The sequence below is a fragment of the Taurulus bubalis genome (assembly GCF_910589615.1).
Source record: "Taurulus bubalis genome assembly, chromosome: 5".
In the NCBI taxonomy this organism is placed as follows: domain Eukaryota; kingdom Metazoa; phylum Chordata; class Actinopteri; order Perciformes; family Cottidae; genus Taurulus; species Taurulus bubalis.
In genome coordinates this window covers 6,671,443-6,958,261 of record NC_136593.1, presented here as the reverse complement: position 1 = coordinate 6,958,261, position 286,819 = coordinate 6,671,443, and the positions used below count along the sequence as shown (strand labels likewise).

The window sequence follows — 286,819 nt, the reverse complement described above, 5'->3', positions numbered from 1 at the left end:
ATGCTAATATAGAGCGGTGCTTTCAAGGGACACTGGGCATCACGTAGGTTGATTTTGACAAGTGGATGTGTTCCAGCAAACCTGTCCAGGGAGGAATACATACCGGTACACGATTGAGACCGAGTAAAGATGGCAAAGGGAAGAACAGGTGATTTTAGATTGTATTGCTCAGTAGCTTTATCAGGATTGTGGTGTAATTTGATGTCCAAGCTTCAAACCTATCTTAAAGGATTCTAGATTTTTGATTAACTTTTTATGCGAGATCTGAACATAAAATAATTCCTGTTCACAAATGTGCCGCTTTCTCAACACACATTTTGTGTTACTTTGTTGGATGTTTCAGTTTTTCCAATGCGGACACTTTTGGCACACTGCCACAACTCGACTACTTCGCCCACTAATGATAATTATCTTCGGTATAATGCAGGTTTTGACCCGCTACACATTATGAAGAGGATTTACAAATTGAATTAATGATGCCCCTCTTTGCTGTGATGTTTTTCTGGCTCTCGGTTCTGCCCTCGTCTGTGACTGTGTGTGTGTGCACATATCTCTCTCTTGAGCCTCGCATAAAGTCAGTGCTCTCCGTTTCCCAGATTGTTTCACACGGGATCTAAACCTGTAATAGCGTCCCCAATTCTCCTGGCAGTCAATGCAAGTGCACAGGAGAGGCTTTCATGATGTATTAACACACCGGAGGGAACGGTGCCTTTTATTTCACAGTGAGAACAATTGGAATTTAAAGTGTATTTGAAGCGTGTACATGAACTGAAATAGTGACTTTATACCTCACAAAATAGTGTCAGCCTTCTGGAAAGCTGTAGACACCTTATACATTACATACATAATGAAAACATACAAGGTCCATGCCAATCAACACAGAGATTTAACAGAAATCTTTCAGAGGATATTAATTAAAAGTGTGTTGAAGGATTGACTAATAGGAAGTGAGCTAGTTTGCTGATATCTATTGGATTGAGCAAAGTGTCGTACTTCCCTCCAACCACATGCTCACCTGTTGCTATTTTGATGTCCCTATCAAATAAAGCTATTCAAATAGGGAACATGTACTGCCTACATTGGTTGAGGATAACAAAGGAAGCATAAGTACAAACATCATCAGCATAGAGACAAATGTGTGTATTTTTGTATGCAGACCTCACACAGAAGAATTGAAGCAAAGACTCATATATCCCAAGACTGATAATATATCAGTAAACAAAACCCCTTCAAAAAGGTGAGCCATGTCATGGTTGTGCAGAGTATTGAGCATAAATAAACACTACTGTATGAACACGTATGGATTTAAATGAAGGATGAAAGGACAGATGCACAGTCGGCATCCTCTTCCCTCCTGTTAGGGGTCATGAAGCTGAGCCCTCCTGTTGCTATTGTTATTGTTGCTCCTGTGGAGTGTTCGTTACCCTTTTGCCCCTGGTGCTTATGCCATCTCAACTGTGTGCCCTCTTTTCTCTGGAGCTCTGCCATCAGCACTGTGACTTGACTCTCTTATGGCTCCACAATTATTTTAGATAGGCCTCTACAAAAAGTGGACGGGTGGATGATGCCAGGTCAAGGCGGTAAAGCTTCACAATGTATTGGCAAAATGTATAGATACTGGAGAAAATAGTAATAATATAAAGGTATAAAGTCAAAAACAAAAACAAGCAGGGCCTCCATTTTTAGAAAAATAATAGGAGTCACAGGCCAAACAACAGTTATTTCTTGGTTTTAAACACTGGTTACACTGGTTTCTAGACTAGAAAACTCCATGCGCCCAAAGAAATGTACGTTCTACTAAATAATTAAACGTTTGACATTAGAGTAGTTTTTTGGTGTTCCCACATATTACAACAAGTATTTCCGTAACACTTTATAATAACTACACACTATTTAACATTAGTTAAGCATGAGTAAACACTTAATTCATCATTTATAAATCATTGTTCCAACATTAACACACATTAGTATGCAATTCATAATCACAGTTTTAAATGTTTTATTTTTGATCAATAAGCTTGACTTATATGTTTCATGATTGGGTTTTCATATCATAAATGATAGATTCCCCATTTGTAAATTAAGTAATATATATATTTTCCAAACCAATTATTAAGGAAAAGAACACGTCCAAAACACGTGATTACAAGCTTCATGGAAAGTAAAGGAGGATAAACATGTTTTAATACTGCAATTCATGATGAATTTGGGTAGTTACTAGTCGTTAGTTAAATATTAGTTAAGTATTTTGTGTGACCTCGTCTAAAGTGAGGACTATCTATACTTTACAATGCATTTATAAATGTCATTGAAAGGCCAGCAGTGCCTCAAAGCTAACAAAAGTCTCAGCTATCTTCTCAACAGAAAAGGAAAATAGATACAACACAAAGTGATAAAGAACATACTACAACACATTTATTGCAAGATGCAAACAGACAGAGGATCTTGTATAGATTGTAAAGACCTCTGAGGAAGAAATGTGATCAAAACATTTAATTTAACTGAATTTAAAGATAACGATGCAAATGTAAGATGTAAAGCTCTCTAATATTAAGATATAACGAACCAAAAAGGCCTAATAATTTCACTAAATGCCCAAGGGCCACAGTTGGGCTGCGGGCCGTAGTTTTGCTACTTCGGATTTAGAAGATGTTTCTCTTTAATGAACAATGATCAAGCTACGAATACCAGCTCAAGTCTTTTGGACTAAAACATTCTCACTGTTGCATTCATTTATTTTTTCAGGATCAAATACCAGTAATTCAGCATGCACCTCCAGTGAATGACATTGGGAGACAAATCGTTGTTTAATAATTGTTTTTTAATCTTCAAGATTACTCTGCCGGAGTCAGAATATAACCTCATTCGAAATGTATAAGAGCATAGATTGTGGTGAAGAAGGGTACCCTCTGTTTGCTGTGACAGTTCAAATTATTTAGAAAGTAAAATATATTAGTTATATTCATATGATGTACTTCCATTGGTGTGCGACAATTTGAAATGTGATCTTTAATCTAATGGATACTAAATGAGTTCGCAGAGACAGAAAGACACAGATGAGCAGCAGCCTGTTGGAGAAGCTGGCTTGTGGTGGAAGATACTCGGTAGAGCAGGACGCCAAATAATTGCAGAGTCGGTAGTGCGATCCCTGGCTGCTCCTGTCCCGATGTTGAGGTCTCTTTGGGCACAACCCTGAACCCCAAATTGCTCTTCATGGTCAGGCCAGTGTCTTGCATGGTAGCTTGCTGCCATCGGTGGGAATGCATGCGTGAATGAGAGGCAAAAGTGGAAAGAGCTTTGGCTTAAAGCATTACAAAAAATTACAAGGAACCTCCCATGTTTGCAACCCTTTCTCCTAGAGAATATCATTTGTTTTCCCAATCACATTTTGTTGGGAAATGTAAGGGTTCACATTTGAATATGTGCAGCTTTGCAAGTGTGAAGCAGGAAGCGGTACAATTTCACCAACACCAACCAAGGCTTTTCAGGTATTTCTTGCTCAACAAGCGTTTGTTTTTCAGATGTCTAATAATAATTTTTGCCTGAACCTGAGCGTTTGTGATACCTTCATAAATTAAGAATGATCCCCCATCCAGGTGGATGAATGACCCAACACAGTGGTCGGATGTTGCTTATCCGGACATCTTTAACGTTACATATTTAATTAAATGGATCATCTTCTTCTGCAACTTGCCCAGACTAGAAAAAAGCATGTTGCAGTCAAATTGTATTCTGATAGTTACAACTTGGATAACATTTTTCTAGCTTTAGCCATTCTTAATATAACATTGTATGCATCACATTGCAAACACAACCACATCTCTACAACAAAGACGGTTGTGAACAAACCATTCCTTCAGTCAAAAACATGTCAACCAATTTAATTTATTTTGTAATATCAATACATATATACTATATATATATATATATATATATATATATATATATATATATATATATATATATATATATATAGGGAGTGCATCCAAACATGTGGCAAGTGTGGTAAAGTTTAAGCATTTCCGGTAAGAATGAAGGCCAAGAATACAGGAAATCAGACTCTTAATAATTATAAACCTAGAATCCTCTTTTTTTTATTAAATAATTGTGTTAAACAAACATAAATAAAGCATGGAGCATGACTTAACATCAAACAGACAGCGCTGGGTGATAATGTCAGCTGAAGTTAATGTCCTGCAGGTTCATAATTGAAAATCTGGTTTTGAGTCATCATTTTTAGCAAGCTGCACAGTCAGTCCCAAACACACACACACACGCACACACACGCACACGCACACAAGCACACACACACACACACACACACACACACACACACACACACACACACACAGCGTTGAACTTTGTCAACCTGGATAACCGCTTGTACACGACGCTGTTTGTTGTTGCAGTCACAGAAAGGTGGAGGGAAGGATTAAGGCCACTGTATGCTTTCAGTCTCTCCATGAGCAACGTGCATTTATCAACAGAACAACTGCTCTCCTGATAGCTATTCCAATCACGATGTGTGATAAAGACTTTTATATGCAAATCCAGATCCCGGACCCCTCGGGGTCATACAGCCCATGCTCCACTGGCTTCAGTCAAGATGCAGCTATGCTTCAGATTTCATGCTCTCTCACTTGACACGGCTCTACACATGCCAGACGGCTGTTACCCCAAGCAAACAAACAAAAATGACTGGCAATGAAAGGTGCTAAAAAAAAGGAACATGTGCACGAGCGTTAGAGGTTATCCCAGCGGGCTTGTGCGTGGAATTTCCTCAGAGACGGGAGCCGAATGAATCAAACGGCAATCATTAATCAAGCATAAAGAAATGGAAAGACACTTGGATGCTGCCTGACTGCAATGGAGGAAGTTTCTATGGACAACTGAGAGAATAGATATTCTAAAACAATCAATGGAATACTGCTGAGAGCTACAGTATATGAGAAGATTGATTCCATACTATCTATCTGTGTGATATGAAGCTATAAACAGGACACAGTTAGCTTAGCTCTGCACAAATACGAAAAAGGTGGAAAAGATAGTCTGGGTCTGTAAAAATATATCCACTTAACAGCACCTAAAAAACTCACTCAATACCACTGCTTTGCTTGAAAAGGTTTATTCAGGCTAACTGTTTCTCCCTGTCTCCAATCGTTGTGCTAAGCTAAGCTTACTGTAGCTTCATCATTCATATTTTTTACAAAAAAACAAACAATTTTTAATGGGGGTTTATGTGGCTATTTCTTCTCAGGGAAAGGTGACTTAAACTACAACGTGTTTCTTCTTTTATTTGAACAAAACAAAGGCAATATAATGTGTTATTCAGTCAAAAATACTTTTGACAGAGTTATGCTATCTTTTTCCCCAGTTATCAGTTGTTATGCTAAGCTAGGCAAACAGCTGCTTCCTATAGCATCATGTTCACTGTACAGATGTCTGACTGTATATACCCTCAAATCCAAACTATATATATATATATATATATATATATATATATATATATATATATATATATATATATATATACATACTGTATATAACAACAAACTCTTTTTTAACTGTCTTCTCCTTTGAGATCTCCCCCCCATACCCCCCCCCCCTCACACACACACACACACACACACACACTGAAAGGAGAAAGAAACAACAAAGGCCCGAGAACATGCTGTTATTCATTTTCTATCTTGAGTAATTATTTCTGACACTACACATCAACCGTGACAAACTGTGACAGCTTGAGACATTCACGACTGACACAGTGTGAGCAACATGACAGCGAAATGAACCTTGAGATAAAGACCGAGAGAGAGAGGGAGAGAGAGGGAGAGCGAGAGAGAGAGTAAGGCGGCAAAGCGTCAGGAGCAAACAGACAAACAGCAGCATGGCATGAGTGGGTGAACTATGGGGAGGTGAGGTGGACATAAAAGGGTGAGGGAGGGTGTTGTTGTCCGGGAGGGGACCGCAGTGTTTTGGACATGATGTGTTCTAAAGGCACTGCGGAGGAAATCACGATGCTTTGAAAACACAGCAGGAGGCGTAGCCCACCCCTATTGATGTGTAGTTACATTTCAAGTCATTGGCTGGAAAGAGAGAACGATGAGAGAAACCTGTGGCGATGAGGTCAAATGTTCACTGTAAACACGTGTAATTCCTCCTTTCACCTCCTTTCCGCCACATGCAGATTATCTTTCAATCGTTACATGTTTGTTATTGCTAGTGAACCTTCATTTTTCATCCCCTCAGCAACTCCTCCGAATTAAATTAATGTTGTCTTTAACTGACCTTTATAGAGCGAGACAGAGAGGCGTTGTCTGATCGGAGCCTCTACTCAGCAGGACATCATCTGTCCGTTTTCCCCAAAAATGCATCCGTTGTGAATCCATTTCATGGTGGGACAATTGTTGGTTTGGGTTTAAAGCCGCAATCCTGAATATTTCCGTCCTGGTTGTTTTTTTTAATTCTATTTGAGGGAAAACAGGTGGATTGTGTTTCCAGTGGAGCAGTTTTGAGTCTTGAGTGAGAAAATCCCATACTAGCAATTTTTCAAACTTGTATGCATAGTTACATTTCCTCTGTGTATGCATTGGATACACACTGTAATACAGCTAATGCCACTATAAACCCTGAGTTCATAATACTGCAAAATGAATGCCGTACTTGTGGGTCACAGGCTCAGTCATAGTAGTGTGACCTCCTTTGGCAAAGACAAAGAGATCGCCACCTTAAAAGAAGAATTGACTTCACCGAGGTGAGGGGGCCTTCGTCGTCATTGTTACACTATGATTAAGGTTGGGGAACAATCGTGGTGAGGGTTAGAAAAAAAAAAAAACAACACTGACTGGAAATTGGAAACATGATCTATAATTTATGATAATTCTCTCTATTTAACCCCTCCTGGGAAAGCAGCATGAGAGACAGCGGCCTGTGGTGAATCTTCCTAATAAGGAAGAACCGCCTTCCTATGACTCCGGCGAATACAAATGAAAAGCAAAACTTAATTCTCATTAGCCGGCCTAATACTGAGCTGCTGGAGATGTACCGTCAAGGCTTTGTGTCTGCGAGGTGAAAAGCAAATTTGACATTTTGAAGGAGGCTGATGGGAAGTAACAAGTACAAGTGTTCCCTCAAGCAGATCCATTTTCTCCACACTATCTAAGGTCAGACAAAATTAGAGCCTCCTATTCATACAAAGGATAGCTCCACTGCTGTTTCTCACTACACAAGAAGTTGTGCAGAGTCTGGCATGGGCACGCGATAGATGTGTGTGTCAAAGGAAATATTGATTTCAGGTGCTTTTCTTGAAAACTTTAAACTGAAAACACATATCTGCACCCTACTTTTCATAATCAGGGAAGTACAATAACCTCTAGGCTGTTCTTTGTGCAAAAGTTTTGGTGTAAATTTAGACCATTCGTGACACCTGTACTGCCTCGGGTTATCGCAATGGCTGTATCTGGTTGCCGCTTCCATTTAATTGGTTGCAAGACACAAGCAAGAACCCACCATTTGAGATTTAGTGAAGGGGTTCACACTGTTATGGAGGTCTCAGTCGATGCACTGCAGAGAGGAACGGAGGCAGGCGATGGTGAGGGGGGGCATGAATAATTCAGCAGCTCCGCCACAGTGTGCCCTGGATTCACATCCTCCACTCCACCAGCCTCCATCCCAGGAGACCCGCAGTGGGCTTGTAGTGTAGCTCAGCCATCACAGCAAATGTGCAGTGGAAGAAGACCACGCGGGATCTTCAGGTCCCTGGGGGCGACTGCAGGGAAATCACCTGAATAAAGACTTCCTGTCACCCTGACAAACTAGATAAAGCTGCTGAAATTCAACCCTTGAACTTATGTAGAGTAAAATCAACCCGCACCATGCTAATGGGAGGAGTAGTGGACGGCACAGTGGTAAGTTTAGAATATGTATTCTGCTGCTTCCCTCAGTGGAAGCTGCTCTGGATGAGAGCATCAGCTAAATGCAAAAAAATGCAAATATGATGCAAAGTGAAATGCAAGCAAAGCAAAGTTACTGAAAACTCTGACATTTTTTTACGGTAGATGTCAAGACATAGATAGATAGATAGAGACAGATAATCTTTGATCTGATCATTATTAATAAAAAACATTGCTTTAATCCTGTGTTTTGTATATTTTGTATATTGTGTGCACAGAATGAGCATGTATTGAATGTGGCGCTCACATTAACTGACTGCATAATACATGCATAAATCAGGAACCAAGAAAGAAAGCTGTAATCAGCCAAGGTCTCTTTCAACATAATTACCAATATATATTAAATCAGCTGCACTGCAAAGCACATTCCCATCTCGTTTAAATTGTGCCAAGTGTCTGACACACACACACACGCACACACACGCACACAAACAAGCGTGTCCTGTCGATTGATATATTCAAAGGCAATTGGAGGAAGGATGAGGAGACACAAGACTCTTTTGCAAGTGAGATTGATTGTAGTGTGATCTGTTTTCAGCACTTCCCCTTTGGGAAAATACATTTTGTCTTTTGTCATTATATATTTACTGCTGTTCATTATAAGACATTGGACCAAGTCAAAAAGAGGAATTTAAATGTACTCTTACTCACTGTCACATATGGTTGGAGGCTATCCCAGCATGCTCTGGGTGAAATGCAGGGAAGAGTCCACTGCTTTGGACTGTGGAGGGAAATGAGAGAAGCCAAAGGGCAGTCGCGCAACGATGGGAAGAAACTGAGCAAAAGGTGATCCAGTGCGCTGCCTTGGACCATGAATTAATGATGGAGAAGACAAACTAGATGCATTAAAACGGTATGGAAATCAGTAATGTTTAAACATGTATTAGAATAATGTCCATCTGATACGCTTCTTCCATGGAAATTGATGGTTACTCAGTTAGATTTTGCAGGAAGTGTCAAGTTATAAAGGCCCCATTGTTCACCTGTATGAATACGATATGAAGTTACTAGAAGCAGCTGGAGACGCAGGTGGCTCTGGCTGAACAAATGCAACGCTCCTTGGAAGGTGGAACACTAATAATGGTGAAACAGCGGTAGCTGCAGACACTATGCGCTGATATTATGTTGATCGTGATTGCTCAGTTGATCTAATTGACCATGCCAGTGGCATAATAAAAGGTTTACATTACTGTCCATCTTTCTTCAATTACATTTTTCTGTCAACAAACAATGAGGTAAAACCAGCTCTGTTATCAATGCTGCAGTTTTGAATTTTCATCTTTAAGAATCAGAATCAATTCAATTCAATTCAATTCAGTTTATTTTATATAGCCCAACATCACAAATACAAGTTTACAATCTGTACACATGACATCCCTGTCCCGGGACCTCACATTGGATCAGGAAAAACTCCCCCAATAAAGATAGTAAAAACCCTTTCACAGGGAAAAAAAAGGGGAAGAAACCTGAGGGAGAGCAACAGAGGAGGATCCCTCTCCCCGGATGGACAGAAGCAATAGATGTCATGTGGCCAAAATGAATAACGTAACGGAGTTACAGCACATTCAATGAATGTGACAGAAATTATTCATATAATGAGTAGTATGCATGGTCCATGATCCAGATAGCCACGATCCATTAAGCAGAAGGAGGTAGAGAGGAGGGGCATCCCAGGGGCAGTGGGAGGAGAAAGCAGGGCCATGGCAGCTGGCAGGACCGGCTCCAGGCCAGTTGCATCAGCAGGGCCAATCAGAATCGTTTATTGGCAAAGTATGTTGCACGTACAAGGAATTTGACTCGGTGAAGGTGCATAACAATACACGTAGACATAGGATAGAACAATAAAATAAAATAATAAAAATATTAAAAAAACAATAAACATGCAATAATAGATACGTTTGGTAAACAGATAACAGTACTTACAAACAAGTATAAGTATATATATAGTATATATTAAAGTCCCCTTTATAATGTAAAAGTGAATAACTAAATAAGCACCCATTTTTTATGTTATCAGCCTACTGAATTAGCATTTTCAAAGTTATTAGTACTATTCTAATGCTTCTGACGGGCCAAACTGCACATACTATGTTGTAAAAGTAATACTTAACGTTGTAGATTGACACAAAACCTTCGTTTTAGGCCCAAACCTACTTGATTAGGTTTCGAAAATGATTGTGGTTTAGGTTGAAATAAGCACTGTATTGCGTAACAAATGTATTGTAAAATAAGTCAAAATTTGACTTTTGGTTTCACACAGTAAACAATAAGTTCCTGACTTCCACCCCATCATAATTACTCCGGCCACTATAGGTCATCTTGTCCTTCTTTGTCTGTTCCTATCGGTCATCGACCACGTGAATAGATGATAACGGCCTCTTCTGTCCCAAATCTATGAGGCTGATAATTGCTGATAACACCCATTGAATCGTTTTTATTTATTGAGGGTTTAACACTAAACAATCTCGGAACCCATCGGCCATCGTTCTGACAATGGATAAGCCTCTTAGAGGAAGGGGCTCTGTTTATTTATGGGTTCTGGTGTAGCCAACGGAGATGGAGCTGGAGTTGAGAGAAGACAACTGGATTGTTTCACAAGTGGCCAGTTTGCAAGCTAATTTTAAACCAATAAAAGGCTACAAAATCTTCAAACGAAACCAAAACCAGGACGCTTACGATTCCAAACAATCCGTTGCTGACAGATTCTACACGTGAATGCAGAATCTGTTTATAGTGATTAAAGACTCCAAAACTCCACGTATCTGCTTCATCAGCACTGTATGGCCTTGCTGTGATCAGATTGGATTGACAACATGTGGTTAAAACTCCACAAATGTTGTCAGAACTGTTCTAAATTTCGCAAGAAAACACGTGTTTATGGAGGAACCCATTGCTCATGGTACGAAGCTGAAATATGTGCATGACAGACAAGGTTTACAGTCTGTTATCGCTGACTCTGCCTCCAATCGGCCTTAACAACCAGCGGCGTCTCGCTTGACTCGTGTTGTCTCACCAGATCAATAAATCCTGCGGTACATGTGTGATGGATGATCCCCACAAATACACCAACCTGAGAGATTAACCTATCGACCAGTCACACGTACGTACCATGCGAGGCCAGTAGTTAGAGGAGCATCGAGGGCTGACACCCTGGTGTCTGAAGGTAGTTGTTGAAATCAACTGCAGATAAAAAGAAGCCACACAGGCAGTACAACATTTACATTTTGTGTTTCTCTTAGTGACGAGCCCTGGAGGAGACTTGCGGTTGACTTATGGGCTCCACAGCAGGCCGTTAATACGTTTATTTCGGACTTGAAATTAGACTTGTCTGAGCAAACAATCGTAATATATTGCAAGCTTGGGTTGAGTTACGGTGCCTTTTGGAAGATTCAGCTCCAGCGTCTTCGCTCGATCTTTCCTTACAGCCCCGTTACTCACTCCTGAACTTATTATCCCAACAAACAATGCACAAGCACACCTTCCTACTCCCTCACTCCCACCTGTTCAATCTCTGCACAGATCTGATGGAGGTTCCTTTTTTTCACAGGCATTCAACTGTAATGATCTGGGTTATTACACCGGCACCGAGATTAAACTGGGTTATATCGATCCCAGGCTCAATGGAGCTTGTGGCATGGACCAGCAGAGACAGATCACCCAACCGTGCCGCCCCCACCGGAGAAAAGGATAAGGGTGGAGATGACAGATCTCAGAAGAAAAACGTACTAATCTACTAAAATCATCAATCAGAAGACAGACAGACAGAACAGATGTTGTGTTACTGCGCTCCCTTTGGATGAACATGTCTTCCAAAACTGATTAAAATTTGATCCAGAGAATCCTGCACAGTTTGATCAGAGGATATAGTGCACATAGGAGCTGTGTATTTTTCTATGGGTAGGTTATTGAAATTGTGCACATTCCTCCTCCATGCTTTCTCAGAACCTTTTGTAGTCCTCCATCTATCTTAAAGAGCGCCGTCACCCACATGTCAGGTTTATGTGGAGCTTAAATTAAAGAACCTTTGGCAGACAAATCAATTTGCACATGCATCTCAGCAGAGGCCAATCACCTTCACTGATAACATACGGCATTGTGGAGAAAAATGAATCAGAGCTTATAGCACCGCTGCCAAGCCTGCGGTGGAAAGAAATAGCAAAGAGCTAATGAATTCATCCAACTCCAATCAACATAACTACGGCTGCAAATGAGTCATTTCCTACTTTCACAGCAGAGTAACAGCAGTTCTAAAAATCTTTTTTTTCTTCTTTTTTGTCTTCTTTCTGCAAAAAGTAGACAACCATCTAATGTGCCAGAGACTAAATAATTAGTGATCCTGTTGAGTTCTTGCAAAACTGTAAAAAGGCCTCGCCCACAGATACAGTAGATGTCTGAAGCAGTGGTGTGATGAGCACACACACACACACACACCATTAGGCGTGTATATATTTGACCAAGAATGTGTTGGATTGTACAGTCTAATGATGAGTTACATAGGCTACTGTAGTGGGAATCAACGTTTCCTCATACAATAGTTTGTTTCATATCATATAAGAAGTTACTTCTCATTTCTTGTGTGTTTTCCTATGTTCGCTGGCTGAATGCAGACTGTCTTTTCCAAAATAAACTTCCGTCCTCGCAGGAAACAACTTAGTTAGGTTTGGGCAACAACACTTCTTAGTTAAGTGAAATAAAATATCGTCATTTGGCTTCAAATAACTACGGAGGTGCTGAAGTACTTCTTGTTTCACACGGGGAACAATCAGTGGTCTCTTGGGGAGACAGATCGGCTTTTCCCGCCTGCCTTGTGTGTGTGGTCTTTGGCTCATGATTACATATGACTTGATTTCATGGGATTACATACAGATTGCAGCGCATTCTTTTGCGTAGGTACAGTATAACTACAGATGTTGGATTATACCAACAAAACCAGAAAATATCTCTCACCACCCACCCCGCCCACACTACAGGCCCCCGCAGACCTGCACTCTTTATTTATAAGCCCCTGGTCTGAAGGGCTTTTCCAAACAGCAGATAACACATACAATAATAAAGCACATGCAGCGTGGGACACAGTATTACTCGACCAGCAAGCTTTTACTGAAAAGCTCGCACACATACAGTGTTGTCATCAGTCCTCCTCCAGCGCTGTGCAGTCTCCCACTCTTATATACGCGAATACATCTTGACTCACGCACAGGAAGAATGTGTAATTACCTTTGATTTATGAAATGAAAAGGATTTTTTAAAAGGATGCTTTCCAATTAGAGTGTTTGACTTGGAAAACAACACATCCATCATCAAACGTGTCATTTCAGACACAATGGCTTGAAAATGGGGTGACATAAACCAATGAGAGCGCACGCGCAGAGGCGGTCCCACTGCTCTTTACGACTATCGGAAAAGCCAACGCATAACAAGCACGACCAGCAGGTTGACGTTCTCCATCCTGCGGGGTCATGCTGTCTCTCACTCTGAAATGCAAGTGCATCCTGACTCATGTGGAGAGTCTATTTATACTGAAGCTACCGGTGCAGAGTGGCTCATCATATTCTCTGGTTTACAGGAGAGCCTGGACTCATGTTCAGATGTAGAATCATGACGCCTACTCGCATATCTATTTTACCTGGAAAACAGGATGAGAGGATTTGTCCTCGTTAGATCACTGAAATGAATCGATTAAGGTAATGTGGGACATCTTTAAAAAAGTAAAGTAGAAGCTCCCTGTCAGATACTTGAGAAATAATAATAATAATAATAATTCTAATAAAGTTTTTACTTGCTACTTGGGTTCTACAATCTTCTGCTTATTTACTTTCTTGCTTCAAGTTAGATGAGAAGATGAATACGCAATAAACCACTGCCAGGTGATGGTTAGCTTAGCTTTGCATAAAGATTGGAAACAGGGAAACAGTTGCTCAGCTAAACTGCATATTATAATGTTTTGTTTCTGTAAAACATGACATCTGAAGACGACTTGTCACTTTGGATTTGGTGTAACTGTGATGGATCCATTATGTTACAATTTTATGAGTTTTGATGGATATAAATAATATTGATTAATTGTGAAAATAATAGTTAAGTCAATTTTAATAATGAACAATGGAAATAGTGGATAGTTGCAGCCCAATTATTTTATTGCTTTAGTTTTCTGTTTAGACCATTGGTCAAAGCATGGCTAGCTGTTTCCTTCGGTTTTCAGACTTTATGCTAAGCTAAGCTAACTGTTTGGTGGCAGTAGCTTTATATTTAACAGACTCATGTGAAAGGGATGTCGTTTTTCTTATCTATTTTTTGCAAGAAATCAAATAACTGAATTATCTTGTCTTTTCTTTTTCTTTCACTTTCCACATTAAAGCAGCAATATGTAGATTTTACACTTGAAACTAAGGTAACTGACTAATCCAATATGTATTCAAATATGTTCGAGATTAAATAATTATGTTTTTTTATTATTTAAAAGTTGATTTGAAGTGAGTTTTCCGATTGCAAACGACATGTTCCTCATAACATGAAGCCAAATAGAAACCACCCCCTTTCATTGGCCCTATATCTAAAAGGGTGTGACAGCGCAGCTCGTCACAGGCACATGATGTTGACATTTCCCTGCAAAATGTCTGTGCAGTGTGGAGCCAAGGTCTGAATAATGAATACAGATTTATTAGGCAGCCTTGATGCCCTTCTCCCGACAGGCAGACTGTGTCCTCGCTCGGCCCGCTCTGAAGATTGTTCACTGATTTCGACGCTCCACTCTGCCGGGCGACAGTCTTCACATCCCCACAGAAAACACCGCACAGAGAGTAATTGCTGTTTCATACAGTACAGAGATGCTTATACTCGTCGATACTGTGTTCATGAGATAGAACATTTAAATTGACTGGCTGGGACAAATAATCCTCAGTACCATCACATGAGAAGAAACCAATGATGGTGATAGTCTAGTATAATTATAATACTATGTATTACATCAAACTCCTTAAATTATACAATATTATGTTCATGTATCCATATAACTTGTGTCAAAGGGCAAGCATATGTTATGTTTAAAACAAATGTTCAAGTAGAAGTGCAGTTAAGCTGCTCAATACTGAATTCGGAGCATATTGCCTTCACACGGCTCTCAACATGGAGACGGCTGAGACCCAAACAAACTGGACCATTCGTGTTTTTCTCCTTTGGCAACTTACACCAGAATGACATTCATCCGTAAGCACGGCCTGTGCCCTGAATGTCGCAATAGGTTTTCTGAAATTTAATTCTCCAAGGCCATAGAGATGTAATAACCTCCCCGCTAATGACAATTGAGACAGAAGAGACGACTGCATTGCTTCCAATTGGCTTTAGGTGTTCCAAAAAGTCAATATCCATTATATATGTGGGCTCAACGAGACTTCATACAATACCAACATGATTGACCTTTCTCTTGAAAAGCGCTGAGCAATGTAAACATCACCTGGGGAAAAGTATCATTGTGGGGATAATGAATTACATTATATTGTGTTCACATTATTTTGTCTTTCTTTTATAAGTTCAGTTCAGATCTTGACAGAAGAAATGATCTTTGCAGCAAGGCATGCGCTGAAAAGATAAGCCCCTCTGTGCTTTCTTTGGCCAGACTTATATTAAATCTTTATGTTTTGTATTGTGCAAACAACAAATAGTGCACTCACATGGGCAGGGAACAGTTTGTGGCTCATATAGTTTTGTATTCATGTAGTGGTGCCGTTGTTATTATACTATAGTACAGTTCTTAAAACGCTCCTTGGCGTCTCTGTAATTTTGTTTTCAGCGATTGCTTGAGCTTTTATACACACCAGCAGAATGGTAAAACAGATGGCTCCCGAGGGAAAGGTGGGGGGTGGGGGTCCAAGGTTATATGGTTAGAGAGTGGGAGGAAGGAAAAATATGTGTGGGCACCTTTACGCGGTCCTTACTTTCACATAAAGAGGTATGCAATGTCCTTGCTCGGAAAAAAGAAGCTGTGACCAAGAAGTGGATGTGAATTAATATCATTTCTACAGGTGCACAGAAACTCCTGGCGGAGATAAGAACAAGAGGAGATGATCTGCTGCTGCTGAACGGTATTTTTTTTTGGGGGGGGGATTCAGGGATTCGTATTGATTTCGCAGTGAATGCCGGTGAAAGTGGTGAACCTCAAACAGAAAACTGGGTTTGATGCTAACGAGAAAAAAACACAGACAAAGGAACAGAGAACAAAAGCCCAGACGAGAGACGAGATGAGAACAGCAAAAGAATGCCCTCAACTAGCGAACAGAAGAGATGAAAAAAAAAGAATAAAGTTACAGTGGCAGCGTTATGGGTCCAGTATGATGTATCGTGTCTAAAATCCTGGGCTTACACGAAAACACAAACGTTCTCACCGTCGTTAAAAACACCGTCCAGAAATGTCTGCAGCCACTTATACTCTGCCTAAAGCACGCAATCCATACAGTGATGAGCAACGCAATCGGCCTAAAGCACGCAATCCATACAGTGATGAGCAAGACAATCGGCCTAAAGCACGCAATCCATACAGTAATGAGCAAGACAATGACCTTCTAGTTGGGGAGTGTACAAAGAAGGCCTCCAGGCTTCATACAGCAGCCGCAGTGGGACCGCAAAACAGTGAGGTTTGGGATCTGAAGTAATACGCTCTTCATTAAAATGCATCCAAATAATGCTGTTACACAAGAGACGCTCAACTGCTGCAGGCTGTTTGGCATGTATTATAGAAGAGACAGTCAAAAGAGGATTTTCCTTTCAACTCTTCCTGGCTTTTAATTCATCTTTAAAACGATACTGCAGCAGCAACTGTTGAGAGGAGGCTCGCTCATGCTTTTTGGTGATCCACTGGCCTTTGGTGTGGAACCCGCCACACAGTTTTAATTGACACGTATGAGCGCCGTAATAGTGATGCAACAATTCAACCTTTTCTCTCACCGATTGTGATCCTTGAACTCAGTGTATCTGCTGCAAGAGAGTACAGTTCTGGTATCAGTGCTCTGTTTTTTTTTCTTCCCAAACGTAAAATCTATAAGCCTTACTGCGTGGAACATGCTGAGAATATTTCTATGTGAAGCAACATTAAATGTGGGATTACTGTGAAGTTTATTAAGACTGAATTGTGACTGAATTAATGGAACCATTTAATTTGATTGTGACATTGCCAACGATGCTGCGTTTGATGGATCGGTCACATCATGAAAGATACTTGATCCGCTTAAAGTTGAATAACGTTGGAGAAATCAGCAAGAGTATGTTACAATGAAAGTAGCGAGCAGCAATTGCACCCAGAAGTTGCTAAATCTAGAGTTAGAGCCTAAAGCCATGTGCAGCAGCGCTTTGAAATAACCATGAAGCTACCATATGAAGTCATGTGATCAGCAGAGTTCTAACAATTCATCCTGAGGGGGACACAAATGTCTGAATCAAATTTCATGCCAATCCATCCAATAGTTGCTGAACCATTTCACTCGAAACCACAAAAGGAAGGTCAGGGCATCTGAATGACGTTTAATGATAACCCATCATTCTCAAACAAGACCATTTATATTTTAAAAGATCTTATGTTTAAATCTAACTTTCTGCTCTGGAGGATCAGGCGCAGGGCTTTCACCCTGACGGGATCCATAATTTAACCCGGCTAGATTCGTGCGGGCTCCACGCAGCGCGTTCATCAAATCCCTCACATCAGCAGCGCCGGAGGGGAAATACAGCCCAACACGAATAGCTGATGGACACGGCATGACACGGAAGATGGATGAGGCTTTAAGAGGGGGACGGTGTGTGGAAGGCAGGCAGCTGTACAGGAAGTGTGAGGAAAATACCAACACATTTACCTGAACTTAAATGAATGAGATTTTCAGTTTTGGGAGGTTCATTCTTTTCATCAGTTGACACTCAGTTAGCAGTGTGTGTGTGTGTGTGTGTGTGTGTGTGTGTGTGTGTGTGTGTGTGTGTGTGTGTGTGTGTGTGTGGAGGAGTAGTAGGGAGCGCATTGGACGGTGGTCACGTGACACAGTCATATTTAAAAGAGAGGAAACGAGAGACTGGAGCATCAGATGCGGGCTGATAGGCGCCGAGGATCTGGCTGAACTCAGCTCTGCCTCCAGCAGGCTGCTGAACAGGGACAGTTCAGTCTTCTTTAGAAACAACAACAACAACAACAACAACAAAACGCAATTCCACCTCCGCGAATATCATCATCATCGTCATCCTCATCATTTTAGCAGCAGCGAGGAAGCGCGTGCACACGGGACACTTCTCACAATTCCTCAAAAGAAAAGGTAAGAGAACAATAATAACTTTCTAAAGCAATTATTGAGGCTTAATTATCGCTCCGCGAGTGTAATCTCGCGTTGATCCGCGTGGTCCAAACCCAATTAACAATGTGGGCTCGCACAGTTCTTGCAATATCTCATCAATAAATCTCACGCATGCTGTGGCTGAGCGTGTGCACTTGACAAAGGAGGAGGCTGCAGTTGGAAATGAGAAAATATCCTAAATTATAGGGTATGCTGTAATGACTTTCTGCTATAGGATTACTTATACAGCTACTTTATTAAACCTTTGATGTGTCATGAATTTAGCCTTTGCCAGTAAATTCCCATTTCCAATTAGCAATCCACAAATAACTTATCAGATATAGGAAAATGCATTTAATTGTAAATGATTTAATATCCAGAAACAATCCGGATTAAACCACCAACCCCGCCCCCCTTTTTTGTGTGTGTCATTGGCTGTATTTTATTGCAGTAAATATAAATACAGCAGTGAGTTAGGAACTCAGGACAACTCAGGTTATTGCTAAGGAGCTTAATAAGATAATATTACAGACTACTTTAAAAGAAAGCATCAAAATAGACAAATGGAGATTGTACATAAAAGTGTCAGGGGAAGGATCCCTCGGACCCCCAACCGAGGTCCGATCCAAGCCCCAAATGTGTGTTATTTGGCCCCTGTCATTTTGGAAAATGAAAAGCAAGTTGTGTTTCTCTGAGCAAGTCATTGAACAGCTGGTGGGAAGCTGTAGTGCTTGTGCGGCTCCTGTGTTAATGTGTTCAAGTGAGTGAGTGTGATGGCCGTGATTTGACTATTCATAAATATTGGACTCTTGAAACACATGAAATCATGACAGGTAGAGATGTCAGCCACTTCGACCGCCGTGCTCCATTTCGTCCCCTTGATCTCTATCATCTGCTGCAGCGCCATCAGTTATTTCACAAGTTTTCTGGCTGCCAGGTTTGTCCCATCGGAAAACGAAGATTCAGTCCTGTGATTGCTTCTGCAGTCCATGCGAGTCCGTCTGCATCCAAATGACGACCTGTACATCAGGTCAGAGATCCAACCTCTATTCTGGGTGTCCCTGACGCCCGGCAGGGTGCAGGGTGCAGGGTGCCGGGTGCAGGGTGCAGGGTGCCGGGTGCAGGGTGCAGGGTGCAGACTCAAACCATGACCTTGCTCCACACTGGGTGTTCTGGTCCATCCACCTTTACTGATCAGAGAGGTTTGACAATCTGCTCTCTTCTTCTTCTTCTTCTTCTTCTTCTTCTTCTTCTTCTTCTTCTTCTTCTTCTTCTTCTTCTTCTTCTTGCACATTTTGCAGCATCATCTGCAGCCATTTACCATAGGACTCAAGTTTTTACTTTTTGATTTGCAGCAAAACAGTCGGCTGAATAGTGCATGACACGTACACTTCATTCAAGTTGATCACTAGAGCTAAAACATACAACACAAATAATAAAACGGTGCAGTTGTTGCTGATTATTTAACACTCGTAAACCATTCCCTAATCCAGTGATTTTCAACCACTGTGTGAGATGTATAACTTGTATCTCCCTTCCAGCTGCATAGTAAGCTGCAGCATTATTGATATACAGTATATGTGTGTGTGTGTTTTTCCATTGAGCCTGCAATATAGTGTCTTGCCTATCATTAAATACTCATCCATGCCAGTAGGTAGCACATTAATTACCTACCATATATGCTGTATTATGCTACAATGTGACATTGTGTAACTTTTTTGTTTGTTGGTGTGCCGCAGGGTTTTTTTATTGTAGAAATGTGCCGCGGCTCAAAAAAGGTTGAAAAATACTGCTGTAATCTGCTGGAGGAATAGTTGATCATCGAATCATGTGTTTATGATTGTGTTACCCTATTCCCTATTAAACTTGAGCTTACTTGGGCAAATCCTTTACCACATTCAGACATCGTTTAGTCACAGTAGCATAAAACCAGTGCCCTGCTCAATGTTTCTAAATTATACATTTGAATGTTGAATTACAGGTTCAGAATTGAAAACACGAAACAATGTAGTTTTACTTTTTTTTAATCAAAGATTAGACTCAAATGTGGTTATTGAGATAATATACAATATGCTTCATGCTCTATGTTTGGAATCTATAGGTCCTTGAGAAAGAACGCCACTTACAGTCAAGATGATGTCATCAGCATCAAACTGTGTTCCCTCAGGGAGCAATGCACAGCATTGTTTACGCAACACTTCCTTATTGTTTGGTGTAATAGAACATGCATAACACAATCTGGGCACACAATTTAGACGGACAAGAGTCTGGACTGTTGGAAAATCAACTTCTTAAAAACTCTGCTAAAAATCAGCTCAGCTAATGTCATATATCTTCCTAGCGGCTCCTGCAGCCTAAAACACACGAATGAAACTCTGCACTCAGATCAATTAACAGTGAAGCAAATCATCCATTTTCACGCTCATTACGTATGCACACAATACAAGAATATATGTGCACACATTCAAAGCAAGAGCTTTTTCCTACTGCTATGCAAATGGATACATTTATCATAAACAATGGTTAAACGCTTAAATCCTCTCTGTAGCCTCCCTTCGGCTATCAGCAGTTTCGCCACCGCTCCGCTATTGACAGAGACGTCTTTAATTTAAGTGGCTCGTGTTTCCAGTAATCCTGAAAGCTTTCAGTTGACATTTCCTCTTGTTCCTACATTATTTATAACTTTCACCTTGTGGACTCTTCATACACGTCTGTTCTGTAAACTGCTGCCTCAGGTCTAACATCTTCGCACAGCAATCTTTAAGTGACTCACAGCCGAGAAATGCTTCCACCTTTGCTTTTATTGTGTATACAGGAAATGCAACGAAGTGAGTAATGAATACAATTAAATCATATAAGGACATTTTTCTTTTTTAGGATACATGTGAATGAGTGATGTAGCTATCAAAAGCAAAATACAAATATCTCACAATGTTACATCATGCAGTATGTGCTCCTCTGTAGGAGTTGGAGCATTCAAGGACGTTGCTCTCTCCATGTATTTTGCCTTTGAAAGACGTATACAAAACATTAGACAGTCTTTGTGCTCAGGCATTTAAAAATTGACAGATTTAAATGATCAAATTGAAGACTCAATTGATGCAGCACTAGTCTGATTTTGATGAATCAGTCCAGAAAATGAGCCTGTTGCTTGAGGGGGCTCCTGCATTATTCATGATGAGAAGTTTTTGGTTGCTTATTGTCTTCATTTTTATTTAATATTCTTCAGAATGCACAGTCAAGCTACAACAAGACTGGAAGAGATGAAAGAGTCTGTCGAAGAATTATTCTCGTGCATTTTATCCTCTTTCTCTACCATCCATGAACACATTTATATCCAATATCTCTCTCTCTCTCTCACACACACACACACACACACACACACACACACACACACACACACACACACACACACACACACACACACACAAAGTTGATTAATGCTGCATCATTCTGTCGGCTGACATTGATTTTCACAAAGGATGAAAAGATGAAAGGGATTTTTTTTGTATGTTCAGTCGCCAATAATCCAAAAATGAGAGATGGAAAACCTGTCCAGCTCCCATCGTGAAGCTCCTGTTAATGGAACATGTTTGACATGTTTGCATACAAATTATGTATTTACTCAAGTACTGTACTTCAGTACACGTTTGAGATACTTGGATTTGACTTGCTCCCTACTTTATACTGCTATATCTCAGAGGGAGATATTATACTTGCACCACAATTATCAGATACTTAATGATGAAATGAAGATATAATAACTAAAATATGAGACATCTTTATAAATCAAACTACCCAACAGATCACAAAAGTGCAACTGAAAAAGTTAATCAAGTTTGATCATTCTTGAAATAATAATATTATTATTTCCTTCCAAAATTTGCATTTTAAAGATCAAACTTTGGGCTCTGAGTCATTGTGATTTTTACAAACCAAACAATCAATCTAGTAATACAAAAATAATTAGCAGATTAATCCATACTGAAAATAATAAGTCAAAATCTGCTTTTGTAATAATTGTAAAAAACAATAATTATAAAGCATCTATAAAAACAGACTATTTATACATGAATCAGAAGAAAACAATGCAATGGGGGAAATGTAATTGGAAAAACGTGTACAGGAAGTTGCAATAGTGTAGATGTGATGAGATAAACATGTAAATAACATTATCTAGATCAGGGAAGGACACAAATTATTGTACTTTTGTTATATTCTGTAAGTGATAAAAACCGGATCAGGCAACCTTTTTTTTTTACATGGATGTCTTGTTTAACATCAGAGCTGAATATTAGAACAAGATTTCTGTCCGAGCTTTAATTTGGACGCCAGTGAACCATGGAGGCTGTTATCAGTCCGAGCCCGAACATGGAGGGAGCATATTTCATATTAATGCGATAATAATAGTGATCTAATGATTTAATGTAGAGCGGTTTTACAGTCACAGGAGATTAGTTCATTTTAAGTACATTTTCCTCATTATGCTTTTTACTCAACATTTTCAGTGCATGACTTTAATTATTTTCATAGCGTGGTATGTATTAGTACTTTTACTTCATAAAAGGTTCTGAATACTAAATTGGTCTCCCAACAAGTCACCTACCGCTGCTCGGTCAGAGCCCCTCAGCGTCTCATAGCGACGCACCGAAGCGCCATTTTAGCGTCTGTGTGAGTGTGAAGCCATCTGCGTCCCTATTAGACAATTAAAGGAGCAAGAACCCCCACACAGGGCTGGTGGGAGAGGAGGTGGGAGGGGTCAACAAACACAGGACTTTCACACAGGATACAGCTGTTCGTGTCCCTTTGAAGCCAACATGTATTCCTGTTACTGTAGTTCTGTTACGTGACTTCAGTACTTTACTTACTTACGCAACATGCGTAGTTATTTCACATGACAAACCTACCACAATCTTTTTTTGAAGCGCGTGCACCTCAGTTGGATGTTTCTTTTGAAAAGAAACTGTATGCATGTAATGACATAGACTCTAGAGGGGTACCTGCAGCGTCATAGTTTGAACCTCTGGGTCACTGACCAGCCTGCTGAATTATACGAGTTGGGAGTGAGAACATGGGGACTTTCTCTAAACTTCAGAGACCATGAACCATTGTTGTATTTAGTCTGTTCATGACCAGCTAAGGCTAGAACACTGCAGTGTATCTTACTATAAAAGCAGGAATAACCATTGTGTTTTTTTTAATTATTATTATTAGTGTGTTAGAGATTTCTCTCTGCAGTATAAAGTCTGGAAAACACTGCAACTAAAAATGATTAAATTGATCGCTTTTCTCTACTATGACGGGTCAAAATGCCTTCTGGGTAAAAGGGCCTATCCATTTAAATGGTATACTTTTTTTAATAGTTGCCCCGGTTTCCAGTTTACCTCGGCTCATCTTTGTATTAGCAGCGTATATAAATGGAAGCGAGTGAAGAGAAGATAGAAGTAGAAGAGGAGAGTGGGAGCAGCATGTTAAGTTGTTCGTCTGTTGCCCACTATTCTCCTTAATTACTGACACCTACGCGCCATTGACCATTATTAGGTGTATTATTAGTGACTTCATTCCATCAGCCCGCTGTGCAGCTATGTCTTCCTCTTAAAGGCGCAGGTTCATTGTCGTCACAAATCACTAGTTTACTAGTTTAGGCCTGCAATTGTTAGACCCCAGTCAAAGGCTCCTTTCCAGCTATCACGTAATTTGTTCCTATTTTCACACGAGTGTCTCTCTTATCTTATTCAGGGTTACAGTTCAGTCATTTCTCACGGGAAATTTAATAACATACAAGATAAAGCTTAGTTCTGCCTTTGCTTAATGTGATTTGTGCTATTGTTTCTTTACCCCTTGTTTTATAAAACCTGCACAAATGCATTTTTCTCTTTGCTTCTCACCGCTTTGATTTATCAATGCTTATTTAATCCTTTTATTTGGTTTTGTTTATGTCAGCGTGATATAAATGCAATGATGAAATAAATCAACAGATGAGAGAAAAAAGAAAACAAACACTGAAAGATACAAACATTTAATGGGAGTAGAGTTGCTGCAGATCAATCCTCATTAACAGCCAGACGAGTCTACAGCTTTGTGCCCTGCTGACATATTTTAAAAGGCATTCGCTAAATAAATAATTGCAAATGAACATTTAAAAAAACAAAAACACCACCACGCTCATTACACAACGTGTTTTTCCCAGATTTGTCTTCTATAATTTCCTATTGTTACGTCTTAGTGTTGAACTGCTCCTCTGCCAGTGAAGCACCGTAATGCAGCTCTTGGCTCAAGTCTGTTGGAGAAGTGGAGGCTTTCTGGGCCATTATAAACAGGAAAACTAGTTTGGTATTCTGTGGCGCTGCCAGAGATCCCATTTCATGAAACAGCTTTATTGCCAGGCAGACAGAAGCACGAGACCAGGGCGATCACTCCCCTCTCCCAATAATAGTGAGGCTGTTTTCATCTGCATGTGTAATGAATTTCTCCCAGCCAACTTTGCACTTTACCAAAGACCGGTCCGCTCGTTTTTCGGAAGGGCGCTATTTGTTTTTCCTTGTGCCACTGATTTGTGCTTTGATAGCTTTTGCCAGTATGGCTCACAGACACATGGAATCCATTACCCGTCAGGTATCAGCACCTCGGCAGAGACGGAGCATCGTTATCAAAGATTCCTCCACTTTTATTACATTCTTGTTTGCCGGGCGGGATAAGGCGAGGCGAGCGCGTTATCACATTTTCACATTTTTCAACAGATCCGTCCGTCTTCACGTTCTCGACCATAAAAACGACTGAATATGAGGTTTCAGCCGAGTCATCTGCCCTCCTGAGAGAGAGAGAGAGAGAGAGAGAGAGAGAGAGAGAGAGAGATTTCAATTTGTGTGAGGCAGTTTGTGGAGAGCTTTAGAGGAGCGGCATTGGGCATCTGTGAAACATGAGCAGCAGCAATTCATTATCTTAATAGCTGAGACTGGGAGCTGTGAGTGGGAACAATGTAAAGCTGAAGACGGTGGTTGTGCAGTCTGAGCCATTGGCTTCATGGAAGCTGCTTTGCTTTGCTCTTTTTCCTCAATGCTGCTGCTTGATTGCTCTTTAGAAGCTTTATTTGGATCAGAGGAACGAGACACTAAAGAAAACTCCTCGTTGAAAATGTCCCATCTTCCAGTCGAACAGTGAGATCCACACTGAAAAACAATACATCTAAGCGTGTGTAAATATAGAATGGTTAATTCTGAGGTATTAACAATAGAAATTACATTTGCATTTTGACCTGAAAGTATCTGTTTTAAAGTTAGGCAGGCAATCGTTTAAAAAGTACACTCACACAACACACAATGATCTTGTTATATTTACGCTGCATCAGGATAACACGCTAAACCAGAATCCTTATTCTGGTGAAGAAAGGCCTCCCTGTACTACCAACATTACAAGTACTATAAGGGTGGCATTCATAATGTCAACTCCCTATACTACTATAACAAATATTGCAAAATAACTTTGTAAAATAGTTTTTCAAGTACAACAAAATTAATTAGTTAGTAAGTTATTATAAAGACTAGTCTTGCTTGATCTACATAATAAAATGCAATTTTTTTAAGCAGATGTTTTTTCATCAGTGCTGGAGTACCAACTAATTTGGTTAAATTACTCTTTCTAAAGGGCTGGTCAATCTTTTTCTCATCAATATTGCAAATACATATATATATTACATTAGGCGTATACTTGACGTAGGTATGATTTCATCCTATTTAAACGTGGTCGTAACATTGAAAGTTAATGTAATATGTATTATTAAAATTGGTTATGGATAATATGATATATCTGACTGCTGAAAGCTCTGCACTGCAGACCAATCATGTTCGAAAAGGCTTTGGTTGAGTGCAGGTAACCAGTGTGAATTTTGGCTTAAACCTTTACTTGCTACAGCTTGTGAAGGCATTGTTAACGATGTAAATTGTATTTAAACTCACACATAGCTCTTACAATTTAGAAATTTGCACAATTTGCAAATCCAAGTGGTCACCGCATTGATGAAGTGTGAAGAATTATCGCTTCCACCACAAGTTTGTCTTCAATAGTCTTGCCTCTGTTTGCATTTTGTCGGTCTGCAGTCTGTTTGAATGGAGAACTGTATTTCAGCGCCTGTCCAACAATATTGCATTCACTTTCGGATGTGTGTCTTTCTCGTGCAGCATTATTTAAATACTGTAGCTACTAAGTGCAATAAATCCAATCTTTTATGAAGCTTGTCATATGCTTGTCAGTTTTCATTGAGATTATAAGAGGTGTTTATTCGTTACGGTGACAGCTATGGTAATTTTGGGGGCTGCAGGTTTGTTGCGCTACTAAAAATGTTTTGGAGACAGTTATACTTGCAGGGTTGCTGCAGTGTGCACTTTTGAAGATGTCTGGAAGTGCTCTTTCTGTCCTGCAGCTTTTCACCATTTACAGATACATTCTTAGAAATGTTTTTTTGTAAAGATGAGACTCAGGTCAGGTACGAAATTGCATGGCACAAATCATTTGTGAGAGTATAGCATTGGGTTGAACTCCAGGGTGTTATTACATTAATAACTGTTCTGAAGGAACACTGGGCTCCTATACAGAATACAAAACGACAAATGTGTTTGACATTCGGATGATGACTGCTCATTTATCTCTCATACATATCCCTGAGTGACCGTGTTTATCCCAGTTTATAGTGTGCACAACGATTAGCAAATGCAAATTGGTAATGAAAAATAGGGTCACAGTGGGAGCCATTAAATAACACAAACACTCACAGCCTGGGGTTTTGTGCTGGGGCGGAGGATGACACATTCTATATTTGTATAAACCGTCAAATCTTTATTTAGACGTTGCTTAAGTTTTCTGGCTGTACAGATGAACATGTACTTACCAGTCAACTACGTGGTGTGTAGAGGAGCAGTCGTGAGGTGTATACAGTACACATGAATCCAGCAAAAAGTACCTTAACGCGGCCGCTTCACAATGTTAACCACGCGATAACCCACCGCAGAATATAGTTGCTTCTGCTGCAGAAAAAGGCGCTGATGAGAGTGGTGAGACTGATGAGACTGAACCGAAACATGACGTGACGTTGCAGGCCATAAAACCAAAAACGCAATGAGCTGAAAGACACTCTTGATTCATTACTAGCTGGATCCACTCCTTCATGCTCAGAGCTATTCAGTATGCATCGATTGGGCAGCGTCTCTATAGTTCGAAGTTCTTTGCGGCTTCTGTGGACCTTACCTGTTATGCAGACAAATAATCGTCTCTTAGTCTGTGTCGGCGGAGGGGGAAACGGATAATGGCCGACTCTGGAACTGTTGAAAGGTCAGGAGGCAGGAATGAGTTTACTGATAAGAGTCATCAAGCACTCTGGCCCTGATGGGCAACGCTGGCTGCGCAATCCCTGCCATTACTCATGCAGCATGAGGACGTTGGGTCTGTCACCTCTGTAATTAAGTAGCGTTATGACAGACACCTCTGACTCCACACACACACACACACACACACACACACACACACACACACACACACACACACACACACACACACACACATGCCAAGAGAAAAGCAAAAAGACATAAAGGAGGGACGCTGAGGCTCTTACCTGGGAGGCACAAGTGTCACCGTCGTTTCTCATTGATACATTATTAATTTATACGTTTTTTTATTGCAAGCACCTCAAACGTAAATTTCAAGAATTTATTGCAGGGAAACAAAAAAACGGAGAAGGATACGCGGGCAGCACGTCATGAAGCCAACCTTCTGAACATGTGAATGATTCTGTTGCTGCCTCATGTTAAATATGTTTTAGTGAGAAAGTACAAAGTATCGAGAATACTGCTGTAACTTAAATTCAAAAAAGCTCATTTCTGAGCGTACAATCAACCAGTCATTTACCAAGCGACATCTTCTTTGGCTGTCACTTTTCAAATACAATTCGTGGAGAAATGGGACACTTACAATCAACAGCTCATACATTTTCCATGTGCCTGGAGGAAGTGTTTTTTTAAACTAAAGAAATCCCTGCATTCTGATTGGCTGTTAATGACCAATGTTATTTGTAGCGTGGCCCGGCTCTTCACTGGTGACACCGGAGAGTTTTGACTTTTGGTGATGATCATTTTTAATTTGTCTGTTTCCCACAACCTGTTCTCAAATACCGCAGCTTGGTCAGTGCCGTCCTCTAGCGTCTCTATCGAGCTTTCAACTGACTCCAATGTAAACCCATCCGCGTCATTATTTGACCTCAGAGCAAGTGACGTTATTTATAGAGTGGGATTGAAGGTTGGCTCGGTCAAACAAATACAGGACACTGCTGATAGTCTTCTTTAAAACCACGTCGACGTTGACTTATTTTCCCGCAGTTTGTTATATGACTCCCAGTTAACAAACCATGACCTCTTCCTCAGCTTAAAGGGCCAGGTCACCCAAAAATCAAAAATATTTTGTGTTCCCTCTTAGCTGTTGTGCTATTTATCAGTCTATGTTAAATCTAGAGACATTGTTGTTGAGTTTTCCAAATTTAAACATCTACAGCCGATATCTCTCAAGCCCCTCCCACTAAAACAATGTAGAATGATAAATAACACTAGAGGTAAGTTAAAAACATATGTATTTTTGATAGGAGGGGGGTACCTAGAGTCATGGTTTGTTTTGTTTGACAGTGTAGTGCCACTTTGATGACTCAGCTGCTGTATTTGACGAGTTGGCTGCGAGACTGTGGTTGTTTTCCAAACCATTTAGGTTTCCTGTAACATTCTATAGTGTCGATTCGCGATAGAAGAAATGGCAGTATTGCATTTTAATGATAGAAGCTTTAGGGCAAAACAAGCAGTGGCACAAAACCCACAGAAAGGCCAAAAGGGAGGCGATTGTTTGGTTAAAAAAAACACAAGATGAGATGTGTCAGGATCTGTCTGATCCGGCTCAGCAGGTGATTGATTGATTACAGAGTGCGCTCTCTTTGCTGTAATCAGCGTTGGGACATCATGAGTTGGGAAAATAAGCAACAAACAAATCAATCACACTTAGGTGCTGATGTGTGCACCGCAGGTAAAGCAGCAGGCTGAAGTTAGTTTGACATTCACTAGTCGGACACCCAAAAAACGTGTGCAATGAGTTGAGGTTGAGTTTAAAAGTAAAGATTTTCTGAGCAGGTGTTTCAAGAAACCTCTTCGGCAAAGACAGGTGACGACTCTGAATGAGTGGAAATATATCGCCAGGCTTTTATTTCTTTAGATCTCAGGCATCTGAATCGGAGGCACAATGACTGGAGATGGATATTTTACAGAGGGTGCATCTGCTGGTGGAAGCGCTGCCTCTTTAGCACAGTGATTAATGGACAGTGTTGAAAAGAAGCCAGTGGGTGTAAATCCAAGCCCTCTCTTCGCGTAAACCTCAGCCTGTCAGATGTAATAAAATGACAGAATGGATGCTACATCCAGACTGGGGCCAGAAAGTCTAGTGATGCAGTGGTTGTGGTGACGTAACAGAGATGTGAGGTCGGGAGAGCCTGGACCTCAGTGCATCGCTTACAACCCCGCAGGAGACATGAGTCAGACCCCATGACGATGATGACCTGTTTGCCTTCGTCTCGCTGCATCCCCAAAAACATCTCTAACTTCTCGGTTCGTCTCCCGTTTCTGTTTCTCTGCCACATGAAATACGGATCGCTCTTGATGACTCAGTTGGCAATAAACCCCAGAGGCGATATAAAGATTACGTTTGTTAGTTTAAGGGTAATTGACAAACACAGTGACGGTTCATAGATGCAATGCTTCACCTGTTTGTGAAAGACTTACCGCAAATAAAAGCAAATAAGCAAATGTGCTAATGAACAGAGGATTTTCTACTTTCACAATGCATAGTGCATCTATGCCGAGACACATGCGTCTCTATCCACAGGCTTAACATCCCTGGGGGGAAATCTGTTTAACAAGACAGGATGGCAGGTAATCTCATTAGCATTCGACATACACAAGCCAGCAGGGACGTTGAAAGTGTCATTTGTTTGTCAATGCACTGCTTGCAATAGTATTATTCACATATATTTCTCTTGCCGAGCACTCAAACATCACAAAGTTCTTAAAGTGACTGTGGTTACCTGACCTATGACCGCACTGCGACTCTCCCCACACACTCACACACTCACTTCTGAGAGCATGCTGCTGTGAAATGCCGGTGAGATAAGCAACACTGCCATGCCGCTCCCCAGAGAGCCAAAAGAGGAGCAAAACACAATTACAGTAATGAGGAAATGGGGCTGTCTGCACTGCAGCCTCGCTGCCGCAGGTATACCGCAATGATGGCAAGGGACAGCATTTACATCAGCGAGGTGAGGCACCTCAGCTTCACCGGGACATTTTTCTCATATTTCTCCGGACTCCTGATCGTCTATCATCATCATCATCATCGTTGTTTGTTTCAGCCTGGAGGTGGAGGATGGTGTTCTCTGTGATTGATTCCTGCAGAAAGCCTGTCATTTGACGTGTCAATCACAAATATATATATATATATATATATATATATATATATACTTTGTGAATCACATTGATGGGAATGAGTTTGCGGCAATTGGATTCTGAAATGGTGTCAAAACTGCAAGTGATTATTCCAAGACCTCACAGTTCAGACCTCAAATGTAGAACAATCTGCATCATAGCTAGACGGTCAGAGCAACTGACACACAGTGTATAAAATAGTATAAAGTATGCGATAGTTCGCTGAGAGTGGAATGGATTTGAGGTTGGATGGGTCAAAGGAACACACAGGACTTTCACCATAGAGACTGCTGTCCGTGTCTTGTGTGAAGGAAATTAAGGAATTAGTTTTATTGTAACTTCCATACGAATGTAGCAACAAGCAAGTGACATAGTAAACATACACATATTAAGTATGGGAAATACTCAATATATACAATACAATAACATAGAGCAGAGCAAAATGTATTAACATTTTAAGCCCCGCGGGACCTATATAGGTTGGTTTTTAAACATTTTAGTTAAACTGTGTAAAACATTACAATAATCATGAACAAATATATTGATACTACACATCAAATTAAACAAGAGAACCTGGGCTACAATAATTAGTCAGCCATTTCAACACAACCCAAACACCAACTAAAATAATTATTAAAATATCATAGTCATAACAAGTCCACACAGATTCCAAATCTATTCACCAAATCCCTCTGCTGCAAAGCATCACCGAGATATGAACCAAAGAACACAGCAACATAAATCGCTGAGTCAGCAAATTAGGAAAGCATTTCGAAAAAAATAGCAAATAAAAGAAAAAATGCATTTCCCCCAGTAAATCCACACTGATACAAAAACAGATGCGCGAAAATATGCGCAAATGTGCCCAAATGTAAATTTTGGAAACCTCGCCTGAATTCTCTCTGCACTTTACCTCTCTGACTTTGTCCTGCTTCACTTTTTCAAAGTCAAACATTGCAGATAGACTGTTCACATATTGATATATATATATATATATATAGCTTAGTGAAGCATCATTTCAAGGAGATAATCATCCTGAAAGTGCTTATTTTTTTAGGCGGACCTGAAACTTCTATTTTTTCTGTGTTTCAATCTTTATTTACTCTAAGCCAGCAACATATATACTAATATTTACACTGTATACTAATATTTACATCTGACCAAAAGCTCACATGGGTTGCCTTTATTATAACAAAAAAAATATTCAAATAGTCCTTGTGGTTGTAGAGATACACCCTTTTTAGTTTGGGTATGTTATTTCGAGCAGAAACCTAAAAACTGCCATGGGGCTTAAAAGGAAAATTAAATAAATAGAAAAGAAAATGCAAGTATATCCAGTGTATATACAAGTGTATATTCAGTGAATTAGAAGTATATACAGTGAAAGCGGTGCTAGGGTTATTGATGATTCAATTGAGGGAGGACCTGGCCAGAGGTGATTTATTATAAAGTCTTATTGCAAATGTAAAATGTAGTTATTTTACATAAGAAACACAATGATTTTAACCCAAACCATGATCTCTTTCAAAGCCTAAAACTGACCCTGGAGGGCAACCGAGACAGAGGGCCACTGAGCAGGCGTCAGCATTTGACAAGTTTGGAGTGAAAACCGGTTGAAACTAACCAACCAATCAAGTTTGAACGCTTTACAAGTAACGTCATTTAATTCATTTGAATTGATTAAAATGCAACTATGTAGTCAAATTCCCACCTGTTGTATAATGTATACTGTGACAGTCCTTCAGTGCCTCTGCTTCCTTATATAGGATTTAGTCACAAATGCGTCTCAGCTGATTTTAGGGCGAGTTCATATTTTGGGTTAAGATTAGCACTTTGTTCTGGTTATGGAAACATCTTGGTTTGGGTTGGCTTGATACAGTAAGGGGAGCGTCTTCGTCATGATTAAAACAATGTGGTTATGCTTAAGTTTAGGGAACGATCATGGTCAATAATTGTCTCAATTATCAGAGCATTTTAATCACAAACACAACTGTTAAACTGGGGGTTTGATGACAATCGTATCATGTGACTGCTCCTGTTAACTTGCCCTGCTGGACTCAGGCTTTGGGATTTTGGCAGTGAAGTTTTTAAGGAGATTTCAAATGTTTTCTTGAGAAAAAGGAACCCAATATTACCCTTTCTTACTCAAAATAAAGAACACTGTCAATTCTGTTTAAAATCATTAGAAATGGTCCACTAAACGTGTGCCTCCGGTTCTGTATTCAGCAAAGATGAGCTCTTAATTGTGCAGACTTTGTTTACTTCAGAATGTCCCATGTTTTAATTTTCTACCTTCTGGCTACTCATTGTTTCTCCCTCTCATCCTCTGAATGTTTCCATGCCTACAGCTCTCAGGGACATCTGCCGTTGCCTTTCACAGCTTCAGCGTGCTTCTATCTCCACGATTGTTACATTGTGGTCAATCCTCAGGGGACGTCAGACAAGATGTACTATCAAACATTCATTATGAACATCATTTGATAGGTCTTTTTGGAGTCTAAGTACGCATTTCAGTGTGTAAACCGCAGCACGTGTCGGGCTATTTGTTTTCATTTTGTTCTCCGAGGTGTCACATCAGAAAGCTTCTGGTTTCCTGGTGTCAAAGAGACAGTCGCACACATAAAGTGTCAAAAGTTTGTGTGTTTGGGATGCGCTCCTGATCCCCATCCTACCGTCCCACTTCCATCTGTGGAGATGTTTATGTGGGAGGGATGAGAGCAGCTTGCTGCTAAGCCGGACTGTGTGAGCACTGCTTTCTAAGAGCTTTGCGCTCCAGCGTAGGTGGGGATGTTGTTGAGAAGTCTACGGCTGGGCTTTTATTCATGCCTTGTGTGTCAACTTTGTAAACAACATACATTATTGACCCTGCTTTTCAGTTACAGTTGGCAGGAGACTTGTTTTTCATAGTCAGGACAAGATAAGAAACCAAGAGCTGTTTGTCTCAATATATGACACTGGATCGTAAAGACGGGAGTCTCAGATATTAACCCAAGCGCTCCACTTCCTGAACGATTATAGAACGTGTCACCGTGTTTATTCCCCACATGCTGCGCTTTTCAGAGTAATTACTTGGTGCATCAGATGCCTGAATATCTTGAAAGCATCCCCCTTCCCTTGTATGCATGTTTTTTTTATTGCAAGGTGAGTTGCACATTTTGTTTATTGAAGATAAAAAAAATAAAAAAAAATCCTATGTACAACGCGACATACATGATGTGCTCTTTCATGGATTAAGTGTTCCAATGCCGCTAATGCATTGATCGCTAAACGTTTTTTAATTTTTCCCCATGTTCGAGCGTGAAATCCGATATTTAAAAACCCGGTGGAGTTGAGATGCTTATGCAAACTGGTCTGTGCACCAGATGTATGCAAAGGAGTGGGTTGAAAAGCAGACTATTTTTGTGTTTGTATTGATCAGTCCACCACAGCTGCAACCACGTAGCAGGCTGTGTGTTTGTCTCCTGCAAGCTGCTTGATGCCACAGATAATATTAATATGGAGCTTACAGGTGTGAACAAAATGCAAATGAGCTTTTATCGACATCAAAGATTCATCTCGCTTCACATTGCGATTATTTTTCAATTTGTTTTCTAATGTATGTTCAGACAATTTGTATTTAAATCATTTCTTGCTGTACCTTCACTTGAATGCACGCCGTATCAGAGATGATTATCTCACATTGTGATTGCAGTTGTTTATTGACGCAATTAACCAATTCCTTCTCCCTTTCATCCTGAGTTGAATAGGTAAATTAGGATTACTGGACTGGCTGATTAATTCCACCTCCAGCTGTTAATTAAGATTAGTGCGCCCACAAGATATGTCATTGATGGCGGTGATAATGGTAATAGCTCTGCTGAGGAGATTAGACCGAGTGAGGGAGACTTTGTTGTCTGAGGAGCACCAGTTAGTAATGCAATGGAATATGAGTTCACGTTAACCTTGAGATGTATTGTGGGACTCAATCCTGGACTGGAAGTGAAACGTTAGGCTCATTGGTTAACATTTACATGTATACATGTACACATACAAGCATCACTCATGCTGTCAGGATTTACTCACATTGACCCAAAAGGCCAGAAAACATCCCAGTTTTCGTTGCAGGATTCTCGTCTGAAAAAACAACAACCAGGCTAATCAATGAGCCGGCCAGTTTGAAGCCAGACAATTCAGTAAACTGTGTCCCCAGAGCTTTTATCATTACCTCTCCGGGTTTCGGTGATGAACTCTTTGCCAACTGTAAATGCTGTAATGAAAGCTGCTTTAATGGCTTGAATGTAATTATGTTTATTTTGGGGGAAAAAGGGAAGAAAAAACAACTTTTATCCAGTTTCTTTTTCAAAGGATAAAGCTGATGTCATTCTGTAATCTTTGTGTTTGCAAAAAAATAGGACTAGAAAGAGCAAAACCAACAGTGTCTTAGTTCATCCCTCAGTACTTCTCAGCGCCAAGCACATTGATTCTTACTGAAAACATCAATCTTTCAAAATGGGTTATATGTCGAGCTAGCATTTTTTTTTTTTAAAGACAAAGTCATTTCCCAAAATAACTGTGCTCTACACTTTCTAGCAAACATGACTCAAATGAAAGTAGTTTGTATTTATTGGGGACTTTTTTCAGCTGCAGATCTGATTGACAGTTGGTTTCATCCAATCAGCTGCCAAATATTCTTTTAAAGAAGGCATCTTAGATGGTTCTATCTAAACAAACCATCTGACGCATCAGGTAGGAGATCTATGGCACAGAGGAATAAGCTACATCAGGTTAAGTGTGTGAGTAAAATGTTATGATAATAATAATTAAAACAAGTCCGACTAAAGATTTTCGGTTTTCCAAAGGAATACTGGTGTGCAGAAACATCAAAATCTACACAAAGCTAAAGTCCCTCGTAGTAACTTCAATGAAATATGATTAAAATATATAAAAAAAACTTGTTTGTACAAGCTTGTAAAAACCAAACACAGCCCTGTTGCTTCAGGTCAGATTCATGCCTCAAGATGTATGTTATTAGAAACATTACAGTATAGCTGTTATAACATCTATATTCAATAAAGATGTAATATATACCTGAAGATAGTAGTGTAATATTATGTATTGATATTTGAGAAGCATTCTTTTTCAAATGTTAATGTCTAAATTCAGAAGGAAATCACCTCCAGCATAAATGCAATGTTCTGGAAAATAATTTCTTCCCTTGTCCTTATTTGCTTTTTTTCTCCCTCTTTTGATAAATCCAATGCTTGGTGCATGTTGCCAACCAATCCTGTGGGCCCACGCACATTTTCAATTTATTATTCAAGCTAAAGGAACTAATTGTCTCCGGTGGCTTAGTCCTGGCACTAACCCTACAGCTAAAGGCCTGTCTGAGTTTCCATTAACCTACACAATAGAAGCGCCCCGGCTAATTTTCACAGCTCCACTTTAGCAATAATTGATATTCATGATGTGTGTTCTTGCAGCTGCCAGTTAAATTCCATGTACACAGACTCATGGGGCGGTGGGTGGTGTAATCTGCTCCAGGATGTATGTCAGTCTATCAGTTAAATGCTGAATTAGCAAACTATAATGTCTTCAATGGGGTAAATACAATGAGATACACTGTATATCATACTCATGAATAATATGCCATTATTGTTGGATAGCTTGGTGATGAATGACTGCATTCAGCTGCGGGCTAAAGCTTGGCTACCTGTATGTTTTGGAGGCTAGGATATGCTAAATATTTTGTGCTTTTCCCACTTATCGAGAAAACTATCCCACTGTGTTCCATAATTCATCTGAAAATGTCTTTTCTTTTCTTTTTTTTTCACACAGAAACAGCTGACAAGAGGAGCAAACAGCTTGGCTGCTTCCTGGTAGGTCAACGATCATTTACACAAATCATTACCCAGATCATCATCCCTTCATCCTGACAGCGAGAGTAAATAGTAAATAGAATTCAGGCTGAGATAGTGTCACCTCCCCTGTGGGAGGAAAGAAGGCTGCAGTGAATGGAGAGGAGAACACATGGTGTTTTATTGTGTGGTGGCAGCGCTCCAGGTCACTTCCTGTGGTGTTTGAGATGACTGTGACTGGTGTTTGTGGAGATTCTTGCCTTTGCATGGAGACGGCAACAGCAGCCAACCGCATGCTGTTCAGACCCTGCTGTCTGTATCCACTCTGCGCTTCAGTACCCAAGGTGTGACACTAATAGAGATTTTAGTGCAAAGACTTATAATTAAAGACACGTTCAGGGTGTTAATTAGGGAGGAGACGTGGTCTAACCTTGTGTGCATTCATCACAAACACGTCTCACTTCTTTCTAAATTGCTTTTATTTGTATTGAAACCAAGAGTTTAACCACAACTTTTGTCAAGATATTTATAAAGGAGTCAGTGACGCTTCCTTTGCTGTGTTTTCTAGTCAAGTGGCTGAACCCCAGTGTTCCCCGAACTGGTTCTCATTTCTGACTTCCCCTACTTTTTTTTTGTACAGTTTTTTTTGTACACTTTCTATAAGAATTAATCCCATTTCCTGCTGTATCGTGCCTACAGTCAGATCTTTCAAGAAATGTGTAAACACAAAACTCTGGAGTGGAGAAGAAACATGTTGCTTCACCGAAGCCAAGATAGGTTTATTTGAGATGAGAGTATGGTATTTGATTTTGAAATCATCGTGACTTTTGTGTCATTCTAGCTGTGATAAATCACTGTTTTATGTGTATGATTCATGGGTAAAGACCTGAAGGCAGTAATCATCTTAACTGTCTTTTGTCTTATGGTTCTTTCAACCATATTCCATCCTGAGCCGCAGCCATGAACTGTATGCAGAGCTTTGACACGTTTTCAAGTTCCGGATTATTTCCAATACTACAGTTGAGCGCCTCTATTCTTGCGTTATTGACAGTCGTGGTAGTGCAAGCCACTCCAGTCAACAAGAAAGCAATCTCTATTGGTTTCCTGTGTACTTCGGGTTGAATAATTCATGACTTGGCCTACTGTCAGCTCGGGCTTTTGAGTGTAAAAAAAAAAAGTACACTGTGAAGAATGCCAAGGCTGTGTTACGTTTTCATAGAATGCTTTAACCGGGTGGATGATAGCCAAGGATCTGCCTCCATCTCCACTGACCACACAAGAAGTCTAACCCAGAACCAGAGAAAATCATTGTGGTATTTTAATGAGCCTGTAACTGATGCAGCCGAATATTCAAATTATGAAGTACCCGGGGCTTTTGGCTCAGGCCCCTGCTTTAACATGGCATGCACAAAATGAATAGAGTGTATCGCTGCAACTCCAAGTCTATTTGAATAATCTTGGTATCATGATAAATGCTAAACACTAGTGAGATCTCTGCAGGGTTGTTAGCATCACTGTAAATACATTACTAGTTATATGTAACTGAAGATGGAACTCATAAATAATAGCATCAATGAAATTTAACATTTTTGCCTAACATAAGTGTACACTTGTAGAGTGAAAATCCCTCTGGAGTGATGCAGTTGTAACCCGAAACCTTGAGCAAACCATATCACAACTTCTGAAGAGCATTACCTATGCACAGACCGCTGCTAATGACGTGGAGCATAGCAAAGAACCGAGGTTTTAGAAAGGCCCTTTTGAGGCAGAATCTTCAAATTAGCCATACAGGTACCATCAGTGCCATTTTAAAGGGTTCTCAGGTCAGTAAAAGTCATGTAATCCCATTTACAACTCATTATAGGTATTAATTTCATCAGAATTCAAATGTGTTTTGCTTTATTTTGAAAAATTGTTCCCATTAAAAAAGAACCATAACAGGCAGGTCTATTAAACCAGCCTGTATTGAACTCCACCACTTCAGAATGAGTGCAGCACCACAACTCATTTGGCTCTGACATTTATGCCAATGGCGCTTTATTGACTCATTTTCCATAATATCTTGACGAGCGTCTAATTTAATCCACCGTTGGTTTGACTTCGCAGAGAAAGCAACTATTTCACGCTCAGTGAATTCCTCTCGAGGAGTCCTGCGTTCAGGGTTACGACGATACAGCAGACACAACATCTTCTTTTTGTTTTGTGATATTTTCTTTCCCGGCTCCTCATTGCGTTCCTGCTTTGTGTCCACATTAGTCCAGCGCTAGGTCGGCTCTGTCTAACCCCCGGCGGTGTGTAAGTCAAGTGTCTAAACCCTGGGTCAAAGAATGATGTAGTAAGCAGTGGTAGCAGAGGGTTCAGCTCATAGCCTGCAATGACGGATAGGCCTGTCAAGAAGGGCGTTGCATGTCCAGAGCGACATTAATCAGTTCAGGGTCACCTTCACTGTATTTTACAGTTACTCTGGAATCACAGTTACAATTGCAACACACAGCTAAATATGACACCAACTCAGTTTATTTTTTCCTGTGCAGAAGACACTGTTTGGTTGAGTGGGGGCATCATGTTTCCTTATGAAACAGTGGTTGTGAGATGCAACTCCACATATATAAGTTTAGATCCAAGTATAGAAACACTGTGAATAGAGCCCTTTGAATATATTTTTTTATATATCTTTGTTGGACTGAATTTATGGTTGACTCGATTGACGTTGTTGAAGTGTTGCATGGTTGTTTTGATTTTGATTTTTACTTATTTACTTGCTTAAACATTTTTTTTTTCTTTATGGCCCTTCTTGGCCTTATACATGGTTAATTTATTGTATTCTTTCTTACTTTCAAATGACTTATTTCTTGTTGAACTGTAAAAATACCTAAATAAAATATTAAGAATTAAAAAAGAAAAAAGAAACAGTGGTTGCGAGTTCACTTTTTATATAAATGTTATAAAAAGTATTGTTGCGGACTTTGGGAGGCCACCAACTGTGCTTAATGTGTGTGTGTCCCTCAATGTGTGTGTCCCTCAATGTGCGTGTCCTTCAATGTGTGTGTCCCTCAATGTGCGTGTCCTTCAATGTGTGTGTCACTCAGCTCAATGACAACACACCTCCTTGACATTTTGGTCAACACATGTTTTCCTTGCTTTATCTTGAACGCATGCCTCTGGCTTAAAACATAAATCATTCTTCGGAGGATTATATTTTATTATATTTTATCTTGCGATCAATTTGTTTTGTGTTTTTTCTGTTACTATTTCGTTCACTATTTGGAATTGAAAGCATTGCTCCTCGGTGTAGCCTTGTAGGCCTTTTGTCAATTCGTCTCCAGGCTTTCGGAGCCACATGGTTTCATTCATTATTTTCAACACTTTCTCTCAACAGAGCAGCTGATAGTCTTGGGCAATGGTTCTGATCAGTTTATTGAATGACTCTCTCTTGACGGTATTCATTTGTAAGCCATTCACATTCATTAACAACCACTATTGTGTGTGTGGAGCATTGTGAGTGCCCCATAACAGTGTGGGCTTCTTAGTGATCCAATAACATTGTTGAAGAGCAACACTAAAATTCAGTTCAATAAAGAGAAGTCGCTTTGAAGTTATAAGTGCTGTTCTTCATCATTGGAATTTCTTTTTTATTTAAAGCATTATTGATATTAATCGATAAAAGTGAATTTAGTCTCTCGATATTTCTACTTTCCAGATACTTTGGACCAATAACTTGAACAAAAATTTTCAGCCAACAGACATTAAATCACCTCCTTTCCCTCAATACCTGGGCTTTTTCTTTTGACAGATTCACCTCAAGCGTAATAACACAACCTAGCATGTCTGTTTTCCTCGGTTTTCAGATTGTACAATGCTAAGAGACCATTGTATACAGACAATACAAATCTATACCCTAAACTTGCATTCTTTCTCATAGCTATCAGGTGGCGACTCATCAAGTCTGATTGTATAGAAGTGAGAAAATGAGAATGAGAAAAATAACCTATTTCTCACTTGATTTATTACCTCAGTAAACGTTGTGTGGTCTCAATTTCTACTTTCAAGTTTTCTCAATACAGCATGATGTTCATTTAGTAAATGACAGAGTAAATGAACCCTTTGACATTGTGTTTTCAGTTCTTGAGAGTTCATTTTAACATTTTGGTTGCCGAAAAGTGTGTCATTCAGCTCGTACTTATTGACCCTCTCGTGTCACTTCTTGTTGCAAAACATAAACATTTAGAACCAAGGTGGCGGCGGCCAAATTGACGAACTGAGGCTTCAAAAACGTCCGTCCACAAACCAACTTTTATACAGTCTATGGCTGTAAGACACGTCAGAGTACAGCGTTACTGCAATGGTGCTTGCAAAATGTCAAAGTGAAATCTTGCATTACAAAAGTTGAGAAAGATTTCACGCTAATCTAGTGGAATCATTTGCTCTCAAGTAGCTTGCTGAATGACTCACTTCAGTGAATACAATGCACAAGTCATCCTATTTCCCATCCATGCTGTGCTGCTCTCTGTAAGATCACTAATGTGCCTGTTTACTTAACTTGTGTGCAGCAAGCAGTGAAATAGCTGCAGGATGTGTTTTTCCTAATTGCAGCCTGGTTGTTAGAAACCGTGGTTGTGCTGTGACTCAGCAAAGGTTGATTAGAAATGTTCAGACGAGATGAAATGTCTGCGTTTCGCTTTTATCTTATCATAGCTATTGATTTGATCTCATCGTTCACGCAGACATCCTATTGCTCACGTCTTATTGTTCAACTGCCTCATCATCACACGCTGCACCTGCTTGCTCTAATTTTAACTTCTATGCTGTTTTTCTTCATGATAAGCAAAGGTCTACAATCACTTAATGTATCACTGATTACTACACCATGTCTGTGTGTCATGCTCCACAATGCAGCTGAACCTTTCTGTGTTTCATCAAAAAGTAATTATGGCAACCTCCCCTCCAAAAAAGCTTTATTCAGCTATAAGCTGTATAAATCAAACTGTTGGCTGTATAGCCCATGACAATAAATTCAACTTTTTGCCGACATTGTTGCAATAACAAAGTGTTTTAACGTTGAATGGATATATGAATATACCTGTCAGCTTACATTAAATTCATCAGAGGCTCCACGTGTCCATCAAAGTGATTTTGATTTTATGTATTCTCTTTCATTGCTTTTCTACAGGCAGGTTGCAGAACCTTGCACGAGCCAAGCTTAGCAAATACAGCTCTATGGATGGATGGATAGCTTTTGATTATCACAGCTAAAATAATTCTCAATAACAATATTATTGTGATACCTTTATAAAGGGAATTGTAATAATAACAATGATTTCAGTCAACTTTGTATTTCGTCTCATTTTTGGCAAATTAATTACACTCAAAATACACAAGTGTAAGGAGATGGAGAAAGAGTCTGTAACCATAACTGTACATGTACAATAATTTCAGAGGCCCTGGGTTATTTTAACATTATTATCATATGTGTATCAGTAACGTGATGTCAACATTACATTTTTAAATATCACGGTTATTGTATAAAAACACCCATAATTTATCCACAGCAATTCTCCCGCTCCTTATTAGGATTGGAATCAGAAGGTTTAACATTAGTTGGGCATTAAGGTGTCTGAGAGCGGGAATAAGTCCTCTGGACGTTCAAGGAGGTGTCCCTCCTGCTCTGGGGTGCTTCAACACTCGATCTGTTTAATTAGTCACAGAGGGACTTTGAGCTGCTCCCTCTCATTCATTGTCTCCATCTCAAAGTATTTTTTTGAGCTTCCGGAATAAGGTATTAGAATTTAGATGGCGGCACGGATTCCCCGGTGGGTCCTTGCCAAGGTGAATATCATGAGAACCAGTTAACAAATAACGAAGCATGTTGCTGAATCACAAACATGTACAGTGAGAGGAAAGACGAGTTCTCTGTGGGGAGCATGACGTTAATATTATTATTCATTCAGCTTTGCTACAACATCCGTAGCGTATCACATAGCGTCACTTTGTAAAAAGAACAAAGGGAAGATAATGTATAATATGTATGAATATAATACATGTTCAAACAACATAACTATATACCTTAAAGGGTTTATAGTGTTAAAGGGTATCTAGTTAAAGAACAAAGTAGCAAATATACAATCCAGTACTTTAATAAATTAAATACAAGAAGGGTGGAGTGAATTATTAAACAGCACACGGTATAAGAAGAAGCTCTGCCGAAGTCTTATTAATATTTGGAATGATGAAATAGCCTGCTGGTTGCGATACATGTTACGTTGAGAGTTATACCAGGAGTTTTGGTGATGAGTAGCAGTTTGTTGTCTGACCCTGAAGTGAGAACAGATTCAATATTATGTGCTCAATATTTTTGGTTCCAGTAATAATTCTACTGGCTTAGTTACAAAAGTCTAGATGAGATGAATCCAATGGAAAATGTTATGTGTTTTTTATGAATTTGCCATAATTACATCAAAGTCGAAAGTGGTATTTGAGTGATATTTGTTTCTGAAAGAGCCCCAAAACAACACAAGTGTCAAAGCCTTATCTGAGTCACAGCAATTATGGTGTCAGGAGACTTTCTTTTTGGTGACACAGTCTGCTTAGGGAGGAGGTTGGATGTGTCAATAAAGCATCTGACCAGATGGCTATCGTTTCCCATTTCCAACTCTTCATGACCAGATCATTCCATTACCTAACCACATGCTTATTATTCTCCCTATGAGGATCATAAAGGATAGGTTCACAATATGTATATAGTTAGGTGTCTGGGTGAACATTGAAACAGGTTTCCTTGTTTTCATACTGCCTAAAAAGAGATATCTACATGATGTGCTTTCAATACATAATCCACAGTGCTTGTTTCGCAAAAAATGTATATCTGAAGCTCAGCCAGTTACATCAAATGGATATATATTTGTGTTTCCAGTGCCTTTCTTTCTGTGTATTGCGATCCATACAAACAAACAGAAGGAATTGTTTCCTATTGTTGCCTGTCAGTTGACGGAGGATGTTCCCAAGTGGGAGCTAGTACAGAGTAAACAGTGGTTCTAAGACAGATCCTTGGGGTATCCCACAGGTAAGAATATGACAAACAGAGAGTTGTTGTAAATAACAGTGTGTGTCCTACCAAGCAAGTATGAGTGAAACCATATGAACATCTGTTTTAGTGCTCCATAGCAAGCTGTTACAGATAATCTTAAAGCTCACTTGACTATTCATTCTCTGAACGGATGTACTCCTGTGTCATCTATCTCCTTGCATGTAATTTCCTTAAAAGACGTATTCAACTCGGTCAAATTGTTGCACTACTTTGCATGTTGGCTTAAAAACTTCTCTTTTATTCAAAGATCCTGTTTTCAAAGGTACCTTGAATTTAAATTTGTCTTTGTTGGGACCTTGCGTTGCCTGTCATCTATCATTCCAAAACACAGGCACCTTGAAGATGCTTTAGTTCTGGTCTGAAAGGAGTGCTTGAGTGTGGGGTTCTAGTCAATGACTTGAATACTGTTTATAAGAAATACAAAATGACAGAGAGCCCTTCCTCTCTGAAGCATGTGTGCATTCATGGCATTCAGAGCTGCAGACAGTGACTGCTTCTGAACAGAAATTGATAAAGCAGCATTGAGGGCAGAACATTGTCTCGGGCTGAAATATTGTATATTTCTTTATCATACAGGCTCCACAAGGACTCGTGGGTCTCTGTGTTTTTTTTTTTTCACCAGCTGGCCCCATGCTGGCTGTCGTTACAAAATGACCAAGTGCTGAAACCTTTTGTGGGTGTAACAATTTGATAAGGAGGTTTTTTACCCCACATGTTCATTGTGCAGTAGAGTGGATTCCAAATAATATTTGTTCTCCCAATCTGAGAAAAACCAATAAGAGTTACATCATGCTCAGTTGTTTTCCCGAGCCAATTTGAAAGAAGAACTGACATTTCTTGCTTTTTGTTGTATTTCAAAACCTGATTAATATGTAATATTGCCAAACCATACTTCTAATACTTGGGTGTACGATGGTTGTCACTGTGAGTTGAATTTTCAAACCTCTAGTCGACTCCTCATCGGCGCGAGATTAGCAAATCTCAGCTGGAGTCTGGGGGCCCCCTCAAAGGGTCAGGGCCACAGCAGGGATTGGACAGTGCCAGCGCCGTCAGATCTGGTGAAATGCCACAGTGGGAACAAAGGCAAATAAAAGAGCTTTTTTTGCCCTTTGATGCCGCATACTGAAGTCGAGGGCCTTTGCCAAGAGGCGTAGCGTGATGTGAACACAGCGATCACACTGAGGCTATGCGCCACAAAGCACATTCCCTCACCTCCAGCAGCTGCTTCACTCAGACATATCTCAGGATTGTAATTTGTGCAAATACTGTTGCCGTGTGGAAGAAGCGTGCACATATCAGCATGTGTTAAGAGCACGTGTGTGTGTTTGTGAGTGATCCATTTGTAGTGGCCAAGTTAAACGGATTTAAATTCATTCATTCAAATAGCAAGCAGACACAGTTAGAAACTGTCTGGTGAATATAGTGGAGCGTTCAGCAGCTCGAGAGCCAGATATATGTCCCTCAGGGTTTAGTCGAGACTGAAAATTGAGCTAATGGGAGCATAAATATTGAGCTGAAATCCGTTAGGTGGACACAAACATATTGCTTTTTATCTTCCGGATGTTTACATGGACAACTTCATGCTAACAAGTCGAAGACATTTCAAATTGGCTTTTGGGGAAGGTTAAAGTTGCTGTATTTCCATCTACCCGCATTGTTTTATAGACAGTTTGCGATTAAACATTGCTTCTGATGGGCTCCTGAACACATCATTTGAACTAACCCAAGCCTGGAAAGTGTCAAGTTTATCTAAAATGAAATAAATGAGTTTGTCATTGCCATGCCAGTTAGGACGTAGTTCTCAAACTCATTCAATAAACTCCCTTCTAATTAAATTGCAATAGCAATTCTCTTTTCCGGAGTAGTTGTATATTTGAAAACTAAATTAAGAAAGCTAAATAATATGGGATTATCCTCAGATAAAATATTCATCGTGACTTTAGCATGACACCAAACTGTTGTGTGCATCATTTGATAGATATGTTCTTGTAATTTATCACAACACTTATGAAATGATGGATCTTGAGTATATTTTAAAATTAAGTTCAGTGGGTTTGAACGATGCTTTCAATTTGCAATTTCAGATCCACCTGGTGGTCTGCAAGATTAAGTGAATCCTATAATAGATATTTATTCTGCTGCTGTTGCTGTCCATGGTGCTGAAAGCAGTTTGGTGTCTTATGAGTCCTGTGTTGCTGGGAGACAGTGCCGTCAACACTTTCACCAGGTCCGTATGAGATGGTTCCCTCTCTGCAGGCTGGGCACAGCCTCGACGTCTTCTTCAAATAAAGATGTGGTTGATTTTGAAATTGCTTAGAATTAGCTTGATTCGATTCACAGTGCATTTCATATTTCTCGGGCACAGCGAAGACAGACAAAACAATTTACATCCAATTGTTTCCCCAGTTTAGTATTTGTTAGGAAAAAACAAAGAAAGGACAAAGACCCCACAACTCTTTTGATGTAGTTTTCCAAAAGTTTTAAGTCTGTACTCGCATTAGAAAATGTTAAAAGAGTGACTCAATAAGATGAATTGATTCGATATCAACTAATAAAATTCATCCCCAACTATTTTGATAATCGATGAAAAGATTTGAGTCTGATTCCAGCTTCTTAGATGTGAATATATGTTCTGGTTTATTTCTTCTTCTATGACAGTAAACTGTGTTTATTTGGGTTGTGGACTTTTGGAAATACTGGTCGACATTTTTCTAAATTTTTCTAAATTTTCTAAAATTTTATAGACCAAACAATGAATCAATTAAATCATGAAGTTATCAACTGATTAATCGACAGAAAAGAAAAAAATAGTTGCAGCCCGAAGTTATAACCACATAAGACGAAGAATCAGAAAATCCTCACATTGGCGAATCGTTGACTTCATTACTTGAAAATGTACTGATCAATGTTGATCATTTCCTGAAGATTGACTAATCGATCAATCGACTAATGGTTTCAGCCTTATCGACTGTATGATCGGAGTATTGACAGACAATTTAAGAAATCTCTTTCAGTCAGAATGACCATACAGTATTCACAGACTGGTTCTTCTATATCATTAAAGCCATAACATGCTTTGATAAACTCTATTTACTTAATTCTAAGAGCTCAGCAGTCAAGAAACCTGAATATGATACGATTGCGTAACCCGACAGTGTCTTTTCATATCTCAGATCCTTAAATGTCATTACACTGCTAAGTGACAGGTCATTTGCATAGTACCAGTCCCCAATTACATCGAAAGATGTCCGGAAGAGAGGAAACAAACAAAAGTCTATCTTCTGATGGAGAGCTTCGCATTAACAACTCCCTTTTGATATTCACAGCCGCATCTTGTTGAACTGTAAGCGGATGCTTCCGTTTCATCTTTCTTTTTAGGGGTTTTCTTGAAAGTGTAAGAACTTGTGATAGCTTCAAAAAGCCAGTGCGGGTCAGATCGAGGTTGTTGACGGTGGACAGGCCCTGGGGTCTGAATGGATGATTATTTTGATGAGGCTGCGTGATTTAGAAATCTCTCCCTGCCTCCTCTCGGTCCCCGTCGAGCTTTCTCATGTGGATAAATCAAAGTCGGCCCTTAACTGAGACTCTGTTGCTTCTCTGTCTGCAAAGTCATTAATCCAAGGATGTGGCCCACGGGGCTCTCTCCTCCTGCTTGACTCAATAGCTACATGAAAAATAAGCTGAGCTTCTCCCTTCCTCTCCTCTACTCGCAGCATCTCTCCTGTATTCGTTCTAATGGGCTTCTGCTCTTAGTTTTCACCCCTGAGGATGCGCTACGTGTCCTGCTGGGGTCCATCAGTGGGATTGTGTGAGTGTAGCGGCCCTGTGAATTGCTCCGCTGTGCCCTCACTCTACATCACTCCAGGGGGAAACATTCACAGAATCTCCGTTGGTGTGATTTATGTCTCCGTATCCTTCTTTGTCTCCTCTCCAACGCACTTGCGACCGTGGAAGAGGGGTGTACATACACAAAGTAGAAAATGAAGGCGACTGGATACGGTCATGACTAATAACGTTTCCACACGCCTGTCCTCAGTCACACACACACACACACACACACACACTTGCTTTTGTCCCATCTCTCCCCTCTCCATCTCCCTAATTTTCTTTTCCTTTGACACTCCCACCTCCCTCCTCTGTTATCACGGCCTGGAGGGGAGTTGTGAAATTCACGGCGTTCAAATCTAGAAGGGCTCGGAGATGGAGGACAAGAATAGTCTCCAGAGTTTCTGCTGGAATCTCTCCATCTGTGATGAGCGAGTTGTACAATGTCAGCACCCCTCCCCCCGATTATCTAGCTCTGGCAATTTGTAGCAGAGAGAGAGGGAATCTCATTTGTAGCATTTGCTTACGGAACAGTGGCTGCCTCTTTGGAGCCGGCTTTCTGCTCCACAACCTCCCAACTGTACCGACCGGTAACGCGGGCACACAGCCTGAGATGGAATAATGGACAGTGTCATGGAGATACAAAGGGATGCAATCGTAATGCTTTGTTCGTGTGTCTCTTTGCCTCTCCGGCTCTCTTTTACTCCTTGCAGTGAAGCTCATCATGGGCGGTTGACGCTGGTGCTTGAAAGGCAGTGGAGTCTATCTGCTTAAAATTCAGAGTTGTCTGTGTCAAACAGAGCTCTCAAACAGCCCCTGAGACACTCAGCAGCTTGAGAGGAGGAAAAGTAGTTCCCCTGGCTAACAGCGAGGGGTAGTATTGCTCCAAGACAGCTTCATTAGTCTTAACCTTCCTTTTTTATTTGACTTCCTTCTTCCTGTTTGCCATCCTTTCCAAAAAAAAAAAATGAATATAGTGAGCCTGTTCATTATTCAGCTGCACAGGGAGTGGTGCATACTTAGTGCATTAGAACATTTGGAAGTTGCTCTTGAGGCCAAATGCAAGTGATGGAAGTCATTACTGTAAGACTGAATTTACTATTGATGATTTTGTGATTCCGGCCTTCGCTGCTCGTGGGGTCGTAAAAAAAGATAAGCCGCGCAGAAAGTTCGTCAAAAAAAAAACGAAATGAAAACACGACTGTCGGCGTTTCGAGCCACTGAGGCAGAGCCGGCCTGTTGTCCTTGCGATCTTGTCAGGGGTGTAGCTGTGCGTACAGCTGGTAAATATTTGATGTGTCCATGCCCTGCTTTGCTGTTCCCACAGGGGAGAAGCTGTACTGTAACTGTGTAATTTACTTTACTGCCGCAGACCCACATAAGACGAGCTGTTGCTACAAGGGAAGGTTTACTGACTGTTCTCACCTGAGGAGATTGTGGCTGTTTGGACGGCTGCTCTAGACAAGAATGTGTTTGTGCTCAACATGCAGTAAATCAGCCACTGTATATTCAGCTCGTGGATGAAGGCAGCAATCTGTTGCAAGTGCAGAGATGTCAACTGTAATGTGAACCACACGACTATAAACACTTTTATTATGTGTTTATACCATATTCTTTTGTCTGTATCGCAGCAGCGCCGGAATGAGTTTGGAAGTAGGCGGGGCAACCAGTTTTGGATGATGTAATACAGTGTTTTCACACAGGAAATTGTGGGACTGTGGTGAAGGGTTCTAGAACTCCCTAGGGGGTTCTGAAGGTTTGATCCCGAGGAAGAACAAGATGCATCATTCTGGTGCACTTTGAGAACAAAAGGAAGAGCCGAGATCCATGAAGGACTTTGTGCTCGCGCAAATCGCTCAAACACGAGAGGGTTCTTACGGTCATGCAAAACCTGGAAAAGTCATGGGATTATAAAATGGTTATTTCCAGGACTGGAAAAGTCCTTGAAAAAAATAAAATCCCAAAAGTTTTGTAAAAGTCATGGAAAAGTACATTCATATGTATAATTTAAATAATTAATATGCTTTTAAAAGAAAGACGCTCAAAATATAAGCAGGCATCCATACATGCATCTATATAAATGTTTATTCTTTTAATCATACTATTGTCTCTCATTCATTTACTGTATGTCATTTAAGGTATACGTATGCTTTGGAATTCTCATTGTTAGTTTAAATACTACATTTGATCACTTTATTATGTATACACCGAGATTTCACAAAATGTTTGGTTTAAAGTCATGGAAAAGTCATGGAAATCCATTGGTCAAAATGTGTATGAACCCTGCACGAGAGCGCCGGGAGAGTTCCCACGTGTGGATCCTCCCACACCAGCATGCTTCATTCATAATGTTGGCATTTTAATTATTATTCATAACTTGTAGAAATGTTGCAATAGTCCTTAGAGTTCCACCTGCTCTTCCCCGCGAGTGACGCGGTGCTCACTTCTTTGCAATATTCTCAGTCCAAAATTGGGAAAAATGAATCCGCTTCAGTCCAGATTTGTTAGCGTTTTAACTTCCACATTTTTTTTTTCGCTTTTCAAGCCTTAGCTTTGAGATGATTCTCCTGAATTTGCACCCAAAATACTGTCAAAAACTTTCATTTACAATTGCCATTGCAGCCATCATAATTATCTCCTGAGAAAGAGACCCCAAAATCACTGAGATGCCGATTTGCACAGGGCTATTATTATCACATGATCTGAGGTCTCCAGGTAATACTAGCCCTGTGTGAAAAAGGATTTAGACGCTACCACTTAATTACCAGAACACCTGCAATTCATTGCCTTCTTACTTCCTCCTCGCAGTATATTCATCATTTCCCACTCGATGTAAGCAGACTTCTTCACTGTGTTGTAACTCTGTCCCTCGCTCTGAAGGTGATCCGACAGCTGTGTTTCAGGGTGGACTGAACCCCATCTCCCAGAGGGCAGTCTCTCATTACTGTCCCCGTCCTCCCATTGCCAGTCAAGTCCTCAAAGTCAAGGCTGAGCTGCTATAGAAGAGCCCTCCAACCAGCCTGCTACCGCCACGTCTCCCGAATGAAACCTGCGGACACCAATCTGCCCTTTCCCTGTCACCTACCTCACACAAATCACTCTGGGTAAATAGCCTTTTTTTCCCCACATGCTCACGAAGGACATCTTTTAAGGGACACGAGGGAGAACAAAAAAAAAAAACAGTTAAAAGAGCTCTTGAAACTACATTACTGTAGCTACAATAACAAGTTTGTCAGCAGAAGTCTGACTCTCATTCTGTTGGAGACATGTCATTCTCATTATCGGCCCAGGAACCGGGGTAGGCTGACAGGAAAGGAGGAGCAGCTATTTGTGCCCACATTTGAGCCCACAGCACAATCAATCAGCATTAAAAGCTGTCGGATAAATTGATCATCAAATGTATGTAAAAGGAACATACAAAAAGGGAACTGTCTAATAGCCTGAAGGTCCTAACCCAAATATATCACTTAATACCCTATTCCCCCCTAAGTTGCTCTTTTTCTGCAACGCTGTCACTTCATCTTAAAAATAACAGTGTTGGTCCCAAACCAACTATGAATCCATTCTCACAAAAGATGGATGATTGTTTTCGCTTGTGATACAGAGCGTCCACGCATTGGCCAATGTCAACGCAGGTCAATCAGTCTCAAAATCCCTGAATGAAAGAGCTGAAGGACCTTGGTGGGGACACTGTGGATATGCATGATACATTCCCGTGTCCTCTCCTTCAAGCTTCTGATTTGATTTATCGCCCATGTCTGGCCAGAGTTCAGTCAAAGCCAATAGAATCACAAAAGGTCGACTGAGAGCCACCAGGGCACCCTTTGCTTTAGCGCTGATGCTTCAGGGGACAGGAGGGACAATCAATACACTTGAATTGGACAGGACAGGGATGGATACACTGTCTCATCATGGCAGACAGCTTAATAATTTACTCAGATAAAGCGTATATATCAGAGAGGCGGCAAAGACAGCCGGCCAGAGGCAGAGGGAGGACATGTGAGGAGAGAGGAGCAGAGGGAGGGACGAATGGTGAAATGGAGAGCCAAGAAAACAAGTGTGGACAAGAAGGAGGAGATTTCAGAGCTGACGTGAGGTTGTCGTCTCTTGTTTGACCATAAACACACACGCTCTGCCAGCAGATTGACAGTGATGTCACTTTCCACACACCCTGATGTAGCTGTCACTTTGACGAGTCTCTTCGTTTGATTTATTAGGAAGTTCAAGAGAAATTATGCTGGATATTTTTGCCATTCTCTGTACTGTTCTCTGGGTTAATAGTGATCACTGTAAACTCTTGGAATGAGGGTTGCAGAGCTGGAATTACCAGAGGGAAATAGGTCAGGTAACATGAGAGACTTGAGGAAATCAGATAATTTGGCTCGCCCTCTTTTCGAGGAAACGCCACTTCACTGGAGTTCAGGTGTCTCATAAGCTGTGAAGCAGTTCATTTGAAAGCAAACGTAGAAGTTGTTGGACTAAAAATGACTTTTCCATTCACAGAATACTTCAAATCTCTTTGACCCACTCAGATGGTGACACTCGAATATGTTTGGTTACAACTCATCGGGTTCAAAACAGAGCCTCGGGTGTAACAGATTGCTGTGTTGATGTAAAGTGGCATGGCATCTTGGCATCGCAATCCCAGCACAAAACATCTATCCTGCCAGATCCCTGAACCCTCCCAAAGGGGTAAAGAGAGAAATCTGAACATGGTCATATCTGCAGGGGTATAAAAAGTTGCTGAAGGTCGTCCGTACATTATTACGTTGTTAAAGTATAACTTTAGTTTTGTGACTGTTCCTTTTTTCATGGTAGCGTCTCCAAATCAACTAGATGTTTGAATTTGATGTTGAATCCGGAGTTAATTCATACACTCTAGTCGATGTAAAATTAATCGGCATTTTTTTTTATAATTGTTAAATTGTTTCAGTCATCTGGCCATAGGCGTATGAGTGGAATAGTTATATAGCGTGAGCTACTGTTAGCTATGTAATTGAAATGAGTGAATTTCACTCTGGTAATGTCTCTGGCTTTTTTTTTAAAGGTAAGAACAGAGGCAGTGGATCTGGTAGGTGCTGCCTTTGTCAAGGTTGTATGGAGTAATTACATTTTCTATCTGGGTTCAGTTCAGACTATATTAACCTTGTATTGTTGTACAATAAAGATATTGTCTGTTCCATACAACTTGATGGGCTCATGCCTCTATTCACCGTGAAACACACGTCTTCTGTGTGAAAGTATTCTCGACAAAAACAACAGTTTGAAAAAAATGTAATGACGTGGGAATTAATTAGTGCGAAGGCCTTTTAGACTATGAATGAGGGTCATTATAGCTGGCATTATTCACTATTTACTGATATTTAATAGACAAAACAATTGGCAGATTAATCAAAATGCGTGTTTGTTGAAACTCTAAAACAACAAAGAATGAATCCTGTCCCTCCCAAACCGTTTTGTTATGTCATGTCTTCATGTCTTCATGTCTTTGCCCACAAGAAGTTGCCTTCATTGGACTTGTTCATTTCAATATTTTTCCCCCTCTTCCTGCTGGAAATGAGAGCGAATTTTCCCGATAGAGCCTGAGAAATATTCCTGTTTGTTTCCAGGACAACAGGGCAGCAGGACGCACCTTTCTCTTAATCTGGTGGAGATAGGAGCTACTTAGCCCGAGAGCACCGAGGAGACACACGGAGGGAGGGTGTGTGTGTGTGTGTGTACAGCTAGACAAAACACACACACACTCGCTGAGGGCTGAGACAAGAAGGGAGGAGAGAATGAGAAAGAGTTAGAGGTGTACAAAGAGAGGAGAGTTGCATAGAGAAACAAACAGAGGAAGGAGAGGCGGTATGACTGTTGTTCTGTAGCCTCCTGGTGTTAACTGCACTGATATCCTGCGCTCGCCCGGGAAGCCTCATCAGCCGTTCAGCAGGATGTCTCAGAGGAAGCGCAGCTTCACGTTTGGAGCTTATGGAGGGTAAGATAATGGAGGATTAATCTCCCAGCGTGCGATGCTGGAATTTGCCGGCTTCTCGCGTGTGACAGCCTGTGTACCTGTTGCGTCTTGTTGCTCAGGAAGTTGCCCTGCACCTGTTCAGCAACTAACTGCAGATTGCTCTGACAAGGTCACTGACTGGCAGCACGGGGCTCTTCTAATTTACAGTTTATGGCTATTCTGAAATAATGAGCCACAAAGGGTCGCTTCAGTGCATGTGATTGTCTCATCAGGACGATGATGGATCGTCTCCTTCATGGTGACCCGTTCCTGCGTGTTTGTTTTTCAAAGACTTTTCAGAAGTTGCTATAAAAAAATCAAAAAGCCTAAATTTATCAGTGAGTCCTGTAAAACCGCTGGTAGTTCACAGTGGTAAATAAAGTTATCTAAAAAGGATCAAGACATCAGGGGAATCTTTCATTAAAAACAAAGCACTGGTCGTTCATCATGTAGTCATAATAGTGGTGCAATTTGCAGAAATAAATAAATTCAATGTTGTTGGTGATATGATAGCAAGATAAGAGATTCCTGTGTGTATTTCACTGGGAGGAAAGTGAAAGTGAGCGATTAGCTCCACTTTGGCGGCAGTGAATAAGTTAAATGTCTCATCAGCGTGATTGAACGGAGGGTGTGAAAGAGGAAGGATGCGACTTTTGTATGCTCGCAGTCTTTCATGTACGCGAGTGATGATTTTTGCATCCGTACGAATGTGAATCTTTGAGATACGGAAAGAGTCGGCTTTATGAGCAGTGAGGCGCAGTGCATTTGAATTCACCAGGCAATGAATATTGTGTTCTGCTGCCCGTGGGCTCTGCCAAGTCTGAACACTCATGAGGATCACTCTGACATTTCTGTGGTAGGAGTCAGGTTGAAAGCTAGCCTGAGTGCACAGGCAGATACTGCCAACCAATGGTAGACAAGGAGGTGCTATGTAGGGCACGGAGAACAACAACTTTTAAAACGGCAACAACCACTTTTTTTTATCAAAACGTGCAGTGAGCTTCTAGAAATAGTCCAAAAAAATGTGCTTTCAACTAACTATAAAGGTACATGTTATTCTATAAACCTGCCAGAAAGTATTTTTTCATTCTTGATTTCAGGTCTTTTCTGCATGATCACATCCTTTAAAAAAAAAGATTGCTTGACTGCTTCGGGCATTTGAGGACATTCCGTTGTTTCACAAATCTCCGTCCCACAGTGTTGGACCTATGCGATGTCACTCAAGTCATTACAGGCGTCTTTTCCTCAGTCTTAGCTGGCAACTGCACACTGATGAGCTGGTGATATTGATTTGTTTGTCAGACAGTTCAGTTCAGGTCCACCTGGCGTGACTCTGGAATTGAGCCGATCAGGCTGTTAGCTTTAAACCCACATCAAGAGTCCTGAAATGGGGGAAAAGTCTCAGACGGTCCAATGTTTGGTTGTTTAGCTGCTTGGGTTTTCTAATTAGTACGGTTTGTTTCTGGAGGAACATTATGGTTTCTTTGCTCACAGTAATATTCAGGGATGGCTTACCACACACACACACACACACACACACACACACACACACACACACACACACACACACACACACACACACACACACACACACACAATACATTGTATTGTTTAAAATGAGCCTTTAGGGGTTGAATCCATTTCTTCTGTAAAAGCGATGACTAGAGAAATTCATGTTGATGCATTTTAAGTTGGAGATAAGGTTCAGAGCCTCAGGTCAGGCATTGACCTTTTAACATTGAATACAGCTTCTTTGTCAATGTCTCTGTACAAGTTACTGTTTTCACCACCAGTTCAAGTAATTTGGTCATGTGCTATTGAGTTAAGTTGTCAGAGCCACACTCATCTCTGGCCTCGTGTTACCTTCCATCCATACAAAGGATTCCAATGAGTTTAATTTACATACAACGCTTTGTATGATATCTTACAAAAAGTTATTTCATTATTTTTCTTGCTCTTTCCTCTTTTCCTACCAATGGCCAAACACCGAAGTACCTAATTAGGCAACACAACTACTTGGTTAGGTTTAGGAAAAGACAGGGTTTGGGTTCACATTTGGCACCACGATTTAGGGCGGGGCTACCTTGTGATTGACAGGTCACTACCATGGACTGGGAGTTGTCCATGTTTCCGTCTTACAATCTTTTTTACAGTCTGTTTTCAGTTCATGATGGTTGCCTGATAATGTCTTATTCAGTATTTGGTTGTACACCTTCTCGTGTAACTTCTTGGCAAAAAGCCAAAATAAGGGCCAACATCTAAATGCCAAGGTCAAAAAATGTCAAACTCGAGGATTCAAAACTGTAGTCCACAAACTAATGGGTGAGGTCACAGTGACTACGTCCACATGTTACGTAACAATGACTCAATGTACACACACAGGACATTAACACATGTCTCCTGGTTGAAAGTCCCACCCATCCAACCCAACCAGCTCTCAATGTGGACTTTGCCGCTCTTTCGACTGTCCTGTCTCACTGTTACGTGGGTCACATACAAATTACAGTCCATTACTTTTTGTGGATATAAGTCTGAACGGTGTACAGTGTGAGAACAGCCCACATCTAGTGTTTGGAGAGAAAAGGTTGGATCAAAGGTTGGATTAATTTCCATGCAATACAGATCAACCTGGGTGTGTAGAACACTGAATGTTAAAGGTTTGATTAGATTGTCTGGATCCATTAATCAATTGGACCAGTTTTTAAATGAGAGCAGTAAAATGAGCAGACGATTTATAGCTTGGCTGAGCACAGCTCTTTTACCGCATGTCCTCGTCCACACAGTCTCTAAAGAAGCTCCACGGAAACAGTGTAATACTTTAGTCTCTAGCCAGTTGAGGGATTGTGTTACATATTAATTTACTTTGCCCCACATTTCCCTCTCCATCTATGATCAATCTGATACTGTAAATCACAGACCTCCTCCCCTATTCTCTAAACTTCCACTGCCTCTGGATGCTTTGAAAGCAAGCAGCTGTCTGAAACAAATTATTGTTTCAGGAAAATAAATGAGCTTTTTACTTTCTCACTTGAATGTGTCCAACAGATTTGGTTTGTTTGCAAATGTCAACAAAATGAGTCTCTGTTGTTAAAAGGCTTGTTGTTGAAAATGAGTCTCTCCAGGGAAATTAATGCCTAATGAATAAAAGGGAGAGGATTATCAAACCGAGAGCCAGACTCGGACCATTAAATTATCAGCCAACATTTGTTTTAGTGTCTTTATTTGGAGAAGTTATTTACTTGCAGCTGAATTTCCGCATACAGTTTAATTTAAACTGCCGTTAGCAGATAATAAAATGTTTTTTCTACAAATTGCCTGTAAGCAACGGAAAAAAAACAAAACATTAACCAACAAAAACTGGAAATTGTATTTGAGCATCAATTTGACTGCCTCATGACGTGACGTGACATTGTTGTTATTGTAGCATGCAAATTCAGAGCGAGCAATTATGTGAAGTACAGGCAGAATGATTTAAAAACAAAAGATGGTGGAGGACTGTGTGGGTGAAGAGATATTTTTTAAATTGTTTGTAAGATGAATATTCTGTAAACTTGTATTTAAATAAAAAACCACAGGAACAAGATAATAAATGCCCACTCATAAACACCCCGACACAAGCTAAGGCAAGGTAAGGCAAGGGCGCGACATTAACGCTTGAGCGCTAGCCTTGAGGGTCTGGAGTAGACTGTGTTCAGGCAAGTGGGCCTCATGCAGTTGTCCAGTCGGGAAAGTGAAAAAGAAATGTCTTTAAGACTTTCTCATTGCCGATCATTGGTAATGCTCCATTGTTGAGAACTACTATGTTGAAATCGACAAGAGGAGAGCTTGTTAGCATTAGCTGTTAGCAGCTAGTTGGCAGCACACTCCTGATTGGCTAAATAACGGTGCAACATTTTGAACAACGAAGCTAATCATAAAGGTTGGCCTATGATTTTGTAATTTATGCCCATTCATGGTTCTCAGAGTATATTGCAGTAACCAGCTATTTTGCCGTCAGCACAGGGTTTCTCCTGAACACAGTCCAATCGGTGTTGATTTTATTTATCGATTTTAATAATAATTAATGTAGTATAATACTTTTCCATCTCGGACAAGTATGTTTGGCTATCCAGGAAAACGTCGAACCTACTTCATCAACCTACAACCGTGTTCTTTGATGTGAGTGACTTGCCATTTTGAGATTTAAAGGAGCAGTGTGTAGGATTTAGTGACATGTGGTGCTGAGGTTGCAGATTGATACGACTCCGCTAAACCCTCCCTTTGCAGCATATCGGAGAACTACGATGTCCTTCGGCTAACATAAAAATGTGAAAGGTTTAATCATAAATCCCTTCTGAGCAACTGTAGAAACATGGCTGTGTAACATGGTGGACAAAAACACAATTTTCTGAGTTTTAAGTGAAAACACAACAATACAAACATCGTGATGTATATTACATTGAATTTCTCCCAAATAATTCCTCTAAATCCCACAAACTATCCCTTTAAGGTGTACAAACTGAAGAGAAAGCGAATAGATGATGCTGGTGTTTTTCACAGGCTTAGAATTGTAGCTTGCTGGTTTCCTGTTGATGAGTAAATTCAGCTTTGAGCCGGAAGACAACTGGGAACTGTCCTGCCAAGTGAAATATTGTGCACATCTAACCCACTGCTCAGTTTCAGTTTCCCCTCCCAGGTATTATACCTACTAGATGGTGGTGTCGAGGAGGAGGATGGTGTGATCGTGCATCCAAGCCACCTTTACTTTCAGGCATTGTAGCTCCTCAGTTGTATATCTTTTTGCTTTTCATGGATCTGATCCATTTGACGTGGTTGTAGACATTAGAGCTGCACTGATTAGTCAATTAATCGGTTAGTCAATCAACAACAACTAATCTGATAATTGATTAAACATCAAAGTAATTTTCTTACAACATTCCCTGGTTCCAGCTTCTTAAATGTGGGAATGTGCTGACATCTGCTCTCATTTTTTTATGTTTCGTAATTCCAATGTTCATGTTTAAATATTCATATATATGCAGCATCAATGCAAACACCCATTTTTAAGTATTAACTAGGTTATTATGAGTTTAACACCTAAATATACACAACATTCAGTGCATTAATATTGCAGCTATAGAAACTATATGCTTTGCAAAGATATAATGGAGTAAAGCCCAGGGCCTTTCACACAGCAGGTGGTTTGGGCTGTTTTCAGCATACATCGCTGCACTTATACTTTTCGCCGCGAAAAGCCTCCGTGGCTCTGAGCTGTTTTGTTGACAGAGCTTAGTGTATGTCGCAAAGATTATGACACTTTGGGATTTTTTGCAACTGGACACCAGACCTTTATTTCAACTCTCATTCCCTCCACTGTACCTTCTGTTTTTGTGTTAAGGCGGCTTTTGAGCTGTTAATGTTCGGTCCAGATATCATATTGATGATTTCTACCGTTGACTCGTCTCTTGAGCTCTAAACATGATTTTGAGAAGCTTCAAATGTTTACAATGTTTATGATGAGAATGCTGCCAAGCTGCACCCTTTCACAACAAGCAGCCAAATGCTGCCTTTTCCTCCTCAAGGGTTTGCTTGTCACTTCTACTAAAGCTGCACTCAATTCCATCCAAGTATTCTGAAAAAGAAATGATAGCAGCTTGAAAATTAAATTATCTAGTGAAATTCTGGTTCACTGCCATTTCAGTAGATGTATTACACCACCTGCTGTGAGAGTGGACTGCATGGAAGGATGAGTGTCAAAAGAAAACCAGTGGATTCAAGTCAATCACAGTTTATAAAGAATCTGATTTAACTACCTCAGGCTGAACTTACCAGTTCACAACGGCCCATATTTATCAAGTCTAGCAATGGTAGAGTGCTGATGTAGGATAACTACTAAAGTGCTCTTGACAATCTTGTTCTCAATGGTCAGCTTCCTCGTTCTCCTCAAAGAAAGCTTCATAAAGACGTTCAGCTGCGTCTCGTATGGATTTCTCACATAATTCGCATAGCTTTCTGTCCAAATGGTTCAATTGTTCTTTCGTCTCTTCGTGAGAAGGAAGCTCGCCGTGGTTTAAATGTAGGTGTTTGTCTCTCAGTTGTCAGAGAAATTCATGTGATGCATAAAAAAATAATCAATTACAGTATCAAGTTGTTTTTGCTCATTTGTATACACTGGGAGGTAATTAAGCTCCTTCTAAGAACATGCAGACGTGAGGTTGCTAATACATGTTTTCATCTTGAGCAATTACTTTTCATTTCTTGTGTAAACACCTTGCGTTTAAATATAAATCTTCTACCTATTTGCGTGTCCTTCCCCGAGTGGGAGTCGAGTACCTGCGCAGTAGCCGGAGGCGTATTTGCTTATGTGTCGGTATGTTTCTCACTTGTGACTGTTAACACCAAAACAGAGTGTTGCGTGTGTCAGCATGGGGGAGAGTCACCAACCGTATCACTGACTTGCAAGATAATATTTCCATTCTCAACACTGAGCAACAAACACAGCAACAACAGAGCAGAGGCCTCACCTGCATAATGTCACTGTTTGACGTCAAACGCGTCCACAACAGCCGTCCGCCAAGGTGAGCGGTGTCTAATGACAGAAGCGAGCGCTGAGCGAGAGCGTGCACTGCAGCAGGTTCGTGAAATAACACGTTTGATGTCGGACAGCCTGCGGTGATTGTGTTTCAATTTCTTACATCATTCCATCCTCGCTCATACAAGCTTATCCACTATTCTTTTTTTTTTGCGATAGACACGTAGGTACTTAAGGAATGACAGAGGCGGAGAGGGGAGACGGAGATAATAGCATGCTGGTTTGATAATTGGCGGAAACAAAAGGGATGTACAGGCACACAGATGTGATGTTCACTGCCCAGGTCTGACCACTTAGCTCTATCCTGCCACCCAATGGTGTAGGCAAGCCATTTCATTTTTGACCGACTGCACCTTTACGAGTAACTTCAAGGGTCATTGCACTTTACAAATGTTGTGGGAGTCAGATTTTAAAAGAATAGTAAAAATCGAAGCTGCATAAAGGCCAAGATATCCTGACCTTTAACTTGTAAAGGGTCAAAAACTGGAAACTGGAAATTTCCCAAAATGCAACGTGATTCCTTGCAACGCCTCCTAAATGCCCACTCCCTTTAAACCTTACACCTCCAGTGTGCAATGCAGGCCTTTTCTTAAAAAAATGAAAGTTCAAGTTGAGTTCATCCACAGCCACAGAGGACATTCTACAAATGTGTTTACAGAGTAGAAGTTTGAGTAAAATGAAGTTCATGTGTAATTTCTGTGGACGGCCTCTTTAAATTGTAATCCACTTTTTTGAGTTACCAAATTTGTTGTTGTTAATTTGTGGATTGACCAATAAATAACTTTTCAAGCCGAAATACAAAACATTCACTGCTTCCAGCTTGATTGTGTCGGTTTGCAGCTTAATGTACGTGTATGCGTAATCATTATAACATTTTATATTTTTGATCGCCCCTTTTGATGGCCATTATTGATGACATTTTCTAGATAAAACGATTAGTAAAGAAAATAAACTGATCGATAATGAAAATGATTGTTAGTGACCGTGATGAACGGCAACTAATATAATAACGTATCAATTGATGGCAGTCGTAATATGTAATGCTATAGATCAAAAACACTGAGGGAGCAATGTGTGGAGGGATGTGGCGAGGTTTGAATTAATTTGTTTAATATGTGAGGGCTAAGACTTGGCTTAAAGTTGCACTTAAAGTGGAAAAAACATACCATATCTGACTCACCCAGTTCTTATCCCTCCGAAACTCTCCTTGGCATTAATATATTATTTTAAAACTGAATAAGATGCCGTTGTGTGAATATTTTATGATAGTGATAGTAAATCCCATGAGATGTGCAGTGAGTGTTCCCTCTGAATGCATCCCTTACACAAAACTCTCCTTGGGTAAATCATGGTATGTGACATCGCCAGGAACTTGATTTATCATTTAAAAAGGTTTTTCACGAGACTGAGTGAGGAACAGGAATAATCAATACACTCTCTTTCCTCCAATGTCAACAGATATTGGCTGCAAACTGTATATGTGACTGGAAATAACGTATATTGGTTTTGTAGCCCTTAACATGCTACTCAACAAGTCACAGTCACATAAATTATCATTATCTCTGCCAGAAGATCATGCGATCGCTCATGTGTGTCCTTGCCTGCGCCGGTGACAGAGTGTGTGCTCCTGTGTGTCTGTCCACAGCTAATCTCGCATTCTGCTCCAGCAAACTGGTTAATAATTTGGTTGGCCAGTTATGGCTGCATGCTCAAGGACCTCTTGTGGTTGCGGGGTCTTCCACCTTTTATTTCTTGTTTAATACTGCCATTGACTCCTCACTCACTACTCTGAGCTGGCCTCCGCCTGGTAGTGATAACACGGCCGCTACTCGGTGACACAGACACGTTCCGGGTAAACACTTTGCTCACTTTTGTTCTACAGCTTGTTGAGTTTAATTTTGTTTTTGGCAAAATTATATGACATGTTTTATATGCAGCGGTCCCCAACCTTTTTTGCAAGGTAATATTTTTACGGACCGACCATGGGCGATAAATATGACGTAATAAAGTGATACGACCGGAATAAAGACAATTATAAAGTGCACAAAAATAGTCCTGTCTTCTCCGTAACTTATAACCTGCTCCACAAAGACAGGATGTTGGAAATGGAGGCAGGGTTGAAACGTATTTTTGTTTCATTTTTGAGTTAACATATCACGTGACCGCTTGAAATGCGTCAAGAGGCTTAGACGGATGGGTCCGGTCATTTTTTAAATAAAACATCTTTCTGACATTTTCCGATTTTTTCATTAATTCTTTCTGTGCGGCCCGGTACCAAGGGACCCACAGACCGGTACCGGGGCCGCGGGGGTGACTTTTTTAGGCTGGATGAAGTGTGTTTTACGACAAAAAATGTATTTTACCTCTTGAGACATTTTTGGAAAGGATGAGACTGTGGATGTGTCTTGGAGGTTGACAAGTAACTCAGATGGCCCAGCAATAACCTCACACGGAGCCCCCTGACACATTGCTGTTGCACGCTATACTTAAAACAGCCTTCTTCTCTGTATTCACTCCAAGTAGACTGTCAGCAGGACGGCTTCAATTTCCTTTGTTATTTTCATGCCGTTGTTCTAACTGACGAATGGAGCGAGTGCCTGTGAGTGTGATGGCATCAATGGTAATTATTTGATTGGCTTAGCCCTGGGGAGGAAGGGATAAGCGGCGATTATCAGAAGATTGATTGTCCACACTAAGCATCGTCTTTGGTGCTGCTTCAAAGATTATTCCAGGTGGGAGTATGCAGGGTAAATGGAAAAGAGAGAACCAGCCACACAAAATCTCTGTAAATATAATGCACCAACAGAGGGAAATGCAAAAACACTTAAAAATAAATAAACAAATACAAATCTCATATTCCCACTCTTGCTCTTTCTCGCTTTCTTATTACTCATCGAACAGAAACATGTCTCATATATATATATATATATATATATACTTCCCTAGTGCTTTTTTTTAGCTTGGCAAACATTTTTTTATTGACCTTTTTATGAAACCTGTACTATTTGCCCACCACCCCATTCACACAATTCTGGATTCACCAACAGTCCGTCTGCCTCCCTGCACAGCACATCTGCCAGCTGCCTCTTCCCATCTTTGAGACAATCCCACTCTGGATGGACTTAGCGAGCGGCTGGCTGGCAGAGGTGTGGATAAATGGAGTGAAAGGAGGAAAGGGAGCGGGCGGGAGATCTGGCTTCCTGGAGGCACATTGTGGGTGTATATTGTTGGAAATTCTTTAGCTGCACTAGCCATTATTTGAATGCCTCCATTCCGGCTACAGGCATGTGACGATAAAGTTACAAACGTCCTCTTGGACTCTATAGTGAACTTATTTGATTTTTGAGGTCAACGGTCACTTACTTCATGTCCGTCTCTCACGATATCTCCGGAACGCCTAGTGCGGGTGTGGCTCAGGCCGAAGAGGGGGTTGTCCTTGCACTTTACAGCAGAATTTGGAGGTCAAAGGTTACTGTGACCTCAGTTTGCCATACCTCAAAACTGAATATGCTAATTATATAAATTTCACACAAATGTCTAATAGGAACAAAAGATGTAGTGGTGACATTTTGGATAGACACGGATGTAAACTGCAACATGACTGTTTAGCGGTGGTTATTCTAGTTGTATTAGCAATTAAAGCAATTAGCATGTAGCGACACAATTATCACCCGACTGCGGTTTCTCTTAAGTCTAATTTATGGTCGACGCAGACCCCTACGCCGTAGCCTGACGTGCACCTCCAAAAAATCATAACTACGCGTCGCGTTGACGCGGACCGCAAGCGCTGTGATTGGTCCCCTCAGAACGTAATTTCCGGCCGTTGCTTATTCCGCAAACGTCTTCTCTGTCGCCTGCGCTTCAACATTTGCAATATAAGCATTTGCTCTTCAATATTGATGAGCTCCAACTCCAAATGCAGCCGCTCCAACTTGGTCGCCATTGTTTACTGTGACCGGAAGAAAAAGCAAGGATTCGGCTATAACCCCTGAAACCACACAGCCACACAGGTACACCCCCCCTGGCGGCATGGCGGTTAATTGCAGAGCAACTCGACGTAGTCCCTCGACGCAGAACTTCGAATGCCGACGTGACTAGGCTTTAGATGTATGGAGGATTTTCACCATTTTTTGGTTCATTGTTTTAGTTTTATAGTCTTTTACTGTTTTGTTCAACCTGGTTGATAGGGAGTCACTGTAGCGTCCCGTCTGCCCCTCAGTTCAATATTTGATAGAACGAAGAAGTAGAGCTGCACCGAGGGCTTGTCAATAACACACCCATTGATTTCCTGTCACTTTGTTTCTCTCTAGAGTTGACAAGAGCTTCTCCAGGACCAGGACCTTGTGGTGAGTCCTCTCTTTTGTTTAATTCTCTCTTCCCAAATGTTGCACTTCCAACTTTTAAAAGTTTTTTAGATGAAAGCTTCAACACTTTTCCTTCCACGAGAACAACCACAATTTTGATTAATTATCTAACTTCAATCATCTGAAAGCAGAATCATGAAACATTGACTTTATCTATCAAGAGTTGAGATTTAACTACATGTCAGTGTTTGTGTTGTCTTTCTGTTCCACTGTCAGCATGACTTTCTGTTGTGTGCCTCAGCAATAAACAAGACATTTTCCATAATTTTACAGCCAGTTGACTCAGCATCAGGAGACTAAAGATAGACTTCAGTTTCTCCATCACATTTAATGATTAGTCAGGTACTTGATGGAAGGAGTCTTGTGATCAAGGGAAGCCTCTTTCCTTTAATATTTATCAAAAAGTGCTCTTTTAAAGTGATGACAATGTGATGACCTGAGTAAAGATAAAGTTTTAAAAGGTGAAGGCTGATAAGACCCCTATTGTAAGAGCACTAAAACCATAAGCAGCCCTTTCCACTTCTTTATCTCCACCTGGGCTTTTTTCTTGGCTCGTAATAAGATTCTCACTTGTGCTTTAGCTTATTTTCTCACTCGACTCTTAGGGCTTTGGACATCTGCATATATGATAAAATGGAGATAGCGGAGCATGTGACTTTCTCTACTTGAGAGGTGGTATCTAAGCATGGCTGAGGGAATGTGTCACTGTATACAGGGACACGAGCAGATGGATGGTGACAGGGAGCACAAGTATGTGCATCAGACCAGCTGGCCATGTGAAGCAAATGCCTCTGAGGTCTCAGCCAGAAAGATTGATCCCATTGATACATATTTGTTTGTAGTGCTGTAGATATGCTGCTTTATATTCAAGTCCAAGCTTTTATAGTTTGGTGATATTGTATTGATTAATATTGTATTATACTATTATTTAGACATACTAATATACACATGGTATGCTATTCCATCGAATAATCGGATAAGAAATGGTTTTCCTTGAACGTAAATGTACAAAAGAGACAATTAGACTGGACTATGATGTGGTTTCCTTTTTAGAAATGTCTATCTAATCAGTTTAAATTTGACACAAAAATAGCGTCCGTCAAAACTAAACCCATTTAGTACATTTTCATGCCATATTGCCTACTGGGTTTTAAAAAAAATGAAAACAAATACAATAAAAAATAGACTTACTTTTAAATAAGATGCAAATATGGGCTACTCCGGTACAATTGTTTTAACTGACCAAACTGGGAGGGTTTTTTAAAATTCAAAATTGAAGCTTCAATGCATTTTTATTCTGCATAATATTTCATTTCAGCCCTAGATGATTCAAGGCAGCAAATCAGTCAATGTTAATACCTGCTGTAATTATCAATGGTGGGCTATCAATGGTGCTTAGCAGAAGACTGAATTCAAGAGAAATTAGAAAGAGAGCATAGAGAGGGAGAAAAAAATATTAATTGCATGTGCTTGAGTGTTTGTGTTTGTGTCATAATGCAACAAAGCAATAGATTGTATTCTTTTGTTCAGAGGGATTCTGTCACTTCTTCTACTCGGCTCTCAGCTCGCCAGCAGCTGGGAGAAGAACAAAAATGCATTGCTTCATCATTATACATAAAATGGACCATAGACTCTTAAAAACCAAAGTCACTATGAGTCTGGAAAGGACAATGGGAGGAAATACTGGAAAGGGGAAATTGAAGGTGCAACGATGGTTCAGGCTCATCAGAGGAGAAAACACCCTCAGACACCCGCTGAATTTCATCACGAGGATTCAGTTTTCTCTCTGTCGCAAAGCGCATGCTAATGGCACCTCAGGCTAGCGATCCACAGCTCTGATTATAATCACTGAGTCATTATGCCAATTGTGTACTCCATCAGGCTCCGGCTGCACTTAGATTAGAACGCTCAAGTATCCACAATACACTATTTAATAATGTCTAACAGTGTCTTTTGGGCACTGGGTGTGATTTCTATTTTTCTTCAAATACAGTTTTTTTCCATTATGGCTGGATGACTTCATAAAAGGTTTGTGACTTAATAACGACATGCCTCAGTTTTGTTCGTAAGTGAATCTCGACCATATCTGCCACAGAACTGTTCGGAACGGCTCCATGTTGGTGAGATTTACCGCAGAGGCTTCAAACCGTCTGTTCATCGATCTCCTGCCACTTGCCACCGCTTCAAATCCATCACGGCATTATCCTCAACCAGCCAGGTGCAGGTGTGCGCGCGTGCGTGTACGGATACTTGTATATCACTGTTGTCGAGTACAAATGTCTCCATCGTCCCGCTCTGGCACGCAAACACTGTTTTTGTTGATCCAATAGCCCTGATTCATTTGGACAAGGAGCTGATCTCCATGAAAGGGGGCAACACACTTACTTTACGGTGCAAACCTGCTCACAGCACATCGTTTCCAGCTCAGTACTCCTTACCTTGAATGCTCCCGGTATTGGTGGTGCTTACCTTCTTCAGTCTAAAGCTCCTGCAGTGCTGCAGTAAGGAGGACCAGAATCAATGCGGTGAAATTTCATCCTGGAATCCGGATGACTTTTTGCTGGATTCTGCGTTAATTGGGGAAAGCATTATAATTCAAATTACTGTTAAGCGATGTAGCTTATAAAGCGGAACAATGAGAACAGCTTTTCTAATGTAATCTAACTATGAATTGAAATAGTTTCTTAATTAACTTGTTTGGTTGGGGACGCCCCTCAGGTGCTGCTCTTTGAGATAATGTGATATATTATGTATGTGCACAGCTGGAGGTGTGTCTGTTTGCCTCGCAGCACCAGGGCTATGAGTCTGAGCAGCCCTCTGACTGACACGAGGAGCCAGGCGGTAATGAAGTGGTCCTCAGTGATGAACGATGGCGGAGAGGCCTCTAATTGGGCATCTGTGCCTCTTCAGCTTGCTGTTAATGGCCGGTCCTAATATAAGAGTCAGCGACGTGAAGAGAGAGTCGCCAGCTGTTGCTCAATGGGCAGAGCAGCAGGGCAACGCTTGTATACTCAGTCAGGGCATGGCTTGACTGTCGTGGGGACAAACATGCTGTTTACTTTATATAAGGCATTTTTAATGGAGACCAAATATGAACAGAATATTAGGGGAGCCTTCTTCATATTGCGTTGAATCCCGAGGCCCCAAACAGCCTGGAGGGCATGTTCCCAATGGTACTGAGATCTAATGGCTTAGCGGCCCACTGCATCAAACTTTATTCAGTAAAATGTTCATTGAACCATCCTGGGCAGAATGTAAAACATAATTCCCTCTCAGCAATGGGCAGCAGTTATTTCCATTGTGTGTTTCTCCAAATCCTCATCCTACAGAAATTAAATTACAAAATGATGTTGTGGGACTCTATACGTTTATTGGCTGCCAAACCCCGTCCTTACTCCGGTCCAACAAGTGATTGTGTTCTCTTTAGTGTTTTCCACCAGACTTTTACTCGGCTGGACCATCTGTTGCTCCGCACAGCTGATTTCAGCCTCAACTGACCTTGTCTTCTCCTCCATCTACGCTGATTGAAGTGGATTCTACGGCTGATATATATTAAGAATCATGCCCTTGCCTGGAGTCGGCATTACTGGATTTTATTCAGGCAACTTCAGTCCCTTTGTCCCCGCCCCTACTGTTAATTATTGTTTTTCTCACTCAATCCATAAATCACACATTTATCACAGCCCACTTCAGGAGTGAGGGATCACATTTTCCCACTTCAAACCCAAATATCCCCATAATCCACTGCAAGATAAAACATTTCTAATTTCCTCTTTTCACATTTGCATGTACCGAGTCCATCAGTTATGAGAATTTAGGCCTTGAGAGAAGCAGCGATGGCTCCTCCTGGTTCACACAACACAAGCCTCAGGCAAGTTAAATGGGCTATCACCACATAATAACACAAATCCGAACATTAAAAGGCTTTGCCTAAGATTTTTCTCTAATGCATTGCAGAGATACTTCTGGCAGGAAATGCCAACCAATGTATGCTCACAGTTTTATTTACACCAGATTGTGGCTCACATATAATGCATCTCATCTACAGTATACCCACGCAATAGATTTGGATTTTACATCATAGTCTTGTCGAGTGATGTCCCAGCGCCTGAAAGATCAATCATGAAATAATAATTTCATGATGGTGAAAACTAGTGCAAAATCATAAAATATGTCACTTTAGCTTGAGTCTTTTATACTGAGAACATGACGCAATATACCCCTTCCAAAGTTATGTTATAAAGCCCCTTATTTTATTATTCATATCTTGCATAATGAAATGAATGTGACTAATGTTAATTATCTCTAGAGGCTTACAGTGATAACGGAACAAAATCCGAGTTTGGTCGCGGGGTAAAAAGCACCGGGGCTTTGGGTTTGTTTTTTAGTCGACGGACTGGACTGGCTGTGTGCTTCTTCGCCAGCAGCAAAACAAGTCAGGAAAGAGACCCACACGGGTGCTGTGACCCACACGGGCGTGTCCGGTCCTCGGTGAGTTCACTGAAGAGAAACACGCCGACCCGACGCAGCTGCAACGTGGTCTGGCTCTGCAGGTTGTGCAGAGGGCGCCGTCAGGGAGCAGCGCGGTGATGTTGGAGGTAATTCTAGCAGATGGGGCTCGCCTGTTACTCAGTGCACCTGTTCAGTTAAATAGATGCTAGACTGCAGCTGCCGTGGATGAGGAAAGAGAAGTGCACGTTGGGGTCTTTTTAAAGTGCTCTCCACCCTCTTACCACACTTTTAAATTGCATATTCTGGAAGATTATAATGTTCAGCTTTTAAGGCACTTTCCAGAGAGAGTTGTTGCTGTCTTTATAGTGAAAGGTATGTTTCTCCTTTTACATACAGATTATGAAAAACACAGATTATAATGTGACAACACACAGACTGGCATCATAGTTGCGCTTCATAAGGCTCTCCACTTATAGATGTGTTCAGCTAATTAATTGAAGAGCACAGACTTATTGAGGGGGGTAATGTTGCCTGCAGTTGTAGCCATTTCACATTATCAGGAGGTCGACTCCATGTAATCAAGCTCTATTACGCCTCAGCTCAGGAGACTCTTCAATCGGCCTGTGTGCACGCCTCACTCGGGGGGAGCAAAGCGGTGTGATTCATACAGTACAGTGTGACGGTTCCGCTCAGCCATGTCTGGTTTGCGTTGTGGCTTTTGTGGGCGTTGTTCATGAATAGAACTGTCAAGTCATTCTTCTCATCTGTACGATGATATATATTTCATCAGTGGTCCCCATTTCTTAGGCAAGGCAGATGTGGCACTTTCTTTTGTCTGGAAAATGGAGAAGACATGTTTAATGATGATATTTCCAAATGACATTCATGGCTCGGAAACACACAGTCAGACGTGGGTAATAGTTTCAGTATTGTTAATTTCCCACAAAGCCATGAATGCATTATTGCAGCATCAAGGCACACAAAAGAGCTCGTATTTAACTATTTGTCACCATGAGTATATCAATGTCTTCTCTTTCTCTGCTTGAGGGCAGCTGTGTTGTTGTTGTTGTTTCGTCTTCTTTTTGTGCTCCTCACTCAGCAGCCAGCGCGCCCTCCTGGAGCAGCGGCTGACAGCCCCGCATGTCCACATAATGACTGTAATCACCTTGTTAGTCACCGAGGCACTCGGAAACACTGCAGAGTTGGGTTCGGATCAATCCACTCCCCAATACAATCAATTTAGGATGAGAAAATGCTTTCAGAATTAAACAATGTTGTGTTTCTGAAAGTTTCTCTCAGTTTACCGGCTAAGAAACAACTTCTGATGGTAAATTATGATGCTAGTTGTTTTTGTGTGTTGTGGACGTTGATTGAATATTTTTCTCAAGAGGCTGTAGGGACTCAGATGCAAATTAGCTGAAGCTATAATCTGGTACAGTGCATCAAATGGTGACATGTATGTTTGAACTGTAGATGGTTCCTTCTGAATAAAGAGAATACATTTTTTTAACTAGTGTTTCTGTCCCTCAGATAGATAGATAGATAGATAGATAGATAGATAGATAGATAGATAGATAGATAGATAGATAGATAGATAGATAGATAGATAGATAGATGTATACTTTATTCATCCTCAAGGGGAAATTAGTTTGTCAGAGTAGCAAGCAACTTACATAGAAGACGCACAACAATATTGGAATATTGGAATTGGAATGGAAAAATACTATATAATACAACAAAACAGCAGAGCGTATTAAATAATGTCTAGGTGAAACCAACCTGATCATTTTTGTGCAATTTATTCTGCACTTCAGATTTTTACAGAAATGTGTTTTCGAAGGCATTTTAACCAGCAACCAGCAATTATAAAGTTGCCGTCAATGTTATTGTGATTGTCTGAATGTACAAGCCTGTGTGATTGGCAACCTGTCCAGGGAGACAGTAGCCTGCCCAATGCATGCTGGGATAAAGTGCAGGCCCACTGCAGCCTTGAATAAGATAAGCTGTTCAGGAGATTTTCCAAGTTAATAAGAAATAAGAATGAAATACCAAGAGGCAGAGATTATGTAGTGAAACATTGTATCTGATTTGATCATTCTTCTTCTATACATGCAAATGTGACATACACAAAAACCTTGATTTATCAAAACCACATAAATAGCATCAACATAAAGTGTAAAAGACAACACTTGAGTGAAGCCTGACAGGAAATACGACAATGGTTGTGTTGGTGAACTGTGGATGAGTTCCAGCTTTCCCTCCATATGCTACCTGCCCCACTGACAGTCCTGTGGTTTCTCACTCAGTCTGGGCCCAGGTCTATCACTGCCAAAATCAATAGAGAGGGCCACCCCAAAAGCAAGGTGATTATGAGAGTCAGCGGGGTTCTGGGAGTGCTGACAACACGGTTATTGTGTTGAGTTACTGCTTCCGTTCCCACCTTTCAAGCGGCGATGGGAATGAGGGCCGTGGCCAAGTCCTGCACCCGACAGGCTACACCTGTTAATGTTACACCTGTGATGGAAAGTCATGTTGTGCCTCTTTTCGAATGTGCATCCTGCACAATGCAAAATAAATGGGTATCTGCTCGTCAAAAAATCGCCGAAAACCACTTTCTTTAATTTCACTTTCTGCTTCTCTGATTGTTTTTTTGTGTGTGTTCAGTACTGGCCTGCATACGCCACTCAAATGCATTCAGTTACAGAATCCTTTTACATCGTGATATGTAAAATAGGCTTTGCTCTTGATCCAGCTGTCTTTTAATTTTTAAGTTTTGTCTTTGATTCTTTTAGGTAGGCGTGCACTGACTCTTCAAAATGGTTCCCATACAGCTTGTGATTGTGCTTTACCTGTTTATTCATAAGATCCATAAAATCCCAAATCTAATTCCACTAAACTAAAGTGTATAATTCTCATGTACTCACTTGGAATAAACTACGGATCCTTTTTCATCTCCAGCCACAACCCACTGGCAGCTCAGAGGCTTGAAACAGGCAGAGATGTGTTGATTGTGCTTAACCTGCAACTGTTGGAGCTAAAAACCGGTTCAGGTGTTTCCTGCCCTCTCCGGGCTAACACGATCTTTACGGTGTGAGCGGTAGAGCAGCTTACCTGGGACCTCGAGTGGAGAAACACAATGTATGTCTATCCATTGTAACCTAGAACCTCCTGAGCAGTAACAGGGGAGAATACAGGCTTTGTGTGTTCCTTTCATTGTGGACGCTTGTGTTGCTTAAGCTAGCTCTGGGCTACCTGTAACCTTATACACACAAGAGGGTGTGGATCGCCAGCGTACGGCCAAGAGGCTTGGCTCACATCCCCTCATGGGTCGCTTCCAGGGCCTGCAGCCTCATGGCTTATCGATTGGCTCTACTACATTTGCTGCAGGTTCGTACTCTTGGTAGGACGATGACTGTGGCGAGCAGCTAAATCTGTTTTCAGAGGTGTTGCTTCAGAGCAAAGCCGCAGGAGGAAGTAGGAGATTCTGGAGCGTGAGACTCTGATACTGTTTGGTAAGGGAATGTAGCATTTGATGTGTACAGATCTTTTGTGCATGGAGTACGATACGTCTGGGATCGACCTGTGTAAAGGTGTATTTTTCAAGATTTATGTGATGCATCCTGAATTATCGCTGACGTAGGAGAACGTCTATCTGAGAGCTGCTCTGATGTATGTTGGACCTATTTCAGATGATAAAGTGCTTTTGAAATTGAAATCCTTATTTGTAAATACCGGTGCATCTGGACACGAACAGGCGACTGGCATTCAAATCAAGTAAATGCCTTTTATGGAAGGCCGCTTTTTTTTTCTGTGACTGTGCACGTAATGTGTAGTGAAGCGTTGTACTGTCTTCTGCATGAGGATTAGGGAAATGTGATCACTCAGTAATACACTGGACAACACTGACCTGTGCATATCCCTCTGTGGGCTGAGCAAGTGATTTTCTACATTGTGAGTGAGTGTTCTACAAAACCTACAGTTCAGCATTTGAGAGCTTTTCAGCTAACTGCCTGCCACTAATGTGGAAAAACGAACAACGGGATTGGATGGGCTAATTTCTGCAGAAGGTTTTTTTTTGTGATGTTGAAACACGCTGTCAGAGCGAGGCAGATAATATGACAGAGAGATTTGATGTCGCTCTTTCAGATGAGGTAATGTCTCTGTTTTTTTTTCCTTTTTCTTTTTTCGAGAACTTTGCTTTCAAGCCTACATCCGGCCACCGCATGTTGTCCTGGTGAATGAGCAGAATGTGTTGTGAGCAAACAGACTCGCTGAGGCAAACACTAAGCACAGCGTGGACGGGCAGCTCTCCGTCACAGTCAGATCCAGAGAAAAAAGAGGGGAAGGAGAGACGTGGACAAAAGGGGAAACATCGGAAGAGAGAGAGAGAGAGAGAGAGAGAGAGAGAGAGAGAGAGAGAGAGAGAGAGAGAGAGAGGAGCGCTTGTGCTCGCCTCAGAATAAAATAATCAAAAAAACAACCAGGAGAATGCACGGATGTGAGGAAAGCGGAGAGAGGGAGGCAGGGTGGGTAGGGACGAAAAAAGGGAGGGCTGCTCTCAGCATCATCTGGCTGAGAGGCTGAGCCCCGACAGCAGGTGTTGGAGGACAGAGAGACTGAGTCACACGCGTGGAGGGAGCGATACGTAGAGGAGCACCAAGTTGTCCGGGAGCTGCAAGTGAGGCAGCAGCACTACAAGTCAGGTAAGCATGGACGGGGGGGAGATGGAGAGCGCTGCAGTTGTCGGGAGGAACTGTTGAAAAATGGATACATTTAGAGAGCTTTCTGTTATCTGTCAATACAAGATAGACCGATAAGAGGGAGAAAACAGACACACGCAATACAAGCAGCTCGGAGTCTGTCTGTTGTTGAGCTTTGTCTCCAGTTGATCCTCTTTTTTTTTCATTCTAGTCCCTGAACTTTCTCTCTCTCTCTCTCTCTCTCTCTCTCTCTCTCTCTCTCTCTCTCTCTCTCTCTCTCTCTCTCTGCCTTTCTATCTCGTCCACCCAGGAAGCGTCTGACTGGCATCTCGAGTAAATGACTCTGCCTTCATTGTGCATTAGCTGCTCTACTTGATTAGATTAGTTGCTCTCTACTAAGTGGACCTGTGAAGCCAAGGGGTTTATGTGTACTTGTCTCTCTTGGACCGGGGGGCAGAGTGGGGGTGGGGGGGGGGGGGGGGGGGGGGGGGGATTTCATAAATCTATGAATAGAAGCCCAGAGCAAGAATGTAATGTATATTGCCTTTTGAAAGGCAAAACCTGGAGCTGCTCCAACGAAAATGAATTAGAAGAGAACAACTTTCAGATTTAGTCGAGCTTCATTTGGCTGTCAACAACATCAAAGACAAGATATGCCAGAATTTCTGAAAGTTTGTGCTTTGCCAAAGTCCCCAAATTCACAGTGCTGGAGCAACTCCAGGATTTGTCTTTTGGTGACATCAAGAAATCAAGTTTGTTCCAATCATTTCTTCCTTTCAGCTCAGTCTTTTGAAGGAAAGCCAACAGGCAGCAATCATGTTGACAGATTAATACAGACAGAAGTCTTCAGAATAACCTTGACATATAAGTATGGTTGAAGCCTAACAGGCGGCTTGGAGTCACCGACTGATCCCTGTGTGATAAGCATGCTGCGACAGAGCGGTTGCTTCCTTCTGTTTGTCTTTGTGGGTTTCTACAGCCAGAGGGCAAGAGGAGAGTTGTTTTGGACGCATCTTAGAGATGCACCGATCGTTTGAAAACTGGCCAGTTTTTATTTCTGGACACTTTTGTCGGACAAATTTGCACACGCATTATAGTTTTATGACGGCACTCAGCGGCACAGACAGAAACGTCACACACACACACACACACACACACACACACACACGTCAGTGTGTATGTGAAGGAGACACAGAATTTGTTACAACTGCAGGACGAAAATAAGGAACAAACTTAAACATTTGGAACAACTGACTTGATAAGACACATTTTATTTTGTAATTCATTCACATGCATCCTGCTCAGAGTAACGGCAGTGACCGGCTCGTCAAGGGATGGTTAAAACTATATTTATGGCAGGTTACAGGACAGTGGCGGAAAAAATGTGTCTGCCAATTATAGTTGTAAAATCAGAATCTACTACAATTTAAATCGACAGGCCAGACTTTTGGAAATTGGAAAGGGAATTGGAATTGGATCGGTGCATCGCTAATCTAATATGTAAATCCCTGTTTCACTTAAAAAGCCTCCCCATGTTGTCAGATCTATAATTACAGAATCACTGACTTACTGGCATTAGTTAGGTTTCACAGAATTGTGTAGCTGGATCATTACTATTCACCATCAGATGTGTTCAAAGTTTGTTTTGCTTCTTTTCGCAGACAGAAATCATTACCCTTCACGGGTATAGTTGTCAATCAATGGATAACACTTCTTATGTCTTTATTAATGCAATATGCCCCAAGGTCTTCTTGCTGAGGAGGAGTATTGATCAGCTTTAACAGACAAAGAAGACAAGGTTCCTCTTCCACCGCCGCACACAATCCGTTGATATCTGACTCTTGCAGCGCCTGTGGCTGTCTTTTATTTGCCAATGAAACCAATGCATCTGTTGAGCTGGCAGACATGCAGTGGTCAGCCAGTATTTACTTTTGAGGATTTCTGCTGCTGAGCCTTTAGATTAACCTCATAAGTCTTTGTTTTTCATTTTAACTGTTTCAGTTATTTGGTTTTAGAACATATATTTTTGTGACCCATTAATGCTTTTTCTCTTCTTTTTTTTCTTTCTGCTGCAGTGACGAATATACTGACGCATGCTGGTAGCCTGGCTTTCAGCTGACTGCAGTTATTCTGGTTAGACTGTGTGGGGCTAACCCTATGGGCTAACCACAACAGATGATGATTTAATCATTTATATATTATTGGATCAGACAAACCCACTGTCCCCACCTCTCAAGATAAATCTCTTCTTTTGCTGTGGCCGACAGCATGCTAAGGATAACTGATAATGACGAGGCATGAATCATCACAGTTTGCAGTGGATACCATACGGCAGAACATCTGCTGCTGTTTTCCTTGTTTGGAAAGTTAAATCCTTTTTTTTGTTTTACTTGTTTTTTAGCCATGACAGCAAACTATATATTTCAGGGAGATAGAAGTATTATTTTTCAGTTCCAAGGTTAGAACACCTTCCCTCCAGAGGAAACTCCCATGTTGTTGTGTAGTTGAGACATTCACCCCCTGACGATAATGGTTCAACTGTTTTGCTCTATCTGACTGACCTTGGCTCTCTGCTCTTTGAGACTACAGCAACACAATACAAACCCATCCTTTTCAAATGCATGTTTTAAATTCAGTTTGCAACGCATTCAGTGTTCAGCCCAACTCATTTGTATTTGCAGGTGCCCGTCCAACCTGAGCCATGATTGGACTACAGAAAGCTCAAAGTCTTATCAGAGCTCATGACCCAGCAGTCTGTGGAGGCAGCTGAGGGTTCACGGGTGGATTTAGTTTCAGAATGCTTTGTGGCTATTTTTACAAACCTTATTCTGACATAAATGTACATGAAGATGCGTGATGCTATCATGAAGAGCATCGTAGTCCAGCCAGTGGAGTTATTTAGGAGGTTAATGGTGTAATGGTCTACCAAGATACAGTAAATAGCAAAGTGTGTCTCATGGTGGTTTGATGCGGTGCTTCACTTTGAATCCCAATGACTGAAAATGAAAACTTAAAACATAAAAAAATGTATTCAACTGAGGTAATTTTGCTTTAAAATACTGTTTTTACAATCCATGATTGCAGAAGGCATTGAGAAATGCAACAGAATAAAAATGGATGATAATAATCGGCTTATATCTTTCATCAGTGTAATACACTGTTGAGTATATGTATTCATCAGCAAAGGATCAAATGATATCAAAGGAAATCTCATCATTTTAAAAACAAACTGTTCAGTCTCCATAAAAACTTAATTTTCCTTTAAGATGACTCATACGTTTGGTGCAAACACAAATAACTTTATGCCAACATACATTCTGTATTGTATCTTGTTGGGTTTGTTTCTCAAATGGAACATCTTTCAGAGATTCCGGAGTTAGGTGATGTTGCTAGGTGACAGGTTTACACAACTGGAGCAGCGGTAACAAGGAATCCACCAACCCGTAAAAAGAAATGAAAGAGGAAGGAGCTCGGTGCACAGTGCGTCTACCACAGAGCAAAAGGTGCTGCAAGATGAAATGTAGAGTCAGAAAAAATAGACCATGGATGTGCTAGTGACCGCACACTCAGTCCATAAGATCTTTCATTATTAACATTGGCGTGAGCAACTTGTTTCGCTCTGCAAAGCAGAGGAAAAGGGGGCGTTCTCTGTTTCCCTCTTGGCTCTCCGCGTCCACAAGGTTGTAAATGCATGCTAGTTAATCACACGGGACTTAAGAATGCACCAATCACCTGGGATCATGTGTGCGCAGCTTGGCAAGAAGATGGCCTATCTCATTGTTTCAGCTGGCGGGTTAATTGTTGCTCGGGATGCGCCTCCAGCTGGCCCGTCGCCCCGCCGACGTGACCCGGTGACCCTGCCACCTGGCTGCTGCTGCTGCTGCCGTCTGAGGACTGACCCGTGCCAGTCACCAGGTCCAGAGCTCGCTAGGACACACCAGAGTGTTTCATTCATCCTCATGAAACAGTTGGTCATTTATAGAACTTACTATTCGGAAGTGAGAAATGAGCGCGAATTTGTGCTTTTGCTGTGTGATTATTCACACATTAGGTGTTTCTAATTGCAGACATTTTGGCTTGTCCGTTGCATTTTAGTTGATTGCATGATGAATGTAATTAATAAATGGCTGATTTCCAATTAAGAATGAAGGTGAAAGGGTGATTCCATAAAATAAAATGGATATGTAATCAGTAGGCAATTATCACCCAATTCAGCTTTAAAGAATATACAGTATGAGGGGACATTTCATGCTAATTTTTAGGTTCATACTTGTTTTTGAATTTTTGGTTTCAACTGCAACATGTTAAAATGCTTCAATGATGAAAATAAACACACACACACACACACACACACACACACACACACACACACACGCACACACACACACACACACACACACAATGTTTCTCATACTGTCTGAATAGACCCTTCATCTACTCTCTGACTGTCTCATTAAGACCACGTCCTGAAAACATTCCAGTTAGCTCTGACTGGCTCGTGTGAATAATATGGTGCCTCTTGGCAAACGTAGTTCTCAATCTGTGGGTGGAGAGACACTCGAATGCAAGGTGTCGTATTCTAACGAACCCGCATGTGACGGAAGGGGAGACAGATCTGAACGGCTTGTTGAATCACAAGTTTTCTTATCTAGGACGCCCTACAAAGAACTGTCTGGGTCGTCTAATTTTACAGTTTGTCATTTGGTAGAAACTCAAATGTGTGTGATATGCCCCCTTTAAAGAATGACAGACTTCCACGTTGTGAGATGAGAGATAAACCTGAGTCAATAACCATTAGTCCAGACTGTCCAGTGCAGCTCATGGTTTCTTCAGGCTCTTTCCATGCTAATTTATCTAATGCAGATGATGACTTACTCAATATAACTATTTGATTTGCAACTTAATAAATCCATATCATCGTGTCATCTGTCAGGATGGTGGTATTTGATAACATCCCGCTGATGATCGTCAGTCTATGACAGCCTGAAATCAAACTTAGCATCTTACCCTTTCAACAGATTTTTTTTTCTCTCATCTGCCTTGTGAATTGATGCAGTGACGGTATAAACAGACACACACACACACCTCAAAATAAAGTATTCATCCTCCGTGATGGGAGCCACCGAGCATGCCATCGGAGGTGAAAGTGGCAGGCTGCCACTGCCAGACAGCCTTCATCTTTCTGTCTATATAGTTTCCCCAGATCAAGATTGATTTGACGCCTACTGTACAAAGGGTAAAACATGATGAAAGACACATCAATTAACGGAAGAGTCTTTTATATGTGCAGAACATAGACACCTTGTTTGCCCTCGCTACCCGAATTGCTCCCATGGGACAAAGCAAGGTGTCGCCTCAGGATGAAATAGGATGCCCAGTAAGCCACTTCTTTGTAGGCAGATTTTAACGCATCATTCTTGGCTCCAAGCTGCATTTGACATCCTTTTTCCATTGTGTTTCCGGCTGCATTTTATGAAAGACGTAACAAAGTTCATTCTCTAGAGGAATGTCTGTTCTGAGAGGCTGAGGATGCTGCGGGGAAATATCTGGCAGCCTCTTTCAGTCCTTTCCTGGGATTCAGCAGAGATCAGAGGCAACAATGAGCAGTGTTGCTGCTATGTTACGAATAGATTTCTTCACCCCAACTCCCGGTCAGCGGTCTGTTGTCATAAAAGTGCGGCTCGGTTTATTGAGACTTATAGATTCTCCCCAGTTGTAATAGGCACAGCATTTGGAGATAGATAGAGAGAGCTGCAATCTCTTATAATGGGCTGTCTGCAGAAGAAAGACCACTACAAATTATCGTATTGCAACACACCACAACCCACTGTGGTGTGTGCCAGGGTGGCAGAATGTAGGAAATATGTGTGTGTGAGCGTGCAAGTCTCCACTAAATCTCACCCACGAATCAGATTGTTCTATTGTTTGGTGATTCTTTAGCTCCGAAGCAGCGTTTAGAAATGCCCTCTGCTGCAGGTTTGTGAACAGGTTGCATGCACAGACGGGCTGCCAGTTCTAGCAAGCAACTTGTTGTGTGAGACAAAGTGTGAAGTGATATCCTGTGACCAGAATCCTGGTCAGGCTGGTAATTCGCTCAAATTACACCAAGAAGGGGCCGAGGAGGGGAACAAAGGAAGAGAGGCAAGGGCAGTGGGTTAAGAGATGAAAGCCGAGGGTCTTTTCTTCTTCTGCTTTGTATCAACTTTTCACTTTGTTCTCCCTCGTTGCTACACTTCCCTTTCCCTTAATGCAGTTCTCCTGGTGTCTATTGCTTCACAAGCTCGCCTTCAAACTAGCTGGTGTGAGGGCAAAAGCTGCATGTAGCGGCACTGCCATGATTCTAAAAGCACAAAACCCACCCGCCTGCTTACAGTAGCTTAAATCGATGTTATCAATAGAACACCACCATGACGCCTGAAGAACAACAACAGCCAGCTAAAATATCTGATTCAATACAACCAGAAGGGCCCTAATATTACATTAGACTTTGGGGTCTCAGATATTTTGGAGGCCCTTCACAATATGCCACAGCAACTTTAGTTTAGCACGTCTCGTCAGTTGACAGCGACAATTAGTAAACAAAGCGCCCCTCCTAAAAGGTAAACACTTAAACTAAACAATATTAGCCAATAGGTCAAGAATAGGTCACAACATGAAACCCCCCATCAGTGGACATGATCAATTAATAAATGGAGGGTCGTCCTAATTAGACTAGAGCTGAACTAGACTAACGAATAATTCAAAGCTTCATTCATAACGTTAACATTCATATTCATCGAAATGCTGCTCAGGTTCAGTGTGATTAGAGATGGTGTTTCTGCACAATTGCAGATAAAGATTAAGGTTTGATAATATATATTTCTAGGATATTCGATTTCCAGCGGTGGCTTTGTCAGATTTTTTCCGACTCGTGTGATCCCAACATTTCCAAAAAGCTCCAGTGCGTCGTAAGGTCTAAAAGCCAATATGTATTGAAAAGAAAACCCCCAGATGTAATCATTTCAGAAAAACACATCGTGCACAAAGACAAGATTGCCCCTGCCCGCCTCTTCATTAAGGGACTATTGTGCCGAGGATAGTTATCGACTCGTGTGATTCAAAAAAGTACATCAATCAACAACCTTGCGTTTTTGCCTTAATCACATTATTAGAGAAAAGAATACAAACAAAGGATCTATTGTTGTCAGAATTTAATTTTCAAGACAGAATATATAAAAGAACAAAATCAATAAAAATAAATAGAGCTGCCGGCACCACTGACTACAGGCAATCTGTAGAGGAAGATATGTTATTACTCATGAGCAATGAAATATTAATTAATATCAAATAACACTGATTTAATAACAGCACCCTTCTCATTGTAGTAAGAGTTAAATTATCCTATTTGATGGGATAAGTAAACTGTGTTCCAGACATTTCCTATGCGCTTATTGCTTAAATGAGAAACTGAGCTCAAGGTTACCATAACCTCTCTTTCTCTCTCTCTCTCTCTCTTTCTTTCTCTCTCCACCCCCACTCCTCAATCCTCAATCCTCTCTGATTCACAGGAAACAAGATGGAAGGATTTCTCGGATCTCTGATGAAGTAGAGCCCTCACTAGCACACTCCCACCCTTCATTTCCTCTTCCCTCACTTTCAAAGGTAACACAAGACTTCAGTCCTCTTCTCTATTCAGGCTCGCTGGAATCAGATACTGAGACTCTGCCAAGAATCGGATCTGATGAATGTGAAACTGAGAATGTTAACACGCTTAAAGTCAAACTATTGTGAGGTATTTTGTACATGTCGTACCAGTAAAAAACACAGGTGTGATTAAAGTGTACGACTCCGGTGCCCATATAAACATTGAAACAGGTGTAATCATTCCTCGTGTTCATACTGGCCTTTAAAAACAGATTTGTATCCAATGTCAGTGATGCGGGACACAATTCGCTGTCCTGACTGTGCAAATATACAGTATATCTGGAGTTAATATGCTGCTGCTGCAGTCGGACTGAGATGAATGAACCGAGAATGATTACAGCAAACAAAATCACAAGCATGGCTTAGTGGTCACTTGACTGAAATAGAGCCATCACTTGTGTTCTGAGCTACTCTTGTGCATTTCCTGTTTTGACAAGTCTAAATGTCTGCTGTGAAAAAAGGTCTGTCAAGGATATTGCATTTGTCTGATGTATACCATATATAAGTTGTTTATTTAAAGGATTTAAGGAAGTCTGGCTGTACTCTCTAAAAGACAAAAGATCAAAACGAACAATGTAACTTATTTATCGAACAAATATTGCCTATTACGGCTATTCAATGCAAGGATCATAGTGTTCATATGTGATGCTAATTTTCAGGGGTTTAATGTTTCAGGGAGATGAGGTAAAAAGAAGGTTAAACAGACAGTGAGATACAATACATTACGATACATTCAAAATAATACATTTAAAAGCTAGACATGAGTACATGTGTGTTGCTGAATTAACCAGGATTTGGTTGCTCTCTTTAAAAGTGATTGCAGCAACTTTAAAGTGATCAGGCAGCCAGTTCAAGGACGTTCTTCCTTAACTCTTCAAACACTGCGCCCACGAGGCTGCGCATTGACAGTGTTTACGTTTCTAAAATATTCATAGCTTTGCGATAATACATTGCATAAATATGGTTTGACGTCTAGCTGAAAGAGGAGACTTCCTGCTTCCGCTGCCAGCGCCCAGCAACATTTTACCATTATTCAGGCAAGAGTTAGGGGCATCGGCGTGTCATATGACGCGGGTCAAAAAAGTACTCGTCACACGAAATCCTTCACCGTGATTTGTTGAATAAAATGTGTCCGTCGACATTTGGTCACAAAGAACCAGCATGTGCCGTAAAAGTCGGATTACAAGCCGCTCCTACCTCCGGTCAGTGTCCCGCTGTAGCAAGCTAGGAGCTACTAGCTCCCCGTTCCTGCTGCTAGCTCCCCGCTGCTGCTGCTACTGACCGCTGCTGCTGCTACTGTCCGAGTCCCCTCTGCCCAAGTCGGGTGGATGTCGGGGGGCTAGCGGAGAGCTAGCGGAGAGCTAGCGGAGAGCTAGCGGAAGTTATTGCGGAACTAGCATGGGCGCCAGCTGGCTACAGCGGGGAGCAAATGGGGACAATGACCGAAGGTAGTAGCGGCGTACATCCCGACTTTTACGGTAACGACCCACCTGAGCTCATAAACAAGAGAGAGATTATGGCGACGGACGCACTTTACTGCGGTGGAAGCTGTGGAGGCGATTTTGCCGACGAGTTTTCACAAGAGATATGAAGAATTTAAAAAAATCAAGATTCCATTTTTCAGCTTTAGTCATATTTTCTCTTTACACTTTTGCCTTATGACAATGGTGCCTCATTATATAGAGAGTTGAGATTGTTCTGCAATTTATGATGTAAAACATGGGTATGTATATTATATGCAAGTGCCTTAAAAGGTGAATTTAAGAAATGATGTCAAATTGAGAAAATCAACTGAAAATGACCTCAGTGGTGGAAGGGTTGAAAAAATGTCAGTAGGAAGAAGTAGCAAAGGCAGGATACCTGCAGGTAATTCAAAAATTGATAGATAGATAAAGACATTGTCTGTTTTGGTCTTTTCATTGGATTTGTTGACAGTAAGAACAAATATTATATAAACCTTGACAGGTCAGATCAGCGTTTGGCTTTGGGCGGACAGCATGAGTCCAGTACACAGAGTTACTATCAGCACTGGAATAGTGGCACCAGTTCATCCCTACCTTCAATGCATCTGTTCATTTCAATACCCGACTGGTTCCCTCCCTCTTTTTGGCTCATCATACCCTTCAGCTGCTCCACCAGGTGAAAGGTGACTCTGATGTCCCTCACCCCTGGTATCTGTTGGCAGCTTGTTGTGGTGCCTGACAGAAGAGTCAGTCCTCTCTGTCAACAGGCCTTTGGGACAAATATAGATCTGCAGCAGTTGTTCGTCTCTGATGCATGCCATATTATTTTTGTCACTCATGCAGTATAAATACAATAAGCAATGGCTTAATTATGCGTAGTTATATTTGGAGCGGCACAGACTAGACTTTTGTTTTTAAACGTTGTCTCCACGCCTTTTATTCGGGACGTTTTCTCATTTATATATTTTGTTATTGTAGAACTGTCGACCTAATTATTTTCTTATATGAAAATGGAAACAAGTGAGATTTCTAGCTCGCTTTATGTGCCAAATGTGTGTCTGTCGTGGCAGGAGAGAGTCATCTCTGCAGTACATATATGAGGCGATGGTTGGCACACAATGGGTTTGTTGAAGCCAAGAGCTTAAACAAGACTAGATCTTTGTAGTTTTATGGCTGCCAATGGTTAAAGTTAAAAGCCCATTATTCTTCCATGTGATTCTGGTCTAAGACGTCAGAGGTACTTACAACTTTAATGTGGGATGTCATCAAGAATAAAGTCTGTAACTGCTCCATTGCCTCCTGATTTTTAAAGCTGTTACGTGTCTTGATGAAGGTGGTTGCTAAAAGTGGCTAAATTAGACTACAAAACGTCATCACAGAGATTAGTCCAGCTGCACATATTACATGTATAGCCACATGTTAGCTTTTTATTCCTGCCGATTGCATTTACGCATAACAAATGTTAAAAGTGGTGTTCAGTTGTGGAGATCATCTTGCTGAGCAAAACGTGTAAATGCTAACTTTCTTGTGCTACGATGGTCTTTTCAGTCTAAACATACTGCACCGATACACCAAAGTTGGTGTGTAAGTAAACGTGGCTACAGAGACGCTACGTGCATCTGTGTGTGTGTGTGTGTGTGAGCTATAAAGATCTACTTTGCACTTCAGGAAGTCAGACACCTCTGTTCAGCATGTTATAATGATGTGATCAGTGCTGGTGGCCTGGAGGTGTTTAAGGTGTGATCTCCAAGTCTGATAGTTCAAGACCTTTTATTCGTCCCCAAGGGGCAATTGGGTTTGCCGCAGTAATAATAACAATACAGGGCTAGACACACAAGATAAAAACACACATGCAGGAGTAAAACATTTGAACACATGCAGCCCTGAAAGATACAATATTAGTGATGGTTCGAGATGTGCGGATGCTAGTTGAGCAGTGAAATTGCAGAGGGTAGAGAATGTATATCCATATCTATGTTGAATTCTTTAACCATCTGACTTATGGTTGTCTGAGGCTGAAATCAGAGAGAAGGAACTTAAATCTTAAGTGCAGGGTGGGGCTGTTAAATGTAATGTTTTCTCTTTTTTATAGCTGTTTGTTGTACAGCTCAGATTGGCATTTCTGATTAGTGGCAGTGATTTCGCTGCAGACTCTTATCACTCTTGTAAATGAGTTTTTCCGTGTTAGGTTGAGAGGTGCGTGCAGAAGAGTGACCCGACTCAAGAAAAGATTTACAAGATTAAGAGTCTTTTTTCAAACAAAGTCACAAATCCATCCAGTCGAGCTCATGCGGATTCATGCACGTTCTTCCTGAGTGGCTATCACAGATATTCCCTCAGTTTGGCCTTAAAGGAAAACTCTACCAACAAGTCACAGTTACAGGTCTTTGGGAGTACTGCTGCATATGTGAAACACATTTTATTCGGCCTCATGGCTCCAGAGGGAGCAGAGGAAACTGATGAATTGCCTCAAGTGATATCACTTGGCTGAAGGCCACCCGTTTGTAAATGAAAAGGTCTATGTGTGTGTAGAGAGAGATGGAAGTGAGCTTATCAAGACCTCTGTGGTCCGCTCCTCATCTCTCATCTCTACTTGAGGCTAGTAGCTCGAGGCTCACAGAACACACCTGAATTAACTCCTGCTGGTTGCGTTGCATTGTGGGTAATGTAGATGCCATGTCTTGACATGGAAGAAAAATGCTTGGAATAAAGAAAGATGATGCCTCTGGTTCTGCTGCATTTGTTAAAACTGTCCATCGTGACAAGGTTATATAGGAGCAATGCTAAACTGATGGAGCGCTCTTTTATTGATTTCTTCAACCTGCTCGACCTTTAAGTAGGCAGTTAGTGATAATAATGCATCACACATGCCCAGAAGATGTTAATCAAAATGCAAGAGGTGATGCAGGGAGACTAGCAGTGCCTCTTTTTCTAAACTGACTGTTCACTGCTTTTGAGTGAAGACAGTAGGAGATCTCCTTCAGCATACAAAAAAAACCACCCGCAGTTCTGTCGACCTTAACCTTCGCGGCAATCAACCAGCTCATCTGAGTGAAAAGTGGTGGCGGAGGTCCGTTTGTGTGAACTCAGTTTGTGTCCCCCAGGCCACGGGGGCCGCAGCAAGGTCAGGCTCGTCTCTGGAGCCAGACCTGATGAATGGACCCCGGTGGATTTTCTCTGGCTGAAATGATAGGCTTCTGTGCACCATTGATTGACTCTCTTTGAAGTCCAGTTTTCCATTTTACCGAATTGCCTTTGAGGATGCGGCTATGCCAGAGAACACGGAGGGATGGGGAGTGAGCGGGCGTGGGGATTTTGCTTTGGATGCAAATCATTGACAATTTGTTCGTAGAAATTCAAATGGGGTTCTGGTTGTGAGAAGTTGATGAAGTGCTGGAGTCAGAGCTACACGCCACAGCTTGCAAACTGAGTAGAAAGGCCTGGACTTTACGGTTCATGGATTCAATACGCCTCATATGTATTATTCAGCCACGTCTGTCGGATTATATCAAAGAATCATTTGACGAAACGTGAGCAGCTTAGAAGACATGCGGGACAGGAAGTAAAGCCAAGACACTTCCAAGTCATACCTGTGTTTCCTTTCACGTGTTTAGTGCTGATCGTGGTCGTCTTCTTTACATATTGATCCATTCAATCCCATAATATGCCGCCTGTCACCAGAACCGCGATTGACTTTCATACCAGCTCGAGCTAACGCAGCCTCGCCATCAGTATGCTTTGTGACTAGAAACAATGTCAGTGCTCATAGTGTGAATCTGAATAGTAATTAGTGTCACATTTGCCACCATGTGACAGTTATACATAAATATCAGGAAAGTATGTAATTAGTATTCAACTTTCCTCTGTTAATGTTCTCAAATCCTATTTTGGCATTCAGCTAAAGCCTGTCTAGACCCGACTAAACAGATCATTAGTAATGAAATGTAACCCCAGGATGAGACAGTGTCTAAAAGGCAGGCCCATTGTGATGCTGCGGCACGTTCTCACTCCCAACTCTTCAAACACGGCGGCTTAGTCAGCGGCCCGATGCGTCAAACTATGGCCGTGGTTACTCTCGTCTTTTCCATGAGACTTTCGGGATCAGAACTCAGCTGTGTGTCTGCACACGTGTCCACACTCGACACTTTAATGCGACCTGATATATGTTGTGGTGAAAGGAGTGGCTGTAAAATGGTGGATAAACACATTCAATATCCTATAAAATCTTCACAATAAAAGTCCCGTTATTTTACTGCTTACTCGTCCTCAATGCATTTTTAGTGGACTTGTTTTATTGAAGACTAGCTGCTTAGAAAGAACAGACTGAACATGAGAATGGGACGCAGTCATCGTGGCGTTACCCATTAGTTTGCCGTTGCCAAATTGACTTTACTAAATGTTTAAATGTGTTGTTTACAATGTTTACAATGTTCACTGAGGTAATAAATTAAGTGAGAAAAAAGGTCCTTTTTACCAATCCGATTTATTTTTGCCGCCGCAGGAGTCGCCCCCTGTTGGTCAGTAGAGAGAATGTAGGTTTTAAGACACTTTCGCAGCAGAAATGCAGGTTGCCGCTTTTTACAAAGCTCCACTAATTCTGTGCTAAATACCATTTCCTATAAATCCTTTACAATACAAGTACCACATTATTATGTTTTTCAAAAGCTTTTATATTTAACAAATTCAGCAAATGTCTGGTTTTCATCAGCGCTACACGACACAGCCAATGGGTCTCAGCTGTGCTCCAGTCCTGGTTTTCCTCCCCTCCCTTGATGATGCAAGATGATCCATATCGTTCCCTCATGCTGCTCCACACCTTACTGAGATCCAAACTCAATCTTAGCCAATCCACCTCTGCATGTGTTCTAGCTGATGGGATTCCAGGATGCATTAACTTGGCAGTTAATGCATCCTGGAAGGATCAGATGACAAGTCACATTGAAAAGAAAAGTATAACCCCGGTCTATGACGCTCTTCGTGGTCATATTAATGGGTAATGGCAGGAGGAAGTCAAGTTACTTAGTATAAAGAGCTTTGGGAAGAGGTCTGAGTGGATCGTTGGTTTCAGAAACACGGGACTGTCATCCAAGAGACTGGAGTTGTTTTCCCAGTGAAACCAAAAGTTAACTGATTTTAAGTTGCGTAACGTTACGTAAACATTCCTAAATGGCCTACTTAACGTAGCAAACATTTTAAACCCAAACCTCAATCTTTTCTTAATCCTTACCAAGTTGTTTCCTGTAAAAACAAAAGTTTAGATTGAAATAAACAAGCGGAAAGTGACAAGTGCAAAACTGACACAGTCTAAACTGACGCTATAGAGGGGTATAGCGTCATTGTTTGAAGCGTAGGGCCACTAACCGAGTTGCCTATGCAGTATTAATCAACTGAATGTTACCTCTGTCCTTATAAAATCTATTTTTTGTGCACTTTAATTCAAACCATGTCACCTCTCCTCCTCTCATGTACTTCCCATCAATTTCCCGCAAGAAAGATTAATGCAGACGGTTGGCTGACAGTGTTTATCGTCTATTGCAAAGAAAAAAAACGCTTAACATATATGGGGAGAATCTGTCCTCTGGAAAGCTTTCAGCAGTTTTTTTTATTTTTAAAGTAGGTCAGTGTTTGTTGATATCTGATGTTGGGAGTGTGCCTGATGGAGAAAGCTGCACAGAAAAGACTGAACGAAAGCTCTCTTTCTCTTTTATCCCACAGTACGTCCGTCGTATTTTAATCTCTCCTTTCCTCCTCTGTTTTTTCCTTATCTTTTTATGCTCTCATGTCATACCAGTGCTTAACTATGCACACAGGATTTCGTAGGTGCTGAGGTTGGCTAAGCCCCCCACCCCCATCAGGATGTGGCATCTTCCCATGCAGGGAGCTGGGCTGCTTGGCTGTCTCACATATCTCCCCTGGTGGAATTTATAACACTTGGAGCTTTCACATTTGTACTCGATGCAGTGAAAAGTGCCTGATGCCTTTTCATGTAGAAACCCCAGAATGCACCACTCATCAACTTTTCTCCGTTATTTATGATGGCCACCTTGTGTTATTAAGCATTGATTGTATAAAAAAACGGGGTTGAAAATGTGTGAAAGTGCTTGAACGGAAATAGTTCAAACGAATCCTAATCAGCGCTTACAATCTATAAGAGCACTGCAGGTGTAATTAACCTACTTCTCACCATGCGCTGTAAAACGCAACGTGACTTGAACGGCAAAATGTGTGGAAATGTCCAGGATTTTTCCTTGGAGGTAAAATAAATGCCTGTACTGCCTCGTTTTCATGTGTGAGAGTCTGGCTCTCTGCTATGGAGCGGAGGAGAACTGTTATGAGCGGGAAGCTTGAGAAATGCAAGATGAAGGAAAAGAGGAAGAGCATAGTCTCATTTTGTGATTTAACAGAAAAGAGAACTGCTGTTTTCTGTCTGTCCATATGCACGTGTGTGTGTGTGTGTGTGTGTGTGTGTGTGTGTGTGTGTGTGTGTGTGTGTGTGTGTGTGTGTGTGTGTGTGTGTGTGTGTGTGCAACGTTGTTCCTCCCTCCCTCCTGCTTCCTACAGAACAGCTGTGTGTGTCTATGGGAGGGCGGGAGCAGGCATTAAAAAAAAAAAAAAAAGGGGAAGGAAGGGAAATTCTCACACGCACATGCTTTTACCCCACACACGGATATATGGATTATGCCAGCCATCAAGTTTTCTCCCATTTTATTGCCTGAGCGACACTACTGAGTGTGAAGTGTCATTGTCAATCTTGCTTTTCTCCTTGTGGCTGACAGTGACATCAACACCCTCGCTCTTGTCAGCCTTGTGGAAAGATGACTGATCTCAGGATAGCTAAGAATGCCTTATTGGATGGGCTGCTCAACAGTCCTCCCAGTAAACCTTTTCTCAAGAGACGATGCCTCAGTGATGTGAGTATTTTTCACTTGCTGGAAGTGAGAGACTCTTTTCGCTCTAGTTATTGCTGCTTGTTTAATTCTTAAGGTAGCTTAGAGACAGATAGATGTGTGTTTGCTGCTGCAGGACAGTATATTGGATTTTTTTTCTTGTACATTGTACAAATAGAGACATGCTCCACTGCTCTCAGATCTGTTTTTAGCCCCATACAGATCAACTGTGTTTGTGTTTGAGAAGAAACTGCCTTCAGCACATACTTAAAAAAATACAATTTGAACCTGATGATGACATTAGAAAATGTTGTAATGATTTTAGTTCTATTAGGACATAATGTATTTGTGTATAACGTCTACATAGCCATTCAGCTGCACTAAAACAGTTCCTCCACAATCCAGGTGTTCGTTGCGTACCATCTTTCTCAGGAGAGCTCTGATGTGGTTATTAGAGTACGGTTCACCGAAACTCTATTCAGCATGAGACAATGTTTGTTGTTTGTTTTTGCAGACAGGAGAGCGGTATCTCCCTCGCTGAATTGCATATGGCTTTGTTTATTTTTCACTTTCAACAATAGACTCCTGGCTGCACCTTTGGCTCCACTAGGTCAGTGTCAGGTGTTTGTGAGTGAGTGTGTGTTTATTGGAGGCTGATACCTTTTAAGTAGGTTCGCACATGGGAAAATGTGTATATGCATGCACGTAAACGCTTTCCCCCGTGGTTGTGTGTGTGTGTTTGTGTTTGTGTGTGTGTGTGCGCGCGTGTGTGTTTCGCACGTCCTGCAGTGCCTTCGGTAAATTTAGGCTGTCATGTGGAAACATCAGCTTGGCACTTCAGTCCGCTTGCGTTACATGGTGAGCGGAGGGCTCTGCTGCTGCGATCCTCCTCAGGTCGGAGCTGCTGAAAATCCATACCGTCGCCTCTGCAGATGAGAAATCCATGCCTGGAGGTGTTGCTCTCACCTGTACTAGTGGCTTTGCTAATTGGTCAGAACACCAATTTATGCTCTGTGCATGGTCGAGGTGCGATTATAAACGCAGACTTTATCTAGCGAGCGGCACGGCGCAGCAGTTGCACCTGGACACAAAACATCAAGATTACACCTTGGTTGACTCGGCACCCAGATGCCAGGCCATCCATGTCAATTTATTTTTAATTCCTGCCTCGTACACTCTGTCTGCTTGTTATCTGATAGGTCAAATATTATTATTATGTGACGGAAAAAATCCCAGTGCCTTCCAGCTAATTTGGCCGTTGCGTGCAGTCAGATGAGATGTTGGCTGGAGACAACAAAGAGAAGCAACAAGGAGCTCCGAGGCCCATTTTTCCCCGAAGAGCTACTTGTTTACAGTTTTTTGTCTTCAAGTGTGGAGGAAGGATTCTCCAGGAGTTGAATGGAGCCTCAGTGAGATTGGCGTTGGTGCGTTAAGGAGATCGTAGTTAAATCAGCAATCAGGGGGCGAGAGTCAAAGAGGAGGTCTCCTGTCGTGAGGCTGCACAGCTTTTTCAGTGAGCAGGGATGAATGGATGAGTGAGCACTGCAGGGAAAGCATAGCAAGACCAACTGTCAAACCCATGTCCCCTTTTGGATCCGTGTCAACTCTCTTCCCCAGAGCTCGGACCTGTTCGCCATGATCGAGAAGATGCAGGTACTGTAAGTGGTCCCCGGGCTCGTCCTCCGTTCTTCCTCCCAAGCTTTAATCAAACGGCCATCCTCAGAATTCTGCTCGCTTTGGACATAAAACTTGCATTGACTTCTATTTCGAGACTCTCGTTTTTCTGCTTTTTCCTGCTATTTCTGTATTCCAGATCACAATCTTGCTACTGCAACACTTGTATGTGTCTCCGTGTATCCCTCTGTATGCCCTTAATGTTTTGTTTTTTGGGCATTTTGGTATTTGCAGCAGTGACAGCCTGAGGCTGCTTTTAGAAACCTGATGCTTCTGAATGTGCTAAACAAAGTATTTGTGTTTTCTCTTCACAGCTGCGTAGTTCTGTCTGCGTCACCTGATGTGTGAGATATTTATATGGATTTTGTAGGAATGTAGTTTGTTTTGTAGCCGGTGATGTTCAACTCAATTCAGATTCTGAATAAGCCCGAGAGAGATCAAGAAACATACTTTATTATCGTAACTTTGATACTATGCATCCACACATTCACATTTTTAACTGAATCATAATTCTCTTCCTTTTGATCTTCGACAAAATATTCCTTTCCTACACGCATCATCTCCTAAGTTGTCAAATATCTACTATGATAACATCTTGAATGGAAGAGCATATTGCTGAAAGGGGCACACAAACATTATTTAGTTGTAAAACACTGTAAAGGCTTAAACAACAACATATTCTGCTGGAAGAAAACTCCCAGGCATAAAAGTGTTTCTGAGCTACTTTGGGGGGATTCAAACCACATTCCTTTTGTTTTCTTCTTGGTTGTCAACCCCATGAACAGCACAGAAGCAGCACGTCGGTGTTGCATACGACAGCAGCATATTTTATTATTAGCGGTGCATATTCTCCAACAGGAAAAAGGAATGAGGGAGGGAAAGAGAAAACAGAAGCAGTGGAACAGAATGAATTTAATGAAAGCATTTCCAATTTCCATTTGATTCATCTTCCCTAGTCCTAAAAAAAAGAAAAGAAAAAAAAAAAGCGCATCAAATTTGATAGGATTCAGATCTTGCTGCTGGGTATTCCACACAAAGAGACCAATGATCAGGAAAGCTTTGTTCCTCATCCATCTCTGTGCTTTGGGAACTGTCAGTAGTTACGAGTCAGCAGAATAAGGTTAGATAGAGTAAATGCCCTGTTTTAGCATTTTTGGGCCCTGGAGTTGAATTGTGGTTAATGATATATCTACAGCTCCCCTGTTCTCTCGGACCTCTGCTCATCTTCTTCACTCGCTATAATCCCCAAGATATCCCTCCTCCTTACTTCCTCTTTCTGTGGCCCATCTGTCGATTGAGCTTGCGTTATGTAAACATGAATTATTGTCACACAGAATGATCTCGCTCTCTGCTGCTGCGCAAGAAATTTCAAGCCAAAGCGTTTCTTATATGTGTTTATCTTTGCACATGTGTGTGAGCCTGTCTTGTAGATACTCCACCTGTTCCCTCAGTATCCCATCATTTTTCTCTCTACAGGGTTGCAGGATGGATGAGCAGAGATGCCCCCTCCCTCCCCCCCTCAAAGTGAGTCGCAAAATCCTCACATCTCCTTGTAGAACCGCAGTCTGGTAAAGGATCCGTAATGGCGGAGTTATAAACCTGTCCTTATCAGCTGTCAGATAGGCTTTAGGACGCTCACCGGCTGAGTTCGGGACTCGACAGAATACGGCTGCAAAATCCTAAGCTGTCCTATTACCTAGACGGGCTAATGCGGTTGACAGTGAAGACTGGGAGATCCTTTCAGCAAGGAAGTCTGAGGTCAAGTCACAAAGGGCGCACAATAGATGGCAATCATCTGAAATAAGAACATGAAACCATTTTGTTCTATGGACTGACTTCAAATATAGTAACTTTGAGTGTGGCTTCCCTCTGATAGGTCAGCGTTCGTATAGCTATGAGAAAATATAGACATCCCAGGAAATCATTTCAGATTTTATCCATGTGATCTTGAACGAGGAAGTATAAAAACCAGTGAAGCACACGCACACACACACACACACACACACACACACACAGGACGGGTGCCAGGAGACCGCTGCTTTCATTCCCCATGTGAAACGGGAAGTCAACGTTGATGTATTTGTCACATAACTTTGTGTAATACAGTAACGGCACTTTGAGTTAATTTTAACCCAAACGCCGATCTTTTCTGAAACCTAACTAAGTGGATTGTGTTGCCTAAACCTATCCGAGTTTCCTTTGAAGACTGAAGTTTGATTGGAAAAAGCTTCAATCAGAACAAGCTGAAATTGCAGGTTTTCGTAAGATAACGCTCGGAAAAATGAGGAATAACTACGTTGAATATTTATATTGTGGTTTTGTAGTTTAAAAGACTTGTGTTAACACTTTTAAAATAAAGGTGCTCACGAGAACCATACAGGGTTCTTTGGCTTGTTCCCACAGGAGAACACTTTTTGCTTCCCAATATAACTTTTTCATGAAGATTCCACCTGGAACCTTTTCAAATGGTTCTACCTAGAACATAAAGGGTTCCGTGAGAGGTTCCACAGAGAACCCTTCTATGGCGTAATGCCCCAACCAGCGCAAGGCAATTTTGGTTGAAAAAAAGATGTAGTACACAGCACTGTGCCATCAGTGTCTGCATTTATATAGAATATATAACATTATGTTTATGAACTTACACTTATATTTGATTGAATATTCATTAAATAACATGTTTTAAAGGATTTTTGAATTGATGCTAATTTACCCCCTGGAGTCCCTTCACGTACCCCTATTTGAGAACCACTGGCGTAACGGATAGAACCGTCTCTGCAGGAGACTCTTCCTCCACCGCCAATAATGCAGTGTCATAATAAAGGTTGCATTTCTTGTGAGACTTAATTTAGTTGACAATTAAAAAAAAAGCTCTCTTGCTTTTACTTCTGCTAATGCCGATAGAAGCTGTAATGGAGCAAGACCAGGCCTCTGCTGAGGTTGTTAAAAGGCGTTCTTGGGAAATTGACAAAATCACTATCTGAAATTGAATGAAATTGCAGCATGTCGTGAGATTATTATTTTTTTTTTCAACGGACATCACATAGAAAGGCCCAATAACTGAACACAACTGTCAGATGGTAAAATACTCTCACACCAACATGTTTATATCCAGCAGGAACCAAAGCACTCCCTTTTTCAAAGTGAAAGCTTGTGTTGTCGTCTCTTTTTCCTCTTTGCACCCAGTCTTTGCAGGTTATAAAATATAGATATTTCTTTTGACCAAATAACCAGTTTAAATGAATTCCAATAGTTACATTATAAAACTGATAGCTGTGAGTTTCAAATACATTTGGTCTGTATACTCGCTAGAAAGGAATATTCTGCATTTGTCAGAAAGTCTGCTAGTTCGGCCTCTGTCATGTTTGCCGGATGAGAAAAGTAGGATGATAGTGTCACAGTGTGCATGCCCATTGTTATTCCCCTCAAAGCCCCAAAACTGAAAGTATGACTCGAAGCGTCTGTTTGTCAGCTTGACTCATATTTGTTTCCTTTCCCTGCAGACAGAAGAGGACTACATCCCTTATCCCAGCGTTCATGAGGTACACACAACGGAACGGCCTCCACAAATAACTCACACAACGCATAATATATTTTAGAGATGTCAGACGCCATAAAGAAAAAGGTTTTAAAAGGGTCAAACAAAGCACACATTCTGCAACAATGAAAGCAATGCAGTGTTTTATGCGACACGCTGAGTATTGGTTACAAATCAGTATGCTTTTCAATATTCAGGTTCTTGGTCGCACTAGCCCTTTTCCACTCATCCTGCTGCCCCAGTTTGGAGGCTACTGGATCGAAGGGAACAATCATGAGCTTAAAGACCCACCAGAGGAGGACCAACCGCCCTGTGCGGCCTCCCACATCAAACTGGAGACCAACAGCACCGCCAAGATCTACAGGAAGCAGTTCATGGGCAAGGTGAGGATGGGGGAAAAAACATGGACTGGTTTTATGCATTTCAATACAGCCATCCATCTGGATTTATTCAGTCTCGTGAAACAGTTCGTCCACACGAGTAAAGGTATGTTCTCACAAGAGATTTGAAGAATTTCACAAATCGAGCTTCAATTTCTCAGCTTTAGGGCCATATTATCTCTTTTACATTTGTGCCTTGGGACAATGGTGCCTTATTATATCGAGAGCTGAGATTGTTCTGCGCATTTTTATATACAACACATGAGTATGTATCATATGCAAGTGCCTTTAAAATGGTGAATTAAAAGAATTATGTAAAATCGAGAAAATTACCTCAGAGTGAAGCACACACACACACACACACATACAATTGGGCTTATTACATGTACTTGCTCTGCGTCAATTTGACAATGTGAAGCAAGACAAACATGTCGGCCTTGTGGAGAGTTGAGGACAAAAGACTGTTTCCACTTTTCGCTTGTGACATTAAAATCAAAGTCTGCAATCCCTTTAAAAGCCTTTTACTTTTACTGCTACGCCGTTAGTATTCTCTCTCCAGGTGATGAAGTACATACACCCTCTAAATATTGCATATATTATGTGATATATGATACTTTGAAACAAATTGCCTACTTGTAAATACTGTTTATATGTATACCTAAGCAGTTCAAGTGCATTCAAAGTAAGAGCAGTTGGTACTTCGTTTCACACCTTTTCCTCAAGGGCACTTTCCTAAATTAAAAGAATAGCAGAAAGTCTCTCTCTACCCCGCTCCATTTCTAATTTATTACAGCAGTTTGTTTGTAGCTGGGGGAGTATTCATCCTGGCGTTTAGGTTTCTTCTGCTTATCTGCCCCCAGGAACACTTTAATTATTACACCATGGATGCTGCCCTGGGCCACTTGGTCTTCTCCATGAAGTACGATGTCATTGGGGATCAAGAGCATCTGCGCTTGATGCTACGGTACAGTTCCTATTATTTTCGTATCTGACCTGTTTTCTCTCCCAATTATGTTTTTTTTTCTCCCCCAAGCTCTTAATCACAGTCCTCTCACAGTTCCCCTGCTTTTGTTCTTTTCCTTTACTCCATTTTCCCTTTCGATGTTTCTCTCTCCCTCTCCCTCTCTCTGGCCATTTCCTCACATTGAACCTACAACAACTCTGGCTTCAGATATCCATGTAATGCAGAGATTTTTTTGGCATTTACTTATAGATCTACCAAACATAACCACCCTATATAGAGTATTTCACACATGAATTCACTGTTCCAGATGGATTAAGTTTGGGGGGGGAGGGTTGCTCAAGAATTGTGTTTAGGAAGGAAGAAGAAGAGCATTCTCAATTGTCATTGAATTTTAAAATGTATTTTCCTGATTGATTGCTGACAAAAGGCAGTGCTACGCTGCAGCATCCAAGACGCTTTTGTTAAAAGGTTGCAACTTGTGTGACATGCAGCTGTCAAACAATAATTCATAATGTATTGTTTTAAATGTTTAAATAACTAAATTAATTCAGGTATTTGGAAATAATAATGGTAACACTTGATATGACATCCATGTCTACAATGCACTTTAAACATACTTGTAATATGTTATAATCTGTTCATAGCACCGTCAAATTATAGTTATTACAACTTGTAAATATTCATAATGCTTTATCAAAATAATCATAACTGATTATAATGCATTTTATAATAAAATAAATGTGTAATGCATTATAATGTGATTATAAATTACTCTAAATAGTAATTGTTTGCTTTTGGTAAAGTAAAACGTAGTTTTTTTGGATGTTGTTCTTGCATAGATTTAAAAATATGTTTTTTCACATTACTTAAAGCAAACAATAACCTCTTAGATGTCACACATAGTCACATGAAACTGCATTGTAACAGTGATTATTATGAAATACAAAAATGGAACCATGGACATTATAATACACAATGATCCTTGTGACAATTGTGCCATTATATATTTATTTAATTCATAATGTGTCATGATTATTGTTATAAAGCATCATAAACATTTATAAGTGCTTATAACTAAAACAACGCAGTGCTATTAGCAGATAATAACAAATTATAAGTAAGTTTAAAATGCACTATGGGTGTCATAGAAAGTATTTCCAATAAGACCATTGCAGATTTGTAAAGCTGTTTTGTGTCACACAACAAAGCTCACGCCAGGGTCCAACAGATACGTTTGCATTTATGTTTGGGAGTTGTGTAATAATGTGATAAATAGTAAGAGTTCAAATGTTTGTGTGGCACAGCATAAACATTCAAACTCCTCTGTTTAAGTGACTTTGAAAACTGTGCCACAAAGTACTCAACTTTCAGCACACTATTCGTCCCCGTTGTACGAGTGTAACGGCTCCCACCCGTCCACTCGCCGGAGCCCTGCGCGTTCTGCTGAAGACAGACGAGGGGGAGCGAGGCAGAACGGTCCGCTCCACATAACCTGTGAATTCATGTTTGGCACCCGAGAGGCTCCACTCGATTTTAGGAGCTGCATTCCCTCTTTGTTAGTGGTGCTTTCGAGTGGATGAGTGTGTTGCGAGGCAGCGGTCCCTCAGCCCACAACGTTTTTCACGTTGTGATGTTTTCCACCAGGTGGCACCGCCCACATTCACCCCATCACCCAGTCAAACTCGGTCCTCCCGCTCAGTGTAGTCAGAGGCACTGAGTCACCGTTCATATTGAAATCATCTGTAAGACAACTACGTGACAAGTCATAATCTCTTTTTTTTATTTAGCTGTTAAAGCAAACTGTAAAATCATTATATTCTTCAGCACACAGAAGAATTACAGGTTGTTAGGACTTGTAAAACTATCAATTGGCCCCAATCTCCTTACTTGCTGGTGCTGCACCTGTAAAGCTTACTGCTTACAATTATAACTGAGGCAGATTCACCAGTAAAATTCATAACATATATATATATATTTTGTATTAATGGCACCTTGATTTCAGGCAAATGTCAGCTCCATCAGTGGAAAATGCTGTTTTTCATGCGTTCAGCTTTTAAAGTGAGAAACTAAAGAGGTTTTTGAATATGCACTTGACGGCTACATAGATGATGTGCTTATTCAAGGCAAACAGTCACAACAGTATATCGAAAAATAAAGAAACACTGTTTGTTTTTTGTTGCAGTTTGAAGAGTAGGCCTAAGTGTGTAAGAATGATAAGGAAAAGCACAAGATCAGTCTGTTATTGGTTCCAAGGTAACCCCTTTGACTTCTTGCCTCACTTATTTGTTCCTGTTTTGAATCAGTATGTTTTTACTTTTAATTTTACAAAAGAAAAGGTTTTCTCTGGGAACATTGTCTGGAGTTACCGGTGTGTAAACATCTCTGAATAAAAAAGAGAGACTCAAGTTTCCACACAGTGAGGGAATACTACAAAGTGGATGTGCTTGTTGTGAATGGAGATTTGTTTTTAAATGTTACCCAATAAACTACTGTGACCTAGTTAATCACCTATAATGATGTGTCCCTTAGTGGTAACCCTTAGACTAGTAAGCTTGACATGCCTTATGTTTTCTTTGAGGCCAGATACATTCACGTGTCTGCAGTTCTATTATTCATTCCCTCCTGCAGTGCTGCCCCAGGGGATGTAGTCCCTGTTATGTAGTCCAGGCCTCTGTGGCCCAGTTATGTTGGCATGGAACACACATATGGGTATAGCATGCTAAGTTGCTAACACAAGTCATTTCAGGTCAGCATGCACTCAGTCACAACATGGATATTGTTGATGTTCAATCAACCAAATGTTTGTTGCATGCGCTCCCATCCATGTTACCTGCTTGTCACATGGTCACGGGTCCAATCTGCCAAACAGGAAGTGAGCACTTCCAATGGGCTTTACAGCAGAGTGAACTCAGACTGCACCATGTTGCACCATAATGATTAGAGATTGTTTTTTGTTGTTTCTACATATACTTGTTATGTGATTGTCTTAATTGATTATGCACTAACTTTAACTCTTTAAAGCAAAGAGTAGAAGCTCCTGAAGGGGAGTTGATTGTCGGAGTTGAAGTTGAGTCAGTTAGTTGCAGACCTGCTGGAGGATTGCTGCTAGCTGCACAGTCCACATGGGCTTAGCCGAACGTTTCCTTAATTAGAGCCGTCTGCTGCACTTCCTCCATCTTTGGAATGCTCTTCCTGAAACTCAGGATTGCTCCCAGTCTCCGTAGTTTTACAGAACTTCTTAAAACTCACCTTTTAAATAATAAAATAATCCGTCACTGTGTTTTTCCTGCAATGTTATGTGATTTTGCGCCTGATGTTTTTGTCCAGAAAATTGATTTATTATTTTTCAGAATAATTCTAAGGCAAATATAAGGAAAGGTCCCATTTGAATTGGCAGTTAATTTGAATGCTAAACATCAAAGAAAGGAAACACTGAAGGCCTTTTGACATTTGTTTAACTGTTTGTCTTTCAGCACAAAGCTAAAAACGTGCCATGATGTCATTCCCATTTCCTGCCTTACGGAGTTCCCCAATGTGGTTCAAATGGCCAAGGTAGGCAGCTCTTATCGCACAGAATGTATATTACCAAAAAAAAAGAAAGTTCTTTAGCTTTTAAATGGAAAAGATGAATGTTCTTTTTCACCGACAGCTTGTTTGTGAAGAAGTAAACGTGGACAGATTTTATCCTGTCCTCTACCCAAAGGTAGGCACTAATCCTCATTGCCTTGCTATCCATCAACGTCACATCAGAATGAACCCGACTGAAAACCTTCTGTGCTCTCGTCCTCAGGCATCGAGGCTCATTGTCACTTTTGATGAGCATGTGATCAGCAACAACTTCAAGTTTGGGGTTATTTATCAGAAGTTTGGCCAGGTGAGTGTGCTGCACAGACACCACTGTTGACTTGTGAAGTCATGTGTCACTCCTCCCGAAAAACCTCCTTTGTTTCTTCCGCGCAGACGTCAGAGGAGGAGCTGTTCGGGAACATGGAAGAAAGCCCGTCCTTTGTTGAGTTCTTGGAGTTTCTGGGCCACAAGATTGAGCTTCATGACTTCAGAGGGTTTGGACACTTTTCAGTTCACTTTCTTTCCGTTTCCTCAGCAGCAGATTTTAAGTGCTTTTACTTCTCAGCATAGCGCTCCACTTCGTGTCGGTCAGAAGCTATTGATCAGAGTTTGGCTTTAAATGAAACCCGTAAAAGGCCATTTAAAATGTCCTGATATTTGTAGTGTTGCTGACATTATGATTGAGGAGGCAGAAGAAGCGCCCTTGGCATTTCCTCCATGATGGATGAGCGTGGAAGGGCCAGGTCCTCCGAGAGCGTGCACTTCTGTTCCACTTGTCCGCCGCTTTGTTTGTCTCTTCTCCGTCTTCCTCTCAATCCTCTCTTCACCTTAACTTCTCATTTTCCCTTCTCTCCTTTTTCCATGCTTAATCTCCTCTCCCCCCTTCTCCTTTTCTTCTCCAGGTTTCGGGGCGGGCTGGATGTCACTCATGGGCAAACAGGGACAGAATCCTACTACACAAGTTTCCATAATATGGAGATTATGTTCCACGTGTCCACCAAGCTTCCTTACACAGAGGGAGACTCACAGCAGGTATAGTAACAGTACAACGATGCATTATCAATGTCCTTCACTAACTGATTTGAAAAGGCCTCTCCTTGTGACTCCTCCGTGTGCAGCAGCAGCCAATAGGGCAGGGCTGAAAAATCCAAATTTTGGTCTTTTAAGTGAATGTTTTGGTCTTTTAAGTGAGCAAGAAGAATCATTTGAATCTGCAACAGCTTAATTAGTGGTTAAAGGAACAGATTTTAAGAACATGTTTGCATTGTTGTTGACAGTTAGAGGAGGAGGTTGATTCCACTCTCATCTCTGTACGGTAAATATGAAGCTATTGCAAGCTCCATTTAAACAGAAAACGGGGGCAAACGCTGCCTAGCAGCACCTTAACTCACCAACTAACACGTTATCTTGCTCTCTTTTTTTAATTAAGATTAAATAAACTAGATATTATGTGTTAATTAGTGAGATTTAGAGATGTTGTTAGGCAGATTGTGTGACCTTTGGACCAAGCTGTTTTCAGTATTTGTGCTAAGCTAAGCTATCTGGCTACTGACCGTGAGAGTGTTATTGATCTTTTTAACTAACTGTGGGCAAGAAAACAAAGAAAACTTATTTCTCAAAGCTATCTTTCTACACCTTTAACAAAGAAGCATCATATCTGAAAACATATTTGAAAGTTATACTTATACTTTTTTGTTTTCTTCCTAAAATTGTACTAATGCGGTACTAATGCTAACAACAACAGCAAACAGTCCTTGAGAAATATATTTTTTTGGCTTACCATTTCCACTAGCATTGCTGTGGTCTCGACTGGCATTGAAGTGTTTCTGCTGTTGGTTTGTGGCTGAAGACTTTCATCTGTGTGATGAAATGTTGCAGAAAGCCACATTAAATGCAAACCATCTTTTCAATGCCACAAGTGATTTCAACTTAGTTACCACAGTAATCCAGCACACTGTCCATATTGCCCGAGAAACAGAAGGACATAAACAACACCCACATGGGATGATTCATGAGGGAACTCAAGATGAAGAGGCAAAGTGCAAACATAATAGCATTATTTCAGGAGGGAGAAAAAGGCAGAATTAATGTGTCCAGATCTGATTGAACGTGACCCAATTTGAGAGGATGTACGGCATTAACAGATGTCAAGCGTCTCAATCCGGCCCCACGCCTGCTGAGTTCGTTTTTTAAGTGCTAATAAGCCCAGGGATGATGCAGTAGCAACCTGGCTGCCCTGCCTCTGCAGCCACATGTGTCCTGTTCCACTCTCAGCCGGCTGTCTTAGCAATACGGTTTAACAAGGATAACAATTCCATCTTTAGAAAGATATGGTCGCTTTGTGCTATTTTTCTCCACAAAGGACTTTCTCTTTCTTCTCATTTACGTCTATCAAATTGGGATCTACAATTTTTTTTAATCTGTGTTATTTTGAAGCTTGTGTTTAAAAAGCATGGCAGATGTCTCTCAATTAGATGGCTAATAAAAATCTTTTTGTGATGAAGGAAGCCAGTCTGGCACATTTTCGTACATATTTGATTCATGGAGTTTGAGGTGTTGGATCCATTCAGTTTGAAGTATTTAAATCATTTTCCGCATCATATTTCATGGCATGTTTCTGGCTGCCGTGACGAGGATGTTATAAAAAACAGATGGTTTATTGTTCTCATGTGTGCAAACGGACATATGCTGTAAAGCAATCAGGCTGCTAACTGAAGAAGAATCATCTGTAAATCCAAGAGTAAATGTTTGCTGCATTAAACTGTGCACACAGTTTGGTCAAGTCTTGAGACCGGGGCCCGCTAACACTGCAGCGAACAGCTGTGAAGCAGCGCTGTTAAATGTCTGCACTTTAGTGTGTTAAATAGCCCGATGACTGACGGAGGGCAATTAGCTTATGCTGCTGCAGCGCAGGTGTCCCAGTGTTTACTGAGGACGACCATGGGAGCCAGGTCTGTATTGGCCAAGCCTTTCTGTTTATCACTACCTTATAAACCCAGAGATATCTTCCAACATCATTTTTTTATTTTTTTTTCTGACAGGAAAATCAACTACATCACATCTCAAACAGGATACTTGCAAATTCCTAATCACACATATTTTGTCATATTTTTGTATTTGATGAATTTTCACAAAGCCATATCTGGTCTGATATTTATGGGAACATATTAGTTGTCTAAATAAGAGTTCCTAGCAAAATACTATGAGGTGACAAGGAGAGGATGTAAGTGTCCCTAGTGCTTGGCAAGACCAAGTCTTCTTAAAAGGCATTGCTTGGATACAAATGTAAAACTTGGGCACAGTCACTCTGTCCTCCAAGTGCACAAGTGTCCTTTTGGCACGACGCTTGGCAACATTTTGGCAACAAAATGTTGCTATTCAGCGGCGACAATTTGGGTCACTGACAGTCAGCCATCTGCAGAATCATAATTCATTTTGGTTTGACTTTGCAGTGCCGCCACTGGTTTTCCGATTCATTAATTTCCACATCATCCACAGTCGTCGAATGCTTCGATCTAAAATTGTCTGCTCTTGTCCTCGTAATACAGATTTACTTTATTTGTCTAGCAACCTTCATACAGGAAATGCAGCACAACACACTTTACATTTCAGAAAGATAGACATGGAATGAACAAATCATTTGAGATTTATTAAGCGTTTTATTGTGCACAATTAATATTTGGTACCTAGGCGTCTGAGGCAAACACAGACCCTCCCACTCGCAGGACACAAAGTCACTACAGGTCTAGATTTCATAGAAACAAGCATTTATTTGATCCATCTCAAAATGTAAAGGGACTTGTAACAATATAATAATACGCACATAATACAGCAGGGGATCTGGTGTTACTGTAGCAGTTCACAAAAATTTATAAACTTGATTTCTGGGGGCCTAATAGTCTGTTAGTACTGTAGGTTTTCTGATAATTTTCAGTACACACCATCATACATGTCATGCATGCATGTGAGCTTTACTATTGTATGTGTATTTATTTCTGGAATTCCTGGAAGGGATTCGGTGTCGGGCGTGTGCGTTTGAGATGCTCCAACTGGTCATTTGAGATGTTTCCGCTGTTGTTAGTTCTTGTTTTTCTGTGCCATCCAGCTGCAGAGGAAGAGGCACATAGGCAACGACATTGTAGCCATCGTGTTCCAGGAAGAGAACACGCCCTTCGTACCAGACATGATCCAGTCCAACTTCCTGCACGCGTACGTGGTGGTGCAGGTGGAGAACGCGTGTACAGACAATGTCACCTACAAGGTCGGGTCCAGAGACCGCTGATGTATCAATAAACTTTGATTGACATTCGTTTTTCGGGAGCTTTTTATTCTTCTGTGTCACTCACCTGCCTTCTCCTCCAGGTGTCCGTGACGGCGCGGGATGATGTACCTTTCTTTGGGCCTGCTCTGCCTGACCCGGCCATCTTCAAAAAGGTCAGCAGTCACACAGACTCAGTTCCCCTTTTCCAAGCAGACGTGATAAACCTTCATTCTCTCCTGGCTGTCGATTCTCTGTATCTACCTTCCTCAGGGCCACGAGTTCCGCGAGTTCCTCTTCACGAAGCTCATCAATGCAGAGTACGCCTGCTACAAGGCTGAGAAGTTTGGCAAGCTGGAGGTGAGAAGAGTGCTGCAATACAAATTGAATTATACAAGTGTGACTGCTTGAAGTGTGGGTGTGCGTGTGTGTGTGGGCATTTGTGCCCATTGAGCACACACCTGTTGGCATAGGTGTGTGCATCCTGCTGGCTGTATTGTTGATAATAAGCAGCGCAGCCGCAATGCGAATGAGCTCTAGCGCTGATGTCTAACATCCTGTTGTGGAGCCGCCATATCATTTTCATCACTGTCACCCCTATCACTTAATTTGAAACGAAGGAGTAACTTGCAGGCTGACTGTGTCGTTGTCAGGAGCGCACACGCTCAGCCCTGTTGGAGACTCTGTACGAGGAGGTGCACATCAACAGCCAGTCCATGATGGGTCTGGGTGTGGACGAAGATAAGCTGGAGAACGGCGCCGTCGGAGGGGGAGGAGGCTTCTTCGAATCCTTCAAGGTACAGCCCCGTCCCTCAATTGGCGAGGCGCACCGTTAATCTGCAACTCCCCATGCATGACAGAGAATGGTTATGGCAGCAGAAACTTTGAAGACGCTTTTTCTTTTCTTTTTTCTGTCGCTTGGCTGGGATTCTGGGTATTCACACATGAGAACACGAAGCATAGAACATTTGCAGTATCTCAAAGGACCAGTCCTCTGTGGCATTTGATTTCCTCACTTGGCTGCGACTGCTGAACTCGGTGTGTTTTCACACGATGGTGTGATTTTGTTGTTGGGTGGACCGTCCCTGCTGTGTATGAAAGGCACTTCCTCTGACTGAGTGCTCCATCAATGGCCATTAGGGTGGCGGAGCGTAGCCCGACCGCCAAGGCTCGGCGGTAGGAGCTGTGATTGCGTGTGCCTGATGAACTATTTAATGACAGCTCATTAGGGAGCTGATGATGCAGTTTGCATGTGTCCCCATGGGCAGCGCTCCCTCTCGCTGTTTTTCTCTTGTCGCTGTGTCACCAACTGGTTCTCTGCCATCTTTTCTGTTTCTCCAATTCAGAAATATATATCCATCTTTGTCTCAGTCTGTGTCTCAAGATCTGTTTATTCTCCATACAAGCACACTTGTATACTGTATAAATATACTCCTGCCCACAAATCTGGTCTTCTCTCTGTCAAGAGCCACCTTGCTGCCTCTCTCTTTCTCCCTCAAACCTCCACAAATTACATCTGCAAATTTTTCCCTATCCTCCTCCCCCTCGCTGCCTCTGTCTAACTGTCCTCTTAGCTCACACTGTGTTTCATCTCTTCCTCCCATGACACAAACCTCCACAATATACTTTAGATAAGAGATGCGGATTCATCCTCCTCCACCGCGTAGCCTACACACTCCCTGACCTCCTGTGAACCTGCATTTCTTTCACGCAGCCTCTCCCTCCTGCCTGTTGACCTGCACTGCCCCTAAGTGTTCAAAAATAGTCCTGCATACACACTCACCACAATGAGTGGATGTGCACACACAAACACACACACGTCTATATACACACATTTGTGCCCTCAGAGATTCAACACATTTATTCCAAAATATTCACACATATTAGCACTCGTAGCATTTAGTCATACTGACTATATGACATACGTGTACATATGCACTTTGTTTAAAAAATAATGGGCCAATTGGAGCAAAGCTATTATAAAAGGGTTTCAGAACTTTTGACATTGCTTGAAACACAGTTGGATATGTAATACAGTTATGATACATATAAGTAAGTATTTCGTGATAGCCCTTTTTCCCAGCTTACATTTCGGCTTGCAACCCAAGCCGCAGAAAAAAGTAAGAATCGTAGGTTTTGGCGAACCACGGTCAGAGCAACTGCTGCAGTGTTCAAGCGTCCTTTCAAGAGAGAGAGTCCTCTAAAGGCAGATGTGAGTCATGGTGGATGGTCAAAATATATGCAGGATTTTCACCCAGGAGACCACGTACTCATGAAAAGTATTTTTGGATCCAAAAACGTCCACATTATATCTCTTCTATTCAATCTCGTGGTTTGCAGAAATGTACGATGGCAACTTTTTTTCTTGCAACACTACCAGGACCCTGAATACTGGTACAGCTAAATGGTATTCAGCCAATGTTGATTTTATTAACTAAACCGTAATGTTTTTTTTCTCTTGTGACATTTTAAAACATCTTCTGTGAAAAAGGCCTATTATCACCAGATTTTAAGAATATCTAATATAAATGATAGATGCACTCTATGTACCTCATACACAGAACCAATCTGTGTATTGGCAAAGTATTTACTAACATGTACATGTTGGTCAACTTTCAAAATTGACTTAATTTGGTTTAATGGAATTTAGTCCCACACACGTGGTATATAATGCTTTGAAAACCGGTCAGGGGATCCACTGACGGTATCTCCTCGTTTCTCTCTGTAGCGGGTCATCCGCAGCAGAAGCCAGTCAATGGACGCCATGGGCCTCAGTAACAAGAAGTCACACACAGTCTCCACTAGTCACAGTGGCAGCTTTACCCACAATCCCGCAGAGAGCCCCAAAACCCCAGGGATTGTAAGTAGCCCATTTTGGTTCACACGGTGCCCACGTAACACATACATTCAGGATACAATATATTTAACCCCATGCGCAGGATAAAAACAGACTGCTCTAACCACTATTCTTTTTTATATGCAGCACTTTATCAAATAACTTTCATCAGTGTCCTCATCGAAGCACTTGCTTTCATTCCTCACATTTTTAATTCACTCTTACTTTCCATTAAAGCGGCTTTCATCGATTGCCTTTTTTCATCGAGGGCTTATTTTGTGTTCCCTTTAAAGCTGGGGTTGATAATGTTGAGAAACTAGCAAGAGTACGCTAGGTTAGCCAATGCTAATAACAAAATGGTCCAACAGAAAAAACCCAGCCCAGTGTTGCCAACTCTCTTCCAGGGAAAATTGCCAAGTCAGTGACAGCCCTTCCTATCGGGCCTCCCTCCAAAACCTCTCCCCCTAAATTGTCATCATGAATGTCAACAACAAGCATTGCTATTGTTAGCATTCACAGCTGTCAAGCTAGCAGCTAATGGAAAACTCCGGTGACGAGCAATGAGTGTGAATGAAATGATTGGACGCGCTTATTACAGTCCTGCAACAGGCACAGATTCCTATCATTTTTTTTTTTTTTTATCAGAGCATTTAATTTAGTGATTACTGTAAGCTAAATTTAAACAAATATATGCTCATATTTTTGTAAGATTACCAACCCTAGCTCTGTTTTCTTTTTTGTTTGGAAGAAATGAACAACATCTTTCATTTTCTCCATTTCTCCATTTCATTCATCCTCACTTGTTGAGAGACTCTGCACCACCACATGGAGGGACAGTTAGATATAGTGGATGTCGTTAGTAGCCGTTAATGTGAGGTGCTAGATTGTTTGTGAGCCCCAGTCTCTATCCTGAGTCATGAAGTGAGCTCCGTGTAACGGCTGTATGACTACCCAGACTCCCTCCCTCTGTAATGTGCTTTTTGTCTTTTCCTCCTGTCAACGTTACAAGCGCTTTACGCAGCCTTGTTGTATGATGTGCATGTGTTGCTACACAGTCGGCATGTCGCAAGCTATAAATGGAAGGATCACACTGTCCTGATTATGTCTTTTTCAGGGACCGGCGGTTAATTTTTTTCTTTTGACCTTCACTGCAGTTGGGGATTCGGTTGCTGACAGTATTTTGAATTGGGAATAAAATGGACCCCATTTCTAAAAGCTAAAAGCTATCCCTTTGGATTCTGTCAGCACTTTAAGCACTTTTTTTTTCTTCTCCAATTTAAATGCTTCAACACAAGCCTGTAACCCTCAGGGCAGAAACTGCCGACATGTCTGCTTCACCGGTGGCACTCCATCTCCTGCCGTGTGCCGGGACCCCAGTCTGCTGTTGCTTCTCTATTTCCTCAATATATTTGATGTCTTCCCTGTTAGGTTTAGCTGCAAGAGCTCTTTTTTAAGCTCTCGTGCACCTTGCTGTTAAAATGATTTGTGCTGTGCATGAGATCTCATGATGTGTTCTTTTCCTTTCCTTCCCCCTTACTTTTTCAATCTCCTCTCTCTCTGTGCTTCCCTTGCCTTGTCTGGCTCAGTCATTGCTTGTTCCAGGGAAAAGTCCCAGTAAATATGGACGCCGAGGCAGTGCCATAGGGATAGGAACAATAGAAGAGGTTCATGTATATTTCTCCCTTCTTGTTGACTAATAATGTCTCTGGTGTTAAATTTGTTTTTGTCTAATAATGTATAATCAAAGTGTGCAGTCAGTAGTTTATAGTTTAAAATGTGCCTGTTTTAATTGAGAGGTTTTCACACATTGATATTCATGTTTATTTAGTTAATTATAATTTAATTCATTTATTTATTCATGTATTCATTCATGTATTCATTCATTCATGCAAGTACAGTAGTTTAACTACTAGCTTTTATTCATGCATCACAGTATAGCTGAAAGGAAATTGATCCATCGCGGATCAAGGGATGTTATAGCACATATATCTAATAAATCTCAGCTGTAAAATACATTTTTACAGGTAGATAATCTTTCAGATTATTCCCTCTCAGCGGATTAATGTATTCATACAGGGCTTCGTGCATGAATTCCTTCACTTCACTTCACTAAACGCTGAAAGAGAAAAGTAAGAAATTAAAAAAAGAATATTATAACCAGACTCCCACTTGTGTTCACAGTCCCCATTGATGAGTCATGCTGCATCTTGAATTAGAAGCATGTACCAGACATCTTGAAGTTTGAACAAATAAACTTGACAGTCTGACCTGAGTACTTAAAATAAAAGTCATGTAGAAAACCCGACAGGGTGTTTGTCAGGACTCTTTATGAGAGAATATGCATCAATAATTTACTTCCTGCCAGAAGCCCTGAGTATCATGGACTATCAAGTCGTTACAGGATTTATTAAGCCCTCAGTTCATAATTTAGTTTGCAGCATATTGTTTCACATCTGTCACAGCCTACTGTGTCATGCACTGCATATAATGACTGCTGTGGTTGTAGTATGTGTGTGTCTGACTCTCTCTCTCTCTCTCACTGCTCACCGTCAGTCATTGATCATTCCTGGGAAAAGCCCAACCAGGAAAAAGTCTGGTCCCTTCAGCTCCCGTCGCAGCAGCGCCATTGGCATCGAGAACATCCAGGAGGTCCAAGAGAGGAGGTGAGAGGACGGAGCGGAGCTGATCAGCAGCGAGTGGGTAGTGAAGAGAGAATTGTGTTGCAACAGATGGACGCAAGGCATTAAGATGAGGATGTCGGCCATTAGAAGAGACACTTCTCAAGATAAGAGCTCTTGTTGGACGGCGGTTTTGATACAAGAGGGTCGGATTATCAATGGCTTACTTTATTTGTTCCGCTTCATGAGCGCGGGAATGTATTGGGTTGTCCAGGATAGGTGCAGTGCATGTGTGCGTCAGCTGACATGCACAGGTGTGTTAATGTTTAGACTAAACAACTGACAGATGTAGTCACATTTCCTGTTGTTAAATCAGAAACTTAAGTGGACAGCAGAATAAACAATATCATCCATATGCTAAATCATGTTTAAAGCTGCATCTAGCTCAGCTGCTGCTAAATTAATTTAAATATATATATATTAACAAAACACACAAGCTCATACAAAAAAATAATTATGAGGTGTGCTTGGAGAACCTGCTGCCATCCGTAAGGCCCATCGTCATTTCATGTAATATTTGTGATAGCGTTTGATCAAAGAGTAGATTGTGCTCTTTTTACTCACTTATTATCATACACATCAGTGGCGGGCCGTCAGGGCCTTCTAAGCCTAGTCTAAACATAATCACAAAGTTATAGCTATTTTATAATTTAATCAAAAATAAAAAATATTGTAATTGTTTTTCACAAATACACTACATGTATTATAATTATTTTTCCCTATTAGCTTATTTTCTCATTGCACAGCTCATGTCTTCATCTGTTCCTCTGCTCCAGGCCTCTTGTATGCCTCTGTTTGGGAGCTGCTTAACAGCATCTTATCCACACTTATATCACATTTCACCTCTCTTTCTCTGTGGAAGAGTAGGCTGATTACAATACATTGAAAAGCTTCTAGAAGGTCTGGACGTCTGATTCGTCACAGGGCCCGGCGTGACCATTAACATGCTCTGTGATTGGTCAGTGAACCTAGAATCTCGAACCTACAACCTAGAATCTCAGGATTTACTGGATTTACTGATGACCCCTTTCCCACAGAGAGTTACGGAGGGTTATGTGCGTCTGGTGAGTGTAATGCTGGTTGTGTCACTGTTTTTTACATTTGCAGTCGTATTTATTCATAAACAAGAAGCCACAGCTGCTGGTCTAGCGCCTCTCCCAGCTCCGCCTGCATGTGTGCACTGTGCAGCGTGTGTGTGCACTGTGCAGCGTGTGTGTGCACTGTGCAGCGTGTGTGTGCACTGTGCAGCGTGTGTGTGGATTGTGCAGCGTGTGTGTGGATTGTGCAGCGTGTGTGTGGACTGTGCAGCGTGTGTGTGGACTGTGCAGCGTGTGTGTGCACTGTGCAACGTGTGTGTGCACTGTGCAGCGTGTGTGTGCACTGTGCAGCGTGTGTGGACTGTGCAGCGTGTGTGTGCACTGTGCAGCGTGTGTGTGGACTGTGCAGCGTGTGTGTGCACTGTGCAGCGTGTGTGTGGACTGTGCAGCGTGTGTGTGCACTGTGCAGCGTGTGTGTGGACTGTGCAGCGTGTGTGTGCACTGTGCAGCGTGTGTGTGGACTGTGCAGCGTGTGTGTGCACTGTGCAGGGTTTCAAGGTGCGCCGGACAGCTGATCCACTGAAGGCGCATATGCAAAACCCAAGGCCCGCCACTGTTATACAGCCACCAGAGTTTCGCAATGTTGTCGAAGTTCTTTTTGTCAGACTTCCAGTAATTGTTTGTGTCTGTGAGCCAGGGCATGCACCAATCAGAGTCCTGACTTAGGTGTGTGCGTGACGCGACACAGAGAGGCGACTTCGTTCTTAACAACAATGGCTGCTCCTAAATAGGTCAGAGTAAATAATGCAATAGCATCAGTTATATCAAAGTGTTTCCTCACTGAACGAAGAGCGAAAAACGGCACTGAAGGCTTTTCTCAATGGAAAAGACAATGGAAAGTGCCTGCCCTTTTCCAAACATTTTCTAATGGCAGCTTCTCAGATGGTTCTGTGTAAAAACAAACCATCTGGAGGGCCAGGTTAATAATTATGCAGTGTTATAAGCAGATTATTATTATATTATTATTATTATAAGTGTGTTAATGTTATAGACATGGGCATTATAGAAAGTGCTACCAAAACATCAACCATAGTTAAACAGCAGTTTGTGGCAGTTAAAGGGCCCCTTCTTCAGATCTTACAACGAATGTTCAGATGAATGTGTTATAATATCCATCAAGAGTTTGTATAATGTGTGACCATATGAATAAGTAACCTCACAGTATTTTCATGTTCGTGGTCCTGAAGCCGAGAGGTGTCACCCAGCACCATGAGGACACTGGAGGGAACCCACTTTTCGCAGGACAGCAAATCAGACAACTCGTCCAATCACAGCTCGCCTGAATTCCCTGCTACCAAGAACAGGTGACTCTTATGTAGATTAATTATATTAATTAATCTTAATTATGATATAATAAGAGCATTAATTATGAGATAATAAGAGCATAATCTTAATTATGTTCGCATACACAAATGATTTGCTATTAACACTATTATGCAGGTGTCTGTTTCGTTGAAAGACAAAAAAGATTTCATTCATTTTTTACATGTTTAAATCCGAGTAAGGTATATACATGCACGGACTCAAACTAATATAAGACAACAAATCTGCTAGAAATGGTTATCGTATTTGCATGATAGAGCTTGAATTTTCTTTTCCTGTGTCTTAAAAGCTACACTTGAATCCATTTGTTTAATGTGGTTATGTCAAAAATATTGTGATATATATATATAGTAAGTATTGCCCTAGATAGAGCTAATTCAGAGGGTTGCATCAATTACATAAGAGCTTAAAAGATTACGCTACCTGGCACAGACGCTGACACACTGCTGTCACTTTACTTGAAAGTGCAACCCGAGGTGCTGTGAAATAAAGAGGATGAATTCATTGACTTATGGAAGGAAGTGTAATAAGTACTAAAACAAAAAAATCAAAAAACAGTTTGCTTCCACTGCTCAAATGAATTCAGCGGATGGAGAGCACAGCTGTCTGTGCGGTCCGAGTGACCCAGGTGTGTAGTTTGGCGATGTGTTGCAGGGCGCCGTCCATCCCCGAGGCTCAGGACCTTTCCCGCTCCTCCTCCAACGCCAGCAGCTTCGCCAGCGTCGTGGAGGAGCACGAGAACGAGCACGAGGCCGAGGATGAGTACGACACCGGACTGGTGGGTGGAGACATGCGGAGAGATGACGCACAATCATGACAGTGCACGTGTGCCACATCCCCAGGACAACACAACAGGCAGCTCCTCACAGCTGACGACATATTTAATATCTGTCTCATTTCCACTGTGTGTGTGTGTACGTGTGGGAGCAGAGGGGGATAATTCTGTTACCAAAAAAACAATTGAAACAAAGGATGAGAGCAAGTTTGATGAATTTCACTATATTCCAAAAATGACAGGTGTCAAAAATCTATTGCATAGTAATTTATCCATTTCGTTCACTTGCACCATTTTGCATCTGAAAAGGAGGAGAAGAAGAAGAAAAAAAGGGAGAAATGCAAACACAGTCACGGGTGTAGCCTCGAGCTGTGGTTATGAAAATGCTGTCTACTTGTCCTTGTTATATATATATATATTGTTGCTTAAAAAAAGGGAAATTCTAACTTCCTTTTCCCCTCCAACAGGAAAGTGCATCTTGTGGTACGCCACTCAAGGGAGAGTCATTTGTGTACGGCTCTGCGGCCGACGACACTGCGTGCAGTACCAGTCAGGGAGGTTTTTCTGGTGAGTTTTGGGAGAAAGGGGATCATATTACTGGGTCGGTGATAGCCCGAGGGCGTGAAAAACAGGCACGTTAGCAAAGGTCGACTCTTTCACGTCTCTCTGGGGAAAATATGTGTTCTGCCAACACCAGAAGTCTGTGTGCAAACTGTTCTTTCACTAAATGAAGGAAGTTTACATTACAATGCTTAAAAGAAGAAGAAATTATCCTTTATTAATCCTCTTGGGAAAATTGATCTCTAATTTTACCCATTCTTAGTAATTAATACAGCCGCGCCCAAACCGTACATTAGTAAACAGTACATTAGTTCAAACTTATATGATTCCCACTCAACTTCTGTCACGCGGCACTTTTTTGTTTTTTTTCCCCCATCGCTGATGATTTGCTCTGAACCATTAATCTTTTGCGTGCTGGGATATCCTTCTGAGGCTAGAAACAGCTGGCAGCATTGTGTGCTTTGAGTTTATTAACCGTGACAGCCACGCATCTGTCGCCTCCTCTCCAGCAGCGTCTCGTCCTCAGCAGCAACCGGACGGAGTGAAGACGTCGGAGCCAAAAGGGACAGACAGCCGGCCCAAGACAGAGCGGCCCTCGCAGGAGCACAAGTTCTCATCGGTGAGACAAACCGCTTGTCAGCAGGCATTAGGTGACACTCAGAGGGCTTCACGCCATGTTTTACGGCATCACTGGGAAGAAAGTTTCCCCTCGTCGATTGCGCGGGTCATTCATTGAGTAGAAAGACTTCAATACTTCCAGCTTTTGTTTTATATGATATCTGAACAGGTCACCTTGTAGTCTGGGTACTTATCCTATTGGAAATGGTGCCGTTTGCTATATATGCCCTGGAAAAGACAAACCCATCTGTGTCACTGTTTTCTTTGTTTAAATTGTCAGTAGCAATAACTACATTTGATGCTCATTCTACATGACAAAAATATATTTAATTAAAAGAAGAATGTATTATTTCCTTTAGTATTTTTGTCATATACAGATATGCAACTGTATGTATGTTATATATTGTGCAATACCAAGTCTCTATTTGACAATTTGACAAGACGATACGATGTTTGCGTATGCGTCATAACTAGCGTGCATCATCAGTACGTACGCCACCAAACAGTTGCAGCTCCACTCTGATGTTGTCGTTGACATTAACTATGCCATCTTCCCTCCATGTCTCTCTGTCTGCAGAACTGTTAGCCACACTCCTCTGATCACTGCATCGACATCCATTCTCAGGTTAGACTTAATGTGAACATAATCTTGGGGCTACTTACAGCCTGTATATGCCTCTAAAGACATTTGTTCCTCATTTACCTGATTCTCTTTTTATTTGAATGTCTTCTTCTTTGTCTCAGCACTCCCAAAAGAGGCATCTTTCGCCTAAAAAGAAACGAGCCACGGGCATGTGTACTCCACCACTGACGCAGGAGAGGAGCAGAGTTAGAAGACAACATCTTGAGACTGACAGATCTTCCTTTGTGTGTTTGGCGTTGGATCCGCCGCCCCATACCGTGACAGACACACAGCTCCGTGGATTTGTCCCGACCTACCGCCCTCATTCCAGCTCCACGCGGGAACCCTCCTTGAACGCTCAAGGCAAAAGGAACAGAGACACCCCACCCATGCAGCGTCACCACTGACTGTCATCCGTCAGATGGCTTGGAAGAGTAAGACTGGATGCCTGCGCATTCATTCGGGCCAGTAAGCTCTGAAACCTGATTTATACTGTAAACAGTCAAATGTTGTGTGTCCTCTTTAAAATGGTCAGGATTTGAACTTGGGGAGGGATCAAGACTGATCAAACAACCGGAGTTTGTTTAGCGTGTAAAACCGTCTATAGAGAGGAGAGTCGCACTAGAGAGAAATATGTTTTTTTTTCTTCTTTTTTTTTTATGTCAACCTCACATCCCACTGTGATATTGTACATGGGTTTTAACTTTGATGTACCGGGTGTGTGCTTGGCTGTCTGCCGCGCCAACTTTTTGTGTTTTACTGATGATCTTTCTTGTTCTGAGTATTCTGCAGTGGATATTTGTCGTGTTTGACGACGGCTTCTGAACCTGTCATGTTTTTGATGGAGGGCACTTCTGTGATGCTGTTGTTGGTGGCTGTAATCGCATCGGTCCCTCCCTCCTATGTGTGTGAAATATACCACAGAAAATGTATCTGCAATTTTTTTATAGAATTTCTGAAGAAGTCAATCCACAGTAAGAACAACTATTTTAACATAACTTACTGATGCTTTATGATTAGAATAAAAAAGGTAATTCCTGTAGAGCCCCCAACCAGCAACATGCATCCTCAATCCACATGTCAAGATCCTGCTGTTAAGGCCTTCGTCTGCGAATACTGTTCGTCACACACCACTTGTTGATTTGTGTGTGTGTGTGTGTGTGTCTGTGTGTGTGTATACACAACGGTACTGTGCATGGTGTAAATCTGCTTGCCAAAAACAAAACAAAAAACCTGTCCTTTGTACACTGGTGCCATGCTTGACATAGAGGTGTTGTCCCTGTGATTTGTGTTTTGTTAAAAAAAAATAACAGCCATCTCCAGACGCAGCGCACATTGCTGATCGAGAGCCAAATGCCACAGTTTCCTACTTTATTTGTAAAGTGTAATATATGTATGTGAACGAAGCACGACATTTTCAAAAATGATTTCGAAAAATGCTGACCTGATTTGTTGCTGAATATGAATTACACTGTGACTCGTCTTGAAGTTGCCTTTTCATTGATTGTGAGCTGCTTTGAAGGAGGGTCGCGTTTAAAAAGGCACTGCGTCGCCAGCTGACTTGAATGTAAAACTAGGCCGACGTGTATTTATTTATACGCGTCTGCCACAACGAATGGTGATACTGTGTTGACTCTGGACCACAGAAAAACCTGAATCTGACACAGTGGAAACCTTGTCTTCAGTTTGTGATGAAGAAAACAACGGATACATGGAGTTTTATTGTCAGTAATAAGACTGAAGCGGACTTGAGATTTATTGTCTACACTGAATTAAAAGACAGCATTTACAGTTTGTGAAAGTACAAAAGGTTTAAGACACTGGACCAAATGCAAAACGGCCTGTATGCTGTTTTCATCAAGCTGTTAATAGCTACAAATCACAACATTTTCCATCCGACTCCACAAATAAAAACAAAGATACACTTTTTGGTTTTAATTCCACATATGTGTATTGCAGCCTTTCAAATCAATTTGAGAAAAGAAATGTTTTTTTCTTTGGAAATGCTTGAGTAGTTGAAGTGCTCCCTCTTGTGGCTCTGTATTATTATAGCGCATCACTGTGTGGTACCATTCATCTAACTGTGCTTGCACTGTACGCCAACAGCCGGTCCAGAAACAACACGATTGGGAGTGAATCTTCTATGTGCTCGATTTCAAATGATTGTATTTCTGTTCTTGTCGACAGTCTGCTTAAGCCCTTGTTCAAAACTTGTAAATATTGCTTTACATCCTTTTTCGTAAATAAAGCCAACAAAAGAGTTTAATAAAGATGAAGCTGCATAATGGATCAAACGGCTGGGGTAATCCTTATTACATTGATGGTTACTGTGCAAGTATCTTTGCAAAATGAATGGAAAGAAAATTAAGAGTTTCATGATTTTAGAGATCACTTAAGGCACATAACCCAAACCCAAGAAAAATATCGGCTCTCTCTGAAAGTTAAGTCAAGGGGCAGTTGTTTTCCTAAACAATTTAGTGTTTCCAAAGCCTCTCGGACCCATCTACCCCCACTTTTCACTTTTCATTCACATCTCCAGGTTCCACCACTTGAAGTCGAACGCTTCCCTGCGGACGTTGGAGCCGCAGTGCACCTCTCCGAGCAGTTTGTGGTAGGAGGCGAAGTCGTCGATGAACGTGCAGCTGAGGCCCAGGCCCTCCAGCAGGGCGCACATCTCGGCCTCCAGGGCACAGCGCCCGTTCACTTTGGGCCCGAAGGGCTTCGGGATGCCCAGGTTTTTCCCCAAGACGATCATGTTCACCTGTAAAAAACAGACGCGACAGGAAGTAAACTCTGAGACTCGTGATCTGAGTGCTTTGATGCCTCTCCAGCTGGAAACAGCAGTTGGAAGATGATCTCAGTGAAGCAATATGCCAGGACTCACCATGTCAGGGTAGTAAGCCAACGCTCTGTACACGGTCTTCTCCTTATTTTGCACTAACTTGAAGAGGATCGGCAGGTCGATGATGTCATCTTCGTCCAGGCCCAGCTCTCGCTTCAGCACATCTCTGTTCCAGTCGATGCAGCTCTGGAAGACAACGCATCAGTATTATATCAATACCCTGATATTAGACGAGATATTGTCTTAGTTTTATGATATCGTAATGGCACAGGAAACATTACAGTAAAGTATTTTTATTTCCTGAACATAGCAAAATGTTTTATTATTTGCCATTGAATCCACAATACTGATGATTATTTGTCAAAAATCTCATTGTGTAAATATTGAGTAAAAGCATCAACAATATTGAGGTATTTGGTCTAAATATCGTGTTACGAAGTGCTTTACACAAAACAAACAATAAAAAGAAAATAAACAGTAACCGTGTGTCGTGTACTAGTGCTCTAGTCTAGTTAATCGTTGCTCAGGTTTCTTTTTCTGCAAACAAAAAGTAAACTGACCAAAAGTACGGGGACGCTCTTGCTTATTAGTATGTTCAGCTGCTATTGCTGAACGGTCCATAAATGGACATATTCAAAAATAAGATCTGAGTGTTACATCTGGCTGTCCACATACTTTTGGCCATAACGTGCAGATAACCGTCATAGACTGAAGTTCGGCATTTTTTTCTGTTGCCAACTTGTTTTTTTCCAACGAGACAAAAGAGGGTTGGAGCTAAGTACGACGAGATGCTGAACAATCCATTTTAATTACGTGGTGGAATCTGTTAATCACAAGGTGGCCACGCCCCAAAGCATACCCTGCTCTACTGTATATTGTATTCTAAGTGGGTCCATAATTACTAAATGAACATCATGCTGTATTGAAGAAGACTTGAAACTATCAACTGATGTGTTTACAGAGGTAATAAAGTAGAGTCATGTTCTCATTGACTTCTATACAATAGGACTTATTTTTGCAACCAGAGGAGTCGGCCCCTCATGGCTATTAGAAAGAATGCACATTTCAGGAATTTCACACTTTTCGGACCCGGATGTTACCGCCTGATTACAGGACCTCCGCAGCAGGTAGCCAGATTTTCTGTTTGGCCCACTCACCTGCACATAGTTATTTTCAGATCGGAGACCTTCATCGTCAAGTATCTCCTCCACTGTTAATTGTTCTTCATCTTTCAGATCTTAGACAGAGTGTTAAGAATGATATGATGAGTTTGGTAATTGCCAAGATACACATTGTTCTGCTGGTTTTCCACAGATAATATTGTTAAAGACGGGCCTACCCTCAAACATTTTTGCTTGTCCGTGTCCATCGTTGCGTAAGCCTCTGAATACTTTGTAGCCTGCGTCGGGGCTGGCCAGCAGCAGCCGGAAGCCCTGTGCGCAGAAACACAAGAGACAAAGATCACACTGTCGGTCTCATTGTCCGGAGAGCTTAAACGAGGCCACAACAGCATCGCTAGCCGCTGCCTGTCTTCAAACTATTTGATATTTCAGTTCAGCAGGTTCTTTCAAAGGGAGTATTTACCTTTTTGTCAGGTGCAGGAACAAAAGTCATGAATTCATCCACATGGCCGACACTGAGCCAGTCAGAGAACAAGGCGATGGGCTCCTGAACCTTCTGAGCCCACAGGAAGTCCTGAACTACTTTGGTCATGTGCCGTCCTTTGGTTGCCCTTGAAAGAAAAAGAGAGAGAGAGAAACGCAAGTAATGTTCACCAATCTCCGGCCACGTGTTCCGTTTCCTGTGCTACCCCACAACGTCAGAGGATCTGTCACAAACTCACGTGGGGAAGGCCACTCCGATGATGATTCTGCCCAGAGGGTAGTGTTTTCCATTCACAGTGACGGGAGGACTAACCTCCAGATTACCGAATGAGTCCAGGCTGCTCACGTCTTTCTCCTCGGCCATCCTCGTCACGTAGCCAAAGTCAGGTCCCTGAGGACGAAGGTGGTTAAGATCACGTGTTTCAAGACGTGTGAAAATACTTTGCTTTGAACTATGTATGATTTGTAGGGGTGGGAATCGCCAGAGGTCCCGCGATTCAATTTTATCACGATACTTGAGTCCCGATGCGATACTATCACGATACTGCGATATTATCACAATATTGCGATATATTGACTATTGCGATTTATTCCCTTTTTTCCACCGCAAATTGTCCCCAAAGGAAAACGTTGTCAACATATTGAAGATAACGTTTTCTGTCTGTTCATCTCACTTCAATCATTTTTATTGCAGCAAAATGTGATTATCAAGCAGACAAACTGACCAACATCGGTGGTTTTCGCACGAGGAAGTGCGTCTGAATGACGGACACCAGTAGCTAGTTTGATGTATGCTTTTTTTAACGTCTTTGACCAGCGCCGTGTCACGCATGTTGTCCTGTGTGTCGTGCAACAGCTGTGCGAGTGACAGGAAGTCCAGACGTTTGATTTCGAATTTCTTTCTCGGATGTCTCCATGTTTGTTTTGACCAACTTCCTACCATCACGCTGACCCGGGACCTCTACTGACCTCACCACAAAACAACACAGCACCATCTAGTGGGCTGAAAAAGCAATTGATGTTATTATTCGAAGACCAAAAAGTTTATAATTGATATAATAAAAGATCGATACTTGGTTTCCGCGTATCGATACAACATCGGCACACAGAATATCCTATATATATACTATGCTGAATCGATTTTCTCCCCCATCTCTAATGGTTTGTGTCTGAGTTTTTGATGATGTCACAAAATCCTATACGTCTTAAATACTCTTCCCCTTCAGCAGATGAACGATAAAACAGCCTACTACGGTCAAACTCAAGTAAAACACATTTTTTGAGTGTAGAGGCTCTTAAAGATGAAATCACGCCAAACAATTTAAGAGAAATTTGAGTCTCACCAGCAGCTCACTGTATGGAAAATCCCTGAGTTCTCCATCTCGAGGGGAATCCAGAACAACAGGAAACCGTTTATGAGGTGAGTCAATGTAGCCAAACTCCAGCTCATCCTGAAAAAAAGAATACAAGTTATATTTCTCATCGTGTTTTTGTCTTTTCTATTTAAATAATGGATGGAATGATTCCTTTTATTTCTCATAATGAGTTTGATCCACTGACATTGCCGTTTTCCATCTTGACTTTTTTTCAGCTCATCATTTTTTTCTTCTCTTTTTTTTTCCAGGAAGTTCTTTTTTGTTGTTTATGCGGCACATTTGGTTTTCTTACCTGCATCCAACGATCTCCTCTGTTCATATACTCGTGGCAAATCTTAAGCTTGTACCCGCTCTTTGCAACAAGGTTCCTCATGCTTTTTAGGAAGCGATAGTTATCAGACGTGCTGAGAAGGTGACAACAAAAGAAGACGTTTACATGAAGCAGTAGTAGTTTGGAATTTACCTTTAAAAAGTATCATACATCTGGCTTTTTGTGTAATCAAATTCTACAACTACCAACATCATTATCCAAATTTCTTGGGAGTTAAAATTAAAAGGGGAATGTGTAACCCTGTAACATACTGCTGACTCATCTATTGTCACCATCGTCTTTATTATTCAGCAGTCTCCTCTTACCTGCAGACAAAGACCTCTGAAGGCTCGAGGGTGTTGGGTGTCATGATCCACGGTGCCACCCTAAACATGACTGTGTCGGTGAAAATAGGCGTCTCAGGGAGGCCCTGTCAAAACATGAGAGGCTGGAGAGTCCTGTTTGCTATGTCATTTGACAAAAAATGTCATCTCAACTTTGATCTAAAACTAATCTAACCTTTTCTTTTTTTTTTGTCAACAAATACACTTCAATTAAAAAATATGCAGAGTTTATCTATGCTGTTGTTGGGCGTTAAAGTTGATTCTTGACCTTGTAAATAATGGTTTGACCAAAACAAATCTTATCTCAAGGTCAATCTACGAGCTTTCTTTGGAGCTTTCAACAAAGGAAAACTGTGAGATGTGGTGAAAGCTCTGAAAAAAAAGAGATATTACTGTAATTGGCCCTAGATTTTTTGGGGGGGAATCCCGGCAAAATGTGTTGTTTTATTAGAACGTCATCATAAACAGTTTGAATACAAAAGATGATTAATCAGCAGAAGGAACCCGTGGCAGGAGATGAAATAAAGATGTGTTGTCGCTGGTCTTACGGTAGAGATGGGCTCCAACAGACTGAGGTTGATGCTGAGGAGCCCATTGAAGTCTTTGTCAGGAAACCTGAGGCCCTCCACGTAAAAGTTCATCTCTGCTGCTCCTCCGAGGTACGGCACTTCCTGGGACAGGACCTCACTGCTCAGCACCAGCGGAAAGGCCTTGTCAAAGTACTTGTAGAAGAGGTTATCCGCTAAAGTAGGAGGCGATTCATTAGAAAAGAGAAAGAAAAAAAATTATAACAACGGGAGTAAAAAAGGTTTAAAGATTAGACCAGCACAGTGCCTCAACTAACCAGATGCGTTACTTCACCTGTTCTGAAGGCTTTCCCTCATCTTTACTCACCCAGTACATTGCTCTTCATTTCAGAGCTTCTGAGCTTGAAGACTCTGACACTCTCCGCGTCGCCCTGAGAGATGTGCATGGTGAGCTTGTAGCCCTCTGGCAGCTTGGCGGGGCCTCTGGTCCGCAGCACCATGACAGTCATGTCCTTCAGATCTGTTCATGCACAAAAGAGTCGTTCAGTCCTGGGTACCCTCTTAAAAGCACATGCCGCAGATACGTGACATCATTTTTATTTTGTACCTATATACTAAACATTCATCATTACTACTGGGATGTACTCCCCCACACATAATACATAACAACTGGTTTTGCTATCAAATTTCAGCCGAACTGCTTTGTCCACTGCAAAGTCAACTTTATCAACCCGCCCTTCTACCCTCACACAGAGGTCGCTAGGTTTTGTAGTTCTATCAAACTTATTTACCCTATCAACACTTTAATCTGCTGACTTTACAAAAGCAAACACGAAAGGCCTTTTAATGCCAACAGTGGTGAAAAAGTGAACGTGTCAGAGGGAAGCAAGAGAGAACTCAGTGGAGAACGAGGCCGTAGTCTTTTACCTGAATGCTCAGAGACGTGTTTACTGTCAATGTCTCTTTCCTTCCTATACCTCCGCTCTTTGTCACAGTTGACCAATAGGATGGCTCCGTGCCCATTAGGACCCCATGTCCAGGATCCCTAACATAGTTTCAACAAACCAGACGCAAAAAATATTGCGGTTTGTTGGAAACTTTGACTTCAACGATGTTATTTGTACAAATCAAACGTGTGGAATACGTAACAATATAGAAACAAAAACGCTTGTTTCAACAACACAATCATAGAAGGATCTGATATATACGCAGTCGGCACTTTGAAATGATTCAAATGCTGCAATGAGTTTAGAATCCTATTCATTTTTTTAAACTGTATTTATATGAGAAAAGAGAAGAGAATATCTCCTGCATTAGTTGTCAGACTTTGCACAGCCACCTGACACATTGGCACTCACCTTATTGGCGTTGTTTTTCTCCACAACGCCGTCTCTGTCTGCGTCCACATCCAGAGAGATCTCTGTGTGACAGACACAGTACTGTTCATCACAGAGTGCCTCTGCAGATATTCCAGATAGTACCGCTATTGTTGTACTGCAAGACTGTTTATACACATTCATATTTCACAAAGACAGATTCTTTTGTTGCATTTAAACAATGCACTAATGCTCTGCTGATATTATGCTGGCAAAAGAACAAATTCAGAGGGATAAGCAAATAACTGGTTATGATAAATGTTTTTTTTATATTGTTGTTTTATTCTGCTTTAACTCACCAACAGCTGTCAGGTGCAGGACTGCTCTCCCCAAGACCTCCTGACTCTCCCCATAGTACCGGACAGACAGCTTATAAGACAAACGCACACGTCATTTAGTCGTACGACAATTGTGAAATCTTAACGATGCATGAATGAAAATTATGAGCTGTACTATATTGCAAAGCAACAAGCTCAATATATATTTCATTCCAGTTAGTTGTATTCCATTCTTTTGTGTATATTTATATATATATATATATATATATATTGCTTTATTTAAATTTTATTTTATTTGCATATATCTTTCATCCCTGTTGCTTCTTTATATATTTTATCTTTTATCTTGTGTGTTTATTTGTATCTTCAAGTTGTACGGTGCTACTATGACAAGAAATGTCCCCTTGGGGATTAATAAAGTATCTATCTATCTATCTATCTATCTATCTATCTATCTATCTATCTATCTATCCATCTATCTATCTATGAGCTCCATTGAATGTTGAACGTCCGCTCATTTGAAAAGTGATAAATCACTAATCATAAGAAGTAAAAGGTGCAAATGCATCGAGGCCGCCAAGTTTGATATATTTCTAGCTAAAGTTGACTCTGAGTCAAAAAAAAACAAACCTCCAACAACTTTCGATAATTTCAGTTTAGAAGTCGCATTTTGTTTTCGTGGTTTGCTTTCAGGCTCTGAATCAAACTAATACTCAATATCTGAAAAGCAAATATTTGAATTCCGGTTCCAGGACATCATGATTGTCTTCGTATTTACTAAAAGCAAGTTTCTGGTGTGTATTTGCTGATTGATAAGCAGCTCATTTCCTGGAACTGTTACCTGAGCCCATTATGGAAATCACAATGTTTTACTTGCTGCCCTGTGACATGAGCTTACTGCACTTCGGTCCTACTTTACCTTGCTTCTTTCATTTTTTTTTATCACATTTTTATTGATTTTCTAGATATGCATATAAAGAAAGGTGTGCCTACTTTACCTTGCTATCGTTTTCATTTTGACTGGCTTGGCTCATGCTGATGAGCAGTACTGATTTCCCATGGAGAGGGATGGGAGAGAGGTGAGACTCCTCCGGAGGTGTGGGGCTGATGCTGTACTGAACACTGGGGGTGCACTTCACAGAGAAGAACTTGGAGCTGGGAGGGGCGCTCCTGAGAACAATAGAATGTGTGTATGTTTACACAATACAGACACACTGTGTTACACTGGGGGTGTGGGTGTGTTTGGAACTTTGGACCACAAGCTCAAACTTTGTGACCGGTAGAGAAGAAGTAGCTGCAGTCCTGGTGAAGTTAGTCTTTGTTGCATGGAAGACAGCAAAGGGATTTATACACATACTGTTTTTTTAATTAACAAATTGCCATGATGACAAATGGCATGAATTGAACTGTCAAGACCAAATTTGAGCTTTAGTGCATTATCTCCCCCGTCACTAACATTCCTATCGTGTTAGGACAGGACCTCCTCGTGGACAGGAGGAATGATTACAGCCACCAACAGCTACTGAGGAAAGACCCTTTCCACAGCAGCAAATTGGGACATGTCATGGCAGTCGTGGTTATTATTAACAAGAATGATGGCCCTGTTCCATTTAGGTTGGCCATGGCCCTAGTATTCTGCCTCCAGGCTAGCTGGAATATCTGCAATAGACGAAATAGAATGGGACCATCATGTATTGCATTATTACACCTGTCTTCACAGGGTCTATAAAATGGGTGTGCCAGTCTCCCACGTGGCCCAGCCTGTAATCAAGCCTGGATCTGTTATGTGGTGTGGAGGCTGGCATTTGGTAGAACGTATTGACTACATTTCTTTGGGAACAGCAACGCCTCTCCCGAAGGCAACAATAAGGGACTGTTGACGGTCACTGTACAAAACTAAATGCTCAGAGTTTGCATACAAACGGCATCATCCCCACAGCTCGCTTGATGTGGGTTAACGACACACACACAGTTACGAGGTTATTAGGAATAACCGGTCTAACACTAATGTAGATTTAACAATCCTGCAGAAAAGGCTACCTTCATGAAATTATGATGTTCAGCTTTTGTTCAAACTGTTTTGGAGAGGCGTTGGTTCAACTTCATGAGCATTTTGGTGCGTGTGGTTTGCTGTCTAGTTGTATTACATTACGCTAAGTGGTGCTTCTACTTACCCCACCCTTGTTGGGGAGGAGTATTTCACAGAACTGTAACTGCCAAAATTATTATAAAGCTGTAACAGCAAGTTTTGTAAACAATTGTGCTGTAACTGTAGCATAATCTTCATGATTCATCTTCATGATTAATCTTCATGGTTTATTGCAGGACTGTCGTATTAGACTGCATTGGTTGTATTGGGCGTTGGCCAACTGCATGCATCATGCAATTAGAGACGGGTTTTTTTCTAAAGTACCTTTCATCGATGTAATACATATTTATAAATAGCTCTGGATGCCAACTTGTTAAAGTGGTTGCCTGTTGACCACTTCACATCATTACAGTACTAAATTTAAATAAGGAATGATACACAGCTGTCAGTCGCAGTAATCCACCTGATACGACACAATAACATAATAAAGAGGATTATAGTTCCAGGGGGGAACGTGAACATTTTCATAATGAAGTACATATTGGCAGCTGCCACCCAAAAATCTTCGAACAATTTGCAGCACAAACAGTCCAGATGCAGCTTTGTATGCGTGCACATGAGCCTACCTGTTCAGGTTCACCTTAAGTTCCGAGCCGACCACGCACATAACGCTCGCAGTTTGGTCATAGTCTACTCGGAGAGTCCGTGGGTGATTCATGACTGCCGTCCTCCTGCAGCGCGTGTGGCACTCAGACTGGAGAGAGATACTGACACTAAATATCCGAAGAGGGTTCCGTGATGAAGAGGCGAGGACGCAGACCTGCCTTTACTTGCACTCTTTGTGTGAGCAGCAAGCGGTAATACAGGCTGCAGGTATATGCCGGAGGTTTAAGCCTCCCTGTTCGCTGATTGGTCCACTGCCCACCCTGCTCCGCCCACCCCCGTCATTTGTATCCTCTTTGTGCTTATTCGCTCTGTTTGACTTGCCGCGGGTCTTAGATGTAATTACGTAGAGGGAAGATTCACATACCATTTTCTCTACACGACCAAAAGCGGTGCTGGCTATTGATGTTGATTCAATTGAAGGAGGATCTGGCCAGAGGGGATTTTATATATATTTATATATTTCAACATTTAAATAGAGGAGATGACAAGCATTTAAATATAGACACACGGGCTCTCCTTCCATCCCATCCCAAACCGTAACATGGACATGGACATTATAAATAACATCAAGTCAAAGTACTGTCAACTTCTTAATTATTTTTGATAAGCCTTGTTGTATTTTTTACTTAATGTAAAAATACATCTGAAATATTGTGAGGTAGTATAGATAGACACTTCAAACATCCGGAAACGTCTTCAAACATGGGTGTTTGTGTAACACCTTGTTAGTTCTTTGTGTATGTGTGTCTCCCCAGGGTCTCCTGCTTGTTCATTCCCTACACATGTGTTTCCCCTCATAAACTCCCTTGCTTTCCCTTGTCCCCTGCCAGATTGTCTTGTGTATTACAGCCGAGCTCTCCAGCGTTAATCCTAGTTGCTATCTCTTATGACCCTGTCAGCCTTTGACTCCGGATTCCCTGGCTGCCCTTTTTTGTATTCGTTTTTGTGACGAAGTAAAGTATGTTTTATGTATAAGTGTTTCTGTATTTCTTGTTTTAGCTGTTACATCTATGTTTTCACTCATGGGGACTTGTAGCATTACCGTTGCTTTGGAAATACCGGTATAATGCAACATCCCTGAACAAACACAAGCCATGCTTACATTTACACACACACACACACACACACACACACACACACACACACACACACACACACACACACACACACACACACACACACACACGACACAATTACATTATTTTTCGTTTCTTTCTTTTGTTGTCTGCCTTATGCATATTTAATTTTATGTTTGCAATTTTGTAAAATTTTAAATATGATATAGGTGGAGGCTTCAAACAAAGCTTCATTTTCTGTATTTTATTTGCCTGATTGTATTTCATTGGTCTCCTCTCCCACTCCCGCACCAGAGACCACATCACCCCAGTGCTCCAAAACCTCTACTGGCTCCCCATACAGCAAATAATCCAGTTCAAGATTCTTCTCATCACCTACAAGGCCCTTAAAAACCTCGCCCCTCATACCTACACCGACATGCTCCCACCCGCAGCCTCAGATCTGCAGACAAACACCCCTCCCCCCTACTCTGTCCAAGCATTGGACCTGGGGGGACAGGGCCTTCTCCATTGCTGCCCTCTCCATCTGGAACTCTCTCCTCCAGCACCGGAGACATTCTCCATCACTCGCCACTTTCAAAACAGCCCTTAAAACCCATTTATTTAAATCTGCTTTTAACCTGTGATACTAGTTTTTTAAATTGTGTTTCTCACAATTGCCATCTTTCTTGTTTTATTGCTGCTTCTATTGTTTGTCTTTACCATGTAGAATGCCTTGAGTACCTTTTTTAAAGCGCTATACAAATACAATATAGCAATAAACAATAAACTTAACCTAACAATACACTTTACCTAAACACACATGTCACTTTAACATACACTTACATTAACCTTATCTGTTTGTCTGAGCACTTTATCTTTATCTTATAATTGATTTAAATATCATTGCACTGTTGCTGTCATTGGCTGTTGATTGTTGATTGTTGTTTGTCTTGTCTAAAGTATGCACCTTCCGCCTAACAAAATTCCTCGTTTGTGTAAACATTCCTGGCAATAAACGGTTTCTGATTCTGATGAATTATTATTAATACAACAAACAATTTTTCAACATTTTTTTGTTTTTCCCATAATATAAAATACATATTTCAGACTACATACTATCTGAAGTTTAAGTTTTGAACTCTCAAGGACTAAAATAAAGCGGCAATGACCACGAATAACCACAAGGATGTGAAATGCTAATACACTTCCGGGCAATTCTGAACACTAAAAGGCTACCACGAAAACATATCGGACAGATATCCAATCAAATCGCTGCAAATGTTTGGCAGGTTTGCGCACGGACCAATAGATTAACTACAGACATGCTGGGAAAAAGGGGCGGGATCTAAGATATCCAATGCCACCAACTCAATGCGCTTTGTTGTTCTTGTGGGACAGAAAGACGGATAAAATATTAGTTGAACTCGCTCCAAACAACCGGCGTTGAGCAAAGACACCGTTTTACACGACTCGTTGTAATAAAACGCGGAGTTTGTCCGATGTCGTGTGCTCAGTATTAAGCTCCGGGAAGGTGTCCGCTGTCCAGATTTGGAGCGGAAGGAATTCACTGGGAAGAAGGGGAGACGTTTCTGCTGGGATGCCTCGCGCAAGTTGGAAAAAACGTGTATTTTTCGGGTCCGACTCGAGTCGTGGCACTACAAACCTAACTTATGTGTCCGTGTGACTGATATCGAATTGCGGGAACGATTTTATGGTGGGGTTTCTTGTTTTTTTTTTTAGCAGTTAACGTGCCAGTTTAGCGAGTTAGCCACGTAGCTAACGTTACGCAGCCCCCGGTGGGGAAGACGTTTAAAATGGCGGAGGGTTGGCCCGTTCCTTCGGCCCTTGTTTTCATGCTGCTGAGTTTAAGTGCCCGGGCTCTGGGGTCTTGTCCTGCTCCGTGCTCGTGTTCAAAGGGACAAGATGATGTCCGGGTCCTGGACTGCAACAGGAAAAGGCTGTCTACTGCTCCTGTTGACCCACCGGACGAGATAACACAAGTGTAAGTGCACAAACAGTGAGACGCAAGTGTGTGGGATTCACTGACTCCACAGCTCTGATTTGTTGCTCAATGCATCATAACATACAAAGTTATCTTTATTCATAACGTTATGTTTATTACCGAACGGTTGTTTTCATTATTTTGATGATAACGGCATCAGTGGGGCATTTAATAATAATGTCTATTACATAGTAATTAGTTTTTCCAGTCTTTTAATAAACTCTGACTGAACTATATATACATCATCAGACTTTGCCTTCAGTTGCCAGTTTAATAGGTACACCTAGTTAAAACCAATGCAATTTCCTTTTATTTATGACCACTTTGGAGGTCGTGGTTTGTGGTGCTGTGGATTTCTATTGCATTCTTTCTGATATTTAGTCTATTTTTGTATATTATAATACGACATCTCTCTTTATGTAATACAGTTCAAGAGCAACACAATTACAACCTTTTCTGAAACTGTTTCAACAAAAACTGAATATTATGACCATCATGCTGGCAGCATTTGTTGCTGGGCTGTTGCATTGCTGGGTCGTTAATAATCTGACAACTGAACATAAATAGCAAACGATGTTGAGTGTCTTCAACGTCTGGGAATGTGTTGTATAATCTATGATCTGCCGCTGAAAGGATTTTAATCTTTATTTAATGTGCGCTTTTCAATTATTCCGCAGCAGATTTTTTTTCCAGCTTCAGTCTTTTTAATGGGATACTAATGTTATGTGGAATTTCTTTTCAGCACCATGAATCACAATGAACTGACCGTTGTCCCCTTTCTTGGAGATGTGTCCTCAAATATCACCTCGCTTTCACTGTGAGTATAAAATACCAAGTTTTCTAGCCTATTCTGTCACTACTCGCACAAACATCTAAAGTAGCCTTTAGTTTATTATGTAAAGACATGACTCCTTTTGTCTTTTTTTCTTTACGTGCTTTTCTCAAAGAAAAAACGACCATTAAACTTTTATTTGCAAAGATAAACACATAGATCTATTTTGTTGTGTTTTAGACCCTTTAGGAAGAATTGGAAGGGTTCAATCTTTTGATGCCTTATTATGTTTTGTATACAAATACACTGGAGCCAAAACATTGGTAAGGTACCATTAGGTATTGTCTTTTGTAACTCAGCAACAGATATGAGTCTTTCCTCATGTTTATATGATTTGAGTAGTCCATAGACATATAAACTAGTACTCAGAAAGGATGCACTGACCCGGTACTGATAGCTGGTGCTGGTGGCAATGGAGCCGCTCTATTCTATTCAGTTCTATGTTTACGTCTGGTTACACACATGTGTTCCCCGTCATGCTTTAGCAGCACACCAGTAGAATGCATAGCTGAGAGAGATAACAACATGCCAGCTGTTTCAATGAATTTCACACTTGCTCCGCCAACAAGTTCCACTACTATTTAGTGTCTAAGATTAATTGCCTCTGGACATTTTGTTTAACGAAGTAGGAAAACGATGTTCAAATCAAGCCTATGTTGCCTTACACTTAAAAAGAGTGGTCCCAGTCGGTTCTACCACTGAGGCATACAGGTTATTAATGACACTGATATCCGATCGGTTCTCTTTATCAGCCTATACCCAAAGGCCAGGTGGGGGTATCAGGACAAAAAAAAAAAGTTATATATATTTTTTTTTATATGATTCAGAGTCCACAATCGGATCTCAGAACTTTTGATGCATCAGCTGCAGCCATACCTTTCCTTGGAGACACTGGACCTCTCATCCAACTCAATCTCAGAGCTCAAAGTCGGATCTTTCCCCTCCATGCAGCTGAAATATCTGTAAGTAATCATCTTCATTTCACATATTTTTTTCCTTCAAGGAATAGATTTACTTTAAGAATAGTCTGACCATGCAAATTTAGAAAAGTGTTTGAGTACATCGAACAAGGCTACACATTACTGCACATATATAGTATTTTAATAATATAAACCATCCCAGATCTAATCTAATGTTGTTGGACACTTGTCATATCAGTACAGAAGTTTATTATTTTAAAGTAACTAATAGTAAACAAGTGGTAGAATGGGCTGTGTACATAATGCAACAGTAAAATGACAGCAGTTATGGCTGAGCACAAAAGACATCTTGTTTTGATAAGTTTGACTTTGGTGGGTAAGCATCTTATTGTATGTGGATGTCACATACTGTAGATTTAACTACAGAGCAAACAGTCTCCTCCTTGATTTTGGCTCTAATGTTTCTGCTCTTTTATCTCAAAGGAATTTGAGTAATAACAAGATCAGCGTCCTCGAGCCTGGCTGCTTTGAAAACATCTCCAGCTCCCTGCTGGTGCTGAAGCTGAACAGGAACAGATTAGCTGTGCTGCCATCCAAAGTCTTCAAACTTCCACAGCTTCAGTTCCTGTAAGTATCGAATGATGTGTTTTGGTGCAAAACTGAAATTAATTTGTCAAGAATTTAACAGTTTATATTTGGCAGACACGTCTTTGGATTAAAGCCGGATGAATTTGGTGCAAATCCAATGGCTCTAGTTTCTTTTGGTGTAAATGTACTTGGTTGAAGGAAGCTGGTCTTTACACTCATTGCAGTGAAATGAAGCGTAACAAGATCAAGATCGTGGACAGTCTGACATTCAAAGGGATGGAATCGCTGAGGTCACTGAAGATGCAGAGGAACGGCATCACTAAGCTCATGGATGGAGCCTTTTTTGGACTTAACAACATTGAAGAACTGTAAGTACGAGGTTGTAGATTCTTGAAAGTCAGATTGAACAGTTGGTTAATAAATTGTTGAACAGTGTAGAAAAAGGTACAAAGATTACTGTAAATGCACAAATGTTGGTTGGGAAAAATGCAAAAGTAGGAGGAAACCTCACAACTTAGTCAGTATTTTTATGCAGCTGACAAAACAATTCATGCAATTTCAGTTGTTTTTTGTTGATGCCATTTTGTTTATTACATCTGTGTCTCAGTGAGCTGGAGCACAACAACCTAACGGAGGTCAACAAAGGCTGGCTGTATGGACTGCGCATGCTGCGCGTCCTGCGGGTCAGCCAGAATGCTGTCGGCATCATCCGACCAGACGCCTGGGAGTTCTGCCAAAAGCTGGAGGAACTGTGAGTGTGTTTGCTTCATAGCTAGAATCCCCACGCAGCGAAGAGTCCCCACTTTCTTTCATCAGCCCTGGGCTCTGAAATGCATTCTGTGTCATCAGAGGACTTACTGTTATCTTTCTGCAGTACTGTTGGCGTCTGGAGCTAATTCAGGGTTGTCTTGCCTCTGGTGAATGTACTGCATCCCCCCCCCCCGCCCCCCTTTTTTTTATTTTCACAGTTTTGTCAGAAGTGCCTAATTTTGGAGTAGTATTCTTGAATGTGCAGCACAAGAATGGTGTTTAATATGGAATCTTTCTCATATTTATGTTTGTTTTGTGCAGGGACTTGTCCTTCAATCATCTGACTCGACTGGAGGACACGGCTTTCGTAGGATTAGGTCTCCTAGAGACCCTGAACCTCGGAGAAAACTCCATCAGCCACTTGGGAGAGGGAGTGTTCAGTGGCCTGGCAAGTCTGCGCACCCTGTAAGTGCTACTCGGAGAAATCTATCTGAAATATGTGTGCCCTATCGGCTCTAACCGGTGTAATATTGCGCAGTATACAAAATGTAACCCTCCTGACATGTTGTTGGCTCTGTGCATTCCTATGAAGGCTGCTAACTACAGTAGGTCTGGATTTGTTTCACTCTTCATGTGTAGTTCTCGCCCCGTCTTTAATACATTTCACAAGTAATCCTAAGTAGCAGTAGAAATAACAGTAGAAATTGTCTGCATCCTCTAATATAGTCTTTGTTGCGGTCAGATTCTGTTTGTCATTAGTCTTAGATCAGTGTGTAATTTCCCCAGAATCCTCTTTTTGTTTTGTGTCCTCTGTCCTACCAGTCATCGTGGGCATCATTTTGATATCAAAAGAGTTGAAACCTGAAAAATATACTGTAGAGTTCTGCTCAGTCACAGAAGAAAGGAGCTTTATTACCCAGTGCAGACACATCTACATTTAATATTTGAGAGGCAATGCACCCCTAGTGCTGAGTCCATGTCTTCCATGTGAGGCGTATACTGTATAGAAGGTTGTTGTAATATTGTGTGTGGGAGAGAGTAAACTGGTATCCACACTGAGCCAGGAGGCTAAGAGATAAAGGTTGATACAATCTTTTGTTTGTGTGGGTAGAGCAAGACTTCTTCTGGTCTGGGATTTCAGTTTGTTTGTTTTTTAATATTTCATCACGCAGGCCTAAAATAATATCGGCGCATGCTATGCTCAACGTTTACGGAGCATATCGAGCAATAACGCAGCAGCTCTGGGATGTTCTTTCTCGGGCGTTGGATACCATTCGATATTGTGCACCACTCCGTTTATTAAGTTAATGGGAGTGAACTTTTACAATAATGTCCTGCTACATTAATATCATGGCCATGAAAATACATTCCGTGGTTCGGCAGTGTTATAAGTCTGCTGCTTCACTCGTTACCATTCACAATGTGGAAGCGTACTGTGTCGATCCCGGAGTGAATTTAAAGAGCAAGCAAGGGAGCAGACAAATGAGTATTGTAAACCTTTAAATTCAGAATAGATGCCTCATCCGATTGGCCCCTCTGTTTGGCCTTTTATAGAGACCACTGATCAAACTATTTAGAACAATATCGGCTGAAAACGTTTGATGGCCGATCGATATGAGCACCTGGGACAAGATGGAAATGCGGCAATAAACTTCAGTGAAGTCAACAGAAATAAATGGCAAGATTTATTTAAGAAATCGAAACTGGACGGATTTAGTGCTTTGACATGCGCCAAAGCTCGTTGAGAAAATTGAGCGCCAGAGTAAAAGAAAAGCATCTCTTTTATTTCATATTTTTCTTTTTCTGGGTTGTTAGCTGTTAACGGGTGTCTGCTATCGAAAGCTAAACAAACCAAAACTGACACGTCTATTCTGAGCCACATTAACACCACAACAGCTTTGAAACTGCTTTTGTAGCTCAGGTTCAGAATATCAACCTAATTGAGCAAGTGTGTCTCCTACACCACACATTTGCCTGCGAGGTAAGAAGTGTTGTTCTGAGAGAGGAAGTTGTGAAGTCGTTATATGCCGCGCAGACTTTCGCTTCAGCCACCGAGCTGCAACGAGAACAGGGTTATATTTGGGAGTTTGACCATCCTTGACGCTTTCATGTGAGACGGGGAATTGGAGAGCGCCGAGGTTCTTTCGGAGGTGGCCAAGCATGAGGAAAGAGAAACAAAAGAGCCTGTACCCATCTGATCAACACAGGGCTCCTCTGTGTTTCCAGTGGACACATGAACTGTCCCAGTGCTAAACAGAGCCAATTAATTTCTCCTCGTCGAAACCGCAGGGGCAGCGAACTGTAACACACTGTGGAAGTATGGTGTCTCAGATTGTTAGCCTCTTATATGAGAGTCACTGGCACCGACAGCCACAGTGCAAATAATGTGGATCTCTTTACATCGACGGATGATGTGCTGTTTCTTTCAGAGTGTTTTAATATCTTACAATGTCACTTTTGTTTTTTCAGAGATATCCGCAACAATGAAATCTCCTGGGCCATTGAGGACTCCATTGGTTTGTTTGATGGAATGAAGAAGCTGAACACACTGTGAGGACACTCGGGTTGTGCACATAGATACACAGATATTGACGGATTTTGATTTAATAGATGATACACGTTTGTAAATTATCTTGTATTTAGACAAATATAGAAGGTGCATCTTTAATTCTGTGGCAGTGAGAAATACTTTTAGATAAACTAATGCTTTAATCAGAAGATGTTTCTCGTGTTTATTAAAACTGGCATTTGATAGGATGGTGAAATGTCTACATTTCTAAGCAGGTTTTGTGGCGACGTTTTTTTACTGATATGAAATATTTGTATTCTTACAGAATCATACAGCGGAACAAAATCAAATCAATCACAAAGAAAGCGTTTGATGGCCTGGAGGAGCTGGAGCACCTGTGAGTAAAGACGCCGCTCACCCCGAGTTCCCCACACAGTTCAGTTATACTTGTGTCTCAGAAGGACCTCTTGTTATTACTGAAGACGGCAGGCTTCTTCTTCTTTTTTTTATCACTGTCCTGTTGTCGTTACGATGCTTGTGAAATAGGATGCCATCTTGATCAAATGACATCATAGGTGTGTCTAATCCATATTTATGTCCACTCTGCAGGGACCTCAGCAAGAATGGCATCATGTCGATCCACCCCGAGGCGTTGTCCCATATGAAGCTCAAAGTGTTGTGAGTACACGCTAAAGGAATCTTACAGTTCTCATAAACACATTTGGAAGCCGGCTTTTCCCAGTGTTATTATTGTTTCTTTGACGCGTGTAACAAAGTGGCTTTCATTAAAAAGGAATTATAATGATTAAGGACATATTTAGCATTTAAGTAGTTGTATGAAGAAGGTGAATTGTGGCATATTGTTGGCTGACTGCAGCTTTAGTAATGAACGAATGTGAGCACTGTAACTTTACTTTCACCTTTCACCCCATTTAGTTTTTGGTGAAGACGTTTAAAAATGTGTGTTATTGCTGAGTCATTGGATTGTAGTCCAATCGTGTAATTGTTGGCGGAGTTGGTCAAGCAGAGATTTTTCATTTCGCTGATGAGTTGCAGCAACCTTCATTAGGACGGTTGTCTCTCCTGCTTGTGAGAGGAGACAGTGGAAATGTTAATGTGGCCTTTTTGCGCTTTCGATCTTAGGGTCGCCTCTCAAGCGGACGCTAACGAAATGCCCCAACAGCTGTTAAACCGAAAATGTAAAATGACAGAAGTTATATCCTGTTATTCATTAGTCTACTGCTTTAAGAGAAAATAACACTATTTGCTTGTCAAGTGGATATAGTGTATTTGCCTGATCACTTAGCTACAGGCACATAATGGTTACACCCTTGTAATAAAGATTTATTTTAGGCTCACGCGTAATGAAACATGGTTGTGGAGGCGGGGTTAACAATTAAGCCAGTATCCTGTCTTTATTAAGATAAGCTAATGGTTTTCTTGCCTGTAACTTGCTTCGCATAGTTGTTTTTTTTACCTTGCGTGATGGTTAGAAAATGAGAACCCTGGTATATGATAGTGGTGATGCTGTTAAGATCATTAAATGACATTCTATCTAATGAATTTGATAATTGGCAACAGTTTAAAATGGCTGTGGATCATTGGTTGTTGTCTGTATTGTGTTTGTATTTTTGTTTAATCGGATTATATTTGATTAACACTGCTGTAAGGCCTTGACACACTGGGGGTGGGGTTTCCGTACACAATTCAAACGTCAATATATGTTTTTTATACTGTTTTTGTCACGAATACTTTCACAAAGATTCTGAATATAATGCGGCAAAAAAAATACACAGGGTTGATTTTCTTTTTCTGAGCTTTCACATCGTGAATAAAGGGCATCAGCCAATCAAGACATGTAATAATCCAGTCAGGATCAGGAAAACACACTTTATTACTCCCTTTAACCTAAACAAAGCAGCGCATACCGGATCACTCCTTCTGTTCTTACCTTTCAAAATAAAAGCCATACACATATACTACTCTCTGTTTAGCAGAAGGGAATTCAAATTCGCCCAGAGCATTTCACTACAAGGAAACTCAATGAAATAGTTTACAGTAGCTTCAGCAATACAACAAGTCACCTTGGGCAGACGCCGCTTCGGGCCAAAAGGGTCCTGGTAGTTGATCGTCTGCTTGGATAAATCTATTCAAACCTTTTATTGAAAGTGTGGTATGAATAGTTTTGATGCGAAATATCCGCCCCCGGTGTGTTAAGGCCTTTAGTTTAGCAATACTTACCTTTTGGGTTCAGAGGAACACGGCTATTTTCAGCAACAATTTGTTGCACGTCGTTACAAGGCCACCAGAGCTCTGGTTTCTTGATATTTGGTGTAATAACAAATACACAGTTACTCTTGCATGCTTACTGTTATTCAGTTACTCAAGCAGCACTTAATATGTTGTCACTGTAGATAACTGCCCTCTTTATATTATTTAGGTTAATTGAACCATCATTTCAACCAAGTAAATTCAGGTTTGCGTCTCTAAAAGGGTAAATCCTCAACTGTTCACAAACTCATCCTGTAAATCCCTAATTCATATTCATTTGTTCAGTGTTTTCATCTCATCCTTTTCATCTGTCCAGCAGATTCCAACTAGTTTCACAAAGACTCATCTCACGCTTCCCCCCATTACCTTTGTGTTCTCAGCGTCCTGAACACGAGCAGCCTGTTGTGTGACTGTCACATGCAGTGGCTCGGGCCCTGGCTGACTGTCAGCCAGTTCCAGCCGTCTGTGTCCGCTGTCTGTGCTCATCCCGCCAGCCTACTCGGCCACAATGTCCTGTCCATCAGCCCGGAAGAGTTTGTTTGTGGTCAGTCCCATTCTCTCTCTCTGTTTTCTTTACACTGTTTCCAGTCCGATCCAATATAGGCACTGGAGAATGTTTGTTGATGTAAGCCAGGAAGGGGCATTTAGTTTGCATTTTGGGATTGTTTATCATTATTTGGCTCATGTAAGTTTTATTCACAGGGTTAATAACCAGATGCACAAAATGTCTGGAACACTGGGGAATGCAGTTCGGTCCCAATAGAAGCTCAGGCGCACCATTGCGTTGCTCTTCCAGTATTGTTACAACTAATATCTTCCATTTCAGTGAAGAGGTCTGCTGTAGAAATGTGGATTTTCTAAATAATAATCTAATAAAATGCCTCAAGCGCTTCACACTTTCTGTCCCTGCCACAGATGATTTCCCCAAGCCTCGGATCACAACTCACCCGGAGACGTACGTGGCGATGCGGGGGAACAACGTGACCCTGAGCTGCGTTGCGTCCAGCAGCAGCGACTCGCCAATGGCCACAGCGTGGCGGAAGGACGGGGAGGTGCTGTATGACGCGGAGGTGCAAAACTACGCCCAGTACCAGGAGGGAGAGCTGATCTACACCACTGTGCTGCACCTCTTTAACGTCAACTTCACTGATGAGGGGCGCTACCAGTGTGTGGTCTCCAATCACTTCGGCTCCAACTACTCCAACAGGGCCAAGCTCACTGTGAATGGTGAGGACGTTTGTCAAAGAATGTGATTAATATCAATCAGTTGGGCTCATAAGATTTTCTCTTGCAATCTTCTCGAAGCTGGCAGGTGCTGGTCTATATTTTCTATCTGTCTAATGATAGTGTCTTATTTCTTCAGAGCTGCCATCATTTCTTAAAACTCCCATGGATCTTACGATCCGAACTGGGACCATGGCCAGGCTGGAGTGCGCTGCTGAAGGCCATCCATCGCCCCAGATTGCTTGGCAGAAGGACGGAGGCACTGACTTCCCGGCTGCCCGGGAGCGCAGGATGCATGTGATGCCAGATGATGACATCTTCTTCATTGCTAACGTGAAGACAGAAGACATGGGAGTGTACAGCTGTACTGCGCAAAATGCAGCTGGCAGCCTGTCTGCAAACGCTACTCTCACCGTCCTGGGTGAGTCACCCGTCTGCTCTACACAGCATATTACAGATGTTTTTACGACTGGGCTTAAATCAGCTGAGAGTTACTCTGCTCAAATTGGCTGCTCCTTGTTGTCTGTCACCCATTACACATCTTAGTTTTTTTCGTTTTTACCTCACGACGATAGAAGTGCGAACCTTATTATGTCCATGGGGGATACTTAAATCTGGCGTTTCTGACAACTGTTTCGTCACAGCTGGTTTGCTGCATCAGAGTGCACAAGTTTCCGTGGACAGATACTCACTCACACACACACACAGAGACACTCATGATCCTCCTGGCGGAGATAATAGTAATTATACTTCTGATACTTTTTATTTGAGCTTTTTGCTTGTTTATAATAAATGACTCACGATCAAGGCTTAAACATTAGCACTAACAGACTTCTCCAAATAAGCAACTGGACCTCATACACGTCCATCTGAACGTTTTGACACAAATGCCACTGATGATCCTGACTAAATCCAAAATCTCCTCTTTCAGAAACTCCATCCTTCATGCGGCCGCTGGAAGACAGAACGGTGGCGCGTGGCGAAACTGCCGTACTTCAGTGTATAGCTGGAGGCAGCCCAGCGCCCCGCCTCAACTGGACCAAAGACGACGGACCTCTGCTCCTCACCGAGCGCCACTTCTTCGCCGCAGCCAATCAGCTTCTCATCATAGTCGACGCTGGTCCCGCTGATGCCGGGAAGTACACCTGCATCATGTCTAATACTCTGGGAACAGAACGTGGCCACATCTACTTGAGCGTCTCGCCATCGCCCAACTGTGAAATCGGCACGGGATACGACCAGGACGGCTGGACCACCGTGGGCATCGTGGTGATTGTGGTGGTGTGTTGTGTGGTTGGAACCTCGCTGGTCTGGGTCATTGTCATCTATCACATGCGCAGGAAAAGCGAGGACTACAGTATCAGCAACACAGGTCAGCAGTTTAGTCACATAACGGTCTGTGATATGAAATAAATGTGCCTTATTTGAAGCTTCACCCAATAATGGTGGCGGTTTACGAACCATGAAATGTGTCTATGGGGACGGATCTTTGTTGTGAGGATAAGACTGTTTCACTGTTTTTGTAGGATTCCATGAAAAACCTGAAAATGTAATTGGATTTGAAAATAGGCATTTTCAGGCCTGGAGATGTTTTGGTGGAATAAATTAGAAATAAGAAAGTCATGGAAATTAACTTCAGAAATACCTGTATGATAGAGTATATGTGGTTCAGTTAAGAAAAATGTATTTTGGTTCAACAATACTTAAATGTTCGCATCAGATCGTTGGTCTCTACGTGGGGTGTCAGTGTCTTTTTTTTTTTTGTATTATATTTTATTTATACACAGAGGTTCAAGAGAAAGTATGGTCATGAAAATGTGCCTCATAGCATGGGAAAGTGTTGGAAATGTATTCTTAAAAAATGTGTATGAACCCTGTTCACAGAACTCAATAGCGTGTCTCTGTCTGTTCCAGATGAGATGAATTTGCCAGCAGACATCCCCAGCTACTTGTCCTCTCAGGGCACTTTGTCAGAGCCCCAGGAAGGCTACAGTAACTCTGAGGCTGGCAGCCACCAGCAGCTCATGCCTCCTCTCTCTAATGGATACGTCCATAAAGGCACAGATGGCGAGTATTCTTCTTTTAGATTTGGTTAATTCCACCATTTTTAGTTTTAGTTTTCTCGTGATGAATAATGAATGAATGAATAATCAATTTGTAACATCCATAAAAATGTTCTTTATCATGATGAAAAGATAATTATGTCACCATCTTGGCATAATAAGTGTTTTTCTTGAGCAACATAAGCACACACAATTCTTATAGTAATCATCATTGAGCTGCACGCAGGAAGGTAATCTCTGCTCTCATCATTATACGCTGGTTTGGTTTGAGTTTGCATTTTGATCACAAGAAAACAAAGGTTGTTATGTCAACATCACATCATTATACGCTGACACCTAACGATCCACCACCCGTACAAATCACTTTAACTGACATAAACAGACAAAAACATACATTTCTTCAAATGAAATACAGCTTCTTTGATCTTCTTTTCGGGATTCAAAAGTGTTTGACATTCCCATTGCCAGATCCTTTTTGAAATGAGACACTGACTACTTTCATTCTTGTCCCAGGTGTGTGTTATGGAGACGTGGCACACGAGGTGGAAACTGAGGGGAACGGCATGCTGCACTGCAGGGTCGGCTCTCTGTTCACTGGCCGGAGCAGCTTCCACCCCGCAGAGCCCCGTGAGGGAATAGCTGGACTCCCCACAGGTTAGTGTCATTGACATACAAGCAGTTCAGTTCAGAGTTCAGTTTTTTTTTTTCCATATGAAACTATGCTTTCTCTGCCTTTCACCACTTTATCATTTCATTTTTATATAATTGCATTTGAACTCATGAAATTAGAGATTAAATAAGAGAAAATGCATACTGCTCTCAATAATCGGGTCAGGATGCTAGGAACAGTTGCAGCGATACAAGCATAGATGCATATGTTTTTGCCCACAAAAAACACATCAAATACACAAAAAGCAACTCAAAATGTTTTTTTTTTTTTTTTTTTTTTTTTTTACAACAAAAACTTGCACAGCTAAAAAAAATAAATTTGAGGACGGAAATGAAAAAGTAACAGCATTACAGGTATGTCTTAATTATGTTTTGTATGCAGATCTGAAATTGTGTGAAATTTGAAATCGAAGTCCAGGTCTCAAAGAAAGGCGTTTAAAAGTGTATGGCAAAACAAGCAATGCTTTTTAAAAAAAAATTTATGAAAAGATTTGATTGTAATTGTTTGACATTTACGGTAATAAATATATGGTGAGCACAATCACCATACAACGAGTAATCAGGTGATGAAGTGCGCTTTAGCCACGGCCCGCATACATCCCACTGACTGAGTTTTAAAATGAAGCCATGGTCTGGAACTGGCCTGAAAAACGGACATAAGGAACGTAACGCTCATCAAGATGCTGATTCTCTCTCGCCAGGTGGCGGTCCGGGTCCGCTGGTCATTTGCTCCGACTGCTACGACAACGCCAACATCTACTCTCGCACGCGGGAGTACTGCCCCTACGCCTATCTGGGCGAGGACGACCCGCTGGACAAGACTCTGCAGGGCCTGAAGGAGGGCTTCAGTGAGCAGGCCCAGCACGAGGACCGGGCGCTGGAGAGCCTCATTAGCAACCTGGACTCCTCTTCCTCCGACTTCCTCACCCCGCAGGACAGAAGGCTGAGCAGCCACACTCCCCCGGAGCACTACTCTAATGGTAAGACACTTCACCTGTTAGAGGAAGGTGATGACACCCTCCCTTGTCTAGGTGGCAATAATCATGTCCGACCTGCTGAGGTGTTTTAGGATGACATTTTGTTTCAGCCTCCTGTATGTAGCGACTGAACAAATCAATATATTAAAAAAAAACCTCAGTAAACATTTTCTTCCCTATTTTGTGGCTGTTATAAATCTTGCAGAAGCTCAGACAGGTTTGCACCAGGCGTTCCTTTTTATCTATTAAGTATAAACACTGATTTACTGAAGCAGATGAGAGATTTCCCACGGAACGGGGAAAGTCACAGGATTGTATTTATTAGAGATATTGATCTTCCAGATATGATCTGTGTAGATGCATGCAGGCTTGTTATGAAGGTTGTTCAGGGGGTTGTAGAACATTGTGTTCTCTGTTGAGATGAGAGGAGGAACTACTATGGAAAAGTAAAACAAACTACTTAAATGTGGTTTATCAATAGTCAAAAGGTATAGGGACTGAAATGTGTTTCACTGCATGAATGTAAAAAAAAAAAAGGTGGAAAAGAACAACTTGAAATTGCTTGTTTTGTCAAACCAACACTCCAAAATGTAAAGATAGTTAAAACAGTTAAAAGTCGCAACTTCCTACATTTCAGAAGCTGGAGTCGGATGATATTTGGCAGAATCAGTTTGTCAGAGATAGTATGTCGGATAATATATCTAATACATTTTTGCTGTATTTTCAGATTTCCTCAGCCGGTCCTTCTGGGGAGAAGGGGAAGGTCCGTCCACAAGACCCCAACCAGACGCGTCGCAGCACCCGGTGGCGGTGCACAGGACGCCGCCGCCGCTGACTTCCACTGCCGCCGGGGCGGAGGAACGGAGCGTCGGCGAGGCGGACTGTTTTCCCAGCCAATGCACACAGGACCACAGAAGTGCCTCTAATAGGACTAACCCTCAGGAGCACCCTGCTCCCACATAGGTCCTTGCACTACATCCCACCTTCTGACTCCCCTTTGCTGCAACGCCCCCTCCCACCACCACCCCTCCTTCACCCACTACCTCCAAAGAGACTCCTCACATTCTGCCAAAGATGCTCTCTTGTATGTTTACATTCCCCTTTTCACTCGAGAGGGCATGCAAACGTCCTCCACCGCGGAGAGGCCGCTGTGTCGGACCGGAGAAATGGGCAAGTGATTCGATTTACCTCCTCCTTGACACCTCCACCTCTGCAGGAAACCTTTTTTTTTTTATTTCTCCCTCCCACGTCCTCCAGTCTTCTTTTGTTCTCTTTCTAGAGAAAAGCTATGAATGTATGCTTTAAAGAGCCATGTCGGATGCTGCCGCGAGAGAACGCCAAGACGCGGTGGAGTCTTTACAGGCTCTCTCCTCCTCCTCATCCTCATCCGTCCCCGCTGCTGGCAATTTTCTCTCATCTTTCCCGGTACGGACACCCGTTGGAGCAGCTTACATGACGAGAAATGACAAAACCACCGTTTTCCCCCCCGAGTAGGGAGGTTTAAACGGGTGACAATTGTAGTTCCCTGACCAGCAGTTTGTGGTTGTTAATACAAGAAAGAACATTGAAAACATGCGCCCTACATTCCCACAGCCGACTGACTCAAACGATGCTGTCTGGTACGTTGTTCTGCAAATCCCAGAGACATTGACACCAACATGTGGTGTATATTATGAAAATATATATATATATTCATATATATATATATATATATGAATATGTAGCCTATATCATCTTTATCCGACCTTGTTTCTGTCCTATGTCAATTGCTAACTCCTTCATTTCATGTCTTCGTAAATGACGAGCAGTTTGGGTAGAAAGCGTAACATTTTTTTGCACATGTGACAATCATGGTTTTGCTGGCTATTTTCTAAAGGTTGTCTATCGGATGACCTTTTTAACATTTAACAAGCATTCTCAGTAACCTCGGTCAGGTGACATTATGTTGTGTGTATGTGTGTGTGTGTGTGTGTGTATATATATATATATATATATATATATATATATATATATATATATACACACACACACACTTGATTTAATGGTGGTAAACTTTATTGTGCAGTGTGCATGCCGTTTTACATTGTGAGGATTTATCATCACAGTTTTATCTCAAAACGTTCCTGATCCTTCTGTAGATATTGATTTAGCCTAGGTTTTCACTTGGGACTGTGAAAAAATGAGAATGTATTGTTTTATATGTATTTGTACATAAGGCTGGTAATCTATTAAATTCCATGTCCGACTCGTCCGTTTGCAGAGAGGTTTGAGCTGCAGTCATTTTAAGCTTATTCATGTTAAGCCCTTATTGACTCAGCATTTATTACCTGTTTGTTCAGTAGCCAAACACCTCTTCTTGAGGTGAGGTTATTTTGCTCCTGACTGAAAGATGGGAAAAACAAGTTTCAGCCAACTGTAAGTTAGTTGCTTTGAAGATTTGAACATTTAAATGCCTCATGTAAAAGTACGTGGCCTTGTTTAATTGAGTTCGATGAGTTTCCCTTCAAAAAAAAAAAAATCCTCTTGATTGCACTTGAAAGTCGGCGTCGGTTTTGACTCAGAAAACACAAATGAACACTCCAGTTGCTGGTTTATCCGGCTCACCATGCAGCAGCCCGGCGGTAAATCCAACCAGGTTTCTAAAACTGTCCATGTAAATGTTTTTGTGATTTTGGAGGCTGTAGTCTGTCTACTTTTGAATTGACAGGTGCTTCAATTGGTTTGTGTGCACCCGTTCATGCCCATGACGGCGACACCTTTCTAACAGTTTCACCCAAACCTTCATGAAGGGTGGGTTCATTCCAGGACTGTTGCCTTAGTTTCAAAACAGGCCGAGTGAGAACGTTTGCGTTTGTCATTGTCACTTCCGTCACGTTGATAATCGGTACTTCTACATTCTGCTCTTTTTTTGTTTTAAGACCAAGAGAAGATTTTCCCTTTTTTCTCTCCCGAGTGTTCGACCGTATTGAGTTCAGACACTAAACTGTCAGTAACGCTGAGAAGTGAATCGTCTAGAGCGAATGTGTGGCGGCTTAAAGTCGCAAAATGTAACCTGGTAATACAAGTTATTGTTGCGTTGTGTCACTGCTGCTCCAAGTTGACTCATGTATGTTTTGTCTCGTGGTACGTGCAGATATGGAAGCAGATCTTTGTTGTCTTGATGTTTTCTGACTGTTGGGCAATTTCATCCCCTTCTTTTTGAGCGATTTTTGCGAAATTCAGTTCAGAACTTGCAGTGATCAGTCATCCTAATTGAGCTACTTGTCGAGACACACATCGATTCACTGTTCAATATTTTCTGCCGACGCGGCAAAACACAATGTGCATCAGCATTGTTTTATCCTCCGAACGTCCTTTATGACTTTATACCAAAGTTAAGCAGTAAATGCTCTGGCAATATCCAATGCTGCTTTTTTATAAACTTTTTTTGTATCGTTGAAGTTTTGCATTTTGTCTTCAGTCTTATTTTTGTTTAACCTTGTTTACCTGTACGTCCTTGTAAAGCATGTCTAAAGAGCCCTTTTTTTGTTACGTAGCCATTACTCTGACATTAAACATGAATTCTGATAACTCTGCTAGGATTATTATATTTTTTTCTTCTTGAATGTTCTCACCATGACATATTTGGAGTGTTTTGTTTTGTTCAAAAGCCAAAGACACCCAATGAAGATTATAGTGCTCACACTCTTGAAGCACATATTTTGTTGTTTTTGTCACATTTGATCAAACATCCAAATAGTTAATTTCCTCTTCGCCGATTTTTTTCGATTTCTGTGATGGGCTTAAAGAAAAATGGGAGAAAAAGTTCTTGCAGGATTGTATTTAGGCTACATGTAATTCTAGGGAGGGGTCTTAACCAAAACACGATTTCCAAGCACAAAGATGGAACGATTTAAAAGGCCAAGCCATCTATAATCTGGATTTAGTCGTGTCAAGCCAGCACAAAGCCCGCTAATATGTATGGACCTATAAACCCATGGTCCATCATCAGTCTTGGCGTGAAGAAAAAAAACCTAATTTCTATAAAAGTTCCTGTGAACACGACACCAGTGGAATCGGACTGTGCGTAAAAGCTCTTTGAGAGTCAGCAGTGTGTTTTGGATCCGATACATACATAGTTCATCATCCTCCAGAAGGAGATGCATTATTCAGCCCGTGCGTCTCTGTATTTACACACAGGCCTCTAATGCATCACAGCACAGAGAACAGCAAATCCTGCTGCTGCTGTTCATAAATACTACAGACAATGTGTTTCTCTCTTGGAAAGTTAATTAACTCGACTACAGGGCGATGACATATGACTGTCCCGTGAGTCAACACGGCCATGTAGTCAGAATCCATCATGCCTGTATCAGAGGAGGGAGGGTTGGGGGTCTTTTAGGGGCAAAAAGGCAAACGGCGCATCATTTATAACATGCTGTGAGAAACAGCCATGCAGTAATCTCCTCAGGTGCAGTGACATTTACAAACGCGCAATTAAGTCACACTTAAAAACACCACTTCAGTTTAGCCTCATGCTGGAGTGTTCAGCTCATCCATGTCGTTGATCAGGAAACCAACATAAAGGAGCTCTTCTCTCTATATGCCGCACTCGGGGCCAGGAAACGTGGAGGTTTGCACGTATGTGAGTGTTTTTTAACATTTTTTAATTAAAAGTCAAATAGTCTGCAGCAGACCTACATGAATGCTAATAAATCCATGAACGCTAAAGCTACTTTTCATTAATTCTTCTGCATAAATAATGGGACAAACAATTAAATGTAATATATATTTATATATACATATTTTTTTAATGTAATTTAAATCCCTTACTTTTATTTGAAATCCCTTATTAGTCCCACAAGGGGAAATCATACTAATTAATAATAATAATGAACGCGTAACACCCTTTGGAGCTCACGCACAGACAAACGCGGTTGAGGCGCGTGTGCGTGCGTGTGTGCGCGTGCGTGCGTGTCAAAAGGAGGGCTGAACCGCAGCAGTACATTGTTTTTGATGTCTCCGTGTGCGTCAGTAGGTGGCGCTGTGGAGACGCGTATCCTACGCACGTTCAACCAGAATGATTGCCTTCTACAAGAATTCCTACCTCACTGTGTGCAAATGAAGTGTGTTAATGAGTTGTAATTTGTTCTGCACGCTTATTATTAGGATTACATGCTCTGTGTATTTGTATTTAGTCTTACTTGTTACACCTATTCTACCTCATATGCAAGCCATGCTTTAAAAAATAATTATATATATATATATATATATATATATATATAAATAATCGCAGATACACGCTGTTGTTTATTTTAAACAGGGACTAAAATGACAATAAATAACAGTGAACATATTATTACATTACGATGCCATGTAGTACCGCATCCCACCGCAGGGGGGCGCCCGCGTGCGGCGTCTCCAAAAGCGCCGCCGCGGCTGCTTGAGCGTAAAAAAGGGGCGTTCCGGGAGGCTTTTGGCAACGGCTCTCCTGGCGGTGCCAGGTGTGTTCAAACCTGTAGCGGAACAAAACGCTCGCAGATGTCTGTCGGCTCAGTCACCGCGGGGCTGGATCTCAACCGCAGCAGCAACCGCCAACCGGGGCTCGCCGGTGCCGCCCGTCTCTCCTCCGCCTGCCCACAGGTACGAGTGGCTCGCTCGTTGACGCACTACGTTTCAGGCGGCAGACACTGAGTGAAATACTCTCTGTTTACGTTTTGGATCGCACCCCGGGAGAGAAAGCGAGCGGTTGAAGAGAGTGGAACCTGTTTTTTGTGTGTGTGTGTTTTTTTGTTTGTCTCGCCGCTGTCAACTCTCCTTGGTTTTTACGCACAGGGAGCGCGCTCGGAATTATCGCAACCCGGCTGAACTGCGCGCACCAACCCGCGGGATGACACACCTCAGCGGCGGATTCGCGGGGTGAAAACCGGCCTCCTAAATGTCAGGAAGATGAAATCCCCAGCAGCAGCAGCAGCAGGTCGAGAGAATCACTCAGGAGGGTTTATTAGGCCGCGTCACGTCGCGTCCATTTAACAACAGCACACCGAGGTAACCAGTTCGATCGCCAGTTGTTCCCCTCCCCAAAAAAGAAGAAGAAGAAGAAGAAAAAAAAAGAGGGAGTAACCATGTCCAGGACGCTGAAGAAGAAGAAACACTGGTCCGGCAAAGTGGTGGAGTGCGCGGTGTCATGGGGGAACTTGGGGGACTTTGGCACCGTGGTGGAGATCCTCGGCGGAGCGGAGCTGGGACAGTTCCCGTACCTGGGCCAGATGAAGCTGGACGTGCTGGTGTGTCACGTCGGGAAGCTGCCGTACTACGGGGACGTGCTGCTGGAGGTGAACGGGACGCCCGTCAGTGGACTTACAAACCGCGACACCCTGGCTGTCATCCGCCACTTTCGGGAGCCGATTCGCTTGAAGACGGTGAAACCAGGTGCGTCCCCTTTCCTTTACACCCCCCCCCCCCCCCCCCCCCCCCCCCCCCCCCCACCTCTGCTGTGTCACATGACCTCTGTTTGAAATATTTTGATATGTTGCATGCACCGAACCCAACCCATGATGATCCACGATGGAGAGAGACACTGGCACCCATTAGTGCCAGTCTGTGATCAAGTCGAGACAAACATCCTCAAATCAAAATCCTCCAGTCTCCCTCCTTATGTAACTCATATATAAAGGTGAATAAAGTGACTTTGACTGTAAACCTCCTACTGTCCCCAAACACATCGAACATAATGGGACAATTCTCTCACCACTTTCTCAGGGAGATCGAATAGTGATAATGGTAATGATGGCATGTAGCCCAGTCGGAGCCTTCCAGTCTAAGTGCACTTACATGCATATAAATGGGAACTAATTACATCCTCCATTATTCAGTCTCCATTATTATATACTGTGCTTCCCATTTGGTTTCCGCTGCACTGTACCCCGTTGTCCAGCACTCCAAGGATGCTGGCTGCAACATCCAAACGCCCCGATAATGAGGTCTAATAGCTGTGATGGCGTGCTGCTGCTGCTGCTGCTGGATGTGGATTCAGGTGAAGGGGTTTAATGGCTGTGAGGAGGTACAGTTGTGTGTGGCTGTGAGGGAGATGGCCACACGGTGCTTTGTATGCCGGAGCTGGAATGTCCTCCACAACAACTGAAGCCGTTCAAAAAAAGGTCACAGCGGGAGCAGCTGAGTCCCAGAACGTGAGGCCAGGATCCCTGAAAATCAGCTGTGTGTGTGTATGTGTGTATGTGTGTGTGTGTGTGTGGCACAAGCCTACGTCTGGTGTGTGTAGTCATTACCAGGAGCTATCTGGCATTGCTTTTTAAAATGTTTGTATAAATGTTATTGATTTTGATATCTTTTGTAAGCAAACAAGAGATGAAAGGGAATATGTTTGCCTGTGTGTGTGTGTGTGTGTGTGTGTGTGTGTGTGTGTGTCGGCTCTACACTCCCCAGAGCTCCTAACACCACGCTCCCTGCCCCACTAACCAAGGATGATTAATAAAGGGCATGGAGGAATGAGAGAGAGCGAGAGACACAAAGAAACAGAGGGAGAGAGAGGCATAAAGAGAGATGGGGAGAAAATCGGCTCCAGGCTTAACTCCCACATGAGGCTCGTTTTTTTTTGTGTGTGGCTCTCTTTAAAGCTCGTAGGGAAGTAATAGGTGGCGAAGACGGCAAAATTCATCATCACCTGTTCCTCTCACCTGTCTGGCCTCCACGTCCATGTTGTGTTTCAGCCGTATATACGTGACGATGCAGCCGCCGTGGATCCGCTCTTCATCGCCCTGCTTGCCTCACAAATCCCCCCCGGCGTCCGCATACAGATGGGGTTGTTACATTGTATGATTACATATTGAGTGTGTGTGTGTGGGAGTGTGTGTGTGTGTGTGTACGTTCCTGTGTGACAGCCTCATGTTTAATTCACACCTTGTGCATAATTGAGTTAGCGAGTGGATTTTCTCCACGCTGATGGAGGCAGCGGGCCTAGAGGATCAGCTGTTAGCAGGAGGCCCGGGGAATCTGCGATGACATGACGGCGGCCCGGCAGCGACGGACAGGCTCTCTGGGTCTGCCAGATGGAACCCCCCCCCACCCCACCCCCCTTCTCTTCCCAGGATCCTCTTGTGCTCTTGAGCTGGTCGGCATCCCGCGTTGCTGCTGCTGCTGGCGGCTGGGAGGAGGGAGGAAGACGGAGACCATGCAGAGATGCAAAAACGCATAAATGGGGGATTTGAGGCGTGGATAGAGAGAGACAGGATGTAAGATGCAAGTCTCTATGGAGGCTATTATCTATCTCAGCCATTGATCGAAGGGAATGTGAGCTGAAAGAGTCGCACACAGCACTTCACTTAGTTTTCTGCTGCTTCTGGCGCATCGTATATATATATATATATATATATTCCCCCCGGGCTGCCAGGCTTTCTCTCCCATGGATACAGCCTTGCATGCGTTGCATACCTTTTTTGAAGTGAAGAAGTTCGCACCGAGCCCACGCCAAGACTTCACAATACTCAGTGAGGTGAATGTGCCCATTTCTTCCCCGGTATCTTTTGATTAAGCCGGAGAAGAGGCCTCTATTAAAAGCTCTGTGCTCGGCAGAGGGATCTATTTCTGCCGCCATACCCCCAGCTAAAGACGCCTGATGAAAAGGTTCATGAATGGCGTCCCAGAATCCCTTTTCCGCTGCTCGGTTATTTTTTTTTCCTCTCTCCTGTTTCTCCTGTATATGTTTGCAGCTCCAATCAATGTGGAATCAAAACATACATACAACCTGTGGCCGTTTGTGAGCCGCTGAATGGATGATGAGTCTCTCATCAAATGAATCATCCCTCAATGCAGCACACAGCCGAGCCAGCTGTCATTTGCCTTTTTTTTAACGATTCATATCAGCTGTGTGAATGTATGACACGCATGTGTCATTTTTTTCAAGACGTGTGCACCCTGCTTTTACAGCTCAGACAGTTGGCATTGGTTTTATGATATTTAATGTGAAATATCACCGAGGTCACAGGTGTGTTTAACGATAATTACAATTAATTGAAATACTCAAACGCCTTCGGGTGTAATAGCATCTTTTAATGAAAGATGATCGTCATTTTATCTTTATTGATGATTGTCGGTGATATGACGAAGAGATATTAAATCAGCGGACTGGCATAATTCATCTTTTCCTGGGATTTTCAGAGGCGGGTTTTCTTACCTTTTTTGAACTTTTATTATTCGAACCGCGGACAGTTTGTATTCGGGCTGAGCAATAATTCAACATGTTAATTTATCGCCTCTTCAATGGAATTGAAATCCTTTATTGAGATATCGTGATGCATAATTGCGGTCGCCTTAAATGATAACATCAAGCAAGCACACATTTCTCTGGAGATCTGATGCGAAATATTTGCAGTGGAATATCATTTGAACATTTTAGCCATGTCGCCCCGGCCCTAGTTTGTATAAGTGCCCAGTGGTTTGTGCAATTGCTAACATTTTGTTGCCTACTCTAGATGATATTTTGAGTTGCCTTCTCCTGCTCACACATCATCATATTTTCTATTACCTGCGGATCATGCCAATAGAGAAGAATAGCGAGTGACATGAGCCCCTAAGCCCCCGTATCAAACGGCAATAGTGTGCGTGGGTTAATCACATTAATGCACCTCTCATATCAGGAAGTGCCTCTCAATGGAATCATCCTCTCGACAGGAGGCGCTTTGTCAGTGCAAAGAGATTTGTCGTTGGCTGCAGGAGGGGAAAAAATAAAATAAAAAATGGGGGATTGAGAGTGAGTGTGGGAATAGAGCGGCCCAGAGAGGCCCGGTCAAATAACTGCAGACATCTGTTCTCTCGCCTTGGAGATGCTTCTGACAATCGGCTAAACGGAGCAGGAGAACCATCACGTCCGCCGCTGCAAGTCCTCTGGCGTGGGATTCATAACAAAGTAATTTGAACGTCGAGTGTTTTTCTTTGATTCAGATTCAATTAGACGCCGGTTATGTTTCGATTTGCTCCGATCTGTTGGGGCTTGGGCACTGATGATGCTGCTGCTGCTCTGCTTTTGGATTATTGACAGTTTGGTGCTGGTGTAGCTACGTTTGTGCACTCTTTGTTAATTTTTAACTGCACTGTTGCACATGCATGCTACTACTGGCGCTCCCTTGGAGAAAGGAATTCGCAATCTCATTGGTGCCAACTGGCGAGACAATAAAGAAATACACATTATTACAGTAAACCCAATACACTGAAGGTGGTATTGTGCCTCATTAATATTTAACAATGTAGGTAACACAGAGTATGAGGCAAACCTCTAGCCAACACTTATATGAAATAAAAACAGAGGATATTGCATCAGGCACAATTTATTTCACACGCTGCTGTGCCTTCACTGTGTGTATAAGAGCTTCAACCTAAACCGTACTGGTGCTTTAAATATATATTAGTGCTGACCAATTCTTAAAGCATGCAGTCGTGGTTTAGGTTGCTCTGTTTTCCCCAACTTCCCACCACAATAATACAAAATCGCTGAACAGAAACCTTCATTTCGGCAGATACCATGTCTGCTGTTACTGTTGACAGAGTTATCATTGTGTGCCAATAAAGCAAACGATTTCCACTCACAACTGCCCGTCAATGGAGGAGGTTTGGGTGGATGGAAAAGGTCAAACGAACATAATTATCACCCAGGAGACCACCGTTCATGTCCGGTGTGAAAACAAGAGTCAATGTTGACTTATATTATCTTACTTATGTTGCGTACCTAATGTACTTCAACTATTTCAGTAAAAAAAAAAAAAAAAAACGTACATAATATAACCCAAACCACGATCATTTCCTAAGCGCCGGGAAAATGAGAATTAAAAAAAAAAAAAGATATCATACAGACAAGGTTGATGAGGATGAACTGGGAACAACCATTTTAACGAAAGCTTACTCCAAGCCGGTGCTTTGTATTTGACAGTTGACCCCCATGAGAAACGCCGACACAAACACTTGTTGTGTTAACACAGGCGTGGCATGTCACACGCTCAGCAGCCAGCGTGGGCTTGTTTGTGTTGCCGCGCCACTTGAGGAATACTGTCAAGCTGTAAATGCAAGACTGTTGCCACAGCATCAGAGCATGACAATTAGCAATTAGTGTCTCTCCGTCCCTAGATATTCTCCGCCTGCCGCTCTCCATGCTCCCTCCCCTGTTCATTGTGCAACAAATGAGGGAGGCCCTGAAGCAAACCCCAGTTGAAAATATCTCGCCTGTAAAACCTGTCAAGCACCGTTTTTTTAAGTACTTAAAGGTGGGGTAAGCAGTTAAAACCTGCCGTCATTGGTCAAAAATGACGTAATAACCTTCCAGCAAATTGTTATTTAAGTGGTCTGAGTGGCCCCTCTTAACTCTGTTGTCAGGCTTTAGAAAATCTATCCTGTGACGGGAGACTTTGGCCAATCACAGGTCATCTCAGAGAGGGGGCGGTGAAAGTCTGATTCAACAACGAGATATCCGGCAGGAAAAGTTGCTATTACAGCATTGGCAGCAACTGCCTACACTCCAGAGCAACCCCACAAAAAGGAGATAAACAGAGTCTGACAATGTTGTAATATTGGCCAATAACAGGAAAAATAAACTCCCTGCCCCCAGCTTTAAATACTAATAGGTGGAAAGGAGGCCATGTATATGTTTCCGTCCATTTTCTTTCATTCTTTGTAAGCACTCCATGCTTTTTGTATCTGTTTGGCCTCTCGCTATATCATCCTACAAAGCATTTTGTTGATGTACAGCTTGTTTGTCCTCTGTGACTCCCATCAAGCATCTTCTGTGTGTGCCTGAGGCAGCTGTCAGGCTTGCAGTGAAGTGCTACTACCACACACACACACACACACACACACACACACACACACACACACACACACACACACACACACACACACACACACACACACACACAGTCTTAAAGTACACTGTATCACTGTGTGATATGATTAGCAAAAGTTCAGAAGTCAACTTCATTTATTGGATTTCATGTTGAACTGCTTCAGAAACAACTCCTTTTTGTAAAGTAAGATATCAAGACTCGCAATAATCACTTTTTGCATTGCATTACATTGCATTGCATTACTGCAGCAATTTCCCAGAATGCTATTGCAAAGCAGAGCTGCCAACGTCTCGTAGCATCCTGTTGGGAGCTCACTCTCTCATGCCCTGCAGTGTATTTGTGGGGGCAGGGGGAGGAGGGGGTAATGCGACTACAAAACAAACTAGCGTAAAGTTGCTCCCAACCCTACAAGTCCTCAATAATTCATCTATACTAGAGCTGGATACTCCACTGGTGATACTGTGTGTATGTGTGTGTGTCTGATAGCTGGGCATATTAGAGCAAAGTGGTAGGCTACAGTCTCAAAGCATAGCAGGGCTCCTCCCGGTCCCCGGCACACTCTCATTATTGCCACTCGAATCATGTCGGCGAATGCTCTTTTCGCACACTCCAGCAGCACCTGCGAGGAAGCAAGGCCGCATGATGAGGTGGTTTGGAGTTGAAACTGATTAGAAGTGTGTTCATGATGATTGACACGTAGACGGGAACCGTGCGTGCATGTTGGCTTCACGGATGTCGGCTGGGCTCATGCTCGGTGGTAAGGGAGATGCGTGGAACGGCTCCACGACCACGACTTCCAGTTGATTCCAGCGCACTCCAAACAAACACCTCAAGGCGCTATATGAATTGCATTTTCTAATAAGCATTAATTTGCCTTTGACATACACCGTGTCTTTTCATTATCTCTCATTCTGCTCACGAGCAAGTAAACCAAAAAGGTGGTAAAGCTGAGCGTGAATGGGTTCAGCCTTGTGTGTGTGTGTGTGTGTGTGTGTGTGTGTGTGTGTGTGTGTGTGTGTGTGTTCGATGAACTGGAAGAAAATCCTTCATGTAATTCATCCTCAGGCCACCTATAGAAAAAAGTGTTTTTCGCATTGAAAAAGAAATTAATAAGAGCTTTTACAACAGTATGAGGACTGGAAGTGGCGAGGCGTCTGAGTGTGGTGGACACAGGTCATAGTGGCATTCTTTAATGAGCAATGCGTGTGTGTTTGTGTGTGTGAGAGAGTAAGGGAGACTCGGACTCAAATCAAGTCTACTTGGCTCTTTTATAGGAAGTTGCATCTCCAACATGAGAGCATTTCATCTCTAATTGCATTGTCTAAAATTATACAAATAGCATTTAGCTGTTTGCAGTATGTTGAATTTTCTCACTGATTGTCCTTTTTCTTTTCTTCAGTTCTGGGGGATTTCACTTCCTTCAGTCGCCGTTCCAATTAAAGACCGTTGTCGTCTTAAATGCCTGTTAGCGCTCATATTGCGATAAAATGACTAATTCTAATCCCGTCCCAGTAAATATGGATTTATCAGGAGGGGTCATAACATCACTTGTTTGTTCTGTATATAGGGCTCTAGCAGTGGAGACAATTTCCAGCTGTGGGTGTGTCTCACTGCTGATGTACGAGGAGTAATAGCTGGAGAAAGAGGGTTATTTTTGCTTTGACCTGCATCCTTTTTGCCCTCATTACCCACTGTTCTCTCTGCTTTTCTCTGCTTAGAACGATGGCTGTGAACTGTCTGTCCTGTTTTTGTTTTTTTTTTGTTTTTTTTTAGAAGAGACATCCGCACACTTACATCTATGCAGAGAACACTTTATTTTTAGCTTTCGGTCCTTCATCAGAGCATATGTGATTCAGCTGGTATGGCAGGTGTAGAAACAAACAAATCACAGCCCAATCAGTTAATGCAGAACACCTGTGCACACCCTGGTGGCAGAGGCTCCGCCCCCTGGGAACCGCAGCCTTAAAGCGCTTAATGAAAGACTGAGAGGTTTACCCGTGGATGCCACGCTTACTCAACGCTCAAAAATGAGGTGGAGCACAGTTTACACAGACGAGAAACACATGCAACCACAGAGCAGGTGACAGAAATGTCTCACTCTTTTCTTAACGTGTTTATATATCTACAATAAAGTTGTCCAGGTATCGGCCATGCAACCCCCTTCAGTGCAGTAGTAGTAGAATAAAAAAGATTTAGTCTTATCACTTTATCCCTTGGAAACCACAAAAAAATTGTAATCGTCAAAATAGGATCTTAACAGGCGCTTGAAAATCCCCAAAAGATCTCTATATGTGATACGGCTGAAAATACGAGTGTTTATCCCTAATATAATTTTTTTTGTTGCTCTTTTCCTGCTGTCTCTCTCCCTCCAGAGTGCATGAAACTGAATGTGTGTGTGTGTGAAGGCTTTGCGGGCCATCTTTTGGTTGAGCGTCATCTCTGAGCGCAGACCGGAGGGAACGGCTGGTGAGGAGTCACTCCTCGGCCTGAGCGCCTTGTTCATTTCACCACGGGCACGGCAGCCATACGGCGGCTGACTGGCCCCGACGCCGTCATGGAGGACGTTATCTTTATGCAACGGCTGGTTGCTGCACACCACAGCCCCCCCATCCCCATCCTGCCTCAGCGACTGCACACTTGGCCAGCGTGTCACTCCCCACTTTCCTATTATCCAGGTGTGCATTATATCCTCCGACTGGTGTTTATCACTGCAAGATGGAGGCTCGGGTCACCTCTAGACAGCTCACAGGTAATGGGCCTTGACATCTGAATTAGTGTGCTCTTTCAAAGGGTGATTAGCAAGCAGCTTAGGATTCTGAGGGGATGTTCATAGGCTGACATAAACAGGCAGGGGCGATGGGCCGGTGAGGCAGACGGGGGGACGGGGGGCTGCCTCTGTGGCTTCATGATGGGAGACTCGCCAATAATACAGCTCATCATGAAGTGGTCACGGTGTGGCTTTGCAGATGACAGAGGGTGGGATGGAAGCGGGGAACTGGGGCCTGTGCGATTACGCGTTTGCACTGGAGATTGAGCCACTTGAAGTATCCAATTTTCATTAGCTGATTTTTGCCATGTGAACATTTGACCCCCAAAATCTCCTTCCCGTCTCCGTTTCTTGTCCCCGTGAATGGCTGGCCTATAGCGGTTCCAGGTCGTCCCTTTGCCAGCTATTCCTTTTGTGTATTATTATTATTATTCCTCGGCTGTGTGATTCTCTATGTGCTCGTGGCGGCAGGGGAACGGCTGGCTTTGTAGAATCTTAATAGCGGCGAGCTAGCGCCAAGCTTTCCCCTCGCCGCTCGCTGCAGGCATGTCACTGAATGCCAATGAGACGTTCGGGTCCAAGCGGGGATGGATCAGGCCCCGGCTGTGGCAGGCGGGATGTGAGTGGCTGCAGAGCCCTTTTTTTTTTTTTTTTTTAACTAGGCGGGGAGCGCGTACGTGGCCGCACAGCAACCCGTGCGCCGCGGTTATCTCGGCGCACCTAATCTCCACGACGCGCCCTCTCTCGCGCTCCTCTGTCAAGTGGGAGATAATCCGAGTGCATTCTGTTCGGCTTTGACTTTGCGCTGCTTCCCCTGTAGCACACTGCCCCAGAAAGGGAGGCCGTTAGATTAGAGCTGTTAGATTCTGACTCAATAATGACACGATGATAAATGACACTGAAGCAATGGGCACCGGGTTGGAGGCCCAGCTAAATCTATAAAGGTGCTCTAGAATGACCATGTACTCCTCTCCTCGTCTCCTTTATCTTCTCCTCCTCTCTTGTCTTCTTCTCTTCCTCTCCACTTCTCCTCTCCTTCTGTTTTTTGTTCTTTCTTCCATGTAATTAGCTTAACAGCATCTAATGATATTTGCCCTTTTTTGTAGAAAATGGACGCATGTGATGTTTTATTCAAGCCGTCTTTGTAATAACGATGTTAGGCAGTGCAGCTTTTATAAATCTCCCTTCGTTTGGTCATTGCAAATTATTTATCATTGCCTATATAATTGTATGCTGACTGAAGAAACAATACATCACTGAAGAAGGTATTATAAGACCTAAAAACGTTTTCAGCCCTCGTATCATCGGTTGCCTTTTGAACATGACGTCTCCTTCACCATGAAGGTGACACATACATCACAGGCGGTTCAAAGCCACACAGGACCTGTTGGTGTACTATAAATGGAGGGCTGTATACACACCCCTCCCCCCCCCCCTCCCCCCCCCCCACACACACACACACATCATCACATTAGTCTGTCTCTTTCGCAGCATGCACACGGTTCTCCACATGACGCAGATGTTGCTAGCAGTAGGATGGAGTGATGGTTGGATGCAGAAGCCCCAGTCACCCAGTCACCGCCTGATCCGATTACAGGCGGCTTCACGCGGGCCGTCCCGACTGATGAGGCAAGGAGGACGGACAGATGGGCGCGCGCCGCGGTTGTTAGCAGCTGTAATTAACTCCGTGGTGTCCTATACAGTTGTGGTGTTCAGGAAGAAGAGGGCAGTCACCGCACCGTAACCTGCATGTATGTAGGCAGAACTCTGCAATAAAACTATTACAGTCTCTTACCAACTATTAATATCTTTTTTGGGAGTAAATCATTGTGTTTGGACCTCCAAACTTTCCCTTACAGGTGGAAGCATGGGGCCTCCTGTCCTTGTTGGCGGCAGCTCTGAACCACAGCGTCTCCTCCCAAAGGGTCCGTTCCCCCGAGAGTGCAGATGCCGGGAATTACTGCGTCACTTTATCAAATTAAAAAAAAGATTTGCAGCGCGTGCTAATATGCATAATGTGAGTTGATGTCTTGGACTTGTTCAGTTCGGCGTTCGTGTGCTCGGCAATATCCGCCGGCTTTACGTCAGGAGGTCGGCCGTGTCATTGTCGTCTGATTTCTGATCTTATGCCGCTGCTCGCTGTGTGGAATTAATTTTAATTGATATTAATTATGGATTAATTTCCCGTAGTGAATTATCTTCTCTTTTTTTCTTCTTTGGTTATGTGACATGCATTATGATGCTTTCATGCTACTAATTCCGATAGTGATCAAATATAAATACATCATTTTGCGAGTGTGGTGAGTGATAAGGAGGAGAAGGCATATTTCTTCCCATGTTGCCCTTCTTGATATTCTCTTTCTGAAACCTCCCCCACTACTCAACTAATATGTGAATGTGTCCAACCCTGCTGTGACTAAGCTGATTCCCTCCTCTTTGATTGCACTTTTTTAGGGTTGAGGTCAATTCCCTGCAGTCAATTTAAAATGCAATGTCAAACTGCAGTTCATTTCTTATGTATAACGCATGCATTCTTTATCACTTCATTATGACGATGAGCTGATTTGAAAGACTCTTTTGTGAAAGTTGCTCAGTGACGTTGTGGTATTCCACACACTAAATTCTCAGATCCGTTTGAAAATGTCAAACAACAAACATAAAATATATATATATATATATATAAAATGCACGACATCTTGAAGCGCAGAGTGGACGTAGAGAGAGTTACAGATGGGCTAGAACTTCATTAAAGGCAAACTATCTCTCGTCCAAGTCTTCATTAGATGTGACAGTCGTGACCGTTTCCCAGGGGATCGTAAAAGCTTTCTCATAGTGTTTAAGCTTTAAAGACAATGAATCGCGGGACTCCGACTATCCGGCGCTCCACTTTTCTGACTAATTCAGACTCATAAATATGAAGGAAGCGTTCCCAAAGTGGCCTTTTTTTTATAAATAATGACATAGCAGTGACTAAGCCTGCACATGTCCAAAGAAGCAGACCGAGCTCGGCATGCAAGGTGCAACGATGATGAGTCAGGCGTTTACAATTTATAAAAATATCTCAACGCAAGATAAACTGGAAAAATGGCTGACGTCAACAGGATCCGAGCTGATGCAAACAAATTCCCACAATCAAGTGAAGCAGGTTTAAAAAAAAAAAAGAGACGAAAACTGCAGTATTTGTCAGTTCGTTGACTCAACTTAAAAGCGAACAATAGAAGTTTGTTTCCGAGGTAAAAACCTACAATGAGCCCTTTTGAAAAAGTTTTCACAGAGTGGCTTAAAAGAACGACAGTCGTCAATTAAATCCAGTTTGACGTCAGATGGGACCGCTTCCTGTTTGTGCGCTTACAATATGTGAGAGCTTTGAAGGTTTGCTTCTCACTCTGGAACACAAGGTCTTTTGTTTTAATCTGCACTGCAAATAAATAAATAAGCATTCGCTGCAATGGCACTGGATATCAAATGTATGTTGGGCGTGTGTGCTCGGATGCAGACGAGATGTCTGATCGCCTGCGATGCGTATGAGGTTGCGAGAGACCTGCGATGCGTTCGCAAAATTGCGGCTTTACCTCTGAAATGTTGATACCGATCCGTTGACTCCGTCTGCGTTTCTTTTCTGTTGTCTGACCTCCCGCCGTCTGTTTCGAGGCCCGTTGCGTCGCAGAGGAATTTAGCCGGGAGTTAAGTCGTCGCTCGTAACTGCTGCTTCTGATCTCGGTCTGAGAGCAACAAAGAACCTTATTCTGTGAATTGATTTGCGGCGTCTGGGTTTTTTACTGCTGCAATCCTTTTCTTGATCAAGTCATCTGCCGGCTGTTTTATTGATCCGAGGTTTCATCTTTTGGGTTGCTTGTTTTGTCCAATCAACAGTCCATCGTTGACGACTTGGACAACTAGAGAATTCTCTTTCGAGAAGCTGGAGCGATGCAGAATATCTGAACGGTGAACAGTTACCGGAGGAATGTAAATCAAATCCCTCGCATTTGATTGGACTGCTAAAAAAAGTGGGCGGGATAAATGTAGCATGATGCGGCCTTATTATCAATTACTGTCCATTACTACAATTATTGACAAGAATCAATTAGTTTAAAGGCCGTCATTTTCCTAATGGCTCACAAAATAAACAGAAATGTAACAAATAGCTGTCAGAATAACTTGTTACATTAAAGTTTTTATGAAATCTCCACTTTTTGGTGCTTTCCCCGTGACGAGCCTCCAACACGGTTATCTACCATCTCGACAGATTAGTTGGATTTCATACCGGTTGGGTTTGAGGCTGTGCTTTGCCGCTCCGGGCCAGATGATGCAGTGTGGCATCATGATCTCTCCTCTGATTCATTTCAGACTCGGCCGGCTTGTGTTTTGACATGGCCGACTCCGACCCCCTCCCCCCACCCGACCCCGGTCTGTCTGGATGGCTGTTTTCACACCTGGCTGAGCAGGCCCCGCCATTGGCATTCACCCGCAAATGAACAAACCTAAAAACAAATCCAAAAAGGCACGCTCTCATTGCGCACACACACACACACACACACAAATGTGCATAGACACACACACACTCGCACATAGCTGTTGGTTTATATGAGGTGAAAGTCGGTAAAAAGGCGGTCCAGCTGTCCGTCAAGCTGTGGTTAATTTCCAGCTACTTTGTGTGGGGATGATCTGTGTTTTCACTTTGAAATCAGCATCAAAGTCTGACATTAGCGGCTTTAATGTTGTTATGCTGGAGGTGATTGTGGCTGTCTGCAGGTTGACATTTGAACAGTTAATAAAAACAGAAAACCCCGGGTGCTCTAAGGCCAGCAGAGACGGAGCTTCTAAAAGTTAATTTAAAAATATGAAATAAAAAAAAGATGATGAATATGACACTTTTAGCTCCCTCCAATATTGTGTAATGGATGTTCATCCTCATCCTTTTCTTGTTTGGTGCTGTCATTTTCAATAATGCATAGAATCACTTATGAGGATACATTTTTGTTGCACATTATTAAATTAAGGGAAATAGAAGCTCGCTCGCAAGTGAATCACAAATTACAAACTCTCCTCTTTATTGTATTTTACACTTCATATGATATCCAATTAACAAAGCAGAATGAGCTAGAAAGCTCTGATTGTTCCCGCAACAAAAACGAAACCAAAAAAAAACCACACACACACACAGCAGTCTTGCTTGAAGAGTCCCGCTGTCTATATTCTGACAGTTGTTCTCATGAATGTACTTACAATTACATCGCTGTTGTCAGTGTCCCTGCAGACAACATTAATTATAAAATCTCGAACTCACTCAACAGATGCAATTTGTGTTGAATGAGTCAGGAGACGGAAACATCCACTATAAGACGGAGTAAATCTGTGTTCTAATTTTCAAGCACATTTATTTATTTTTCATTTTCAGCATCTGAAGCGCAAAAAACTCATTCACCTAACAACAAAACATTTCACTTGTTGAGAGATTTGTGTGTGTGGGGGATGAATTATATTGATTAAAAATCCAATTTACGGTCCAGTATTGTAGATATGTTTTTCTATTTATTTGAGTCGGACGACCTGGACAGACATCTGTCGTTTTTGATTGTATTAAAAGTAAAAGGATGCCAGATTGAAGGAACAATGCAACCCAGGAAAATAGCGAGCTCTCTCACACAATGTTCCAGGCTCACGGCCACGCACCAAAACCAATTTTGTTACTCCTGCACATGGAAGCAAAAATTGATCTGTGTGAATAGACTGGATTGCTGTTGCACTGGAGGAGCCTAACAGGGCGGAATATATCCACTTATCCATCCGTCCACTCAGCACCCATCCAGCCAGACGTGGGTTTCCCTGTCGGGGACGTTGCTCGCCGTGACGGGCCTACTGACGGTCCCACAGAGGAGCTCCGGATTACGGGACTGGAGGAGGTTTACAGGCTGAAAACACCTCAGTGGCAGGCATGTAGCTGCACCTCGACAGATGAGAACCAGTTGAGCCAGAAGCACCTTTTGGAAATGCTTGTTTGCTGCTTTTATTTAGTTATTTATATATCTGTCTCGCTCAAAGACAAGGATGAATGTATGCGAGTCGGTTTAATTGCTGACCTTTAAAAGGGGAAAGAAAAAAAAGCTATTAAATTAATTCATTTCATGGTCGGGCTGGTACGCCACTGAGGAGAGAAAAAGCTCCTCTGTACATAAAGTATCGGTTGTATATTCATCTACAAAGCTTTGTCAGTAAAGTTCCACTTTAAATAGCAATAAAAGTGGGTAGTTCTCTGTGAAGGGTGCGTTTTTTTTTATTCACAGGCGGAGAACTCTTTATTGTTTTGCAGTATAAATTGAAGGTGTAGCGTTGCAGACTATTTCACAGTTTGAAAAATATGCATTATTCAGGGGACCTTTTTGTTATCTTTTTCTGATTTTCAGGAGACTAGGAAGGGATTAAGTATTGAAGGGTATCCTCCACTATCACATTAGATGAGTATTCAAGTCAAAATCAAGATAAATATCACATTTTTTTCTATATTGTTTCCAACAAAGTTCCGTAAAACAATCCTTTAGTTTTGTTTTGGCTACTCCATTTATTTCTAATACATGATATATTTGACTGAGTTACATGTACACTTTCCTCTAATCTGATCCATCTCTTTTATAGCTGGGCGTTTTCTGATCTGATGCAATCTTCTTAAAATATCTAGGCTTTGACAAACACACCTTCCTATAAAGTCATATATTTCATGCATGTTGTTGACCAGAACATGGATGAGTGGTCCCATTACTTCTCATCCCTCCTCCAGGACATGAGCTCCAACCGGACTCTGCATACGACCTGCAACACTAAAGACAGAGTTAGCCTCGGGTCATTTGTCTATTCCAACGTTCATATGTGCGAGGACACTTCTGCACATCTGTATGCACGCGGCAGCCGACAGAAACATCGCTTTCCAACTAATTCTCGAAGGAAACACCTTTTTTCTTCTTCTTCTTCTTCTTCTTAATGGGCAAGACGGACTCGTAGATGTGAGTGAATAGGCTGCATTTGTTCGTGGGGCGTTTATCCTGGTGGTTGAATTCCACAACGTGCCTGAACGGCAGGTGTGGAGAAAGAAACCAGCCGGCTTTACAAGGCGCTGCCTGCCTTTTGTGCACAGAGTGGGTGGAGTCATCCTGTTTTTTGTAATGGCAGTCATTAAGGCCTCTGTATTCAGATCCACCCAAACCACACCAGTGATATTCCCCCATCGTCCCATTTAAACTGCACCCTCCCCAAACCCCTTCCCCTCAGACACAAACATGCTAACGGCATACTTTCCAACATAATCGTGACAAATTCAGCCGGATGTGAATATGTCAAGCTATTTACACCGTCATATTGTGGTGGTGGATTCCACACTGTGTGGCTTCCAGTTTAGGTCTGAAAAAAGCAATTGTAGCTGAGATGGAGCTGCATTTCATTTTCCAGCAGCAGGCAATGCCCTCTCTTATCACTCCTTTCACTTTGACGCCTATTATAACAGCTTTACACAGACATGGAAAGAATCCCAGCAGCCCATTATACCACTACCTGCATTACATTTACGTCAGCCACTCACTGAGACGCTAACCCCACTACATTGCTTTTTTTCTTCTTCTATCACATGAAAGGGGGGCAAAAGGAGGAAAAAACATACATACATGTATGTATGTGTGCGCTCATGTATAAATATTCTGATCAAATGCTGCAGACGGCATTTCTTGGAACGTAAACGTCCACAGTTTTTTTTTTTTTTGGTCTCAACACTTTGCAGAGATTACAGTGCGAGTCGTTGAAACCGGGGCACGAACAAGTTAAAGGATGCGCCGGCGGAGGAGCCGCATTGTTTGCAGTATACTTGTGTTTTGACATTTTCAGGTTAAGCTTGACGGCAAAGTGCCGCTGTTGTTTGGAAGCGGCACCTCGGCAGCGTCAGTGTTTTGCTCATGCTGGAGATGACGGACAGGGAGAGGCGGTCCACAGCATCCTCTGCACAGATAGTAGACAACTACTATATACACCATTAGAGGGAACCTCAATGAAACCTGTGACGCAAGTTATCTCATTAAATAGTCAGCAAACGCACCCAGTAACGTCTAAATATAGTTAAAATACGGAAACATAATCTGTAAAATACTGATTGTACCAGACAGAGTACGGTTGTAGCAGAAAAACAACAACTGAGTGCTTTGAATTGATTTTCAAGCTTGTGTAAGAATTCAACGTTGAAGGTTGACATTTCTTCTTTTCAAAGCTACAAACTTGCCTTTTTAAAGGTACATTTTAAAGCTATAGTTGGTAACTGATAATGTCATATTTGCTCAAACGATTATTATCTCCTGACAGTTGTACATGAGGCAGATAATCTGTGACAAAATCCGGTTGCTCTGCCTCCTCCTTAGTGCTCCTAATGGCTGGTTCTACCACACCCGGAGATAAACAACCAGCCGGAGGACAGAAGCCTCGAACACAGCTGTCAATCTCTGCTCGTGAAGCTTCAATCAAACTGTCAAACTAGGATGCGCTGATCAAATATAAATCCAGATTATGTTCCTGCGTTGCGTAGCTGTCGCCTCCTGAAATATATTTCCATGTTTTAGCTGTAAAATTAAAGCGTTCGCTCCGGACAGCATCTCGTTTTGGCTCGACTGGTTTTCAAAAGACTTTGGGTTGGGTTCACGAGCAAAAACAAAAGAAGCAATTGGGTTGATTTGACTGAGCGCTTTGACTTTAAATAAAGAATTGGTTTACATAACGGTCATTCAAGAGAGAGGCCGTAGCTTTAGGGGACTGGAAACCGCCTGATGGGCCCGTGTGGTAATCCATCCGTTACTTCAATGGAAATCTAGCTATCGAACACAATCAGAAGGTGTAATTGTTATCATGATTTGATAGAAAAAGTGGACTCTTCTAAAAACTGTTGCCAGGTTGATGACACCGGCATCACGTTCAGAAACAAAGTCGATGCGCAGTAAAAAGAAACTGGGTAAAAAAAAAAAAAAAGGGGTAAAATTAGCCATCTTGGATAATAAGTCCAGGCTCACGTTTCCATGGTAACCACATTGAAGGTAAAAGTTAACCAGCCTCACTGAGATGAATCCGACTTCAGGTCGGGTTTCAATGAGATGGGTAGCTGTCGCAGAGACAGCTGACCCCTGGCTTACCTCCTCCTCCTCCTCCGCCGCTATTCCTTACGCATCAGCTCGCACGCGAGAAGCTCCGCCCCTTCATCCGGGCGTTTAGGCTGGAGTATTTCTATTATTGGGCTCTTCTGCATTCCTCTGTCAGTGGATGCTCCGTGATATGAGCTGGCAGGCCGCAGAGGCACTGAAGCGTTTCCGCTCCAAGTGCCCTCTCTCCCCATTTCACCTCTTCTTCCTCTTCTTCGTCTTCTCTTTTCTCTGCTATCATCCCTTTTCATTTGGCTCTGTTCTTCTTCTCTCTTACCCATCTGGCCCTTAATGCAGCGCATGCAGACACACATACAGTACACAAATGTGTGGTGCGCTCAGTCACACGCGCAAAACACTCGCATGGCCACGGGGAGCTGTGCTAAGGTGTGTGTGTGTGTGTGTGTGTGTGTGTGTGTGCCGAACCACTTGCCCTGGAGTCAGAGGGGAGATCACTCAAGCCTTGCCTTTTTAAAAAGGAAAGCTGTATTTCTTCTTTTTTACCCACAGCTCTTAATGCATTCTTGCATTGTGCTTACTTAGAGGGAATCAAGAGCTGTGTGTGTGTGTGTGTGTGTGTGTGTGTGTGTGTGTGTGGGCGAATGAACATACCCACATGTGTCCCGGGAGCTGACAGAAAAAGAGGGCAGAGATAAATAGTCCCTTGTCGGCTTCAGAGCCGGATGGGAGTGCAGGACTAGTCGTGGAGGTGGATCACCGGCTGCTGCTGCCCTGCTGTTGATTTAGAGGGAGAGGAGCCACCTCTGGCTACCTGCTCCTCTCTGAGCCGGTATTTCCAGATCCAAGGCGTGTCAGATCCTTGAAAATGTGCATTTCTTTGTGTACTTGGAAGACGTATTCAGAATCCTTTTTTTCTCAGAGACTATTTTCATAATCGATTTTGCTCTTTAAAATGAAAATACTGAAAAATAACCGGCACTAATTCTCAGAGCCCAAGGTGACGTCTTAAAATGGCTGACAAGAGACTAACAGTCCAAAAACACAAAGTTAAGCAGTAGAGCCTGGACATGTGTCCATTTTAGAGGCTAGAACCAGAGAAAAGTACTTGAACATCATTTTCTGTCCATCAACGTTTTGATTAAAGGAGCAGCGTGGGGGATTTAGTGTCCTCTAGTGGCGAGGTTGCAGATTGCATCCAACTGAACGTTCCCGCTCCGCCGATGGCCATCAGGTAACGTTTGGTTTATCCGTTCTGGGCGACTATCGAAACATGACGGACCGTGAAGAGGACCCTTCATATATATTTATGTATATATGTATTTAAATATAAACGGCTCGTTCTAAGACGAAGTAAACGCAACAATTCTTAGTTTCAGGTTCTTACACACCAATGAAAACAGAATGACTATTATATTCCATTTCACAATGAATCACCCAAAATCCTGCACACTGTTCCTTTTTTAATCAGCTGATCATTTCATTACTTATTGCTGCAGATTAAGTCACATTTTAATTAGACAGTTGAGGTGGAGCACTTTTATTAAATCGATCCTCGTTGCCTGAGGGTAGAAGCTCTTCCTGAGCCTGGTGTATCTTGTACCTCATCAAGGGAAAAATAATATGTTTCTGATGTCGTTAAAGGTGCTAAATTCAATATTCAGAGCATTATTTTGTCGCTCGCCCTTTGTGTGCGACGTCAAACGTGCTTCTCCTTGTTTTCTTAACACAGGCGTCGCTGAGAGCCACTGAGAGGCTCCAAACTGTGTAGTTAGGACCTTTTAATCTTAATTTAAATGAAGTATTTAAGTAAAGTAAAAATACAAAAAAAAAAAAAAAGTGCTTGAATACATATTTAGATACTTTTCACTACCCTTTACCAGCACCAAATGTCCTCACAAGGTTCAAGACATTACATTTCTTCAAGCAGTGCTCGTATTCAGGTTTAAGGTCAGAATTAGAATTCCGATGCGGGCTGAGGAAAGTCGGTTATGTAACGCTGTGCATATGTATGTTATTTAGAGGCGCGTGTTGCCGCTGGCAGAGTGAGATCTCACATCTGAAAGCTTTGCGTGTTCCCCTGACGGATGACAGAGATGGAGATGACTCCATCGCGTACACGTTCAGGTCAGTAGTCAGGGGTAGTACTACGCTTCTCCAAGCTTATGTATTAAATGATCAAATCCAGCTCAGTTGTTTGGGACCCATGTTTTATTTTTAGACTACTTTAGACTACATTGAAGGTTTCTCATTATGAGGGAAATAGATGTTCTCCAGGAAATGCACACTTTCACTGTCATAGCAGAGCCGCCATGTGAAGCTTTAGGGTTTGGTAGCATCTTATCAAACTGATGATCTGAATCACTTTATACTTGATATAAATGCTCATTATTTATTGTTTTACTAAGCTGTTAAGCATTTTAAATGGTAAGTTATTGCCAAAAAGAACAATCGCCTTAAATTCTCAGATTGACATTCAAAGAACTCCAGAAAATGAGAGAGAAGAGATTTTCAAAGCTCAATGAATCTAGGAATTTTACCAATTTGGAACTGGATCAGAAATTGAACAGACTATTTGAAGGTTACCGTAGAGATATGATTGTCAAACACTAACACTGACTTCTTTTGCCAGAGGCGGAAAGTTCTGGCTTTGCAAAATTCACCAAAGGGGAGGCAGAAGCCATAGATTCATAGATTAAATGCCTCTTTTAGATAAAAAAAAAATATATATATATTAACCCGATAGTAAACGCCATCCTTCTTGTATTACAAACAAAACTGCAAGGATACATTGAAAATATACAATCTTTTTCTTTGATGCATACATCATAAAATGCAACCTCAAATGTGAAGATGTACCAATATAGTCTCAAATAGCTGGATTGGGTATCTGTAATGTTATTGAAATCCATTATTATAATAATGAACCATTCAGTGCATCTCAATGTATTAATTTGTTCCATTTTGCTTTACAAAATTAGGAAAGCAATGTCTAAGTCAAGCCTGACACATAAAACAATCATTTCCACCCAGTGAGTCACACATCAGTGATCAATGTCGGCAGATACCAAAACCCAGGTATCAGGACTGAAAAAGTCAGATCATTCTCGGCTTTTACAGCGAATATATTTCTCACAAAGTTTGTTAGTTATCAGATACATCCTTCAGTGATGAAAAATCTCATTTCCATCTGCTCTGTCGGGCGGCTACGATCCTGCAGTAGATTTCTCAACACGTACAATCAGCATGCTTTGAGCCACCGGCTCACATTCAGTCTTTTGAAGTAGTCTGCTTTTCCCGTCCCTGGTCCCTTCTCCCGAGCCAATACTTTACCTCCCCTCAAAGCTGTGTTCCCATCAGCTCCTGCTCAGAACTGGGGCACGGCCGCAATTGTTGTGCAGCGTTTTTTTTTTATACTGAACAATGCTGTTTTGTCATAAATGCATACATGAGAAATATCCTCTTCTGCAGTTTTGAATCTTGTCATGATGTCTCCGTGTGTGGAGCATCACAGACACAGACAAACCGTTCACTGCTCTCGCCGCTCAGAAAAGATGTGAAATGCCGATTTGCATCGTGTCGGCTGTGCCAGACAGACCATCTCCGTCGGCGGTGTAGAAGGACATGGCTTCTCCAGCGAGGTGCTTTAACGCACAATCGATCTGTTTGTTTCGCCCTCCAACATTGGTTCAAGAGGCGCTTCAGCTGATGGGAGACCTTGGAGGCAATTGCACCAAACTGAAAATCACTAATCACTTACGTCTCACTCATCCCCCCAAAACAATCTTTTTTTTAATGCTAAATAATTGCCCTCAAATCTCGAAGAATCATATTATATGTATTTGTTGTTTTTTAAATCATTTATTAAGCCAAAAATGCTAAATATTTCCTCAATCCAGTCTCTGAAATGTGAAGATTTGCTGCTTTTTCCTGCTATATATCGATGTGAATGAAATACATTTTGGTTTTGAAGACATTTAGAATTCATATTGGGCTTTTTTTCTCTTTTACTATTTGAATAAAGTATATTTAATAGACAACACGATAATTCAATTTGTCAAAAAAAAATTGGCATAAATCGAGAAATAGACAGCGTTGATACAAAAGCGTATTTGCGTTATTGATTATTCTAACTATTTTATATATAGGTCAATTAACGTGCCGTGAGTCTATCTATTTGCACAGCTGGAGGTATACATCTTCCTTTTTACATATGTGAGTGAACATCGACTCAGCCTTAATCAGACCGGACGCAACGTTTTACCATTTTGAATCTCGCCATCTAAATCACAGCTGGCCTGTTAGAGCTGCTCCTCCGTCCTCGAGGACACTCCAAGCTTATTGACTTGTGATACTCTGTGCATGACTCGCATAGCATACGTGTCTAATAGATTTGCAAGGAATCATTTCCAGCTCCGGCTGAAATAATTAAGTTGACATTCTCTCCCCAATGCAATTAACAATGAGCGCTGTCCAATCTGTGACCTGTTAGATGTTTGATTTCATGGACTGCGTCTTGCATTACGAGCCCGAGACGCAGCGCGCTCCCTAACAGGAGGCGGCATGTGAAACCCACCAGGGACACATGGTGTTAGGAGGACACTGCCCGGGAGGCATATCTGCTTCGCTTAGCTAATTTTCACGAGGTGTTGTGAGCTGTGCTTTTGCTTGTGTACAAATTAGGTTCACGTGGCCGTGCTTGTTGGTGTAAATTAGCAGGCCTTTGCAGTAGATGTATCGGGGAGCATGAGCGGATGTTGTGCATCTTTTTATCTTATTTATTCCTGCTTGTAATTTAGTGTAAACATGTCACCGTTGTGAATGTTCTTTTCTTTTGTTGTTTTGATCAAATGGGCACGTCTCTTTTGTGCATCTGTGCCACATGCGTCACCTTGATGTACAGTAGATCAAGCAGCTCCTCAGATCAGGCTGAGCGGCTGAGAGCCGGATGCTGTGCAAATTCAGATGCACCATGTGCTGGAAGGGAAGGCAAACCTCTGATGTATTTTTAGACGGGCTAAATAATGAATGCCTCAAAAGACGGCCAGGACCCCAGCTGCCAAACTCTTCCCCTTTCCTCTTCGCTCACCTGTTCTTTTTGTCCGCGCCTTGAGAAGGAGGCTAAGGAGGAGGAGGAGGGCGTCTCCACCTTCACCTGCTGCCTCCGTCACCGGCTGTCACTGGGAGCGGCAGGAGACCACTAACACGACTCATCTGGATTCGGTTTGAGACCGTTACCCGGGGATGACGTCAGACTAAGGGCGTCACCTGCTTTCTACGCATCTTGAAGTCTTTTTGCTTTCTGACACGGCAACTTTTTTAAATTAGGCAATCAAGGCAATTCGACAATCTGGTTGAACTCACTTAATTTAAAAATATTCCTTCAAGTTTAGTCTAATTGGTAATGAGTGAAGTCCTTTCACCCAGTAAATTAAAAAGTCTGAACACGAGCGGATGAAAAGGAACATTTTAGAGAAAGCACTTTTGTCTGTACACAAAATATAAGATATGATCATTTGATATCTGGAGACATGTTGATTTAGCTTGGTGCTGATTTGATTAGTGGATTAATTGATTAGTTAATAAACGAAAGAATTCACAACAATTACGATAATGGATTTAATTGAGCAAACAGCATGTGAAGATATGTTGATGGGTGCCTATTGTTATTTATTCTGTGTGAAAAAGAAATAAGTCAAACAAAATAATAATAAAGGGCCATCAAAAATGATAATAAGCGACATCTGCAGCCCTATTTTTAGTCTATCAAACTGATGCAGTAACCCGTTTCCCTCATGCATTGTGTTATTGCACCATTCATACCAATAAAGATCTGTTCTTCCACCCTCCACTTCCCTCATACCCTTCTTTAAAACAGCCCTGGAGGACATAAACTGTTATTTACTGAGTAATTGTGATGTTTTTTTTTCTTCCTCCCCCTCCATCGATGTGACTAGTTTGTCTGAATCAGCAGAGCTATTTTTAAAACATCAAGTAATTCTAATCAATCAAGCTCACTACCCCTCTCGCACATGGACCAGTGATGGAGGATCAGATTATGACGATGCCGGAGGCCCCCGGGCACAGCGAGGGACGATCCATGAAGAGAAATGATTCGGGAAGAATGGATGGAAGAGCGGGAGATGCAGTACAGAGTGTGTGTGTGTGTGTGTGTGTGTGGTGGCAAGTGGCCAAAGCGGGCGCTTAGACGAGGCACCCGGCTGAGCTTCTTCCCAAACTAAATGTCTTAAATTCCACTCCATAAATGCTGTGGGGCAGATTAAAGGGATGATTACACAGGCAGCAGGGCACTCATTAAATGTACCACGGGTAACAATGGCAGTGTCACCATCTACATTGCAACGGCATCAGCACCAATCCACAGTTAGATATAGAGAATGTGAACCTGCTGGTGTGTAAAAGATATCCTAAGTTAATTAATAATATCTTCTTTTTTTTTTTTTTTACCGTGACATCAAGAGAAGAGAGTTTCTTTCTTTGCCTCTTTCCTGCATTGTCTTCCTCAGTAATGTGTCTGTGGATGTTAAAAGCCCCGTTTGGGGGCTCAACCCTGATTTCTCAGCAACGAAAAGACAAGCTGAGATTCGGTAAATCTCTCATCATGAGCTCATTAGTCAATGTTGGAGACTAAAAATCAGAGATGGTTGCACTGGCTCTGTGGGAGCCCGAGGTGTGTGTGTGTGTGTGTGTGTGTGTGTGTGTGTGTGTGTGTGTGTGGGGTGGGGGGGGGGGGTGTCGCTCCACTGTCAATCAACTTACCCTCCATGCTGGTATTCTGCAAGAAAGATTTTGTGCCCAATTTTAGCTTTTTACTCCAATGTTGGAGGGACTAATGTACTCAAACCAGAGATACCCACTGCATTTGTCCACATTAAATGTTTTAGCATGTTCCTGAGCCTATTTATCATTTAAAGTGGCACATTTTTGTTGCTTTAGCTTGTTATCATTATTGGTTCCATATAAGCCTCACTTTCTCGAAGCAATTCTGATTCAAATCGGGATTCTTCCGGGGTTGTTTCTTGCTTTGGACATTAGCCAGGCTGCTAGCCATAGCCATGTTGCTACTGCTAGCTAGCTAACGCTAGGAAGCCAGGACCAGACGGTCACAAATATCTCTGTTTGTTTACAACTAGAACCTAATTTGTTCAGAAAATGACATCATTTTAATGCAGCTTTTTAAAAAAATAGTAAACGAAAGAATCCGATATCCAAAATCTAAGAAGAGTTTCGAATCAAGATATTGGCATAATATCAAAATATCGCCCAGCTCTACTGCAAGAGCTATTCATAATATGTCGTGAATCAGTTCATGCAATAAACATTCAAAGGCAGCAACAGGTATCTTGTGTAGTTAGTCAGACTGTATGTGGAAGCACAGTCTGACTCAGAAGATGCTCCGGTTATGAAAACCTTCAAGGACCGTCTCTCTGAATTAATATGTAAAGCCACTGTTGTGTTTTCTCTGGTGCTAGCAAACAGAATCAACAACTGCTGTTTCACTTTTATCAGTACGACTCCTTTGATCTTTGTTTTTCTTCTTCTTTTTTTCCGGATCCATATCTCTGAGGTCAGCCTTTCTCCTGGTTATCCTCTCGTCAGCACTTCTCTTGATGTAGTCGAGGCGGCCCGTTCGTGTCCTGAGGGGTCCAACTTTCCAGCCTCACTAGTCGAAGCTAAACACCTGTCACTTCGACGCTCCACTTCCGTCCCCGTGTCACCGACAGCAGAGAGGAATCTGACGGGCCTCGTCCCGGCTATTTAGTGTCAAAGTACATGAAAAGGAAACGACTTTCACCTTCCTGTTTCCTTTTTAATACAAGAAGCATCCAGTCCGCCTCGAGTTATATATCAACCCCACTGCAGGATCTGTTCAGTCACGATGCGTTGCTGCACCAACTGGTTCAGAGAAAATGTTGTTGCATTATTTTGTTTGTCGGTGTAATCAAGAAACCTCTCTTTTTTTTTTTTACTAATTATCTTAAAGGAATTAGCTTTAAGTGAGCGGAAAGTCTCATCATCAGACAGTTGAGAGCTCTGCACCTTGTACGGTGCATGCTTTAATGCACATGGGGATATTTGGGGCTATAATCTGCTTATCCCATGATAACATCACATAGCAGGCTACTAAGTTAACGTCCTAATACCATAAGAGGAGATTTGCTCGGCTTGGTTACACTGACCGGCTTTTAGCTCAAAAACCCCTCTCTACTCTGGCTACAGTATCTTAGGAGTGAGGAGGAGAAAAAACATATTTTTGTTTGTGCTATATCACGGCACGTCTCTCTAGTATTTTACTTAGTGCGGCAGAAATCCAGAGCTTGAAGCCAAAATATTGTGCTTTGAGATAATTTGAAGGGACATAAGCAAAGGGATCGTGAATCATGGAAGACCAAATCATTATTATTCAAGAACAAGAGCTTGCTTACGTTCAACAAAGAGCACAAAAACAAACATTGTAATATACTCAAGGCTGGGAAAAAACAGCCCATCTCCTCATGATACCAAAACACATGTCGTCAGAGCAAGTGGGCCACAGAACAGTGTAATTGCCTCTTTGTTTTCAGGGCGACTTTCTCCTTTTTAATGGTGCCCTTAAATTGAGCTAAAGAAACGCAGTATTCTTCGTCCCTGCTGCGGTTGCCATAGATACCCAACAGGCCATACCGGACGGAGACAACACTCGCAGCAATATTTAGACACCAGACTGGTTCCATGAGAGCTGAGCAACAGCGTCAAACAAACGGCACAGGGATGAACACACCAAAGGAGCCGCAAAGTGCAGAGATAGAGAGAGAGAGCAGCCACCGAAACTGAGAGGCTCTCAAATCTTTCATCACATCACCTTTCCGATGTTTTCTTTTGTCTTCCGGAGCAGACAAGCGTGTTGACATGAAAAAGCTGACGCTAGAAGCACACTGCATGATGGAGTATAAGCTTCCTGAGATGCAACAAGTGAAACAAATCCCGGCAACTCCCAACGTTTGTTGAAAACAGTCAAGAACAACTAACAGATCGTGAAGAGGTTGCAGTGTTGACGGTGCATTTGAGACACTTATGTAATGTGTTGCAGTGCATGTGTACTTAAATGCTAACTAGCTAGCCCCGGCCTGTCCTGTCAACTGTCTTGCAATACCCCTCTAGTTCCTCTAGAGGCGATAGTGAGTCTGTGGACAAAGAGGTGGAGTTGTCAATCACGGTAAAGGTACCCGTGTACACGCCACCAGGAGACCACTTCTTTGGAAGGAAAGTGGAAGGCAAAAGCATTCATGCATTATGTAAACACGTTCTTCTAGAAACCCAAATTACATAAAGTATGAGCCGTGAAAATGAGCCTAATAAATCCTCTTTACAGTGAAATGTGACTATCTGTGCATTCACAGAATGCCTCTGTCTGCCTTGAGAAACAATGGCATGCAGAGTCCTTCACACACAGGCAGGGATCACGTCATTGAAACCAAAAAGGTATGAAATATGAATGTCACTCTAATTTGGAGCAGTTTTATTTATTCATTCAATTTTGAATTCAAAAGTTATTTCCAGTCTGATTTAAAAAAAAAGTATAACCCTAATGCAGTGTATTAAAGCAAACCCACATTTTTGGTATATGAATGCTAAAAACTATTTGCTTTTTGCCATTATTTCCATCAGTCTCGCTGTCTGACAGAAACCGATGTATGAATTCACTGGTTTTTATTCATAATTCCGGCAGCTCTCTCCCCGTCTACGTCACAGAGGCAGCAGCAGCAGCTCTGGCAGTGGCGGTGTTGTGTCCGGCTATCTGTCTTTTCCAGACAGACTAGCCGTGCACGCGGCTCAGAATAGAGCAGCCGGGGCTGCGAGTGCTGTCCGCGGTCAAAGAAGAGCACGCGCGAGACATATACGCCCCGCTACGCTGAAAGCCAGACACGGCCCTGCTGAGAGCCGGTATCAGCCATTCAGCATGTGAGCGATGGAGAGGCGCTGGAGTAATGGGAGCCACATAGAGACAGCAACCAGATCCAGATGGACACACAGGACGGGGAACATGACCGGAGATGCATCCTGGTAGTTTGTATGAGCACACAAGCAAGAGGAAGCCAAAGAAACTCACGCAAAAAAAAGGGCATACACACCTCTATCACATCCTTAGACTCATCAGAAAATACATTTTCTCTCGAGACACGCACCAGCACACACTAATTCTACACCCACTGTGTATCTGAGCTTTATGTCCACACAGCGTGTCTTTCTGGAGGGTCAGGTTTGAGTTTGATTCCCTACTGGAGTCTCGATGTGCTCATGCAGGGCCACAGGTGTCCTGACAGCCACACGGGCTGATCGGTCAATTAGGGGAATAAATCATCCTCAACAAACTCTGCTCCAGCCTGTTCACTCTGCGATTGGTTCTCCCCATGCTACTGAGACACGGAGGGCATTATTGGCTGGTTATTTGAGGAGCCACACACTTAATGTTCCACAAAATGTCTGAAAGCCAGCTCTTTATCCAAAATACTGGGGATATTGATCACTGGGCTGTAATTCAGTCACATATCCGTTTCTGAAAAGTGAAGCCATTGCGGAGGTGCCTTTTTAACTTTCTTTTATTCTCACTTATTACCTGCAGGGGGCGACTCCTGTGGTTGCATAAACAAGTCTGATTGTCTATGAGAAAATGACCTCATTTCTCACTTGATTGATTATCTCAGTAAACATTGTCAACATGAGTTTATGGTCTCAATCACGAGTTGCAAGTCTTCTTCGATACAGCATGATGTTTATTAAGTAAATGATATAAGTAAATGATGGGCGCATTTAGAGTCAAATAGACCATAAAGCAGGGTATGCATGAAGCAGGTAGGCGGGGCTACCCGGTCTGGGTGTTGTCTGTGTTTTCGTCTTAGAACTTTAACAGTGTTGGGGGTAAGGAGTTACAAAGTAACGGATTACAGTAACGATATTACTATTATAGGTAACGAAGTAAAGTAACGCATTACACTCAAAATATTGGTAACTACACTACTTTACTAGACCTCAGTAACGCGCTTTCCTGCGTTACCCAAGACATTTTTACCAGTCCGACAAGTTCTCTTTTAGTGGCGCACGACTCACACGACACTTCCTGCATGAACAATAGCAACAAGCTGCTAGCTAGCGCTGCTGCTGCTACTGCCCGCGACCCCTCTGCCCAAGTTGGGTGTCGAGCCTGGTCCCGCTACCTTCGGTGGTTTTCGGGGAGCTAGCGGAAGTTAACGGAGAGCTAGCGGAAGTTAGCGGGGAAGTGATGGAGCGCTAGCAGGAGCCCCAGCTGGCTACAGTGGGGAGCTAACGGGGACTCTGACCGAAGGTAGTAGCGGCTCGTAGCCCGACATTTACGGTAGATTGTTCATGCAGGAAGTGGCGTGTGACTCGCGCGATTATTATTATTATTGGAAATTATGTTAATTAATAATAATAAATTATAATTGAAAATTGAAAATAAAGTGATCAAAGGGCCATGATGTTTGTCCAGGTATCGTTGCAGTTAATTTGGACATTTGCTTAAAAAAATAGAAAGTAAAGTAACTAGTAGTGAAGTTACTTTTCAAATACAGTAACTAGTAAAGTAATCTAGTTACAATTTTCAGAAGTAACTAGTAACGTGTAACTACTTACTTTTTCTGAGTAACTACCCCAACACTGAACTTTAACTCTTTCACAGTGTGTGTTTTCAGTTCAGGAAAGGTAACTGTCACATTTTGGTGGCCTAGAAATGTCAGCGTCCGGTTGCTCCGCCCTCTCGTGTCACAAGACAAAGATAGCGACACACAAAATGCCAAACTTGAGGCAAACAAAAACGACAGTCCACACGGTGCTGGGTGACGAAACGGTGACTACATCCACTTCTTATAAACTCAAGTGAAGTTGAGTTCTGCCGGAGCTGCCGGTGATGTGAGGAGTCTTCAGCACATCTGTGATCTGAAGGATCTTTATTCTCGTCGCGTCTCTCTTCCACACATCCTGATGACTTTTTCACCCATTGTCTCTTTCTTATCTGTCACATCTATTTATAATCATCTCTTTGTTTCAATTTGGTTCCTCAACATAACTCGAATGGTAAAGCTTGACAATGTTTTCTTAGCTCAAATAGAAGCTCATCTTTGTGAAAGTGACGGTTGACTTTTGAAACTTTTTTGCAATTACAGAATTGATTTGTGCCACCTGTTCGATTGCTAATTGCCTCGGAAGTGTCGTGGCTTTGTGTGTCCGATCTTTATGTATGAGGCTCCGTTCTGGACAAATGTCAAGCCGGATTACTCACTGTAGAGATGTGAAGTGGAAGCAGCGTGTGTGTGTGTGAGAAATGTGTATTGAAAAAGTGTTTGCAGACAAATGAAACTCACTCGTGCACACGCATTAGACATGGAACTTCACACAGGAGACGTTAAATCCTCACAAAGAGAGTCACAGATATTGATGCACCTATTGCACCTGTACTCCCCCACTGCTGATTCCAATACTCGGTTGTCTCTCTTACCGATCCGATACCAGTCGTCTTTTCTTTTTCAACTCAGAGTCTGTATACCTCACTGTGTGTTGCTGGTTGGGATAATTTTTTTTAAACTAATGAGGCAACATATATGTATTTCTGCATAACAATTGAACCCCATCAGCAAAGTTCAATGGCAACTCTTTAAAAAAGGTATTTTAGTCTGGTACAGGATCATATTTGGGATTTGTTTGTTAGCTTATGCTGTTTAAGAGTAAACAAAAACATGTTTTCCATAAATTGGTTACTCAAACCAATTTACCCTAACCCTTACTCACCATTATTTAGCTGAAGCACCATTTGAAAAGGGTTCTTTATTGAACCTTTTTTTCTTTAGGTTCTTCAAAGAACCAGAAATGGTGCCTTTAATAACCATTTTGTTAAGGTTCTTTGAAGAACTATTTCAGGAAATCTGATTTGAAAGGTTCTTTGTGGAACCAGAAATGGTTCTTCTATGGCATCGCTCTGAAGAACCATTTTTAATAAAGAGCTGGAGTCGGGACAGATCGTGCTTAGCTTAGCATAACACTTGTGGAAACAGCTAGATCTGTCAACTATTTCTTGAAGAACAGTGTGTCTGTTCACCCAGCACCGTTCTACAGCCTCTCCCCTGGCTGTTCATAAGCTAAGCTAATTGTATCCCAAACTTAACACACATATATGAGATTAATCTTCCCATCTAACTCCTCAAAAGTTGGTAAATAAGCGCATTTACTAAAATATGATGCGCATTTCTCTTTAAATCGGTTCTATGAAAGCGCAGCGATCTACATTGAGTGGATACTTTCTTTTGTGTGTGCGACAGTATGAACAATTCCAATCGCTCCCATGCGATTTTCTTTTTTCTTTTCTTCATAAAGGCACGGTGGTCTGGTATTCATGAAATAGCTGCATTGAAAAGATATTGTTACTGACTTGTCAAGGGCCGAATTGGCGAAGCTCCACTGAATGCGAGTGTTTCACAGGACTGAAAAAGAGCTATTTTTCGGCTTTTTGCTCGTTCTCCAGTCCAGTTTGAGCCCAAAGCCCCCTACCTACAAATCAATAGGGGTCTGCCACTGTTTATTGCTCTTTCTCTACTCAAGTGGAGTCTCTTTATAAAACCTTTCGTTGCATCTACAGAAATAGCACCTAACCTTGACCACTGTGACCAATGACATCGTAAACAAGCTCTCTGCTTTTTTCAGGCATGTTTGTTATTACTTCGGAGGCTGAACACATCACGGCTATGGTGAGTGTCTGTCTTCGGGGCCGGCGGCGGCCTAATTGGTCCCATCTCCTCCTGAGTAGATGTTCCAGGAGAGAGGCGTAATGTCATTAGGTGACCGGCGGGCTGTGTGGGGAGAAAAAAGGAAGTCCTCTTGTCCTTGATGAGCTGGTCCGTGGCAAGAGATCCTCTTATGGAGAACTCTGGGCGAATGGAAACTGTGTCTGCTGGGAAAAGGTCAGGCTGACAGCTCTGTGTGTGTACCTGTTAGTTTATGCATTCAGGTGACTGTAAGAACCAGAAAAGGATGTTGTTACTCTACTTGAGCAAAAGGCATCTCCTTATGATTAACACAGGTGCAGCGGCTGAGGTCTGCTGTTGCCACAGTGACTCTGGCTAAGTGTATGCCCTGCGTCTGTAAAACAACAGGTGTCAGGAGGCTGAGTGATGCACAGCGGGCCGGAGAAATCGTTTTGTGAAAAGGTCACAAATGGGCTCGCCTCACGGCTAAGCCAAGATTCAAACAACTGGCTAAAAAGGCTCATTTACTTGGCAACATTTGAGCTGTGACACTTCATTCAAATGTATATGAGACGGCCATGTGAGCTTGATTAAGGCAAAGGGCTGCTTTTTTCTTCTTTCAAGTGGGAGGTTTAACTTTTTGTCTAAATTTGTCAAAAAGTTTTTAAAAAAGAGCCCATTTTGGATCTGAAGACTTCTGACTCAAGTGCAATGCTGTGGAAAAAGAAAGAAAGTGAATAGGAAGACAAAAGGACACGAGCGGCACGCAGAATGACAACCGGAGTTGACGCCACTCGTTTCCCATCATGCCAGACATGCATTATGTCCATACCAATTACTGAGCGGTGCTTAGTGCTGTCGTGTTCGTCTTCGGCGTTTCTTCCACGTGGAAGTGCGGGGCGATAAAGCGGAAGTAGACTCGAGTGGCAAATACCTTCCCCATTGAGACCATTGGCGAGAAAAGAGACTGAATCCTGGCGTTTTCCTCAGCGAAGTCTGAGCTCAGGAACTGCTTGGCACGAATCCCTTCCCAAACTACTTTATTTACTCTACATTTTAAGGGAGTATTCTCCGATGGCTCTACTTCAACACACACGCTCTCCATCAATTATGAATAAATGGGTTTTGCAAAGAGCATGCTCCTCAATTTTCCGTCGCCGCCGATCACTTAGAGATGTGGTGTGATCTCCCATTCTTATTTCTAATAAAGCTCCTCCTGCATCCCAGGCCATTACGTCTAAAAGTTACCCCGCTGTCATGGGAAAGCAAACCGCCATCATCACTAATCATTCTCTCAGCCAGCGGGTCTGACTAAGTACTCGGTTGAAGCTATTAGGACACTTGTCAACAGCACTTTCCAGAGTGTGCTGCCTTTGGCTTTCAATCTAATCAGCTCTGATACGAGCCTTCTGACATCACGTAGGATATCTCCCCTCCACCCCCAGCTCATCATACCGGGGCAACGAATGTCTGTTTATCATCACCTGCCCCGCACGATCAGGCGTGACTCTAGTTTTCTTTTTCCATCTCATTTGAAATTGATTGGGCTCTTACAGGTGGAGGTGTTAATAACCTGCTACTTGTGTTGCTCAGGCTCTGAAGAGCTCCAGATCTTTTTTGAGCTTCATTATAGCGAGCAAAAGACTCCGCCAGTGAGTCATCTACCTCATTAGACTTCTATCCATCTGAAAACAAGGATGGACAGCTCCGCTCCGGTTCAGCTGAGTTGAAAAGGCAACCAGCATCATTTCCCGCTGTCCTCCTCTCTCGGCCTGCGCTGGGAGCTGCTGCCAAGAGCCGCGGCAGCTTGATGCCTCTTATCAGTCTCATAGCGAGCGGTAGTCGAGTTCCCAGTCGGGTTCCTCTGCACCGCCGCTACCGCCTCCATGCCCTCGGTCTGTCTCCTCGACCATCTCTCAATCCTTCTAAGATCACGGTACATTCATGCTTTCGGATTCTCGTGAAATATGAAATAAATATCGGTGAGACCTTTATGACGCCTGTGGCTCTTGGCGTTAGAAGAGAGATTAAACCTGATTTTTTTTTTACCCGAGCGATTATGGTTACGTTATTTTCATTGTGTTGCTTTTGTTTGAGTTGCGTGGGTCCTTGTGTAGCTTCTGGCTGCTCACTGACGTTATTGAAGGTGGGCGTGTCTCTCTGCTCCAATCCCTGTTTTTTCAACAGGCACGTGTTCGGGTGATTTTCACCCGATGCTAGTGATCGAGAGTGAAAACATTTCGGGTGGATATTACCGCTGCTGGGAGAATGTTTCTTCACAGGACGAGACTCACATGTCCCAGGAACGGATGGACCAAGGAACAAGTTCACAGCTTCATTGTTTATATCTTTATTCATGTTTTATTGACAATTCCCTGATTTTTCACCTGATTTTGAGCCTTTTTTTAGGGTCCCTCCATGATACCTGTTTTTCGTTTTATGAGAAGTTCTATAAGTATTTTTTGTCAGGTACATTATATTGGGTGAAATATACCGGATGTTAGTGATGGTGATACTATTTGTAACGTTAGTGTGTCAAGTTGTAAAACACAATCGTTTATGGACTTCTTCTGGTCATAGAAGTGGGTTGATACTCCGGCCAGTGCAGTTTAGGTGCAAAAAAAGAACCCAAAACACTTTTTGGGTGAGATTCATGAAACAAGATTGTGTGTTGCTAATGGTAACTGGCAGAAACCACTCAGGCTATTAAAGAAGGTACATTAAAACGTCAACTATGCCATTTTCAAGATTCCAATGCTTATAATAATAATAATAATAATACACAAGGACTTTTGCTAATCTCTCCGATTTTAGTGCCTTGTGTTATTTTATTCAGGGCCAAAAAGCAACTTTTGCATCAACTTCTGTATCATTTAGAATTACACTTTAAATATATAAACCGTCCAAAGTGCTACTTACTAAAGAAAAAACTATTCTAAAGCTTGATTGTACGATGCATAACATTTATATTTAATAGTAATGAGTAATATGCACATTTCCATCAGGATCAACTGCTCGTAGCATTGGCTTTGAAGACGGACATTGATTTAATACGTGAGATTTAATACAAGCCGATTCTTCACCGTCATCAAAATGAACATTTTAGTCTTAATGTTTAGACTCATGCCTGTGCCGTCTTTTTGTGTCTCACTTAATGAAGCAGCCGGTATTATTTATTAGCTGTACTTCTTACCATATGGAGGTTACTATCATACACTAAAGACGTGCCTCCTCCCTCCGCTCCACATCTGAAGAAGAAGGGTGTTGTTACCATGGCAACCGCAGCCTTATCACACTTACATGAGCAGAATTTGAGCTGCCGACGTTTATTAGAAAAACACAGAGTTTAAAAGTGCATGCTAAACTTGTTGACACATCTTTAAACATTTCTTAACCGGTAATTGCATAACTGTGTGTGTGTGTGTGTGTGTGTGTATTGCCTCCTAATTACAAGACTACATCTGAAGCTGTTGCATAAAGAAAAATTAATTAAATGGGGTATGCATTATGCAAGTTCAGCTGTTTTAAGATACAGAATCTGTAAAGAACTCACAAACATTTGCAATTTGAGGTAATATTCAATTCGAAGGGATACATACATCATATCTGGGCATGCACATACACATTTTAAATATATTCACACATACTGTGCAGACAATGCCTGTTTGGATATCTCTGCACCAACAATCTGTACATACTGTCGAGATTAGTAACAGCTTGTGGAACTACTTGCGGAACTAAAAAAAATATTAATTTGAATAATTCATAGGAAATGGTCTCTGCTGCGTTGCTTTCGCACACCTCGCTGCCATCCACTCTGATTATCACCGTGATAATCGGAACACATTATCTATTAATAACGCGTGTCTTGACAGCGATGCCGCATATTTTGACAAATGGTTCAAAACTCTGGATGACGGTGCGGATGCTGTGATCTAACACGGAGCCGTGCAGCCGGTGGAACGAGCTGCTGAGGACAAAGTGAAGTCCTCCCACTCCATCCGTTACGGCCTCTACTGTGTTTGGACCACACCGTGTGACATGCTGTACATGTATCACATCATGCGCTGTGTGTGTGTGTGTGTGTGTGTGTGTGTGTGTGTGTGTGTCTGTGATGTTTTTGACACCTGAGCCACCTAGAGAAGAATATTTCAGTGCTTTCCACGTTTTTGAATCTGGTGTCTGTGGATCGGCAACATCCTCCACCTCCCTACCTTGCTCAGTGACAGGTGTCAGTGGTTTCCCACTCCGTCACAAACACAGCAGCAGCAGCTCTCAGCTTCCTGAAACTCATTAAATTCTCTGTGGAACCCAACAAAGGCCTCCCCTGCCCTCCCACTCTCCACCTTCTTGGCTGTGCCTTCTTTTTTGTATTTTTGTAATTGGAACAAAGGCAGTTGTCTTTAGGCACACACACACACACACGCACATGCACACACACACTGTTATTGATTGCACATTATGCCATCCTTCGCCAAAATTACTGCATGATTCTCACTGAGCAGATGTGCCGAGATGTGAAGAGTTGCACTAAACTGATTATCGCAGTGTTTCTTGGCCCAGATTAGCCCCGTGGAGCAAATAAATCCTTAAAAGCAACTTTTCTGGTTGCGAGGATGATGATGTCTCAGCAGTCTTTTGTGGTGCCTGCTTAGCAATGTATTGTACTAACATTATTTGAGGAGAATTACTATGAATAACTATTATACATAACTCAAATGTGAAATTATCCATCCAGCGAGGTAATTCCTTCTGAAAGCTCATATTATAATCAAAAGATGGCCCCCTTCTTGCTGGAGAGACAAGAGGGGCTGATTGTTTTTATTTCATGTTATTGTTAGAATGAATCATCTTAATTATGGTCTTTTCCAGTTTAGTGATTTAATTGCCAAGCTCGGGACAGCAAGTTACATTCTTCTGCACACAAGATGCACGAAACAAAGGGAAAGCCTAACTACATACACCTTGTAAGTCAATACATGGCAAGGGTTATGGATTTGGAGGTAATATTAAGTGCCGAAAGATGGAATGAACTTTACCGGAGCGGCGGTGAGTCAAATCCGCCGCACACTGACTTGAGGATTAATTGCCAATTTCGGGTTCCAAACTGAAAGCTCCAGTTTCAGAAAGTTATTAGACGGTTAGCGAGGATGCTCGCGCGCACCCCGGGGACTCTTCTTCTTGGAGTTTGACGCGTGACTCCTGCAGCAGCCTCGGCCGTGAAGGATTTGTGTGGTCGTAGAAGTGGATTCATGTGTGAGTGTGTGTGAGTCCACTTTTTGCTTGAGTACTTGTAATGATTTGATCTCGACTGCCCCCGGATTATGCGCTTTGACCTAATCACGAGGATCGTAATGTTCTCGAGGCGGAGTCACCGTCTCCATTTCCCCTTTTCCAAACACTTTGGAGGTCTGGCATGTTGAGGGCAAGATGATCAGAAAAAAAGTGTTTTTATTGCACAGAGAATGATGAATTAATCTTCTTGATTTGTGCGTGTTTGTGGCAAAACCACACGTTTACCTCGGTGCATTCTACTGCAGGTCGTCGTTGCTCGGTGCTTGTGTGTCTGTCTTTGAGGCACAGACTTAGTTGGTTGCTGTGTGTGTGTGTGTGTGTTCCTTGACTAAATGTTGCACGGCTGCATTCTCGGGTCAGGCCCCGACTTGTCGTCGCCTGATTTTGCAAACACTTACACTCGTTTGAATACTGGCAGCAGCTGACGTGTGCGCTCAGCTTGTTGTGAGGCGGCGGTTGGGAGTGAGCGTTGAGCAGGTGTTTACCAGGTTCCAGCAGCGTGAGGGGAATCGAATTGTGCCTGGCGGATTCCTGCAGGAGGGCGGCACGTCAAGGACGGCTCTGTCTGGTCACACCATCTCTGAAGGGTGTCGTCAGCCAGCCGACGTTAAAATAGTATCCTCTGTCTGAATCTGGGATTCGTACGGTAGAAATGCTAAAAGGATCTTTTACTGAGCGCATGCAGAGAATAAATGAATCTACACGTGATGGAGATCAAATGCAGGTCCTTCTGGTGAAAATCGGTTAAATTAAACAGCTTGTTGTCTTTACTCTAATCTTAAAATCTCTGTTTTAGTAATGGAGGACATCACTGTAGATATATCAGTGTTAGGCCTGGGGGATAATTCATTATTATCATTTGTCGACTGTCACTTGAATTATATCATGATAATATGATCATCTGCTGAATAATTGATGATCAGAATGACTTTTCTGTCAATCGGCAAATCTGTTAAAGGGCCAGTGTGTAGCATTCGAGGGATCTATTAGCAGAGATTGGATATCATTTTCATAGCTATATTTTCATTTGTGTGTAATCCCCTGGATCTTTTCGTTAGATATGAGCTCTTCATATCTACATGGGGAGCCAGTCTTCGTCACAGAGTCCGCCAGGTTTCTACCGTAGCCCAGAAGGGACAAACCAAATGTTTTGACGCTACCTGAAGGCCACCGTAGTTCTCAGACGGGCCTGTGAAGCGGCGGTAACGTGGTACCGCCAGCCGCCGCCTGCTCTTAAAGTTGTGTTATTTCGGCAAGGACGTCCTCAGCGCGAGGAGAATGGCGTTACCATGGGAACTGCAGGGGTATTCAGTCGGTTGGAATCTGCATCGCGAGATGACATTAGATTAGATTTCCTATATAGTAATATCGCACAAGTGCCTTTTCCTGGTTTTGTGATTTTCATAACTCCCAAGACTGTTCAAGCTCTTCTATCATTTGCCTTTACTCGCTTCGTCATTATATCCACATTACTGATGTCATTCACCCAAAAAAATCGTATTATGCAATTATTTTGTGAAAGCACCAATAGTAGTCGAGGTATTAGGTCAAAGAGTCAGACTATTGTGATATCAATATCAGGAAAAGAAGCTTCTGGTAGCACTTTATAATGACTACACACTATTTAGCATTAGTAAAGCACAAGTAAACACTTAATTCCTCATTTATAAAGCATTGTTCCAACATGAACACTCATTAGTAACTCATTAGTATGTAATTCATAAACACAGTTGTATTCTTGATTAATAAACTTGACTATTATGCGTTTCATGATTGGGTTTTCATACTTTATAAATGATGGATTCCCCATTTGTAAATTAAGTATTAAAGACTTATAGATGATTCATAAGATATTTTATAAAGTGTTAGTAAATGAAAAAAAGAGATTTAAATGTTTATTCATGCTTTTATTTATACATGTAATGATTTAGATATGCACCAATGGTTAGGGACTATATACACATATGCTTTATAAACATGTTAACTAATGCTAAATAGCGTGTAGTTATTATAAATTGCTACCGGGCTTCTTACTATCAGGAGGCGTTGGTGATTGGTGGTTATTGTAAATCGCTACGCCCTGTTCACTGTCCTCAGTTTGTTATAAACTGGAATCTGGGACGTTGAAGGTAGAGCACTCTTCACCGCTTTCAGCTGGAGCTTCACACCATAACTCATGTTTGAGAGGACATCTTGGAGTCTGTTCCTTAATTTCCTATCTCTCTTTATTAGCCTCCGGATCCTCCGGTCCTCCTCCGAGGCTGTACGAGTGCCTTGTCAGGCATCCGTTTTAGCTGCTTGTTGGACCAATTTGTGGCCAGCATTAGGCTTTCATTACAGGCCTCCCAGTGCACGCACACCTTGTAAGATGGGACTTAATTAAGTTTATGCTTTCCCTGGCAGACCCACGGGCCGACAGCCGGCTTCTGCTGCCGATCGCTGATTTATGTTGAGTCCTCAAGGACAATCTGCTTCCTCTGCCTCCAACACAGAGCCGGACAGAAAACAAACGCTCGTTCACTGCCAGCTGTTTGGGGATCATCTCTCCCAAATACGGTCTCAATATTACATTTTTCATATTTTCTTGCTTCCTTTTTTCTCCCCCAGCGAATGCAGTTTGTGTGTCTTGGATTGAGCGTTAGGCAAGCAATCAATAAATCAAACTTCATTTGAATAGCAGCTTTCATACGGGTTAGTGCACGACAAGCCAAAAATAAGACGGACCAACTGGACCGTGAAAACTACAGAAACAAAGATTATTACAATTTAAGAATTTGGGACCGACGCAAACAAGAGAATAAGGATGTAATAAATGTTGCTTCTTTATATATATTTGTATCTTTAAGTTGTAAGGCGCTACTATGACTACAAATTTCCACTTTGGGATTAATAAAGTATCTATCTATCTAAGTGAAAAGCATGAAATTAAAACTAGATTAATAAATAAAAGTAAAATAAAACAAGATTATACAACTCTTGTACCGTAAAAGTCGGGTTACAAGCCGCTACTACCTTCGGTCAGTGTCCCTGTTAGCTCCGCGCTGTAGCCAACTAGCGCTCCTGCTAGCGCTCCGCTAGCTCCCCGCTAGCTCCCCGACAACCACCAAAGGCAGCGGGACCGGCTCGACACCCGACCCGGGCAGAGGGGACGGGGCCAGTAGCAGCAGCAGCGGGGAGCTAGCTGCTAGCTTGCTAGCCTGCTACAGCGGGGACACCCACCGGAGGTAGAAGTGGCTTGTAACCCGACTTTTACGGTAATAAAATAAGTGATTAATGCAGAGGTGCTGTATTGTACAGTCATCGCTACATGAACCATCTGCACATTGAATGCTTTCAGCCTGGAGGCCATCGAGCCTTTGAGATGGGAAACGCAACCCGAGTTGATCTTTCCCACGGTTCATTCTTCGGTGTTAATATCTGGGAAATAACGAACAGATGTGTTGCCGGTATGATTGACAGAAAGTGTTGATATGATATGATATCCAAAGATATACCAACAGATTTGGTGTCTGTGTGTCGCAGGTTGATTTTATTCCTCCAGCTTCAGACTATTAATCCATAAAAAATATCTTTTAACGTTATGAGGATGGATTCTGTCTGCTTTTGTGAACGTGCTGTCTTTGCGCCATATCTTTTTTGGCTTTGGCTTTCCCTCAAGTGGACCTGCTGCTTGTTCATTATAAAGAAAAAGGCATTTGTCTGCGCTGGGCTCCTCTTTGATGTGCACTTCCCTCGCTGTCAGCCTCAATAAATGAGATTCATCTGAGAAGCCGAGCAAGTCAAATAAATCCAATAAGGTTTTGTCACTCACTCTGTGTCCTTCAGTGACATCCTCTCCTCCTCTTTTCTCCTGCACACGTTCTCTCTTTGTGCTTATCAATCTCTCTCGTTCCCTCTTCATATCTGCTTTCTTTTCATATACACTCTTTGACACTCCCTCGTGAAGCAGCAATTGTTTACCTTTTCGGATTGAGGAAAAAAAAAAACGGTGTCAGGCTTAATAAACAAATGTTAGCCCCCGCCAACCTGCCACCTCGGGGAGTCTTAAAGAGATCCTGACTGCTTAGCATTCTTGTGTGTCACGGAAGGTGCTGATGCTTGTGCAGCGCGAAGCACAAAAGAATGACAGCGTCGCAGAGAGAAGGTCTGCCAGACGCCACATGCCTCGAAACAACAGCGCATCCATCATCCGCCTTCCTGGCCCGTGTGCCGTGTGCCAAGGTTCTTGCTCCGAAGCCTGGCAGGCGGCGAGCTCCTCGCAGGTTGTTGTTGTGCCTCAATGGCGCCGGCCGGGCACACGGTACAAAAGACGGCGGCTGGCTTCGGCTGCATCCCATTCATCTCCGACATGCCCGTGCTACAGTCGAGCGTGACCTTGGCATCGGAGGAGGAAGCGAGGGATGCAGGGACGAACCGGTGGGGAACGCATCAATAAGGAGAAAGTTCGGTCCAAGCCCAGAAGACGCTTTGTTCTCGACACAAGGTCACTTGCGCAACACGTTTTTTGCACACACACACAGACTCACACTCACTCACCATAGGGACTCTGCGGGAGTGCGACAGGTTACAAGTATCAATGGGCAAACTTTGAGCCCATCTGTGACTTAAACCGCTTCTAATTAGATGTGCTGAGGATAACGCAGCTGGGGATCGACTTGAGCGAGTGGAGCTGCTGAGAGGTGAACCGAGAAGAGCTTGTTGAGCCTCTCAGTGCTCCAACACCCCCTGAACGCATCTGCAGGAGTCTGGCTGGCTCGTGTCCTCCCCCAGCAGAGATTTCCTCTAACTAATTGGCTTTGACGCCGAGGCAAAGTGTCAGAGCTGCTTTTTAGCCGTTAAGGGCCGGTGTTTAGTTCAAACTTGGTGTTTAGTCTCACTGAGGCTGCTGCTGGGCTCGAATACAAAGACACTCACACGCATTATTGTTTGGAAAATCTTCTTTTTTTTCTTTTACCCCTCGGCCCACTCAGTTGTGACTAACTGGTGTCATTTGTGAGTTGGGAATGACAATGAAAATGTTGCAACGTTGGAATATACCAGCTGCTTAGTGAATATGATATGAACATATATATATATATATATATATATATATATATATATATATATATATATATATATACTCATAGCACACTGATATGTTTGATTGAACACATCACACCTTAGTTTCCTCACATTTGGGATATTTTTCACCTTCAGTTCACAATGTTACAACTAAACTTAGTTAAAATGTCAAAAGGAATAATCTAAATAACTCAAAAAATAAATATTGTGTATGAGTCATTAAATTGAGCAAAGACTCCATACCTGTGTTGTGCGATCGCTGCTAGCTTTATAGAGCTTAGTGTAATGAGCCAAACAGGTTTCTTCCTTCGAGGTGAAATCACTGCAGGCGGTAATCAGAATTGGGAGAGCAGAAAAGTTCTTCAAGTGTGTGTACACAGGAAAAAACACATTGATTTTGTGATTAGCTGCGAGAGTAGAATGTGTATTTAGCTTCCCTCCGCCAGCTCATCGAATAAACCGAATGCACTTCCTCGCGTCTCGGTAAGAAAAGTCTACGAACATACCAAGAGAGCATTTCAGATCCATAAGTCAAACTGAATAAATATGCAACGCGGGCTTGCTGGGATGCAGCCTGCTGCCTGTCTGGCTAACAAGGCTGGCATCCTGCAGCTTTCCTCTGAAAGACAGATATATCTTTTTTTTCAATGAGCTGAGCTCTGAGCAGCCCATGTGCTGTCGCTCCCTGTTCGCTGTCTCCCTCGCTTCCTCCTTCCCGCTTCTCTCATTCCTCCTCTTTACCGAATGCTGATGCGTGCACTTGCCTGTTCATACACTCACTCCCACTCGCTCACCAGCAGCGTCACTGAGTATCCATTATGAGCTATTCTTTGGTGTCATAAGACGGGGATTATATTGCTGTTTATATGCTCTACTGAAGACCAGTTGCATGAGCACAATGAAAAACCCTGGTTTAGAGTGAATAGAACTGAAAGAGCCATAATGCCAGTAGTTGTTCATGTTGTTGCCCATTTACTGCAGAGCACACGCTGTATATCAAACAATATTGCAAACCGTTTTGCAGACCATGACACAGCGGTTTTGAAGAATTTGTTCCCCCACGTGCCTCGCAGCCATTGGCTTCCATTCACTTCCATACAACATGGAAATGATGTATTGCAGATGACTGTTGAAACTTCACAGTGATTATCAAGTCTGCATTAGCTTTGGTCAACGTGACGTGGTTGTGTAGTTTTAGTGCAGAATGTAATAATGATAATAATAATAATAATGAAACATTTGTGTAAATACCACTACATGTAATGCAACTTATGTAATACACTGTACTACATTAAATACTCCACTGGGGTGGATTAGAAGATTCAAACAAGTTTAAGAAGAATGCATCACAATTGGTGGGAATCAATGGATGCCTGGATCTTATTGGCTATTTTTTTTCATTTATCTTGAACTCAAAACTGTCTGTGGTACATTTTCCTTTACTTCAGGTCATGACCCCAACAACAGTATGGATCTTTTTAACTGAAGCAGATTAGTACCGTGTTAACGGGTCCATAATCACTTTTGAGCATGTGAAAAAAAAGTTGAAGAACCCATTGATTTTTGATTCTTGAGTTGTAAAAAATACACATAAAAAAAGAAACATTACCTCCGGCCCTCTGAAAACGTGTGGGAAATATTTCTGCGTTTTCCCGATCCCAAAAATGCAAATCAACAGTTAAATTGTTAATTAAAAAAAAATCATCGTTAGCTGCAGCCTCTAAAACTGAACAGCATGCAATCGGAAAAAGAAAATATACAGTACATTATATGTAGTCAACCAAAACCCCTGTGCGGCCCTTCAAGTGTTAAGTGGTCGAATCTTCCTTCTTTTCTCCAACCCCTCCTTCATAACGCTGTAACGCTTAGAAATAACACTTAATTATTATGAATTGAACAGATCTTCAGTGCGAGATAATCAGACTCTTATTCCAAAGCCCTTCCCTCAGGCCACAGCGAGCACTTGATGCTTCTGTAGACGCCTGTGACCTTTCTGCCCTTAATGTGCTAGTTGTCCAGACAGATAAAAGTCATTCTTCATCAGTTACATCTGTTGCAGCGATACTGAAGCACGGATGGGACATGGAGAGTGCCAGGGAGAGGTCGCCACTGTGTAATAATAAATGTTAGATATGGCTTTAATTGCCGACATCAGTCAAGGCAGTATTAACCTGGTTAGAGGGAACAGTCATAAAGCCCATTCTGGGCTTCTTTCATTCACCAGCCAATAAGGACTCGGTCCCCCGGGTGCTCAGAGGGAATGCACTTTCTCAGCCGCCGGGGCTTTTCTGCGTTGAGGACTCCGAAACCCGTGTTATTGAAAACGCTATCATTTTCCCTCTGAGTCATATGGAAACCCGTACTGTAAGCCTGGCTTTCCACGTAAACCACTGAGGATTACATTAAAAGTGACTCAGAGGGATGATCAATATGCCTGTGTTGTTGTCCTCCGCCCAACCCTCTGGTAGGTTCATCTCCTCGTATTCTCCAGAAAAACTCTGACCTACTTAAAGTTGACTCTCTGTATTCTCTAGTTATGTATGGGGGATCTAGGGGTGGGCAACTGCAGAGCTCATCTCCGGTGCATTTGTGTTTTCAAATGCAGTCTCCGATGTGTAACTGGGCCAATTTTTCTATGCGCACACTCTGTGATGCTTCCAGATGAAATGAATCGCGGTTGGAGCAGATGCTACTCTTTGACTTCATGCTGCGCCTTCTTACGTGGAGGGAAAACCTGCGTACTTACTTCACACGATTTGACCACACTCCCTTCGACAACTGGTTTCCGTCTCCGAACGGAAGACGGCAGGATGTGATTCTGAACTGGAGCCAACTGATTTTGATCTACGCCGCCATTGTTTCATCACACACGCCAGCCGGGACGCGGCTGAAGAGAAACGGCAGCAGGCAGGTGACGGGAGCACCCATTAGTCCCCGATCCGCCTCGACATGAGGGACAGCGCTGTCAATGGGGGAGCCGGATCATGTCGTAATAAAAAAGAAAAAAGTGTAATATCACACAGCCTGACATGCAAGGTTAAGGCATCATCCATTATGATGCTGAATGTCTGAACTTGGATGCAAGCTTGTAAGAACGAGCGCTGAACACATTCAATCCCTCCGGTCGTATAAAATCAGACTGGAATAAAACCTGTTCCGTTCATATGCACACAGACATTCATCTCTACAGTGCATCCTATTTATTATGGCAGATGGAGTGAGTCTCACTATCTCCACAGACATCTGCTACAGGGAGGAACTGTGTGCACTGTGTGAAATCCAACGCACCCTTTGGCTGCGATGAATCAGACGGTGAAGAATGTGCTGGTCAATGCAGACACAACAGGTTTTTAACCCGGTCCTGCATCCCGACCACCACAGGGGCCGTGAGCCATCCATCAACATTGTTCTCACTCCCCACGTGTCAAATACTTTGGTCAGCGCTCCTCGACCTCTTGACACCAACGCTCGGAGGCACTCGATAACGCTCGAGTCCAATGTAAACAGACCCACGTCCTTATGACGCACTCAGAGCTGCTGGTGATAGTCTGGCAGGTGGATGGATGTAACAAACACAGGACCTTTAGCCAGCAGACCGCTGTTCGTGTCCTGTGCAAAACTAAAGGTAAACATTTGTCACCTGAGTCGTTGGTGTCTTCAGTCACGTGACTCAGTCACATTAATGTCACCATCGCTCGTTTCCTAAACCGACCAAGGACACGACCAACTGAGAGTCGGTTTCTGTGTCACATGGGTTTTGCCACTGTCCCGTCCCATTGGGAGAAAAAAAGCCAGCAAGAGACGGCCTAAAGCTGCACATCCCCTGAACATTGGCTCTCACTAAAAATCCTTTTTCTAATTTGGTGTTAATGTCTTTTGTCCGTACGAGGCTGTTTCTTACTCTCTGTGTTCTGAGAGTGAGCTAGATTTAGTAAGTATCCAACTGAAACAAACGGCCCGGCGCTGCCAACTCTTTCCCAATGAATATACTAAACAATCCCACGAGTTTGTTTTACAACCATTAACACTGGCGGCTGCGTACACATTCAGAATGTTCTCAATGAGAGAGAGAGAGTAGAAGTGCTTCCAGACACTTTATTGATTCCTTTTTTATACTTTTAATGTGGGGAAACCATGTTAAACAAAAATACTTATCACGGCAGAGTCTTTTTACATTGAAACATGTCTGGAGGAGAACTTTAAATTCTGTATCTGCTTGTTCTACATTTTATTGGGACAATTTGTGGTTTATTTCTAGCAAAACCCAACAATGCAGCAGAAACACATAATATCTTGTTAATATTGGAAATATATATATATTCTGTTGATTTTCATTGCACAGTTTGCATTTGTAGTTATGAGCATGCCATTGGGTTTAGGATGAAGCAAAGAGACGCTTTGGAGCATCTTTTCATGGCCATGGCGTGGCAAAATCCAAATTCAGGTTTCCAAATCCTTCTTCCGGTGGTCAGCGGCCCAACCTGACATCATCCACTCGGTCTGCTGCTGTCTCCACAAGGAACCCACGCTTGACCATCACTTCTTTCTGGTCTGCTTTAGACATACCTCATGAATGGCATTGTCAGCCACACAGCCAGGAGTCAACATTATTCCACTGCTGTGAAGCTTTGTGTTTGGAGGTTGTTCTGGGCTTAGTCAACTGGAATGACCTCTGGCCAGATGTCAGTTGACCGTAATCACTTTCTGCAGCCATTGTCATTCCCTCTGGCGATGCTGCCAAAACAATGAAAGTCCACAGAGACCTGCAAATTTATGAATTTCCAGGGTTCATTGCTTGTTAGTTAAGAGGTGAATGTGAGCGGTGCCGTTTTTTTAAGTCGGCCAGGACTACAAATAGACGCCAGACATTTTGTTCTTGTCATTTCTCCATTTGTAAGAGACATTCAGCCACAAAGTAATGGAGTCCCTGTGGAGACAAGCAGCCGATACGGCTCTCCTGTGAGTTGTACTCGATGGATAATGTTGCGGACCACTGCTTAGAGCGAGAGAGATGGGGGATAAGAGTGTGTGGAGGACGGGAGAGTGAAAAGGAGATAGAGATGGGAGGAAATGAGAGGGTGCAGCCGTGTGGGACTGCGGGTAGCGATCACAAAAAAAGAAGAGTGCACAGCGGCAGTGCAATAAACATACATGGTGTACATTTACACACTCTTCCTCTCTCTTTTTACTTGTCAAATGTCAAAGTATGAAATGAGGCAGAACTGTGTCACCTGTACAGAATGTGCTTATTAACCTTAATTTGCAAATCATTTTCCTTTTGAATCAATGACGAGGGGATTTTACCTGCAGATTGAATTATTCTACATATTTCTTCTTTTTTTCAATTAAAAACGCTAATGAAAGAGCTCCGTCACGGCTAATGATGTTTTACTTCACACACTACATCTACGACTCGGTGGTGCACTCGTTTTGGTTTCCTGGGGACATTTTCACTTTGAATTTCTTCTCTCTTCTTCTTTTCACTCTGTTTTTGTCAGTCATAAAGAAGCCGTGAATTCATCATTAACGATTTTTTCCGTGAGTGAAGAAAAGTCTGTGGGTGACGGGCAAGCCCAAAAGCTTTTTGATGACTACACACGTTTCGCACCCTTATAAGTGTGTTTGTGTGCTGCGTGGGTTTATAGTTTGTGTGCACATTTATTAATCCCAGGAGAGGGCTGCAGCGGCTACATAACTCCAAGGCAGCGCATAGAAAAGGGGGCGGAATCTACGTACTTGTTCTGTTTTCACAGATGGGAAAACATCACTTTACAGGTGACACACACACACACACACACACGCACATGCACACAGCGCCTCGCCTTGCTGTAGTGGCAGTGAGGGTTTCTGTGTGTGTGCACAAATAAGTAGGTCATGCATCCAGAGTGAGAAAATAATGGATTCACATTCAACTTAAGTCACAGAAAACGAGTTGGGATTCTATCCCCACTACGAGAAATGTTTTTCAATTACCACAAAGCGCGAGCTTGACTCATGCAGTGCAGCTTTGAGGGTGTGCTTGTGTGCAGATGCATGTGGCTGTTTGTGTGTGTGTGTGTGTGTGTGTGTGTGTGTGTGTGTGTGTGTGTGTCCTTCCATGTTACATTTGGGGATATTGTTTTCTTGTATTTGTTTTATTTCCTGATCAATGGTTGGTGCTTGTTTTCCAGGCACAGATCCTCATAGGGTTGGAGGGAGGACAGGGTATGAAGCTCTGATTTGACAGGCTCCATTTTCACATAAAACGAGTTGCTAGAAATCACAGATATACAGGCTGAGTAGAGGAGACATCACAGAGTAGGCATTACCTTTTAAGGCACTGTGGTGATGATGAGGACCGAAGCATACTGCAGCCTGTGTGTGTGTGTGTGTGTGTGTGTGTGTGTGTGTGTGTGTGTGTGTGTGTGTGTGTGTGTGTGTGTGTGTGTGTGTGTGTGTGTCTAAGACAGAGAGAGTGAAAGAGAGAGAGAGAGAGAGAGACACCAGAGAGGAGGAAAGGCAGTCAGAACAAGGCCACATAGATGTCAATGCCACATATTTAAGTCTATGAGTGGTGGAAATAGGTCTGATAAATAATCAATATTGCAGCATACTATGATCTCTCATCATGTGTTATTGATATGCTGCCCCCAATATTGTGATGTGTTCTCTTCGGATATAAAGGCAGAACATTTCCTTTCTCTATAGCACATTGGGGCTCAGACCTTTTTTTTTTTAGCAGCTCTTGTAATTGTTTTTTGTAAAATGTCATTAGAGGGCAAATTCCTGGTTTCTTAGCACCACAGGCAAGTAGGAATCAGCCCAATGAGGGATTTACCTACAGAACATAACCTGGTGGGCACGCCTGCATACATATATTGATTGCCACTCCAATAAGGTGCTGTGCAGTATAATTACACCCAATGGTGTACAATGGACTCTTTTTTAAAACTAACTGCAACCAGAAACTCTTTTCTTGGGCTGCCATCAAGGGTCAGCCCTCACTATAGTACAAGACCACATCACAGCTGGGTGTTGTCACTTCTGCAGCAGACCCAACGAGCCACACTCGCGTCACACTAACAATGCTTTTTCAACCTCTAGTGTGAAGTTGCTCTTTTAGGGAAGACACCCCAGGCAAAAACATTGTTTTTCATGAACGGGTCAATTTTAAGATTTTGGTTCCGTAACATGGCTTTTTCTCGGGGGTTTATTTATTTCTCCTGAAATTACCAAAGGTACATTTTTCCCCAATCCAACTGTAGTGACTCCCATAGCCAAGCTTCTCAGTTGAAGTCTTACTGAGTGTGACAGATCTGAAGAGTTTGAAACTGCAGAGGAGCCTGACAGATAGAGATGATATTCTGTGATTGGCAGCGCGAGCCATCCAGCTGTGTACAAAGCCTAAATATTCTATAAGTCCCTGAGAAATGAGTGTTAAACATGACCCTCTTAAATTCTCAATTTAGTTGTATGGCCACGGTAAAGAGGAAGCGGTCCTTGTCCGTATAGGGATACATCCACAAAGAAGAATGCCTCAATACGGGAAGTAGTGGAGAGTAAAAGCTCGAAACATTGTCTCACATAGTGGTAATACACAGTTAAATTAGTTTTCTCTGTTAAAATGGTTTGTAGTATTGTTAGAAAATGCCTTCGGGCACAGCTGTATAGCCTTAGATAATTGTTTGATTATGCATCTATTTTGTCAAGTTCACCCAGCAGCAATTCCACCTTAACAAGAACCAGAGTGTGCGTTTATTTGTGTTGCAGCAATGCTCACATTTGTATTAATATGCAAATGTCAAATAACTGTTTGTGTTTTACTTTACTGTGTAGGCGAGGATTTCAATTAAAATGCTTCTAATAATTGCGTGTGCATTGCAGTAGTGGAAAATCAGAGGACGGAAAAAGAAGAATGTGTGGGAGACAGTTAAAAATGTCCTATAGTGGAGTATAAAACCGTGGCTCCTGTGGCGATGCTCCGGGATTGTTAAAAAAAATCAGTGGCCTTCATTCTCCCTGCTGCAACTGCTGGTTTATGTTTAATACATGTGGTTTGTATTTTTCTTTTCACTGGATGTAGCTTTTGAGTTTATCAGGTGTTTGTTTAACTGTTAAGCTGCCAGTACAGTATCTGTTAAACCACAAAAACATTCTAATGGGGGCATTTTCTTAAATGCACTTAATTTAATGCTGCTCATTTGTGGACATTTCCAGAAATAAATGTACCAAGGTTGGAGACCTTGAATATTGAACATAGAATAAGAGTAGAACGGATATTCCCATTGAAATCAGTGTAACAGGATGATCAAAACGGCAGCCATTTTTACGGGTACCGTTGCCATTTCGACTATTGTAGCAGGCTAACTTGTGTATAAACTAATCCAATTTAAAGCAAGTCGCAGACTCACTGAGGTGAGGTTTCGCCAGTAAAGTAGTAGTTCGGCTAATTTTCAGAAATTAGCAGACGAGCTAGCTAACTAACCAATATAGCATCAAAGCATGACGTCGTCAGCTAGCTAGCTGACTAGCATACAACTGGCTAGTTAGCTTGCTAATTCTGCCATGCTTTAATGCTACATTGGTTACAGAAAATGAACCAAATAGCGGGTTGGTACCTATCTAACTAGCTGCGTCCGCTCACTATAAGACCCCACTGAATTGTGTTGTCACAACAATCACCATTTTCTTTTTTGGGCTAAATAACTACGCAAAACATTGCAATATTCAAACTTCTATTATATGTCTATGCTCTGTAGTATATAGTTAAACAATGGTTAAATTCCAATGATTTTTCAGACTGTGCTATTGTTTGATCCGTTTTGTTTCTATTCCATTGTATTGGCTCGAGAGATAAAGAGAGAGGCAATATATTTAGACAAATGTGGTATGTTATTGGAAATCATTGTATGCAGCTCTTAAAGTCTCCATGAGTCCATTAAATCAGAAAAAAATCACACTGTGTTATTGCTTCCTTTTGTTCGGGTTTGATTTTCTCAGAATTATGACAAATGTTGTTTTGAGTGAGTCAATACCTCTGCGGTGAGACTGTCGTAGAAAAATATTTTCTCTCAACCTTTATCTATAAGGTCCTCTGTAATCTTAGACAGACAGGTTTAATTGATTGAGAGCTCAGCGTGCTAGACGGAAACTGTCCAGTACCCTAAAGACTACTTTAAAAGTGTAAGTTGCTTCATGCTGAAACGACATTACTCTGTCTAGTTCTGACAAATTCCTGTAATTTGCCATAAGCCACAGATTGCCATTTTTGTCCTCGCTCGTAGTCGTTATTTTGTCCACAGAAAAAGAAAATGTCGTGTGGAACGTGAAGGCCGTTGGTCCCAGCCCATTTCAGCCAGTATCAGCCAGTTAACACCTCAGTCGGACGTAAAGGTCACCTCCCCTACAAATCTCCTCATACATATTCATCCCTGCTCCTCTTCGAGACTTTGCAGAGCGAGAGCTTAAGCGTTGCTTTTATCCCCTCATTCCTCCCCCTCAACTAAAGGAAACCATCCTCAAGTTTGCATCCTCCTTCTTCTGGGCTCGCGTCTCAGCTCCTCAGCCAGCCAGCTCCGAGGAGGAGGCTGAGCGAGATCGTAAAGTGCCTGTTTGGCCTTCAGGAAGAGCGAATTCGTGAGGAAGACGTAGCTGAAAGTGTGCTGCCGAACAAGCTGGCAAAGCGATCAGCTCTCCCTCTCCTCTCCCTGCCCTCAACATTACTTTAGCACCGGCAAACTATCCCCTAATTAGCAACTAATCTATTATGGATGAACCTCTAATGCATCTGTAGAAATAACTACACGAGCGTGCCTGCATGGGTGTTTGTAAGTTTCTGCGCAGAAAGTCATTCATGCATGCACCGGTGGTTGTTTCGGCTACATGTGCATGCCCGCATCCAGTGCACGTGTGCGTTATCATGTTTGCACACATGTGGTTCCCGAGCTGTTGGTGAACGCCGTCAGCGTTAGTATCTGGTGCTGCCCAGCTCATTAAAAGCACCCCTGCACTCAAACCACAGGCAAGAACAGAACAGTAGTGGATAATCTCATGAAAAATGTAGGGGAGCAGCAGCCTTATCTCTCGGGCCCTGTGCTGGGGTGGTTCGTGTGCTGCTCCAGCCCTTTGATGTAGTCCATTGATCTCCCCTTGCTGACATGTTCTCCAGGCCCATGGCTGCAACAGCCAGAGGGGTGATTAGCCTTATTAGTGTAATGGAGGGGAGTAAAGGGCTTTGAAGGAGAGAGCGAAGGAGGAGAAGAGGGAAGGAGGGGATGTGTGGCCATTGCAGAAGATGATGATCAAGCTCTCGCCCATACGTTTCCCCGCTTGTAATCACTGGCGAGGGAGTGCGAGACCGGACTGGGTTAAAGTGCAGCACTGCAGTCCTTTTGTTGTACTGCATGCTTCACTGCCGTGATTTATCGTCTGTCTCGGAGGATGAGCCGTGCTGTAGAATGCAGAATTGGTTTTGACTTTCAAGGAGGGGTCGTAGCATTTATGCAGAAAACTATATGATAAACAATGGAGCACTGTTAGGTTGTGGCTTCGCTGCCAGCCGGTGCTTCTGAGAGCAGCGTGCCAAAGCAGACATCATTTAATATGAGGAGAAGGGTCAGCAGCAGGAAACCACAAATGAATGACAGCAAAGCACCATGGGGGTTTGCGAGTGGACCTGTGGTGACGTCAGCGTTACATTTGCAGTGCTGAGTTCCGTGAAGGCATGTGGAGAGGAATACATTTCAGGGTGTGCTCTATATATTGCTCTATATCGTGCCACATATCTCAGAGATAAGCAGCTAACTGCCAATTAAGGAAGAATATCTCAGATAAGCCTCTCTGAATGTGTGCTTTTTCCCTCTCGAGGGTGAGCCCAGTTTGACCCGTGTCATTCCCTCTGGGCCACGATGAGGCTGACCGCTCCTTCCTAATGGCTTTCCCGTCATTCACCGCACAAGTATGTACACAGGGAACGTGATTTACTGCCGTGCATTACACTGGCAATCCCGCTGGAGTAGCCGGTCTTCGTGAATTCCATTAATGTACTTTGGTTACAGCGAGGCAGCCGAGCGGTTCGATGTCCCTGCTTTTCAGGCGCTGCACTATCACACGGAGACGATCTGCCTGGCAGTGGAGACGGCGGCTAGAGAGAGAAGGTCACGGTGGAGGGGAAGGGGAAGGGGGGTGTTTGCGGTCGCGGTGAGAGTAAACATGCTGGAGGGGATTGGGGTGGGAGGGTACCGGAGAGGAGTCGTGTTGTTTTTGTCTCCTTTCCTCTGCTGTCATTTCCTTCTTCTTCGGCCGCCATCTTTATCTGGCCGCTGCTCCAGGCTCGTGTGCCGTGTCCTACGAACGGACACGGTTGTGCCACAGTGCCAAGCGGAGAGGTGCAGAGGGACAGAGCTCATGTCTGGAAGACTAAAGTCTCCTGTCGCTCACACCTTCAGCTTCCTCACCAAAGTCGGCCTCGGGCTCGATCAACACCAACCTGGCAACATTTGAATCGTTGCACTAGTGTGAAAAAAGCCTTCACTGCAGCTAACATCAAACCCTGTGATTAGTAAGCAGGTGAAGCGTCGTCGTGACATTGTTTTATCATATTGCAAATATTTTTCAGCTTGAATAAGATCACTTTGATTCGTGGAAGCAACCTGTGGCGGTTTTTTTTTACCCCTCGCCGAGTTATAGAGCAATGTATTAATGAGCAGGTCCCCTCTTGCGCTCTTGATTCAATACACATTTGTGCCATTCTTTTTTCAAAATATTTTAAGTAAATGTCTTATTTCATGTGGAGAAAAATGCATTTGACACATTCCACATTAAGTAGTTTTTACATGGAAAAACTCTTCACATTACCTTGATATCGTCTCAAAGTCTAGTCACACTATACACAAATACAGATCAAGGTCTACTGGCATTTCAATTTTTTTTATTTTTACAAAGAATCAACGGTTCATTGAGCTTTTTGTTAATTTTTAAAGCTTTCAGGTCAATAACAACTTGTTGTGTGCATGTACCGACGCATGCACCATTCAGAGAGAACGTCTGCGACACAGACATGCATATGTATTTATTTTATTTCAGACTCATGAGTCCATATGGCAACAAACAGAAATACAAAAACAATATATAAAATACGAGTACACAGGTATAATCATTGCAGTTAAAAAGTAACTTGTGGTGAAAAACATACAGACACTTACAGAAGAATACCTCGTATCACTCTGTGTTGACATATGATCATCAGTTTTTCCAAAATCTAATAATACAAATAAAAATCAGTATACCCAGGCAAAAACATCATAATCAACCCCTTCTATCTGCTTTATATGCTCGGATATTCACAGCCTCTTTTTCTCACTCTTGTCAGTTTCTGTTCTTGCCTCTTCCTCACAACCACACATTCACAGATGATGACACAGTGTGAGAATAAACAAGTCTTCTTCTCTCAGTTGTTTTCACTCTTTCTTTCTGCCCCCCCCGACACACACACACACACACACACACACACACACACACACACGGACACACTTCTTGCTCGCCCATGTTGCTATATCGCCAATAGACCGTGAAGAGAGACCTTTTTTTTTTAATGAACACAGTAAACACTAACAGGACGACAATCTGTCTCTGTTGGGGACCTTTTCTTTCTCCAGCAGGCCGCCTCCCGCTTGTTGCATCACACCTCAATAATCTCAGGTCAATTGCTTTGACCACAGCACCTGCTGGCTGCGAGATTGCCTGCTATCAAATTAATGGATCGCTACTCTAGATGCACTTTAATTATGCCTCGCTCCCGACACATTGCACAGAATGTCAGTCTTTTTTTAAATGGCCAAGGGGCCAGATAAGCAGGAAGTTGAAGAGAGGGCCGCGTTCTTCCTTTTCTTCTTTTAAATTTGCGTCTGACCGATCGCGCGGAGAGTAAATATTTGCTACGCCATGACATCTTGTTTCTTCTCCCGCAGCTATTTCATCAGGGCGTCTGAGCTCTTGCTGTGACAGGATGACAAGCTGGTGTAATGGCCCTGTATCAGGGCATGACGCACACACACATGCACACGCACACACACACACGCTCATGAGGACATGCAAAGGCCACATGTTAAAAAATCTACATACATACGCAGAAGCATCTTGCGGTGAAAATGCAGAAAAAACAGATAAACGCACACAGCGACTGACCCAAATCTTTGTGTGTGTCTGTGTGTGACTCTTCAGCCCTCGAGCTAGCTGTGGACCAGCATCACACACACACACACACCAGCTTCCAATACCACACACCCGATGAGTGTCTGTGACACACATCGGGCACCGTGGCAACCCTATCTGTCTGGCAGCATCAACGCCGCAGTGGGCGAAAAACACGGGTGGTCTTTAGCTCTGAACCCGACCGGTCGGTTCCTCCTCCCACTCCCCACTCGTCCCGGCTGCGATAAAGCCGGAAGACCCTCCAATCCAACAAAGTGCACTGTCTCCACTCAGGAACACTGACTCATTTGTTTTTATTGTACGCCAGTCTGTGTTTGTTGTCGGAACCACTGCGGAGCCGATAATCGGTTTGATTTATAAGCTTGACAAATACACAGGAACATGGTCTTGATATTTGATTTAGAAAGCACTTCCATTGTGTTCAATCTCCCACTTTCCTCTTTTACTTTTTATATTTACAAGAGAGTTTACTGGATGTTTTTAAACGCTGCAGCGTTGATGCTAAGTCAACTGTGAGAAGGAAAAAAAGCAGAGACGTGGTTTATGAGACCCGATGAGTAATGAATCCTGGAGCCATTTCCATGCTGTCAGGTGGCAAACAGAACGGGCCGAGTGGAGGAGCTCGGAAGTGTCTCCGAGGAAATTTACCGTTCCAATAACGAAGGCGAAACACTGAAGGGGCCGGAAGTCTTGATAAGCAGAGCGGCTCATCGCGCCGCTCGAGAACCATTCAGCTGCGGTCCGGCGACAGTATTGCTTCCGTGTCTTTGAGGACTTTCTATGTTTGCGGCGGTGCCGAATAATGAGCGACTGATGCCAAAAAAGTTAGTTTTTTGTGTGGAGGGAATGAGTTGACATGAGGGAACAGTCTGTGTTGTGATGATTATGCTCTCATATCGTATTCTGCCTGCATGAACGGCTGTCATCCAAGGCAGATCAGGAAGACTAATTCAAAGAGCTTATGCATGCTTAACAGCACTCTGTTTGGTTTTAGCAGTTTATTTACACACTGTATCTGTGTGCATAAAAGGCTCTTTTTAATGTTTTCGAGCCGACCTTCAGGCGAGAACTGGGGGACTGTTTTTGACAAAATGGTTCTCTTCGGTGCTTTATTTTCTCTTTGAGGATATTTAATTTAATGGGAATTAGGTTTTAAAAAAAAAGAAGGGAAGTCACATTTATATGTGTACATTTAGGGTCTTTATCAAAAGCAATGAGTGAGCTGGTTATGTTAAGTTGAGCCGGACCTCAAGGACACAAATCAAACACAATGTCCGTGTTGGAAATGGAAATCGTGCCTATTTTCTATGAGCTGATCCCGGCTGAATGCTTTTGAACGGCAGCCACGACTTCACTAATGCTGTAAGTCAAACTGATTTCTTTAGTGAAATAAAGAATGTGGAGAGCATACTGAGTAGCATCCTGCCTCTGCTGGCTTATTAACACAACATGCTGCCTCTCCAAGATGCAAATAACACCCTCCTCCACCTTGGTTGCCATATCGCAGCGCCGTGCTCGCTAAGCTAAAACAAGAAAACTCTGCATTACTTCTCATCCTAATCCTGACAAACCTCGAGAGGACTTTTTGTTTTTGGACTGAGCCGCGTCTGCTTGGACTTGTGCCTGGCCGGGGCTTGAGATTTACTGCGTCGCCATTCCTTTCTCTGGTCTGCCCACTGAAAAATATCCGGTAAAAGTGTCCAGCTGAAATGAATAGTTGAGATCTGAGTTTGATTCGTCATTAGTGGAAATGTTTTGGCTGTGTAACCTTGAATATTTCAGACCCATGAAGCCTTCATAGGGAGTGTGATGCATTTCTGAGGGTGTGAATTAGACTTTTAAAGTGACGCTATACTCGGGAAGTGATAAATGAGCCTGCACATGCAGCACCCCGGGGGCAATCAGCTCCTTAATTGCAGAGAGGGAGAGCTGTGATCGCATGCTAAAACCAGAGCGGGTGTTGATTGCGCAATCCGCCGCATGCAATCATGTGACAGATAATTATCTTAGCGTGTTATAATTAATTATAACCAACAAAATTAATTATGGTCCTGCTTAAGGTGGCTAAATAAGTTAAATACCCCCCCCCCCCCCCCCCCAAGATCCTGAATGTAATCCCTTCCAGAGCTGTCCTCACTCCGCCGTGACCCTCGTAGACTTCCTGATTCTTGTGCGGCGATGTCCTCCACTTATCATTTCCCTTGAAATTGAAAGAAGCTGTGCTAAAGCTCTACTGGATGGATGGGAAGAGAAAGCGGCAGATAGAAAGGGAGGGGTTGTGGCCGGAGAGTGCCCTGGCACGGGAGGACGGCGGCGATTTGGCAACGTCGCCGCTGAGCCGCGTCCCTCTGATCCCGTCTCTCTCTCTAATTCTGTCTTCCCACGACAGAGAGCGCCCAGGCCCGGTCTTCCATCCATTATGCATGGATGAGCTTTATTGCATTATGTTTTTTTAGGCTAACACACTTAGCAAGCTTGTAGCATGCACAACCCTTTCCCCACCAACTCGGTGAATAATTCAAGGCCGGGGCATTAGGCTTGGAATAGAGGAGCTTAATCAAACGCTACAGCTTTCAGTGTGGCTCAGCGCTTCCCCATTGGCAGTTGTAACCTCGAGCTTGACGCAACACAGATTTTAAATAGGAATTCGGAATATCCGGCCAGGGGCAGACTTTGGAGGTTCTGCGTAAGCTTTGAGAGACTCTTGAGATTGCAATGCAGTTCAGAAGTGTAACATTCAGCAAACCTCCATAGCTTTTATTGTGAGGACACCTTGTAGGCTACTGAACTTGGCTCCACCTTCTTTCTACTTCAACTTGAATCCACACTTCTGATTCACGCTGCCTCTTTGAAATGATAATTTGCCTTTGTGTCTAATACGGCATCATTTCATCTCTTTTTTCTTTCCTTTTGGTCCCCAGCGGGGCAAGGTTGGTCGTCGCAGCAGTGCAAGGACAGAGACGAGTACAGACGAGTGTAGAAAATAACAGAAAGAAATAAGCGGCGCATTGACTGAATTGGAAAGAGAACTAAAATAGAAACAGTGCATCCATGTTGAATGTTATCAGCCGGTTGTCAGTGCTTCAGATAGGCCACACTGCACGTTTTGAAAGTAAAAATGTACATTGGAGATCGAATCAAAAGAAACTTTAGGTTCAGGAAGCGGTAGTTTGGGTTCAAATAAGTACGCTTAACTTACATAACTTAACGTAAAGTACGTTATGTATCAAAACAGTAGTAAAATTAGTCAAGGTTGACCTGACTTCACACAAGACATGAACAGTGGTCACTCGTGTGAAAGTCCAGTGTGTTTTCTTTTTACCCAGTACATCTGCTAAATTCTGAATACCGTAAAAGTCGGGTTACAAGCCGCTACTACCTTCGGTCAGTGTCCCCGTTTGCTCCCCGCTGTATCCAGCTAGCGCTCATGCTAGCGCTCCACTAGTTCCCCGCTAACTTCCGCTAACTTCCGCTAGCTCCCGCTAGCTCCCCACAACCACCGAAGGTAGCAGGACCAGCACCGGCTCGACACCTGACTTGGGCAGAGGGGACGCGGGCAGTAGCAGCAGCAGCGGGGAGCTAGCAGCAGCAGGGAGCTAGCAGCAGCGGGGAGCTAGCAGCAGCGGGGAGCTAGCAGCAGCGCTAGCAAGCGCTGCTCCTAGCTTGCTACAGCGGGGACACTGACCGGAGGTAGGAGCGGCTTGTAACCCGACTTTTACGGTACTGCTCTGGCGAAGGCCAACGATAAGATAAGAGAAAACCTTCAGTACCCTTTGCTGGATAGGTTTAGGCATGAGGAGTGACATTGGTTGGCGGTAGGGTGAGAAGATCGGAGGCAGAGCGGATCCTAAATATCTCCTTGCTCTTTTATATTACATCACCTGACGCTCCTTGTGTTCAGATCGGTGCTCAACCCTGTAAAAAGATGATAAAGGTCTTTTAGCAGACCCTTTCCAACCCTTGTCTATGAGGCTGTTAACACCGACTCTGTTGGCGGATAACATTCGATAGCGAGAGCGTTTGGAGATAACGTGACATGGTAAAGCAACAGAGGTGTTATCAATAGCAGCAGAGCAGATGTGTCTGTAAACACCAGACTGGTATACAGCCTCACGGCTGGCGGAACGTAATGTTGCTGCGAGATGAAAAACAAGATGTCAGCTTTTCTGGAACTACTTCTCAGAACTGCCTAGTTTTCACATTGTAGAGCATTCTTGTTGAATCTTGTCGGGTTTACAAACATGTTTTCTACAAGCTGTCGGGATGTGAAAATCCAAAAACCTTTGGATCAAGTCAGAATACACCAGAAATACAAAACTGCATTTAGGATATTTTTTTTTCCAGGACGGCAGACGTAAAACCCTTTTTTCCGTCCGTCATCTGTCTGTCCCAATCTGACCCTCGCCACTGACTTCTATACAGGCTGCTGAGGAAAAGGGAGCAGCTCAGATGTTCCCTTTAGGAGTGAAGTGAAGGAGGAAAGGGTTATACTTAGTCACTTCATGCCTTCATCCCCACACCTCTTTATAAACTGAAACTAATCTACCTTCATATATTTCGCTTTTCCTTTTCCTTTCTTTCCCCTTCTGTCTTATTCACCAACCTTTCCCTCCACTCTGTCTCGCTCCATACATCTGTCTGTCTCGCTGTCTTCCTCTCTCCATTTATTTCCTCTTCCTCTCTCTTTCTCTCTCTCCCTCCCTCCTCTGTAAAACGCATCCAGGCTTCCCTCGGGGGCTAATCCTGTTGGAAACGTTTCAGGGAAAGCGGATTATCTGTCGGAGCGGCATGATTTTTTTTTTGGAGAAAGTTCACTCACACTTGATTAAATTAATCATTGTCCTCCAAAACCCCTTAGGGTCTTTCCTTGTGGATATTGGTAGAGATAAATAAGCGTTCTCAAACGGCATAATTCAGCTCTAATTGATTTGGGGGTGTCGTGCTCTCTCTTCAGGGGGATGGGGAGGGTCGCGTGGTCGGTGCGCTGCCGTTGAGCCGAGGCGAGTGGGCGGCAGAGCCGTCTCCAGACTGTCGGCGAAGCTTTTGTCGACACAGAGACTATTTTAATCTGGCAGTTTGCAGGTCGATGCAAAAATCTTTGACGGCTTGATTCAGCCGCGCTTTTTTTTGACTCGCCATTGGATCTGCTTGAAGGTGGCCACACACAGAGGCTGATGACTGGTGTGGTCTATGCTCTCATAATTTATATGTGTGTGTGTGTGTGGGTTGGGGGGGCAGCATGCAATTGTTAGTGTGTTGTTTATAGCCCATGAAGAGCGGTGTGGTCAATGGAGCTTCACAGGTGGATAGGATACACCGCGACCTTGAAATGACGATAAACTTCCCTTCCACTTCCTTGCCTACAGCGATCCCTCCCACCATCCCATAATCTCTCCTTCATTCTCTCTCTCTCTCTCTCTCTTTCTCTTTTTCTCACACACACTCTTTCAAACCAACGCCATCCTTTCAAAGGAAAAGCCTGCCGAGGCTCCATTTAACAAGAATATCCCCTCATTACATGACGGCAAAACCTTAAAAGTTACCATCCGCTAAGTGGTTTCATTTAAGGCAATGAAAAATTCCCTTTCAAAGGAAATAATTACAGCCGGTTCTTCAGGGGGGCATGTAGCAACAGTGTTTATGGAGGATAATTACTATGCAGAGCAATTACTCTACTGCAACAATTGGTAGCTTTACCCCACATGAGTATGGGGATTAGAGCTGTGATCATCTCGGGTGTCGAGCACTCGCCTGCATGTGATTATTGGAAAGGTCCGAGGTTTGGAATGAATCAAGAGTGAGGATTTTCTCTCTGTGTGTGTGTGTGTGTGTGTGTGTGTGTGTGTGTGTGTGTGTGTGTGTGTGTGTGTGTGTGTGTGTGTGTGTGTGTGTGTGTGTGTGTGTGTACTGCAAAGGATGCCGCTGTGAATTTCCTTTTCTTGTATCATTAATATTTGTCCAATCCGTCATATATTGTTTTTGTATTTAATATTTTAGATTTTTCTATCATTTCAATTAGTTTGAAACAACATTGTCTTCAGGTTGAGTTTATTATTAAGACTGTTATATGCCGTATGTCTAGGGGTCGGTGTAAATATTGATTTTAGGATATTTCTTGGACCTCAAGTGGAGTAGTGATTTGTTTCCAAGGTAACAACCAAAAATCCAAACATACAATGACCCATGAGAAAAGCGATGGACTACAATAGAAGAGATGACGTGTACCGCTGCAGTACAGGTCGCTGTCTGAGAAACGGACGCCCCCGAACATCCTCCCTCCGCGTCTCCCCGGAGATCCATCACGTTACATCATGATCCACTTGCTCAGCAGACATCCTGCCCGGGATGCCGTACCTCAGCTCTGGATCACGTAGTCTGTCCGTTACATAATGTGTCTGCAGGAAAGACGTGGACTTTTTTCTCCTCTTCTCCCTACTGCTTGCAACTACGCGTGCACACACACACACACACACACACACACACACACACACACACACACACACACACACACACACACCTGAGGTTGTCTTGTCTTCCAGAATCAATGTATGAGTTGCAGAGTTTGTGTGGACTGCAGAGCTGGGATTCAGACTGCAGTTTTTTTTTTTAACTGGGCCAAGTGCAAATGGGGGAGAAAACAATGGATTTGTGCATCTTGTGCACGGCCGGTTTAGAGGTTATGAAAAAGCATTGTTTCTACTTCACAGACCGCTGCTGCGTGCCGCCTCATTTGTGGTTTGTTCAGAGACTGTGTGTACATGTGTATGTTCAAATGTATAGTGTGTATACGTGCATATATATGGTTTCATATGTTAGAGATTGACAGATATCAGAATCAGAATCCGTTTATTTGCCAGGAGTGTATACACAAACGAGGATTTTTTCTAGGCGGAAGGTGCATACAACAACAACAAGGTGCATACAACAACAGTGCAATTATATATAAATCAAGTATAAGATAAAGTTAATGTAAGTGTATGTTAAAGTGACATGTGTGTTAAGTTAAAGTGTATGTTAAGTGGCATGAGTGTTTAAATATGAAGTGTGCAGGGGAGTGACCGGAAAGAAAAGAATGAAAAGAATGTGACAGCAGGAGTGATAGCGTAGCGGTTAGTCAAAGAATTAAATAGATGATCCACAGGAAATTATCAACAATTTGGATGATTCATTAATCATTTAATTGTCACTGGCACCAGCTGCTTTTCTTTATTTTGATTGTTGTGAATAATTTTTAGACAAACGAGCAATTTAAAGACACGCGCCCATTCTTTCATTATTCTCTCTGACGTTTTCCAGATGACCGGATTAATTGATGAGTCTGAGGAAATGATCAACAGATTGAACAGGAATGCATTTAAAATGAATATTACAGCTGGCTGTGTGTATATCAGCTGCCAGACGTTTCAGTGCAGTGGAATGCAGCCGTAAATATTCAATGTGACTTCTACATTTAAAAAGTTTACTATTCAATATTCACCATCCTCTTATATTTACTGTTATTGTCATGATAATAAAGTTTGAGGGTGAAACAACAACTTTTTAGAGCTCACTTAATATGAGGACTCAAAAAAGTGTTTGTTTATGATGTGTGCTTTTGGAGATGTCCGTGCTCATGTCGAGCCCCCTCCCTTTGTTGTTAACGACCTATGTGAGATTATGCCCAGGTCGCGGCACACACCTGAGCCAGGTTGTCATGGCGCCGTCATGGGGACTGCCGACCTCCCGGGGCCTCGGCTAACAGCCTCTCCTCCTCGTGTGTTGTTGCCTCCTCTTCCATTCAACTCCAGGGTGTGCTGACTCATGCTCCCTTCTGTCCGGACAGCATGTGTGTGCGTGTGTGTGTGTGTTTGTGTGTCGGAGAGCTAACTTTCCCCAAAGCCACAGACATGTCAAAGCTTGTCTCGCCATTGACTTCTCACCATAGTAAGTGTCAACTCAACTGGCAGAAATCCCTCGGCCTCGGCAGCATCCTCCTCCTTTCCCCCCCTGAAGCACACGACTGATTTCCCCGCGCTCCTTGTCAGAAAACACAACGTCTCTCCCCCGTCGAGCGAGTTGAGGTAGCAACCATCACACGTTTGAAGGCTAACTGGATTTGTGAGAACTTCCTCCTCTTTGTTTCCTTCCTCTGCCCTCTTATTACCTCAATCTGGTTCTTCTGGTCTCTCGCTGTGCGTGGTATCCCTCAGGGTAACTGATTAGAACAAGTCTCCAGTGTTACTTCAGCCAGATTCATATTTAGGTTTAAGATTGTTGGTCGGACATAATAAACTATCTGAAACATCTTGTTCTTTTTTTTTGTGACCATTTTCCCCTTTAAAAAAAAAAAAAAGTTTAAGAATTGGTTAATCAAGAAACTATTCAGCAGAAGAGTTGATGGAAATATTATCTGTGGCTAAATTACATTGAGCGGGATTATGGAGGATCACTTTTGTTGTTTTTAAAGTGTTTTTTTTTTGCTCAGGATGTTCCATAAACCTCACATCAACAATTTAATACGGATTTTTATTAAGGAGAAAGTAGTTCTGAAAACTGCCCTCCAGACTAACTGTGTGTGTGAAATGTGAAAAAAAGATAACGCTCTGAAAAGTCATTGAATTGTGAAAACAATGCATGTCAGGAAGCTTAAAAATATGCTCTCTTCGGGCTGAGTATCATTTTAAGTTTTAAGTTTCTGTGCCGGTGTTATCCCCGAGGTTCAGAACAAATAAACCAACATTATTTTTTCCTTCAGAAATATGAAGATGTGTTTTTTTTGCCCCGACAGTACAAAACCAGTTTTAGTTTTTCATTTGAAAAAGAAGAAGTTATCTAAAGTTAAATGTGGTTCAAACTGCAGAACCCATATGAAAACTGTCGAAAAACTTTCAGAGTTGATACTTTACAAAGTATTGAGGTTTAATAGCGAAACTCTTAAACCGAAGCTTAAACTACATATGCACCTTGAACACAGGTAAACAATGTCCCTACCTGGATGCATACATACATAAATACAGACATTATATGCGAGCAACATTTCTGTTTAGAAGATCCAAGGAAGTTTGTCACTTTTTTCCTTCCATAAACAGTTATTTTTCCGAGAGCCACCAACAGAGCCTCGGTCCCTCGGCGCCCAAACCCTGCAATCCCTCAAACTCCCTTCAGCCTTTTGCCAATTAGGAGTGCAGCACATTCAGTATCCCAGCTGCAAAGCGGCAGTTATAGCCAATGTGGCCCCGTGATGGAGGTGAGCAGTTAATCCCCGACTGCAGACACACAAACACGCCCCCGCAGTCTAATCAGCGTTGGGGTGGGGGGGCGTTGTCACCTGTGACGAAGTCTCCCCGCCATTTTTTTTCTCCTCGGTCTCTGTCGGCAACCGGGCGCGATGTCGCTTGCCTGACACGCCGTTCATCCGTCCACAGTTCAGGAGGTCATTTCCTCGACATGCATCGGCCATTATCTTACACGTGAAGCAGGCAGTGACATAAAGCAACAAGGCCCGGGATACGGCCGCGCTCCACTTTAGTTATTTTCCCCCCGCGTTGGAGCTGATGTAATCTGAGTTTGTCCCGCCATAAACACCATGGGGATGTATTTTGTGCGGTCGTCTTCATGACTCGCATTGTTATAAATGGCTCTCTGGGTCCTCTCAGTCAGCAGGATTAGAGCCCAGGATCAGGATTAAGATTCTGCACTGGTGAGCGAGTGGGTGTGCAAGTGAGCGAGGGAGAGTTATTGGAATTGCCGTCATTATCCTCCCGATGCCTCGGCGTGAACTCCTCACCTCGGCCGCACGTTACGCTGCATTCGCCGAACGCACACAGCTGCAGAACATTAGACGCACAGATGTTCAAGAAGTTTTTCACGAACATTATTTTTCTCACTCCTCCTCTTCTGTGGTATTTTTTAAAGTGTTATGTGACGCAAAGTGTGCCTTTTTTAAACTTGCATAATTATACACAGGGTGATGGGGGTTCATCGTATATGATATACAAATCAGCATAACGAGACACCCTATGGATAGCACTTATATGTTCTGCATTGCGCTGCTCTTGTCTTCTCTAGCTGTGGTTCTCCATCAGAGCACAATCAGTAAATATTCTACTTTCGATTACCAAAATAGTAAATATATGATATAGTGTAATCATTCATTTGATCTTTGAATGCAGTTGACATCACAAGGGATGAGGGATGAAAGAATGCAATGAGGTCAAACATTAAACTCATAGATATCACTATTAATCTTCCCCATTTGATTACTTACATTAGGACATTTTAAGTTTTATGAAAATAAATCAATTTAAATATGCATGCATTTTTTGCATACATTTTCCAGGACATTAGATTAAACCAGGTCCAAAATGATTGCATCATTCATATGAGAGTCGAGGGGTTTTAAAGACGGGGATTTCGATATCTCTCTTTTTCACTCAATAGATCAGAAAATACTGTCAAGACGTCCATCTTTGCCATGTTTTAAAAATATGAAGTTATATAAATTGCTACAAATTATATAAGAACAAACCCGTCTGTAGAATCCTCCACAATACAGATCGGGATGCAATTGGAAGGTTTGGCGGATCTAAGTGCGATTGAAGTGAAGATTTCTGGCTCCGAATCTGAGAGAAAAAAAACTCATTTGTAGAAAACAGCCTCACATGATATGTAAGTGAAGAGGGGAAAGAAAAAAAAGGAACTAATAGATATCGCCATGAAACCTTCCCAGTTGATTCCTCAAATTAGGGCAACCACTTTTCTTGTACTATAAGTTTTCAGAAATGTTTAAATATGCAAATGAGGCCCTATCTAATGCTAACTGTTGGTGAATTCAGGAGATGTCTACAGACACAAATATGCAAAATGTTGTTAAATAAACAACTAAATATGTATTTTGGATGTTTTCTCTCGACTAGTCTTTTACACTTCAACATTCTTCAAAACCGCAAAAACATGCACGAGTTATGTAACCGATGCAATCCCTGTCGAGGACTGTTGGATAACGGGACGCTGTGTGTGTGAAGAGGTGAAACGCACGTGTGTGTCGTGCTCTCTTCGCACAATGCACTTCCTTTCCGTAAGATGCCCCGTTGCCCCCAGGATGCTCTTTGCTCGCTCGACAATGAAATCCATGCTCTTGCAGCCGACGGGACTGGCATTTCAGGCGGGCGCAGACATTACGACCTTCCTCTTTCACGAGAAGCGGGCGGTGATAAAAGAGAAAGTGGTCGAGGAGTCCCCGCTCCCGGAGAGTAGCATTAGGCGGTGAGCTGCACCTTCTGTTCCTCCGCCGACTCTTTTGAATGACGACGAACACGACGACATCGACTTCTCCTTCCGGGGGCCGGACCTCCGGGAAGTTGCTTTTAATGATAGCACGCCGTAATGATCTCCGCAGAATACAGGAGGCGAGAGTGCTGAGTGACACACATCCTCACTCTCTCTGATCTGGCACACACACACACACACACACCATCTTGGTCTCTTCCCCTTTCTTCCTCTGCAAAATCTGGCGAGGCGGCTGCTGTCTGAAAACAACGAGGCCAGCACATCTCATCACCACAGTAACAATTACGGCTCCATTTCAAGCTTATCTTTGTTTGGGTGCGCGTGTGGTTGAATTCATAAAAATGAACCGTCTCTCTGTCAGCCTGTCAGTCACTTAAACACCTCACACACACAGAGAAAGAGAGCGAGAGAGATTCCCCTGCTTCCCGTCCTCTGCTCTGCGTCGGCCTGCATTTAACGAGCACTTTGTAGTTTGCCTCCTATCTGCCGCCGCTGAGGAAGATGCCTGCGATAGATAGCCCCGTATTCCTCTCATCATTCCCTGGCGGCTGGCAGGATTAATGGCAAAGCTGCCGACTACGGCACTCGACGACCATCTTGGGTGAAGGATGACTCAGCCCTTTTTCTTTTTTTTTGCCCATTGCGGACTCATTAAGCATCAAAAGGAATGCCTGATGAGCTCTGTAGCTGCAGTAATGCACAGAATGTTGAGTAAACAGCAGTCAAAGCGGTCCTTAGTGGAGCGTGTTTAAGGGTCCTGCTGTTGCGTTTTCCCGCCCGGTGTCCCTACACGAGCTCCTCGTGTTCGCGAAGCCTCGGTGTGACATTTTAAGGAGAAAACCCGACTGTGCCATTAGGTCTGAGGCAGCTGTACGGGAGATTAGGATCCAGGCTTCCACCTCATTTCAGTGGCGAATACATTCTCCTCCTTACTGTTTCCTCCCGCTTTCAATAATTGAATACGTCTGGCCGAGTTCTTGCTCCACGAAACGCGGCTAAAAAAAACCAACAAAAAAACACGACTTTTCTTTTACGGAGACATGATTTGACAAAAAGTTTGGAATTAGACAGACCCTCCCACAAGCGGGTGAACAACACGGCTCGCTTGAGTCACACTTGTTTTCATAGATATAACTGGAAAACTGGTTTTCTCTCTCTCCGGCAGCAGCGGCGCTCGCATGCATTTATGCCAGATGTAGTTTTGCATGTGAAACAGCGAGGGGGCGAATAAGAAATGCACGTTCGGCTAAACCGGTGGTTTCCAGGGCTGAGTGGCGTCGAGCCGAGAGGCTGCGCACGACCAGAGGGGGAAAAGCGTGGATTGGAATGAAAGCTGAATGAATCCGATTCATTTGGGAACAATAAACAAACAAGAGCGCTCTGATGCCAGCGCGGCTGTCAAGATTCAGTTGACTGCGATTATTCAGAAATCAAAGCAACGTGCACAGTACAAGATGGGTGCACAGATTTATTTGACTGGAGAAAGCAACCGGGCGGTGCTTATTGATCAAACATGTCAAAACACAAAAACAGGATCTTGCCATATGGCAGCAGAGGCCTGTGTGTTGTGTAGAACCTCTCAGGGTGGCCGTTTAACTTGCATTGTTAGCAGAAATGTCTTAACAACTGGATGATGGATTGCCATGAAATCCTGGCCAGGCATTCATGGTACCCAGAGGATGAATCCTACTGACTCTAGCGCCACCAAGTGGTTGACGCTTTGTGGTGTTGAGTGGAATGTCCCAGCAGCTGTTGGATGGATTGCCGTGTCATTTGGTTCATGTCCCCTAAAGGATGAATTGTGAACTGATTACTTTGATCATTTCTATTTTTCATAAAATGCCAACAGCAGGTCTGCATTTTTTTACTTCCCAAATGACACCCTAATCTACGATAGTGAACCACAGTCTGCTTAATATCAGCATTATGTAATTGCCATGTTTACAGTCACATTTGTTTTGTGCTGATTTTTAAATTTCTCATTGGAAAAATATTATGAAAATGTCAAAATTAACAAACAAATTGGTAAATTGCAATTACGTTCGCTTGAGGTTGTTTTATAGTTGATGCACTAAGTTGTAGGGGAAACGCTTGTTGCTAGTTTTCCCAAATTTGTCGCCAGTTAATGAAAATTCTCAGCGAAGGAGTTTTCATCAACGTTGTGCAAACGTTGGCCGGATGCATAAATGCTCTCTTATTATGAGGTTTTGCAGACTTGTAGTCTGAGCCGGATGCTCAGTGACGACCCACATGGGATGTAAAGTGTGTTTGTGTGTCTGCGACTGCATTCTGCAGCTGTCTCCTTCTGCACCGGCCGCATTAAAGATAGAACAGAGGCAGAGGCCATAGACTGCTCATTAAAGAGAGAGCAGAAGAAGAAATGTGAAATGGAGAGGAGCCAGACTGTATGAGATAGCAAAAAAAGAAACAAGAATCAAGAAACAAAAAAGTGAAGTGAAGCGCGATAGAGCGACGTCGTGACTCAGCACCTGCAGGGCAACACTCCTCCTTCCTCTCACCACCTCTTCTCGCACTTCCTCCTTCCTTTACTCCTTCCTCCCGCCACCCCACCCCCATCTCTCGGTCTCTCTGGGACCAGGACTTCTTCCTTCCCCTCGCGCTGCCACAGCAGCTCTGGCACTCCTGCTGTTGACGCTTTTTAATTCGCACACCCCGGCCCCGCCACCCACCTCTGCAGTTCTGCTGAGTCGGGCTGATCTGGCCTTTACTTTACAGGAAGGGAGGTCATCCCTCCATCTCCTGAGTGGGGATGGAGAGAGGGGAGAGGGAGTAGGGGCGGAGAGGAGAGGAGAGGAGGACATATGGTTAGTTAACTTTAATGCGGAGGCAGATGTCTCTGTGAGCTGTGTTTGTGAGATCAGTGGGCTGGAAATGTGTCATGCTATGATCATGCGAGGGGGGGGATTTGTAGTCTTTATTGTCGGGGGGGAGGGGCTGTGACTTGCAGCGTTGGTTGAAAGGCATTTCATATTTTTCCACTGCTGCGGTTATTACGATGAAAGCAGTAGATACTCATTGCATATTGTTGCAAATATCACATTTCCCTTCATTTCATAATAGCTTCACTCCAAAATGTCATCACATGTTGGAGGTTTGTGGACATTATTTGCAGTGTGGAGTCATGTGTTCAAGGTGTGACAGTAACACACTGTCAGTACACACTGCCTTTGTGTGTGTCTCACAAAGACATGCAGCCAGTAATAATTACACATCGTCTTGGAATGATTTGCGGATGCCAACATCAGAAAAATCAACAACAAATCAAATCACCTTGCTGGATTTTTTTCTGGATTTTCTTTCTCTTTTTCCCCTTTTAAGCCGCTTATGCCAGACCTCTGTCCGACTGCTTAAATGAGGTGAAATGACAGTGCGTAGTAGACGGAGCTTTGGGCGTGCGATGCCAATGCCTGTTTAACTCTCCATGGCTCTGTAGCCAGCCAGCCAAGCAGACGGACTGGAAAAGCAGCTACACAGCGTCCAATCAGGCGAGCCGCTCCGCTCCTCCAATGCAGAAATTCTGCACGCCGGTTATATAATTGAAGAGAATTCCACAGACGGTGCTGCATGAGGGTGTGAGATTTTAAGAAAGGTTTATGCCGCACCGAAGGCCGAGGGAATCCCGATCTGACGTACAGCTATCTGAAAAATTCATCTCCACGCTCAAAGGTGCCTTGAGGCAATTTCTGTCCTCTAAAATGGCCACGAGAGGCTGCCAGGTTTGAGAGCAGGATGGAGGAGGTCGAGGTGTGTGTGTGTGTGTGTGTGTGTGTGTGGGGGGGGCGGAGTGGGGTGTCGAAGCTGTCAGGCCAGGAGAGTGATGAGAGGAGCCAAACCAGAGGGCTTGGTGCCTTGGCGGGGCCTCGTTTGACTGAGTGCCACAGGGGAAGAGGGGAACCGGAGGAAGAGGACGCTGCTGACCTGTCCTGCACCCCATGATGGATGGACAGGGAGGCCAACGTTGAGGGGGGGGGTTACAGTAGCATCTGTCTGCCTGCGAATATAGGTGAAGGAGAGCATTAGAGAGAAGGATCTAAAAGCACGGAGTGTAAGAAGCACCCCGGGGTGACGTTTCAGAATGGAGAGACATCCAGAGAGGCAGAGCAGGCCAAAACAAAAGTTGAAGCATGGCTGCCCTGTTGTTGTGGGTCAAGCTTCACGGTGCTCAGGGGACATGCGTATGATGAGTATTTACTCAGTTCTTGTGTGTTTAGTTTATTTCTTTTTACACTTTCTAATAACTGGAGCAGTAACTGACACATGCACCAATCACAGTTACTGTGACATATTACATTAAAATACATATAATTAACGTGTTAGCTTCTTCTAATTTGTTATTGATGCAAGGGCTGGGCGAAATGGATACATCCTCTACAGCAGTGGTTCTCAAATAGGGGTATGTAAAGGCACTCCAGGGGGTACATGAGATTAAACAAATATATATTTAAAATTAGCATCCATTCAAAAATCCTTTGGAAATAGTTATTTAATACATATTAAATGACATATAAGTGTAAGTGCATCAACTGAATTTGATATATTCTAACAGACACTGATGGCACAGCGCTGTGTTTTACATCTTTTTTAAACACAAAAATGCTTCACAGGGGGTACATTACTGAAAAAAGATTGAGAACCACTGCTCTACAGTATCGCCTAATTATAATGTGATTTCATATCACAACATTGTGACAATCCTCAAGACGTAGACTTCCTGCAGAAGCCTGGTGGGAGTTGTGTTGCCAGGGATATTCATCTCACTGCACTCAGCGGCCACTATATATCATATATCATATACATATGAGGGAAAGTAAAATAAATATCTGTTCTTGGCTTAGCCAGCAAAGTCCATACCAGAAGGTACTTCATCGAGTTGATGCAGAAATTATTTAAAGATCCAATGTTGCCAGAAATCAATCCAGCTCACTGATATGCAACTTGTACAGACAGATGTATTAAAGAGAAGGCTGCCGCTGTACAAACAGTATGGAAGCAGCTCTGACTACATTGATGTAGTTTCACCGTTAGTCACCTCTAATGGAAGCTATATGATGTCACATATTCAAACCAATACGACTCCATCGTTTTATGCACACTTCCCCACAAACTCTACGTAATTTGAAATGAAGTTCCGTGTTTTTTTTTATAACAACATTTAGAGAATCTCCTCTCAGGAACAATGACTGCATAAAGCCCTCAAAATACCATATGCTTGCAATTAAGTGACAAAGCCCTCTAGTGGTCGTAGGGAAATTATGACTTGTGTCCGTTTGGAAGCAAATGAAGAAGTATTGTGAAGTTGCCATGGAGCCACACAGTGCAGAGGCAGGGAAGGCTGGATGGTGAACAACACATCAAACAGAGGCCGCTGTTCGCGTCTTGGTTTCCTTTTAACTGTGACCACAGTCGTGTCGCCCTCTTCCGAATTAAATTAGAAGATCCTTACATGTGTCAGTCTAGGAGGGCAATTATAAATAATGTATTTTTGTCTTTTTCATTTGTGGGACTTGATATTTACTGATATTTAGCCGCTCGGCATGTTGCACGTTTAAAAAAAGCTGACCCACTATTAGGTTAACCAGGTTTACGTTTGTCAAATAAATATATTCTTTAACGGTAAATAACAAGGCTTCCCTCTTCTATGAAGTAAAGTCTGACAGATCTGTGCCTCCGCTACTTAAAACTGATCCACTCGTTGCACAGTAAATATATTTGGATTAAAGCATATACTGCATGATGTATTACAGCAAGTGTCTGGATGTCCCAGGGGTATATATTATGGAGAGCGAGAAGACAAAGGAAGGTGTTTCATGAAGATGAGAGATTGCAGTCTTTTTGCATACATATTCCAAGCACACGTGTGCACCAACGTGACTTTACAAATGTCTTTTCGTCTAAATGCGTAGAATTCCTGCCGTTTTAGTCTTTTCAGGAGTTGACCTAGTGCACCGAGAGAGGCGTCAGGGAGCAGAGCCAGACCTGACGGCATATTGCCTATTCCAGAAGACGGGTAATTAACAGACAGACAACAGAGCTAATGACCTCCCTGTGGACGTCCCACGCGCCTCGGGGAGAACGCGTCAGAGTGAAATGTCGCAATACTCACCAGGCGTTCCATCAAGAGGATTAGGAGAGAGAGACAAATCTTTGCACAACCATGCTCCCTAAATAAATAGTTTTAGAAACCACATTTTGGGGTTTTGGATTAAACAAACACCATGAAATATGTTAATAACAATTTGGAGATACTATCTATTTTAGGATTTAAAGGAAACAAACTAAATGTTTTAATTGGTTGTTTTCACGTTTGGGTATCTTGAGTTACCATCCCACAAACTGTGAAATAAGATTGTTGTGGACTGCCTAGATCAGAAAACATGCTATTCAACAAGCCTTTTATATCGGGTTCCCCTTCAAACGTCACATGCAGGTTTATTAGAGACTCACAGACTCTCAGACTTTTAGGAAACGCACCCCCGGGGCAGTCCCACTGTCAAATTGTGGAGTCCTTGAGGGTTCTCTCACAGACATTTTGAACCCTTTGTAAACACATGCCTTCAGTCCACATTCCTGCATACTTTGCCTTAGGAAATTACCCACAATTCATAGTGCTGTAACGGGGTTACCGGTGGAAGCGTGGGAGAAAAAAAAAGGTAAACAAAGAGAATGGCACACAGGCGCTCAGCCCGAAATATTAAATGAACACAGAAACATTATGCATTTTTGAAGGTGGTCCATAAAAACACATGACATCAGAGACTGCTACACACCGGGTTTATCCATCAACCATTTATTTTATTGTAGCTAGTTTGAGTAACAGCTAACGAGTAAATAGATTATTTTACAATAACCTCTCATCACGTAACGCAAGATCCTGGAAGTCATTTGAATCAGAAAGTAAAAAATAAAAATGCACAATTGCCCAAAACATGTTATGACGTTGACAAGGTCGCATTATATTACACATTTAGAAAATAACTGACTGGTTTAAAAGTAGATGAGGCCAATTGACGGAAAGCTGGAGCACCACCAACAAAAATAAAACTTCATCATGAATTAACTGTGTATTTAAGCGAACGTCCGTTATACAACTGATGTTGGATTTATTTATTTCCTTCTTTTATGGCTTACAGAGAAAAAATGACATGATGTGTTTTCAGTACAATACAATCTTATGTAATCATTTTCACAAACTCAACGAGTGCATAATAACTTCCACAGAACAAATCCCTTCAAACGGATGCTCGACGTGTGTGCGTGTGCGTGTGTGTGTGTGTGTGAGCTATGTCTGGAGCTCGGAGTGCGAATCTAATTCTGTGGCTTCTGAGTGAGGTGTTGGTCTAAGTGAGGATGTTAACAGGCTGTCGCTACACTCGGGGTGCCAGGCAGACATTTTCTCTGAGCCTCCAGTTTTTGAGAAGAGGAGTACTGCTGATGCCAGGTGAAATGGCAACGGGCTGCTGAAGGATTCCCGTGGGCGACCTTGCTCTTCTCTGACACATCCTCTGCCGTCGCTTCATGCAAAAAAGAATGACAGAGGCGAGCAGAGGATCCTTGGACCAGTTGAGTGGAAACAACAGCTTCACTTAAAGGGAACCGGTCGCCTGATTGGTCTCATCTCGTCTCATTTGGAGGAAGCCTGAGAATATAGCTCATGATATAATTGACAGGAAATAAATTAAGGGGTAATTTTCTGCCATCACATTGACTGCAATCATCGTGGAATGAATTGAATGATGGAAGAAAAATAAATGGAAATTGTAAAATTTAAGAAACGAGAGAGCAGTATGAAAGAAAGAAATGTGACAAGAGACCAAATGCCCCCTCATGATTTCTTGTAGTAAACAGACAGTTACTGTGCTGCATCTTCCTGGCCATGAATAGAGGCCTCCCCGGCGTACACGTACGAACCAGGAAGAGACTCAAAATGACCACAAAGAAACATAAAACGACTACAAAGAGACACAAAAAGACTACAAACAGGCCAAAACAACTGCAAAGAGACACAAAAAGACTACAAAGAGATGCAAAACTGCTTTAAAGAGACATCAAAGAGACTTTGAAGAGGGGCAAAACCATAAAGAGACACACAATGACTACAAAGAGAAACAGGATGATCACAAATCGACTTCAAAAGACCAAGACAAATTCAAAGTGACACAAAACAACTGCAAAGATACAGAAAATGGCCACAAAGAGACACGTAAAGACTACAAAGAGGCCAAAACTGCGCTTAAAGAGACAACAAAGAGACTATGAAGAGGGGAAAAAAACCTTAAAGAGACACACAAGGACTACAAAGAGACACAAAAAGACTACAAAGAGATGCAAAACAGCTGTGAAGAGACACAACAAAGAGTCTATGAAGCGAAACCTTAAAGAAACACACAAAGACTACAAAGAGAAATAAGATGATCACAAAGAGAAAAAAATCAACTCCAAAACAAAAAGTGACACAAAACAACTGCAAAGATACAGAAAATGGCCACAAAGGGACACGTTCAGACTACAAAGAGGCCAAAACTGTGCTGAAAGAGACCACAAAGAGACTATGAAGAGGGGAAAAACCTTAAAGAGACACACATGGACTACAAAGAGACACAAAAAGACTACAAAGAGAAACAAGATGATCAGAAAGAGAGACAAAAATCAACTCCAAAACACAAAGTGACACTAAACAACTGCAAAGATGCAGAAAATGACCACAAAGAGACGAACAACGAACAGCAAAAAGAGGGTAAATATCAATAAAGTCGTTGTGTCGTGCTCCTACGTGGGAGCTGTGCCCGTCGTCTCATTAATCCAGCGACCATCTTGGCCGGCGCTGGAGAAGTTAGCTGCAAGTGAGTGGACTGCCGACGAGGCACAATGGAGCCCATTGAGTCCCCCGTCACAGAAAAATGAGGCGTGCTACAATAGCCGTGTTATCTGCGGGGAGAAGGAATGAGGATCTCTGATGTGACACAGCCTCACTAACAGCCTCTGACAGGACCCAGGAAGCCACAAAGGCCACACTGTATTTGTAGATCAAACCAGTGTGTGTGTGTGTGTGTGTGTCTGTGAGGTTTCTATTTTTTTCATTTCTTTATCTAGTGAAGTGTGACTGAGCAAGCTTGCTCGACTATCTTCCAGTCAGATGCATCCAAACCTGGTCGCTCTACTATACAGCCACGAGCATCTACTGCTGAGGGCGCACGAGTTACAGAGAGCGCCCGACGACTGTAAGAAGATGTTGCCGTGCTTTCATCATCAAAGAGAGAGTTTCATCATCACAAATGCAACGTTTTTAGCTTACAATTAAGGGCTCGGTGCGCAGCGTCATATTTGATGTGATTGGCTAGTGCTCAGGGAGATTTTGAGCAGGAGAAAAGATCAAAACCTAGCATATAACCTGGTAAAAAGCCCAGTTTTACTTTCAAATTCTCAACGGCTGTAGCAGCCCGAGCTCTGAAACGAGAAAATCGTAGCACTTAAAGGAAGACAAAATAAAATGTGAAGACACCCCTAGGGTGGAAATTCAAAGAGGAAGAACCAAGACATTGGAAGGAGAAAAAGACATTTATAAAAACAAATACAAAAAGTATTTCGTTCCAAAACGTTATCAGCTAGCATGGCAAGAGTTCATTTCCGACTTTCTATTTTCAGAGCCGTTTACTTGAGGCTGAAACATCCATGAAAGGGGAAAAAAGGCATGTATTTTGAAAGATTTTATCAACTGTACACTTATCCTTGGAGGTCTTGCTGTTGTCATATTGACAGCAGATACTATGCCTCATATTTATTCTGAACAGTTGACATACCACTGAAAGTTTAGCTTTGGCTGCATCCAGGATAACCAACAGATTGATGATCAATGAATGCATTGTTTTTATTGTGGGGTATTTAATTGCCAAGCAGTGTGCATGTTCTGGCTTTAGGACGAGGCTGCTGTCCTGATTTGAAGCTAACTTTGTTGAATCCTCGCTTGGATGTGACATCACTCGCTGAAAGCATATGCAGTGTGTTGAAACAGCCATGTTTCCCTCTTAATTCCCTTGTGCGTGAGCTGAATTTGAACGCAAAAAAAATAATTCTGGGACAGTTTTGAGATGAAGTTGCCAGATTGGGCCTCGGTTCCCCCCAACCCCCATTCTCAGTCCCAGTCGGCTTTTCTGCGAGACCAGCTGTGCTGCAGCCCTCTCTTTTGGACAGGCAGACGAAGAACGATGCAACCTTTTTTTATGCTGAAAAAGCCAGGCCCGTCGGGGATGACCGCTCCTAAAACGGTGTCAGATGGCAGCGGGGGCCTGTGGACACGGGGGGGCATTTTGATGCGAGTCAACAACGGCCTCCAAAACGGGGAGCCAGAGTATGTATTAGAGCACAAAATAACAAGACCTCTGTGGTGAGGGTCGCAGTAATGATGACCTGAGCAGGAAAAAAGGATTTGAGCGTTAAGAAAACTGAAATATTGCTGAAGCTCATGATTATTCTGGAGTCAAGTCCATCTCTCTATCCGCTCATACAGAACATCTACAGTGGCGAGAGCGCATCTTTCGTCCTGCTGATTGGTATTCATGGCGATGCAGAGAGGAATCCTGCTGAGCAGAGTTTGGTCTGTTTGCAGCAGAGCGAGGGGGGGAAAAGAGACGGAGAGAGAATAGGGGAGAGAAATGGGGAAAGAACTGATTACTCCTCTGTAGTCAAACTGTTTCAAAGCCTGCTCTCCCCCATCTGTCAAGAGATGAAGCTCACGCTGAAGCTCAGGGCAGACAGACACCGAAGATCTCTTCCTGTTTTCCAAACTCCTCGTCATGTTCTTTTCAGAGCCAAACTTTTCCTCCCCGCTTGTGTGTGACGACTCTGAAGTCTTCCTCTGCCTCAAACTTTGCATGAACTTCCTTTTTTGTTTTTTGTTTTTTTGTACAAAGGCTTCTGGGAGTTGAGAGCAAAGGCGAAATCTTTTCAGATTTTTCTCCGGCGCCTCACTTTTGAGGTTGCGGCATTGTGCGCATCTTTTGGTGGAAAGTTTGCGAGGCCCGCGTGAGATCGCTGTAAAGACAGAGGAGCGCGTCGGCATCCGTCATCTGTCACTTAGCAGTTTGGATTTCACATGTGTTGCTTTCAGATGAAGGAAGGCAGTGATGACAAAGAGTTTGACTCAGTCCAGTTTGTTCTTGGCATTTTTGAACAAGCTGCCTTCACTCGGTATGCAAAATACTCCGGCGCCATGCTCTCTTTGCCTCCTCATTTTGAAGTGTTTCTAGGCCAAATGTGCCCCTCTTGTACCTTAAATCTCTATTTACCCTTAATGATTGAAATGGATTTAACGGAAAGGATCAGAGTTTATGAAAATCTGTTTAACCTTCGTCCTCCCCCTCGGTTACAATCTCCCCTCAGGGATCAAAGTGGAATTAAAAGGTGAATAAAGTAAGATTTAAGCTCTCAGCTAGACGGAGCAGGTGGTCGTACAGGTCGTACAGGCGTAGACTGCATGTTTAAAGCAGCGTATAATATTGCAACGATGAAAACCTTGTGTGCCAAAAATATCTATTTTTGATCACTGTTAGAGTTTTGGGTTTTGAGAGGGTTTCATTCATTCGACCTGCTTACGAGAACGAGGGTCACGCAATCCGAAGAAATGCACCCGGAGCTCGGCCTTTCACGATAAATACGTCATCGACGTGTCATACACCATATAAACATCACGTTTACCTTCTCAACTTTTAACATCATGCATTTATCGTACGATATTATGGACAAGACCTCCATCATGTTCACGTTATCGACTTATTGTACGATACATCGACACCTCCCACCAAGACTTTTTGCTTTATAGGTAGATTTGTACATATTCCAATATCCAATATATAAGTTCATTGCACTTCTAAAGGATGTAATTGTACTTTTATGCTATTGTAATATTATATCAGTGGTATGATACAGCCTTAAATAGCAATATATCATCCAACAAAAATTACCGTTCAGCACAATTTTGATGAGGATGCTGATGGTTGTATTAATATAGGATATCTGTGTCCTCTGCACTTTAATAGAACCAGATGTGAAATGACCAAACACGCTGTTTGTTCTCAACATGTGGCTTGTATTCTTTATGTTTTCATACTAACGTTGCCTTTAATACACCCTCATGGAATGAATACAAGTGTTTATTTTGGAATTAAGTAGAAATGCAGCCAAATCCTTCAGAATGGAAACTATATCGGGATGTTAAGCGCTCAATATCTGTATAAACCCCTGAAAATGAAACATCTGTGCTCCAGAAGTGTAATCGTAGTTTCAAGCACAACACCACCATTCTGATCTAACTCTGTGCTATTGATCACTTCATGAGGCGACATGTCACTTGGATAGATGTCCTCGTCTGCGTAAACCGCCGCCTTGGTTTTTATTGACCCTCCCTGCCTCTGCTCTTGTTTCTGCAGGCAAAGTATTGAACACGGACCTGCGCCACTACCTCAGCCTGCAGTTCCAGAAGGGCTTGCTGGACCACAAGCTCCAACAGATCATACGGGACAACCTCTACCTGCGCACCATCCCCTGTGAGTTTCATCCGTCACACAGCTGGAAGTGCAACCCACTGGTGTTCTCTTTCTATTACGCTGCACAGGACCGTATACACACTCAACACTCGCAAACGCACACAGCTGCTCACTGCACTCATGCGTTTTCATCCTCGCACAGCGCGCTCTCTCTCTCATACACTCCACAACACACACACACTGCTATGTCACCATAGCAACCCCATCAAGGACATCTCTCTAACCCCCATGTAACTTATTTACTTCTGCCCCGTATTCTCACAGTATGAGGAGGATATCAGCTGGTATTATTTAATGGAGTGGTAAATAAAAGGGTTGGTACTGGAGACTGCCAAGAACCAGTGGAAAGAACGGCAGCTGTGTGCTGTATTCAGAGTAAAAGTAATTCATGCCTAATTGAAATGCCGATTGATTGCGATACATATTGCAAAAACAATGCAAAACAGCTGTTGATCTGTATAATTGCTGTTTTTTATGTATGTGTAGTTAATCAATAGTGACAAACGTGCTTGTAGACGACGATCTTGTATCTGTAAAGTGCTAACTCTTTTCGCATCTTAGCCCGACGCTCCTGTATTTATTTGGGTTGAGTTTTTTTATGAGCTTGGATGTGATAATCTTTTAAATGAAAGCGTGAAAATTACCAAAATTAGAGTGAAACGGCTGTCAGTACAGTAAAGATGCAGATTAATATCCCGATTAAGGTTTGTGTGGGTTTGCAGAAATACTGCTTATTTGCCACATTTGCAAAAGCTTCCAGATGTAATTTTCTCGTAAACGGCATCAGTCTATATAAATAGAGGTGTAAATTACAGTAGCAGCAAAGATAATTATGACTGTAACTGAATGTAAGACATCTCCTCTTTGATCGCTGATGTTAAAGAGATATTGCATTTGTAAAGCAACCAGGTGACGCGTGGAAGTGAAATTGCACAAACGGGAGACGTGACTTGAGGCTCCAGTACCGGTAATCCAGAAACTATGATGCAGGCAGATATTTCTTTCTGCTGAAGACGGGCTCTGCTCTGAGGAGCGCCGTAATTGAGAGTCGCCAAGGTTTTAGTCACCTGCAGAGCGGCTTCTCTTCCATCTCTGCTCCCTGCTGCCCCGAGGCTGGTGGTCGCTCTCTGCCTTGTTCAGAAGGGACTCGGATGCACAAGTGTGACATTTTTTTTACGAAGTAAGCTGCTTACCTTTCATGTATATTTCATTTTTTTGAGTGTTTTTTTTTCTTCTACTTTTTCTTTCCCTCCCTTCCTTCACTCTCCCTCTTTATTTCATATATCTGTCAGTCACGTTGGGAGCTTTGTTGTAACTTTAATTTATTTATATTTGTTCCTTTCAAAGCAAAGCTCAGTAAGAGGGGACAGAGAAAAGACAATAATAGAGTTTCACTAACGTCTTCAGTGATTTCATGTCCAAGGACAACCTGATATTCTCGCCTGCTGTCCTCTCACACACACACACACACACACGCCTGCTTTCTGTCGCCCACATCCACACACACACACACACACACACACATACACCCTGATCTAAACTACCACTGCAAACATGGCTTCCAATTTATTTTTTCCCCGGTACAATAGTGGCGGTCTTTGAGTTTTTTTTTACGACCCCGCAACCCTGCATTCATCATCAGCAGCCAGTGGGCTCGCTGCATGAGACTGACTCTTTAATCCCCGGCTTGAATTACTGTCTTAATGAGCAAGAGACCAGGACTCGCACAGCGACGGCACCTCCATCATTCATTCGCTCGCTTTCAGTCTCCCAATCCTTCACCCTCTCTGTTTCACTTTCACTTTTTCTCTGTTTCAATTACCCTCGCCTGGTGGGTTCACTCAGTTCTTTCTGTTGGAAGCATACTTCATGTTTCTGAGTCGATTTTGATGACCACTGTGAAAAGCAGCAAACAATACAAAAGTAATAGTCCTGCGTACTTCTGCTGTTGTAATGTTGCAATCAAAATCAAAGCTCCAATGTATTTAGTATTCACGTCCTGATATCAGGAGCATGAAGAAGGCAATTATACACTATATATTCAAAAGTCTACGATCGCCTGCCATAAACGCTTGATTTGTTACAGTTAGATCACTGAGAGGACTACTTTATATTTCTGCAATGGCATTCATGCTTGTAGGTTGTAGAAGGTCCTCTTTACAAATAAATGTATTTTTGTAAGAAGAGTTAGTTCTGTACATGGAGAACAAAACGCAGACTGATGGTCGAAATAGAAAAGGTCAGAATGAGACAAAGATCCCTCTGAGCATCAGTTGAACGTGAATAGAATAAACCTTCAGTCATTTAAAGAAATTACATTGGAGATTTAAATAGGTTCATTTTTCAGTGTCAAATGCACAATAATGCCTTTTAATAAACAGGAATATGAACAGGTGTGTTGCTTTAGCAAAGCTCTTCATCAAACATTCGCAAGAGAAACAGGTCAGTGTTGGGTTCACACTGTTGGATCACAGAATATCAGCTGAAAATATACTGACACTGTGAAAAGTGTTAAATCAAACACCGAGTGGGCCTGAACAACAACTCCCCAAAGTTGTACACTGATGTAATTAATTCATGATTAGACTAGAAATCACTGGATCAACTAAACGTAACATTTAATCACATAATTCATCTTCCTTTGGAAACTAAACTGTTTCAAATGTACATTTGGTGTCTGAATTATACTCTTTAATCTATTTGAGAGCATCAATTCAGTGTGTGGGCGCCTTGCCCAATTGCCCTTGAACACATCATCTTCACATGCATCTCCAGGTTTGTCTAGAACTACACTCCTGCAGACAACTGACAATAACCACATTGACCCAAGAAGCCAAAAAAACATAGTGCTTCTTGAGGCTTGTCTCCTGCTTTCCCTCAACTCCCAGACCTCCCTCTCCATCACCTGCTCTTACTGCAGTTATCGTGCTTCGCCCTCTAAACGTGCTCTACTTGCTTGGCATCTTTTTTGTCACTGGAATGTGATAATTTATTTCCTTGTGTGAAATTTGGTAAAGATACACACACACACACACACACACACACACAGGGCAGGCCGAGCAGTCGTACGCCAGCTGAATGTGTTGAATGCCGCAAATTGATGAGGCTGGATTTACATCCCAAATGTGTTGACAGTCGACTGCAGCCCGACTGCAAGAGGATTAGCAGATGCGGTTTGTGTCACCGTGCCAGTGGTCCACTCCACTTAACTACCGGCCAGCCACAATGCCGCACGACCGCGGCTGATCTGTGCCGTCTTGTTTTGTGCGTCCGACCGGCACCACGGGGTCAGTTCTGCTGAGCCGCGGCACTTTTAGGGGGCCATAATGGAAGCATTAGTTTCTACTTTTAGGCCAGTTATGAAACCGAAAAGAGGAATGTTCAAATAATAAACTGAAAGAGAGCAAGAGAGAGAGAGAGACAGGCATTGAGCGGGGTTTGTAATGGAGGGAGAGGAGAGGACAGTGATGGGCAGAGAGACAAAGAGAGGAAGATCCTTACTGTCTGTGTGGTAAAAAAAAAAATCACTGGGCCCTGGGACGGGCTTCATCTCATTGGGTCTCTCGCTGGAAGAGGCTCTCAAGAGCTCCAGAGAGGACAAAGGGAGGAGGATTTTTTTTTTTAAAGAGGACACACGCTGTCCTTGGACTCCCTGCTGAGATCAGAGATGGGCAGAAAGAGTTTGATGTGACACTAAAGTCTCCTTCTCACACACACAGACACGCGCACACACACACACACGCACACACACAATGCACTGGCCAGGTGCACGAATTGGTACGCGTCATGGACACATACAGCTGTAAGCTGTCACCTCTCTGCCGGCTTCGTTGCAGCTATTTCTCTTCTCCCAAAGAGTGGATGTTAGAAGTGAACTTAGTCACAGTCTAAATGGACCATCATTTACGAAATGAACTTCATGCTTTAATAAAGAAGACTTGAAACTACAGATTGAGACCATACATTTACGTTTACAATTTTTATTGAGGTAATTAATCAAGTGGGAAGTAGGGTCATTTTCTTATAGACTTCTATCCAAGATTAGCACTTCACTTTTCACACCCTGGGTCTCCTCCTCCATCTGTTCCTCAGTTGACTGATATCATATTTTAAGACACAAGAATAACGGTGGAAGATTGATGTGTGAAGTCGTGTTGTGTTTCTTGTAAAACGCTAATAGCTCCGCTCCGTTTCTCAACGTGACAACAGCAGAGTAAGCCACATGGCAGCGAGTGGCTTCGCTATCTTAAAAGCGAATACTTTACAAAAGGGCCGAAAGACTTTTCCTTTGTAATGATCCTCCTTCCTCTCTCGTTCCCTATTTCTTTCTCGCCATTTCAACAGCGAGGCCCGAGGACATCCTTTTTTCTTTCTTTTTTTTTGAAGTCATAAACATAAAACTATGAACGGAATCTCCATGTTAAATTTATAGCCTGCCATTTCTGACTGACTACCCCTGATGTTCCCATCGTGACATCCTCTCAGCCCAGACTGTTAAAAAAATAAAATAAGGCTAAATAAAAATAGGTCTCAGCTTGAGGGCTCAGGCTCAAGACCTCGCAAAACTGAAGTGGCAATTTGTTTCAGTCCAGGTTAGACGGACACACATGGCTGTGACCACTGTGCGTGGCCATGAAATTAAAGGAACATTGTGATATTTGGGGAAATATGCTTGTTTGGTTTCTTGCCAAGAGTTTGACGAGGGTCTTAGTCTTTGTCCGGTAAATACAGTACAGCCAGCAGCCGGTTTGCTCAATTTAGCATAAAGACCGGAAACAGGGAAACTGGCTTTCTCCAAAGACCCAAAAAAAAAATCCACATTATATCTAATTTATTTAATCTGTGCAAAAACTGAGAAGATTTTAGTTTAAACGGCGGGTCACATGCAGGACGAAGTGACTTGCCGGAGTCTTGACGTCATTATTCGGTTGCCTCGCAACCGGCGGAATATCTGAATTGTACTTTTGCGTTTGGGATTTTGCTCAGATTGAACAAACAAGATAACATGTTAATTAGCGAGCTTTAAAGGTGCTGCCGGGCGGACGTTGTCCTGTTTCCAGTCTTTACACTGAGCTAAGCACACTGGATGCGACATATTTACTGTTCAGAGACACGAGAGTGGAATGGATCCGCTGAGATTACATCCCCAAATGGTGAAATATGAATGAATATATATACTTTATTAATCCCCAAGGGGAAATTTGTTGTTGAGTAGCAGTTTACAGACACAAAATACAATATAAAACAACAGGGATGAAAGATATATACAAACATAAAAATAAGAATAAAATATAAATAACTGGGATGAAAGATATGTACAGCGCAGAGAGTATTACTTTAAACATATTTCAAATGCTGTAACCTCTGCACCATATCAATGTATTATCTGTTGCAGTAACCAATACTAAAGTAGAGCCTCTCTAACACCTCACCTCTGGTCTGGTTTAATTAACAGCAGGGCATCAACTGCTCCCTTTTTTCAACAAACACTGAGCATTTTGTTTCGAAGGTCCAGTCTCCAACTGTTTATTTGAAGGTACATTCAAAGTGTCGACGCCTGTATTGGATGAACCCTCAAAGCTCAGCAAGCCCTCATTATATTGTCAGCGACTGATCCCCCAATAGGAGGCGTACGGTATACATCAGTGTGACATTCAGGATGATGGTTCGGGGGGAGATGCTTGGCAGGTACATAACTGTGGCTCAAGTAATTGGGCTACAGGGGACATTTTGGAGTGACCAAAGCCAGTGCGGGCAGGCAAACAAGTTGGTAATGAGAAGCAGCAGAGGCACACGACGCAATGTCAACTGCTGGAATCAAGGCGCTCTGCGGAAGGAAGCTTCTCTGATGAATCCTTTTTTTTTTCTCACTGCTTTTACTCTGCTGCTCGTGGGCAGAGAAGCTGTCACCGTCCAATTAGCCAGAAAATATGAAAGCGGGAAAAACACAAGGGGACGGCGACACAGAATGACTTAATAGGACCGTTCGGCCACCGCTATCTGTACAGCGGCAACATATTTCACTGAGATCCCTTTGGGGTTGTACTAGAACAGTGGTTCTCAAATGGGGACACGTGAAGGCACTCCAGTGTGTGAGACTTTTTTTTTAAATATATATTTAAAATGAGCATCCATTGAAAATGGTTATTTAATACATTTTCAATCACATATAAGTGTAAGTTCATAAACTGAATTGTACATATTCTATATAGAATCAGACACTGATGGCACAGCGCTGTGTATTCCATCTTTTCCTCAACCAAAAGTGCTTTGCACTGGTACTCGGCTGAAAAAGATATTTCACAGGGGGAACCACTGTACTAGAATATGCCATTTAATTTTAATGCAACAAATGTCATCGAACGGATTGGTAAACATGTCATGCATGGTCAATACAAATCACAGCTGCTGTTTGCAGGTACAGGGAGGGTAAAAAAACCTCCTGATCCTGATCCATCTTCTTCTGACTCGTCTATAGAAAGATGTTCTCCCAGTTTGCATCTCTCTGTTTGACCGAGCTGCTGCTGCTGCTGCAGGGCTCCTCCGTGCGCTCTGATCTCCTCCGACACTGAAAGTCAGGTTGAGTTGAACATTTGAAAGCGCCTGTTTTTTCTGAAATCGACCGGTTGGCCCGCGCTGGTGTTTCTCAGCCTCCGTCACGCCCTCGCACCCGCTGTCCTCGCCACGACCCCGAAGAGGACTCGCCGGGGCCCGAGCAGGCGAGCGAATCTGCCCCGTAACCATGGGCGGCAGTAAATTTTAGGTGACACACATTGTTATGGAATGTAGCTGTGATGAGGTTCACGCTGTGCGCTTTTGTTCAGCCTTCCATGTAATAAATAACTGCTGTCCGGGCTCCCGAGGTTATTTCTATGGACTTCACGAGTTTGGTGGCACGCCACTTAATTAGCCTTGAGTGCAATAATAGCACAGTCCTACTTACTTATTCATGGAATATGGTTTACATAATCCTCATGCTAATGTAATCATTTGGTGTCCATTTGTGTCGTGTGGATATTCAAACTGGGAGAGGAAAAAAATAAATAAATAAAAATCTCCCATCAGTGTTGAAATAGACTGTCGCTTCACCACAGGAGCCAAGATATGCACAGAATGTGTCATTTACATTGACGCTGCCCTCCGTGACGGGGAACCTAAACAAATCCTGGAGGTTACGCAACCGATTGCCGCCATCGCTTTCTTTCACCTCCACAGTTTACTCGGCTGCTTTCGTCATTTCAGCCGTAGCCAGTAGACGCATCAAGAGCCTCCCAATAATGACTTGTCGCTGCAGTTACTCATAAAGGATTAAATGAATACCGCCGCAGGCCCTCATCAATTATCCATCTATCACAGGATGGCACCGAGGTCTTTTTGAGGGGTTTTCATTCCAAAATGAGACATCCGCCTTGTACAGATCGCAAACAAACACGGTTCTAAAGCTCGATCCTCTGTACCTTATGAATCGTGAACGAGAAAGGTCAGTTAAGGATGGTTTGATTTGAGTAAAGAGCTAGATCAGAGTTTTCTCAAAAACAGAATACAACCAAAGTCCTTTCACAAAGCATGGCGTGATATAAACGTCATGGTCTCAAAGCTCTTGTCTCTGCCCTAAAACACCTTGTTTATTTGTCTTTTCTTTCTTTCTTTCTGTCTACCCAGGTACCACACGGGTTCCCCGAGATACGGAGGTTCCAGGAGTGGACTACAACTTCATCAACGTTGGAGACTTCCGGATCCTGGAGGAGAGTGGGCTTCTCCTGGAGAGCGGGACCTACGATGGTGGGTATCGCCTCCACCTTTTAAGAATACAAGAAACCTGCACTCGTGTGGCCACGTGCATTCATGTGCACCATTCACTCTGACAGCTCTCCATAATGGAGCGGCTGTAAGCTTGATATCCACAGTCACTGTGAGTTACAGCCTGCCTCGAGAAATGCGACAAGCGGGACGAAATGTATTGATCAGTGAGACATGATTAAAGGCTTGTTGGAAGTGACAGTCAAATTAGCAGCGATACTCTACTGCCTTCAGATGGACTCCACTGTGCTGCTCCTCCACAGAGCTGGCCGCTGAAGTATGCAGATTTGATATTTAAATATAAATGGATATAGGAGAAATCAGGACGGGGGTGTAACTTCTTTTGACAGCAGTGATTGAACTATACCTGCCATTTATCCAAGAACCTTATTGCCAGCCAGTTTTTTTACAACCCTAACCAGCCGAGGATGACAGTTGTGGTGTGCAGGTTACTCATTTTATTGCAGGCATTCAAACAATTAGGTTGCTAAAAAGTGATTTAGAGCCTGAGCCACCATTGTAGGCCAGTGTGTGTGTGTGTGTGTGTGTGTGTGTGTGTGTGTGTGTGTGTAGACCCTTTTACAGCCGACGACATCCGAAAAATATGCACACGCAATATTGGCAACGGCCCAGCCATCCCAACAAATCAGCGAGCTTTAAATGTCGAATGAAACCTGTTAACAGGATCAAAATGTCGGGTTGTTGCATGTTCGTTTGTCAGAATCGATATTCCAAAATGCGCCTGTGGTTGCTCGTAATAAATGTTGGGTGTAGTTATTAGTATGTATTTAAAATTGACTTTCACGAGGAGACCTACATGTCCTGTCGGTGTTTGCAACAGCTGCCGTCACTACAAGCACCCAGAATGCATTTGGTTGAGAGTCACCAGTTAACGCGGACATTTTTTAAGCCGGAAAACACCAGCTGTGTCTACGAGGATTTAAGCTGTTAAAGGTGTTGACTACCACTGGACTGATCAAAATCGCTTGTGTTTCTTGTGCTAATTTCTCTGAGTCCATGTGATGGTATTCTACATTCTGTGCACGACCACAGATATATATACAGAATATAGTTGTAAGCATCTCGTGACTTGAATGCTGATAATGTCCCGCATGGTGTAACTTATGTGCGTCCTCATCGTTTACAGACTGTGAAAGGCTCCACAGCAAATGTAAAAGTGCTGCCAAGTCTCTTGAGATCATTTCGGGTGTCACCAACATGGAGGAGAAAAAAAAGCACTTTAGCTTTCTTCTTCCATTTCTTATTTGATCAAATCGACGTCAGACGTTTCAAGCTCTAACCTCGGAAATTTGTGGACTCAATACATATTCTCAACCTGGTGCGACCTCATATAAACTAGTCAAATAAACCTGTCTCCTCATTTTACCACCTCTCCTCCTCTCACAGACACGACCAGTAAGCGTTGGCTCACCACAATCAAAATCCAAAACGTTCTAAAGCATAAAATAAAAACGTCTTCCCTCCTAAAGCACCTTTCACACGTGTTCATTTGATCTGCGTCTGGCAGCAGTAAACATGTCAGTGCCGGCTGATACTCTACAGCAAGTAGACAAGCCCAGTCATGTTGTTCCCAGTAGGAAGTTTACACAAGGAGGGATATTTCCGCTTGGGGAACCGTCTGAATGGCTCGTATTTACCATTTCTAACACCTTACACTACAATGAAGCATAAGCACTTGCCCTGTATTTAAAGGTCTTGGAAAGTCAGACGGTCGCAGTGTATTTGTGTCACGAGGGGATTGGTGCGGAGGATTTCTCGCACATTGCGCTATGATTATAGCAATAACATGATAATCTTCCTCTCCCTTTTAAGCTCGTTCTTTTCTTACTGCAAATCCAGGCTGCTGTGAAATAGGAGGGGGTTTTTCTAAATGCTTGATGGGCAACCTCTTGTCGCCTCAATAGACCTTCCCTCTTTCCCATTCAGCCGCGTCTCGTGCTTCCTATATGGATGGAGAATTAAAAGATAAAGTCAAATCCTCATCCAGTGAGAAAGCGCCTTAAGTCTGAGAGTAGCTTCCTCTCCGGGTGTGCACGAGTGTGTTTGTGGAAGTTTGTGCGCATGTGTTATGGGGAGCGCGAGGAGCGCATCCTAACGCGTTGAGGCAGGTTCTTCCAACGGTCTCTGATCCCTGTGATAAGGTGCCAGTCCCCCACCCCTGGTCCTTGTAGCACAGATCCAGAAAAACACACTCACTCACACACACACACACACACTCTGTATGAGCATGCACAGAGAACAAATCAAAGAACTCGAAGATCAGCTTTGCGGAGCTGCCAAATCGCCCACGAGCTGTCCTTCATCTGTGAGCTGAATCCAGGTGGGATTTACACCTCCATAAAGAGGTTGACCGTGGGCAGAGATGGACAGCAAAGGGAGGAAGAGTACATAATAAAGACGGAGACAGGGTTGATATAGAGGCGGGCTCCCTGGTGGAAACCCCGCCTTTTGCAAAAGGAAGCAGGACTGGCTGCGTGCAGATGTGTGGATTAGCTTCTCAAAAGTTTGACGGTTTGAGTGTGCGATCCCCGAGAGAGGACCGAACACTCGGCTATTTGTGACTACGCTCCCCCCAAATCCTCCTCTCTCCCTACAAAACCCAGTCAGCACCGAGCGACTGTGCCGTGGCAGAGAGCGTTGATCTCTCGCCAGCACAGTGGACTCAAGGAGGAGCTGCAAGTAATTGGATCGAGGAAAGAGATTTACTCCATTTGGTTGTGCCTTGCTCTTTTCTTTGAAAAGAGGGAAACAAACAAGGACAGACGTTCCCTCGTAATAGGTCACATGGGTTGCATTTCTTCTGTGAAGAGCTCCCGAATTAGCGTCAGTTTAAAAGCGAACAGTAAGCGAGTTTCACTCAAGGTACTGCGCTAATGGGATTCTTAGCTAATCATAATGGGCTCACTAATAGTCCCAGATGATTTGCCTGAATGCTTGTTATGCTAATGGTTCATGTGTAAAGTATTTTTTCTCCTCTACCTAGATAACATTTCATAGGAGTCATTTAACGCATTGCACACATCATTGTTATCAATCATCAAGCCGTCCATGACCACGTTGATCTCTCAGGAAAAGCTGATCAGAGGTTTAGGACACAGTCCGCACGCATGCTAGCCCGGGTTAGCCGTGTTTTCTGTGGGTCCAGGCTGCTCTATGATTGGTCGTGTACATGCTGCCCGCGCCATGTTGCTCCGGAGGGTCCCAGGTCGCCTGCCAAGCAGACACATCAGCCATCTGCGCCAGGCGCTGAGAGCACATCTTTCTGGGCTCTCGGTCCCTCCTCAGTCTCGGCGCCGCCGAGGTTCAGGTTGGGTCACTCACTCCGCGCAGAGCAGCCGGACAAGAGCTGAATAGCTAAGTGCAGTGGAGTGCAAGAGTGGAGAGACCGCTGCCAGGAAAATAAAAGTATGCACTTTTATTTCTTCCTTTTGGTAAACGGCATCTCTAATCTGCTACCAGGGAATGCAGAACTCTGGCAAATCGAGATCCACGTCAAAATCTGTTGTTTTGGGATCCCCGTTGTGATAATGAGTCTGATTTTAACGAGGAAGGGAAACAGACCTGGAGATTAAATTGACTGAGAGTGAGAGTACAGTACTCGTGTATTGGTGGCAACGTGCTGGGTGGATGGTTTGTGTGCGAGATGAAAGCGTGCCGGTGACCTTGAGCAGCTCATGCACAGTGCCCTTGACGACAGGGAGTCTTTTCATTACTGGCAGCTGATTCCGCCGCCGTGAAATTGCTTGCACGCATGTTAAGAAAGCGGCGACTCCCCTTCCCCCCCCGCTCCTCCTGGCTCATCAACCCGCGCGACACGAGGATCACGGGTAACGTCGGACGAGCTCCCCTGCTCATCAGCTTACGAGGCCTCCCCTCCATTTATAACGGCAAACGGCGCACACAAATCTTCGCCGAGGCGTCGCTTTCACACACCTCCGTATCTGCGACACGCATTTATCAGGGGGGCCACGAGACATGTTTGTAAGTAATTAATCACAGACGGGAGCGTCTGGCTGATGAATGTCAGCGTGCGGCGGGAGACAGGCGGCGGATTAGCCAGCAGACCCAATCTCTCTTTGCTATCGTGGTGCCACCCCTGTTAATGAAGCCATCTTTGACAAATGCGGATGAGTGTCGCTTAATAAACACAGCAAGTCGAGCGACAAGGGGGTGGGTGTGGAGGGGCGGAGGCCCGGCTTTCATCGGGCCTCCTTCCCCTCCTCAACCTTCCCGCTGCTTTGAGGAAGATGAGCGTAGCTTGCATTAACCCAGTTTGCTGTTCATTGTAGTAGGCACGCCCGAGGGGCTGAGGCCGCACTCGAGATGGGCGCACTCTTCAGAGGAGCTGTTGTGGCGGCGCGGTATCGTGCCGTGGAGCTGCTGGATCGGCTGTGATGTGTTCCTCAGAGCCCCTCTGTTCTTCCCAGCATGCACGGCGTTTGTCAGCTTCGCCTCTTTTGTACCGAGCTATAAAAAGATCTAGCGATGGTTAAATGTTGCTCTTACAGTACAGCATCTGCGTGTTCACGCTTAAGTACATCAAAGGTTCATAATACCATAGTCCAACAGAAAATAACATGCAGGCTAATTACATTTCTGAAAATCCCTATTTCGCCAGCAGCATCTCTCCTTGTTCTTTAATTAATCTAATCAGACATCGTGATTTCCCCGAGTGGGCTCGATCCTATATGATCACGTATTGTAAGAGCCGCGTGAATATTTGACCCAACAAATGGATTGGCAAAAAAAAAAAAGTATTTGATATCATTGCGTGGAGACATCTGCCAGAGCAGCATTTAGCAAAACAAATAATTGTAATAAATGGCAGGGATGTAAATCAGTATGCACATTATTTATAATCCTAATGGAGGTTGAATAATTACATACACCACGCCTAAATTGAGTTCCACATACTGCTCACCAGCCATACGTAGATGGATCACCCCATGAGCTAAATGAGCAAATAATTTAACAAAGTTTTGCACTCCAACCCCTCTCTTTACGGAGTGCGCTGAATATTTATAATCCGTAACACAAGGTTTTTCTTCATTAGGGGAAAAAAAAAGAGCAAGCTGAGATTTAGATAATTGCTGTATTCAATGATCAGTGTAATTAGTTGCTGGCAAACTCCTAGTGAAGTGATTTTAATGTTACATGAGTCATGACAGCCCTGTGGTGCGGTTATTGAGGGAAAACAAAGCAGGGGTTTGAGAGATGTGGAAATTTTGGCGGAGGAAGAAGAACCTCTGGAACGTGGAAAAAGTCCACCTTGTGTGACATTAAGGGAATTAATATTTTGAACCTGATTGAAATGAGAGGAACTGGAGTGACGTTGACAAGGTGGATGATCTCTCTGCTTCCCTCGCGCAACATAAATACAGTTTATTTCACACTACTGCACATTCTTCTTCCATCCACTGTTTGTGCATGTTTATAAGTTAAGCCTCTCTCATCTTTTACTCTGAAAGGTAACTACTACGGGACCCCGAAGCCGCCGGCGGAGCCCAACCTGGTGCAGCCGGACCTGGTGGACCAGGTGCTGTTTGATGAAGACTACGGTGGCGAGATCCCCAGGAAACGCACCACCTCAGTCAGTAACATGGACAGGAAGGACAGCGCGGTCCCCGAGGAGGAAGACGACGATGAGAGGCCACCGCTGGTCAACGGACTCCCCGGTCAGTAAATGTCACAGCACAGAATGTCATGTTAAGTAACGGAGAGTCTGCCGTACGCTGTTTGTCCTTTGGTTGTGGGATTGCCACGTTAGGTCACTGTCACTGTCCGCTGTAAGACATGAAGGCTTTGCCTGGTTGCAGATTGTTTACCGTTTGATGGGCCCAGTGGGTGTTGTGAGGAAAATTCCAGCACTGCGCACCTCTCAATCTGTTACATAAAACGGCATTAAAAGATTCTCCCGCTGAGCAGCTTGATCATCTCTCTTAAGCTCTCGTCGCATCCACTTGTCATTTGTTTCTGTCGTGTTTTCGCTCGCCCAGATCAAACTCCCGGTCCAAACTCTGTTTGAGAACCAACATGAAATATTTAACCTGCCAGACCTGGCGATGCCGTCGCTGTTTCCTTCCTACTACGTCGCAACAAAGGTCACATCGAGGAAGCTAGAACCCAGGAAAAGCGCCCGCCTCAGAAGCAGGTTGCATACTGTGCACCATACCTGTTTTTTTTTTTTTTTTTACAGGGAGAGAATTGGCGTTAACACGGTGGGCAAAACCAAGCTGAAAATGGTGTTTTTCTTTCCAGAACGGAACATTGTTTTGACAGTCAAGGCTCAAACGCTGCTTGCTCAGCTGTACAAAGGATTCACAGAAATCCAAAGTCTGTTTACCCAACCGCTCTGTCATATTGAAATCAAACAGAGAATGATGCCCAAACATCCAGGAGTTCTTTTTATGGAAAGAAACCAGTCGCAAATGACTGCCCGTAGAGTTGTAGTCTCAGACCAGCCATAGATGGGCAGAGTTATGGTCGAATGAAAAAAGAGGCTAATGGAAAATGTGAGCTCTAAGTCTCTAAACTCCTGACTGCAGCTTTCCCCCGTCTTCGCTCAGACTGTCCTTATCATAAACTCCCCTCTCACCCGCAGTCCCTCTTTACGTGTATCGCTGAGTGGGCCCTCTGTGAACCGGGTGACCTCAGCGCTCCTTCAGGCTCACTTGGATTCTCCAAGTGTTTACATGGCTCTTCAAACACATGTGCATTCAATCTGCGCGTGTGTGCCTTTTTAAATGAAATATAAAGTGTGTTTTTGTTTTTTTAGAAGAGAGTCAAAAGACAAAAAGCGATTTGGATGCTGCAAATGGGACTTTGTGTTTTGCAATTATACATTCAATCTAAAATACAGGTGGAATGATCACCCAAGAAATGTGGCGTGCGTTGCCTCTTTCAGCATCATCTTCTGTTGTGAGGAGGTTAGCGCCGCGTGAAAGATAGGGATGAAAAGAACTTGCGTTTCATCCCTTTATACCCGTCTTCTAAGGGAAGGTGTGAAATGCTAAGTGAATTAGGAGGGCCTTTGTTGTGTGTTTCATGTTCGTTCAAGACCAGTTTCTCATTAATGGGTGTACGTAAAAAAGCAATAGTGTACAAGTGAAGAGCAGCGGTACAGTATTATCATTCAGAAATCCCCTCGGGCTCAAATGGCCCTTTCTAATGTGAATCCCTTCCTCTATCGTTGCAACCCTCAGGGAGTGTGCATGTACATATGCATAAGCATTAACACTGTGTGCACATGCAAATGCCAAACAGCCCTTTGGCGAACACACGCACACACCATCCCATGCAAATCCTATGAGCGACACAGCTCTTCCTCCACTCCCCTGCAGCACGGATGAAGCCAGGAGGGCAGAGGTGTTCCTGCGGACTAACCATCCGCTCTGTCTGCTCGGGTTTCTCCCTGTTTTTCCATCCACACCCTCTCTTTCTCTCTCTCTCTGGATACAGAGCTCAAAGAGGGGGCAGACTGGAGGAAAGCGGTGCCAAGCTACAACCAGTCCAGCAGCTCCATGGACTTCCGCACATGGAGCTCTCTGCCCCGCGATGACAGCCTGGAGCCCCTGCCCCTTAACTGGGAGATGGCTTACACTGAGACCGGCATGGTCTACTTCATAGAGTAAGTGGCATGAGAGCATTTAGTGCTGAAGCTGTTGGTCAACTGAGCAATTAATGAGTATCACTATTTTCCGTGAGCATTGAATTCATTTAATGTGATTTATCGAATAAAGAAGCCAGATGTTTGTAGGTTCCATCCTATTACAATGTGAGGATTCCCCGTGTTTCCGTATCTTGCATTATTATAAACTACGACAACAATTCAACTATTCTTTGTTCTCCTCTTACACTGTTAAAAATCACCCCAATTCACCCATCACCCATTTTTGCTGGTGGAAATGTAACAAATTAGCAATACAAGCGAAGAGAACAAGGACGTTTCTGTATTGCATTGCGCCGCACAGCCACCAAAGCTGAAGTAGTTCTGTAGTTCATCATTGACTGGGACGTCACTGGATGCAGGGAGAGTGTAGCCTCTGTGACTCTCCTGACTCTAGAAGTGGGCAAATGGATTGTCAGTGAATTTGAGGCGGGCCCAAGTGACGTGGCAGCGGAGACAGCTAGCAGCTAGCGACCTGGCACCCACCTGGCACTCAGAGCGGCCATGTGCTCAGGCCTAATTAAAATAAAGTCCCCCTCCCCCCCAGGAGGCCAGGCTGTAAACATGTTTATTTCTGCATTTTAACATGTAGATTGACTCATTTTTGGAGCCAGACACAAGTGGCCATTTGGGGAACTGCAGTTTGGGGCACTTCCGCTATGGCTTCATCTCTCAGCACTGGAGGTTGCTGCTCAACTACATCCTTCTCAGCTAGATAAAGATAAAGTTGAAAATCCTTTAAAAGACCTCAATGACTAATTGATTCGAACAAGAATTGTCTACAAGGCTGTTGCCAACACCTTTTTTTAACAGTTCCTTCATTACCATGAACATAAATACAACTGTGTGTTAATCTGCAGCTGAAGATCCTAAACAACTGCTACATAATCCAGTTGGAGTAAAGCTAAGGACATTAGTTTGAGAATCTACAATAGCAGAAGCCGTAACAGTAAGAGGAGGCTTCAGGTATATACAGTACTGTACATGTTATTAGCTAGATCAGGTGTAACACAGTCTGTGTGCCGGCTGATGACGTATGAAATGTGGGTCAACTGACGACTTGGGTGTTGCTACTTAAGTAAATCATACCATCTTGCAACGGCAGCGGCGTATGTTGTACGATGTGACGTTAAAAATGGATGTGTTGTTTGTATAGCTGATGTAAAACAGCATTTTATTTACTGCTTGCTGCTTTATGCATAATGAAGCACAGATGAACGTTTCTGTTAGTACAAATCAGTGCAGTTAGGTTTGATGCTGGGTGTGTGATGATGGGTTTGTGATCTGCATGCGACACCGTTTACTCGTCGCTGAGTGATTTAAGCTCAACAGCAACACGTTCAGGGAAAGAAAGTTACACTTATTGTCCATGTGAACGCACAAAGAGGCTCCCGATTCCTGACTGAACGGAGACAAACACTACACATCCCATCACCCCTAGACTCTGAGTCTAATCTGTATCATGGCAATATTTTGGGCAGTGAAATAGTAATACTGTAAAACATAAAATGTTCCAAGTTCAAATAGCATGGCTGACAAGTTCCGTATTTTACCTGTCGTATTTGTTTCCTTCATTCTAAAGATAGCAAGTTATGGAAAACTTTGATAATTAAAAAAAAAGTGTAATACACATGATTTGGACGGATTTTTTTTTTTATTGTTTCAAAAACACAACACAGTGGATTTCAATAAGCGTTACTTATTCACACAAAAGGCCTCGATCACTGCGTAAACTCATCATTTGTGCCAATATACAGTGTGTATATTCTGTATATGTATGCAGCAACTCAAGTAAGTGGTCAAAATGATCTGCTGCTAAAGAAGGTGAGAATAGATTGAATGCCAAATATATGTGCATTTAAAAGGGATTTGACTTGCTGATTGGTGCACCACAATAAACACAGTTATTGCCATTGACTGTCATATTTTTTTTTATCTAACATAAAGACCAAACATTCTGATCAACTAGCCTTTCTCAGAGGTTGATGTCATACATGTGTTGGTGCACTCGGTGTACATGCCTGCATGTGTGTCCATGCAAGCCGGTGTGTTTTATTCATATTTGGCTCAAAGCCATTTGTCTCTAAAGATATCAGAAGACCATTGTGCTCTTCTTCCTGATTACACACCCCAGTTGTTCAACACATTTGAGGGTAAACAAGTTTGTCGGGTTTCTCATTCAGAGGTTGTTTTTTCTCTCTCTCCCCTCTGAAAACGCCGCCTCACCATATGCACGTTAATCTGACAGCTGAACGTAAAATAAATGGATCGCATGTGTGTCTCCAGTGACTCTCGTGCACCGACGCATGTCACACAGGAGAACCCGCCTGTCGTGGCACATCCTGTTATTGGCCTCAGCAGCGGCCTTTATGCTTGATATTTTACTGGCTGCTGTTTGTGCTCCGCAGTCACAATACCAAGACGACCACGTGGCTGGACCCCCGCTTGGCGAAGAAGGCGAAGCCCCCTGAGAAGTGCGAGGATGGAGGTATGTAGGCTGCTTCTCAGCTGGCGTACTCAAGCATGCAGTCATTCCATTAACGGCTGCACGTGTATTTACACGGGGGGGTGGGGGGCAGGCCCTCTATTGTCTGCTCCCGCCATTACATGATCCATCACGTCACACATTCAGTAAAAAAAAAACTTCCTCTTTTGAATCGACGTGCCACCTAAGAGTAGCCCTCAGCTTCACGGTCACATGACCTAATTGACCTCGAGCCGGGGTCTACTTTGAGGAATCCCAGCCGTGCCGTCGTATCCCCAGGATGCTAATGTGGGCTTAAGTGCAGGCGGAGACAGAGAGTAGCCACGGCTGAAAGAGTGGGTCCCTTCCAGACGGCTTTTAATGGATTTTTACAGAAAGCTAGTTGGTGTGTTGCTTCTGAAAAGCTACTCCAAAGCTCTCTCTTGCGTGAAGAGTCTCTCTCTCTCTCTCTCTCTTTCTCTCTCCCTCTCTCACCCCTCTCTCTCTCTCTCTCAGCCTGATATATTCATCAAGGCGTGACATACATCAACCATTCCAACGGGCCTGCATGTTGAAACCACTGAAATGTTCACAAAAATCTTTGTCGGCTACTTTCTTACGCTAAATGTCCCAGTCGGAGGGAAGACAAACACACTGGCACCGACTGCTGCACCTCACCGCTGTGTTAAATGGCTCGCAACGCCCAGATGATTGTCGACTAAACATCGTGCCTCCTCTCCCTCTCCTGTCTTTCCATTCTGCCATCTCACAACGCTCTGTATTTGCATCTCTGCTTCACTCAATGGCCCACTGTTCTCTGTTGGCAGAGCTACCGTACGGCTGGGAGGAAATCGACGACCCGCAGTACGGCACGTACTACGTCGAGTAAGTTTTATTGATTCATCAGTGTGTGTATTTTCCAAGCACTCCAGCTGTCATTATCACAGACAGTTCAAATCCTTCTCGCCCACTTGTTCCTCGCAGATGCACAGAACACACAACCCCATTTCGCCCCAGAAGGATCTGGAGTGCATATTACACTGTGTACATTGGCAGTGGACCGGCATAAATCAATACCGTCCAAAAATAAACAAATGGATGTAGCGCACGGCTCGTGTTGTTGCATCTCGGGTGACGGGAACAGTTGAAGATTCTGATCAGGATCTCCCCGTTGTTTGCATCAGTGGGTGGCAAAATGAAGCTCTGCGGGTAACATTGCAGCGACCTGTATGTGAACACGAGTGTGTTTGTGTAATAAGCGTGTGTGCAGGATGCGTATATACGTCGCTGCATATTTGTACATTTGTCTGTGAGCAAAATGTGTGTGTTTTTAATTGTTTTTGTGCTTCACCACCGCAGCAGGAAATCAGTGAAACGCGGCCATTGTAACAGCAGTAGAGAGAAGTGGGGGAGACTTTCAACTAGAATAGATGGAGGGAGGCGGGAGGGGGCTGGAAGGAGAGGTAGCAATCTGTTGTGATGAACAGAAAATGGGAACACTGGCGTTGTTTTATTGCTCAGACTGCAGAAGGATCCCTCCTAGGTATAAGTGACAAGAGAGCGAGCAGCGCTCACTGTTTGGACAAGGAGAGTCAGTGGCATAAAGATGGAGCTTATAGCTGCCAGTCTTTTAGCTTGAAATGCACTCACTATGATACAATGACTGTGGTGTGTATGCCAGGGGGACAACAGGCTGTTTACCTTGTTGTAGAATGTAGAGGAACAGGATGTTGTTGGCCTTCATTTCCTACAATATGATATTGCTAAAAGCCATCGTTGCTCCCCCACATAAAGAGGAGGCGAGGCCGCCTTTACTGTATGTGTGCTGTGTTTATGAATGTATTTATAATGATGCCACTATAGCATCCCTGTATTAGGAGATCACAGCTCCTTTATAAGAAAGGTACATGCATAATTAACTGCAAAAAAAATGTGGAGCACAAAGCTTAAAACGTCCGAGGTGTGTGTGAGTGTGTGTGTTGTTATGTTTGCAAGTCTCTTAAATCTGAGCCTGTTTTTCCTTATTCTTTTTTTTCTGCAGCCACATCAACCAGAAAACCCAGTTTGAGAACCCGGTCCTGGAGGCAAAGAAGAAGCTGAGCCAGGAGACGGCTGCGATCCAACAAGCCGCAGCAGCACCTTCCCAAGGTAACAGCAGCCCTGCAGAACCTGTCCCCTACTTCAACTGCATTTTGATAGTTAGGAGAAAGGAAAAAAAACTTATACCACCATAACTGCGGAGGAGTTGAGTAAAGGACACACGGAAAGCATATTGCGACTGCCACATCGCTGCTCCCACACGTGACCTTTGAAAACAAGCACGTGGTATTGCACCCTACCTTTTGATGTCTCTCACGGCTCGATAAGACATGCAAGTACATGTATGAGTGTAATTACTTCCACTAGCTTCCTGACTTCCACACTCGTCATTGTCTGTCTGGGTAGAAGAACCGCCACAAGAAATTCCAGTAAAAGTGAAGTCATCTGAAACTAGAAAAGTGAGCTAAGTAGAGAGGATATCTCCACTAAGGGGTGTCTGCAACAACCTAATTACTAATGTAATGTTTGATTGAATTAATACAACATCTAGACATACATACATACATACATACATGAAACCATACATGCAAACATAAATACATACATACAAACAATTGGCTGGCGGAAATGAGATTCAAAACTGCTGCAGTTGGAGTCAACGACGGTGTAAAACTGTCAATAAAATATGTTTTCAAAAAGGCTGAATCTCCGAGACCTCCAGGGGTCCTTTAGCTGAGAGTAAATAATGTACACAAATAAATATTTGTCTGATTGGTCCAGCAGTAAGCGAGACTAGCCATGGACAGATACACACATCAATGCACTCACACACATACACATAATCTCCTGGCTGGGATAATGACAAATGATGACTTTCTTCGTTCCTGCTCTCTGGATGATCATTGCTCACTTATTGTGCTACTGTTCTCTGACCTCCACTATTGTGTATGATATTCAAGAACAACCGGAGGAGGTTGGGCGTTAGTATTATCACTCTGGACGTGAGCACGAGTCGAAACATGAGTCCTCTCCAGTCATGCGCTTCTAGTTTAATCACTTTGGCTTACGCTCTGTACTGAGGCTCACCCTTTCACCTCAGTCAGCGTGCTGTGACAAATATGTTATCTGGGAACGCAAAGCAGCGAGAGGGTTGTCATTTCATGCAAGGTCAGCAGAACGTGTAAACCTTCAAGTCGCCTCAAACAATAATTGATTGTCAAAATAAAACGCTGTTCTTCCCTGGTTCGCTCGTACAACACAGGTTTCTTTTGTCAGCTCTGCGGTAACGACCTGTTCTTTAGGTCGACGAGCAATTTTTCTCCCGCGATAAACATTCTGAATTAAGTGTGTTTTCATTACAATGGATGTATAATAGATTACAGCGCCCGAGATAGACGGGCTCGCAGCGCTGGCAGGGTGTCAGGGAGTGGGAATGCAGGGGAGGAGGCCGGCTTTTAGCGGCGCATGTGGTAACAGCTGGTGGAGCGGCACATCAGAGAGGGCAGGCATAATCAGACATTTCTCTGCTCAGGTGTGTGGGGACTGAGGAAAACCGCCATGGCGCCCCTGATTACCGATTACACAACCTGGTGAGCTGTCAGACGGTGGCTGTGATGAAGCAGTCGACGGTTACACCTCAGGCTATACTTCGGATTTTTACAGTTTTCCGAGATAGATTCCTCAGGAGTTTTTTTAATTAGTGACTTTTATATACCTGAGTATGTGTTTTTAATTAAAATGACATTTCTAATTCAATAAATGATTCATTCTCACTTGATTTTATTAAAAAGAAAAAATCCCTTGGGAAACTGAGCGATTGTTATACACCACTGTAAAGTCATAGGCTGTTTTATGAATTTGTTTAAATAAAAGTCCCAAACTGCTGTATTTGGATGTATTGAACACCATAAGTAAAATATACATGACGTTTGTTACATGAGAAAATTAAAATATCATTCAAATAGCCCCAACTGAACTAAAACCCTCTCTAACTTTGTTCTGCTTCACTTTATAAAAGTCAACCTTTGCAGAGAGAATGTTCACATATTGTGCTATGATCTGGGAGAAGTTTAGACCTTACAGCTGCATCATTTCAAAGAAATAATCATCCTGTAAGTGCTTTTTTTCTAGGCGGACCTGACACCTTTTCATGTTTACTGTGTGTCATCTTCATTTACTCTTAACCCGTAACATATAGACTGATATTTACACATCTGAACAACACCTCACATGTGTAGCCTTTTATTATCACACCAAAATCATCCAAATAGCCCTAGTGGTTGCAGAGATACACCCTTTTTTAGTTTGGGTATGCAATTTTCGAGCAGACGCTGGGTTTTGATGTGGTTGAATCTTATTTAACGATTCTTTTTTGTGTGCAAAAGATGTTTACTGTTTTTCTTTTTTCCAAAATGCCCTTTTCAAACTTTTCCGATCGTTTGAATTTCATGGAGAATTATTTATGAATTGAATACTAATGTCCGTAATATGAGGTGTTGAGCTCAACCTACAAAGGAGGCTCTACTGTGCTGTTTGTCAGCGAGCCAACTCAACAGGCGTTGTGCCCACACGTGTTGCTTTGTTCTGATTGGTTGTCTGCATTGTATCCTACTTTCCCTGTTCGTCGAGCCTTGGCCTCGCGACAACGGTTGCTTATAAATTATAATGTTCAAGGTGCATTCTCGGAAATAACAGCAGCCGTTGTTTCTCCCATTGATGTAGTAAGAAAGACGTCTTCCCAATTATGCTGAATAATGTCTCCGGGGATTTACTACGCAATTGAGTCACACACGAGAAATCAAAAAGCACGGCTGTTGATGGCTTTGTCTGCCTCTGGCTTTCAAAGTCTGCCCACAAACATTGGCACAGAGACCTTCCTTGGACTCTCCCACACAAGTACAGACTCGCACACGGCGCTCTCACTTCCTCCTTCTGTCTCGTTCTCCCGCCATTACCCCTGTATGTTTCTCCACACACACACAAATATTATATTATATGTTATTTCAGTGCTGCGCTCTCGGGAAGAAGCAAAAAACGTCCCATGTTGAGTTTATGAAGCAATTTAAATGTGATTATGTAAATGGTTCTTGCTTGATCCATGTGACAGGGTGGACATCTGGAGTCCACACTGACTGTGCAGAGATGCACTCGCTCACAGCCGCGCACGCCGGCGCTGGATGTTTATGAACCGCTGAACCAGTTGATGGTGCATTTAAATTCCTCGCGCACGCCTGTGGAAGTTACAGAGCGTTTTTAAAACTGGAGGAAATGAGAGGTTGCTGCGGTTGCGGTTGCTTTGCAGCCAAACTAGGAAGCTGCTGCTGTGATCTTGAAAATTAGAAATGGAAATTGGTCACCGTCCAATCAGCATGTGCGACAGAGAGAGGTAAAAAAAAGAAAAGGGGTAGAATTGGAAGACGATATGCAGCTCTATGTTTGCACACAGAGTGGTAGTTTATTATTCTCAACAAATGCCAATAGAAGAACAAAAACAAGAATTAATTGGCCCTATCAAGTGTTATTCTTCTGTTTAGGTCCAAAAACGGTTAAAAACACATCAGTAACCGTTAAACTCTAGGTGACATTTTCCTTCATTGCCATGAACACAGACAGATTATTTAGAGTTAATCCCACATCCAGCGTCCTGATGGCATTAATACTCACTAATGCAACAATTGTGGCGGAAAAAGTCCCCTGCAGATGCACTATTTACTCCTGTTTGAGCAATGGTATGTGTAATCTGCAGCTGTTTGTTTTATCCTCTTTACTAGATGAAACTATTATTTTACAGATTTACATCTTCTGAAGGAGTCTTTGTTGGGATCTGTTGACAAAAAAGAAAAACAAAGAATAGGACAACTTTTGTTCTTTTAACTGCTTTATATTGTACAAATACATACATTGTGACATACATTTATTGTTATTGTTGACACACATGACACCCATGTCTACGATGCATTAGAAACATACTTATAATGCTTTATAATCTGTAAATAGCACTGTATACTTATATTTGTAAGCGCTCATAAATAATCCAAATGCTTTATAACAATAATCATAACACATTATAATGCTATTTATAATGACTTAAAAGGTCAATATCATAATACTGTATAGTTGCAGGTCTCTCAAATATTTTTTTTGCAAGGATCAAAGTGTATTATATTTCCCAAAGTAATATTTTATTACCATATAAGTCATTATGAAATGCTTATAATGTCCGATGGTTATTAGTATAAAGCATGTGAAATAGCTACGAGTGGTCACAACTATAAGTATACAGTGCTATAAACAGATTATAATGGTAGATTGGAGACATAGATGTCATATAAAGTGTTACCGTAATATTTTATGAAAAATAATTTGTTTACTGCTGCCTATTTGTCATTACGGTATTTTTATTATAATTTTTGCTGCATTGCATTGAACTTTAGAGTTAAAGAAACAGCTTATTAAAAAAAAAAATAATGTATGGACCATTTCTAATGGCTTGCTATAATAATATTTCTGGCATCTCTGAGACAGACCGCCACATCGAATTCTGTCAATACACGGCACAGTCGCTGGAATGTGCATCATGTGTCACCAGCTGGCTTTTTTTTTGCTGTTTTTGTGTTTTTGAGTCGAAGCTATAACGCCATCCAGGAGGCCAGAGAGCCCATCAGGCTGAGGAGGGAGGAGGAGGGAGGGGGGGGTCCATGATCTAAAGTGCTGATACCACAATAACGCCAGATAGGGCCGCTGCTCAGTTTAATTCAGTGTGACCCTGACAGTCGGTTATCTCGCGTGCGGCGTATGCCACTGGTCCATATTGATGCTGCCACTGACCTTAAGTTGTTCCTTACTCAAGTTGTAAAAAGTCTACCCCGACAAAACTCTTTTCTGAGCCACTGACTGCAGCAGGAAGGGGATAAGAGAGGACATGGCGCTAAATTGGACCCTGTCAGAGGTGCTATATCACTGTTCTGCTCTATAGTTTTATATTAGCTGGGAGCGCATAGCGGTTAAGTAAATCAGCATCTAAAGCGAGCGTCGTATGTCATTGTATCCGTCTCTTTGTGCTCCTCTCTGTGGGGCTGCACAGAAAGGTGTCTGGTGATGGCTTTATCTAGTTCAGGCGTGTACATCACACCTGTTAATTGTAAATGACTAATTATGATGTTGATCCTCGGCACATAACGGGTGTCATCGACGTTCAATGGATTTTGCTGCCTTCCAACAGGGATATGAATCTATTAAACCTGCGTCGCTTGTGTTTTTGATGAAGCTTCGTCGTTCATGTTCATCTACATGCGTGTGCTCTTTTGTTTGCAGGAAAGGGAGGTGCGTTCGCCTTCACCTCCGACCCCAGCGAGCTGAAGGGTGAGTTGTACCACACGGCGCTGAAGAAAAGCTCCCAGGGGTTTGGATTCACCATCATCGGCGGCGACCGCACCGATGAGTTCCTGCAGGTGAAAAACGTGCTCGGCGACGGCCCTGCCGCCCACGACAAAAAGATGGCGTCCGGTGAGCAAAAAAAACCTCTGCAGACGTACACCTCTCTGCTGAAAGGGCATTCCAGTACAAATCAACACTTACAATCTCATTTAGCTGGCTGGAAGATCTATGAAGCTCATAGCTTCTAATTTCCGCGGTATTACAAAAAGAAAATGTATATATTTCGCAATCAACTTGTACCAGCTGTGCTACCACAATGCACCTGGAGGTATACATTTTACCTCTGTAGTGCTCATTTAACCTAACACTGTCCCATGAGTTCAGCAAGGTAATAACAACAACTAGCTCTGTCGAGGGTACAGTTGTGTAGCAGACAGTCTGATTATGGTGGGTGGGAAGCCATGTGACGGCTTTGTTGTTTAGTTTCTGATCTTGCCATTGCCTTGCGGCTGCTTAGGTAAATCAACAGCTGTGAGCTCTGTGTGTGTGTGTGTGTGTGTGTGTGTGTGTGTGTGACAATGGTACGATGTGACGGAAAATGTACACCCGCCGCCCGTGTAGCTGTGGCAGGGAGTGCTGTTCAGGTCTGTTCAACAATGAGCATATGAAGGAGGGACATGGAATAAAGTGATGGTAGGCTGAAGAAATAAAAGGGTAAAAGGGAAAACGGAGAGGGCTGGGAGTGAAAATGAAAATTTGAGAGAGCAGCGAAGAGAAAAAGGGGCATTTTAAGAAGATAGATCCCTCTGACAAAGGAAGGAATAAGTGCTTTCCAAAGACATCTAGAGACGTGATGTCTGGATTAATTACAATAATAGAAACTCAACGAACCAATTTCTCTCCTTTCCGCTTCAGGTGATGTCATTGTTGAGATTAACGGGATGTCTGTGCTGGGCAAAACCCATCCAGAGGTGGTGCAGATGTTCCAATCCATCCCCATCAACCAGTACGTGGACATGGTCCTTTGCCGCGGATACCCGCTCCCTCCGGACGTGGATCTAAGCAGCGACGACCCTCTCCCGCCTCCGCCTCCCCCGCCGGCCACCCAGCCCCAGCAGGCCCTGCACGGCGGAGAGGTGGTGACGGCCGTGCCCCTCATCAACGGACAGCCGCTGCTCGTGAAAGGCGACGTCCTCCACGGCTCCTCGCAAGAGCTCCACTACGTCACCACGGACGCCAGCGGCCGGCCCGTCGTGGCGGCCTTGCCCAACGGGCGGCACGGGGAGAGCGTCGGGAGAGAGTTGGCGGCCGGGATGCTGCAGCCAGAGCTGGCCAGCGTGCCGCTGGTCAAGGGGCCCGGGGGATTCGGGTTCGCCATCGCCGACTGCCCGCTGGGCCAGAAGGTGAAGATGATCCTGGACGCCCAGTGGTGCCGCGGCCTGCAGAAAGGTGATGTCATCAAGGAGATCAACAGGCAAAATGTGCAAACGCTCAGTCACGCCCAGGTGGTGGACATCCTCAAAGACTTGCCCGTGGGCAGCGAGGTCAACGTGCTTGTGCTGCGAGGAGGTGAGAGACGGTTTGTCATGGGTCTGTCTGTCATCCATCTATTTATCTGGCAGACTGAATGTCTGTATAACCATGTGATGTGTCTCTCGCTGCCGGTGGGTCTCATGCCTCATTTCCACTGCATGGTTTCGCTCGACTTGACTTTCTGTCCAGGTCCCTCTAATTCGTTTTCCACTGTGGATAGTGCAGTGTAGGTGGGAATCAAACTGCGGTCGCATCATCTTCAACGCGACACTCGCAGAATCCTCTCATTGGCAAATAAACAAATAAACTGCCCTTTGTCAATTAGTAGTTTTATGGGCTGCCGATTTCAAGTCGAGTGAATACAAATACAAATGTTGTGGTGGCTATTGACGGTAGCTCGGCTATTTTAAAAATGGCGGGTCTGTGCAGGATGTCCCGTGACGTGCGAGTGACCATTCTAGTGATGATTCTCTCATTCTCTCGACCCATCAGTTTTACCTCCACATTCCAGTAGTTTATTCTAATTTAAAACCCCCAAAAAGAGCGATTCCAGTTGAGTAGAGCCGGCATTACTCTTCCTCCTATCATTCTATCCACCCTTCTCTCTCGTGCTCTAATGCCATCTGGTGTGTGACGTAACTTGCTGTCGCTGTCGATACAACTTCCACAGTGCCCATGGGAGGTGAGGTCAGCGTGCTGATACTGGCGGGAGGTGAGGTGGTGCTGTGGCTTGTTGGGGGGCATTGACTGACCACACACTGTTGTTCTGTAAAAGCCTGGGTGATGCCACTGTGTCTGCGGTCTATAGGTCACCACAACAGAGGCTGCCGCTGAATAGATCCACCTGCACCTCCTGTAGCTGTTGCATTCAATGAGCCGACTCGATCTCAACGAGCCCTGTTTTTTGTCTCGGGCTTTTTCCAAATCGTATGTCTCGAGCATTTCTCGAGCATTCCTCCTCTGTGTCTCCACTCAACCCGGCTCTGTTTATGACAACTCCCACTGAGGCGTAACGCAGTCTGTTACAAGTCTGAAAGCGGGAATTACATAAGCGAGGGGCTGTGCTGGATTCCAAAGGAGAGCGGGGAGGAGAGTAGGCACCCTTCAAATGTCTCCTACATCATCTCCAGCCGCCCCGGGGATTCACTGCGTAAATCGATGAACCCCGGATTGGCTTTGATCGTCAGCGGAGCGTAGGGGACTTCTACGTGCCTCTCTTAAAGAGCCTGGGATGGGAGGAAAAGAGTGGCTGTGTTTCAGGTGTGTGCAGACTGCGCTCGACTTTTTGCGTTGCCTTTGATGACTTCTGATGTCGGATCGGGGGAAATTTCGCAAGTGGAGCGGGAAAAAAAACCGCCGCTGCGTCTCCCCCGTTTACATCAGGCTCCATTAACCCCTCATCAAGCCAAGTGTTGGTCCGGCCCCACAAGGCTGCGGGCTCCAGAGGAGTGTTTGTTAATCCAGTTGATGCGGGGAGTTGAGGGGGAGAGAGGGGGGGGGCTGAAAGAGATGATCTGTAGGGAACAATCTGAGCGCTTGAGATGGAACGTGTGGGTGTGCTGTACAGTGAACACAGAGAGAGAGAGAGAGAATTATCGCTCATTGAATTATATGCATGAATCTCTAATGCACTCACCCGCATTCCTTTTCCCTGCAGTGGGCTTCCACTATGTAGCAAGCACTCCAGCACATGTACTACCTTTACATTCCCTATGTATCTTTAATCGCACATGGATGCATGTTCCCTCATGGAGTACACACCTCTTGAGTTTAGAGCCGCTCTCACTGGTTTATTTTCGTGCGGCCCGCCGCCGTGGCTCAGTGGGAGAGAGGCAGTGCCATCTGGTGGACGCTGCTTCAGGGATTGTTGTCCTTCCGAGTCATATCTGCATTTCTCACCATATTCCTGTTGCCTATCTGTGTCTCTCCATAGGTCAAACATCCCCTGTGAAGAGTCTAAAGCCTGTGAGTAAAAGCATATCTTTTCCTATTTCCCCACTATTGTTTACCCTTGGGGACTTATCCCGCAATTTAATTGCGAGGCTTTTTGTCCTTCAGCTTAACCAGTAAAGCCTCTGTTGCATCGAATTAAATGATAGCAATACATTTGAATATTGATTATGTTTCTGGGCGCCTCCTTTTGTTTGCTCTGAAAAACGGTCTTAATTACTTCCTTTCAGTATTCGTATTCTTAGGGCTATTGTCAGGGGATTGCAATGGTAATGAAGCATGGATGAGCCTCTTTAGATATGGTGGTATTATTAATACCAGAGTTTTAGATAAAGAAGTTGGCCTTTCCGCGTGAATGGGCCTGCCACGGGGAAATCTGCAGTTACTCCCATGGTTTTTAAATGACATTAGAATCTCATCGCTTAGCCTTCAAAACAATTGAAGGAATGAGGAGTTAAACAGCCTATGTTGAAAACAGCCAGTGAGGTGACCTTTACTGCTTCTGATAATCTATCACCATCACATGCTCAGCCACCGAGTCAGTCGGGTTTAATGAGCTGCAGAGACTATCAATAAAATGTCTGATGTCCTTCAAGGGAGAATACCAAAGGATGTGCGATCTAATGTAAGGCACGTGAGTGTTGATGGTACATGTATTTCTCTTCAGAGACAGGAAATGACGGCCAGCACAGAGACTTTGGACGGCATCATAGACTCCGCCCCCCAGGCCCTGCCTTACCACTCCAACACGAGCACCCTGCGCTCCGCCGACTCCCCCAAACGAGACGCCACGGAGATGTACCTGAAGTCCAAAGCCCTGCTGGACAGCAGACGTAAGACCAACACAGCATCAGATGTTCTCTGTAGTTTTTTTTTAAAACTATGTTCAGGTCTATTTGACGCAGTATCGCTCATCCACAGAGCCTCACACCAAAGACATAGATGTCTTTCTGAAGAGAGACATCGAAACCGGCTTTGGCTTCCGTGTTCTGGGAGGAGAAGGTCCACAGCAGCCAGTAAGTACATAGAACACTCTTGTATGCATATTTTATGTATTATAATCTCAATCATGGAGAGATGATACCATAAAGAAAACTGATGATGTGGATTAATTTCATACGCCTATTAGACAATCTATTTCCTCGGCTCTGCGTTCATACTAACCCTCTGTCAGAATGTTTTCCCCCAGGTGTACATTGGGGCCATTGTGCCCAACGGAGCTGCAGAGAAGGAGGGCCATCTGAGAGCCGGAGACGAGCTCATCGGCATCGATGGCGTGATGGTCAAAGGTCGTTCGCACAAGCAGGTGCTGGATCTGATGACCAACGCTGCCCGCAATGGTCAAGTCATGTTGACCATACGCAGGAAGGTCATCTACAGAGGTGAGTGGCAAGAAGAGCACCACCTGACACAGTTAAAATGTTTTATTTGCATCTGCTTGAAGTGAACTTTTTTATGTGGATGTTCAGTCCAGTGCTGATGGTAAATGTAGTCCACTGAAGAAATCCATTTCCTTGTGTGTGTGATGTAATCGATGAAGCTGTCTCCTGCTGCACAGCTGTGATGGCTGTGCCTACAGGATGCGCTGCGCATCGAGCGGGGAGTTTGCTATGTTACCCAAGCTCTCTTTTAAAAAGAAAAAAGGAAATATTCTTACAGCTCAACAGAAAAATACAAGCGTACAGCTTCTGAATTCAAGTTTCTTCCACCGAACTAAGGCGGGGTTTGTTGCCACGTTGACTCATCGTAAGACACACTTCATTGAAACTGGAGAGAAGAAACTACATCGAAATGTAGTCTTTCTACTGTTCCAACAATCAGAAACTCTGGTTTGGTCGAAATAAATCCTTAATTTACAAAGTTAGATGGGGAATTATGCCGGCTCTACATGCTGTGTTCCCCCGCTGTCTCTCTCTGCTGCAGCGGACCATTAGTGGCTCTCACGCCTTCTTCTGAGGAAGAAAAACAACACAAATCGCTCATATTTTGGGATGCCATTTTGCTGTTGGAAATGTAACTAGTTTGCCATCCAAGAAGAGAACAAGGACGTGTTTTGAACGTGCCCCGCAGCTACTAAAGCTGAAGCAGCGCTCTGTAGTTTTTCTTTTGCCTCCGAGGACCTCACCGGCACGTCACTCGAAGATGGAAGAACAGCGGATTTTGCAGCTGTTCTCAGAGAGACAGATATGGTTGAAAGTGAGGGAATTTTCCCTTTTTTATATATATTTATTATTGCAAAAGCGTTTTTTTTTTCTGTTTTTCTTTTATTAAATAAACAGCGAGCCGTCCTACAGCGTGTCCAGATTATGAAAATGTTAATTCTCTAAACACCAAATGTCTCAATAAAAAATCCTCAAGAAGGAAGACAAGAAGTGATGCATTTTGTATTTTGATAGAAACACCAGCTGTTTGACGGTTAATTATAGATGCCGCTATAAATAGTTATTCAGTGGATTAAATACAGAGGAACTGTTTGAGCACTGGACATGCTGTTTGTTTTCTCGCAAGTGATCACCGCCTCATTTATGGATTCAGGGAATAGAGAGAGGCCTTGCATAGAATACCTGAGTAGCTTCCTCTCCGCCTGCATCCTCACCGGTAGCCACTGGCAACCACTTTCAACATCCACAATCTGTAGATCCCACTGCCACACTGTGACATTGTTTATACTATTCCATTAGAAGGCATTTATTTGCATATTTCCTGTACGTGAGTACACATGAGGCACATTAAAAACCCTCAGGAATGCACACGCCCACGCACACAGATGCAAACAGTTTGCACCGAACACAAATTTATTTGCATCTGTTTTTTTCCGTCTATTTCAGATGCGACGGATGAAGAGGCTCAGGAAATGGCCCCAGTGCTGGTGAACGGTTCTCCCAAGCTACCTCGCCTGCCGATGCCCAGCGCTCTGGACCACGAGTCTTTTGACATCACGCTCCACCGCAAAGACTCGGAGGGCTTCGGCTTCGTCATCCTCACCTCTAAGAGTAAACCGCCGTACGGAGGTGAGGGTCTGGTCGCTGCAATCCTGCATCAATGTTTTAGGATTTCCCTTCCGAGAACAGATCTTCTCTATGAGCACAGTATTTTTTTTTTGAGATTTAGATTTAGTGATGGAAAAGGTGTACAAAAATGGATGAACCCATAATAAGTGGCGGGCCGTCAGGGCCTGCTCAGCCTTCTCTGCGGGACTAAACAGAATCACAAAGTTATAGCTATTTTATCATTTTAATTTGAAATTTTAATTTTTTTTTTTTTTAAATTTTATAATTAAAAGTGATATCTATTTTATAATGTAATTGTTTTTCACAAATACACTACATGTATGATAATTATTTTTCCCTATTATCACGGCCAGCCACTGTAATAACTGCAGTATATACACATCAAAGACAATAGGAGAAAGTAAATAGTCATGGTAAATGTATGTATGTATGTATATGTATATGTGTGTATATATATACATATATATATATATATATATATATATATATACACACACATTTACTGATGGCAGGGACTCCCATAATATAGTATAATATAGGATCATTCATACCCATCCATACTCCACTGGTACAGCCTATGAGAGCAATTAAGGGTTAAGTGTCTTCCCCAAGAACACATCGACATGGACTAGCAGAGCCGAGGATCGAACTGCCGATCCTTTGATTGAAGGACGCCACAGTCGTCATTGAGTCCCAGAAAAGACGCATTCATCCCATCAAACTAGGCAGTCATAAGTGGATGCTTTGCATTGTTCAGCATCACTGAAGAAGGTCACTCTGTTGGCTGGTTTGTATTTATTGTCATAATCCAACATTGATGTGTTCCTCTTTTGAAGCTGATACAAAAATGCAAGACATTAAACCGATTTCAGTCAAACCGGAACAAAGTCGACCGTTATGTTGGCTTTCTAGATATATGTCAGCGCCCACTCTATCCGGGTAACACTGTCTCATTTCTTGTCACGTCTTGCCATTTCAGTTATTCCACACAAAATTGGCCGAATCATTGAAGGCAGCCCGACCGACCGCTGTGGCCTGCTGCACGTCGGGGATCGTATCTCGGCGGTCAACGGGCGCTCCATCATCGAGCTCTCTCACAACGACATTGTTCAGCTCATCAAGGAAGCCGGCAGCGTTGTCACCCTCACCGTGGTTCCTGAGGATGGTGAGTGTCTCTGTGGGCCGTTATTATGGTGGCTGTGTTGGTGCTGGGATACATTTTTAAACTCAATTGTCTGCAGGGGGGGGATTAGTTTTTGCAGCCTTCGAAACAAACAACATAATAAAAATATCTGAATATTTTAGCGTAAGTATAAAGAATTTAGTTCTTAATTGAGGTTTTGTTTCAGGCTAGATTGTCTTCAGGTTGTTTAAGGGAATAAAATAATGAACTTTTCTTTATATTAAAATGTTGTTGAGGGATTCTATATACTGTATTGTAGGTTTTACGCTGATCGCTGTTGTGTCACAATTTATTTTAGAATACAAGGGTCCTCCATCTGGAGCCAGTTCAGCGAAACAGAGTCCAGCTCTCCAGCACAGAACCATGGGACAAAGATCCACGCTGCAGGATGAACGGTAAGAATCCACTCTCACTCAAAAGAAATGAATCACTCTAAAAATCAAAGAAAAAGTCTTCAGTCACCAGAGGAAAATACTGTGACTATTTGAACTACACCCAGTCTGCCCCAAGTCATTATTTAAACTCCCACCATTTGTTCGTTAAAAGAACAAAATGACCAACATGCACTTTTATAAAACATTTTCACTTTCCATTAGGCCATCCTGAGAAAAGTGATTGTGCTGCCTTTATGTTTTTTATATCTCTAAATTGGAACGGCCAACTCCTCCTTGCTCTGACTTACGACTCCCACCCCCACTGTTACCCCGAGGAGGGTGTGTATGCACACTGACTGGGGACGCAACTACAACCTCCTCTGCAATTGAAAATAAATGGTTATGGTTATGGTAATATTAATAGAATGCTACTTGCCCCTACAAATTATGATGAAACCACAAAGAATATCCTCTGTTATTAGAGTTAACATGAAATAAAGTGGGTGCATGTGGAGGAGGGAGGGTTGCCCTCAGAGCAAACTGCGAGAGAAAATTTCTCTCAACAAAGACGGCGGTGTAATAAACATGAACAGATAATAATGTGTACAGTATAGAACATAACGCCTTAAAGAACAATACAGCCTACAAATTAAAATATCCACACAGCCCCTATTTAATATCCAGGTTTTAAGTTTTACATAATGGCCTTTTGTGTTTGTGGCCTGCAGCATACTGTGGAAAGCATTTGTTACTGCAGTAATACATCTTTGTTGGTTTTAGTTACAACCTGGACCTGGAAGAGAAGAGGGAGGGGCTTAACTGGTCCGACCACAAAACTCTTCCCCTCAGTGAGCAGGGAACGCTGTGTGTGACAGGACCCAACCAGGTGAGACAACATTCCTTCCACTATGTGTTCTTCAGGCGCATAGTTCTTCATAATAGGCATAAAAGCTCTGATCTTTATGACCATACACAAATATGTATTACAGTTTGTTTTTTGCTTACAATATAGCACCCTGTTCCAATCACATAAAGCTAATTTTTGTTCCATACAGTGCAATGGGTTTAATTCTGGAAGCACTTCTGTTCTTCTAAATGCTTGTTATTGTTATTCCACCACGTTTTTGGTCATTCAACTCCTTCCACATTTCCTAATGTAGCAACTTCATTCTAACTGATTATTTGCTTTAATAGGGACATATTTTCTATTAGTTTTATCATTCCTACCTTTTCATAAATATTCCACATTTTCTGCATTTGAATGAATGGACGAAATGTTCAGAATTGAAACTCTTTGTCTGCGAATTTGAAACGTTCCGCACATAGAAATAGAAAAGGAGTAAAAATAAAAAAGGACATTCCCATTCAAATCAGCGGAGCAGGACAGTCAAGTGCAGTGGAGTACCTACATTATGAAACGCACTCAAAGCAAAAATACAGAAACAACACACTGACAGCTCATTTTCTGTAGCCAGTGTGGCATTAAAGCACGGTGGTATTTCTATGTCTATGGCTCCACATCTTTCATACATTCTGCATATCATTCATCTTTTAAATCCTATTAAAACCTTTTTATATATAATGACCTTCTTAGATTCTTTCCCATTCGTTTGTATTGAATGGAGCGTTCCGACTCGGGGTGTGTGAGGGAGTTGAGTGGAGAAGAGCTGTAAAATCCTCCAAAGAATAATCATAAACTTGCTCTCGGTCGCACAATTGTCACTCTTCATACATAATTTAGCTCCAAGGCGGAGGGAAGTGTGTGCTCTTTCATACAATGTAGCCGAAGAAGATAACAGACTTACGCATTTGGCACAGAAGTGTCCAAACGCTGCTGCGAGACCTGAAACTGAGAAAGTCGTGATCCTTTTTTCCTATCGCGACAATATTTCATCATGATTGGACTGTGTTTGAGCAAGAAGCGGGCGTTTGAGAGGTGCGGCTCAATTTAATTTCCATGAAATGAACCGTCTGACCCAGGAGTCGCAGAGCGGTTGCCATCACCACGGCATTCACACTTCTGTTTCCTCCACAAGTTGCCTTCTCCAATTATAGTGTTGCGTATTGTTGCTTTCAGATCAATAAAAACAAAGAATGAAGCCATTAAGAGAAGGGGATCATTAATGAGGTTTCTAATTAATAGAAAATTCTCCAGACTCCGATGAGACATCGCAGATCTGTCGCTGAACAGATACAGACGATTAAAAAAAAAAACGTCAATCATTAAAAGAAGCGGCTTCAAAGACGCCTTCAATCGAAAGAAAACTGTGCCTTGAATAAAAATGTTGCATCACAGAATGTATTCATGAGGCCCAGTATGTATTTTCTCTAATGTACAGTATATGTTTTGTGCATGTAAGCGTGAATGTGCGTGTATTAATGAGAGTTGTCTTCATGCTGTGCAGGGTTGTCTGACAGTGGAGCTAGAGAGGGGCCCTCGGGGCTTTGGCTTCAGCCTGCGAGGAGGAACAGAGTACAACATGGGCCTGTACATCCTGAGACTGGCTGAGGATGGAGCTGCTCAGCTGGACGGAAGGATCCATGTGAGTGCTCCTTTTTATTCCAATAATATATATATATATATATATATATATATATATATATATATATATATATATATATATATATATATATATATATATTTGAGGAAGCCTGATTTTCTTTGGTAGTTATTGTTGGAACAAACACTCTGAGAGATGTAAAAGTTATAATTGTTCATATTCTTTTTCAATATTTGTGGCTAATTTGTTCCAATGAACCCCTTGACCTGTGGAAAATTTGAGTTCCCTCTGTGGACAGATTACACTTCATCAAAACGTCTAAAGCTCTTCTGTGTTACTCCCAACATAGTCAGTGTTGGACGGAGAGAGCTACATGTTGAAAATGTTGCTATTCGGAGGCGTAAAGTTTGCCTTCAGGGTGCTCTAAGAAAGGTCACGGGGTCATTAACATTTAAGGTTGTAATCCCCAAGGGTTCATGAAAAACATTGAAATTCAAATGTCAAGATGTTATGTATCTTGTGTGCACAGTTGAGCTTGAGGAAAGCGCATGAAATATCTTCACATTTCGATTGTGTTGGGGCTACAAGAAAGGTCAGGGGGGGGTCACCAAAGTCATTAAGATTCATTCTCTCTGGACAATGAAGATCCACACCAAATGTTGAGCACATTTAGACAATAATGTTGAGATCTGTCTGTCTGTCTGTCTGTCTTTCATTCCATCCATCCATCCATGTTTCGTGCCCTTGTTTATGACACTGACCATTTCTACCAGGGTCACACTGTAGCCTACCCTGTAGCTTTTCTGTGTGTGGAAGAGGTTCAGTAAAATTCAAATATCCCCATTGGGATGGAATTATCACACCATTATTATTATTACTATGAGAGGGGTGATGGTTCAGTGAGGGAACAGAATAGAAGCTCCTGGCGGAAATCAATCTAAGACTTGCCAGACTGTGATCTCTGGGCATAGCCTTGCCTTTAAAAGGGTGGAGAGGAATGTCAACACTGATTCCATCCTAACAGACCGACATGTTTACACGCTTTATCGTGAGTTATTTTGTCAACTCCAATAATAGAGGATCCCTCCAGGGTATTACAAGGCTGTGTGTGTGTGTGTGTGACATGCATGTTAGATACTTTAATGTGTACAGTATGTGTGTGAAAGCATGCCACTTCTGTACGTTTGAGTGAAAGTGCGAATGCATGCACAGCGGAGTATGCTGAGCTCTGATTGGATGTGTTTCGTTTTAATGATTATATTTTCTGTGTTCCTGACAGGTCGGAGATGAGATAGTGGAGATTAACGGGGAGCCGGCACGCGGCATTTCCCACACACGGGCTATTGAACTGATCCAGGCTGGAGGAAGCAAAGTGATCCTGCTGCTGAGGCCGGGGGCGGGCCTGGCTCAAGATGCCGGTAAGTACTGTACACACACAGCTTATTCAATAATAGTTTCAATATACAGTACAGAGACCAATTCAAGTTTTCCTCCATCAGTTCCCCATTTGATGCAAACCGCCTTTGTGCCGAGAGTTATTGCTCAATTTAAAGCCTATTCGGGACAATGTGAATGATGGTATGTTAGACAACATTAGCACTTAGTTGAGGAAGTATAGACTATTAATAACATATAATAATTTCTTTGCTCTGATAAGTATTTTAAGAGTTTTCATTATGAACTCCTCGCTTGGGAAATACATGTAATTCTCTTTTTTGCAGAGAGTTTGACAAGAAGATTGATATCGCGCTCATAATTGCCTGTTGAATATGAAACGACAGCCAGCGGCCTCTTAGCTTAGCTTCGCATAAAACTGAAAACAGTGGGGAACCATTAGCCTGGCTTTGTCCACATGTAAAAAAAGATTTCATAGGAGCATTGACTGACTGGTTGTTTTTCACCAAGAAGACTTCAAGAAGTAACTGCGCCCTGGAAAGCGATATAGTCTGCTTGCTTTTTTTCGTCTTTTTGTACAAAGCTACGTGGTTAGTTTTTATTTTTTTTGCTTTAAAGGGGCTAATAGGTAGGTTTTGTTACCTTTAGACAGAGCCAGGCTGCTTCCCCCTGTTACCTGTGTTAATGCTAAGCTAAGCTAGCCATTCCCTGGCTGTAGCTTCATGCTGAGAGCAGACATATGAGAGTGGTACCGTTCTTCTCATCGAACTCTTTGCTAAGTTTTTTCTTTTCATTTTACGCAAAATATCAACCCATCCGATCCCGTTGTCATTAACAGGGTGTCAACTACAGAGGCTTAGTCCCGCCCCTCGGCTTCACTAGGCACCCTTTAGCGTCCGCCTGAGAAGCTCCGGGATTTCAAGTACCGACAATCTAAACCCATCTGCGTCATCCCATGAATTCGGAGTGCGATGACTTAGAATTATGACTCAAAAAAGAGCAAGCAGGGCAGGACATACGGGTCAAGGAAACCCAGGACAACCCGGAGGCCGGTGCTACAGCCCGGGTCTTGTGTCCTAAAGTGTCGTTGAGCTAGTGACTTTATTTCGTTTACGGACTTATTTGAAGCCCAACCCTATTGTGTTTGACACACTGAGCTACAAAGTGACACCCAAGGGTCCGACCAAGTGTCAGTATGAGACGAGTTGGGATGAGAACATGTTCTACAGGATTTCATTCACAATCAAGTAGTAACCTTGGCATGTTTTAATTAATTAACGTTTACAATTAGGAACTGGATTGGATTTATTCACTAAATGTGTTTACAGGGAGGGCACAGTGACAGTAGTTTAGTACATATAGAATCCATAAATCCTAACGTTTAGCTAATGATAATGGCTCCATCCGTTTGCTAATTGATGCAGCCTACTTTGGAATGCTGCCCGTATTGATTTGAATGTACTTTCTTTATTGACTTTTTTATTTATTCATGAAATCTCTAACCATCTGCTTGCTTTTTTGGCTCTTCTTCTCCTTCCCCTGATGCAGGTAGTGCCACTTCTTCTACTGTGTGCTACTACACTGAACATCAACACTAACATCTTCACCGCTTTTACTGGCCTCTTCTCTTTTACCTTGGTAATTCTTCTTTTTCTCACATGTGTTAACCTCTCAGTGTAATCCGTTTTTTTTTTCCTTGTTTTTTTTTTACTCCTTCGCTTCTCTAAATTTCCGTATTTTGTGTGTGAACTTCTAATATCTTCTAGTGTCCCCATGTAACATGTGTGCTTCTCTTCCAGGTCGACATGATCAAAAACTCATTTCACCCACAGGCAACTCCGGAGAGGTGTTTTACTCTGATTCATCACCACTGACCTCTCCATATCCCACCGGGGCTTCCACCTTCACTTCCTTTCCCTTCTCCAGCAAACTGAAACATTCCCACAGCTGGAGCAGCATCTCTCCACGGGGCGTCCGGCCCCGCAGCAACAGGGCTTTAAGCTCAGTGGAGGAGAGGGGTGAGTGGTCAGACAAAGAGGGAGACAGGCCCTCTGCCACCTCCCCTGAGCATATGAACTTCTACAGGAGGACCAGGCCCGCGAAAGACCCCAGAGAGCTAAGCAGCCCAAAGAAAACCGAGGAGACGTTTCCTAAAGCCAAAGAGCAACATCACAGACCCAAAAAGACTGAGAGCCCGGCACAGGAAGAAACACTGAGCAGGAACAGGATGTCTCAGACGCAGACAAAAACAGGATCCACAAGCCCTAGGAAGCCTCCTCAAGCTGGACAGCAAGTGGCTTCAACCCTGCAGCCTCCAGAGCATCAACTAGGCCCTCAGAGGAGATTGAAAGCCTCTTCCAGCAGGGAGAGCTTGGATCAAGAGAAGAAAAACGGCAAAGGGGGGAATCTTGAGATCAGGAGACATTCACAAAGACGGGAGCTGGAAGGGACAGTCGAGCAGACCAGGCCGAGCCGTGAGCAAGTCAGTTTCAAAAGAAGGGTGGCGGCAGAGTCTCTCCACCACAGGACATCTCCTCACGCAGTCAGAGAGGGCGAGAAAGGGACAGGTAAAGACTCAGGGCAGAGAGATGCTAATGGGAAGCCCATAAGTAAAGAAGCCATCAAGAAAAGAGAATCCATGTTGTCCTTGAGAGAAATGCGGAGCAGAAAAGGTTCTGTAGGCTCGCCAAGAGAGGCCAAAGGAAGAGGAGACACGTTTTCGTCCTCCAAAGAAGTCCGTGGCAGAGAAGACTCTGTGGCCACTTCAAACAGCTCTCCGGGGACCCCGCAAAGCCCAATGGGACCTATTAGCCTCGGCCTTTGGAAAGTGCCCGCCTCGGCCAAAATCCTCTCCGAGGCCGAGGTCCTCCGTGACCCTTTGTGATGGAATCTTAAGACGATTGGACGGCACCCTCAGCGGATTGTTTTTTCTGAGTTCTTCCATAAAACAGAGAAAGTGCGACATGGTGCCACTTTTATTACCTTTTTTTGGACCATGTCCACGTTTGTCTTGAGGTCTCTTTTGGGGGAGCCCTGTGACATCACGTGACGGCATGTAGCAGCTCCCCTCCTCCGCCTTGTCCGCTGCTTCGGCCTCTTCGACGTGGGACTCGAGCACGCGCGGCACGCTCCAGGCCTTTGCCAGACGAGACATTTTGAAATGTGAATATAAATGTGCCAATCCTGGGAGCCTCCTGTGGAACGACGACGACGACCAACAGCGCTTCACCCATTACAATGCAATGACCCATATGCAAAGAAAGGCCTCTCGTCTGTAGTATCCACCAAGTGTGACTGTCATCTCTGGTTTAATTTTGCTCTCGGCCTCATTGGGGGATGTTTTGACTCTCTTTCTTTTATTTTTATAGAAACGTTTGCTCAACTGCATGCAGTCGGCCCTTCTGTTTGTTTTTACTGCACGTGTTCTGCACATCGCCGAGGATGATCCCTGTTTCTCGTTTATACTTCTCATTCTCAACACCAGGCAGATTTCTGATACAATCCAGCAAGCGTTCACTTTACCCGGGGACTTAAGACTGTTCTATGTTTATAGACATCACTCTCCTCCATACAACAGTTCCATTAAAAAGACCAGAAACTTGTGGTTTGAGATCTTGTTTACCATGTGTATGATAACCAACTAGTGTGTAATTTATTGAGATGATAGACTAATATGTGTATATGTAGCTGTACCAAGCCATTCCACATTTTGATAGAGATTTCAGAGTTCTGTCCCATGTTATCTGATCTTTCGCCTCTGTATTTCAGTGGTAGGAATTACCATGGATCTTGTAGTTCATGAAATGTAGAGGTAACGTGCAAACCGCTGTACCAAATGTTTGCATTCGCTCAAAACGTGTCTCATTGTGAAATAATATATATATATTTATATATATATATATTTGAATGTGTCATGTTTTGCAGATTCTAACTTTTAAATATCTATTGAAATTCCATTGCACTGCATCTGCCCTTGTAGCATAACAGAATGACCATGAGTTGTATTTCATTTGCGAGGCTGACTTGCTATAGACTTGCTATACCAATGCCATTTTATTATTATCGTTAATGTTGTTTTATAGAGCTATCTCAGTTTTTCTACAAAATAAAAGAAGAAACAGATTCACTATTTAAGGCCGACATGGCAATTTATGTAATAATGTGCAAGTTATGAGTCATGTCCCTGATGGTTTTACATTTGCAGAGTACTTTGGGGGGGAAAAATTAGGGTTTTAAATAGTATGTATTTGTCAATCCTGCTGTATAATTATCTGACAGGGTAGTTTGAAGGATAATGAAGCTTAGAGAGCGATGTGGCGGTTTACTGCGGTATTAAGTGTGCTGCTGATGTAAGACAGGTATACAGAGATCCCAACTTCTTACTTATTTTTGAGGGTTGTCGATCTGATGAGATAAACAATCGGTTCCACGCTTGGATTCAGTGACAATAAGACACGGTCAAATGTCACTGTTGCATCCCTCTTCTTTTTTTTAAAATTAAATATACTCGACATACCTGCTGATACAATTTATGAGATTAAGACGTATTCAGATGAGCTCAGGGAACGCAGTATAGTAGCAAACGTGTGATAAAGTCAGTGTCAGCGGTGGTTAAGGTCCGTGATGAGAGCCTGTGATTGTATCAGGGAGGTTTCAAGTTAAAAGGATACTCGAGGGACATGCTGTGAGCCAATCAGTGGGAGGTTTTTGTGCAATAGTAATTGTGGTGGGTTGAATGGGTGAATCCAACCCTGAGTGTCAGGTACAGGCAGGTCATACTGGTGAGTCAGATAATGCCCTTTTTATCGTATGACCCCTGCACTGTTGTACTCCTTTCTGCTTTCATTTTGACCATGTTTTTCTTTTAATCTCATCTCTGTATCATACTGTGGCCTTGCATCGCTTCATTAGAAAGAAAAAAAAACAATCCTTGTGGTATCTTCTACATTCTGTAGGGACAGTAGATGTAAATGTTTGTACATTGTACAGCACCTTTATAAATACTTGGTGAGTGCTCTTTCGGGGAGGTAGGGGGGAAGAGAAGAAAAAAAAATAGAGGTATATTAAATCGCTCCATTATTTTTTTATGTAAAGAAAGAGAAAATATTTAAAAATGAATTGACAAAGGATAGACTATGACCTTGACATGGTGTTCCGTTCATGCACTGAAAAATAAAGTTTTACTGAAAACACCCTCTGGACCTCTTCCATTCATCACTCCATTATCCTCAACCGTGTCGCAGGGGCAGCAGGCGTCCCTCTGCCCAGCAACATGGTGCAGCTCTTCCTGGGGGGACCCCCAAGGTGGTCCCAGGCCAGACTAGATATAAAACCAATCAAGGGGGGTTCTGGGTCTACCTTGAGGCCTCTTACCCGTTGGATGTGCTCGGAAAAAACCTCTGAAGAGAGGTGTCCAGGAGGCATCCTGATCAGATGCCCCGACCACTCATGAACAAGAAGACCCTGAGATACTTGAACTCCTCTCGCTTGGGGCAGTTGGTCACACCCGGCGGGGCGATGCTGACCCTCATCCTGAAGGTCACGGTGTGAGGGAGCCAACAGAAACCACATCGCCTGCAAAGAGCAGGCACGCAATTCCGAGGGTCCCGAAACCGGACACTCTCCTCCCCTCCGGCTGCGCCTTGAGATGCTGTCCATGAGCATCACAAACAGAATCGATGACCCGCGGCGGAGACCAACACCCACTAGAAACGTGTTTGACTTTGTGCCGAGTACGAGGTCGCAGCTCTCCCTTTGGTTACACGAGGACTGGAACGTAGCCACGGTCCCGGTACTCCATATTACCCAACAACAAACTTCTCAAAGTCCATGAAACGCGTGTAGACTGCAACTCCCATCAACCCCTCCAACAGCCCTGCAAGAGTAAAGCGCTGGTCCGGGTTTCCACTGCCGGGACCTGATCTGAGGTCTGCCAATCTGCCGGAGCTCTTGTACTGAAAATAAAATATGCATAAATTAAAAATGTTTTAATTAAAACCACGCCATTCTAGGCATAATTGAGAGCAGAGTAATGATTTAGGTGTGATATTTGGATGAATTTGTTTCTCACTGCAGTCCAACATTACAGCGCTCTCACATGACAAGGCAGCAATAAGCCACTGTTACTATGGCAGGTTTCCTGTTGTCATGGTAGCCGACCGCTTTCCGGAGAGCCTCGCTGCACAGGAGATGGTGCTTTTTTTTTTTTCAATTATGGGAGAAAGCTTATAGTCATCCTGTGCCATGCGTGCGTCATGACCATTAAATATCCATATTTCAAAGGCAACCATGGTATATCTGAAAGGAGAACGCAAATGAAGCCAGAACACTTGACTGAAATACTGAATTAGAAAGAGGCGTGAACTGAAAAACACTGAAGCTGTCGGCCAAATACTCAACGGTACATATTTGTTCACTTGCAGAAGCAGTTATAGTTTCTCTTCATAAGAATTTGATTAGCTGCTGCATAGGAAACCTCTGATTCAAGGTTCCTGCCCGCTGCATTGCACTTTGAAATTACAAACATTTAGACCAAGGAGTCATTTTTTGACCTTTTGACCTTTAACGTTAAGCTTTATCATGCATGCACGGTGGTCTCAGAGTCACACGTGAGATGTGCATTGCCACCACGGCCATCTCCAGCGGTGCAGTTGCTCTGAACGCCTCACCGATGAAGAAGTACAGCGCCTCTGTGGATGACTGCCGTGACCCTCCATCGTGCCCGTGACCTCCCGTTGACCCCGGTTTGAACGAGAGCGGCCCGGTCAATCAGAACGCGATACGGCCGTAGAAGAGCGGCCTTAATAATGTCTGCAGAGCGATAATTGACTTGAAGTGCTTAAAAATGACTGAAATGAGACGGTCTATTTCGGGAACGGCCGTGAAATGATGCGTGGAACTGGATTGTACTGAATATTTCACAGCAGGGGTAAATGTTCTTTCAAAGAGCTATTGCCTTTAAACTCCTTTTTTTTAATCGGGTGATTTTACACTTTCATTCGTTTTCAGAAATACAGCGTTTGAAGAAGATCTGAGTTTTAAGCCTCTCTAACCTGAATGTGGTTTTTATTGCCTGCTTCTGTCTGAAAACAATCTCATGCTGTTGCATTCATGTGGGACAAAAGATGAGATATGGGTCTGATTTTATTATACATAAGAGATACATGTATTTTTCTGTCTGTGCAACCATAAACAAAACATTTTTAAGAAGCAATTGCTGATATCTATAGCTTGGATTTATTTGTGTGTGAGTAGACATACATACATAAGCTATCATATCACAACACTTTTTTTTCATTCTCAATCAGGCACACATACAAAACATATTTGATATGTTTCAAACTGGTGCATTATGGGCAATGTCAACATGCCATAAGGCTTGAATTACCGTTGTGCTGAATAATCTTGTGTGCGTAATTAGGCAGAAACCGCTGCACTGAATAGCGTCTCACGCTGGAAGTAAACAACAACACATGATGTTTGCATCATGATCCTCCTCCTTCATGCGTTTTGAGCTTTGGGGTTACTCATGCAGTTCATGTTTCTCACCACTAGATGTCACGATTTACAGGGAAGTGTTTAGTGCACACATCGATTCAAACGACATTAACATGTCTTGACTCAATGAATCATTATTATGGGGCCATATAAATTGTTTTCAGAAGAGATTATCATCACATGAAAAATATATATATATGAGAAGCAGGAACGGCAAACTTCTAAGTCATGTGAAGACTTTTGGTCATGCAGTTTCAGGTGGGGGGAAAGTTCTCCAAAAATAAATTCCTTATACGCTTTACCATCCTGCATGTCATAAAGATGTGTGTAATGATAAAAAGTACGAGTGCAGTGAAAGGTTTTGATCATCACATCCTTGGCATGTGTGAGCGTGGGAATGGCAGGTGAGCTACAAGTGGACAGATGTCAACATTTGGGTGGCAGCCTCTCTTTTTTCTTTTTGACTCTTCTCGTTATCGGACGTGAAGAGAAGCAGAGGCATTCTTCTGGGGTCAGCTGGTGAAGGAAGGCGGTGTCTTCATCGTTCACTTGGACAGGGTGTTAGGGGAGATAAGAAGAGCAGGCCATGCCGAGGGCTCTTGGAGGCTTTTAACGTGAGAAGTTCAACTAATGCTGTGGGTTTTTTGTATCGCCCTAAAAGGCCACGATGAGCCCCACACAGGTTTTTACAGGTCACTTTTTATCGGCTTCATGTCAGGTTTGAGTTGGCAGATCAGTGAGACCTGCAGCTTTCTTTTAGCATCCCACTTTCTAGTGATTTAATGTGCACAATCAAATAAAAAAAAATCCTCCCTCACTGATTCACTCGGCTTTTAAACTGTGTTTCCCCGTGTCCACACCAAAACAGTTGCGAATTTTCGCAACGCCACTTCGCCTATATCGCGCCGCAGGTGAAAAATTCGCTCTATGTGGTTTATCCGTTTTTTTCGCAACCATCGCAACCATCGCTAGGGAAAGGGGGCGGGGCTTATCTCTGTGTCTTGAAAACATTTACTATTTCCTTCATCCACCAGGTAAATAACCTCTAGTTCTGCTTTATACTTGTTGAGGAAGTCCCACACACGTCGGAACATCAACCGCCCCCGTGTCTGGGTTCATAACATTATCCATAGTCACACACAGCTCCGACTCCTCCAGGACGAGTGTCTGAATGAAGCCGCTTCCAGCGCTCCTTCAGCGGGCCAGCAGTGTCATTCAGTAACGGCGGTGATGCCGGGCGGAGCTTCTCAACGCTGATTGGCTTTCGCAACTCCGCGTCATGCGAATTATTCGCTGGAGTTGAAATACTTGAACGCCGGCGAAAAAGCGAAAAAGCGGAGTTGCGAATATTCGCAACGCCGTTTCGCCTCTGTCGCGACGCCCGGCGAAAAATCCGCTTTTTCGCAACCTAACGCGGCTGTGCATTGACTTAACATGTAATCTAGACGCGCGAATATTTCGCAGCTGTTTTGGTGTGAACACGGCATTAGGCAACTCTGTGTGGAGGACGGAGTTGGGCCCTGTCAACACACTTGTATATGCTGGAAATTGGGTGGTGGAGTGAACTCCCTGGAATTGACCCAAGTGTGTGTGTGTGTGTGTGTGTGTGTGTGTGTGTGTGTGTGTGTGTGTGTGTGTGTGTGTGTGTGTGTGTGTGTGTGTGTGTGTGTGTGTTGCAATGAGGCAATGAGGCACAGCCCCCTTGTTGAAGAAACTGGAATGTAAGACAATAACCCAAAAACCTCACCAAGTGGCTCCGGCTGGTTGTTGGAGTGTAAACATATGAAAAACATCCAACTCACCATCACAATCCCAGACGTATTATTTATTTGTTTGCTTATTGTCAATGTTATTAGTTGCAGTAGTAGTGACACTATTATTATTATTATTTTTCCAAGGTGGCATGAATTTAAATTGTAGTGGTCTAATATGAATCATGTTCCCTTGGTGAGACTTTACAGATGTGGAGGTCTGGAACAGAATTTAACAGAATAAAGGTTTCCCCCCTTTAGAGGACCCGGAGAGGGAATACCCCTTTTTTTCCAGGACACACCCATAGTTTAGTTTCCAACTTGTGGCGATGCAACACTTGGGGAGACGTCTCCACTTCTTACGGGAGGAGGGACCACTGAGCGGCTCCTACTGGCGGACATACTGGGAGTGTATGTGTATTATACTGGTTGTCAAACGAAAACTGGCTTCTTCGAAACTACCAGTTGTTTAAATGTATCCTCGATGTTATTTCCAAGTCTTAGTTTGATCGCTCTGACTTCTGTCTGTGCCTGCTGTCGAGCCAGACGTCGGAAGACATGTGTCCTGAGGATACACTTTTACAATGTGAAACTTCCGGTTTAGCTTTTCAAAATAATACAATATTTTTTAGCTAGACGAATCGCGAAACAAGCGTCAGGACACACACAGAGGTAGGTAATAAATAAAACAATGAAAACATAATAGACTAAAATCCAATTAACCCTCCAGGAATGCTAGACGACACCCAGGTAGCCCATGTGGCAGATCGATCAGTACAATGATTTTATATATATATATATATATATATATATATATATATATATGTATATATATATATATATATATATATATGTATATAATGTATGTATATGTATATATACATATATATATATATACATCGGCTTATGTATATATATTTATATATATATATATATATATATATAGTTATATATATACATATTTATGTATTTATATACTTAGATTTATTTATTTATGTATACATATGTATTGATATACATGTATATTTATTTATATATATATATGTGTATATATATATATATTATAATATTATGTTTTAGATTAACCCTAAATGGTGCTAAATAGTACTTTTGATGCTTAATGTGTTTGTACGATTACATATACGTGTTGGGGAGAATATCACTGCTTTTATTAAGAGGGCTATTATTTTGTCATTTCCTGCTAAGTGCAGTTAACTTGACAGCCCTCCCAATGGGTAGCAGTGTGCTGCGTTCAGGGGAGGACTACAGTTGACCCGCCGCGGAGCGACTCGTCTCCACTCCGCCTCTTGGAACTTGGACTGACAGGAACAGACTCCGGATCGGATCTTTAGTCTCCTTCAGCCCCGGCATGGACGCTTCACTGGACAACTGTGGACGGCGGAGGGTCCCGCTGCTGCTGTTCCTGCACCTCTTGGTCGTGAAGGCAGCAGGTCAGTTTATCATCAGTCTGGTTCATGAGATAATATGTGTCAAGTCACATGAGAGTTCCAGTTATGTCGACTCCACAGAAAAAGAAATGTTCCTTACTGTGTCGTCATATTTTTATTAAATTATGCCGCAAAAAGTTATACAGGCTTTGTTTAAAACTTTTTTTTAAACTATCTACATATAGTCGTTTCTGTACTTATTCACTCCGTGAGATCCGTGGGTAAAATAATATTAACTGATAACATATAACAATATTAATATACACTCAGTGTCCACTTTATTAGGCACACCTGTATAATAGTTTTCTAACTTGCATGGTCCCTGTGTTTGTTGACCCTGTCATAGAGGTGATTTCATTAATTGATTTACATGTTTAAGCATTGGAGTCATAGTGTGTTATCCTAATGGCAAGGACCACAATTAGAAACACCTTTCAGTAGTATAGTCCAACTCCATCTATTATAAGCAACGCCACCTTTAACTATGAGCTCATAGTTCAATGTACACATTTTCAAGAAGTTGATACATCATGATCTTTGATATATTATTATGATCTTTGCTAGATGTTTTGGGAGGTCTGTGTAACAAAGTGACCGCTGAGTGAATAAGGAGAAATACAACATGGAATACTAGGAGCCTGCGTTCTCGTCTCCGTAGGAGTATTTAAGAACGATGAGATGAACTGTCGAAACGAGAGATTAATCTCTACTCCCCTGAATAGTTGAGAAAGAGTCTCTGTGTTAGTCAGAGATAGTATGAAGATGCCAGGATAGACTGTCGAAAAAGTTGATCAGGTTATGGAGAAGGTCCTGGACTAAAATCCATTCAGACTGGATGAATTATAAACCCTTTATTAATGACATATTATCATATATAACTACAGACTTAATGGATTAAAACCCTTTTTATTAACAACTTATATCATATACTGCAGTCCTGATGGAATAAAACCCTTTATTAATGACTTATTAACATATACAACTGCAGTCCTGATGGATTATAAACCCTTTATTAATGACATATTATCATATATAACTACAGACTTAATGGATTAAAACCCTTTTTATTAACAATATATATCATATACTGCAGTCCTGATGGAATAAAACCCTTTATTAATGACTTATTAACATATACAACTGCAGTCCTGATGGATTATAAACCCTTTATTAATGCCTTATAACATATATAATTGCAGTCACGATGGATTAAAAACCCTTTATTATTGATTTATAATCATATATAACTGCAGACTTGATGGATTAAAAACCCTTTATTAATGATTTATGAAATATATAACTGCAAACTTGATTGTTTAAAAATCCTTTATTAATAAAGTATTATCATATATAACTGCAGACTTAATGAGTTATGAGAAAATGAGAATCTGACAAGTGTTCATAATGGATTACCAACATTTAGAATTGCATTAGTACCCTTACCAAGGAATTGTATCACACACAATGTATCATCTCAACACATTTATATTGATACATCTGATATTTGCTTCATATATTGACTTATTTCATCACATTAGAGAATTTCAGGTGAACTGTTTTATTGACGGATTTTGACGTTGCCTCTTCGTCTCTTTTCTTCTCCAGCCGACTGTACCACACCTCTGGGACGGGGAAATTTTGTCCTAACCAACGAAGCCCTTCTTATGAATGAATTCCCAGAGGGTGTGGATGTCACTTTAGAGTGTGCTAATGGTTATGTTACAGAAAGTGGCTCTGGGAGGATGACCTGCATTGATAATAATTGGACTGAACCAGATCTCACCTGCAAAAGTGAGTCCTGTCTCCTTGAACTACTGACACCTTCACCAAACACGGTCTTCTACTATTGACAACGAAAACCTCTTAATTCTGTCCTTTTGAGGGTTCATACCCCGTTCCTTACAGTCCGGCATCAATGTTCTGTTATTTGTGTTTACATTACAGAGAAGGACTGCGGCCCCCCTAGATCTCAGCCCAATATGAGCTTTAACATCAGCGCTGGTACCCTGTTCGGTGCTGTGCTAAAAGTAGTCTGTGACAAAGGGTGAGTATAAATACAAAAGGAATGATTAATATGATGAAGTCTTCCCATCTAACCACTATCTGGTGCAATTACATTTTAAAATGTATGTATAGAAACAAGCGTGGGCATGGAGCAGCTACAGTGAACACACAAAGGGCTCCCTCAGTACACATGACATGTCATTTACATCCATACAAAGCATCTCTTTTTGCTGCGCGGCCAACAGTTGTCGAGCAGAAAGCGCCGCTGCCAAACATTCCCAGATGAAGTCAAGGTGGATTCGCCAATGGAAACGGTCTCTAAAGAAAACAAAATAGTCTGGAAAGACAAATAGAGCCGTCACAATGGAGTCTTACGTTATGGTTTCACTGATTAGAAACGTGGCTTTTTCTTTAGCCCAAACTGAGGTAATTGTTAATACATAGTTCTTGATTTCGCTCTAAAGGAATGTGGTTTTAAAGTTGAAATTACCTTTCGGCTGCATTACAAAACCATTGCTCTGCGGTATCCAATTCTCCTTAAATAAACAGTCCTGATTTATTTTCCTCCATCTTGCAACAGATTCCAGATCGACGGCTCCAGCTACAAACAGTGCTATCCGTCTGGGTGGATTGGAAAAGCCAAGTGTAGAAGTAAGTGTCTCTTATATTGTATTTTTAAGAAGCCCAAACCAGAAGCAATAAAACATTTGTTTCCGACAACAAAAGCTATTTTGTAACAGACTGTTTCCGTCGTTTCAAAACGCTTATGCAGCACAGGTTTTGTTTTGTCTCTGTGAGGTTCGTCTTCCTCTGTTTCCGGACTTCGTAGCACAGTTTCTAACCTGACAAAAATATGGATTAATCGTTTCCAGTCCTAATTACTTTGTGGAAACGCCTGTTTGTCTGATTCCTTAGTCGTGACGTGTGATGAACCTGGTGAGGTGACCAACGGCAAACGCTTATGGGATTCTCAAGACAAGCCAAAATATGGTGAAGTCATACAGTACGTCTGCAACGAAGGATACGCGCTTGTTGGGGAAAACAACGTTGTGTGCAGCGAATCTGGCAAATACAATTCTCAGCCTCCCGCATGCGAAGGTAAGCGCACCCCATCCGTGTCTTTGATACTGTTTACGCCGATGAGGCGTGAAAAATATTGTTTAACTTGTTTCAGGACCACACAGGCAGCTTTGCATGTTTTAACCCATTAGTTATAAATACTCCATCTTCAAACCATACAATAGATAGATATCCAGTCTTTCAAGCAGCCACTAGTTCCCATTCAGTTCAATGCAAAGTGAAAACCAGGCTTGAGATGTAAACAATCTCATTTGTTTCCATTATTTTTGGTTAACACTGCATGATAAAGCAGCTGTGAGAAAATGTAGTTAAATGTACTTTATTTAGCATACAATCATAACAGAAGTAATCTGGAGACACTTTTCACATAGAGCAGCTGTTGACCGTACTCTATAATTTACAGAGATCCAACATTCCTCTATAAGCAAGCACTGCAAAAAAAAATATATCCCCTTTCAAGGGTACAAACTTTGGGCAGAACCTGGCTCTGTGAGGGCGACCAGCTGTCTAGTCCGGTTGGGTTGGAAAAACTGTTCTTAATTATCCTGGCTGGTGTGTTCAAGGACCTTCAGATATGAATTATGTGAGAGTTTGACTGGGAAAAGTATTGCATTCACCAGTTAAAGCACGTTTTCTGAAATTTAAACAAAGTACAAGAGCATTACCCGAAAATGGGTGCATTAAATACCAATGCTGTCGTGAATACATTTCAAAAAATTCTGCCTGGAGTGTAATAAATCAGTCGGAAAGCCACTGCTGTGCTTTGACATGTTGGAGTTAATGGACTAAATCATGCGAAACCACAGGCGCGGTCATAACTTTCCGGCCCTTAATGGGATTCTTAATAAACACAGACTTGGGAGATCAGTAACCAAACAAACAACATGTTTGTAATGTCCTGTATTCAGTTAAATGCAGTGCACATGTACGTGTATATATATGTGTATTCATGGCGTCTCTGAGGACACTCGGCATTGAACACACGGCCTTCAGGCCTCTCTAGACCCTCGCTCTTTCGTGAAGCGTTTTTCTCTTCACCCTTCATGTCTGTGCTCACTCCAAGCTGCTTGTTTACTATCACCGCCACACTTAAACTCTCCTTAACAGCTTCTCCATTAATTGACCCCAAGGGCAACCCGTCGCTCGCTGGACAGATCTGTCCTTCACCAACATTGAGTGTAGTTTTCTACAAGCGGATGATTAGACATTGCAAAGTGCCGGGCTTGTGTGAGAAGTAAATTGTGATTTTCTGACTTAACAAGAAGCATGTGACTGATAAATAACTGTCACGGCTATAGCCTGCATGTAAACTAATATGTGTGTACTGTATGTGTGTGTATATATATATTATTTTGTATATATATTTATTTTTATATATTTATTTATATATATTTATTTATGTATATTTATTTATATATATATATGTATATATATAAACACATATATATGTATTTATATATGTGTATATATATATATGTATTTATTTGCATGCTTCACCACCAATCTCATAAATGGCTGATGAACGGTTCTTCTTATTTCAACCCCAGATAAATTCACTAATTTTCTTATTATAACAGAAATGGTAGCAGCATCGAGATCTACACCTGCAGCACAAGGTATATACATTCATAGAGAGATAATTACTGATACCAAATTCAATTATTCTTTACTCCACCCTTTAAGGAAACCAGCATATTAAGAAGGCTTTCCTTTTAAAGGTGGTAAAAAAAATACACATTTGACGAGAATGATTATTTTCCACAGAAGTGTCCACATCTTCAGAGCCTGTCACACCCACAGCTCCCACAGCTCCCACAGCTCCCACAGCTCCCACAGCTCCCACAGCTCCCAGAGCAGTTGGTGTCACAACCAGTGCGACACCAACTGTCTCGCCTTCAGTACGAGGTACAGAGAAGTGCCTCCAAACAAGCCGATATGCGCGTAACTAAGTTGAAAACCTTTCAGGCACAGCATGTGAATAGATTATGTGCATGCCACATGCTTCGCAAGAAATTGCTTCTCAGCTTGGCAAATCACCTTCATCCTGCCCGAGCTTGACGAGAACTAAGGATCGCTCTGATCGCTCTGTTCAAAGGTGGCAGTGACATTTTGACTGCTGAGGGAAAAGCCACAACAACCACTGAGACGCCAATGACATCATCTTCACTTCCAGGTATTGAATAACTTAATGAAAAAGCTGCCTTTGAGTTTGACTCATATTTTTTTACTGTGCCTCCCGTGAGCAGACGCTTCCCAAACAACTCTCAGAGTACTCCAGTTTTTATTAGACTACTCCAGACTTCTACCCGCTGTGTCTTTAATGCCAATTTGGTTTGTTATTTCAATTGAATTACCTGGTTGTTTCAGTGGAGGAAATATATTTTTTGTCATCACTGTGGGCTGAAAAAGATATACAAGGTTTAAAGGTGCAATGTGAAAGGTATGGCCAGAATTTATATAAAAAAATATAGAATTACATCATCAACAGAATGTGAAGAGGCTACAGTGTAGCCGTTACGTCAAAGACGTCTTATGTATCGAGTTACTGGACGAGCATGCTAACCAGCTGGCCCCGCCCCCTCCTGTCTTGCAATACCACTTGTTCCTCTAGAGGCGATAGTGAGCCGTTAGTGTTCAGTCTGTCCTCATGAGAAGAGCTGCTCCGGTGGGCTCGTCTTGTTGAAGGTCCGTGTGTTTGTTTATCAGATTAAATCCAAAATGGAAGAAACGACTTTGGATTCAGTCCATTAAAATATCAAAAGTCCTTGTTTAGTGGCACAGTAAGCACAAAGATGGCAGATTATAAGTTAGCAGTGTTATTTTGACCGGCTCTCAGAGTTTCAGCAGATTTTCATATTTTGCATTTTCTTACCATTCTGTTTTTTTTTTTTAAGTAAGCATATTTGCTCTCCGGCAGAGACTTGGATGAACTGAAATGTAAAAACAACAATTGCCATTTTTTGGAGGGGGTAATGGGCTTGATTCCAGGAAGCATAACATGACACAAAACCTTAATTTAGGGGAAATGTGTGTTTACACCTTGCAACTATTAAACAAACAAGATTTGAATTAGTGAATTTCAAAGGGGCCTGTAGAAGGATTTTGTTATCGCCGTTTCCCGTCTTTTCTGCTAAAATAAGCTAAGCTAAGCTAACCAACTGTTGGCTATAGCTTCATTCCAGACACACATGAGTTGGTATCAATACTCTCATTCAACTCTCCACCAGAAAGAAATAAGCTTTGTTTCCCCAAAATCTCAAAATATTCCTTTAACACTGCAACTTATGACTCTTAAGTTCGGCTTGCAATTATTATCTTTTGCAACACGGATAATAAAGTAATAATTGACTCACCGAGTTGAGCTGACATTTAATATTTGCAGGCATGTCTCCCTCCCTCAGTCCCTGTGCCAGTTAATATATTAATGTTTGATCTTTTCCCCCCTCACTGATCCGACATGGAGACACAAAGATAATGAGCTGAGAGCAACACAAATGTTACACACACCGGCTTTAAAGCTGTAAATAAGATAACCAGTTAGTGACAGACTGTCTTGTGTGTGTTGATAATGGCGAGCCTTCATGCTGTCCAGTTCAAACAGTTTGCGTACTAATGATGCTGTTTTATTCTTGCAGGCAAACATTTTGGGAATGTAGATACAAACAAGGATAATGGTGAGTTACTGCGCCGCAGTACTGTCAAGCTGTTAACATGAGTCATTTATTCATGCTTTGCATTTCCCTTTGCATGTGTCTTTCAGGGTATATGCCTGTTATAGTCAGTGTGATATGCGTCTCCTTAGGTAATGTATGATTTTCTTCTTTGAAAGGTCACACTGAAGCTAAGTTTTGCAGTTGAAATGCAAAATATAATAACTTTTACATTTTTTATTTACAGTTGTGTGTATTGTTGCGCTCTTTTTACACAAGTTTCTTCTGAAGAGAAAAGGGTGAGATCCAAATCTTCACTCTTTAATGCATGAGTTATACTTGACTTTGCTTTATCCCCTTTCCACTTTCTGCTGTTTTTACCGTGCTTTATTTTTTGTGCTCTCAGAACCTCAATGCACCGTAGCTTACAGGTCAATATTAGCACATATTTCTTTAAACAAATACAGCATTCAGCGACGTGTTATGCAGTAACTTGTTATAAGCTTTAACTCTGCAGTCGGTTTCAGATTCTTCACTTTCTTTTTTGTTTTTGAACTGTTTGAGGAAATCTAGATTGTGCTGAGGAATGAGGGAAGTCAACAGGAAATCCTTTAATAAAAGCTGTTGTGACTTTGACATCAGCGGCAGGAAGAAAATTCCGTTCTTGCCCGGATGAATCAGAATGTCTTCAATAATTCAGTTCAATGAAACGTACAGGAAACAGGCTGACATATTTTGTAATTGAAGTGACAATTTCTTTTGACGTTCATGTAACCTGAATATGACGCACAAAAAACAACTCAATATTCATCTTGTGAAAGTCACTTGGAGATCAACCGTGAAGCTCAGACGCTTTCCTTGCACATCAATCTCATATAATCATGTGCATGCTTTACACATTTCATTGAGCCAAGGTTAAAGCTAATTAAAAATTAAAAATAATTAAAAATAATCATTACTCACTCAAAGTGGCAATGACTAACACTAACATTTTGGAATACTAATTAAGTGTGCAATAAAACACCATATGGTGAACTAATGAAATTTAACATAAAAGTAACATAACTCAACAATTCTGACACAAATTCCTTATTTGATGACACCATAGCTCATATGACACCAGAGAAGACCTGAAGCCGGAGTTATTACAGTTCCAAAATCTTTAGATTGCCTGCCTGACTGAGGTACCTGTCACTTCCTGTGTATTCATTGTTATCAAGAGCTATATTGCCATAAAACAACCAACATAACAAAAAATATATACTTAAGAATTGTTTCCTTGCTCGTTAGCTTCTCTGAAAGAAGCTAACATATTTTCTTTTGAGTGTGAGCATGAAGTAGATGTTGGTTCACATTCTGTTTTGCACCACTGCAAACTAAACCCCTTTTTTCTTCCATTTCTTGTTGACGCTAGCTCTGCAAATGAAACGGTGCCAATCTATTAAAGAGCATCTGTGACCCTGGAGGGACGTGCCAAATCAACAGTAGCAGTGCCTCTCCGAGTCGATGGGGACAACAACTCACTTCAATGTTATTGCACTTCAATCGAACATGTAAAAGTATTAATTTAAATCAAACATCCACTGATGAAAAGCACTTTTTTTGTAATGATTTGTTATTACCACTTTAGTTGTAAATATCTGATGCCACTATAATATTAATATTTGTACATTATTTATGTAATAAACTGGAATAAACTCCTATGAAGTATTTCAAAATAATCTTTTTGTATAGTTTTTTTTGCTCAAACATTAGTTTTTTAAAATATTAAGGCCGCGTGGAACAAATGTGATGGTTTGTTCGGACTCATGAAAAGTTGATTCAAGGGAAATACAATGTGGTGAATTCAGTTTGCAGACTGAAATTCCGACTGATAAAGATACAATCAGCTGCATTCTTTTCCCCCTGACGCTCTTTTAGGCACTGTGTATTGTTCTGGGTTGCTTTTGGTAGACTGTGCAAAATAACTCTCTTTCAGGAGAAAACATCAATGGACCATGTAACACTAACTACCAGATTAAGTGTGAGGGGAAATTCTCAGGAAAGTGTTTTAAATGTTTTTGACCTTGAACGTGTAGCTGAATGCGTTAATGGAAAATATTTGATAAGTGGATACGGCTGGAGTTGTTAATGCAGCCGTTTACATCAAACTTTAACTACCGGATCATTTTTCTACTGCATTGTACACACCACACAACAAATTATTTCAAAGGGGAAAAGCTTCCATTAAAAAATAATAATCCTGAAGCACATATTAAAGCATTGTTCACTTGCAAAGCAGCAGTTTTTGTGCCCTAAAGTAAAGACTCAATGGTTGAATTCTCAGTCGTGGCAGCAGTGAAGGATCAAGCTATTATCCTGGCAGGGGTGTGGACCAGTACAGAGAAAATCCCCATGATAAAATGTGGTTACACTGTTTCTTTGTACCCGGATCTGTTGTAGTGCCAGAGGCTTTAAGTTGGCCTTTTTGGGATATAAGAGAGGATTTCTCATTCCTACTTCAAAAGGACTAAATATTTTTTAGTTAAGTTTTCCAGTTCGCTTGAGTGTATATGATTGAGATTCAGCTGGATTGAAAAGATGCTTTATTAAACTTGTGAAATCCTCTGGAAAAGAAAAGTGTCTTCACAAACAGGATATGCACTCATCACCGTAGTTATGTGGACAGTGTATTAGCAGAGAGGAGGGGTTCGCCGTTTTCTCCCAGAGAAAACCTTGACAACAGTGGTGGTCTTTGTAGAAGCAATGAACCATCCCCCCCAAAAAGAGGGAAGAAAAGAAATAGAAGCTTTTATGTGCGTCTGATGTTTTCACATTGGAGCTCAATGCATTTGTCTGTGAACTTCAAACAATTCTTTTGATTTTAAAGCTAAGTCTGCAGATATCCTTTTTTTTAATTTTTTTTTTTTACCTGATCCTACTAACCTATAACCGGCCCAGCTAAGCCAACTAAAGCCGAGGGGGAGTGCCTTCCTTCTCTGCTCGACTATATCTATACATCTTTACACATACCAAATAGTATCAAATGTAGCAACTTTAAACTCTTGTTGCTTGAAGATTATTCAAAAACACATCACTGAGCTGAACACTTGATGACATGTTCCTTCATTACAATGGTCACGGACGCTCTAGGTCTTTACACTCTTGTCCACGTAAACCGCCTTAGTGCAGTATCCTGACAAATCCACCGCTGAAAGTAGTTCCCCACAAAAAAACATTGTATTCCAGTTTGACCCCAACGTTAAAGTCCGTATGTGTGACCTGTTGTTGAGAATCCACGTCTTGGTCTAAAAGGGTTTGAGGCCGTTGGAAAGTATTGAAGAGAGACAACAACACAACACACTGACTTAAGACTGATGAGAGAGGCTGTGTTTAGGTGCATCTTAGTTTAGTGCGTCACCATGCAAATATTTGCGAATGAGCGATAAACACGAAGTACACAGGTTCATGAGCAAACACCTGCAAAACTAATTACATTACTATCAGTCCAAATGTTTCACAAAAATAAAATTTGACCCAATGTTGGAAGCTAGGTGAAAACAATTCATCCTGGGGGAGACATGAATGCCCATTTTCATTCCATCCAGGAAAGGAATTTTGCTCCAAACCACCAATTGTCAGTCTCACAGTGGCGTTAGAGGAGCCTTTGTGGCTCACCAAAGTTGGTAGGATTAATCCTCTTGGGAGCCTGAATGTCTGTAAAAATGTAATCACAATCTATCAATATTATTAGAATATTCAACTCTAGACAAAGCGGCCCGCCTGCCCAACATTTCCATCCCCATGTGAATATTACCTGCTGTTGAATAAAACACCACAACAGAACCAGGTGAACGCAAATACATGAATACGTGCAGAAACTGTTGAGAGATCAAGCTCATCAACTCGTTGCTTGGTGCTTAGTCACCCTACAGTCACAACACTGTGGTTTCCCCGTCACTACACACCAGGCTCCGGCCCAGTGATCCAGCTTTGCAACCATGGTGATGTCGTACAGCTACACAACAATGTACGTTTAATCCAGTTTGTGCACTATATTTAAATCACAGAATCATGAATATCCAGCTCGACTGGTCCGCTTCTGTAGCTCCGCCAGTCTTTTGTCAGCTGTAGTTTCACCACAGGAAGTAGAGTGACAGCAGGAAATACGCACGGTGTCCTCCCAGTCTCAGCAAGTTTTCCACTCTCTAAAGTCAGAAGCATTGATTTCTCCTCCTCTCTTGAACCCTGAAAAAGTGGAGCACCACCACACCCATCCTGGCTCATGCTCTATCATCACTGTCAGACAACCTTGAAAAACATGTATCTTCCCAAAACATTGTTTTGAACTCCAATCGGGCATTTTCAAAAGTACCCGAGTTCCGAATTGTGAGGCTTTCACGTGGCAATGCGAAGTTGTCACTCAGCACCTGCTGTGTTTCCATGAGTCCCTATCCTGTTGGAGAAGCACAGGAACAAGGTGATGACCTGTCTGTCCATCCTCTTGGTGGGATTACAGGGAATTCACTTTGTACATATATAACAGGTCTTCAGAGACAAATACTACAATGTACTAGTTTACAACTTTTTGTGTGTTTTTAGGTACTTATTCAAACATTGAGAAAGAATTGTAACCCCTCCCATTAAGCATTGCACTCATAAATACACAATTAAGCATACTAAATGTTCATAACTATAGGCTTCGTGGAGCGGGGAAATAATTTATTCTGACATAAACTGGTATGACTTGAACATTGATGACCACCCGAGGAGGCTGGAGGTGAGCAGGAAGCTTCATAGCATTTGTTTTTATCCTGTTTGAATTGCATTTTCAATGAATTACACATATGATGTGTGTTAGTGTAAAAGTACATTTTGCTCAGAATGAAAGTCGCGGTTTCATATAGATTTGTGCTATAATCATTTAGCCCATCAGTGAACTACATCTCCTGTCCCTCACAATATACGCCACCAACACAGCCGCTACCTTGGCCTGCTAGCTAGCTAGCGGGGTAGCTTCTTATCGTCAAACTGTTAAAGTATTAGACAGTGAAAATACATCTTTTTGTACACTTGTAGACTTTTTGAAGTTTCTCGCTGAAGCTACGATCCCCGTGTGTTTCATGATGTGCTCACAAGGACAACAAGGTCGTGCTCGTTCTTAGCTAACTTACCAAATGAATCATTATCTTTCAGGGAGTTTTCAATCAAATCCAATGCACAACAGCTGGACGTTAAACATGGCACCCATTACGTTGACTTTTTAAGATCATGACCCCATGATCGTCAGTCTTTATTGCGTGCCAGGGCACAAGGAGGAGGAAATCCGGCCATCATCCCTGCATGAGACCGTCCACAAGCATATAAGGGGGGGGGGGGGATCTCAGAGGAAGTGATGCACTTTTTCTTGTTGTAAGCAACTCAGGCTAACACACGTTTCTGTGGCATTACACACAAACCACGTCTGGAGAATCCT

The 286,819-nt window shown here is 42.5% G+C and overlaps 5 protein-coding genes across 8 annotated transcripts; 4 read left to right on the top strand and 1 right to left on the bottom strand.

Annotated features, from left to right (window-relative positions):
- Positions 1-92,764: 92,764 nt before the first annotated feature.
- rap1gapb (RAP1 GTPase activating protein b) lies at positions 92,765-115,327 on the top strand (the record flags this gene model as incomplete). The annotated part of the gene is made up of 21 exons (XM_079218268.1): positions 92,765-92,812; positions 94,789-94,827; positions 95,021-95,206; positions 96,064-96,167; positions 99,641-99,719; positions 99,817-99,870; positions 99,958-100,041; positions 100,128-100,228; positions 100,637-100,766; positions 103,840-103,995; positions 104,097-104,168; positions 104,266-104,352; positions 104,646-104,789; positions 106,721-106,852; positions 108,415-108,492; positions 109,382-109,491; positions 111,791-111,907; positions 112,563-112,704; positions 113,169-113,268; positions 113,772-113,881; positions 115,295-115,327. Exons 1-21 carry the CDS (start codon positions 92,774-92,776, stop codon positions 115,325-115,327), a joined length of 2,097 nt encoding a protein of 698 aa, XP_079074394.1. The 5' UTR covers positions 92,765-92,773.
- Positions 115,328-115,375: 48 nt separating this feature from the next.
- Positions 115,376-125,966, bottom strand: padi2 (peptidyl arginine deiminase, type II; the record flags this gene model as incomplete). The annotated part of the gene is made up of 16 exons (XM_079219036.1): positions 115,376-117,263; positions 117,387-117,530; positions 118,502-118,581; positions 118,684-118,777; positions 118,929-119,076; positions 119,188-119,339; positions 120,292-120,399; positions 120,617-120,728; positions 120,961-121,064; positions 121,527-121,720; positions 121,873-122,025; positions 122,433-122,550; positions 122,864-122,925; positions 123,181-123,250; positions 124,158-124,329; positions 125,875-125,966. The coding sequence occupies 16 exons, from the start codon at positions 125,964-125,966 to the stop codon at positions 117,030-117,032; spliced, it is 2,037 nt and encodes a 678-aa protein (XP_079075162.1). The 3' UTR covers positions 115,376-117,029.
- Positions 125,967-128,780: 2,814 nt separating this feature from the next.
- Positions 128,781-142,740, top strand: lrig2 (leucine-rich repeats and immunoglobulin-like domains 2; the record flags this gene model as incomplete). The annotated part of the gene is made up of 18 exons (XM_079217974.1): positions 128,781-128,974; positions 129,717-129,791; positions 130,634-130,768; positions 131,210-131,353; positions 131,539-131,682; positions 131,922-132,065; positions 132,386-132,529; positions 134,534-134,614; positions 134,899-134,970; positions 135,183-135,251; positions 137,225-137,388; positions 137,760-138,071; positions 138,208-138,489; positions 139,000-139,440; positions 139,983-140,135; positions 140,645-140,785; positions 141,502-141,780; positions 142,505-142,740. Exons 1-18 carry the CDS (start codon positions 128,787-128,789, stop codon positions 142,738-142,740), a joined length of 3,204 nt encoding a protein of 1,067 aa, XP_079074100.1. The 5' UTR covers positions 128,781-128,786.
- A 4,710-nt stretch (positions 142,741-147,450) lies between these two features.
- On the top strand, positions 147,451-266,818 carry magi3b (membrane associated guanylate kinase, WW and PDZ domain containing 3b; the record flags this gene model as incomplete). Its single annotated transcript, XM_079217630.1, has 21 exons — positions 147,451-148,188; positions 226,504-226,620; positions 234,283-234,402; positions 239,910-240,116; positions 241,900-242,068; positions 244,516-244,595; positions 245,399-245,456; positions 246,613-246,719; positions 251,925-252,116; positions 252,903-253,556; positions 255,454-255,485; positions 256,138-256,303; positions 256,392-256,486; positions 256,645-256,852; positions 258,299-258,481; positions 259,461-259,646; positions 259,963-260,059; positions 260,819-260,924; positions 262,444-262,581; positions 263,819-263,957; positions 265,734-266,818. The coding sequence occupies exons 1-21, from the start codon at positions 147,882-147,884 to the stop codon at positions 266,816-266,818; spliced, it is 4,446 nt and encodes a 1,481-aa protein (XP_079073756.1). The 5' UTR covers positions 147,451-147,881.
- A 7,645-nt stretch (positions 266,819-274,463) lies between these two features.
- On the top strand, positions 274,464-283,071 carry LOC306736803 (complement decay-accelerating factor). Of its 4 annotated transcripts, none has more exons than XM_079218478.1 (13): positions 274,464-274,633; positions 276,236-276,421; positions 276,575-276,674; positions 277,215-277,285; positions 277,550-277,732; positions 279,292-279,330; positions 279,482-279,619; positions 279,810-279,887; positions 281,350-281,388; positions 281,475-281,516; positions 281,612-281,663; positions 282,473-282,548; positions 282,779-283,071. In XM_079218478.1, the coding sequence occupies exons 1-12, from the start codon at positions 274,552-274,554 to the stop codon at positions 282,528-282,530; spliced, it is 1,068 nt and encodes a 355-aa protein (XP_079074604.1). In that variant the 5' UTR covers positions 274,464-274,551; the 3' UTR covers positions 282,531-282,548; positions 282,779-283,071. The 4 variants fall into 4 exon arrangements, with proteins under 4 accessions (XP_079074604.1, XP_079074603.1, XP_079074605.1 ...); XM_079218477.1 differs by having other exon boundaries at positions 279,479-279,619; XM_079218479.1 differs by lacking the exon at positions 282,473-282,548 and having other exon boundaries at positions 279,479-279,619.
- The last annotated feature ends 3,748 nt before the right edge of the window (positions 283,072-286,819 follow it).

What these genes read in the sequence shown, in the direction of transcription:
- LOC306736803 (XM_079218477.1), top strand. Translation starts at nt 274,552, where the DNA reads ATGGACGCTTCACTGGACAACTGTGGACGGCGGAGGGTCCCGCTGCTG. An exon ending in CTTGGTCGTGAAGGCAGCAG is followed by an intron (nt 274,634 to 276,235) that starts GTCAGTTTATCA and finishes TTTCTTCTCCAG; the next exon opens with CCGACTGTACCACACCTCTG. An exon ending in ACCAGATCTCACCTGCAAAA is followed by an intron (nt 276,422 to 276,574) that starts GTGAGTCCTGTC and finishes TTTACATTACAG; the next exon opens with AGAAGGACTGCGGCCCCCCT.